The sequence below is a fragment of the Acipenser ruthenus genome, chromosome 29, assembly GCF_902713425.1.
Source record: "Acipenser ruthenus chromosome 29, fAciRut3.2 maternal haplotype, whole genome shotgun sequence".
In the NCBI taxonomy this organism is placed as follows: domain Eukaryota; kingdom Metazoa; phylum Chordata; class Actinopteri; order Acipenseriformes; family Acipenseridae; genus Acipenser; species Acipenser ruthenus.
The window spans coordinates 22,486,411-22,730,238 of NC_081217.1; the positions used below are offsets into that span (position 1 = coordinate 22,486,411).

The 243,828-nt window shown below is 44.7% G+C and overlaps 13 protein-coding genes across 30 annotated transcripts; 6 read left to right on the forward strand and 7 right to left on the reverse strand.

The window, feature by feature from the left end:
• Positions 1 to 26,968: 26,968 nt before the first annotated feature.
• LOC117415852 (potassium voltage-gated channel subfamily A member 3-like) lies at positions 26,969 to 35,294 on the forward strand. Of its 3 annotated transcripts, XM_059004417.1 has the most exons (4): positions 26,969 to 30,247; positions 31,590 to 31,768; positions 31,813 to 32,436; positions 33,691 to 35,294. In XM_059004417.1, the coding sequence occupies exon 1, from the start codon at positions 27,228 to 27,230 to the stop codon at positions 28,791 to 28,793; it is 1,566 nt and encodes a 521-aa protein (XP_058860400.1). In that variant the 5' UTR covers positions 26,969 to 27,227; the 3' UTR covers positions 28,794 to 30,247; positions 31,590 to 31,768; positions 31,813 to 32,436; positions 33,691 to 35,294. The 3 variants fall into 3 exon arrangements, with proteins under 3 accessions (XP_058860400.1, XP_058860399.1, XP_034767062.2); XM_059004416.1 differs by lacking the exon at positions 31,813 to 32,436 and having other exon boundaries at positions 31,590 to 31,681; XM_034911171.2 differs by lacking the exons at positions 31,590 to 31,768; positions 31,813 to 32,436.
• Positions 35,295 to 41,484: 6,190 nt separating this feature from the next.
• Positions 41,485 to 55,180, forward strand: LOC117962412 (potassium voltage-gated channel subfamily A member 2). Of its 2 annotated transcripts, none has more exons than XM_059004420.1 (3): positions 41,485 to 41,590; positions 42,450 to 42,865; positions 44,445 to 55,180. In XM_059004420.1, the coding sequence occupies exon 3, from the start codon at positions 44,584 to 44,586 to the stop codon at positions 46,072 to 46,074; it is 1,491 nt and encodes a 496-aa protein (XP_058860403.1). In that variant the 5' UTR covers positions 41,485 to 41,590; positions 42,450 to 42,865; positions 44,445 to 44,583; the 3' UTR covers positions 46,075 to 55,180. The 2 variants fall into 2 exon arrangements, with proteins under 2 accessions (XP_058860403.1, XP_058860402.1); XM_059004419.1 differs by having other exon boundaries at positions 41,489 to 41,823.
• Positions 55,181 to 59,454: 4,274 nt separating this feature from the next.
• LOC117429500 (potassium voltage-gated channel subfamily A member 10) lies at positions 59,455 to 69,796 on the forward strand. The gene is made up of 2 exons (XM_059004415.1): positions 59,455 to 59,605; positions 67,345 to 69,796. The coding sequence occupies exons 1-2, from the start codon at positions 59,555 to 59,557 to the stop codon at positions 69,154 to 69,156; spliced, it is 1,863 nt and encodes a 620-aa protein (XP_058860398.1). The 5' UTR covers positions 59,455 to 59,554; the 3' UTR covers positions 69,157 to 69,796.
• A 2,070-nt stretch (positions 69,797 to 71,866) lies between these two features.
• Positions 71,867 to 74,587, reverse strand: LOC131702172 (uncharacterized). Its single transcript, XM_059004422.1, has 2 exons — positions 74,455 to 74,587; positions 71,867 to 73,608 (listed from the first exon to the last, which is right to left on the reverse strand). Exon 2 carries the CDS (start codon positions 73,587 to 73,589, stop codon positions 72,516 to 72,518), a length of 1,074 nt encoding a protein of 357 aa, XP_058860405.1. The 5' UTR covers positions 73,590 to 73,608; positions 74,455 to 74,587; the 3' UTR covers positions 71,867 to 72,515.
• Positions 74,588 to 81,582: 6,995 nt separating this feature from the next.
• LOC117427238 (apoptosis facilitator Bcl-2-like protein 14) lies at positions 81,583 to 87,681 on the forward strand. 2 transcript variants are annotated; one of them, XM_034045696.3, is made up of 6 exons: positions 81,583 to 81,754; positions 83,479 to 84,161; positions 84,480 to 84,635; positions 85,091 to 85,155; positions 85,493 to 85,759; positions 86,046 to 87,681. In XM_034045696.3, the coding sequence occupies exons 2-6, from the start codon at positions 83,489 to 83,491 to the stop codon at positions 86,079 to 86,081; spliced, it is 1,197 nt and encodes a 398-aa protein (XP_033901587.3). In that variant the 5' UTR covers positions 81,583 to 81,754; positions 83,479 to 83,488; the 3' UTR covers positions 86,082 to 87,681. The 2 variants fall into 2 exon arrangements, with proteins under 2 accessions (XP_033901587.3, XP_033901588.3); XM_034045697.3 differs by lacking the exon at positions 81,583 to 81,754 and adding an exon at positions 81,922 to 82,787.
• Positions 87,682 to 89,511: 1,830 nt separating this feature from the next.
• On the reverse strand, positions 89,512 to 99,902 carry LOC117429117 (patatin-like phospholipase domain-containing protein 2). Of its 3 annotated transcripts, XM_059004412.1 has the most exons (9): positions 99,237 to 99,902; positions 98,133 to 98,365; positions 97,838 to 97,903; positions 96,843 to 97,052; positions 96,491 to 96,551; positions 93,117 to 93,353; positions 92,648 to 92,780; positions 91,690 to 91,812; positions 89,512 to 90,912 (listed from the first exon to the last, which is right to left on the reverse strand). In XM_059004412.1, the coding sequence occupies exons 1-9, from the start codon at positions 99,442 to 99,444 to the stop codon at positions 90,015 to 90,017; spliced, it is 2,169 nt and encodes a 722-aa protein (XP_058860395.1). In that variant the 5' UTR covers positions 99,445 to 99,902; the 3' UTR covers positions 89,512 to 90,014. The 3 variants fall into 3 exon arrangements, with proteins under 3 accessions (XP_058860395.1, XP_058860396.1, XP_058860397.1); XM_059004413.1 differs by lacking the exon at positions 96,843 to 97,052 and having other exon boundaries at positions 99,237 to 99,901; XM_059004414.1 differs by lacking the exon at positions 99,237 to 99,902 and having other exon boundaries at positions 97,838 to 97,967; positions 98,133 to 98,199.
• Positions 99,903 to 100,871: 969 nt separating this feature from the next.
• On the reverse strand, positions 100,872 to 103,159 carry LOC117429715 (large ribosomal subunit protein P2). Its single transcript, XM_034049534.3, has 5 exons — positions 103,051 to 103,159; positions 102,058 to 102,181; positions 101,732 to 101,780; positions 101,278 to 101,376; positions 100,872 to 101,004 (listed from the first exon to the last, which is right to left on the reverse strand). The coding sequence occupies exons 2-5, from the start codon at positions 102,178 to 102,180 to the stop codon at positions 100,928 to 100,930; spliced, it is 348 nt and encodes a 115-aa protein (XP_033905425.1). The 5' UTR covers position 102,181; positions 103,051 to 103,159; the 3' UTR covers positions 100,872 to 100,927.
• Positions 103,160 to 107,222: 4,063 nt separating this feature from the next.
• Positions 107,223 to 116,251, reverse strand: LOC117962417 (transcription factor ETV7-like). 3 transcript variants are annotated; one of them, XM_034907828.2, is made up of 10 exons: positions 116,143 to 116,251; positions 115,672 to 115,722; positions 113,276 to 113,393; positions 112,853 to 113,017; positions 111,959 to 112,090; positions 109,832 to 110,008; positions 109,469 to 109,678; positions 108,840 to 108,982; positions 108,348 to 108,448; positions 107,223 to 107,929 (listed from the first exon to the last, which is right to left on the reverse strand). In XM_034907828.2, the coding sequence occupies exons 2-10, from the start codon at positions 115,705 to 115,707 to the stop codon at positions 107,812 to 107,814; spliced, it is 1,200 nt and encodes a 399-aa protein (XP_034763719.2). In that variant the 5' UTR covers positions 115,708 to 115,722; positions 116,143 to 116,251; the 3' UTR covers positions 107,223 to 107,811. The 3 variants fall into 3 exon arrangements, with proteins under 3 accessions (XP_034763719.2, XP_034763718.2, XP_058860404.1); XM_034907827.2 differs by lacking the exon at positions 116,143 to 116,251 and adding an exon at positions 115,892 to 115,991; XM_059004421.1 differs by lacking the exons at positions 113,276 to 113,393; positions 116,143 to 116,251 and having other exon boundaries at positions 115,672 to 115,987.
• Positions 116,252 to 117,607: 1,356 nt separating this feature from the next.
• Positions 117,608 to 119,808, forward strand: LOC117964447 (uncharacterized methyltransferase YdaC-like). The gene is made up of 4 exons (XM_059004423.1): positions 117,608 to 117,716; positions 118,185 to 118,339; positions 118,931 to 119,213; positions 119,436 to 119,808. The coding sequence occupies exons 2-4, from the start codon at positions 118,187 to 118,189 to the stop codon at positions 119,630 to 119,632; spliced, it is 633 nt and encodes a 210-aa protein (XP_058860406.1). The 5' UTR covers positions 117,608 to 117,716; positions 118,185 to 118,186; the 3' UTR covers positions 119,633 to 119,808.
• Positions 119,809 to 122,419: 2,611 nt separating this feature from the next.
• On the reverse strand, positions 122,420 to 124,155 carry LOC117964450 (DELTA-thalatoxin-Avl1a-like). Its single transcript, XM_059004424.1, has 3 exons — positions 124,092 to 124,155; positions 123,862 to 123,966; positions 122,420 to 123,057 (listed from the first exon to the last, which is right to left on the reverse strand). The coding sequence occupies exons 2-3, from the start codon at positions 123,963 to 123,965 to the stop codon at positions 122,655 to 122,657; spliced, it is 507 nt and encodes a 168-aa protein (XP_058860407.1). The 5' UTR covers position 123,966; positions 124,092 to 124,155; the 3' UTR covers positions 122,420 to 122,654.
• A 6,762-nt stretch (positions 124,156 to 130,917) lies between these two features.
• LOC117429907 (zinc finger protein OZF-like) lies at positions 130,918 to 134,034 on the reverse strand. The gene is made up of 2 exons (XM_034049856.3): positions 133,621 to 134,034; positions 130,918 to 133,031 (listed from the first exon to the last, which is right to left on the reverse strand). Exon 2 carries the CDS (start codon positions 132,842 to 132,844, stop codon positions 131,687 to 131,689), a length of 1,158 nt encoding a protein of 385 aa, XP_033905747.2. The 5' UTR covers positions 132,845 to 133,031; positions 133,621 to 134,034; the 3' UTR covers positions 130,918 to 131,686.
• Positions 134,035 to 134,186: 152 nt separating this feature from the next.
• On the forward strand, positions 134,187 to 243,276 carry LOC117966035 (neuron navigator 1-like). Of its 10 annotated transcripts, none has more exons than XM_059004407.1 (31): positions 134,187 to 134,263; positions 163,718 to 164,522; positions 164,993 to 165,084; positions 182,982 to 183,084; positions 186,579 to 186,926; positions 215,791 to 215,929; positions 216,901 to 217,201; positions 218,563 to 219,262; positions 219,895 to 220,314; positions 221,188 to 221,229; positions 221,657 to 221,811; positions 223,672 to 223,836; positions 224,617 to 224,669; positions 225,062 to 225,085; positions 225,539 to 225,616; positions 228,161 to 228,244; positions 228,618 to 228,729; positions 229,305 to 229,426; positions 229,978 to 230,162; positions 230,436 to 230,598; positions 230,894 to 231,101; positions 231,515 to 231,615; positions 231,794 to 231,889; positions 232,046 to 232,214; positions 232,691 to 232,926; positions 234,800 to 234,954; positions 235,076 to 235,147; positions 235,350 to 235,546; positions 235,913 to 236,031; positions 236,595 to 236,792; positions 236,918 to 243,276. In XM_059004407.1, exons 2-31 carry the CDS (start codon positions 163,744 to 163,746, stop codon positions 237,011 to 237,013), a joined length of 5,712 nt encoding a protein of 1,903 aa, XP_058860390.1. In that variant the 5' UTR covers positions 134,187 to 134,263; positions 163,718 to 163,743; the 3' UTR covers positions 237,014 to 243,276. The 10 variants fall into 10 exon arrangements, with proteins under 10 accessions (XP_058860390.1, XP_058860391.1, XP_058860387.1 ...); XM_059004408.1 differs by lacking the exon at positions 134,187 to 134,263 and adding an exon at positions 145,457 to 145,616; XM_059004404.1 differs by lacking the exon at positions 134,187 to 134,263 and adding an exon at positions 148,744 to 148,859.
• Positions 135,809 to 141,799, reverse strand: LOC117428305 (cysteine and glycine-rich protein 1). The gene is made up of 6 exons (XM_034047179.3): positions 141,643 to 141,799; positions 139,298 to 139,407; positions 137,524 to 137,692; positions 137,283 to 137,412; positions 137,030 to 137,123; positions 135,809 to 136,765 (listed from the first exon to the last, which is right to left on the reverse strand). Exons 2-6 carry the CDS (start codon positions 139,404 to 139,406, stop codon positions 136,689 to 136,691), a joined length of 579 nt encoding a protein of 192 aa, XP_033903070.1. The 5' UTR covers position 139,407; positions 141,643 to 141,799; the 3' UTR covers positions 135,809 to 136,688.
• Positions 243,277 to 243,828: the final 552 nt, after the last annotated feature.

Consider the following 243,828-nt stretch of genomic DNA (forward strand, 5'->3'; position numbering starts at 1 on the left):
AAACCGAGAGGATCAGGGTCCATCATCAGCATGTCATAGGTCACTGATTGTGATGTCACAGGGTAACGTATATAAGGTCACATTTGATAAGCTCTGGCATGCAGCTTGCCAGACTTTGTATCTGTGTTGTTTAGCTTTTTTAAGTCTTGTATTTAATTCATAAAAACCTACTTTAAATTCACAAAAAAAAATCTCTATTTTAAGGACGGTTTTGAAAGCCCACGTTGATTAATTAAAACAAGCACTTTAAAACTTATTTTAACATTCTCAAGGCTTTTCAAATTTGTGTTTGTTCCTATCAGAAAAAAAAAATATTGGGCTAAATACAACTGGAGTACATAGCTTCAAGAATTTTGACCAAGGTTTCTAAACATCCTTAAAGCTTTGTGAATAGGGCCTGGTATTTGAAAAGTAGAAATTAACACATTTATTTTAATATATTGACAGAGGTAATATTCTGGTTCATGAATGCAACTATGACCGCATTCCTCCTCTCCCATCGTCACATAATAGTTTTTACTAATTCACTTTCAAGTACAAAAACATCTTTGGCATTTCTTCAACTTATGTAAGTTACCAGACTGAGTCACACTGCTTGTATCAGGCCACGCCCCCACACTACTTTGATGCCAGAAGATTTGTACATTCCAGCATTTAAAGGTGCAGTGTCCCCGCACACACACCTCAAGCTCAAGTACCCCTTCCATCATGCTACACTTTGATTATTCACTGTCATCCACTGTTTAGCCATCTGTGTGCATAAAAGAGCAGAGGATTTCTTACAGCAGATCAAGTAGTGTTGCAAGGTACCTGTGGATCACCAGCAGCCTGAGGACCTCATGAAGTCGGCACAGCCAGTTTGTTTTCAAAATGCAAATGCATGTTTGCTACATGCGATCCTTTCCAAAGTATGCAGGGAATAATAATGCACAACAGGATTGCATTTGCCAGAAACCACTTGAATTCAATCAAGGGAATGTGAGACCAGCGAGGCTTGGCACTCTTCAGCTTTGCCAGGGACCAGTGAGGATTGAGCAACCAAGTGGTTGGTTTTCAGCAGCTCATTGAAGATACTGTTAAGTGGCGGTTGGTGTGCTGGGTAAACAGACTGAAATAGCAGCCAGGCTAGGACAGGGTGAAATCATTACACACACAAGGAAGCACTTAGTGTCTCTGCAGTGCCAAGACTGAACTGGCGCGGCTGAAAACACATGGTGGCGGGGTTCTTGTGTCTCTTAATCAAGTCTTATTTTCTTTAATCAAAGATTAACATCCTTCAGACCAGCCGGGCCGGAGAATGACTGCAGAGAGGGATAGTTTTCATAGTTCACCTTGCTAAAAACAACGTTTTTATTACTTGTTATTGTAGAAAATGTAGGACACATTTTGGCAGAGGTTAGTGCTGAGAGTGAGTGGCAATGACAGGATCTGTTCTCTACCATGGAGAACTTGTTTATTAGGTTGTACTTTTCACAGGCAAAATGTGACTCTGTATCAGCATGAGTGTGGTACAGGGTCGCCGGTTCGAGCCCAGCCTCTGCTCTTTTACCCTTTTATGTCAATCAAAACCTTACAGTGGGTCTTCAGCTGCTTGATGCTCAATCACGGCTCTACGGTTTAAATAGCACTCTGGATCCCACCTGTAATGTGGGATCCCACATGAAAAATGCTGGAATCTGAAATAAAATGCAAAGGCGCTTGGTACATGTTTATAGTTCTACTGATAATTCATCAGATTTCAGATGGGGATTATAATGGTGTCCCTCCTGGATTTTTTTGCTCTTTATTTGTGGAGAGATCATTTCTAAATGCAGTTGCTATACACTTGAGATCATCCCTTTCTCTTGTGCGTCGCACTCTACAGTTCACTCTTGTGACGTTCAGGTGCAATGCTGGTTTCATGTGCCATGAACTTGAGCAGCTTCTGTGAGTGACTTCCCCATTCTGACACGCCATCAATCCCCTCGCTGTCTCCACAAACCACAGAGTGAACCAATGAGCCCCTCAACCCGCCCGGCTGCATGGATGAGGTTGTAATTAAACTAAACCAGCTGTGAGAGTGAAGCATCAGAGCAGTGATGACTCCCTGGGATCTTGCAGAGACACAGAGATGCTAGGAGAGGTCAGGGTCTGGCTCTCCTGTGTGTAGAGTGCTTCCACTTTCATGATCTACATGAATATTGTATTACCGCTCCAAAGACACATCGGAATATGGAACTGTTACTATAGCAGCCGTGTCGCACGCCAGCTCTACCTGGAGCAAGTGAAGGACAGTTACAACTGAATGGTCCTGATGTCTGATTCCTATGAGCGATTATTATTGATATGATTGGTATTTTAAAATATGTACATGTTACCACTATGGTGCAGTTTAACAACTGTCTGTGTGTGTGTGTGTGTCTCAGTGTGTGTGTTTGTGTGTGTGTCTCAGTGTGTGTGTGTCTCAGTGTGTGTGTGTGTCTCAGTGTGTGTGTGTGTGTGTGTGTCTCAGTGTGTGTGTGTCTCAGTGTGTGTGTGTGTGTGTGTCTCAGTGTGTGTCTCAGTATATATGTGTGTGTGTGTGTGTCTCAGTGTGTGTCTCAGTATATATATGTGTGTGTGTGTGTGTGTGTGTGTGTGTGTGTGTGTGTGTGTGTGTGTGTGTGTGTCGGGTTCCTCTTATAGCAGAAATCCTTCAGCACAGTTTGAGTGCAGCTCAGCTTTTCCTCACATTCCTCTCACCCAGCTCCACGAGTTAACGTCTTTTATAACAGTATATGTTTCATAACAAAATAAATAAATAAGAATTTTAAAAACTTGAACTTAAAACTTAAAAAAAAATGAAGCTAATGTTCAAAGTCTTACTGAAAGTGCGGAACTGCAGACCCAATAAAATATAATTTTTATTAGAGAAAGTTTGACCTCGTGGTGCTTCAGCTTCTAATACCCAGCTCTGCTGTGACTGCGGTTTGAAAACATTGCTCCCCTACAGCTCATAAGAAACTTCATCTCTGTGGAAATCTTCAATAAAGCCAGCAGAACGCTGTCCTGCTGATCTCACTAGTGCTATACCAGGAATCTGGAATCTGTACCAGAATACCAAGCTTACTCATCAATGACATCACTCAGTCAACACCAAGCTCATCAATGACATCACTCAGTCAACACCAAGCTCATCAATGACATCACTCAGTCAACACCATGCTCATCAATGACATCACTCAGTCAACACCAAGCTTATCAATGACATCACTCAGTCAACACCAAGCTCATCAATGACATCACTCAGTCAACACCAAGCTCATCAATGACATCACTCAGTCAACACCATGCTCATCAATGACATCACTCAGTCAACACCAAGCTTATCAATGACATCACTCAGTCAACACCATGCTCATCAATGACATAACTCAGTCAACACCATGCTCATCAATGACCATCAATTTCTCTCCATGGTTGCCTGGATCCAAGACCGTTTCTGTGACACCATTGCCTTTTAAACAATGTGTTAAATGACCCAATTCATATTTCAGATAACGTACAGTAAAGCAAACAAACAAGAAAGGATAGACTGCAATGAATAAAATGAAAAAGCAGCAGCGCGACTATTTAGAGCATTTCACAGCACTGGAGAAATCCTACTGGATTGCATCAACCACCTGTCATTGGTTATCCTGGAATTATCACTAAAAATAAGCGGTTGATGCAAGCCAAGTCTCTACATGTATTTCTATCCAAACTGCACATTGCAGTCCTCTATAGCAGCGGGAGTGCATCACACCTCTGATTTGTGGAATCGTTTTGTGTTGTCAGATACAAGCACTTTAAAGGGTGGGGAAGATACCCCTTGCTTGAGCTCAGAGAAAGTTGACGAGCTGCATTCTACCGTGTGAGACTCCAGGATGAACAACAGTGGGTGGATTGCCAAGGGGAATCTATTACTCTTAATCCTCAGACAAGTTAGCACACCCTGCATCCTGTCACTCTGCTGGGGCGGGACAGAGAAAGCGAGAGAGAGCGCCCCCTCCCTTCCTCCTTTCAAGAATGATGTTCTGTGAACCCCAGGGCTAGCATGCTGTAAAGCACAAAACCTAGTGTGAGCTGATGTTTCCAGAATAGAAGAGCAGGCAGAGGAAAACAATGCAGAGGGGTAAGATGCAGTGTAGCATGCGTGTTGATAATGCAGAGAATGGGGCACAGGGTATGAAGTGACGTTTCTAGTACAGGCAGGTTTAAGCCTCAGTCTTTATGGAATTTCTCCAGGGAGCGGAGGAGAAGAACCTGTTTTTTTTCTTTTTAAATATAGAAAAGCTGTCTAACCTTGCAAGACTTCAAAGGCTGGTGAGATGTGCTGGGCAGATGTCTTTGGTTTGTTCAGTTCTGGTTTGCCTTCAAATGTAGCTTGAGGCTGTATCTCATGCAAAGAGAACACAGGTAGCGGATGTTTCGCAGAACTGCATGAGGGTTACAAAGTTTTTAGCGATTTAATTAAAAAACTGTTTTTTTAACTTGAAAAGACAAGGGTCTGTAAGACAAGAATTATTATAATTAAAAAAAAAATGTTATCAATTATTTTATTTTACCACAGTTTTTCTTTCTAATTTAAACAACCCCAACGTCTTTTCATTCTGAGATGCGATCCCCATTAAAAGGGGATAATATTTAAAGGTGAGGCTGACAGTGAAAAAAACACAATGACGCAAAATAGGGAAAAAAACTAACCTTAAAAAAAGGGGGTTTACGTGGAAAGTTTCTTAAAGTTTATTAACCAAAGAAGACACAATCTACAGCCACAGAGAGCACAACGTGTGCGTGTGTGTGATGATTGAAATGCATACACTGAAAACAGCATGCAGCCTGCTGTGTTTACAGAGATACAAAAGAGCATGCTGCTGGCATGAACGATACAAAAGCCATAAAGCAAACATCTGGAGTCTGGAGGGGTGGAGGTGTCTTCAAGCTATGAGCTGTCTGACGTCACAGCTGGGTGAATCCACAGTGCTGGAACTTTCGATCTGCCTTGATGAATCAAGTACAGCAGGGGTGTCCAGCCAATCACAGCCTTGGAGGAGCATTCCACTCCAGGATTCAGCGGGGGCCAAAGCTGGCATCTTCCACTCCTGGTCTTTGTTCCAGCGCTGTTCTAAATAGTTTCATTTAACCAATGAAACTTCCATCCAGACTCTGAAGTAGTCAATGATATCATTTTACCTGATAAACCTGGAGTGGAATGGCCCTCCAAGATTGGGACTGGATGATAAAGTCACTTGAACAATTTGTTCTGCTGAACTGTCAACAAAAGTCACTGAACCTCCTTGTGCTCCGTCTTTCGGGCGAGACGTAGTTGTGACTCTGCAGCTGACGCATAGTTCACACACCCTAGTCTTTGTAAGTTGCCTTGGATAAAGGCGCCTGCTAAATAAACAAATAATAATCATATAGATATAGAATAATGGAGCATACAGGTGAACAGGTGTGTGTAAGCATGCCTGGGGTGACCAGGTGAGGCTGACACATGATCTCATCCATGCAGTGCTGTGGATATTAAAGACTCCTTCTATCTGTGTGGCTTTAGAAAAGTCAGACGAGGTCAGTGGCTATTGAAACGACAGGAATCCTTGTGTCACTGCTTAGTGATCATGACACACTTGTATAAACTTTCCCAATAGCAAATGACTAATATCTTCTTAAATTGTTGTGGTAATGTACAGTAGACACCTCATCAGTAATATATCACAATTTCTTTCTGGCACAGAATGATGCATTGCCACAATAAAGTAATACCACTGTGGTATTATTGTTGGAAACCTGCTGCGATGATTAGATTTAGGAATTTATTTCCGACATGAGAAAATCCACACTCTGAGCTTATATGCTGAGATCCAGCCAGAGCACAGTCAGTCGTAGTTTCGCAATACGTCTGGGAGCTTTTAATATCATCCAGTGTGTTGAAAATGAGTGCATTTCAACTAGTCTCCTTCAATTTATTTGAACAAGTTCCAGCATTGTCTGCAGCATACAGTATGGAAGTGATGGTACCCATTATTGAAACAGCGATATGTTACTCATAGCCTTGGAAACGTATAGTTCCTGTAATAATGAAAGTGTTATTGCTTGTTTGGCAGTAGCAGAACTTTCCATTTTATTTAATTTCCTTTATTAGTGTGGGAATAAAAACTACTTTTCACAGGAGGAAATGGCAAAGGGGGAAACTATGTTTCATCAAGAATATGCTCCTCGGTAATTATATCCTTTTGGACAGGCAATCAAATCAAACCAAGGGCATTTTTGTGGTCTGCCGCAATCCAACAGGGTCCCTGCTGTTCTCTTCATCTCACTGAAGGTTTTTGTGTTTTGCTGTTACACATGGAACATAGCTGTGCGATCAAGTGAACCATTTTTTTCCCCCTTATTATGAAATTACTGTATGGAGTCAGTCCCTGCTAGAATACGCTAACGTGCCCTCTGCATTGAGAGCAGTGCTGTCCCTCCTGTCATCATCTCAAAGTGTTTAGTGCTCTGATCCGTCCTGCACTGCGGGGCGTTGTGTGTTCTGCTGTTTACAATGCCTGGTCTTGATAAAGCAGCTGGAACTGTTTTTCCTGCTCTGTTGCCAAGCATACCGTAGCAAGCGTTTCCTGCGTTCGGGCTGAGAATTCACAAGATTTGGTTTGGATTTCCTGCTGCAAGCTTGAAAGGGATATTGGGGCAGTTGTACACGTGGGATGCGACCCTGGGAACTAAATTACAGCCTGATATCAGAGGTCTTCCGTGACAGTCTTAAACATTATATTCTGTTGTGACCAACAGACTTGCATTCAGTTAGGGGCTCAGTCTGTTTTGTTTAATAAGCACCTTTTCCCTTATACACGTGTCACCCATAATCAAGCAAACCAAAGCTTTGTTTCAAGCAGGTTGCTGTCCCGTAACAATGCTGGCAAAATTAACCTGGCTATCGTTTTTAAACTTGAGTGTAGAATTGAGTTCTGTGTTAAATCTGTGGTCTCCTCAATTTGAAATTTTTGAAAGTCGCCTAACCCTAACCCTCCTTCACAAGCGGGTGTCTGAGATCGTATCCTGTACACATAATCCATGATAGATCCATGGAGAACTCCCTTTTGACTAAACAGAACCACATCTTTTCTAAATCGCACAGGAGAAATGAACCAGTGTCCTGTCGGCATTCCAGTACATCTCATCCTGGGTATGATGTCATAGAACATTCAGCAGTGTTCTAAACCCTTCTTAGGAGTGGAAGTAGCTCCTGAGTGCTGTCTTTGATTTGGCTCAAACTGTGCAAAATGATGTATAGAGAATACAAAAAGGTAAAATAAAATAAAATGACCTACTTCGCTCAACGGTACTGCAGTAACCTCTTTAAAAATGCATCAAAGCGAATTATTATTATTTGTTTATTTAGCAGACGCCTTTATCCAAGGCAACTTACAGAGACTAGGGTGTGTGAACTATGCATCAGCTGCAGAGTCACTTACAATTACATCTCACCCGAAAGACGGAGCACAAGGAGGTTAAGTGACTTGCTCAGGGTCACCCAATGAGTCAGTGGCTGAGGTGGGATTTGAACCGGGGACCTCCTGGTTACAAGCCCTTTTCTTTAACCACTGGACCACACAGACTCCAGAGCTTTCTAAGGCGTCTAAGGCAAACATCTGTGTTACATGTTTGCATTCAGGTGATGGGAAGAGTCTGCAGGGCTATGAACATGTGTATTGTTATTGGCATCCAGTAGTGGGTCACTGCACACCGACACACCGTGGAATCCTTCTCACGGAAGTGTCAGCTGTGTATATACACAATACATACAGAGAATGATTCAAAGAGCACTTCATTGCACACGGACAATCAGCTCCTCCAAACATAAGGAAATGAAAAAGCAACGCAGGAGTAAACGTGCACGCTTCAATTTACAAAAAGACAACACAATCATTTGCTCCCATACCTAAAAACACAGAAACAAATTTCTGTTCAAAAGAACACCGATTAGAGATGTGCAAAGTTTTTACTCTCCTTTTCAAACAAAGCAGTGCACTCCCAAAGACTTCTGAAAGACATATCTCCTTATTCCCCTTACTGGATCCCACTAACAAGCACAGCAGTAAAAGCATGTTAAACACAGATAAGGATAACAACTCACAGATGTATTAAAACAAAACCACATGGCAAAATGACCATGTGACTTCATCCTTTTACTGAAGAATGCCTCCACTAGCAGTAAGGTTGATCATAGGCAATATGGGTTACCTATGCTACCTGTAATATGGGTATCAGGGGTGATGCTGTTCAAGAACATGCAGTCAGGGGTGATGCTCTTCAAGGCAGGGTGATTTTAACCAGGATATTCATATTTTCTGCACATCCCAGCCAGCTAGGATCTCCACAGCTGTATGCATTTAGTATCTGGAGTCAAAGCAGAACTGCATTTTTTTTTTTTAAATAAGCAGACCTACATGTTATTGTGCAGGAAATGGAAGTGCATGTTTCATGTGCTGGTAAGTTTAGATTGGGTTATAATGTATGCTTTTAGTTTATGATGATGGAGTATTTGAAGTTATGGATGAGTTGACTATGACATTGGATGATCAGCTCACAGAATCTGAAGAAACAGATGCTTGCTGTATTATTTGTCGACTAGGGGTTCATTTGATTCATCTCTACCCAGCCAGTATACGCCACGGCTAGATGTGATTGGAGTATTTTACAGCACTAAAAATTAGCCCTAAAAATAAGTGCTTGATGCAATCCAAGGGAGGTTCCCCGGTGCAGTAAAATGCTCTAATACAGTCTTCATTGTGCTGATGATCGCCCGGGTCTCCAGCACCAAGCTGAAGTCTTCACTGTGCTGGTGATCGCTCGGGTCTCCAGCACCAAGCTGAAGTCTTCACTGTGCTGATGATCGCTCGGGTCTCCAGCACCAAGCTGAAGTCTTCACTGTGCTGGTGATCGCTCGGGTCTCCAGCACCAAGCTGAAGTCTTCATTGTGCTGATGATCGCTCGGGTCTCCAGCACCAAGCTGAAGTCTTCACTGTGCTGATGATCGCCCGGGTCTCCAGCACCAAGCTGAAGTCTTCACTGTGCTGGTGATCGCTCGGGTCTCCAGCGCCAAGCTGAAGTCTTCATTGTGCTGATGATCGCTCAGGTCTCCAGCGCCAAGCTGAAGTCTTCATTGTGCTGATGATCGCTCAGGTCTCCAGCACCAAGCTGAAGTCTTCACTGTGCTGATGATCGCTCAGGTCTCCAGCACCAAGCTGAAGTCTTCATTGTGCTGATGATCGCTCAGGTCTCCAGCACCAAGCTGAAGTCTTCACTGTGCTGATGATCGCTCGGGTCTCCAGCACCAAGCTGAAGTCTTCACTGTGCTGATGATCGCTCAGGTCTCCAGCACCAAGCTGAAGTCTTCATTGTGCTGATGATCGCTCAGGTCTCCAGCACCAAGCTGAAGTCTTCACTGTGCTGGTGATTGCTCGGGTCTCCAGCACCAAGCTGAAGTCTTCACTGTGCTGATGATCGCTCGGGTCTCCAGCACCAAGCTGAAGTCTTCACTGTGCTGATGATCGCCCAGGTCTCCAGCACCAAGCTGAAGTCTTCACTGTGCTGATGATCGCCCAGGTCTCCAGCACCAAGCTGAAGTCTTCACTCTGCCTCAGTGATGGAAGGACGTATCTAACGGACGAGTCATATCCTGCACACAGCTGCCTGTCAGTGATTCAGTGCTGGAGACAGCAGCTTCCGAGGGAAAGCAGCCAGAACATTACAGCACAACCGGAGCAAGAGAATAGAGACCTCATCTCCGAGCCCCATTAACTGGCTCTGGTGTAGTCCCTCCCAAGGTGATGAAACTTTACAGGGAGCGGTCTTAAACAATCTACTAGGCATGACGTAGAGCCATTTCCAAACTTACTACATAATGATGGGTTACCCAGCAACAAGCTCTTAATACTACACTGCAGTGTGTACAGTTGGGCTTGGCTGCAGTGCACAATGTAAGCTTTTACACGTTATCATTTTATTGAAGGAAACTTTTTCTTTGGTGTGAGTTTCTTTGATATTTTCCCATCATTTTAAAATGGAAAAAGCGTTGCTAATCAGATTCGTGAAGTACGGCTAAACGACGTTGGAAATATCCTGGTATCCCAGCCTATGGTCCTAGGAATGCTGGTGTTAGAAATCCTCAAGTCTGGCTGCTGCCGCTGCCCTCTACACGGCATTGTAGGTCATACAGAATCTCAAGTGTGCTCTTCCACCAAGAACACAAGCCCCTGGGCTGAGCAGCGAGGCTTTATAGACCCAGAGGAATGTACCCCTCACCCGGCTCAAAAACAATAAGTGTGTTGTCAGATAAAAAGAAAGAGATTTCATGCTGGATTATGCGTCATGTAAAATAAAACCTTGACGAATTCTGAGATCTTGCCCTGTGATGTCATTTTGTTGTGAAGGATTGCTTTATGTTTTTCCTCTTTTCAACCCCACACGAATGAAAGGCGCAGGCAGCCTGCGATGTTAACCCTCGCTCGTCTCCCTACATTAGCATCTCTGCTTAATGCACTGCGTTTAGCCTTTGAAAACCACAGGCAAGCTGTTGACGGGGAGAAAGAGGTTTTTTTTTAAATTTGAAATGCATAAGGAAGTTTCAGGCAGTAATGATGAGAATGCAATGAGGTATCTGTGTGTGTTCCTGTAGGATCTCCCTCTGAGCTCTGTGCAGTCATTACACACAGCCCAATCTCATGGTGGTGAGGGGATATCGCGCTATCAATGCAGTCCATTTGGAGTGCCTCCCTGTTATACTGCCAGCGATTCCACTTCCACGTGATCCTGTCATTCCCTGAGCTGCTCTGCAAGAAACAGCATGTTGTGTTTCTCCTGCAAAACGTAATGCATTGCTAAAAGCCAACAATAGAGAAACTATAGGGGACTCGAAGAAAGACCATTGCTGCTTGGGTTTGCAAATAAGAATCATCGATAATCATTTGATCAAGAAAAAGAAAAAAACTTGTTTTTTTGTCAGATTTAAATGTGATTTTTTAGATAATGCAAGATTTTGTATTGGCATTTAATTCAAACTTTTCTTATCGACTGTTAACTGAACAAACGGGTAATCTCTGTTAGAAACAAACGTAACAGAATGATCTACATTGAATAGTCATTCCAAATAAAAAGTTTGCAACATGAGTTAACAAGACTGGTAAAAAGCTTTGAAATGTTTCAAATGGGAAGGAATATAAAGGAAGGGGGCTCCGCTCTCTCGGCCTGTCAGTCCAGTCTCCCTCCTCAGACTGGCAGTGCATTCCACACCTGGGTCTAACTGCCCTCTTCCCACAGCCTTCTTCACAACAGAGAGAGACACGCTTCTTGAATGCCAAACCTAATAGCAAAGGCACCCTAACAAAGGCAAAGCAAGCCCATTAGTGCAAGCGTAACCACCTCCCACTGTCAGGCAGCCTTTTCCCTCCCAATGCGGTCACGGTTTATTAGCGGTTCTTATTGCCACTGAATTATTCTGAATGTCTCACAAAGCCCACGGACTGCTGAATTCTCAGAAGGTCACTGTGTGTTTGTGCCGAGCTCATTAGATTCGGGAGCGCAGTACGGGGGGGTGCATGCGTGTGCGTGTGTGTGTGCACGCGCACGCACGGATACTGTATTTCTGACTGAGTGATCATCAATGCACCAGAAGCATTTCTCTTTACTTTGATTAACGTGTAAAATTCTCTTTTTAGTTCACTGCTAATAAACGGTTAGAAAATCCATCAGCCATAAACTTAGCATCTGACAGCTCTGTGTCTTATCAGAGGCGCAACCATTAACTGATGAGTCAGTTGACAGATTTCATTGATCGATGAATCGCCCCGATGACCTGCTTGGAGGCTGACATGTTTATTACACCCTTATATGAATTTACCATGGTATTTTTACACAGTATTTCTGCACTTTTCCCATGCTTGTTCCATGGTAATACCATGTATTAACTACAATGTACCCTGGTTTACCATGTTTATTAATGTGCTTTACCTTACCTCCCTGTTCTTTACATTGCTTTCCCACGCTTTCACTGTGCTTTATTACGCTTTGCTGTGCTTTTACTATGGAACGCTTTGATAAGGTTATGACTTGCACATGCAGTGCTGTTTGAAGATGACAGCAGTAATAATGGAGCTCTGTGACAGCCGGATGCATGTTGCTCACAGTGCTTGCAGCTCCTATGTTGACACAGCCTATCTCTCAGCGCCTGAATCTCATCACAGTCCACACGCTGACTGGGGCAGGATATTCCCGATCACATTTCCCAGGAACAGGACGCTTCTCCGTATCAATGCAGTGCAGCCCCTTTAAAACCCTGTCATCGCTCGGATTAACAGAAACTTCTGTGGCGTGTCGCTAGAACCACTCCGTATGCCCACAGCTAACAATATCTACTGCAGCTTGTGCCAATAAGGATTAGGGCTCATTCATCAGTAATGGGGTGGTGATTGACATCCTGCTCATGCAGAACAATTATGTCATATTCATGCTAATTTGCATTCCGAAGGTCATTCTGAAGAATCCCTATTGGCAGCGGGTGCTTTACCACAAGCAAGCTCGCACAATGCCCTTCCTAACAGGTGCCTGGAGTAAAGGTTTCTGAGGGTTTCTGACTCACCACAGGTAAACCTCATACATAAATAATCCTGTGTCCTGCTGAAGCAGACATTCCTGAGTACAACCTCGCCAGCCTCATCACCGAAGCAGTGGGTCGCTGTGGCAAGTCCTTTGACTTTAAGGATTTAAAGGTGCAGCCAAATATATATATATTTTCTTAACCTCTGTGAGCTGCAGTGCCCCCAGTCACAAAACAGGGCCCTCATGCGCGGGTCACGCCACGGCGAACACGCTAACTGTCTTGATCTGGCTCCAGCCTTCACCTGGCAGGGATCATCAACACACACAGCCTTGGATTGCATGTGGCTGGAATCCGATAAACTCTGGCATTAGGGTTCACAGACACGAGTAACCCTAGTCTTGCACTGATTAGAAGTAAGAAAATAAAACTGCTGTTTTGAACCAAAAAAATCCAATGAAACAACCCAAGTTAATCAATGGCTGGCAGTTGTGCTCCTTCTTCCTGCTCTCTTCTGTTCTTAGCGCTGTGGCCAGATGGACTTTGAATATCAGATAAGATAAAGTTGCCGTCTCTTTAAGACATCTGGCCTCCCTCTGTCCTGCCTACCTGTAACCAGAGGAAGAGCTGGACGTGTTCCAGCCCGGCCCTGTCACCGGTCAGCGGCTCCTCAGAGGAACAGCTGGAATCGATTCTGCGCGCATTCCTCCCCTCGCTCTCCCTCTCCCCGTCACAGCTCATGTACCTCCTCCTCCGGCCCTCGAGCCCCGGCACTTGTCTTTACTGTCTTCCAAAATCAAGGCGTTCGTTTGGAAGGGTACGAAACCGGAAACGAGGCGAGAGATGGGACGCGCAGGAAGGCAGATGGGAGGATGAAAATACCGAGGGCTCAGACTGGTTTTTCGTATTTTACGAACCCTTGTAAAAGTTTAAAAGCAATACCTCTACTGAAACCCCAGTAGTTATTTTCATGCTTTTCTGTAAAGGGCGGGCAGGTGTAAGATAACACCTGGAGGCCCTTCCGCTGTCAAATAAAGAACAAAAGATGTGATTTTATAAAAGAGGAAGAATAACGAGAGGAAAGCCGAATCCCTGCTCCTCCAGCTGAACTTGAATTTCTCTTGCGCTGCTTTGAAAGAGCTGATCTGAATCACAGGCGCTCTGTCACACTGTCTTGTGACGGGCTTGCCGGCTAGCTCCCGGTGTTTCCACAGCAGCTGCCCCTCCCTTAACACTTTCATAGGGCACAGCAAATACAATGCCAGTTCCACAGGAACGATGGCAGCGTCACATTGTACTACAGTGCCTCCAGTGGTCACCGCGTGAAAGCGCTTGCAGTGCAAGGAGAGTCATGCAGGCGGGGTTTAAATCCTGGTGCTCCTGCAGCACCCCCTACTGGTCTAAAGAGGATTTGTCACCAGGGTCCAATTGATTGCTGCTGTGTTTAGGCTCAAAGGTGAAAAGAGGCGATCAGTCACGCAGCCGGTATGAAGGATGGCCGGCTGTTGGTCCTTTGTCAAAATACGAAAGCCTTCCCACTGTCGTACTATTTTACCAACAGCAGTCTCGTACTGTATCCCCTTGGCACACTGACATTGTGGAGCCACTGAAAATGATTCAATAAGGGTAAAAGCTTCATTTTAGCAACATGGTTCATGCATTCTGTCAAGCTTTAGTGTAAGCGTGCCAAGTTTGGTTATTAGGAGGTATAGCAAGTCGTTCATTCAGTGCAAAGGCATGCCGAACCACTTTGATTTAAAACTTTGTCTGGTCCATTGCGTGTGGCAGATTCGTACACGTCCCACCTGACATGTCTGACAGCGCTATTATCAAGCCACTATTCAGAGATTGTAAGCAAATACTCGGGAAGAGACAAAAGTCAAAACATCAAGACAAATATGTCTGGAGGAGAGGCTGGCACGGAGTCCAGATTCACAAACCCGTTAGACGCTATAAAAGCAAGACGCCACGGAATGGGGCACCGTTCTCAACACCCCAGTGCATTCTGGTAAGTGTAGTCCGGCTGTGAAAGGTAAAACATACCAGAATGCATTGCGATGTGAACGGTCCCAAACTGTCCCTGTGTACATGGAGTCAGTGGGTAAGAATCAGGAACTGCTCCTGAATAGAGGATTGTTAAAGGATTCAACCTTAAAGGATTGTTATTCATTTAAAGCCATTTGTATCTTCATTTAACTTAATAGAAGCACCAATTACCAGTTTCCAAATAATAATAATAAAAAAAAGCTACTGGTGGACCCTCGGATGTGTGTGTTTAAGTCTTATGTGTGTGTGTGTGTGTGTGTGTGTGTGTGTCTCAGTGTGTGTGTGTGTGTGACTCAGTGTGTGTGTGTGTGTGTCTCAGTGTGTGTGTCTCAGTGTGTGTGTGTGTGTGTGTGTGTCTCAGTGTGTGTGTGTGTGTGACTCAGTGTGTGTGTGTGTGTGTCTCAGTGTGTGTGTCTCAGTGTGTGTGTGTGTGTGTGTGTCTCAGTGTGTGTGTGTGTCTCAGTGTGTGTGTGTGTGTGTGTGTGTGTCTCAGTGTGTGTGTGTGTGTGTGTGTGTGTGTGTCTCAGTGTGTGTGTCTCAGTGTGTGTGTGTGTGTGTGTGTGTGTGTGTGTGTGTGTGTGTGTGTCTCAGTGTGTGTGTGTGTGTGTGTGTGTGTGGGTGTGTCTCAGTGTGTGTGTGTGTGTGTATGTGTGCGTGTGCGTGCGTGCGTGTCTCAGTGTGTGTGTGTGTGTGTATGTGTGCGTGTGCGTGCGTGCGTGTCTCAGTGTGTGTGTGTGTGTGTGTGTGGTTAGTGCAACACCCCAAGGCTGGAGGGTCTGCTAACACAGCTGATTTATTTCGGACTAGGATGTCATAAATGGGAAATGAAAAAAAACAAAAAACTCCTGTAGTGTCTGTGGTGAGGAGAGGAGGGAGGCCCGAAGGCTGGGGTGAGAGGTGACATAACCGGGGGGGGGGGGGGGGTCGTTAATCAAAGCAGTGATGGGCTTCACGTACTGGAGCTTGCTGGGTGGAGGGAGGGGGGGGTGCTGCACAGTGAATGGGAGAGGTCATCAGCACGGTCTGCAGTAAATTATCCAAACCCACTGGGTGGAGGGGGGGGGGGGGTGCTGCACAGTGAATGGGAGAGGTCATCAGCACGGTCTGCAGTAAATTATCCAAACCCACTGGGTGGAGGGAGGGGGGGGGTGCTGCACAGTGAATGGGAGAGGTCATCAGCACGGTCTGCAGTAAATTATCCAAACCCACTGGGTGGTGCAGTGCTAGTTCTGTGTGTTGCAATTACCATCCTCTTTGCTGCATAAGAACGCTTTGTGGATTTCTAATACAGTAAAAAAAACCTTTCTTTACAATGGATAATATGTGTATCAAAAAAAAAAATAATCACAAATGTCTTTAGTCTCTCTTCTGAGTGCGCAGAATAATCCACCAGTGAACACTTCAATCCCAATCTAAGATCTTGATTGGTTGTGTAAAACAGAAAATAAGGCATTTGTATTCGCTACTCTAGGTTTACAATGGGTGTCTATGCCTTTAAATGACTTGAGGTTTTAATGAATGCACGTTTGCATTTGAACTACAGCATTAGAGCGTCTGTACGTGGACCTGTATGTAGGGGATACAGGAAGGGAGAGGGATCGAGAAACGTGAGTGAGGCTTGTTAGCAAGACGAAACACGACCCTGTCCCTTTGGGCTCTGCACCCCTCTGAATACCGTGTGCTCTCCCAATAAAGCCTTTTAAACCCACTTACTGAATATCCACACTTATTACACAGGCCCTGCTATTGTTAGGGTTAGCTCCTTTCTCTTAAACTGTCTTAAATGGGCCTCTAATGAAAGCCACTCTAGGCACTAAGACCCGAGGTGAACAAGTCACCCCCAGAACTTCAGAAAAGCGGGGCTGACAAAGGGCTGTTGTTTTGAGCTCAGTCAGCCTCATCCCTCTTCAGTGCTTCTTCGTCCTCAGGGTGGGTTTTCATTGCTTTCTCTTCTAACCACTGAGACACTGAGCCTCACCTGGCTGTTAAATCTCCATGTTATTGTATCGAGTGAAGCGCTTCCTAATATCCCTGAGCAAAATCCTGACTAATCCTTAACGGGTCGAATAGATGGAATGTACTGCGAACTCATGGGGGGCCTGAGTTACACTGGCTTCATACAACACAAAGTCAAGGCACTATTTGAAAGTCGTTTTTTGAACTTGCCAATAGCTTTTATCAGCGGCTGCAGTTGAACCAGGAAAGAGTCAGTTTTGAAATATACATTTATTGATTTATGAGTAGAATACGCAGGCAACGTGAAGCACCATTCCACGAGACTGTGCTTTTGCTGTGGATGTATTATACAGAAGAGCTCAGCACAGCTATTGGTGCCGATACTTAGCAGCTCTGCTAATGACAGTATCTCATTCAACGCACAGCCCACCCCTTTAAGCAATAGCAATACTACAAATCCAGGGATCATGGCTTTTCTGTTACCTGGAGCTGCTCTCAAGTGCATTCATTTCTAGGTTCACTGCAGAGCTGTGCTATGGGGGCTGTGATGGGGGTGGGTGGGTGCAATGCTGAAAGAAGGGAAGACACAGGAAGTGACCACGTCCCACAGACACCCAGGATTTATTTCAGCAGCACACAGGAAGAGCCACGGGCTGCTACCAACAATGGTACTAGCCAGACCGACAATACACAGCAGAAAGTGCACAAAAACAGAAAAATGCCAAACTGAAGAAATTAAAAACCAAAGGTGCCGTGAGGACGACTATGAAGGAGGTCCCGCTGGCACAACTCTTATACGTTTGTTACGATCCAAAAAACCCCAAAGCTGGTCCCTGTGCATGCAGGAAAGCGATGAAACACTGCCCCCCCCCCCCCCGCTCCACACGTGGGGTTCGGGTTCAATGCTTTCAGTTTTGTTTACTGCAAAAGGAAGGCCTGTCCTGTTCCTAATCTCTTCTTCTGACTTCCGCGAGCCCAGGACTCCAAAGATTCAACCGAGCGGAACCCCAGACAGGACGGTTTCACTGCAATTACTGCAATCAGATGATCTCCATGCCAAAGACAAGCCCCTTGTCTGGACGAGCCTCGCAGGAGTTCAGAGAAAAGGTCTCCAGTCTGCCCCCCCCCCCCCTTCTTCATTGTTCATTGTTCTGGATTCATTGTCCTTCTCGTCTGGCTTCATGTTTGGGGAGGCGGGAGGGAGGAATTCCTCGTTAATTGCCCTCCTCCCACACGCTGCGTTACCCAAGGCTTGGGCTGGTCAGGAATTTCAGAGATAATTTGGGGGAGAGGGAGGAAGCAGGTTTCTTCCCTATTGATTTGTGACGGTATTGTTGACTCATCAGCCGCTAGGAGGAGATCCAGCACTCTCTCGTTTCTGTGTTTGACGTCAGTTCAGCTCTTCCACTGCTAAGCGGCTCTTTACAGAGTTTGTTTTATTTTTCCAAACTGTAGCGTCTTGTTCTGTCACAGGATAACAGGAGTGGGAGTCCCAGTGAAAGGTGTTTTTGATGTGCTTGTGGTACGAGGTGTGTGTTCTGTTATGTAGGAGGTGTGCAGTACACCTATCACTAGAATAACCAACCCTTACACTTCAGGTGCACTGATTGGGGTAGGGAGGGGGGTAAAGAAGAGCTCACAGAAGGGTAGACCTTGTGTATTAATCCAGGGTAAGCATTTGAATTTACCATGACTGTGGAGAAGTGCAGATGTAATAACCTTTTCCTTAATGGCATCTTGTGTAACTGCAATGTGTGCCTATGTGTGTGCGTGTGTGTGTGTGTGTGTGTGTGTGTCTGAGTGTGTGTGTGTGTGAGAGAGAGAGAGAGAGAGAGAGAGAGAGAGAGAGAGAGAGAGAGAGAGAGAGAGAGAGAGAGAGTGTGTTTAATATAGCTGGAAGGGATGGAAATGTGGAGATCTTCCGATAAGCGCATAGTTTGTAATATCAGGAGGTTAAACCATACTGCCCTCTGCAGGCCTTTTTCTAGTATTACAAATACATCGACAAAAACAGGAAAAAGCATTGGTACACAACTTAAGTTTCTAAAAATAAAACGATATTTGATCTGTTTTGTAGAAGATGAATATAAATTTATAGAGTGGCTGGAGATCCTTGCCACTAGGACCAGCGATTTAAAATAAACGATATATCTGTAAGAATAAGGAATCGATTTTTTTTCATCGTTTCACAAACTGTTTTGTCCAGAGACCTGCACCTGTCAGCTGTATTGCTGTTTGTGCGGAACTGTAAATATCTGATGACAACAGTAACACCGAGATCAGCCCTGGGGTTCTGATACTCTTAGAAAAGTTTACACGGTATTTTCACAAATCCCAGCAGCTGCTTCTTCATTTGTTGCACTTGGACTGGTGAATTAGACCGGTCAACAACAACAACGATCCCTCACCCGTGGAGATCTGAATTATAATTAGTTTATTTACAAGACGCCTTTATCCATGGCGACTTACAGACTGGGGTGTGTGAACTATGCATCAGCTGCAGAGTCACTTATAACAACGTCTCACCCGAAAGACAGAGGTTCAGTGACTTGCTCAGGGTCACACACAGAGAGTCAGTGGCTGCTGCAGAGTCAAATAAGATCGTCTGCAGTTGTGGTAACCGAGCTCCTAAACAAGATTTAGGCAACTTTGTTCGTGAATTGTATTGTAGACTGCCGCAAATTCCCATATAGACGTTTACCACAGTCGCTGTGTCAGTAACACTGCAGTTATACTTGTATTGAAGCATCTCCCATCCTTATCCATATTCCTGTTCCTTGTTGTATTTGTGAGGGATTTACAGTACCATATGTCCCCGCGTTGCATCACAACGCACTATTACATTATCACGGTGTGCCGCAGTAAGCTGCAGAGTCTGTGTGAATGTTCTTTCTTCTCTTAGTAACCAGAAGCAGCGTGTTTGGTGCTGACTTGGTTTCCCTGTTTTCAGGATGCACGGAGGTTTAAATAAAAGCAGACCTGTCCTTTGTTCAGAAATCCAGGAATCCCTGCAGTTGCTTATGTCTACCACCAGAGGTCAGTAAAGCCCCTGTCGAGAGCGATTCAGAACATCTCCTCAGGCCGTGCCCTCAATCTGCCTCGAGATTCTCAATACTCGTGCAACCCAGGCTGGCCCTCCCTTCACAGCGCTAGTTACAGCTTCCTTCACAAAAACAACTGGGTTTATTTTCCTTGGGTTTTTGGAGGAATTTCTGAATACCTCTGCCCAGGGCTGTTAGTGTTTATGTTTCCTTTTCCACGATGATGTCACCACATCAATGACAGGCATCTTTATTTTAATGATTTGCTTGTTTGGCATTTGCCAGCTATTACCTATGCATGCAGCAGTGATGATGGGCTCCTCATGTTGCTTCAGCTGGGGCTGGGATCCCTTCTGGGATTCATGGGGAAGGTGGCGCTGGGAATCCTGGAGAGAGCAGCTCTGATGGCTGTGCACAGGCTGCAGGCAAGCAAAATTAATTGAGCTTAATTAGGCTCAAATTTACAAGCAGCACAGGTTTCCTCAATCTGTTCCATTAATGAAAAATATAGCAAGAGGGCGAGGCTTTACTCTTGGAAAACCGGGACATGCTGTTTGTTTGCAAAACGATCATATCTCATTGCAATGCAGAGCCACCATCATCGTTCAGCCGCAGACAGGAGAGTTCCTGTGAGGTCTCCCATCCAAGCACCGCTCAGACAGAACCTCACCGCTTGAAATGTGATGAGATTGAAATCACTGGGGGGAGGCTGCAGGCAAATTCTGTCTTGAATTGTTAAAGAGAAAAGGCTTTTTATTTTTAAAGACTTAAATTAAAAGTCATTAACTGTCAGCAATCCTGGCTTGCGTCCAGAAAAAAACAAAATAAATGATTAAAGTTGTGCCTTTAAAATCCTTTGAATATTTCACGACAATTATTCTGGGACAGTTACATCGTGCAATTAAAAAAGGATAAGTAAGGTGAAGTGTTACCTATAATAGGAAAATACAATCAGGCCTGATTAAGCTAATTCATTACTGTAGTCATAATGAGGAAAGCAATATGTTCTAATTATTTAACGAGAAATGCTTGTCAAATATATAAAGATTCTCTGTCGTGTTTTACTCTCTCTAACTCTAACGCTTCTTTTGGTACGCAGCATCTAACATTTGACGAGACAGAATTATTATTATTATTATTATTATTATTATTATTATTATTATTATTATTATTATTACTCCACAAGGTGCTGGAAGGTGTCTCAAGGGACAATCATTGAGTCATTAATATTCCACACAATACGTGCAGAGAGGCAGGCAGAGGATCGGGATGACGAATGTGTCGTCCAAGTTCATCCCAGACTTGCTCAATTCATTCTGGGAAGACGGAAGAGTGCATTACAGTCTTGAAAGCAGACATCATCATCATCATCATAATAATAATAATAATAATAATAATAATAATAATAATAATAATAATAATAATAATTTATTTATTTCTTAGCAGACGCCCTTTTACGTGCTGATAAATGGTTTGTTAAAGCTGAAAGCTACAGACACTGGATTTGTTCACGGCAAACACTTCTCTAGTTTATTGAGTTTACATAGAAATATGGTGATGGTGATTTGGTAGCACATTACACAGTGTCTCTGTGTGTTTACATGCGGGTTACTTAGCAAATGCATGCGCATTTACACATGATTGCAATTGCAATGTTATAATGCATCAAAGTACTTAATGTGCAAGAAAATAACCAAAATACTTTCAAAGCTAGAAAAGGATTCATGCTATTGCTTGGTAGAAGGAAGGAAGTGCAGTTTCAGGTGTTTTCTCGATCTGTCTCTCTTTGTAACAGAATGGATAATTCATTCTCTATCAGTCCCGGGGGAATAAAGGCTCTTGTCTTGAATACAAACGCGTCAGACCCTATTTAAATTATTCAGCCGTGCTTTTAGAGTGAAGGTGTTTCATTGCCGCGTTTACTCTCTCTCTCTCTGCTACATTATTTAAGTCCCTTTATAAAGTCTTTGTCTCGGAAGGAGCCATGAGCGATCACAGCTCAGTGCAGGTCCTTTCAACGTCACAGACACAGTTTTAAAGGAGGGATCGCTACTTCAAATGCAGATCAATACGCCTATCAGCTTAGAATATTATTAAACTTCATTTCAGCCACGCCCCCCTGCCACAATGCTACTTCAAATGACATCCTTTTAATTTCACCCGAGTTCCGGAGCGAAGCTTCAATTCTACCTGCCTGCCATAGACGTGTCTTTAAAATAGGAAGTGCCATTTGATGCACAGTGTATTGTAAACCAAAGCCAATGGAAAATAAGATCACACTTCAGCTGATCTAGCCTGTGTTACATATATCCCAGCCAGACAACTAGAATTGAAGAGATCCCCTTAACTGTGCTCCAGGATTGTTTGGTTTCTGTTCAGAAAAGAAACACAACTATTTGACATTGGCTCTTATTTCTGAGCCGGTTTTACAGTATTTACCAGAGCAGGGATTTAAATAAATCTACAGAAAGTCTTAATACCGGCACTGAATTATTCATCTCTGTAGCGCCTGAGCTGTGAAATTGCTCACTAGCCAGAGTCGGCTGAATAAATGATGTTTGAAAGGCAATTAGGAGACTGGTTAGAAAAAGAAAAACACACACACACACACACAATGTGGTTTTAAAAGTACCCACTCAACATGGCAAGAAAAAATAAACGCTTTCGACTGTTTTGCAGTTGTTTTACACCACTATGGTTTGAATTCTGGTCCTTTCTGGGCACCTGTTGAGTTTCCATTTATAATGCAATGGAAACTGTCCATGAAGTGAAATGCACTGCACAGCCCTGTGAGACAAATTGCTCCAGTGATGAGTCAGGAAGCATCCATTCCATATTAAAACAGCCTCATTATCAAAAGCAATCAGGAAGGGGCACAGCAGGCGGGTCGCCAGGTCTCACAGATTTCTGTGTCACGCATGTTTAAACAAGGTTTCATTGGGAACTTTCTGGGCATTATTTTAAAGCGTTACCGTAACAGTTTGATTTTATCTGTCAGAAAAGCTCAGAGCAGAGAACAGCTGTATAATCTGGGCAGTGTCTTCCTCCTAATCCTTCCAGTCCAGGTATTAATCTATTCGGATTGTGGATTTGTGCTGAGGATGTTCCTGCAGATTGCAGAGACTCTTAAGACAATAGAAACAAGTTCATCTTGTACTGCTCTAGTTCCAGCACGCTGTCAGGTGGACTTGCTATTGGTTTGATTCATTTATTTGACAGGAGCTGCATTTCCCCTGCTGAGCTCAGTCGAGACAGGGGCTTCCCAGCCTTGGCCTGCTCTCCAGGGTTCGGGAGCTCAGATTCGACGGGTGAAAAGGATTGTTTTGATGGCGTGAACAGCCTCCTGCACAGTGCGTGTTAGGGAATTATTAATTACACAATTTACACCAAATATTACATTTTATTTACTTTGAGTTATTTATCCAGTTCCACTGTCAGCCTGTTACCGATCCAGAGGGTTGAAGATGAACAGACGAACTCTGTTATCAAACGCTTTTTTTTTTTCAACAAATGAGACCCAGCCTCGCCTTTTCTGCATGTCAGGCACCTTCCAGCAGGGGTCGCTGTAGTGTATCCTGACCAGCAGGGGTCACTAAAGCAAGATTCACAGTCGATTTTCTCTTTAACACCAGATCAACAGGGAGTATGTTGTGGCCCCTAGCTAAGATAGATCAGGACTGGAAGTAGCAAGCTCCTGACTCCTGGACTCAATCAGTCATTATTAAGGTGTAGCGATAGCGCTGCAGAGCTGAGGGCGCAGCGTTCAGAATAGCGCTCCTTATTAAGCGGCAGGGTAATGACAGTGCTGGAGAGCTGAGAATTGAGTACTCTTTATTTGCTTAAAGCCCATCTCCTCAGCTGCTAGTGTCTTAATTTCGAAAACAGGGTGCCTGCCACTTTAAGAAAAGAAAAAGCTTTGACACACTCCGTTGCTTTGCTTTGAAAGGTCACGTCGTTCTATATTTGAAACAGAGATAAACGCGCATTGAAGCAGTATCTCGTGAAAACAAATTAAACCCGACCAGCCATATCAAAATGTCGGGAAACAGAGCGCTCGGCTGTCGGCTAATTTAATGTGATTTCCATAATACTATGCAGGGCCGTAGCCAGCCATGAAAAATCACCCAGGCACCAAGTGGCCAGCTGCGATCGGGATAAAAACACAGCTTGGAATACCCGAAAACAGGGCATTTCAATAAGAGATGTAATAGAAAGCATGCGTCACTTTCTCGGAGACTTGTAGCGAAAGAGAACGTCTTACTTGAGTAATATTTCTAAGGTGATCAAATAGACACTTCAGTTGCATTCTGAATATGAGGTTCGAATGAAAGATCTGGGTCAGAGATTACAACCAGATTTCTCATTTCAGCCTTCAGTGCAAAAGCTGTCTTCTGTAAGAAGCACATAGATTTGTTTAGTTTCGTTTATGTTCTTATCCCAACTACAACATTAACAACATTACAAAGTTATATCAGCTGGAGTTTTAATGTATGCATATAACGAGGTATGAAATGCATTTTATTTTGAGGCAAAGCAACGTGTAAAAGAGGCTAATAAATAATTATTAGTATGATTTTAACCGAGGCCCGCGCCTCGGGGGTCTCATAGCTGACTTCGACCTTGACTGATCTCGCACCGCCTGGGGGAACTACGACACAAAGACGCGAGCCTTTCTGCTCAGAGTTGTGATGGCAGCTATGCCTGTAACGTGTGCCTTTTTCACCCGACTAAACACGATTGAATTTGTCGGTCATAAATTATTTCTGGAAGTACGGGTTTTATTTGGGTGTCCGTCGTGTAATTACGAAGTAACCATTTCCATTTATTTGCACTTTATTAGAAACACAGACGCATGGAAACCAAAGAGAACGCATTACAGCGAGACGCGTAAATGGCATTTGTGAAGCGCTCAATCAGGCCTTATTGTTGCGTAATCATAGGACGGTGACACGAGGAATAGATATTCATTAATTCAACAGTGAAATCCCTAGAGGGCATCGCCGCCTCCTATCTCTGCTTCGGGACGGTAAGAAATAGCAGCTGAACCCGTGCGTTTCATTATTATAGTTGATTCATAGAGCAGTGACCCATGTTGAGCCTCACCACAAAACAAACCCCGTGGATCTGCCGAGTACAGCAGGGTGTTTAAATAGACACACAAGTGCACGTCCCAAATGTTTACACGGTTAAAATATGCGCTGAATTATATATTTACCCGTGAGGCTGTGAAACCGCCGGCTTACCCAAGTCCATACACCGCCACAAATTGGGCGGGAATGGGAGATGTAATAATAATAATAATAATAATAATAATAATAATAATAATAATAATAATAATAATAATAATAATATCTTTATTTTTATATAGCACCTTTCATAGTGGACCACCATCACAAAGCACTTTACAGAGGTAGGCTGTGAACTGTGCATTATATGCAGAGTCACTTACAATAGGACATTGATTTAACATCTCATCCGCGGGACAGAGCGCAAGGAGGTGAAGTCACTTGTTCAGGGTCACACACAGTGAGTCAGTCGGTGGCAGTTATGGGATTTGAACCGGTGACCTTCTGGTGACAAGCCCTGGACTTTAACCACTGGACCACACTGCCAAAAAGTCCTGTAAGGCGACTTTTAATTGAATAATATATTACACGTAGGGCTACTATTTTCTTTAAATGCACTGGTTTAATTTTCAGCGATCTGATTGGCCAAATTAGTACGCGTAATAATTTGGATTTCAACCCGTACTAAAGTCAAATCAGATCGTGTGCTAAATAATGCGTTTTTGAACCCGAATGGCCTTCCATACACTAATGCCAGGTAATAACCGCAGGGTTTGCCTTTCACATCTTAATGTCTACGGACAGGAGATCGACAAAGTGACAACAGCAACCAAACGTGCGAGCACCAGCGCATTTTCCAGCGTCTCAATCTGCACATGTATACATGCAATAAATAAATCAAGTCAAAGGCAGCAGCACACGAACGCACTCCCTTCTAGCGACAGGGGCTTTAGATTCAGAACCAAGGACAGCTGCCTCGAGTCCCGAACCCCAAACCGTGATAGCTTCCTGTTGTAACTCTCTCTGCAAGCTCGATACATACATACATACATACATACATACATACATACATACATACATACTACTACTACTACGACTCATAATAATAATAATAATAATAATAATAATAATAATAATAATAATAATAATAATAATAATAATAATAGTGGTATATTGTTGTTGTTGTTCACATCTCGTTGTTTTTTGTAGCCTGTATTTTACTTTGTCTCTCGGGAATATATTCTGCCCTGGCGTTTGGAACCAGGTAATTACAGGAATGCTGCGCGTCTACACAAGCTCCCATTTTAAATCACTGCTTTTATTAAATGGAATAGCATTTGAATTTTAACAGCCCACCCCCCTTTGCATTGATTCCTGATCTTTGGCGACATTCTAACCTTGCATTCATATCCCGAACCAACGACATCTATTACAAAAAATACAATTCTCTAAACAAGAACAGGACAGATTGTATAGCATCGCATTCAAATCAGAAACGGTTTCATTTGATATTCACCTACTAATCACTCGTTTTTAAAAAAAAAAAACATGTTTGTACAGCACGCATCTGTAATGCGTTTGCGATTTTCAGACTTAAGGTAATTTGTGCACCATTTTTGAAGATGCCAGTGAAAGCTAAAAGGAAAGTCATTCACGTTATGTATTTTCATTTAAACAGCGGTTCTAAAAGTCGATATGCAATTTCGCGTTTGAACACAATAATCCACAGAGAGGTGTGGTATTGTCCAGTTGCGACAAATACCTTACATCTCGTTCCTATTATAAATGCAGTTTATATGGTTCTATATATATATATATATAAACAACAAGTGTCTGAAGAATGAAAGACGAGCTAGCACGCACGCACAGACAGCCCTACACAAAGACGCACACAGAGAAGCCGCACATATTTGGAAATGCGTTACCGGCAGCTAGCAAGCAACAGTCAAACACCAAAACATACATTTAAAATGTAAAAATGTAACATTGCTTTCTGAAAAGGATACGAAATGATCACTCTTGATTGTGACGGGCACGGCGTTTTTCTGTTCACTGGGTATGCGCGCTAGAAAATGGTAAGGTTTTTTTTCGTAATTATTATTTATCTAAGTATTTATTTGGTCCAGTTTGGACATTATCTTGCAAACGGCGCGTCTGCGAGGGGGTGGGAGGTGTAGGGGGGGGGGGGGGGGGGGGGTGTCTGTGAAGCCCAGCGCTGGGGGCGCGAGTCTAGCCTCTGTGTTTGTGTCTGGTTGATTTCGGATTGGGCGATGGAAAAATAGTGTGCCAAGCGTTCGCGCACGGTGGGCGGGAATTGGGTTGTTTATAAACCCGGTGAGCGCGCCGTGGGCGGGAATATAAGACGGTGAAACTGAAGTCAGACAGAGAGAGAGAGATAGAGAGAGAGAACGAACAGGAGAGAGAAAGGAGGACGCGGCGACAGAAGCAGCGGTGGCTGGAGCTCACTGGAGCTTGTAGGAGGAAGCGCGGCGTCCCCTGCCCCTCCATTCCAGCACCTGTATGGAGGACCACCTCAGCCTCCTTCACTCGCCTCCGCCTTCTTCTACCAAGCATGGCAAAAACAACAACATCATAAACCCCGGTTACACCGAGGCCGAGCAGGACACCATGACAGTGGTCACATGTGACAACATGCTGGAGGAAACGGCAGGGCTCCCGGGACACCACTCCTTGGACCGCTACGAGTCAGGAAACGAGTGCTGCGAGAGGGTGGTCATCAACATCTCGGGTCTGCGCTTCGAGACTCAGATCAAAACTTTATCCCAGTTCCCCGAGACCCTGCTTGGGGACCCCAAGAAGAGGATGCGCTACTTTGACCCCCTACGAAACGAATACTTCTTCGATAGGAACAGGCCCAGTTTCGATGCCATTCTGTATTACTATCAATCCGGCGGGCGTATCAGGAGACCCGTTAATGTCCCCATTGACATTTTCTCTGAAGAAATCAGGTTTTATGAACTTGGAGAGGAAGCTATGGAGAAATTCCGTGACGACGAAGGGTTTATCAAAGAGGAAGAGCGCCCTTTGCCTACAAATGAGTTCCAACGGCAGGTGTGGCTATTGTTTGAATACCCGGAGAGCTCAGGGCCAGCCAGGGGCATCGCTATAGTTTCTGTGCTGGTCATTTTAATCTCCATCGTTATATTTTGCCTGGAAACCTTGCCCGAGTTCCGGGATGACAAGGACTACCGCGGTCCTCTAGAGCCGGTGATAAATGGAACCTCCCCTTACCTGAGCAGCACTTTCACAGACCCCTTCTTTGTGGTGGAGACGCTCTGCATAATCTGGTTCTCCTTTGAACTGCTGGTGAGGTTTTTTGCTTGCCCCAGTAAAGCCACCTTTTCCAAAAACATCATGAACATCATAGACATCGTGGCTATCATCCCCTATTTTATCACCCTGGGTACGGAACTGGCCGAGCGCCAGGGGAACGGGCAGCAGGCCATGTCCCTGGCCATCCTCCGGGTCATCCGGCTGGTGCGCGTCTTTCGGATCTTCAAGCTGTCCCGGCACTCCAAGGGGCTGCAGATCCTGGGGCAGACCCTCAAGGCCAGTATGCGGGAGCTGGGGCTGCTGATCTTCTTCCTTTTCATCGGGGTCATCCTCTTCTCCAGCGCGGTCTACTTCGCAGAAGCTGACGACCCTTCGTCTGGCTTTAGCAGCATCCCTGATGCTTTCTGGTGGGCCGTGGTAACCATGACAACCGTCGGCTACGGAGACATGCACCCGGTCACCGTCGGAGGGAAAATAGTCGGGTCACTGTGTGCAATTGCTGGGGTGTTAACCATTGCCTTGCCTGTGCCAGTTATTGTCTCCAACTTTAACTATTTCTACCACCGGGAGACGGAGGGCGAGGAGCAAGCGCAGTACTTGCGCGCTGGCAGCTGTGAGCACCTATCCTCTGAAGGGGAGCTCAAAAAGGCTCCCAGCACTTCTTCTTTGAGTAAATCGGAATACATGGTGGCGGAGGAAGGGCTGAACAGTGCATTCAAACAGCCTTTCACAAGCAGCAACTGCACCCCAAACAACTGCGTGACCGGCAAAAAGATCTTCACCGACGTTTAAAAACGAGCGTAACAGGAATAAGCTTTCTTAAAAACAATACTACTGCTACTATGAGTAATCGTGACGTGTCAGTGCAGTTATGTTGTGTGGAGGCGACGTCATAGGTGTAGTAAACGTGTCTGCTTCGTGGTCAAGTTCATTCGCGCTAGAATAACTACATAGACTCGAGGATTTTGCTAGTTCATAATTAGGATCTGTTATCACTGTGAGCAATCCAGTAACGTCGGCTTTCTGTTGGTTTCTTTTTAATGGCCGAGGCGCTGTGTGTTAATTCAAACCGTAGCCTAATGTTGAAATTGCGTATTTAGTCTGTAGAAAGCGTATCTGTGAGAAAAAAAAGTATTTCAATGAAAAACAACGCAAAAGATAATTGTGCGTAAGTAAAACAAGTAAGCGATAATAGATATGTGTTTATTACAATAGTGTGAGCTCTGTGATTTATTAATGTTATAAAATGCTGGATTGTTAATTGGGAAAGACAAGTCGTGTATTTCAACAAAACTGAAATATAAGGACAGACGAGCCCAAAACCTCCGAACCTGAAATGGAGTTCGTTAAATACTGTATCTTCATTTGCCTCGTAAAATGAATTATAATGATCGTATCACTATTTACATGAAGCACATCTATTTTTGTACGCCGTCGTCATGTGGATACATGTTTCTGAATGAACAGACTGATTTTCAAACAGGGAATACTATACAAAAAACAACAGGCTGTGTCATTCACTCGGGACACGTATTTGGATCTGAGGTGAACGTCTCAAGAATAAAGATGAGTCAAATCAAAGGACTTCATGCGGATGCTACTAATTCTGCCTGGAGCCCTGTAGTCACCATAGCAACCACCGTTTCCCAGGCAACCCCATCTAATGTTGCCATGGGATCCCTCTGCGTTTCCACGGCAACCTCCCAGATGGTTCTAAAGCCTTCCAAATAAAGAGCAAGCCGCTGTGCAGAAAAAAACACAGGCTTGTCAGCGAGAGAAAGGGATCAATCTGACAAAAAAATAAATAGCAATGTCATTAAAAAAATAAATAAATACAATTCCTTTTAGATGTACACAGACAGACGGCTGTGCATTGAATACAACGTGGCCCCTCTAATTAGATACTATTGGCCTATATATTGAACTATGTTAGATACACGCCCTCATTGTATAGCCCTTTACAAAAGTAACTTCCACGTGAAACCCAACACCAGTACACGTCACGTAGGCATGGCCATATCTAAACACATCAGATTGAGACGCGAAACGACGGGAGATTAAATCCGCGAGTCCTCCTAAAAACAAGAACGCGTACAAACAACCATTCTATCAACCCAGAATACCCCCCCCCCCCCCCCTCCCCCCTCAACAAGAACACCACTGGGAGGATGGGACCGTGAAAAGAAAGTCACCTGCGTTACTTCAATCTACCACCAGGGAGTGCTATTCACCGCCACATGGGGAAGGTGAGTCTAAATAAACGGCAGAGCTGTGGAATTTTCATTCTTAGCCATTCAGGGGACGATACAGACAGTGTGACGTATTGCATAGCTCAAGGTCATCTACAAAGTGAAAATGTGGCTTTTATTTTATGAAGGCGAGGGCGATGGGCTGAGGGTCATGCAGCACGGTGTCACAGGGTCAAGGAGACGGTCACTAGAAATCACATTTTCCTTCCGCTTTGAGCGGCGGCTATAATTAGCTGTAAGCGTGCAGCTGCGTGCGCACCGGCAATGCAATTGCTCTCGAGTTTAGAATGCCGAATGCATTCCATTTTTAGCAACCCCATTTACCGATCAGGCGTAATTAATGTGTTTCAGTGGCAGGCGCAATGGTGAGCGCGGGTCTATTCTTGAGCAGGTCCCTAACCGCACCGCTTACAAAACGTGACGACTCTGTTCTGGAGAACGAAACAACAGCACGCCTTTAGGGCACTAAACGCGACATGATCGGGAAGGAATGGGAGACAGAGACTGCATTCCTCCATTGCAGTTTATTCAGTATTGTAAGAAAACACGATGAACCGCTTTGCAGTGTGACCTACTAGTTATAATGCGCATTTGTAAGTTCATGCATCACTCTATTCTAACAAAAGGCTCACTGATGAGAACATCTTTGGAGAAGTTTTTTTTTAATTATAAAACCTTGAATGACTTTTTCTTAACTGATCTGACTGTTTCTAACCTGTTTCTAATGCACCTTAGCTCGGAAAGTTTAAACACGCCAGCCTACTGACTGCGAACCTGGGTAATCTGATTACAAAGACACGCGTGTTTTAGGTGGGAACATTTAAATGGAACTCTCCGCCAGCATATACTGTATTACGTACATCCATTACGCATACATTACGTATACGTGGCTGAAAATGGATTTTTCATTGATTCTGAAGGGAGTTTTAAAGCTCTGCACGATTTCAGCCAGTTTTACATTACAATATTTCAGTCCTTATTGGCATGTGTTCAAGGTTAAGCCGTCTCTGCATTTCATCCGAAGCAGAGCACACGTTTGGTCACATCTTGTTTCCATGTGGTTTGTTTGCATTACCTAAAGATAGCTGGAGGGACAATGCGGTAAACATTCCTAACACACATTTTATAAAAAATGAAAAAGGGCAGTCTGTGTACTCATGCATCCTTTCTGATAGCTAACATTAGATTCTCTTTACTTCTTACTCCAAATCCATACTGAAATGCTTTTTTTTTTAAGTTACCATATTTCTGTGACGTTTCTTTAGCTTCACAGAGCTGCTTGTTGATGTTGCTGTTGAAAGTTTATTTTCACTATTTATACCCTTTTTCCTTTTTCGAGTGCCTGGAAAGACCAAGAGTACACGGGTTCAAGCCCAACGCAGTCCACATCAGTACAGGTTTTGGTACAGTAGGAGACTCCTAGTAAACAAGGTATTTTGAGCACCACCCTGAAGCACATATCAAAGCCCTGGTACTCGCACCTATAGTGAGTAATATTTGAATGAAGTGGGTGTGCAGGTGAGTCACACGCAGCCCTGCCCTCCACAGCCAGGGGAGGGCAGGGCTGCGTTCTGGCTGTGTGAAATCGTTGATCCACAGGGAGCCACCAGACACCTGGGGAAGTCCAGCAGACACCTGCAGGGCTGGCCTTGTCCTCCAGGGGGTGCTATCCCCTGTGGCGCTCCTGGGTGTAAAGTGGCAGTTGGCTTGTTGGTGGATCGCTGCGGTGAGGGAACACAGCTACACATTCTCAGTGGGGGTTGATAAAAACGCGGGTGAAATAATAGGCTAGCCTTTGCTTCTAATCAAGTCCCGTTGCGTTGTGTCAGGATAAAACAGGCTTCTTCTGAATGAGTGCCACATGAAGCCACTCTGAAGCTCAACAGGGAACAGCTGAGAATGGGATTGAGACTTGGCTGTTCCACCGTGCTCTCGGCACATGGAGTTGATTATAATAATCCTGGGTTACAATGTATTCCAGGAGGCTTGCTTCCCTCCCAGAATGAAAATCGATGTGAAGAGAATATTAATAAGAGCTGGGCCGGGTATTTCGAGGCACCAGATGTTCTTGAGTAATGAAAGCATCCCGGGCCCCTGCAGGACCGGTTTAATGTGACCGCTCCCACAATGAAGCTGGTTCTAGCTCAAGGCAGTGGACTGATTTTAAAAGAAGATTTACAAAAAGAGTAAATATCCTCAAATATAATGTACATTTGTTTGTGTGTGTATATATATATATATCTATATATCTATATATATATATATATATACACACACATTCCCCTTTGTATGGTGGTGGCTGCAATCATTCTCGGTGTTTGTGGGTTTTCGTTGCTCTAGGTTTGTGTATCATCTTCTTCTCTTTATCTGCCTGGCTTTGCACTTGCCTGAGAATCTGAGTTTTTCTTCAGTCTAATCCGACGATGTGAGGGTATCCCTATAGTAAGGGTTTGTGTGTGTGTGTCTCATGAAGAATAGGGCTTGCCGTGCCTTTGATTTCATTGATAGTAAGGGTTTGTGTGTGTGTGTGTGTGTGTGTGTGTGTCTCATGAAGAATAGGGATTGCCGTGCCTTTGATTTCATTGATACCGGCCCTTTTCTCCTCACTCCTCCACATTGCTGTTTTTGCCTCCAGTATTGTTCCAGATGCTGGTGACCTGAAGGTACGTTTCAGCTTCGTCTCCTCCTCGCTGGAATGGGGCCAGTCTGACGAGGCACTGATCTTTTGTCTTAGAGATTCACAGGCAGCAGATCAAACCTGGATTTGAGTCAAAACTGCCACTGCAGCTGTGCCATTAAGACTGCAGGAGGTTGCTTTGACATTGTCTCAGTGGCGCTGAGTGCAACTAGTGATGCGATCCACGTGCTTGCTGTAATTAAATAATGCGTCACCTTCTCCAGCATTGCTGTATGTTTCTCATGATATTTCTAAGTTTAGGGTGAAGATTTGGATCTCGGTATTATAAGGCAGCAGAATTTCCAGAATTTTAAACAGATCTGTGAATGGCGAGCTTGTATGTGATAATGGAATTCTAATTACTAATGTCCCCAAATATACAATTTACAAACATTTCACATGTGCAAAAAGAGCCAGCTTCTTTTAATGTGCTTTATACAAATATTCAACAATTATTACATCTTTAAAAAGAAAGATGTACCACATCATAGTGTATCGTTCAGTATAGGGTAACTCTAAATGTCTCTAAAGTCTGTAAGCAATCTATACTCTACCATGGATCAGGTGAAAGAACACACCGATTCTCCAAGTGAGATCAAAGCCAGGGAGAAATATGAGGAACTCTCAATATCGCACATCAATACCCATCAAAACGGCAAGCTGTACACCAATTAAAGGAAGTCTTTTCTAGATGTTTCGGCTGGTTATAAAAGCAGTATACTGGCGTTGAGAATATAAACCATCCTGTTTAATTCTTTTGCAGGATCGAGAGATGCCAGCTCACAAGCAACAGCTGCATTACCTGACCTCTCTGCCTTCAACGCCAAGCCTGTGGCAGTTACTCAGCTCCTGAATACAGCACGAGACGTGACTCTTGAGAGAGAGAGAGGAGGGACGTCTCCAGCGACAGGCACAGACTGCCTTTTCACACAGCGCCTATCCCACACCCTGACGGCAAGCCGTGTAGAAGAGAAGTGAGCCTCTTCATGTGAATCTGCCAATGTTCTGTCACTACCTTGTTATTTGAATGAGTGGTCTTTGACCGTACGGGCCCATGATAATGCTGCTGTTGCCGGGCAGCGCTCTGTACTGTAGAGCACTCCGAGCACTCTGTATAGTGCACTGGGATTCTTTGAGAGAATCTCACATTTGTAGCAACGGACGATAAAAACAGGAAACCAAAATCGTGACTGCATGAACAGAGCTGGCTAGGATTGCATTTCTTTCCACCTTTATTTTTGTAATTAGTTTTATTTTTTATGACATGTAATGGGCTGGCTTGTCGGTTCAGTAAGCTGGGCCTATGAATACAGATTGCTGCTCAATTGCTTCTGTAAATGGTTACGACTGTTTTGTACGGAATAAAAGTGCTGTTAGTGTGTTCTGGTTCTGAGTGGCGTGACAGGCGGGGAGTCGATGGTTTATTAGTGTTGCTGTTGTGTGTAAAGGTCTGGGAACAGCCAGTGAATTTCAGTCATCATTCTGAAGATCATTTCTTTCAAAACGAAGCTAACAGCAGCTAGCGACACCGACACTAGAAGAAGAAAAGGCTGTCAAGTTAGACAGACTGCAAGTGTCTTCAAAGGAAATGCAGCCAACTAAAATAGCATGGCGGGGGGGTGACCACCGCTGTATTGACAGTGTTATGGCAGGTTGTTCTCGTGGTCTGCCTCCTCCCCAGGTTCCTACACGGAGGGCAGCACTGATAGGAATGAACGAACGCTGTGTGTGTGTGTGTGTGACCCTGGGGAGCGTTCTCAAGAGCAGATCCAGGGATGGGAGCCATTAGGTGACACAAGCATACAAGCTGATCAAAATGGGTTCAGTATCAAAGTCATGGTAGGCAGCAGAGCTCTCTCATGCAAAATCTGTAAAAGATTGCTTCAATGATTTCAGCCATTTAGAGTGCTTAATCCATATGTAGGGTGTGGGTTTACTGTATATTAACTGATTATTAGCTAAATAAAACTGATCATTTGTTAAAAAAAAAATCTAGTCGGATTTCTGAAGAAATATTCAGTTATAAAGCATCATTCTGAGAAGGTGCTATGAATCCTACACTGCGTGCAGTTCAGATAAAGAGCGATCGAATTATGTGGCCAGGATGGTACAAATTCTTAAACTGAAAAGTTCACAGAAAGCCATTTAAAAAAAAGCCATTAAAATGGCAAGCTTCTCGCACCTCAGAATAGCGGCTGGTGATTTTTCGCTGGAGCTTGAACAATACTTTCTTTGTCTCCTATCACAGCAATCTGTTATACAGAAAATTGCAGCAACGAGAATGGAATCGATAAATGGTCATTCAGCTTGGCTGCGTGCTATTTGAGAACCACTGAAATTGGACTGTGTGCTTTTCTGGTGCTATAATCATCTACAGTTAAAGACCCCTTAATCTGCAGCATGCCTTCCCCCCTGCGGGCCCTCGATATAAAGAGCTGGCCCTGTGCTTATCTAGAGTGGTGAATACCTGCACTGGCACAGAGGAAGTCATGGAAAACAGTAATGGATCACACAACACTGTCCCCTTACACACCACTCAGAAAGCTACATGTCCACTGTCCTGTCCCTTGTGTCCTGAGACAGCTCCAACCCAGACCTCCAGAGAAGAAAGCCATGAAGACGTTGCTTCAGCTGTCTGTCTCAAATAATAAAGAAAATATGGGCATGGAATTTATTATTTAAATCCACATTCAATTTGTAAATGTAGTTGGAATACATCAAGGATATATTATGCCACTGCAGCACTGAGTGTTTAAGAGGTATGTCTGAAGACCATTTCAAGTGGGCTGTGAGATCAAACACTTTTCTGGGCACTCCGCTCAAATCAAATACCGCTCGCAGAAAAATGAGTGTGGGAGGCTGATCTCATTTAATTTCTGCGTTTTATTTCAGAAAAGACATGAAAGGGAGAAATGGGGGGGACGACGAGATCAGTCAGGGAATGTGAGCTCAGGGTTCCCGCTGCCCTTGGCTTTATTAAAGCACGAGAAATGAATTATTAAAAGGCATTAAACTCTGAGAAGGTCACGCAGTAGAAGCGACGGCTGGTATGCTGTCTGAGCCTCTGAAGGCTACTTGTACTGAACGGACTTCAACAGAAACTCCAGTACCTCTGATTGATATCCTCACTCTGGAGTATGGATAACCAGTCCACACTACTAATCCAGTGTGGTGCCATGGCATCCCAGGGTTACAGACCCGATGCTATCCTATCCAACTGATATATTCATATTCACCTGCCAGGCAATACGCTGGCATTACTGTGTGATGGTGTTCCACACTCCTGTATTAAGCAACCTGACCACATCTGCTTTCTTTCTAGATTATTGATTGCAATGCATTAATTAATCCATTCATTGTCCAGGTTAATTGCCTAGCAGTCCAGTAACTAAACTTTCTTCTATTTTGTTTTGTGATGAGAATCGTTTTGTTATAATAATGAATAATAAGGGTTGTCTCAATGTGTAGTATGCACATGTATTATATTTGAAACGCTTGTCAATGCATTCACAGACGTCTCTTTTAGTATTTTGAAATGTACCGCTGACGACTGGTTTACAGGCATGGGTGAAAGCGTTTCCAGCAGTGATTGTCACAGTGCTGCGACCTCCCCCTCCCTCTCTCCACTGGGGGCATGCTTTATTGACAGCCCCTAAGCAGCGGGATTGCTTCCTTTGAAAAGCTGCCCTGCCGTGACCTGTGTCAGTCACATCGTCGACAGCAGCTGTCTGTGTTTTATAACAGGAGAATATGTTCCAATTTAATATAATCACGCAGTAGAACATACACAGGGACCGTGGTATTATTCCCAGGTGGCTGTGTTGAGGTCATTTACTGCTTGTCCACCAGAGGGCTTTGAATTCGTCCTCATCGCACATTGTCCATTCGCGCGCTGGAAATGGAGAGCCTGAGATTGCAAGAACTACCCCGATTCTTTACCCCCCCCCCCCCCCCCCCCCCCCTGCTGGTGATGTCAGTAACCTCTGAGGGTTTTCTTTACGATTCACACCTGTGCAATCTCCAAAAATGAAATTCAAATACACGAAGAGTAGGTGAACTGACCAAACTGAAATGCTGAGATACTGAGATCATTATAATCTTGAAATAATATTTTTATTATTTTTTTTCCATAGCCTGGATAAGCGACTGTTTAAATACATAAAAAAAAATAAAAACATACACTTTCTCAACATTTGTATTGTTAAAGCTGCTGGTCTTTAAAACCTCTTGTGTGACAGTTGAAATTCAAATTCGCCAGTATTCCGGAACCTTCCAGCACCAGCATCAGGGTCTATGCTGTTTCCATGCCAATTTGATATATTCGTTCACTCTGATTGTAACCGGAAGCTCAAATGTTAATGGAATATTTTGAAATGATCTCTGTTTGACAGGGTGCTTTCCTGCTCTTTGATTTACATTTTTATAATCATTGCTGTAGAAAAAAAGATTTGTCTCCCTGCAGCCTGCCTGCCTCCCTCCCTCCCTCCCTTCCTCCCTGCAGCCTCCCTGCATCCCTGCCACCCTCCCTGCCTCCCTCCCTCCCTGCCTGCCTGCCTGCCTCCCTCCCTCCCTCCCTGCAGCCTCCCTGCATCCCTGCCACCCTCCCTGCCTCCCTCCCTCCCTGCCTGCCTGCCTCCCTGCCTGCCTGTGGGGACGTGACTGGAGGACAGGTTCCAGCACGCTCACAATAACACAGCCAGCAGCTCAGTCTGCAGCCTGGCAGTCAAGGTCAAGCGATTCTGCATTTTAATCAGAGGTAGAAACTGTCACTGTCCCAGTTTTTAGCCTCCAGTTCTAGTCCTGGTCGGAAACAGTAAATGGTTAATGGTTTTGCCATCGTATTCGCAAGTTAACAGTAATGCATGTGACAGCGCTGTTTCAAAAATAAAACTCTTACAGATCATGTGTTTAACTGTAGTTAAAATAATTCCACATGATTCCTCATGCACTGCCCACCCGCTGCTGACGTCTGCTGAACCTTGAGGACGTGGGCGAGGTCACAGTGCTGGTGAGTCCAGGTGTGTTCCTGGGCGTTCTGACAAACGAGACACTTCAAGTTTCTGCTGAGGAGGCTTTCTGTTTCTCCTGCTTGCTGCACCTGCTGTGCAGAGACAGAGGAGGCAGAAAATAGCAAGTAGGGCACCTGCTGTCAGAGTAAGGATAGGCAGGGGACCATCGCTCATGCAGTACCGCAGAGCTTCAGAAACAGCTCGCTGATTCATTACCCAGCACTGCCTCGCACTAACTGCAATTACATAAAACCCAGCAGCACTTTCCACACCATTTCTCAGCTTCTTAAACAAAGTTCACCTCTCTGCGCTTGTCTAATTCTGCTCCGCTGTCCCGAGGAGTCAGTAAAATGGAAAAGCGGTTGAATATTTTGTTGCTGCAATACCCTGCTTCTGAAAAGACTCCTAAAAGCTGGATTTCGGATACAAGGTGGTTTTTAATACGACGAGCTGTAATTAAGGTCCCCTCTGTAACTGTGTGTTTCTGAATTTTCCATTTCCTGGCACTAACTCACAGTGGCACAAAGCAAATCAATCGCTAGATGATAAATAATGTATTGTCACTGAAAACAATTACTGGCTGTGGACTATAATATTTATAATGGACTATAAGGCAGGTGTGGCCAACAGTTTGAATCACTTGGTATCTTGGGATCAGGACATCAAAGATCATTCTAATGCAACCTCAGCAGCCGAGACGTAGGCATTCATAGATACTAATACTGGAACACCAGAACGCAGAACCACTCCCAGTTATTGCTTAGCTCAAGGAGGAAATGTGGGAAATGGCACTTAAAATGGGGTTCTATTTAACTGGACAAAATAATAGAAACACCTGCCATAACATTGTCAATAGGGTGTCGGACCACCATTTGCAGCCAGGCCTGCACCGATTGGACAGTGAAGTTACAATTCCTCATTTTTTACTGCCTCTGATTCCTTCAGAGAAGATCGGATGCTTTGCTGTCTTACCTATTGTGACTGAAACGTGCAATGGGGAGATGCAGCTTGTGTATAGTATAGAGATTCCTATTGCATAGCAAAATAAATCAATGATAGAAGGGGCTGCTTTTTTATAGAAAAGTGTGTGCTAGATATTACAGGTTTTTTTGTGTGCTCAAAATATTGCATTTTCTGTATATACTGGCCAGCTTTAAAACATGATTATATGCCATTACTGTATTACTATTGAGGGTAAATACAGCCGTATTATATAGTTACTGCTGCTGAACATATAAAAATAAATGTATCAAATATCCTTCTATAGAACTGCAAACCAAAATCTCACAGATCAGGGAAGTGAAATCCTCCTAAATCAATAATCAAGGGACGCATTCCAACACATTTAGAGCAGGAAATCAAATCGAAATCTCCCTGAAAGCCAGACCAGACCATGGTGATGTTCAGAACTGAGAAATGATTCTGAGAGCTCTATTGAAACCGCAGATGTGCTTTAAACGTCTGTGTCAGTTTAGGCAGAGTAGTTTTGTTTAGGGATGAAAGATGCTTTTACAATAAAAAATAATCAGGTTCCTAACCAACAAATGCAAAAAAAATCTCTGAATCAAAATCTGTTTTGATGAACAATTTTAATTGTAGAAATAACAACGAGAGAATTCAGGCAGGCTGAAGTGACGCAGGCTGAAGCCACGCAGGCTGAAGTCACGCACGCTGAAGCCCTGCAGGCTGCTTTAAAAGATTGATATTATGAATCTTTAAACAGGGTTTTCATTTTTCACAGGCTCAATTTAAGCATGTGTTCAAACTGATAAGGGAGACCAAACGCTGCAACTGTAATTAAACAAGACCGGCTAATGCGATCGGGAAGCGGCAGCCTTGCGAGAGAAGATGCCTCTTGCTAATGCTGGCTTCAGAACGGAGCTCTGCACTGCTGAATAATGCATGCATCGTGGATGACAGCCATGGAGATGCAAATCACTCAGAACACAGCGCTCACCGGGCAATGCCCTGTGCCTTCCAGACACGCCCAATAAAACAGAACCCCTGGATACCATTAAGAGAGGGGCCCCGTTAGACACAAGACATGGCCTTAAACTGGCCATACTGCATCTGATCTCACCTTCCACTGTTCACAATCTGCAGCTTTGAGAAAGGTGCACCCGCGATCAAATGATAAGCTTTTTCACGGCTAGACATCATTGATAATTAAAAAAGGATCCCATTTGACAGCGATTAACCTGCCATATAAATAGGGCGTCTGATTTTCGGGTTTTAACCGATTTAACCAGATTCCCCCAGCCCCCCCCCCCCCCTCCCTCCCCCCCCCCAACCCCAACCCCTTTTTCTGCACACTTTTTTTTACCCAGTTATTTGTTTTATGAGTGTGTGTTTAAGCCAAGAACATATAGATGTAACAGTCGATCGTTTCTCTTCGTAAAACAGCATGGAGTAAAGTTGTTTGGTTTTCTGGTATGTTCTGTGTGCAATTATACCTGCAACTCCACTGCAAAATAAAACTTGATTGGAACGGAGAAATGCCTCCATATACAGTGTGTGTGTGTGTGTGTGTGTGTGTGTGTGTGTGAGAGAGAGAGAGAGAGAGAGAGAGAGAGAGAGAGAGAGAGAGAGAGGTCAAAAGTTTGCATACCCCAATGTGTTGAAATATAGGTTGGGATTTAAACGGTGACGTCATCTTTGTTGTCAACACTGTGCTTAAGCATTTGTTTATTTATTTCTAAATAAAAACCGATTTCTACCCGAATATGTGTTATTTCTTGATTATATATATAAATAATCCACCCGATTGCACACGATTTTTTCATTAAATAATTCTACCCGATTTTTAAAAAAGCATTCACCTGAATCTGGAAAACAAAATCACCCGAAAATCAGACGCCCTGCACATGAACCGTATTGCCGTCCTAGCACAAAAAAAAAAAAAAAAAAAAAAAAGCACCATTTTTTTGGATGTATGATTTTCCAGGTCAGTAAACCAGATTATATTAAATCAGGTCTGATACTGAATTATGATCAGACAGCCCCCGATATTGTACCAGAAAGCCGAATGGCCTCCTCTCGTTTGTAAACTTTCTTATGCTCTTATGTTCTTATGCCTGGCCCGCAACATTGTATCTTGGGAAATGACGATCAGAGATCAGTATAGATGATGAGTTTTAGCTTGTGTTCGGACTCAATGACTTTGTGATGCTATTAGGTTATTGATCATTGAGGAGAATGATTGCCAAAAACAATCAATGATACCTTTTTTTTTTGGTACCGATTGCTTTGGATGAGCGCCATTGCTGCACCCAGATTCTTCGGTGCAAGGTTCATGTTCTCAGTGCCGTGTTAAACAGTTTTGCTGTGGTCTCTCTACATCTATTAGGATGCGTTGGCCCCTCCCTACGAGAACTGCCTGTATTATGATGGCTGTATTTCTTTACAGAGCGAATGTATCTCTTATGAGTCCGCTCACTTAGCACGCATCCCCCCCCCCCCAAACACCTCGTCCATCTTCTATCCCGTCCTTTCAGTAATATTCCTGCTCCAGTTATCTATTACTGAGCCGATGTCTCTTTAAATTGCCCACACTTGGGTAAGGAGTGGTACGACAGTGCAGAGTGGAGCGCGCTCTTCTCGCTCGCTCCTGTGTCTTCTTTGTATGCACCGCATAGCCCGACTGCAGACCTAACTGTAAGCTTTTACTACGAGACTTATTGCAATATTGGGAGAAAAAAAATAGCGGAGATACTAGAGAGGGAGACCAAGCTTGAGCACAAACTGCAAAGAAATGCACGTTGCACGGTTGATTTTACTACCAGATAACCGGCACGGAGACGCCTATGGCACAATAATCTTTTTTTTTTTGTAATTCTTGGTGCTAGGAGATTGAAGATCTGCTTCTTGTGTATTGCGTGCTGGCGAGGGTGAATTTCTATGCATGTTACCTTTTTAATGCCTAAAATGACATTTTATTAATACAGCTGAAAGGGACGCATGCATTTACTGTACATTCTAAAAAAAAAATTAGTTGTGCAAATGCGGTGGGGTACAGAGAGCATGTAGGAAGTGCTGAAGATACTCTGTCTAGCTGAGATTAGCAATGGAATGGTAATGAAAGCGCTTGCAATTAGGGAATAATATGTGCACGGAAAATACAAACCACGTATTTTAGTGCCTGTCCTGCATGCACGTGGATGCAAAAAAAAAATGTCGCAAAATAAGCCTTTGTGATAATGCTGCTTGATATTGGAGGGATGCGTTGGTATCTGGAGGTAGTCGTGTTTCTTTTAACAGTATGCCAATTAGATTCAAGATGCACAGCACTAGCGGTGGATCGTTCCAAATTCAAGTTCCAATTCTACTGAGCGGAACGCAACACGAGTGCAACAAAAATGTAGGCTGCTGCATGTAATGACATTATATAAAGGTGCAAGTACCGATCCGATCAGCAACGCCTCCCCGTAGCCTTGCTTCCTTGCAGCTAGCGCTCCCTTTGCAGAAGTTGCTGTATGTACTGTGTCGGGACTACCTTTGCTGCTGTTTATTGCAGGCAACGTCACTCCTACCGAAGACACGGGAGACGTCAGATTTTGCTGATCTTAGCATCTCTGAACCATTTAGAGGAAGCTTTTGCAAAAACGGAAAGCGCTCCCTTCGGCAGCACTGTACCCCCCGCCCCCTTAATCCTCCCTCCCGAATGCGGCGCTGATTTACAGACAGGCAGCCCTGCAGGAGGTGCAGACACTCCCGCCAGCCTCCCAAATCCGTCGGGCTCTTCAGATGCGGGGAGCTTGTTCCCGGACTCCACACTGCTATCCTGAGGGAGGAAAGATCCGCGGACTCGGGTGGTGAAAATGAACTTCCAGGGGAGAGGATTCGTTTAGGCGGCACGTCTTGAGTTTGATCTCAGTTAAATGTCTCAGGAGATCTTGGATTTTCGGTTTCGGAAGAGACGCACAGTTCCAGGTAAGTTCAGCTGTAGCTGAATGCATCTGGATCATTATTCTGTCTAGAATTGCAAGTTTACTTGTGGAATATTAAAATGCATGAAAGGTGAATTGAAACATGTGACAGGATATGTTGTGCTTGGTTTAGGTGTTCGCTAGTTGCAAGCAGCTCTGTCTCGCGGTGGTCTCGGTTTTCTGAGCCGGGGGTCACTTATTCTTAGCAGAGGGAACATTGCAAAAAGCTTGTTTTTGATTTTGTTCTGCAAAATGTAAAAGCAGCCTGTTGAAATGTTTATGGGCGAGACCTGCTTCACTGTTAGCACTTTGATTACTCATAAGGAAAATCGGATTGTTAAATAAGTGGTCTGCAGTTAAAACAAGTATTTTAGACAGCGCAGGCCAGTGATAGAATGTATATCTAATTAATTCAAGGTGCTGCAGTGGTTTAAGCAAGCATTATTATTATTATTATTATTATTATTATTATTATTATTATTATTATTATTATCAGTAATAACAACAGCAATAATTATAATAATAATACAAACTATCTTGCATTGTGTTACCCAAATTCGTCTTGGCACATATTATATATTCAGCTATTCAGTATTTAAATAACAGATCACGTTCTCAGATGCAGTCTTTGCTCGCTCAAACCTTTTAGAAAAAAAAAAACCCTTAGAAACATTCTTTAAATTATTTACGATTTTGCATTATAGTAACTTCTATTCAACCCAGCACGCATTCCCACCCTTTGAAATCAGTTTGACAGAAATTGTCAGAAAACAAATGCTTGAGTTTATCAAACTGGAACCCCCTCTTTCTATCGGGATGTCCTAGCTATCCCTTCAGACGCGGGGTGTGCAGCTGTACCATGGTACGATTCCTATCTACCTGTCTGTTTTCTAATGCATGGATGTGTTTTCAAAGTTATGGCAGGGCACATTTTTGAACACCATAGAATTCACACAAACTGGTTTAAAATTTTTAAAAAATGACCATGTAAATTGGTGGATGAAGGGGCTGTATGCGGCTCACCTGCAATAGCTCCACTTTGAAATGTCCACACCCTGTCTGGAGAAACAAACTGCTAATGCTACAGTGGATAATATGATCCGAGATCAAAACCAGCCAATGTGTCTTCCTGTCAGTAATTCAGCCTGATTGGTGGTGTACATTTCATCCTGTCCTTCCTATTTATAATGAGTGCACCAAGGTCCTGAGATGCATATATATATATAAAAAAACTTAAAGGTCAATTCGTTCAAGTCAGTTTTACTTTTATATATAAGAGATTATATATCACATTTCAGGATGTTTCAGGAGAATACGTTCCTCTTCAACCAAAAGCAGTTGATTTTCAAATTAGGATTCAAACGTATTTATATAATACGTATGAAAAGGGTGGTGCATGTTTGTGTATAATATAACAAAATGGCTGGTGATGAAAATGCTTCATAAACAAAATACCTGCAGGTTTATCAAAACATGTTCAGTTCTGGATTTGGCTGCCTGCCTATGACATGCATGCTCATGCTTCTGCTGAAGGTGATTTTAAGAGTCTGAACCTCCCCCTCCCTGTTTCCTCTGTGCTGTAGATCAGACAGGCCATCGCAGTCCCAGCATTGGAGGTGGAACTAACTGCTGATCCGGGCTCTGCAGCACTTACCTCGTGCTGGAGTAACACTTCCATTTATTAACCAGAGCAGAAAACTGCCGGCTTGATCTCCAGCCGAGATGACCGTGGCCACTGGGGACCCCACAGACGAGGTGTCAGCCCTCCAGGGTCACCCCCAGGACATTTGCAACCCTGAGACTGATTACGAGTGCTGCGAGAGGGTGGTCATCAACATCTCGGGTCTGCGCTTTGAGACCCAGCTCAAAACTTTATCCCAGTTCCCCGAGACTTTGCTAGGGAACCCCAAGAAGAGGATGCGCTACTTTGACCCCCTGAGGAACGAATACTTCTTCGATAGGAACAGGCCCAGTTTCGATGCCATTCTGTATTACTATCAATCCGGGGGCAGGCTGAGACGGCCGGTCAATGTGACGTTGGACATTTTCTCAGAGGAGATCCGCTTCTACGAGCTGGGGGAAGAGGCCATGGAGATATTCCGAGAGGACGAAGGCTACGTCAAGGAGGAAGAGAGGCCGCTGCCGGAGAAGGAGTTCCAGAGGCAGGTGTGGCTTCTGTTTGAGTACCCTGAGAGTTCCGGTGCAGCCAGGATAATTGCTATCATCTCCGTCATGGTCATCCTAATCTCCATCGTCAGCTTCTGCTTGGAGACCCTGCCCATCTTCCGAAATGATGAGGAGGAAAGGCAGAGGGCAGCTTTCTACCGGATGTACCCCAACAGCACCACAACCTTCCCCTCCACCACCTTCACAGACCCCTTCTTCATCCTGGAGACCCTCTGCATCATCTGGTTCTCCTTTGAGTTCCTGGTGCGGTTCTTCGCTTGCCCCAGCAAGGCAGGCTTCTTCAGCAACATCATGAACAGCATAGACGTTGTGGCCATCATCCCTTACTTCATCACTCTGGGGACGGAATTGGCCGAGAAGCCTTCGGATGGCCAGCAGGGTCAACAAGCCATGTCCTTGGCCATCCTGAGGGTCATCAGGCTGGTCCGCGTCTTTCGAATCTTCAAGCTGTCCCGGCACTCCAAGGGGCTGCAGATTCTGGGGCAGACCCTCAAGGCCAGTATGCGGGAGCTGGGGCTGCTGATCTTCTTCCTTTTCATCGGGGTCATCCTCTTCTCCAGCGCGGTCTACTTTGCAGAAGCTGACGAAGAGGAGTCTCAATTCATTAGCATCCCGGATGCCTTCTGGTGGGCTGTGGTTTCCATGACCACAGTGGGGTACGGAGACATGGTGCCCACCACCATTGGGGGAAAGATTGTGGGTTCGCTCTGCGCCATCGCTGGCGTCCTGACCATCGCCTTGCCCGTGCCCGTCATCGTCTCCAACTTCAACTACTTCTACCACCGGGAGACTGAAGGAGAGGAGCAGGCTCAGTACCTGAAGCCGACCAGCGTCCCCAAAATCCCATCCTCTGAAGAGCTCAAGCAGAGCAGAAGTGCTTCTACCATCAGCAAGTCCGACTACATGGAGATCCAGGAGGGAGTGAACAGCAGCGAGGACTTCCTCGGGGAGAACCTGAAGGCGGCCAACTGTGCCCTGGCCAACACAAACTACGTCAACATCACCAAAATGCTCACGGATGTATAACTGCAGGAGAAGCCTTGGGGGCTGGGGGAAGGAACATGGAACCAGTCTCCTGTGTAGAGGGTTAGCAACCGAGACGCTGACCCACTGCAGAGGAGAGCAGACAAGCGCAGAGAGGAAACGGAGCCTGTGCAGTAAACCCACGAGCACCACCACCGCCCCTCAACATGACCATCTCTCCTCCCAGCACTTCCATAATCCAATCCAGCAGCCTGCATGGGGTTAGTCTCGTCTGTGTGACTGTTTTAATAGACTAACAGTAGCTAAAAAGTAGCAAAGATTAATCCTGACTCATACAAGCCCTTCCAACTCCCTCCAAAGAGCACGCAATACTTAGATTTTCTTTTTTTTTATCTCTTTTTTGGGATGTGTAGAACTAACCAAATGAAAGGACAAGGTCATCTTAATAAAGCAACACGACGCGAATCAAAGCAAACAGGCAGATAATTGATCCCGACTTTGCTGTAAGCTGGAGTGGATGTCTCAGAGGAATGTTCCAAACGACGTTGTGTATGAGACACTTAGTGGTACTGTGAGTAATGCACCCACAGTGATGACATCTGTGACTGTCCATGACATCAGCATCAAGCACTGGGATCATCAGAACCTTCTTCTTCTCCTGATGTCCTTTCCTTCACAGCTACGATGCGTTTGTAGCGCTGGATCTGTTGCAGTAGGGAAGGCTCACCGCTTCTGTTTCTGGGGTGTCTGTGGGTCTGCTTGTGTGTCTCTTCCCCCAGCCTCGTTTCTGAAGATTACTGCATTGGTTATTGCAGTGTGCCAGGATCAAGACCCAAAGGGAAAGATGCTGGAAACGAGAGACCAGTGATAAATCTTCTTTAAAACCCTCCACCCCCACCCTTCTCCTATCCATCCCCCCAGCCCCCCTGTTATTTAAATCCATGGAAGCTAGGCATGCCTTGTTTATTAGATTTGTAACACAGCACACAGATCTAACCGCGCTATCATCTTGGCATTTTACTAACGAAGCAAATGACATTCCTAGCTCACTTTCAGGGTCACCAAAGATTCATGTACTGCCGCTACCCAAACTATTTATTTATTTATTTATTTATTTATTTATTTATTTCATTTAATAATCTATTTCCATTCATTCTTCTAATGCTGGGAATTTAAAAAAAAAATACTTTGGTGGGACCTGTCAAAAAGTTTGCTTCCTCTACTGCGTTTTAACGTATAGGACCTATTATATTACTGTTCGCATGACATGTTTGGTGGCATGCGTTTGAATATGTACTATATTACAAAAACACAACATATATGTCTATACATCTATATTTTTCTCCGTGGTATATTAACGCTGTATGCAATATATAACAATAAGTCTTTTTTTTTTTAATAGTTGTGTGACTTTTTGCTATCAGATTAGTTTTTTTTCTCAAACACTTAATACTGTAGGTCGCTTTCAGGGGTTCAGGCACAAGAAGGTTGTACATTTTTGGGGTGCGGAAAAGGGGACTAGCGAAAGAATATAAAAGCAAGAGATCAGTCAGTTGACTGAATAAGGTGGATATGGAGCCCGGTGAAGATCGCAGAAGAGTCTGCTGTAACTGGGAACCGCTGATGCTTCATTGCTTCAGTTGGGAATGTAATTTGCCTTGTTCTAATCACTCGCAGTTTTTAATAAGATTGAACTGAATCATCATCATAGTCTTGTCACTTTCAGCAGATTCATAATCCACGCTTCTGTCCAGACTGGAATTAAAATGTCCTGCAGAACATGCTGTTTGACTTGGTGGAAAACTGCATCAGCGTTTCTGTATAGGACTTGCTTTTCAGAATATGCTGGTGATCTGTATTGGGTTGACTAGCACATTGCACTGTCCAGCTATGCTGTATTGAGTATAGTGTGTTGGATTTGCTGTTATAGTTTTACCATTCCAGCAGCAGCAGTCAGCATGGGGTGGGTGGGGTTTTGGGAGCTCTGACAACCTTCTTGTGTTATTCTATTTCATTCCAAACGCGTACATTATATATGTATATAGAATCAGTACACGTAGATGTGTTGTATCTGCTAGCTCTGAGAGAACCATTCCGCTCTAGTACGTAGCCATGCTGATGTACTGTGTGCTTTAGCTGTCTGGATGTTGACGGACCTTTAAGGGTCCTGTCCTGTACTCAGAATGGATGACCTCGAAGTTTCCTTGAGTCTGTGAGGGTGATGGGAGCAGGGAGAGAGGGAGAGAGAGAGGGAGAGAGAGAGAGAGAGGGAGGGAGGGTTTGATTAAAAGCACAAAACGACTTACACTCCCATCCCCACTTAACCTTTACCTTGCCCCCCCCCCCTCGGGTGTGCGCGTGCGTGCGTGCGTGCGTGTGCGCGCGCTTTCTGAAGGCTGCTGGGATTGAACCGCCCTGTTTCCACGGAGACGACCAATAAGGATTCCTCATCAATAAATCCTGGAAGGGGCCAAAGGCTCATGAATAAAAACCAGCTCACAGACTGGACACTGGGATTTGGGTGTCGTGTGTGATCAAGCACTTTCTTTGAGGAATACAATATAATACAGGACATCCATTCTGAGAGCAACAGCTATGTTGCAGCATCATTGTCTTAAAAGCAAACGACTTGCACCGCGCTCACAGAAGAAACCTTTAGTCGCTTTTATATCCTAATAACACGTATAATAATAATAATAATAATAATAATAATAATAATAATAATAATAATACAATAAGAGTAATAATGATGACAGTAATATAAGAGTATTGTTACAGCACTACCACCGCCTGCATAATCATAAAAAGCTGTTACAATCTGGTTTATTGTGAGAGCTTTGTTAATTCATGTCTTCTATGAAAACAACACAGTCTGGATCTTTTTGTTTTGGAGGTGGGGGCTGAAATCCACACAGATACACGCTGTCTCTCTAGCTGAACTGTCTACAGTAGTTGCTTCCAGTTTCAGCTCCTAACCCCCCTTCCGCAGCTCTCCTGGGGAGATTATAAGTCAGGATGGGAGGTGAGACGACAGCGTGATGGAAGGAGAGAGGGATACGCTAACGAATGCGTCGTCATTGTTTCAAGGAGACTGTATTGATCGGGGTACTGGGAGAGTGCAGCTTTCCTCTGCAATGCACGCCTTCTGAGATTCTTAAAATACAGACACAGGCTGCCAAACGGTGGCTATCTTGAGCTGGTCAATATCGAGCTGAAACCTGTACCAACAAAGAAGCTGGTTTCAAATTGCAGCGGCCCAATGGAAAGCTATGCAAGCAGCTGACCTCTCTCCCCAGGCTGCTGAGTTATCGGACAATATGGATGTTCTTAATTTATTCTTTTGTATAAAAAAACAAAAAACAGCTAAACAAAAATAAAATGAATAAACATGAACTCTGAAAAGGAGTCCACTTAACAGGTGCACTTTACAGGGACTACTAGAGCAACGATAAAGACAATCTCAGGCTCTACAGGAACTAAGATGCATATAATCCTTCCACATCATAAACTCAATGATACTAATATTAATAACAGTAATAATAGGAAGATACTATTTATAACGATGATAAGGAACTGGCCAGGGTTTATTATCACACGGACTGGCAGTTGCCCTCTGGTTTTTGGAATGGGGAAGTGGTTTGACCCTCACAGTACCCTCTCGAGGGCGATTTGTAGAGAAATGCGACTGGTCAGAATTTACCAAGGAGGAACTTGGTGTAGAAATTTGGATTTGACTTATATTGAGGGGAAAATAAGTCTATATGGCAGTTACATCATATGACTACTAGTTGGTCATATGCGTTCCCTAAAAGTTTAATTCAAAGGTAACTGAAAAAGGGCGGGGGGGTCTCTGAAAGCCTCTGATCCTTTCAAGGACTCCAGAGTTAAAAGAATTAAAGGAACATAAGATTCCTTGCAGCTGCGTGGTTTGCAAAGGCATTTACCACGTGACCTCTGACCTCTCCAATTTCTCTTTGAATCTGCCTCAACCTCACGTTGTGACTCACCATGGTAACCCAAAATGTCAACCAATCAGAGTTGCTGTGACACTGAAGTCATAACCTCTGCAGTGACTCATCAAACAAATTGAAACGTTTGAGCTCCTGAGATATATATATATATATATATTTAATCTTCTGATCACTAGACAGCCACCTCGAAATGTCCAGATCCTCTTGTGATTTCAACTCTAGGCACTCTAGAGTTCAAAGTGTTAAAGAAAGTGTTTAAATTGATAGGGGTACAGTAAATAAACAGGCGGTGTCTGCAGCCACAGTGATGTCATGCACAGTGACCCTGCAGTGACAATGCATCAGTGATCCAGGCAGAGTCTCGCCATGGCCAGCAGGGAACTGGAGGGTTGTTTTTCTGCAGTCAGGTATGCTGGGTAGTTGCTAAGGTAGGGAACACACACCGTTTATCCCTTAGAAATAACCACATAGTTCCTAAAGGGAAAATACAATCATCGCTTTTTAGTTGGCAGTGCTAACATAAGGAAAGGCAAACACTTGTTTTAATAGCTTTCTTTTGTAAACTTGCATTCACTGAAGCCTTGTTAGCCCATTGCTGGTCATACTGCCTTTTCCAGTAAAAATTGACATAAATCACAAAAAAAAACAATACTGCATTCAGTTAGTGCAGTGAAACAGAAAATCATTTTTTATTTAAATGCAGAACAATGCCGTTCTGTGTGTACAGATAAAATCTGTGCACAGGGGAAGATGTCTTTTTTGACAAACCCTTAACAGTGATATTGGATTTCTCATACATGATTTGTAATGTACGACTGCAGCTAGAAGTCTAAGTGAGTTTTGATAGAGGACAGTACAGGCTGGGTTGGTTGATCCAGAAGGTGAATTGGCTAAGCTGCCTTGCTTGCGTTTTGCTTTTCGTCAGTGATGGACGGTGTGGTTCTGTGCAGAGCCTGGATCTCTGGAGCCACAGTGTCATTAAGTCACAGCACAGGGGCTCATTAGTATTCTGCATGCGGAGTCCTAATTGGCTGGGGCAGGTGGAGGTGCACATTGTGTGAGCTGTGGGACAGTCTCATCGAAGCTGCACTATTTTGGGGAATTAATTTCACATCCAATTAGGCAATGCCTTCGCCCCAGGCAAGCAACCCTAGACTGTGAACAAAATCACATGTAACATTAACCTCCGTACAGTGGCTGCCCAAAAGTCCTACTGATGAAAGCCAGTGCCTGTTATCTGTAGGGAGCGTGTCTTGTTTGTGTGTTTTGCATTGAGAGCCGTGACGCATCCCCTCTATGTATTCTGCAGTACTTGCAGTCTGTCAATGTCAGCAGGTTTTGGTGTCAAGGCCGGTCCTTCCTGTGTATTTGACTTGAGTGTTAACTGATCCCATTTAGATGTTCACAGGAATACTACAGTCGATTGACCTGTGCCAGGGATCTCTCTCTCTCTCTCTCTCTCTCTCTCTCTCTCTCTCTCTCTCTCTCTCTCTCTGTGTTTCTCTCTCTCTCTCTCTCTCTGTGTTTCTCTCTCTCTCTCTCTCTGTGTTTCTCTCTCTCTCTCTCTCTGTGTTTCTCTCTCTCTCTCTCTCTGTGTTTCTCTCTCTCTGTCTCTCTCTCTCTGTGTTTCTCTCTGTCTCTCTGTCTCTGTGTTTCTCTCGCTCTCTGTCTTTCTCTTGTCTGCATTTCTCTTTCTCTTTCTCTGTTTCTCTCTCAGTGTCTCTCTCTAGCTCTGTCTCTCTCTCATCTCTGTGTTTCTCTCTCGCTCTCTTTCTCTCTCTCTTGTCTCTCTGCATTTCTCTCTCTCGCTCTCCCTCGCTCTCTGTCTCTCTGTTTCTTGTTGGGAAGCAGTGGTCATTATTTTAAGGAGCTTATTTGTTTGTTTTGTCAGAAAGATGATGATGCAGGGCAGATGCTGAAACAGATTGCAGTGATAATCTGGGCTCCTGATTCCTTCGCTTTGCTTTTTGTTTGTTTGTAGATTTTAAATCTTAGTCACACAGGGCTTGAGTCACTGTAGAGCTTGTTAAGGGTTTTCATTGGACATGTGGAGCTCCTTTGGTCTGTCTCACCCTGCCTTTATTTTTCACCTATCTGTTATAGACACTTTTTTCGGATTGAACTAAAATAATGATTCTTAGCCTGTCCACAATCTGCTACCTTATAGAAGTCATGACAGGGTGAGAAAGTCTTAATCTCTTACAATGTCATTGTTTCTGATCTGTCACGGAAGCTGGCTAGGGACCAGGTGAGTCAGCCTTGGCACTGCCCTGTCTATAATCCCCCTGGTAGAATCTCATGCAGCAAAAATGGGCAAGATTCAGAAATATAAACTACAAATACCCTTATTAAACCAACGCCAAGAGCAGCCAGAGACTCTGCAGTGGCAATGGTTAATATCTCTACAGTAATGGGTGGTTCAGTTACAAGGCTGGCAAATGATCTTCAAACAGTCATCTATTGACTAAGCATTGTCTGTGTATCCTGAGAATTCCAATATCACTTCCTGGAACCAAACCACTTCCTGTGCTGAAGGCCATGTGATATACCACACAGGAAGTGACTTCATACCCGATTCCTTGTTTTTTTGTTTTTTTTTTACAGCTGAGCTTTGTTCTTGAAACATATGTATGTATTAAGAATGATAAAATAAAGGACCAAAATGAATAAAGTGTGATCATGCTACTAATGCGAATAAGAGGCAGGGACTTGATTAAAACCCTTGGTTTCCTTTCAAAGAGGATTGCTACAGCTGTGGAAACATTGTAATAAATAAAACAAAGAAATGGACTTTGGTGAAAGCCGATAGAGAAGTTGTCTGTGAGGCTGGATTCAAACAGCCAGTATGCGCTTCTCTGCAGCTGTTGTGAGTTACCAGTCCAGCAGATGTAATGTCTGCTGAGGAACAGTGGTTACTGTGTTTGGAGCCCTTTCCAAAGAAGACCCGCAGCACGCCAGCTGGCTCATTTATAAAGCATCTGCTGAAAGGAAAAAGTTGGTAATCCTACAAAACACCCAAGACTCGCATGAGGATGGTCTTGTTTATTTACAGGCTTGCTGGAGTAAAAGCAGTGTTTTATAACCCACACGTACGTTCTCCTTTTACTTTATCTCTTACCTGTTCGATATGTGGGTTGCATGTCATTGCATTCTGAGTCGTTGCAACGTCAGAGTTGGCATCTGAACTGCCTGGCAAGGGGGTGTCTGCAAACTGCCAACAGGGTTACCAGGAGTTAGGGGTTATCTATAAATTACAATATAAGAAAAGGTGAGGTGGTGACAGTAACAGTGAGGCGGTTATAAAAACAGTGGGTGTTTGCTAATGTTTTAAACACATTCTCAAACCTAGAACTTTAGCATTCGTGCTTCAGTGAGAATCAATACACAGTAGGACTAGCGTGATAACAGATGTTTCAAGATTTTTTAAAAGTCGCTGCAGTAAGCCGACAGTAATGTGCATCACGTATCCATTTCAGTAATGGTTTTGAAATGGGCCCCCACGTTTTATGGAAGTAATTTAATGTTCCTTTATCTGTCTGGTAGAGCCTCTCTAGCTGCAACACGTAAAGTGCTAAATGATTCCATTCTGTGAAAGTTTAATATTTCAGTATCAAAGAAGAATAGCATAAGACTATATTAACATAATTTCTAGTAAATGGCATCCCACGAGACCCATAATGCAGAAGCTCGGTATCACTGTGTGTGTCCTGCTTTGTAAACATCAGAAATGGATTCACAAATTTGTTTGCTATACTGCATTCATTTTAACCCCAGAATGCATGCATAAGTTCTCAGTTTGTAACTTGTGTTTTCCACACAGCCCTTTTTCAGCAGATGAATTGATAACCTGCAAAATAACTGGTTCCAGACAGAGACTGCAGGGGTAAAAACGATACTTGCAATTTTTGGCTAAAATAACTAAATGCGTGGCTTTATTTTTATTTTTTCTTCCACATTTCAAGAGGCCAAGTTTTCATCGTTCCTCTTGCATTGAATTAAACATTCCTTCTTCCAAAACAGGCAAAAGAAAACCGGCAAGCCTTTTCCAGCTGGTCTCTTTGGAAAGTTGTTCAAATAAATAAAAGAAGAAAGAAAGATTAATGGGCCGGCCAGCGCGGCGTTTGAAACGAATTGCAGGCAGTTGGTTCTAAATGTGTACACTCTGTACGTCACAATCATTCTCTGCTCGCTTGTTATATATGTGAGTCAGTTCTGACAAGGCAGCCCAGTGATTTAATGAGACGTGTTTCCTTTGTGACTGCGCTGCATGTTAAAGTGTGACTGGGGGAGGGAAAGGGGGATCTATGCTTCAGCTACCCAACCTGAACAACTGCAGCTCAGCTGGGCAAGTTCAATCAGACCCCCGGATTATGAAGTAGAAGCACTGCATGCAACGGCTGTTCTGCAGTGCGGCGATTGAATTGTACCTGCAATTTAAAATCACCAGGTACACAGTGCATCTGCAGATCAGCCATCGTGAATTACCACCCAAGAGCTGGATTGCTGCAGTGAAGAACCAGATATGCACGCTCTCCAGTCATTCTGTGAATCTGGTTCCAGGATCCCTTTAGCAGAATTACAGGTAATTGACCTTTAGAAAGACTGAATCTTGCAGATTATCGTGCACTAAAGATTACCGGGCATGGTCAGCAGCTATCTACCGCTGTTTATTTCAGTTGAATAAGGTCTGATTAGAAACAGAAACTGACAAATCTCATCCTGTTTTTTAAAATGCGTTTCCACAGATCTTCGACTGCTGTTCCTAAGGTAAAGCAGTGTTTTTATTCCTGGCTGTCACAGTCTGAAGGGTACTGTTAGGGTCCACTTCTCTGATTGGTTGCTGGGTTTGTGGACCTATGACTTCTTATTGGTTCAAATCGGGGGGAGGGAGGGGCTGGGATTCAGTGGCTACTCTGTTTACAGGTATATTTTTAATCCAGTGCATGCCAGTGTTAGAAATTAGCCAACGCAAAAGGTGTAACTTTTACTTCAAGTATTTCCAGAAATAAATGGTGCATTTGTTGTCGTCTGCCACTATTTTAACAAACCTGCTGCATCGTTCTTGCACTGAACCCTGGCACTTGAATGATAACAACATGTCCGGACATCACTTGTGTTTTTTGTTTTCTAATGAAGTCATTAATAAAATTGAAAACGCTTCAACCTTATATACCTTATATATCTGTTGGTCTTGGTCATTGTTTCTTTTTTTTGTTGAAATGTATATTTAATCCAAATCTATAATGCATCGTGTTATATAAGACAGGGTAGCAATCTGGTGTATGTTGATAGAGACGCTACAATCTTACTATAGGTGCTATACTATTGATATATTCACAGAAATGTATAGGAGATAGAATCAGAACACACGTGGAGCAATGTGTGTTTGAACCATATCTTTACCCTTACCAATGTGCAATGGCAATGCTTAACAGGGGCAGCGCAACGTTATCACTTAGGAAGCTGCTGTATAATGAGCCTTTGAGGCAATGGCGTGACTGAGTGACATCACAATGGTTTTCAAAATAGCACTGCATTATTAAGATATCCTTAGTGGGATTCATTTAAGGAAAGGTGCTCTTCAGTATCCTTTATAGATCTCAGATGTGCAGTTTGGAAAGAAGCACACATTTAGGTAGAGTTGCACTTCCCTGGTTGCCTAGAGAGAATTTTTCCCCACCCCTTCAACCTCTCCTCCAACCAGCTCCTGGCACCCGTAATGAGTGACATGATCTCAGCCAGTAACATGCTCCGACCCCGAAGACTTTGGAAGCGAAGCAGTAACAGACCTCCTGAGAGTAAGGCAAGCAAACTTACTTTAACCCGGTACAGTACCCGAAGGTAAGATGTATGGATGGTTTAGTTAGCTGCAGAGTTGTATTTGTCATTAACGTATTCAGCCTAAACTTAAAGTAATATTTGCATTAATATGAAACAATGGAGCGAGTCTGGGGAAAGCTGTCATTTCTGTGACCAAAACCATGTACATGTTTGTTTTCCCATCTGAGAGCTGGGAATCTGTCACTGAGCTCAGCTGCCAGTGTGTTTTCAATCCTGTGCATTGAACAACATGCTGTCAAACCCTTTAATATCACTGTGAAGAAAAATTGTAACTATAGCGGAGTTACCTTCATCAGGAGCTCAATATGCTGGCAATGTAAGCATCAAGACACAGGTGAAGCCATGCATCACATATTCCTGTTTGCTATAGAACAGTGCCAGGTGTTTCCAATCAGTGCAATCTGTTACTTATACAAGACATTGTAATCGGGTGGAGATAGAAACAGTGTTCTGCACGCTGTATTGGGCTGTATTATATGAAAGAGCATTTCAATACTTTACAGAAACTAACTTACATTACGCGAGCCCCCAGCCAAGCAACTGGGCATGACCAGGATTCGACCCAGCAAGCTCCTGACTGCATGACAGTATTAATAGACATAACGTCAGAGGGCGAGGCTGAGCATGTACCGGAGACATTGCACGCTGCAAGTGAGTGTCTAAATCACTGTGCAAAAGAGTCATGCATGTCAGGTCACTATTATTGTGCTTGACAGTGAGAGGTTACCTGCTAATATCACCAGCGGATTAGGAAGCACTTTGTTTTTCTGTCTCCCTTCTGTTATGAAGCCTCGTGGAGAGGACGGCATCCCTGCATCTCCTTCACCCAGCTCAGTCTGAGAAGCGCTCGTCTGCAGACAGAGGTAATGATGGCCTAACGTCCTTTCCAAATCAAATCAGGATCAGCATTTCCAATGGGCCGTGCATTCAAACCACTTAAAAGCTTTTCAACACATTAGTACAGTTCAGAGGCGGATAGAGTTACCGAAAATATGAGAACCACAGATGGATTCAAGGAGGCTAAATGGATTAGCAGTCAGTTCTATTTTCTGGGATAATATGTACAGTACAGTCGATCCTGTAACAACCATTGGGCACACAAATTCAAATAGTGATACCGATAAACAGGCTGAAACCTGTATTAAATCATTAATACACCATTGATATAATATACATATAGCTACAGCAAAGCCATTAACTTTGATAAGTGGCTCTTCAGATGAACGGGAAGGCTATCGTCTGTGAACCGGATGGTTTGCAGTTCGCCTCTCCATTCAGTTCAATGGGCTGAGATGCCAATTCATTACAGAGCTGGTTTGATCAGTTCATACAGAGCTGGGATAAGCCACTTCTGGCTTGTATTAGGGCATTAAACAGAGCCCTGTAGTTAATGTAATCCAAAGGGACTGCTCTGGTTATGCCCGTCAGTCCCTTATCCCAGAAGGGTACAGGGTGAGCAAACTGACCCCTTACCTAAAGAAATTAATAACATTTTTTTAAACTTTTTTTTTCAGTAATTCATGACAAAGCACCACAACACAACCAGAATCTGACAGGGGTACCTTTGAGGATTTGGGGGTGTATCTCAAGATGAAACATTTGACCTCAAAAGCACACTTGGACAGACTCTGTGAGGTTGACCCTGGGGTAACTGAAGAGAGGAGGAGGGGTGAGAATAGATTGAATGAAAGTGGGACTAGCATTGGAAAAAGACAGGAAGACATAAGGAAGACAGGTGTATGATGTTCGTTTTTTATATACTGCAGACTACATACCTGCAAGATATAGACTCACTGTATCTTCACCAGCACTGAGGGGGTTAAATCTCCTCGGTGTGCTTTTCCTTGCCTGTCTATGTATGCTAAATTATTACTGATCTGTATCCCAGGCCCTGTTCTCTATGCATGGCCTATTTCAGCAACTCTTTGGGGAGAGAAGCTATTAATGGGACCACAACCAAGCAGCAACACTCCTGAAAAATTCAAAAGGCTCTTTCCACCCGCAAATGAATGGATCTCATCTAAGGGGCGAGTTTACAGAACTGATTTACAGGGAGACGATGGAAGAGAAGTGCATTAAGAGATGTGTCTTTTATACCAGGATGTGTGCTCAAACATCACCTACAAATTAAGGGCTGGGGTGGCATTTCAAATGCAGGTTGTTTCCTGTTTGATTTGTTGTTTCCCTTTTCTGGCTACAGTGTTGCTGGGATAACGAGCTGAATTGATGAGCTGCCGCAGAGCTGGGATTGTAAGACCCTCCCATTGCAGGTGATGGCAGGAGTGTGCCCGTTCAGTTCAGCGTGTGCTTACATGACAAATCAGCAGCCGTGTTCTATAAATATCTGCTGGGACAGACATGGGTGTAAATCAAACCATCTTACAGTAAAAAAAAAATCGAAATAACCCATTTAATAAGCGAGAGAAATGCCCTTGTGTGCAGTAAAATAGGTGCTATTTATTTCCAACGCCATTTGACTCCAGTCATTCACATGTTCTGTTATATTAGAGAATGCAAGCATGGCAATTTTTAACACCTGCTGTAATATATTTTGGGCAGTGGGTGTCTCAGGAAAGAAAGAAAGAAAGAAAGAAGGAAAGAAGGAAAGAAGGAAAGAAAGAAAGAAAGAAAGAAAGAAAGAAAAAGACCCCTCTGGACAGTCTGATCCTCTTTCCCTCTCTCTCTCTCTCTCCCTCCCCCTCTCTCCCTCTCCCTCCCCCTCTCTCCCTCTCCCTCTCTCTCTCCCCCTCTCCCTCCCCCCACACTCTCTCCCTCCCTCCCTCTCTCTCTCCCCCCCCTCTCTCTCTCCCTCCCTCCCCCCTCTCTCTCTCTCTCCCTCTCTCTCTGGGGAAGCCTTGGCGCTCAGCAGAGTTGATTGATTCACCAGGCCATCCTATATCTGTCAGTGGAGGTGTCTGATTTAATAGATGCTAAGAAATAAATAATAATAATAATGTGACAGTGCCTGTGAAAGATGACGGGCACACAGGAATGCAGATGGAACCCCTCTATACACCCACAAGAGGGAGCAGATAGATGACATCATCTCCGGGGTGTCTGAAGCAGTCTGTCCAGCTCTATAGAGCACAACCCCAGTGACAATCCAATATCTTACAGTGTGGGCACAATGAAAGAATGAAAGGTTGTATTTGTAAGGAGCGTGATAGTGCCGTGTGTCTCCAGTGACTGCACCGGGGATGACTAGATATCCTTTCTCACTTAGATTTTCCAGGAGGTGCATCACAAACAGTAAAAACGCAAAGATGACATCACACATAAACACCACTGACTACAGAGCGACACCCACGCCTAAATATGATCATCACCCGTCTGACAACCTCTTCTGTAACTGTTGAGCAACCGACCTGAAAACGAGGGTTTCTTTTGAATCGGCCTCCTCCTGCAATAGTGCAAAAGATTCGGCCGGTTCCTTTTTCAATCTAAGAACACAGTATAGCCAAAATGTTAAGAAATACAGGAATTCACCCAGGAATAACAGCTGTGTGAAATCATTAATCACACACCAGTACAGCCCACTCCTTTTGCAATGCACACGTGTCATTTAAACACGTGATTCTGCAGGGCGCATAATTCCCAAACACCTGTCGTCCGCACGTCTGTGGTGGACTGAGCGGTCGGCGTTGTGCCTGCTGTCCGGTTCACACTATGGGGTCAGACCCCGGGAGCTGTTTGCAGTCTCCGCCGTCACCATGCAACACTATAGACGGGAGCAGGAACGATCAGCGACGAACGCGCGGCTGGTGAGTGTTGGTGCCAGCGCGCCCCTCGAGAATACAGTTACATTATTGGAATAGTTTACTCTACTAACCCCTGAACCGTGTCACTACCCTCCCTCTGTGTACTTCTGTGTGTGAATGAAACGTACAAGATGTATGTATTTCCCTGACCCGTTCACTTCCCCCCTCCCCCTCAGTCTCACCGCCCCGATTTCGTCTGTGCAGCGTTGTGGAGTTGTAGGGGTATATTTTTAACCAGCTGTACAGTGCATTTTTTAAAGGACAATAATTCAAATTGATTTAATGCTGTTAATGCATTCGTTCATTTTAATACGTTACACTAGCCCCAAAACTAAGTTTTTGTTAAAATAAAATTCATTAGATAATTTAAAAAAATACATGCATTAGGCTGGTTAATCACAAGTTTGTCTAATGACTTATTTTGACGAATTATATTCAGGTTGGTTATTAAATTTTGTTACGTATCTTAAGTAAACAAAAAAATATCATTCTGTAAAATTAAATTAGATTTAACAGAAATGGGGAAAAATGAACTCGCTTGTATTTCCATTTAAAACGGATCAGTTCTCAGCCGAATGCGCGTTTTTAACTTTATCAAACTCCGTCTCAGTATCCGTGAGAGGGGAGCTCGGGCTTTCAGTGCCGAGGTGAGCATCATGATCCCGACTTCAATAAGTTCTGTCGCCTTGAAAATACGAGTCGAGGGCGCGTTCGGGACCCTGTGAGCGGCGATTAATACCCTGGCGCATCTCTTATAACATTTAAAATGAAGTCTTTGTAGCGCAGGGGTGTTATGAGCACGCTCAGCCAACGCGCCGTGCAAACCGCTTATAGCACGTGATCTATACAGTGAAAGTTGGTCACTCGATTGTATTTATTTATTATTGTATTTCATTTTTATTTTAGATGTATTATTCATATTATTAGATAGAGAGCAGGTCAAATCTCGATAGCAGATGGCTTTTGTTCTTATTAATGTAACATATACATGATGACGGTTCAATCTGGTGTGAAGAAGGGTTTCTCCCCGACGCGTGCTGTGCTCAGTGTGTCGTGATTAGACTTGGCAGCAGACTGTGTACAATGACACACACACACACACACACACACACACACACACACACACACACACACACACACACACACACACACACACACACACACACACACTGCAACGGTCCTGACACTGGAATTGCTGTCCCGCGTCATCACTACCGCCTGCCCGTCTCCCCTCGCCTCCGCCACCAGTCAGCATCCGGGAAAGTAACAGGGACACCTATTTATAGGCTGCGAGGCGAGGCGCATGCGGCTCCAATTAATAAAAGAAGCGATCGTCTCGTCGCAGGCACTTCACAAGAAATTAAAAGCCACCTGCTTTAGTTAGAAGAATCATACATTCCGGCCTGGGATACCCACGTGAGATAGCGGAGTTATTTTCGTGTCGGTATGTGAGATTTCACAGGCGCGGTTCATCTCCCTGGTGTATTATACACGTTCGAGTCAGAATGATTGTGTAAACAGAGAATAAGAATTCAACGAGGATTTAGAACCCGTGGGAAATCGTTTAGGTTGTAAATGGAACATTTGCACAGTGCTTGTCCCATGAATTAATCCTGAAATATTGAAAAAAACGAACGATTCCGCGCATGCTTCTGGCATTTTCAATCATTTATTCGCTACACTTCAATATCCTAAGAGCACTATTGTTTTTGGAGACCGCAGGACACTGTGAACACTGAATCGCACCGTCAGTTAGCACAGTTTGCACAAATAAATACATTAAATACATTTTAAAAAAGCAGCAGGTGAATGCAATTAGGAAGGAATAATGGAGAGCACCAATAGCCATCTCCTCATCCTCTGGGAGTTGAGGCTTTAGTAAAAGACCATTAGTCTCCTTTCTCCCCTATACATAATTAATGCAAGAAAAGCAAAGCAACAGCAGAGGTAGATTCATGACAAGCAGGTTATGGATTATTAAGACCTGCAAATCCTGAAGTATATCATCAGCGAGACGTCTCGTACAGAACTCCAAAAATAAATCAGCGACTCCGAACTCCGAAGTCAATATCAGAATGCAAAACTCCAACGAAATCTGCTTCTCTGTGCAACAGCTGCTGTTCGAGGCGTGGAGAGTTCTGGAGAACTTTCCTGAAATCAGCTTCCACGGCTCACCTGAAGAAGAGACCTCTGTGCTCTCAGAAGTGAGTGTGTCTTACATGCGAATGCAGGCGTCTCCCTGCCTTGATCAGGAGCAGCTCTTCTAATCTCCAGAGTCAGGCTCATTCAGTGCAGGGTTAGCCGTGTTCCCTTACAGGTAAGCGGTTCAGTTTACCCGAAACACCGAGCTTGCCTGGCAGCATGTGAAATTCCACCCCTAGGGAGCACGCTTGCCACCCCATGGATCTGCAAAGAAAAATCCCATTGAGATCCCACTGTAATCCCATGACGAAACCCACACAGAACCATGGTGTTCCAATGACATCACAATGGACATGGAAACCTCGCAGAACCAAGGTGTTGCAATGACATCACAATGCACATGGAACCCTCGCAGAACCAAGGTATTGCAATGACATCACAATGCACATGGAACTCATATTGCACAGAGCCTAGATCACACTGTCTGGTTGCTTGACTGAATCCACAGAGAAGCTGCCAGGTTACTGTTGGCTTATATTGACTTGGCTATTTTAATTGAGCCAGTGATCTATAGCAGGCTGAATTGAGGTGTTGGGGTGATCCATTGAGCTTACATCTGTGATCAGCTACCAGGAGATGAATCTTCGAATAGGGGAATTCCACGCCAGCACAGCCCACGTTATACAGCCATCACAGATACCCTGGCATTGCTTCAGACAGCTCTATAAAACAGGACAGGACACTGCTGTGCGTGTGCTGCATGCTCGCAGTGTCTGTGCACAGCGAAGGGGTGCCCTGGTTATATTTCATTACAGCTCAGAGATAACGTCTCTCCGTTTCTCTGCCTTGGCTTCTCTGTAAGGGAATACCCCTAAAGCAAACGGAGAGTGGTTTTCCAGAGATATTACTTACTGCTCTGAGGCAGCCCGGAGTCATCTTCATCAGCCCACATACATTTTAATGAGGGGACTGCCCTGCGAGCCTGTGGACTGGCTGCTCATCCCAGGGTTCCAGAGACAGTGGCACTGCAGCGCTGGCATTGCAATGGTTCTGCATATCTCTATACACAATGCAGCACTTGGGTAGCAGAGGCTGGAGCAATGTTGGTTGCAAATCCATTGGGTTTGATCGTGCTTGCATCGCTGAGGTCTATCAATGTAATAAATGTCTGAATAGTCTTTCTTTAAACATAGATAGTGTTTTGACTCCTGTAAATTATTAATGTGCAGTGCAGTGACAGTGCTGGGGAGATGAGAATGGAGTGTTTTGTACTCATTGTCATTAATGTGCAGAGGAGTGCTGGAGAGCTGACAATGGAGAGTGTAGACTGTGTCTCAATAGTAAGGTGCTGGTAATCATTAGTATGCAGCCTGTATGTTTGAAAGCACTGCAGCAGATTTGAGGACTGTCGACTGGGTTGTGATCTGAGGTTTTAAACAGATCTATTAGCTCAGTCCTGTGGAAATTCCTGGAATTACTATCTCTTAAAGAGACAGTACGGAGAACCCGAGAGAAACAGAGCTGGCCCACTCGCACAGGCATCATGCAAAACAAGTTCACAGTAAAAGCAGATTCGTTTTTGTTGTTGAAAAGTAAATAAATCCTTTTCTAATAAAAAAATACATTCATCAAACATTTGTAGAAGAATCTGGACTTGAGACTATCCAGCCATCCATCAACTGTACAGAATTCATAATGCATACATTCAAAACTTTATGCATGTATGTGTGTATGCATGCATGTATGTATGTATGTATGTAGGTAGGTATGTAATGACATGAATACATGCAGACATGCACTCCACATACAGTAGTAATCTTGTAGCTTAAAGCCATCCCTCACATTTACTACAGACAGGTCAAATGCAAATGAGCAGAGCACCTGGTTTCCTGTGTGGCCTGGTGTGATGCAATCCTGTGCTGTCAGGGAGCTGAGCGGAGATGGAAACCGAAGCAGGGCTCCTGCAGTGTGAGTCAGGGTCTGCTACAGGGAGACCTGCCTCTGCCCTGAGTGAGTTTAAACTGAGTGACAGGTAAGAGGTGTGCTGGTCTGTGTGCGTGTGTGTGTGTGTGTGTGTGAGGGTAGGTTCTGGTTACACTCCACGGTCAGGTTTCCAAATCGAAGCCTAATAGAGCTTTACCTCTTCTGATTCACTGATGATTGTTAGCCAGGACAGCAGTTTGTTCTGTGATGGAAGCTGTCTGGCTCTGCTGCTGGGGATTCAATTGAAGAACTCTTCAGACATACAGGTGAGGCTGCCTGGAATAGATTCTGCTGCCTCTGTGTGATTGGGGAAATAATTAGGATATTTTCAGCTGATCTTTCTTTACCCGATTATATCATTTATTTATTTATTTTTAATCATTTTAATGGGTTTATAAAGTAACTAGCTTTCTTGCACGTTAGCTCAAATGTTTGTTGCTGGTTTCGTTATAATGAAAATCTGTGTGCAATTTAAACAGAAGATCTGCATGTCCCATTCTGATCACAGGCATAGCAAGGCGTCCGCAGCGTCAGGTTACTGAGCTAATCGGAAACGCTGGCCACTTGCATCCACAGTGTGCTGTTCATGTGCCTGTATTATTGTAAAGTGGTTTTTCAGAATGGTTGACAAAAGTGTTAGCTGGAAACTAGTGCTTGAATTACAAGGGCTAGCGTGACTGGTGACTCCTAAAATCAGCTACATAGTTCTGTAGGGGCATCCCTCCTGCATGGCTACAGTATTGTTTAATTCAATAAGACATGTCCAATACTGTTCATACAAGCCTCATTTCTATATCTGTTATTGCCTTTTTATAATGGCTATAAGGCGCAGAATAACTGTTGATAGGATTATAGAAGAGAATATTGCATAGTGCAATAACACTGACAGCACGGTCAAAGGAGAATGTGTGTGAGATTCTTTTATTTTCAGCCCTTGTAGTAATATACAATCACAACCTTTCCTCAGGCTGAGTATAAAAAGCTGCACAGCCCTTCAAAGACAGTTTTCTGGAAGCTCTGTTGTGAAATTCAATCACTGTGTCCGAAACAGCAATGCTGAGTCCGGTCGTCTTGACCCTCAGACTGTGTTTCCTTACTCACTGGTTTGCAATACAGCACTGTGTGTGATTACAGAACATTGTCAATGCTGGTGCTGCCCACAGGGTCCCTGGTATAGCTGTCCATTTCAATCAATAAACACGTATCTGTAAACATGCCTGTAACCCTATAATGACAGTTCAGCATGGCATGGAAGCATTACACAGTGCCAGTAGTGTGGGAGTGATAATGTGCCGTGATGCTGCTATGGATTAATAGTGCGTGTTGTGTGTTCAGGATATCACAGGTTTGTTAAACGCTTTGTGTCCTGTCATCTCATTGTACTGATGGCTGCTTCTTACCATTATAACTGCCCTGGTGCAATCACTCCCCCTTCGTGTTTTGAATACCAGTTCTTAAAGAAATTTAAAAAATGTGACATGTTTGTGCTAACACTTTACCCACTGCCTGCCAGCCCAGCACTGAACCCCTGCCTGTGTGATGCATGACGCTTCGGCTCCAGTGCCTCCACCCCCCTGCAAAGGACATGCTAAGATACAGTTACCTTTCCTAGCCGCCCTGGAAATGTGTCATCTTTCCTCACTGCCACTCACACTTTCACTGGCTTCTCCAGTTTCACAGCCACACTAATCTCCCTGTGTGACACCCAGCAGAAAGACACTTTGATAGTGGCACAGCATGAGAGCTACAGCTTGGGAATACCGGCTCACTCACTACTCGCTTCTTATTGACCCTTCTAAAAGATGACCGCGATCATGCTGAAGTGTATTGATTATGCGTATATGCATGTACTTGACATGGCAAGCTTTCTGCACAATATATGCAAGTACACAACTGTATCAGGTTAGGGTTAGGGTTAGGGTTAGGGTAACATCATGTAAAATAATTACACATTAAGTACATTGAACTGTGCAGAATAAAATTGTAATTATGTTGTAAGCACACATGTATTTACTATGTAGCTGCTATGCAAATGCACAGTAATTCAAGTGGCTATATTTTCACTAACCCCTATGAAACAGTACTTGTTAGAATGTAAGTAATCTTACTGTTAATGGTTCCTCTGAATTAATCTATAACATGTGTGATAAGAATTTATGTTTTATATCGTTCTTAAGGATCAACTCTCTTGAAACTTCAAGGATACAGACTTATTATCAAAACATTTGTCTTAGAGCATTACAAAGTTCTTAATTAGGACTACTGTAAACTTTATTCCCAGATTAGAGTTTAGCGCAGTGAATAGTGAACAAAAATGTGCATTCTTTGAAACGAGGCCTCCTTCTCCTTCACTGAACAGAATCCATTACCTCTGCAGAGCCAGGCGGTCTCTCTGAATGACAGACACAAGCATGGCAGCGGACACTTCCAGCGCTGGCATTGAACGCTGTCAAGAAGACATTGCTGTTTGTTTTACACGCTCAGTGAGCTGTACTGTGTCTGTCCCGGTTCTAGAGAGAGGACTGTGGTGTCTAGTGTTGACAATAGCCCACCTTTTTACAAGGCTAAACTTACCCCTGCTTCGGGCCTGGCTACAGACAGACAGAGGTCTTCGGTTTCCAGTCCTGTCAATCCTGAGCTAAGAGAAGATACCTGATTCACTCATGAGTGCATACAGAGAGTCACTGCCACAAGGGCTGGAACCTGAACCAGGTCTTAGACAGGTCAGGAAGCACAGCCTATTAAACACAAGACAAGTTTCATTCAGTACCATCTTTTGAAAGGAAAAACAAAAGCTGTTAATTCTCAAAACTACAGCCAAACAGCAAACAGTGATATAAATGGAGTTCTCTTAACCAAACAGTGATATCCATGCAGTTCTCTTACAGAAACAGTGATGTACATGCAGTTCCCTTAAGCATGATGCAGTTGTGGCTTTCTCATCAGGTGGTACTTTGCTCCAGTACAGTAACGGCTCCAGTGTTACACCCCATGACTCCAGGGTGCCCTGGGATCACTCTGTCTCCTTGTTTCGGGTGATGTTTGAGACACTGTGCAGGATATAGTACGCGGGTGGAAGGCAGGGGGTCATGTGGTCAGTGACAAATGATCGGTCTGAGTCACTCAGATAATGTGGCACTTTACATCTCACTGGATTAGAGGGGGAGTATCCTGTACAGTTTTGAAAATCGTTTTTACATATTTAATATGGTAGCCTGATGTGAAGAAAATTATTATGAATTTGAGTAAACAAAACCACACAGTAAGAATATGAAACCTTCTAGACTAGAGAGACTGGATAAGATGCAGCACGCACACACACACACATGCACACACACACACATGCATGCACACACACACATGCATGCACACACACACTCACACACACACACACATACTCCCTTCCACCTGCTGCACACTTATTTCCAAAGGGACCCTCGTAACCAAGAGACAGTTATCTGGGAGCGCAAGCAGGTGCTTTGCACGTCACATCTTCAAGATGAGACTTGTGTGTGGCAGAGCGGTCGCTGTCTTTTCTGAACAATAAAAAGAAAAAAAACCTTTCTGTCTGCCTACAAAGTCATCGATCTGATCATTTTCCATCTTCCTGTTCACAGATTTGCAGAGGGAGAGAAGACCACAGCTCAGGATTGTCTAGTGCTGGAAAGACTGCTTTGCTGGCCTCTGTTCTTACAAGGATTGTGTTCCTCTTTCTTGAGATTTTGTTTATTTGTATTTGGTTTCCTTGCTGGCGTCACTCTGGGCTGGGAGGGGGAGCTGATATGACCAACTGCCGGGAGATGGAGGTGGCGCTTGTGAGTGTTGAGAATTTGAACGGCTTGGGAATGGGAGACCAAGGGGATCACAGCTATCCTCACCACCCCACCGAAATGAGCACCCCTACCAGGACCCTGGATCACCCTCCCAGCTACAGCAACAACCTCCACTACCAGCATAGCCAGCAGCCACAGCCCAGCCTGCCCAGGAGGGGACGATCTAGCTGTGCCAGCCTGATCTCCAGCTGGAAGCTCTTTCTGAACAGCGAGGGGACCCAGAGTGAGACCGTCTTCACCAAACTGGCCATGGAGTGTGGAGAGGACTTGCTGGGGGACCAAGGGGGGAGGAACGAGGGCGACCAGAAGGTGATCATTAATATTGCCGGCTTGTGCTTTGAGACCCAACTCAAGACCCTGGACCAGTTCCCTGAAACCCTTTTGGGTGACCCCCAGAAAAGGATGCAGTATTTCGACCCCATGAGGAATGAGTACTTCTTTGACCGCAATCGGCCCAGCTTTGATGGGATCCTCTACTATTACCAGTCTGGGGGGAAGATCAGACGTCCAGCCAACGTTCCCTTAGACATCTTTGAGGCTGAGATCGTCTTTTACGAGTTGGGGAACGAAGCCATGGAGCAGTTCCGAGAAGATGAGGGCTTCATCAAAGACGTGGAGGTCCTGTTACCCACGAATGACATCCACCGGCAATTCTGGCTCCTCTTTGAGTACCCGGAGAGCTCCAACGCAGCCAGGGTCGTCGCTTTGGTCTCTGTTTTTGTCATCGTGGTTTCCATTGTCATCTTCTGCCTGGAGACCCTTCCCGAGTTTCGAGAGGAACGGGATTTTTTCCCCGCGACAGACGATTTCTTCAACCTGAGCCAGGAGGCTTCTCCCTCCTCTTCTAACCCAGTCAGCCCTTTCTCAGACCCCTTCTTCATCATCGAGACAGCCTGCATTGTCTGGTTCTTCTTTGAGGCCTTCGTGCGGTTTGTGGTCTGCCCGAGCAAACAGGAGTTCTTCCGTAACATCATGAACATCATCGACATCATTTCCATCATCCCTTACTTTGTCACCTTGATCACCGAGCTGGTAGCCACTGCAGAGCCCACTGCGGGACAGACCATGTCCCTGGCTATACTCCGCATCATCAGGCTGGTCCGCGTCTTTCGGATCTTCAAGCTCTCCCGGCACTCCAAGGGGCTGCAGATTCTGGGGCAGACCCTCAAGGCCAGTATGCGGGAGCTGGGGCTGCTGATGTTCTTCCTTTTCATCGGGGTCATCCTTTTCTCCAGTGCAATCTACTTCGCAGAAGTGGACGAACCCCAGACTCAGTTCACCAGCATACCCGAGGGTTTCTGGTGGGCCGTTGTGACCATGACCACAGTAGGGTACGGAGACATGTGCCCGATCACTCTTGGGGGCAAGATGGTGGGCACCTTGTGCGCCATAGCTGGAGTCCTGACCATCGCCTTGCCCGTGCCCGTCATCGTCTCCAACTTCAACTACTTCTACCACCGGGAGAACGAGGAGAAGCCCACGATACCCACAGAGGGAGAGACATCCAAGACGGCCGCCAAAGACGGCAGCACAACCTCTCTCAACCAAACTAACGGGTCTCGGCTGACCGACAAGTCAAAGAACAGCAAGCACTGAGCTCCGAGCAGGGGCTGGCACACTTTTCCATTTCCAAATGCTTTCTTTCACCAGGACCCTGGAGGTTGGGTTCTCATTTCCCAGGGAGTCCTGGAATGATGGGGGTGGAAGTTACTTGTTAAAAACCCCAAACAATCATCTTCAGCTATCAGCAATACAGACAGTGGAGTAACAAAACAACAGTGTACACTCCCTGCCACCAGCAGGGGGAAATCTTCTTGACTGCAAATGTGTGAACATTATGAAACCTTTACTGGTTGTAATATTTACCTTTCTTACTAAATATAGTTACAACTGTATGTCCCAAAGGATATTCTTTTAAACATGTTGTTTTTGTGTAAAGTTTCTGAGGAGAGGTTATTTTAGTGATGAGTTTCTTGAGCAGGATATTCCTCTGGTTATTCCATGTGAATTTGGACAGGTTTCACAGGTCCTGTAAGCATTGATCTTGGGTGTATCCTGTGCGTTTGAACTCTGACCTGTGTCTATATGAGGGTTAGCACTTCATTCTACCAATACCTTTCTCTAGTAACCCATTCATTAGAAACAATAACAGGTGGTTTGCATTGTTTTCACACACAGTATAATCGTATTGCACAGATTGAGCGCTCTATTAAAAAAAAAGGTAAATAATAACACTCCAAAGGGGAGGACGATATTCGGCTTTCTTCGATATCCATAAATATGACAATCGCTTGTGTAAAAAAAAAAAATATATATATATATATATATATATATATATATATATATAAGGCAGGCAGTGTGGTCCAGTGGTTAAAGAAAAGGGCTTGTAACCAGGAGGTCACCAGTTCAAATCCCTCCTAAGCCACTGACTCATTGTGTGATCCTGAGCAAGTCACTTAACCTCCTTGTGCTCCGTCTTTCAGGTGAGACGTAATTGTAAGGGACTCTGCAGCTGATGTATAGTTCACACACCCTAGTCTCTGTAAGTTGTCTTGGATAAAGGCGTCTGCTAAATAACCAAATGAGAATATATATATAATATATATACGTTTTGTGATTTCAGTGTAGTTCTTATGTGAATTGAAAACCTGAAATCCCTGTTTTGGTTTTTGTGCCTTTGTATCTCTCTCACTGCACATACACAGAGCTTTGATGACACATTCTGACACACCTGCATGGGTTCTCCATTGATTATCAGGTTTCTCCACTCACTGAGAGAATGAGAAGGTGTAAACAACAGGAAAGTGATGAGCTAGACAGAACGTCAGCTCGTCAGAAACAAGAAATCCATTGAATACACCCGCTTGGAACATCAGCTGCCAACTTCACGGAATAATTAGATTTCAGTGTGAAAATAAACTTGGTTTTGGGCTGCTGTGAAAATAAACACAACCATCATTTTCCCAAACTGCGGCAAACTCCCTCTCTCCTAAAAGACACCGAACCAAACTGCCAAAAGCCCAATGGGGTAGCCCTGTAAGCATCAACAGCACAGACCTGGGGGTTTCTGCAACGGCTAATACTGCCCCCTCCTGGAGACTCAAGCATTGAGATTGAAGTTCTCAAACTACCCCTTCATAAAGACCTGATGCTTTCCCATTGTTATTTGCAGGGGGCAGCTGGAAACAACTCAAGACTCAGGAACGGTCTCATCAGGGTCTGTATCAGTGTCAGTCTGGGATGTTGCACTGACTTTATCAGCGTGCAGACTATATATATTTCTGAATCATTCCACAAGGCTATACTTTGTAACGACTGTAGCCGATCTTCAAGTCCTTCTTTATTTAAACTATTATGTACTCCAGTTTCAACCCATAACGATTCTACACAGGGTTGTGTACAGTAATATAATAAATAATAGAATATACTGTGAGAGTGTGTGTGTGTGTGTGTTTTATATATATATATATATATAATATATATATATATATATATATATATATATATATATATATATATATACTTGTTTAATTTCTGATGATGAATGTGATACAGATTCACATGTATTAATGTTTAAAATAAAGAGTCTTTGGTATGTAATTGGTTATTTTTCTTGGGTAAATACAGCTGAAGTAAGTAATAAAGAAATCTTCAAAATGCACAACTTCTGTAAAGTTCCTAATGAAAGCCTGGGCTATTAAAAGACATATTTAGTGGTTCCTAAATTTATGGGAGGAAATCATAGAGGTGAGACCGGGGGGCATTCATCTGAAAACCGTTCTTAGAAACCTGTTGAATTCGAAGAATTTACTGTGACTAACCCAATATGACAAATATATCACATGTATTAGAGGTAGTAATTTCCAGTACAGCACTCGATAAAACAGAAGAACATAAGAGAAGTTCGGGAGCGAGAAGAGGCCGTGTGGCCCATCAAGGCTCGTCGCCCTGAGATCAGTTTTAATAGGATGTTGTAATAAAATACTATTATAATACAAAGACATTGAGAAAGACTGATTCCAAATGTGTCTCAGTGAATTTATTACGTTTCTTTAAGTATTTCACAATGATATAGGTGTATAGGAAACCTGTGTGGAACCGTTGGAGATGAATTTGGTTCAGATATTGCATATTGCACTGAAATGAGAGCTCGGTGCCACTGATAACATGGTACCCCATTGGGCGTTGGTTTATGTGATTCCATTGGTACAGCAAAATGTGAAGATATGTGATATATTGTACTAGACCCAGCTGCACATTCAACCACATCATTAAACCATTGAAATAAACAAACAAAACGAATAACTGAGCATGCATTGCAGAGATACGTCTTTATTAATGGGTTCAAGCCAATGCAGCTGAAACAGAGTCTGCATTGTAGAATACAAGCACAGGTTCTGCACAGTACAGTCCCAGTTACTTTAGTGCACAAAGCTGGGAGTCCCACTTCAGAACTGGTACATGCACTTGAAATATAAGCAGGTATTACAGATGCATTGTCCCAGCCTGATCCTAATCTAGTACCAATAGCAGGTCTCTTCTTTAAAGAAAGCATTATTACAACACAAAATACCACGAGTAAAAAAAGGCAGTATTTTTCTTTGGTTCATTTTTTTGTGCATGGTCAGGATGGTAGCATTGACTGTGTGCAAGTTAACTGCATGACCTTTATGGAAGCAATATTAGTGGATACAATACTAGGGACAACGATGCTGTGTTCCGGCGATAATGCTTATTATATCTGTATTATTTTTATAAAGAAATAAGGTTTGTCCCAGATTGACATTATTATGGAAAATATTAGGACTGTACTGTCTGTAAGCCTGCCAATATGATTTAGAAAAACAGTTATCGATCCATAATGCAAAATGAATTGTGTAGATGCAGTTTATATGCAGCTTGTATGATTGTTGTCTGTTTTTACTTAGCTTGCTCTGGCATCCCCCTGGGTCCAATTATCCTTGTATTAATTCTTCGATGAATTTCCTGCCCAAATTTGTTCCCCCTGTTCTTGCCATGATATACAAAGATTTATCCTTATTGCCAAACACGTTTTTAAAAGTTAACAGTTCACCGTTACTTTTCTTTTCATTTCGTATCAATTCTAAGAAGTATCTTGCTAACATATCCATTCCTGGGACACGACCACTTTTTGGTGTAAATTTTTCAAGGTCTTTATTATTTAGAATGGCGTTTATCATGAGGTCATCAGGCACCATGGCTTCTGCTACCTGTGTAATCATTAAAAACTCCACTGCTGAGCGCCTCTGTTGGGCTGAGAACCCATTCCAGGAATCAGTATTTAGGTCTGACTCTAGCATCTTCAAGAGAATGCCAGCCACTTTAGAATCTGACATTTTGCCTTTAAGAGGCGCCACAAGGTCACAGTACTTTGTGTATGATTCTGTGTTTTGATTGGTATCGAAAGTTTGCACGTAAACTTGATTTTTTGTTGTAGGAAATCCTCGACTAAGCTTTACTTTGCATGTGTTTCCAGGCAAGGGCAGAGTTAACATAATATCAGCTGTTTTCACGTGTCTGATATAAGTTAAGGCTTTTAGGATAGATTCAAGCTTTTGTGCTTTGTCGGTTACAGTATATGTTTCAATGTTATTATCTTTACCAAATGTCCCCCAGTTCTTAAGATTTCCTATTTGCGTCTTGATGTTTGTTTTAGCTTCCTTAAATCTTTTTACTATTATATTCTTTATCTTTGTAGTTAAAATATATTTGGGTTTTTTGTGCTTGGTTATGACCTTTTTTATTTGTTTTCGTGCTGGATTTTTATCTGATTTTTTCTTTATGTCTTTGACCCTTTTCTCATTGTCAGCGCTGTCTGGGAGGAGGGCCTCCTCAGTCAATAGGCCCCTGAGTTCGTCTTGGTTATTTCCAGCCTCTTCCTGGATGGCCTCCCTCACTGCAGGGTCCTGTTTGAGACTCCAGGGGGCGCCAGAGAGCTCCTCTTCAGTGCTGAGGCAGCCCAGGAGCAGCGCTCCCAAGAGCGGCAGGAGAAACACAGACCACTTCATTGTGACAGTCACGAGGGAGCTGAAACAACAGGATCAGTGTCATTCTGTAGAAAATCAACTCCAAATGGATACAAATTTAGCACATGGGACAGAACGGAGGCAGAATTGCACTAGAACAGTACACACGTGTTTTTACTGGTATACTGTAGAAGGAATGCACAATCTTTCTAGGACTCTCCTTCCCTCTAAGCTCCATGCATTGTATCATGATCCTGTGACACTGAAGACTCCCCTTCCCTCTAAGCACCATGCATTGTATCATGATCCTGTGACACTGAAGACTCCCCTTCCCTCTAAGCTCCATGCATTGTATCATGGTCCTGTGACACTGAAGACTCCCCTTCCCTCTAAGCACCATGCATTGTATCATGATCCTGTGACACTGAAGACTCCCCTTCTCTCTAAGCTCCATGCATTGTATCATGATCCTGTGACACTGAAGACTCCCCTTCCCTCTAAGCACCATGCATTGTATCATGATCCTGTGACACTGAAGACTCCCCTTCCCTCTAAGCTCCATGCATTGTATCATGATCCTGTGACACTGAAGACTCCCCTTCCCTCTAAGCACCATGCATTGTATCATGATCCTGTGACACTGAAGACTCCCCTTCCCTCTAAGCTCCATGCATTGTATCATGATCCTGTGACACTGAAGACTCCCCTTCTCTCTAAGCACCATGCATTGTATCATGATCCTGTGACACTGAAGACCCCCTTCCCTCTAAGCTCCATGCATTGTATCATGGTCATGTTTGATTAGTTGACTGCCAGGTGCTGAGGGTGACTGTCACTTTACTGTTCAGCACCTCACCTGTCTTTGCTCCCCCTAGTATATACACAGAGATATAGACTGATACATTACCTGTGGATTTCTTTCTTGGTTTTGGATGGCTTGGAGTCTTCTCTTGTTGAGTCTGGGTGATGCTGGCTCTTACTCTGTATCCTTTATACCCTGAACCAGGCAAACCCCCTGGACACTTTCATTCACAGCATGAGGCCACGTAGTGACAGATAATCAAATAGTGTGAGATAAGCATCACACTGGTTCAATAGAATTCTTCAAACTATTACAATAAACTCTTCATTTGTCAGAATTACATTCAAAGCTGTTCCTAGTTATTTAAATCGTGCATCACGGAATGTATGGATGGGATGAAGGCAGGCATTGTGTTGTATGTCTTGCAGTATTATAGCACAGGGAGTCTCCGCTGATAGAGTGCTGCAGTTGTGTCAGTTGTACACAGTCCACAGTAACTGGACTCTCTGGTATTGAGCCGTGTATCGACATGATATGAAATACTTCAAAGAAGTAATATTACCGATGGATGTAAATGAATGATATGTGTTCTTAATCGTCATGTATTACTGTTTCTGCACGCATGGACTTTTGCCATAAAGTCACAGCAGCATATTAACTGAATATCAGAAGCCTGTGCAACTCAAAAATGAACCCCATACCCTCCTATGTACCACAAAATAACCCCCAGACACTCCTATATACCAAAAAACAGCCCAGCTACCCCAAGCCCCCCCCCAGCCCAGCACATTTTAGATAGAGATTGCCGGTAAAATGTGATGAACGTATCGTTCCTTGAATGCAAATCTGTCAATCAAATAGTTGTCCTTTTCTTCCTTGTATTCATTGTGGAGATACAAATTGGATTATCCCAAGCATGTATGATGATGCCACATGATTTGAGTCTCAAATGTTGTGTGAAAAGAAAAGATAAGCTTGCATTAAATCATTAGTGAACATCTGTTTACTGGGAAAAGAGACACTGCACAGGATTGCTACTGTACTATGAGAAAGATATGTACAACATATCGAAACATTGGGCAGCTGGCTCTTTGAGCTAAAATATATATATATATATATATATATATATATATATGTGTGTGTGTGTGTGTGTATATATATATATATATGTGTGTATACAGTAAGATCTCTCCTTCAGTCTGTGTGCTTCTCTGCTGTCATCCATCTCACTCCCGTGTGTGAGCAGATATTAATGGCAAAGTGACCTTGAGTGTGGAGAATGAGACGCTGGCCCTGTCATGGCACTGCAGCGATCCGGGAGAATGCAATCTCACAGATAAAGCAGAAACACAATGTTACTGTGTTTATTTGTATTTGTGCATCTCTCACTGCAGCACATAGCTGAAGAAATCAATCTCTGAAAAAATAAATAAATAAATGTGTTTGTGAAAAATGTTCTTCTCCGTGCTCCTGCTTGCTTCGCTTGGTTTTTGGGGTCCCCTTGCCGAAGTCCCAATCCGTTCTCAATGGGGTTTAAACGAGGTTAGAGGAGCTGGGACAGCGTGTTGATCTGCTGTTAGAAACCGTAAACACAAAGGCCTTGGTCCTGCTGCAATACAGCATGGTACTGTACCTGACTCTGAATCTAATGGCAGAGGATCTGCAGACTGTATTCAAAATGCCAGTATTTACCACAGTACAGTTTGCATTGTAACTCTGCAGTTTTCTCATGCTTTTCCCAAGGTTAGACGTCTGCAGCATTCATAGTTTGCCATGTTTTTTTTGTAATGTGTTTTGCCATACCATAGGGGCTTATCTATGCCTTGGCTTTCACAATGCTTCAGTACAATTAGCTATAAGGATCTGTGAACCAAGGTAGCAAACCACGTGGGAGCCATCTCTGTTTGCCAGATCTTTGGGAAGGTGCTATGAAATTAAATGGAAGCAGTATCTCCAACCATAACCCTAACCCTCACCCTAGCTTCAACCTTAACCATACCTCCAATCCTAACCCTCACTCTCACCCTCACCCTAGCTCCAACCCTCAGCTCAGCTTCACCTTTTCATTCCCCGAGCCTGCCTGCCTGCATGTCTGCATGGAACTTTCCGTTCAGGAGTGCTCGTTAAAGATGAATAATCCTCATGCATGTTTTAACAGAGGCTGCTTCTGACTACAATCTTCCAGCTGATGAGCTCTCCTGCAGTTTCACTTACCCACAAAATACCGGTCTCTGCACAGCGCCCTGCAGCTGGTAGAACTGAAGCATCCTGTCTGTCACACTCCTACAGGAACACATTCCTCAAACACTTTGTTCTTTTGCATGACATGAATAGTTGATATGCAATGACCCATTTATTGATGCAAAGACATGCAATAGGAAAGTGGATTTTGTTAAATGCATTTTATGTCAATTTCTTAAAGCAGGAACCTGTATTAATCTTTATAACTATATATATACAAGAGGAGCAATTGTGACTTATTGTGGATACACACGTGTTATTTACTATAGGAGTCCTGGAGCAACATACTTTTCAATAATATATTATTATATATGCTCCTAAATGTAGGAATCTGAGAGATGGCAACTCATTGCATCTCAAAGTCACGTCTCTCCTCTGCAGACAAGCACAGCGCTGCAGTAAGAAAGAGTCCTGTTTGCAGGTGTTCTCTCCGCCCCCTCTCCCACTCAGCAGAACTGCACATGCTTCTGCCCCTGTGCGGACTCGGCTGCACTGGCACTGAAGGACAAGCGTCTGCAGTGGAAAGGTCAAGGATGGAAACACAGGTGGCAGGGCGGAGAACCTATATATGTTGCGTTTGAGTAAAACATGAACCCACCTCCCCAGTATCAGAGGGCATGGTTTCATTAGTGGAGGATATGTATGGGATGTGTTTTTCTATCTACAAATGTGGAATGGATCCCATTCGTATATCTAGCTGACTTAAAAGCTATCAGCAGTAGATTGAGATGAAAGCGATTTCAATGGCGGCCACAGATGAATAGAGTGTTGGATTTCAACAGCATGCATCTGAGCAATGGAAATATAGCACAGGATTTCACTTTGTAGCCAAGGTCAGAATCATCCTCTTCAATTGAGCATGTGAGCTCTGTCTGCCCCCTTGTGGTGATGGAGCAGTACTGCATAACACAAAGGCAGCTGTCCAAACAACATGCTGGGGAGAGGTGGGAGGGGTTGCTGAGTGGAGAATATGCTGTACATCACGCATGCTCTTTCTGCATGTATTCTATAGAGATTCCCCACACGATGGCTCTACATCACGCATGCTCTTTCTGCATGTATTCTATAGAGATTCCCCACACGATGGCTCTACATCACGCATGCTCTTTCTGCATGTATTCTATAGAGATTCCCCACACGATGGCTCTACATCACGCATGCTCTTTCTGCATGTATTCTATAGAGATTCCCCACACGATGGCTCTACATCACGCATGCTCTTTCTGCATGTATTCTAGAGGGGTTCCCCACACGATGGCTGCACATCACGCATGCTGTTATTATTCACAGAGCGGCAGCGACGCTATCAGGGCTCCTGGATATGAAACAGACATTTCATTTCGGGGGAATAATCTGTGAAGGGATTTGGTAGCTAATCCTGGAGCAGTCTGTCTGAATGAGCTGTGAGTTAAGCCTCTCTCCATTGAGAGAGTGCAACGCTCCTCCATTCATAATTCACAGCCCAGAGAAACAGAACCGCAAGCTTCAGCATCACTGGACAGCCACGGCTGGTTAACCTCGGTACAAAATGAACACAGCTGCAGCATGCAGCACTGTGTATTGAGATGGATTTCAGATGTCCGAACTCCCTTAATAATATATATATATATATATATATATATATATATATATATATATATATATATATATATATATATATATCCCCCTCCCCCGAATCTCTGAGCTGTGACGCTGGAACTCCATGCTGCGTTGTTAGTTGTTGTTTGTCCGAGTGTCCACTGGGTGGCACTGTTATGAAAGGTTGATCTGGCTCAGCATTCTGTTGCTTGGTAAATTTAAAGCCCTGTCATAAAGCCATGAACGATGGTAACTCCGATGAAGGAAATGATAATGAAACACAGATTCACAGTTTCAGTTCTGTGACTGTTTTTCCAGGTGAAGGTAGTTTCTGAACACTGAAATCCAGGACTATTGCACTGTATAACTGTAACATGAAGTTTTATACTAGTCTCCAAAGCATCAAAACGTTTCACGACACATGTATAGATTCAAATAGGGATCCTTAAACTACATTCTAACCATCAGACCTGATCCAAGCAGCCACTTATCCCAATAAACCCCAGAACAGTAACAGTAAATGACACAGGCACCTTGAATAGGGTGCCAGCTGTCTTAAGCATCCTCGCATGCTCAGTGCCTATGGTGAAGGATTTCCGTGGGGTTTTATAGCAGGGTTATTAAACCCTGCAACCCCACACTGTATCCGTGCAGCTGACAGACAGGCCCCTGCACTGCAATGTGTGCTCAGCTCACAGCCTAAAAGAGATCTGATTTAATAATTAACCAGAGCGGTGTGCTGAATATTCTGCATCCCAATGAGCTCACTGAAGAGCGCTGGGGCCTCATGCAGTCCAGAGGGTCCTGGCTGTCACAGCTAGTCAGAGCTGCAGAGCGCTGGGGCCTCGTGCAGTCCAGAGAGTCCTGGCTGTCACAGCTAGTCAGAGCTGCAGAGCGCTGGGGCCTCGCACAGTGTGTGTGTTTGTGTGTATCACTGTGGGTGTGTGTGTCTATGTGTGTTTGTCAGTGTGTGTGTGTGTGTCTGTTTTTTGTGTGTCTCTGTGTATTTGTGTCAGTGTGTGTGTCTGTGTATCACTGTGTGTGTGTGTCTGTGTGTGTGTTTGTGTGTGTCTCTGTATTTGTGTGTCTGTGTCTGTGTATCACTGTGTGTGTGTGTGTGTGTTTGTGTGTGTCTCTGTGTATTTGTGTTTGTGTGTGTGTATTTGTGTGTGTGTGTGTGTGTCTCTGTGTATTTGTGTTTGTGTATTTGTGTGTGTGTGTTTGTGTGTGTCTGTGTATTTGTGTGTCTGTGTGTGTGTCTCTGTGTATTTGTGTTTGTGTTACACCAGTTGGCCCCCACGCTCCTGTTTTTCAGCAGCTGTTAACACGCATTCCCCCCAAGGCACATGATTAAACTGAATTAATTCCCCGAGACATTAACAGAAACATTTGCTGACCAGCTTGATACGGTTTTATTTGACTCTGTCAACTGCTTCTCCCTTCTAAACAGCTTTTACCAGCAGTGACTCTGGTGTAAGGTACAGAGTTCCACTTGTAAAGTAGGCCTGTATCTCAGTCAATGAGCTGCAAGCCAGGCAAGCAGATAACAGCTGCCCTTGTATGGTCTCCTGCAGAAAGAGAACGAGGAAGTAGTAACTCCCTGATACTTCACAGTGTGAACAATGGAAAGAGCCTGAAGCTTTTCTATTGCTGTAAAGGGTGGAGTCCAGTAAACCCAGAATTGGGCAAGATGTTTCAGCTGTAAAATGTGTGGCAGGTTTGGGAGGTTGGGAGGTACAGAGACGCCACAGATGGAAAAGTCGATGCCTCATATAGGTGGTGCACTGCCAGATGTTTCCGTTCTGAAAGGTCATTTTAGTTGTAGGGAGAGTCTTCCCACACTGTCTTCCTGTCTGCCTTCCTGTCTGCCTGTCACGTTCTGCATGTACTGCATCGTTTCTGTTATAATTACCTAACAACGGCCCTAGGTCTTATAACTGCTTCTGTAAGCGGGTTCCCCCACTGAGGCCAGTAGGGACACAATATCGGTTTGTTAGTTTTACCTCTTGAATGACAATCCGCCCACATCACAGTGAAACTGACCCCTGTTACTATCACCAGGATCACGCTATAGTCCCAATTAAGATATTACTTTATAGATTAACACGAGAAAGCCATAAAACACATTTAATCACGCGAAACTGGAGAAATCGAAAACAGCTGAGGCATCACTGTGATGCGTCTATGAACGGCTAATGAGTTTTTTTTCTAAAACATTGTATGAAAAGTGCTGTCATAAACCCAAACAGATATGTTGTTAAATTGTCCCTTGACCTTTTTAGGATGTCTGCAGTAATTCCTAGCGGCTATTGCTATTGCTTTTATAGATCTCCTTCTTGGTGCAATGACTCGCAGTTCAGGAGCTGCTCTTCTGTTCTGTTTGCCTGTCATTGTCTAGCCTAGGTTACATACATCTATAGAAGGCAACCAGAACTAGGAGCTTCTTAACACAGGGTGTATAAATCCACTCAGAATGACTGCACACATCAGTAATAACGAAATCTATTTCAGTAATCACATCCGCTGCAGAATTACCAGGATCTCTGAACCGGTTTCAAATAATTGGTGACTAACTGGCACGCAAACGCCAGGGGACTGGAAAATAAACATCCACTGATTCCGAGGAACTTCTGGGTGTCACGCGGTGTTGAGCAAGCAGCTCAAAAGCAGAGGCATGCAGACAAACTGCCTCCAGCCAACTGGAGTGTTTACACCTTCAAACACTGGCAGAGACACGTGAAGAAACAGTGTGGTCAGGGGTCACTCGGAGGACTGCCAGTCATCCAGGGCCAGTTCAACCACCACTGGGTGAAGCAACCTGTGTTCTTAAAACACAATGATTCATGACTTTAGAATCTCAAACTGATCGAGCCTCCATTTGAATACTCAGCGTTTAAATGAAGGGGGGGGGTCTGTACAGTATCATAAAGTAAATGAGGTTGATACAGTACTGCCCTGAGCTACATTGCAATGCTGCAGTCGTGCAGTGTATGTTTTGATATTAGTATTTAATATAGTTAGGAAGAATGTCATGCTTCGTTGACAGTCCAGTTTGCCTTGTTTAACAGCAGGTATACAGACACAGGCTCTATACAGAAACAGCCCTGGAAGTAAACCCGAGGTTAAAAAGGTTTGTTACGTTGATAACATGTATGTATGACCCGGGACACGCTACTGTTTTGTGGGACGCACGAACATGATACGGGGGAAGAGCAAAACATGAGCATTTGTGACGTATTCACGTATTAACGTGCACTAAAAAGACCAAACCATCTAGGTAACCTCCCTCCAAAAAAAATCATTTCCTTAACAGGAAAAAGAATCGCTCAACTGTTAAACAACCTAGTAAAATCCCCGACGTGTATCGATGTTTACCTGTCCTTACCTGTGCGCACGCTATGACCTCATCCGACCGCCCATCCTGCGCTGATTGGCTGGTTAAAATATCTTCTTGGCGTGTGAGAAGCCTTTATCAAGTGCTTGTATTGACTAACCCTTCAGCAAACCGAGAACACCCTACCTGAGTGCTGGACATTCGGGTTGGAGAAATACATTAAAGCAGAGAGATTTCTAAGAAAAAGACAAGGTAATTCATGATTTCTCTATGAATCAAGATATTTAGACACGTACCTGCTGTAGTGTAACCGTCAGGTGTTTCATTATTAACCGTACTGTACAGCACGCAACGGCGGACCGGCTGTATTTAAAGAGAGTGACGAAGCTGCACGATTGAGCATTTCTGCTGCTTCGTGTATATCCGTGAAAGCCGAGTCGCGGCGCGTTGCTTACTTTATCCCTATTGCACTGCGCGGTTTATTGAAATGGTTATTTTTAAAACTGATGTGTTAATACGCGAGTTTAAGGTCAAAGAGGTTCCGTCTTTGCTATCGGAAAAAAAAAATCAGATGGAAAACTAATGCAAGTTCTTTTTCACTTGCATGCGTTTTGCCCCGGTGTAAAATCAGTACCATTTTCTTTTTCTGAAAATACAGAAATACAAAACTTGCAAAAACAACTAATTTTTCCTCTGGGGGTGAAACGAATCCTCTGTTGTAGCACAGTGTGTGCCGCTAAGATGATGAGATGGAGGGATACCTATAATAATGTGCCTATACTGGCTGTTGCTTTGTACTAGCTGTGTTCAGCGCTGGGGTTTGAATGCAGTTTATGTTAATTTTGCGTAAAGTATTGTTTGTGAATTCTATTTAATTATTTTTTTTCAAAAAGTAAAAAGAAAAAACAGTAGAATGCGTCGCGCAAATCGGACTGCTGCTTCTGCTTCACTTCCTTGTGTGGTGTATTTTATAATTACTGGAACTATGGTTAGTTTCGGAAACCAAGAGGCGACACGCATCCTGTTGCTTGTCTGTAGTTTTCAGCTTTGTTATTCGGGTCGGGGATGCGGCAGTGAGTCCGATCGGTTCAGCGCCACTGCTGTCTGTCTGCGCGCTGCGGGGAGCGTCGGGAGAAAGCGTTTCCAACGCGGAGGATTGAAAGAACAGGCACCCCTGCACACGGGTGCAATTTCAACTCCTGCGTTTGCTTTCACGAAGCTGTCCTCGGGATACGGCCGGGTCGCTGCTGTGGCTGCAGGTTTCGTTTTGGAGGATTTGTTATTGGTTAGTCTCGGGTTTGGATTGTTGTACGAGTTGTAAACTCAACCGCAAAGGTTTCGAGTGGTCCAAGGATGAGGTCATCATCTCCCCGTTATCGTTAACTCTCTGTGTGGTGTGACCGGAGTCAGAATGCCGCGCAGTCAACAGCGCTCTCTGTTATCTGGAATATTTATCCAGTTGAATGGCTATTGCTTTGTGCTAGCATGATTTCTATCAGGAATCAACAGACTGTCTTTGTCCCAACAGATAGGAACGTATTGCTTTTTCTAAGATAAGGTCTGAGTGACGTCATCGCTTACAATGGGGGTAGTGACAAGATGGCAGATGTCAGCTGGTGGTTCCAGTTTCACAAGTTCATAAATGCACAATCCATGCAGTTGGCATTTATACTGTGCATGAAAGGCAATGAGATACTGTGCAGTGTGAGGAGTCACTAAAGCAGTATGAAATACAACATGGATTAAGAGTTTCTTACAAGTTCCTGCATTACGTATCAGTACTAAAAACCTTTTTTTAATTGTGTTTTGCTTTCATTCATGTGTCACCCAAGTCATTTCAATTAGGCATTTATGAACTTGTTGTAAAAAGTAGTGAGAGATGCAAACTAGTTTTGAAGGTGGAGTCAGCATCTGTAAATCAAAGGTACCCCCAGTACTGTGTTTGCCTTGACCATGTGTGTCTGTGTGTCTTGCAGGAGCCCCAGCATGGAGCCGACAGTGGAGAGCCTGCAGGGAGCCGCTCCCTTGGAGCCCCGGTTGCTGTCTCTGGGGCGCAAGGACGCGGAGAGGGTGCTGGAGGTGTATGTGAGGCGCAGCCTGAGTCTGACCGATGGACCGGGACGAGACAGGAAGCCCAGGGGGAGAGGAGGAGACCGCAAGGGTGCAACGACCTTGAAGGGCGAAGTGCGAAGGTCAATCAGCGAACTGGACAGTTTGGGGCCTAGCAGAGAGGTTAGCAAGGAGGTAAAGGTCCCGGGTGACCCAAAGCCTTCAGAGAGCCCAGCCCGCTCTGTCACTCCCCTGGAGAGGTCAACAGAGAAGCCCAAGAAGGTTTCCAAGAAGGGGAAGAAGTCTGTCCTGAAGAGCATGTTCAGCTTCTTCTGGAAGAAGGGCAGCGAGGAGAAAGAGGACCAGGAGCCAGCCTCGGAGGAGAAGCCAGCCCCGGTATCCACACAGACCCAGGGTGCCTCTGCCGGTTGCCTGCCTGTGACCCGGCAGCTCTCGGAGGACCAATACGCACCCACCACCCCCCGGCCGGCCAAGCCGCTCAAGCGGAAGAGCACCCTACGGAAGACCTTCTCCTTCAAGAGCCGAGGCACGGACGCCCCAAAGAAACCCACGTTCCTGGCTCTTCGTGGCACCGTGCATAAGCAAGATGGTGAGCATTTGAACAGAATGCCAGTCTGCCACTAGAACGCACAGTAGATGCAGATTGAGCCAAGCATTAATCTCGTGAGGGTTTGCAAAAGGTAACATTAATGTAGGTAGACCAGGATTAGGGCTACACTCTGAAGCGTAAAAGATTTGCAAACGTCCCAAGAACCAACCACTGTCCCATTAATAGTGTTACAACGTAGAGTGCAGGACCAACACAATTGAGAAAACAGATACATAAATGAGTTGTTACATGAGGGAGCCTTTCGGCTTGTTCAGGATTAAAGATGGGTTCTGATCCCTGATTCCCCCTGCTCCCCAGCTCCCGAGACGCAGCCTCGGTACTCGTACTACGAGCAGCTGTCTGTGGCGATGGAGGACATCGTGAAGGCACAGGAGCCGGTCCTGGAAGAGATGTTTCAATCTGCTGCTCCTCCTGCAGCCGACATTGTGACCGACGGGGGGATATCGGCTTGTGGTGAGTGGAAGTGTTCTGAAGTGCATGACTGTAAAGACAGGTGGAAATAACACACCCCTCTCAGCAGAGGAAGGTACCACACGTGTTGGGTTGGGGTGCAATCTCATACAAGCACACCAATGGGCTTCAGTTAAATGCAGTCATGTCTTTGTAGCCCCCTAAGTGTCCTTCGTTAGCGGCTTGACCCCTCACAGCCGAGTCTGCTTCTTGGATACAGACCTTAACGCTGCATCGTGAATGTTTTCCAAACAGCAGATGCTGCTTGTCTGGGCTTGTTGAATACACTGTGTTATTATATTTGAATTGTAACTATGGGAGCTGCAAACACAAACAGTATTGACAGTTATAAAAAACCTGACACCCGCTAGGAGGTCTTCACTCTTCATGAAGGAGGTGCAGGCTTTGTGATGTGCTTTGAATAACTATCCTCATAGAATATTTCCCTTTCTTTTCAGACCAGGTTCTGATTGAGAAGATTGTCTCTCTGCTGCAGAGGGAAGGAGACGGTATAGATGAGAAGGTATGCACAGTACTTCAACAGAGCTTTTGCCATGTGACTTGTTATGATAACTGAGCAAATTTTACAATCTTCCCTTGCTAAACAAATACAGGTTCTGTTAACATTGTTTTTACAAAGTGAGCCAATCAGAAGTGCCCTGAGCACGGGGGGGGGGGGGGGGGGGGGGATGTGGAAAATAAAGAAGTGAAAGAAAGACAGCTGATGAAGATACATTTGAGCTGACTGTATAACAGATATCCGTGGCTACCATGTATTACAGAGTAATTGATTGTTTGGGTTGTGAGAGCCCTGCTTATTGATTTGCTGTTGTATTAACCCCTTGTTTGCCGTTCCGCAGCTGAAGGAGAGCACAGCTCTGAACTCCTTCTTCCAGGGCATGACCTACAGCTCCTTCCAGCAGCTGGCTGACCTCTACGTGGAGACCTCAGAGGTCATGGGTCAGCAGCCGCAGGTGAGCCCCCCCGAGCTGGTCAAGTTTGCCTTCACGCTGGACATCACTGCCAAGGTGGCGGGCCTTTGTAACCACACGGTGAATCGCATCATGGGCTTCGGGAACCAGTACCTGCAGGACCGCTTCACCCAGTTCAGCAACGACCAGCCACGGGTAAGAGGGCTTCGTCATTCCTCCACTGCTCTTAAACCTGTACTGTGTGTGTGTGTGACATGGGCCGGGCGGGCGCATGGCTTCAAGTCAAAGCAAATGCCTTTGCTACTATTTCAGTCACTATTTAAGTCTGATTTTGTGTGTGCCGGACGAGCATAGATGGGCTGAATGGCCTCCCCTTGTTTGTAAATTTTCTTAAGTTCTTAGGATCTAAAAAAGCAGCCTTGTTAAATATTTAATAAAACACACAATCTAACACATTTCTTTTCTTGTTTCATCCCACCAGTACGTCGGTGACTACCCCGTAGAAAGTCCGGACTGAACCACCCACAGCGCTACCCAGCCACGCACAACCCCTATCACCAAGCTCTGTGGAAAGGTTTCTACAACAATGGGCTGTGCGATCACCAGGGCAGTGGGAGCAGCCCAAGAAACCCCTTCTCCTTAAAAGGAAGGAACTTAACTGCTGAATGCCAGCCAAGCTTTTAACCCCTGACAAGATGGCCGATTCATGACTTTTAAACCCCTGGCAAGATGGCTGATTCATGACTTTTAAACCCCTGGCAAGATGGCCGATTCATGACTTTTAAACCCCTGGCAAGATGGCCGATTCATGACTTTTAAACCCCTGGCAAGATGGCCGATTCATGACTTTTAAACCCCTGGCAAGATGGCTGATTCATGACTTTTAAAAGGTGGCTTAATGGATCTTTCTGGTTGGCCTCCACTCAAACTACAGAGAGAAAAATACCTTCTAATGTTAAGGACGCTTGTGGATCATATGTCTGCGTGCCAAGCACGTGCTCTGGGATGGTGTTACCTGCTGCAGCCCCAGCCCAGGTTCTGTTCATTGTAATGTTACCTTGCTGTGTAAAGGCTTCGGGGCGACCCCCTTTGGTATCACAGTTTTGGAGTGCAAAGGGATTCTTTTCTGATCCACGGGGGTCTGGTTTCACTCACCTAGTCTTGGGCTACCCAACGTCATTGTAGGTAAGCTAGTCTAAGACTGGTGCTATTCAGGGTCTGTGAAACCAGTCGCTCTTCAAGTACAGCACTAGGAGGTCATCCTTGAGCCTTTTCACATTGCATAACACGCTGCCTGCGTTCACAGAGGTCTCGTGCATCCACGAACCTGGAATAATGCACATGCACTTTCTTTACACTCTATTCTATTGAGGTTAGTAGAGAGAGGAGAGATGCAGAATTTAGGCATCTCTGCCCTGAATTAGGGCTTGGTAATCTATGCTTAGAAAATTATTTAAACATTTTTTTATGTAAAAAGTAGATTTTTAGCTTATTTATATAATAATAATAATAATAATAATAATAATAATAATAATAATAATAATAATGGTGTACATTTAAACTAAGAGTTGAAATTAAGCTACTGTAAAATGTGTTGTAGTTCCACCTCATTCCACTAGATGTCACAGTTTGACTGAAAAGAAACTTCTGTAGTGCTGGCTACAGGCTATGGAAATGGAATATGATAAATTGCGTCCCTTTAATGTTTTAGGTTTAGGGGTAAATTAAAGGATAAACCATTTCCATTCCTCCTTGCAGTATATACAGCTCTACTGTTGTTGTGTTTTCGTGATCCCTAGTGCCAGGAAAAGCTATCTGCACATTTTGTTCAATGGTCATAAGAATGTCTAAATATTTAATGAGGGCGTAAGCCTTTATCAGTGAATTCTGATGTTTTTCAATGCATGAATTCCTGATATTGTTTTTTGCACATTTCTTAAATGTATGTAAATCATGACTTTAGAAAAGTCAGCTGAACCATAGAATTTTTTTTTCCAAAACCAAGAATACTCACTGCTGCTGTGGCATGCATGACATCACGTCCACAGGCTGTGTTGACAGTCCAGTTTACCCCAATGAGTGGACAGTTTGAGCCACGTCCAGCATCCCTCGGTGCGTCTCTTCATCCCTCTTGGTCTCCTCCTCATCTTGAGCATTTTGCTGGAAGTTAAATCACAAAATAACAGACATCAAGAAAAAAAGGCTTGAGTACAAACTGCTGTTCTGAGTGCGCTTTTATTTCAACACGCTTCACCCAAGACACGATGGGATTTCAAGGATAATAATAATAATAATAATCATCTTTATTTACAGAGGATGTTCATGTTTAATGTATACAATAAACTATGCTTATTATAAAACAAATAATGAAATGTGAATTGTGTGTGCTGGCATACACCAGGTCTGGAACGTATACAACCTGATATTTCAAATAAATTCAGAGTTTTTTGTAAACCTGTGTAGTTTTTTATTTGTTTTATTTTTATATGTAACCACAGTGCTGTTTATATCTCTATATAAAGAACCCTTACAGTGTGGAGCAACAGATAGCATCTGACTGTGTGATATTACACTCTCTATATAAAGAACCCTTACAGTGTGGAGCAACAGATAGCAATCAGACTGTCTGTGATATTACAATCTCTATATAAAGAACCCTTACAGTGTGGAGCAACAGATAGCATCTGACTGTGTGATATTACAATCTCTATATAAAGAACCCTTACAGTGCAGCAGACAGCAATCTGAGACTGTGATATTACACTCTCTATATAAAGAACCCGTACAGTGTGGAGCAACAGATAGCAATCAGACTGTCTGTGATATTACAATCTCTATATAAAGAACCCGTACAGTGCGGCAGACAGCAATCTGACTCTCTGTGATATTACAATCTCTATGTAAAGAACCTTTACAGTGCAGTAGACACCAATCTGACTCTCTGTGATATTACAATCTCTATGTAAAGAACCCTTACAGTGCAGCAGACAGCAATCTGACTGTCTGCAGTATTACAAGTACTACTATCCACCTGGATACTGACAACCCAATAAGGCCACTGTGTAGTGCCTCAAGATTTCAGTGGAAGCTATACCCGCGGCACAGGGCAATACACAGTGGAAGCTATACCCGCGGCACAGGGCAATACACAGTGGAAGCTATACCCGCGGCACAGGGCAATACACAGTGGAAGCTATGCCCGCGGCACAGGGCAATACACAGTGGAAGCTATACCCGCGGCACAGGGCAATACACAGTGGAAGCTATACCCACGGCACAGGGCAATACACAGTGGAAGCTAGACCCACGGCACAGGGCAATACACAGTGGAAGCTAGACCCACGGCACAGGGTTAGCCGTTCAGCCCACGTTATTACATCTGGAGATCTTTGAAGGTCTAGTGCATCTCCTAATGCTAAAAATACTGAAGGTTGCTACATAAAACTGCAGCCTGTTCTCTCTGAGATTAGACAGGATGACATGGACTGGCTGAGCTCCCAGACTCTTCCATCCAGAGCTGGTATTTCCACTCCCAGCAGAGACACCCAGTGCCCAAACCAGCATGTGGAGAATGAGAGCGACACACACAGCATTGGCACACCACCTCACGCTGCCCTTTCTGGTTGGGACCCCCCTTTGAAGTCAATTCTATTTGTACAATATAAAAAGGAAACGTGTTAATAAATCTAAAGCAAAATACACATTTCTGCATGGCTAAGCTTCAAATGCAGTGTCCAGAGGTCCTAATGTCTGGCATGGAAGCACGCTTGTGAAGACATCATTTCATGACCTCACTGGAACGGTTTTGAATCTTAAAAACTATATTTCATATAATGTGTAATGAAATGAAAAGGCAAGCAACAGAATATTTGTACTAGAGCTTCTGCTATTCATTGTAAAATTAAAATGGTACATACACAGTACAAACTTCAGGTCAGAAAAGCAGCTCTCCTTATTAGAATATATTTATTGTTTTTTAGTGTTGAGATTAATATTCAAATGCATATACAGTGGGATCTATAATTCATATTCTTTTATATTTCTCTTCATACCAAAGTGGTAGCTTTGGACTCCATTTGTTCCAAAATTCATTTAACTTTCCTTCTGCATGTAAAGAAGAGATTACACGTCCCGTTTACAAACTCCTCCACAACCAAGCAAAAACTATCAGCCAACACATTTCTGCTCCAAAAACATATTTGTGTGTTACCCAACAGAGAAGAAGTATTTCAGAGAGCTAAATCTACATATATATTTCTAAATAACTACAATTCCTACTATGTGAATAAGTGCAGTTCAGTTGAACATTTTCAGTGCAGTTCTTGTATGAATTTGCAAACCGCATGCTGGCCTGTTTTTATATAGTGCCCTGAACGGGACAGCTTCCTCAGATCCAGCTGCCCCGTCTCTCAGACAGTTTGCGTGATGAATTCTTCTGTGCAGAGCGGTCTCAGATCTGTGTGTCACCCTCGCAGTTATCCTCAGAAGTTACTGGATCTGGACTCCAGTGGATACTGGACCTCTTGCGGGTCTGTGAGACGCAGAGCAGCTCTGGCAGGGTCTCCCTGGTGTCCTCCTCGCAGTTATCCTCAGAAGTTACTGGCTCCGGACTCCAGTGGATACTGGACCTCTTGCGGGTCTGTGAGATGCAGAGCTGCTGTGGCAGGGTCTCCCTGGTGTCCTCCTCGCAGTTATCCTCAGAAGTTACTGGCTCCGGACTCCAGTGGATACTGGACCTCTTGCGGGTCTGTGAGATGCAGAGCTGCTGTGGCAGGGTCTCCCTGGTGTCCTCCTCGCAGTTATCCTCAGAAGTTACCGGATCCAGACTCCAGTGGATACTGGACCTCTTGCAGGTCTGCGAGATGCAGAGCTGCTCTGGCAGGGTCTCCCTGGTGTCCTCCTCGCAGTTATCTTCAGAAGTTACCGGCTCCGGACTCCAGTGGATACTGGACCTCTTGCGGGTCTGTGAGATGCAGTGCTGCTGTGGCAGGGTCTCCTCAGTGGAGTCCTCCACCTCCTCCACATCCAGGAAGGTGATCTCCGGCAGGGAGCGAGCCCTGAACCCCAGAGGCAGGGTCCCTCCCCAGGGCAGGGAGCTGCCCCGGTTCAGGGCTGGCCTGCCGGGCTTCTGTTCCACCGCTAGCTGCAGGTCCAGCTTGAAGGAGAAGGCCAGGGCATCGCTGGAGGCCCCGTGGAGATCCAGGGCCTGCAGGTCCAGGGAAGAGGAGCCCGAGAGGTGCAGGCACAGGGTGGAGCGGCGACGCAGTGTGGGGATCCCAGCAGAGTCCTCCTCGAAGGGGGGGGAGAGGAGGGACAGCACCGGGGATAGGGAGAGGCGACTCACCAGGCTGCAAACACACCACACAAATCAGTCAGCGAGTAGCTAATACTGCATCAGTCACCTCTCAGGACAATCACTGAATCAGGACCCACCCAGGCATTCAGCACTGGCACTAAATGAATCGCATTTAGGGTACCACTGAACGGGAGATGGATTGCTCTTTAAAATCCTTAACATATTTTATTTTAAAAGAGGAAACAATTATCTATTTCAGGGATACCAAGATAGTTTAGTGAACACGTAGCCTCTAATTGAGACCATTCTACTTGTGTGATGTCTTGCTCATTAAAATATGTAGCTTTTAAAATTTAAAAAAAGGGGGAGGAAGCAGTCATCTATTCAGGGAAAGCAAGATATTTATTAAGTAAAGGGTCTGAGTGAGGAGGAATGGGCAACACAATCACCACCCCTGGTCTTCTGCAAATCATTTGTTGTTGCCATAAATGTGTGCCAGTGCTGTGTGTAATATTAGAGGAATGCTCTCATAATCCGTGCCAGTGCTGTGTGTAATATTAGAGGAATGCTCTCATAATCCGTGCCAGTGCTGTGTGTAATATTAGAGGAATGCTCTCATAATCCATGCCAGTGCTGTGTGTAATATTAGAGGAATGCTCTCATAATCCGTGCCAGTGCTGTGTGTAATATTAGAGGAATGCTCTCATAATCCGTGCCAGTGCTGTGTGTAATATTAGAGGAATGCTCTCATAATCCGTGCCAGTGCTGTGTGTAATATTAGAGGAATGCTCTCAGAAGGGTGCTGCTGCGTTTCAGGTCATGCTGTTACCTCTGCAGTAGCTGCTGTTGCACAGACTGGATGAAGACGTTTCGCATGAAGTGTGTGAAATGCTTCATTTCCTGCCAGAACCAGAACATCTCCTCAGGTAAGGCCACCAGCCAGCGCAGCACCCTGATAACACAACAATAGCACACACTTATCAAAGGCTTTTCAATACAAAATAACATTGCTCTCAACTGAAAGACAGCAGGGCCTAGTGCTTTGATCTGAAGAACTCTGCAGTGTGGCTTAGTGGTTATAACAACATACTGGGAGCCAGTGTGGCTTACTGGTTAGAACCAAGACACTGGGAGCCAGTGTGGCTTACTGGTTAGAACCAAGACACTGGGAGGCAGTGCAAGCTGGCAGTGTGGCCTGGAAGGAAGGAGATCTGCATGAAGATGAGGATTCGCATTCGTTCACGGAGTAACTGAAACACAGTAAATGAATACACTCTGCACTATGGCATCCTGCAGGAGGTGAGTTTTCAGATCTGAGAGTCGACGGGGCCGGTTCAATCTCACAGTAGAGGGTCTGAGTGAGGAGGAATGGGCAGCCAGCCCCCCAGGCATGTGTTATGATGCTATTTCTAGCACCACAGGCTATTTAAAGACTATTTAAAGGCAGGAGGTGGTTGTTTCACACACTGTGGGTTCAGTTGTGGGTTTCATTAGACGCGAGTACTCATGAAGTCATCTTCAAGTTTAACATGCCTTTGTGAAGGGAGAGTGTTTGAAAACAAACAGCTGAGGTACTTGGAGGCTTCTGATGCCACGGTAACAACAGTCACTTATTTAAAATGAATGAATATGTTTGTGATGTACACACACACACACGCACGCACGCACGCACGCACACACCACATGGTCTGAGTTTTTAGGATGCAGCTTCTATTCTATAAATGGATTCTTTACATATTTATTGAATCCATCTCCGAGAGGAGTTCAGATAGGAGCCCAATCCCTACCTCTGGCTGAGGGAGTAGGTGAGGAAGACAGGAAGTGTGTAAGGAAGCAGGATGTACGAAGCCAGGCGCGCAGGAAGGAAGCTGCTCAGAAATCCCAGCAGCCCCAGCTTCCCCACTATGTTGCACAGCAACGCTGAAAGAGAAGAAACAGAGGGAGGGCAGGACAGTAAACAAAACATTCACAGCACCTTTCAGAAAGGAGCATTCCTAAAGCCACTTGGAAGAGCTAATCATCTCCACTTCAAAATATAACAAGCGATTTTAATGACCGAGCCATCTCACATGGTGCACCAGCATAAAGCCTAACAATGCTTTCTGTGCTGGAAAGCGCTGGCCTTTCAGAAGAACCACTCTGCCATTCATCTCCCACAGGTTCACCACAGCATGTGTCCTGTGAAGTTCTACCTGGAGAAAGACTCCCTCCAGTATAGAGAGCAGGACTGGAAGGGCTGCAGTGCAGATAGCCTACCTCCCTGAACCCAGGCTGGGAGGCTGTGGTAAAGAGTCTGCTCCATGGAGCCCAGCGTCCAGTCCATCTCCTCCGATTCATCTGAAGAGTCATCTGCGCACGTGGGCGTGGTGTTACTGTCACCCCCCTCCCTCTGGAGAGAACTCTGCATGGCCGGGAGGGCTGTGCCATCACTGCAGCGGAGAGAAGCCACAGAGAGAGAGCGGGACTCGGCAGGAGACTGTGGGGCCATCAGATCTAGAGGAAGAAGAAGGGGGGTGTTGAAACAGCTGCTCTCCACGACCTCCATTTACAGCACGTGGGATCTAATCTCGTCACAAGAGCGGTACCCAAGATATGGAACGGATTTCTCTTTCCTAAGAGAAAGGGTGCTCCCTTCAGTCAAGGGCAGGCTGGAGGCATGGAGACCCAACTGCTCCTTCACCTCCAAAGAGTAGGAAAACAAAAACAGTAATATACACCTTAAAATGCACAAAATTGGGTCTATGAAAAAATATGCATGTGTGTCAATAGACAAGTACATTTTTTGCAACTATACCCTATTCCATTAAAGGCGAGCTTCCATTGGTACATTTTTTGTCCTTTAACCTCCAGTGTTAAAGAATCAACGTGAACACAAGCTGAGACCCACAGATTAAACTAACAAGTTTGTGCTAAAATTAGGAAGAGATAAACAATGTTTTATGACCTTAGTGTAACACATTGGCATTTCACACTGTGATAATAATACTGCCCAAGTAAACACATCTGAAAGAAAGCTTCAGAAGTTCTAGGAATCTGGAATTCAGTGATGTTATCTGTAAAAAAAAAATAACCGAATACAAAGGAAGGCTGAAAAGATTTTCCTTTTGAGCCAAAATATTTCACAGCTAAGGGAGTGACAAATAGAACACAAAATACTGTGAAGCAAGCCCAGCGAAAACTCCTCATCCTACACTGTATACCAATCCAACAAGCCAGCCCAGCGAAACCTCCTCATCCTACACTGTATACCAATCCAACAAGCCAGCCCAGCGCAACCTCCTCATCCTACACTGTATACCAATCCAACAAGGCAGCCCAGCGAAACCTCCTCATCCTACACTGTATACCAATCCAACAAGGCAGCCCAGCGAAACCTCCTCATCCTACACTGTATACCAATCCAACAAGCCAGCCCAGCGAAACCTCCTCATCCTACACTGTATACCAATCCAACAAGGCAGCCCAGCGAAACCTCCTCATCCTACACTGTATACCAATCCAACAAGGCAGCCCAGCGAAACCTCCTCATCCTACACTGTATACCAATCCAACAAGGCAGCCCAGCGAAACCTCCTCATCCTACACTGTATACCAATCCAACAAGGCAGCCCAACGAAACCTCCTCATCCTACACTGTATACCAATCCAACAAGCCAGCCCAGCGAAACCTCCTCATCCTACACTGTATACCAATCCAACAAGGCAGCCCAGCGAAACCTCCTCATCCTACACTGTATACCAATCCAACAAGGCAGCCCAATGAAACCTCCTCATCCTACACTGTATACCAATCCAACAAGCCAGCCCAGCGAAACCTCCTCATCCTACACTGTATACCAATCCAACAAGCCAGCCCAGCGAAACCTCCTCATCCTACACTGTATACCAATCCAACAAGACCAGCGAAACCTCCTCATCCTACACTGTCTACCAATCCACCAAGCCAGCCCAGCGAAACCTCCTCATCCTACACTGTATACCAATCCAACAAGCCAGCCCAGCGAAACCTCCTCATCCTACACTGTATACCAATCCAACAAGCCAGCCCAGCGAAACCTCCTCATCCTACACTGTATACCAAACAAGCCCAGCGAAACCTCCTTTTATCATATAAAAGCTTCAGGTAATCACTTTTAATACATTATATATTTTTTTCCCTGTTTATCGCACAATCCTAGATTTAACTGTAGCACTGAAGGCTTCACTTACCTGCATTGAATGTGCAGGGCCTAGCCCCTGCTAACATTTTAAAAGGGTTGGGAAACCCTGTTTCGGAGGGGTCAGCTGAGTAATAAGAGGTGGAGCTTCTACTTTTCAGTATAAAAGGCAGGTTTTTCCCTCACTGTGGAGCACATGGAGTAAGCAGCATTCATTGAAGGGGAGGTTAATTTGGTTGAAATTATCACAAACACTTTGAATTGCTGACAGGTGTCTCTTATTAAAAAATTAAAGCTTGACAAGGCTACGTTTTAATTAATTATTTCAACCTTTTATTCGTATGCTATTAAATTAACCTGTGAGGGAATAAGTCCAGTCTACACAGAAATGTGAACCAGTTTGGGTTTTTTTCAAGTGCGGTAGGAAAAATAATCGAAATCACTGTCGCATCAGAATACTGCACTGGGTGTAATATGTATTTCTACCCGTTTGTTTTAAAAAAAGATTACTTGTAAATAATAAATCAAACCATTCAAATAAAGCAGTGGCTCTCAACCCTGGTGCTGAGCTCTCAATTAGATTAATTAGGCTTTTTTTAATTGTTTTCAGCGCTTAACCAGTTGCAGATGTCAACTTAACTTTGAAATGGACCGGGGTTGAGAAACATTGCAATACCCCCTTCAAATGCAGAATACAGCAGCAACCACTAGCTTTTTATTATCAGCTCAGTCATCTATTGAACTGATCGCTGGCACTGCCGACAGAAGCATGGATCACATCCAAGCACACTGACCTTAAACAGGTATGCTGAAAACACTGGCCACACACTGAGTGTTGGGCTGGCTGAGTGTAACAGCAAGCAATGACCTCAATCCTATCATTGTATACTACATAGCAGACCCTGTTCAGACTCCCTGCTGTGTGAAAAGGAGACACTGCACTTGTAACCTTCCTGAAGGTGGTCTGTCCGAGGACTGGCACACTGCCAGTCTCCCAGGCTGCCCTGGGCTTCGCCTTGCCTGGCTGACCTTTCTACACTGAAGAACCTGAAGAGGATTCACATGCCAGCGCAGCAGCCCCTGACAGAGTCGTTGTCTGCCTCCTGAGCACCAGGCAGTGAACGCAGCTACCAGAGAAACAGCATCCGTTACTGGAACAGCACTCTGTTTACCAGCAAGATGCGCCGAAAGTGACTACAGGACTCTGCGCTGTGCTGAGCTTGTCATTTACGCCCATGTGAAATGATAAAACCCACAAGGCTTTTTAGAAGTTCTTCAAGAGGCCTAATTAAAGCACAAAGTGGTCTAACATTTTCACACATCATGAGCGCCTGTTGTTTCTATATCACTGATTTACTGAGTGAAAATTGAAATTCTCACACCTGTGCAGGTGGGGTACATAAAATATACCAATGCCAAGCCTGGAGGTGTTTGAATACATTTGCACACTGCTGTGTTTAAGAAGGCACTTACCATGTCTTTGCAGGAAGACGATAGCATCCTGGTATCCTCTGTAGTACATCTGTTTCAGTGCCTGGAAAGACAGTTCCATCAGTAGCTGCTATAGGCAGGCATTCTAAACACAAGCACACAATGCATGTGGGCTGAATCCCATTCACCCCTCTTTCACTCCACATTTAAACTGCCATGTCTGGGCATCTGAGCCCATTGAATTAAACAGAGAGGCCAGGACTGGAGGCACACTGTAACCCCAGGGTCCAGACAAACGCATTGCCATCCAGTGGAGAGGTAGGTGCAGGACTCATGCTGCTGTCAGCACTACCAGCTCCTCAGCCTGTGATGGGGGGAGAGGGGGCTCCCCTACCTTGCCCGTGGGGGGGAAGAGTGCGTCGGCCATCCTCGTGCAGTTCTGGAGAGTCAGCTGGAAGTTGGTGCCACTCACTGCCAGGTTGTACGAGCTGAAGGTCGGGTCTTGAGGGCAGATGTCCATCTCTCCAGCGAAAGGGGACACGGTGACCGTGAGGCAGGCCTCCTGGCTGGGCTGCATGTTGGTAAAGCCCCCATCAATGTAACGCTGTCAGGGGGGCACAGAACAGTGACAGCGCATTCGTGGGCTGCAAATCCATTTGTTACCTGCTGTTCCCAAACTGAGAAATGTGAGGGCGGGGTTACGCATTGGAAAGCGGGACTCAACAGATCACAGCTCAGCCTATAGCTGACAAGGCTTCTGCCCCAAGGCCACTCGCTGTTAGACCTTGGCTTTGGGTAGAATGTTTCCATTGTTGCTTTTCTTTATCCATCCACCAGCACTCCTGTGGTTACAATGAAGCTTCAGAGTGAAACGCTCTGTTTTAACAAAGCCCTCCTCCACTCATTCTCCTCGGGGCTGAGAAAATCTTCTACAGCCTCACGAGTTTCCTGCCGTCTCAAAATGACATTTTCCCTGGTCGGCTGCTGACCTTCCAAATCCAGTAAAAGGTGAAAACTCACAACGCTTGTCTTTGTGCTGCTGCTGCACATGCTGTTATTGCAACAGAAGCAGGCAACAGTGAAGCAGCTTCGACTCCACAGCCGTGCACAATGGTGTTTGCAAACCCCAGAGCCGAAGGCAATTCTGCCATGGCTGTCACGTGACAGCAGAGAGCCCGACTTGTGTATGGTTTAGCTAGTCGTTTAGTGTGTGCATGAACTATCTGTTACTGGCAATGCACATTGTCAAGTATAAATTCTGTAAATAAAAGCTATTTCTGTGTACAATAGTTTTGTTCTAAGAGGTAGTTAAGGTAGCAAATCAAAACACACATTTACAAACAGATGCTATTAATACAATCAGCAGAGGAAATGCACTGTGTAACTCACCTGGCCTCTGAAACTGGGGGGTACCAGACCACAGTACACTGGCACAAAACAGCTGCACAGCAAAGCCTGCAGGGGGAGTCGGGTACAATGCATTCACACAAACGGGTATCCCTTCACAGGCGTTACATTTCTAAGCAGCGATGCAAAAGGAAAAAAACAATTCTTTAAAGTTACAAATGTTCCAAAAAAAAATGTTACATTAGGACCGAAATGGTTAAGGGGGAAATAACTTTCATATTACACTATATTTCAATTTTTTGGAAGTCTCTTATAGGCAGAAGTCCGTCGTGTCTACCTGGACGAGGTCTTCTCTGGACTGAAAGTCGGACACTAGAATGTTTTTACCGTCCGCCAGCCTCGTCATGGAGACGTGAAGCCGGCCCGTGGCCAGTTCGTGCGCGTTCTCCGGTAAGCTCCGCAGCAGACAGCTCTTGAGGACCTTGAAGAGGCTGAACGAGGGATGCAAGGGTCCGAGGAAGTGCCTCCGCAGCTGCAGCGCGGCCGCCACAATCTCATCGCGCAGTCGTTCTGGATCACGGAGAGGAACGGGACAAGAGCGCCGGCAATGAAGTACAACGGTGACGTGTTTAATACGAGCTTACCATGTCTACATAGGCGTGGTTTTTGTAATTAAACACAAGTTCATCATATATGTATTGCAAATCTTTTCAATGAAAGACCCTCGGTGGTATTATAAACCACGGCTGTGGGAGACCGTTGATTTTTTTTTCCCCTGATAGGAATATATTCTGTATATATATTTTTTGGTGCTACAAAACTAGCGTGTAGGCTGTCGTGTAACTCCTGCTAGAGCAGCAATTGAAATGCTTCGCTATATCTAGCTGCACTGCAGTAATAGTGTGTCTTATGCCTTTGTAACATTATTTACAGCATGCATTTCAGAGGCTGCGTAAATACGATTCGTTGGTGTTTAGATTGCAATAAACTGTATGCGAATGAAATCACTGCTGTCCTTAACAGCTGGTTTGCTTCATGCTGTTAGACTAGATGAAGACGCATATGCAGACACACCAGTACTGTAGCGCTTATATAGAGTGTTCAACTACAAAGTCCTGATCGGTGTCTCTTTTTTGTAGAAGGTTTTTTTTAGTACTAGTATAGATGATAATTTAGCATTGCGCATTTTTGGAACTGCACTGTGCAGATCGAACCTTCGACAAATAATAATAATAATAATAATAATAATAATAATAATAATAATAATAATAATAATAATAATAATAATAATAGCTGGATGCATCTTTTTGTTTTCAGGGGGGTCCCAGTGGTCACAGTTGACCCTTATTAATATAATGATTCTGGAGACTATATCGTTATAAAATGTGCAGCGGTTTCTTTTAACAGTAAGACTAGGCTATTAACAGTATACTGTACTTACCCATATTCGCCCCGCAGACCACAGCGGCAGCAGCCAGAGACCCGGCCGAAGCTCCATAGACCTTGGGCGCCGCGCGTATGACCTCGGGAGCCAGATCGAGCAGGCACTGGGTAGCCCCGAACTGGTAGACTACCATGAAGCCGGACCCGGAGAACGAGATGGAGAATGGGGGACCCCCGGACTGTACACCGCCGGCTTCAGCAGACATAGTGACAGAGCACACAAAGCACCTGTTGCTTCTTTACTTCAGTACAAATCCTCTCTCATGGGGCGTTGGAATTAATCGCGTTGCTTCTTTTACGATACACGATGTGTTCCTTTTTCAACTGATGCTTTTTAAAGCGTTAAAATAATGTTTCTTCTTCTCTTGTGAAATTATTTGTATAGTTTTTTTTTGTGTAATCTTCCCACTTTTTCATATTCATGAATTCACGAGTACAGTTCGTTTGCGCGTTTCACTGCAGCGCTGTTGTATGACAGTAACTTTATATTTCACACAGTACTTGTAGATCCCACGATTAACGCAGCATTACTTTTAATCAGCTTGTGTTCCCTTGAAGTTTGTGTTGATCCATTTCGCTTTCTTCCCTGTTTCTTATTCTCTCCACATACCCGTTATTTGTGCATTACCTCTTGCTGTCTTGAATTCCAGACTGTGCAACAGTCTTTAAACCTGGCACGCACCCACCCACACTACCCTTCAAAGTTCGGAGCAAGGGACGCCGGGAACTGCAGTCCTTTAACACGTGGCGATTTGTAGTTCATCCTTCTGTGCATTTTATTTATACAGACACTATCGACTAACCCATCTTCCCCCCCAACAAAAAATCCTGCAGGATGCACAGGGCATATTTAAACCTCTAGTCAATATGTGGCAGTGTGGAGTAGTGGTCAGGGCTCTGGACTCTTGACCGGAGGGTCGTGGGTTCAATCCCCGGTTGGGACACTGCTGCTGTACCCTTGAGCAAGGTACTTTACCTAGATTGCTCCAGTAAAAAAACCCAACTGTATAAATGGGTAATTGTATGTAAAAATAATGTGATATCTTGTAACAATTGTAAGTCGCCCTGGATAAGGGCGTCAGCTAAGAAATAAATAATAATAATAATTTCAAACAAAGACACAGTACCCATACCGATATAAGCAGTTCTATAAATACAAAACAACTCTCAAAAAGCTTTATCAGTGGATTAGCAAGGAACTGGCGGCTCCTTATTTCTGATTCTCCCCTTTCAGTCATGCTCTATATTTTTCAAAGGCCTCGTTGATGAATGTGTTTTAATCAATCTGAATGGGTAAGGTACTGTGCATGCCAGAACTAACCCGTTGATAATGCTTCCTGCACGCAAGGGATATCAAACGCACAAGCTGTACCACAGTGATGCGACTTTAACAAACAGTCCAATTCATTAGTAAGGAGCAATCATAAAAGCCTTTTTTTTTTTAAGGAACGGTACATTCGTCATAACCTAGATCTCTTCATAAATAAACCTGCTTGTTTTTTACAATTCCTCCAACAAACTCTCGCTTGCTAGTCAGCAGCTTCTTTAATTTGATGTACTTGAGGCGTGCAAACAAAAAACACAGAGCTCCTCACCCCAACCACCCCCACCCAGAAAAAAGAACGGAACGCTCTTAATTTTTCAATTTTTATTGCATTTCTTTTGAAACAGAGAAGGGGAGAGATGTTGCTAATCAAACAGCCCGAAGCCCATGTCTTCATCAGACTCCTCGGATTCCTCCTTCTTCTCTTCCTTTTTCTCTTCCGCTGCAAAGACAAAGCAGAGAGAAGCCCCAGTTAAACACGGAGACGCTGCTGCTGGGCACAGAGGTCAGTAAAGAGCACACCACTCACACGCTCCATCACAATATGAAGGCTGAACCGAGCCAAGACGACAAACGTCTCGGGCTGACAGGTCTACCCGTCAATAACAACCACTTTGGGCGTCTGATTTCAAGCTCGGTTTTTTTTTTTTACAAAGTTGTTACTGAGCACTGATCGTGACACTGCATTGCGGGTAAGATAAGGTCATGTTCTTACCGGCAGGAGCAGCTCCAGGAGCAGAAGCAGGAGCACCTCCAGTGGTGACAGCAGCAGCTATAGCACCACCTGCTGGCACGGAGGCTAACTTTGAGAGGCCTGAAAATGAAACACTGAGTCACCAGAGATCACTTTATCATCATAATATAACAGGCAAGGTAAGACGCTCACATTAACCCTGCACCCAGCTCAGATTAGATTACAAATTCACACGTTTCTGGTACCTGGTTTAAACAATTTCTAACCCTGGTGTTCACTCAGGCTAAACCAGCCAATGTGTATCTAGAATGCCAATTAAGCATTTCACCCAAAAAGACTAGCAGGTATTTAAATCAAAGCACTACTGACCGACCCGACTCGCTCCTCTCACTGTGCTGCAAAGCCCTGTGTCTAGTTTAGATGTGTCTCCATGCTGCAAAGTAAAATCTGAAGCAACCCCCAACCCCTCCCTCACCTGAATTCATGACATCATTGATGTCTTTTCCATTCAGTTCGCTGATGACCTGAAAGATGAGAACAGGAGATCAGCAGGGGACCCAACAAGCACGCAATCCATTCCTCACTAACTTGTACCCCCCCCCCCCCCCAGACATTTCAAATACCCGACTGTACCATTGCGATCCAACAAGGCAAGCCTCGCTTCATTTGGAACACAAGCACGGTGTTCCATCTCTTCATTCTATCCTGTAGACCAGCGCTTCACTGCATTATCAGGACACGGAATCCGACATTTATAAAGTCAGACTCAAACACAACCATAATCCGAACACGACAGCCCACCTTATTAAGACACTGGTCGTCGGCCTCAATCCCAACGCTGCCAAGAATGTTCTTGATATCCTTGGAGGAGGGGCGGGTGTTGCCACCCAGCACAGCAAGCAGGTAAGCGGCCACGTAACGCATTCTACAAGGGAGGAGAACACAAAATAAATCAGCGTCCGACAATCAGGTCGATACCCGAAAACAGTATCGGTCCTCGGTGTCTTTACTACCGTGTTCCTTCATAGTGCAGCCTTCTGTGCTTTATTTATTGACACTCCAGTTGCTTTACATGATCTTAGTTAGTTACCGTGTATTTCTAATCTTGATTAGACGGCAAACCATTATTATTATTATTATTTATTTCTTAGCAGACGCCCTTATCCAGGGCGACTTACAATCGTAAGCAAATACATTTCAAGTGTTACAATACAAGTAATACAATAAGAGCAAGAAATACAATAACTTTTGTTCAAGCATCCCTTTGCTTGCAGTTTAGGTTATAATTAGACTGTTCGGAGGAAAGGTTTCTACAGTAATAAACTAAACTTGGGATACCAAACAAATGTCTTAGTGTTATTATAAACTTGTCGTTGTAAAAATAAAGACAAACAAGTACAGTTTCACAGTTTTTCTAAGCATTGAGAGGCTACAGACAGTAGAGGCAGACTTTATATAAAGACAATACAATTTTTTTTTTGTTTGTTTTTTTAAATGACAGTAAAGTTAATCCGGGACGACCCCTACACATTTCCCAATTGTTTTCATAAACAGAACATTAATACGGATCTGATCGGCATTCTCCTCGGGAGATGTATTAATAACACCACGTGCTGTTTCTCACTCTCTCAGACCTGTCACGACATGTAACCAGGCAACTTTCAAAGAGGATTTCACTGCATACACAACCCCAAACCCGCCGAAACACACACATATCGACTGTCTAAGATGTTATTCACTCATTTATTTCATTAAAGGAGGACAAAAATAAAGTCTTTTCACAATTTTACCCACTTTAAGTCTGTACAGACACGAAACGCCAGATCCGCTCGAGATTTTGTTCAGGGAGAGGAGGTGGGGCGGAAATACGTCATACATTAACGCATATTTGGTGTTAAAGGTTACACACGGAACAAAACTGCGTGTTAAACAAATTAACGCTTCGTTTTCGAAAAAAATAACCCCAGTGGAATGTATTACAGTAAACCAACAAATAATACGTGTTGTTTTTATTACTTTTAATCAAAACCAGGGCGCAGTAAATATCCACGCATGCGCATTCAAGGTGTACGGAACAAAACGCTCATTGAAACTCCAAAGGGAGGGGCCATGTCTAGGATTTCCGTATTCCGTACGTTATACTTCCAGCACACACATAGTGTTGATCCTATAGAAAACATTTGCTTGTGTTTGGGTCATGCAAATCATTTAACGCGTTCAGATATATTTGAATTTGGATCTGGAAACGTGTGAGCGTATTTGTTATAGTCTGGCAGTTTCTATTTTTAGACAGCAGGGGGTTGTATTTTCCTTATTAAGCATGGCGACCACAAAAAAAAAAAAACAACAACAGGTTTCTTCTTTATTCAGAGTCAGAACACTTATAGAGCACATCTAGAACGTATACGGTTCATTAAAAAAGTAGAAAACTATATAGATATTATTTAATGTCATTATTTTGATCAGAGGGTGCGCCGCGAATATCGTGCGGGCTCTTGGATAAGGTTGTAGTCAACACTGCCCCGTCACGTGGGTCCCGTGGTCCCGTGCTGTCCGAGGCACTGAAATGCGCGTCTGGTGGTGCTTAGTCTTCATTTCCATTGACACAGAGATTTAAAACGTCTCGGTTTTCTTACCTCTGAGTAACATCAGTAACAGACCGCTGTTTTTGAGTTGCCTATTTTTTTTTTGTTTTTTTTTCCATTATTGGAAACATGTTGTTAAAATACATGGAGAACACCGTGTATGCGCAGTTGCAAGTCTTGAGACACGAGTGTATTTTCCAATGTTGCAAACTGCAGTGCGGTATGCGGGGCGTGAACATGTGAGTCCTATTGCATTGCTTTCATTTATTTATATGGGGGTCAAAAATCAGTCAATAAAGTATGCAAAAGAGGCAGCATTTTAAATAACGCCTGCGTGATGTACTGCTGTACCGTTCGATTCCGTTCACACACTGTAGGGTTCTGCGCACATCACTGGGGCTTCTATACACGACATGGGCTGGAACAGGGTCTTATATACGCCCCACTTAGACCACGTGACGCGGGAGTGTGATGAAGAGGCTGCTTGGAGCGGATCCACACACGGCTGCATATATTGTTTCTAATTATTATTATAATGAGATTTAGGGTGTTTTTATGGTTTGTTTTTAATTTTTTATAATGCTTCATATTTAGAACCTCCAAATCAGGAAGCCCTCAATGGAATGTTAGCTAAGCTTCCGTTCGGAACCCTTTGATCTCACTTTTGAACAATGATATACGTTTTTACATTTTTTTTACATTTATTTATTTCTTAGCAGACGCCCTTATCCAGGGCGACTTACAATTGTTACAAGATATCACATTATTTCACATTATACAGATATCACATTATTTTTACATACAATTACCCATTTATACAGGTGGGTTTTTACTGGAGCAATCTAGGTAAAGTACCTTGCTCAAGGGTACAACAGTAGTGTCCCCCCACTGGGGATTGAACCCACAACCCTCCGGTCAAGAGTCCAGAGCCCTAACCATTACGCCACACTGCTGCCCCAATACGTTGTGCGTATTGTGTAGGAGACGTCACCTCTTGCAGTCTGGGCTGCTCAAACTGTGCAGAATGACGTCTCTTACACAATATGTGACACCCTACAGACGAAGTATCAACGTCTTATAAACCACACAAGTGAAGACACTACTCAGGAACTGCTTTAAAACTAAAAAATACTTTTATTTTTGTCAAACATTCAACATTCACAGGACTTGGAGGAGACACAGCGACTGCTTGTTCCTGGCAAACGCCTCGATCAGTCGCTGCCTTCTTACGATCCAAACACGAGGAAATCCGAGGCAAAGCAGGGAACAGGCTGGAAGCAGCGTGTGTGAACGATACTGGAGCCCTGTTAGTAAATGCAGTGACGCGCGGCCGCATGAATCAGCAACCACAAGCACCCTAAATGAGAAGGCCTTTGAAGGAGTGTTCTAACGCTAGTCCTGGAAATCCTCACAGCTCTGACAGTTCCTCGTCGTCCTCCTGTCTGAAGAGGTAGGTGAAGAACGCGCTCAGAGAGTGGTAGATCCTCCCCCAGCTGGTCACGTACCACGCCTTGTAAACCATTTCCACGGCAAGCACGAGCACAAAGAGGGCCACCAGGACAAGAAAGAGGCGGTCCACGCGGTACAGAACCCTCTCCTTCAGGGTGCGCTGTTCCCACGGCAACGCCAACCTCGCCTCTGAGTAGCGGGCGAAACGCAGGAGCGCCTCTTCGTCTTCGTTAGCCCCTTCCTCTGCCTCCCGCGCTCCCTCCCTCTCTGCAGCCTCGGCACCATCACCTGCCATAGCTCGTTCTTCGTGTGCTCTTCAATTCTTAGAGACCTTGATTGTGAATGCTGTGAGAAAATTAATAAAACAGACCGGCAAGCAGGCAGGGCCAAATCTGAAGGCAACGCTGAAAGACCTGCGTTTCTTAACCTTTTTCTAAATGAAAAGCAGGCAGTTCTTCAGAAGTGATTTGTTTTTAACTGGTTCTTGCTTGATCTTCCTGTCCTGCTTCACGCTGTGATTATCAGCACACACACTTTGTTTCCAGCAGTGTGATCCTCTCCGTCGCCTCCCCCAGCAGAGTGAAATAGAGTGGAGACAGAGGGACAGGCTGTGACCTGTCTCTGTGCTAATCCGATCATTAAATACAGAGACACTCAGCAGATTAGTGTAAGGTCTTTAGAAGAGAACGAGGTGGAGGGGGTGACAGATGTAGGGCATTGAGAGAAGCAGCAGAGATACAGATCTGTAGAGACGGCACAGGGAACCGGGTAGATTATCAGAAAAATACCCCCAGTATCCAGGCACCATTTGGGGTCAACACTTATCTTTGCCCTTGAGGTCTGTTATAAGTTTTACTGCTTTTGTACCAGTATTGGAAACCATGAAAACAGAAATGTAAAAGACAAGATGCTTACCGGGTCTACCGAAAATAAAATGCTGTTTCCAGTTTGAGATTGGGACTGTGAAGTGGGTTATGTGGGTTTGGATTTGGTTCGGTGAAGCAGAAGTTCTTTAAAATGGATCAGTTCTAACCATGATGTGCTCCCCCTGCTATTCAGTTGCAAAACCAACCTCAATACCATGAAGAACAAGGATACAGCACCTTCTCCACTGATAACAGCAGGCAAACAGCGTAGCCTGCCTGCGTGACTCCTGGCATTCGTACACAGCATCCACTTCCCATGATGCAATCCCACAGGAGTGTCTGGAACAGCTTGCACACTGAGGGCAGTCGTGTTACCAGTTAGTGCGCAGTGTAGACGTGTGTCACTGGAGACATGCGAGAGGATCACAGCCTCTTTGGAAAACCAGATGGTTTTAAAATAACTGTTTTACAGGATCGCTCACCTTGGAGCATGCTGGGTGGCGCACTGGGATCATTCAATATCTGCTGGTTGCTATATCTCCAGGACTTTTAAAAACATATTGAACTTATTACTTATCTACTCAACTATCGGTGTCTCATGTGTCATTTGGGACAAGCAGAGATCCAAGAGTATGAAATCTGAGCTCCTGCCCCTCCCTTCTCGTCTGTGGCTGGGCTTCGGTCCAAGAGGATGGCTAACAAAGAGCTGCTTTATCAGAGCCGCAGTGCTGGAGGGTGTGGACTTATCAATCTGCTGACAGAGGAAATCCCCGGGCAGTCAGGTGATGCTATTGGCTATGAGATGGATAAGGAACTGGGAGACCGCAAGGCGGAACCATGAGCTCGCTCCGCACTCACGGCATGATTTTTAGGTTTGTTTTTTCGTTCTAGTTGCAACATGTGTCCCATTTGAAAAAAAAAAAGGAAGATGATAGATGTTTTCCTAACCTGTTTTCTACTCACTGTGGGAAACAAAAAGCAATCAGCTCTCATGCAAACCAAGCTGTGATGTAACCAGAGGAAAACTGTAGCTGCTGCAGGGTCATTCTCAATCAACACAGCAACGTGTTGAAACACACTTTATTACAACTGGCAGGCTCAGGTTACAAACAAAAATATTTACAAACAGACATTCTGTGCATTTCCTGAAACAATCATCACAATAATATAATAATACAAAAAATCATCTTTCAACTCTGAAGCAAAGGAAAAAAACATTAAAAACAAACACATCTGAAGCTATATACATGACAAAAGTAGTGTGCTTAACCTCTTTCCTGTGGTAGGTAGCAAGACGTTTTCCAGTGGTCCACTCTTCCACTCAGTATGACTCTGAGGTCTCATTAAGTCTCAGGTGCAGTACCATAGTGTCCACAAGGGGCAGTGTTCTACCTAACATAACAATCACAATTCATCGGTTTCCTTGAGGTCACAATTTCATTTCACAGGTTTCAAATTACTTTACCTGGCCTTGTTTAAACCGCCCATTTAAAAGTCAATAGAGTGCAAAACAATTACCAAGCACAGCTCCCATACCCTCTCCTCAGCAGGCTAGTTCAGCTCCAACATGGGGTTGGGGGTTGGGGGTTGGGGCTTTGGGGTTGGGGGTCAGGGGTCGTGGGTCGGGGCTTGGGGTTGTGTGCCCTGGGACAGGGTCAGGGGGAGAGCTCCAGCACCTCCTCCCTGTAATCCGATGAGTCCCGGTCCGGAGACTCTGCCTGCTCCAGACGCTCAGCGCGGTGCTGCAGGATCTCACTGGGGGTCTTAAGAAACCTGGAGGAACACACAAGCACAGGCAGGGTTTCCACTGCGGCCCTTGACACAGCCGGACCAGCACACACACATTGCCCACGTTCGCACAGCTGAGCGTCAAGGATTTGGGGAAATGCACTTTCTCATTTTCTGTTTCAGTCATCACACCCTGGGGAAGTCCCCTGCAACACTGCCTCTACAGGATGTAGACACACACATCAATATGAAACACTGCCTAAGAAATGCTCTCCTTGACTTGGAATCTTCTAGTCTGAACTGAGAAACGTGTATTACAAGTGAATACGGCTGAGTCCTCTTAGCCAGCTCCCTGCTCAAAATGAGAGCCGTGGTTTTACATGATTGGAATCACACTGGATACAAGATTGTCAATGATAAAGTAATAGGAGGAGCACACAGAGCCCAGTCCCAGGTGCTTTACCTGAAGAGCAGTTTCTGTCCGGGCTCCTTCTTGATGATGTTGAGTTTATAGTAATGCCGAAGCGCGCGGGACATCTTCTCATAAGTCATGTTAGCCCTGTTCTGTAAGGCAAGGCAACACAATCACTGCCTGCAAGCTATCTACAATGACAATGCCATGGGAGTGGCAATGGCAGCACAAGCTGCAATGGGACGAGGCTGCCATTGGTACAGCAGCATGGGCCTTCAGTGATAGCACTGAAATTTCTACTAAGTCATCTAGTATTAGTGATGGTTAGATTCATTAATAAGTGAAGAGGATGGGGTTAACCACACAGGAAACCTCACAGACATGATGTTTATCCATGCCAGACCATGCTTGTTATATGGCACCAACCATGTTCAGTTCATCAAAAAGATCAAACTGTTAAAATCATAGCATTTCACAACATCACACATCTCAAGCAGTCACGCTCCTGGTCCAGCAGTGGTCCCAGTGCAGGGTGACTCTCACCTTGTGGTTCCCCCAGAGTCGGGCCAGCCCGTTGGGGTCCACCACGCGGAACACCTTGGTCTCGCGGTCCTCCCAGCGGATGAAAGGTTCGTAGCGGCTGTCTGCCAGGAGCTGGTACACGTAGTCCCACAGCAGGCGACAGTCTGAGGACAGGACAGAGCGCCGGTCACAGTCCAAAACTACAGCCACTGTCCCGCTGCCTTACAGAACAGGACTAACATGACTCAGGAGAAGGTCCCTGCATCTACCTCTCCTTCGCTATCTTCTCCATTTCATCTCTCTGTTTTTCTACCGTACTCGCCGGACCACTAAATTTAAATGTCAAAAGTGACAAGGCACTGCATGTGTCTTCAATAACATGAAAATGAGCTACAGTCTAGCGTGATACGCCCTGGTGAGACGCACAGCAAAGCATTGTCAAAGCACAAGGGAAGCATGGGGAAGCAAAGGCTTGCAAGGTAATACATAAGCATGGTAGGCATTAAAAAAACCGCATGGCTAAGTGTTTAAAAACCCGGCGAGCTGCAGACTGACTGCGTAACATTGAGCAAGTACAGCTGGAAGAATGTCTAGCAGGCTGAGGCTTCAGTGTTTTTACTTTAATGGATGGCTGTGAGACGCACACTCACCTGCGATCTTGCCATTGGCTTGCGTGGGCTGGAGGGGTGGGAATGTGTCCCCCCGATGGGAGAGGTTGAGAGGCTCCTCCCTGCAGCGTGTCGCTGTGGGCGGGGCTTGGGGCGTCTGAGTGGCGCAGGTGATAACGAGGTGGTGGTACCTGCCTGTGGGTGAACACAGCTGAGCCTCTGACCCTGGCTGCGAGCCCATCCGTGGCATGTCTACAACACAACAGGGTTAGCAGACCAAAAGAGCTTCCAGGGTCAATGCTTTTATAAAACCCAACCAGCGAACACACCATCAAAAATACTGACACCATCAAGAATGCAGGCAAAGGAAACATGCTGTTTGGGACTCAAGCCTGCAGGACCCACCTGAGAGTCCGGTAAAGGCAAGCAGAGCCGAGGTCCGGTCCCGGGGGTCCAGGTAGTGGTCAGTGCTGGAGGTGGACCTTCGCATCGCGGCCAAAGCCGCGGAGCTGGTGTGAGAGCCAGCTGGGCTGCTGGACACTTTCCCGTAGGAGAGGGTAGAGGGCACTGCACCGGGGGATCCTGGAGGAGTGACAGAGTGAGAGAGAGAACAATGGGCTGGGTTTGCAGCTTTGCCTTTTTGAATTCTGGTGCAAACACTCCTTCAATGAAATATCCCAGTTAAATGAAATGTAGTTATTAATGGAAAGCTAGCTGTGCTATTCAATCCCAGCGTGTTACCCTGCAGAAATCCAAACAGAAGGACTGGCACCCCTCAGTGTTACCAGCAATGGAAACACAATGGATTGGGCACAGAGATCCTGATGTCGTATTACATCATGGGGTCTGTTCAACCAATCAAACGGTGGAGCAAAAGAGGGGTCAAAATTCCACCCCCACTGACACTGAGCAAAATAAAAGAAGAACGCACAAAGATAATAAAGCTCGTCCCGGCAGAGCTCTCAGATATGCCAGCCCTGGCACTGCCACACCTGCTGGCACACAGCCTGCCCGCCCGTTACTGGACAGACCTGCTTAGCACTCTCACTGCCAACTTCCTGGAGGAGCAGAGCCTGGAAATCACCTTCCAGCACAGCACAGGAGCAGGGTGTGTGTGTGTGTGTGTGTGTCACTGTGTGTGTGTGTCACTGTGTGTGTGTGTGTGTGTGTGTGTCACTGTGTGTCACTGTGTGTGTGTGTGTGTGTGTGTCACTGTGTGTCACTGTGTGTGTGTCTGTGTGTGTGTCACTGTGTGTGTGTGTGTGCACGTGTGTATGTGTGTGTGTGTGTGTGTGCGTGTGTGTGTGTGTGTGTGTGTTTTTTTTGCAATTTATCTGATGTACTTAAAAGAAATATTAGATTAGATATTTAATAAACACCCCCTATAAAAGTTTCCCACAGTAAGGGCAGCAGTGTGGAGGAGTGGTTAGGGCTCTGGACTCTTGACAGGAGGGTTGTGGGTTCAATCCCAGGTGGGGGGCACTGCTGCTGTACCCTTGAGCAAGGTACTTTACCTAGATTGCTCCAGTAAAAACCCAACTGTATAAATGGGTAACTGTATGTAAAAAAGATATCTTGTACCAATTGTAAGTCGCCCTGGATAAGGGCGTCTGCTAAGAAATAAATAATAATAAAAAAAAAAAAATAACAGCACAGCACAGTTTAATGGTAAACTACTAGCCTGGACTGCAGTGTTTTCATTCTGTGTGTGTGTTTAAATATCTATACTGTGTTTCTGAGGGCAGATGTGAACCCCTTGTTATTCCCCTGGTTAGCAGGGATCAGTGCTGGGAGGTGTGTCTCGATCAGTCCACACAGCCCAGCCCCCCTTGTTATTCCCCTGGTTAGCAGGGATCAGTGCTGGGAGGTGTGTCTCGATCAGTCCACACAGCCCAGCCCCCCTTGTTATTCCCCTGGTTAGCAGGGATCAGTGCTGGGAGGTGTGTCTCGATCAGTCCACACAGCCCAGCCCCCCTTGTTATTCCCCTGGTTAGCAGGGATCAGTGCTGGGAGGTGTGTCTCGATCAGTCCACACAGCCCAGCCCCCTTTGTTATTCCCCTGGTTTCAGGAAGCTGGTAAGCGTTGTACCAGGAAGCTGTCTGATGTAAGACAGGGTGCTTTTGGCAAGTGTCAGGAAAAGGACTCTTAGCAACACAAAGGGGAATCCCACTTCTCTGTTCTCATTGAACAATGACAGCTTTCAAACACAAGACAAGGAAAACATATCAGATCTAAATAAATAATAATAACAATAATAAACACAAGTAAAGGCTAACACCTCAGAAACGGGTTCAGCATCATTCAGCCCACAAGTGATTAACAGCTCTGCAAGTGGATACTAAGTTTAACTGGGTCACCCTAGAGTCAGTCTTGATCCTGACAGACATCCCAAATATATGAACTATTGAAATAACATAAACACTTCTGAAAAGACTCCTAAAAGGCTGCGTTTGAGCAGTGAGGTGGTAACATTGAGATATATGAAAGTAACCAGCATTGTGAATAAGGCCCCCTGTGCCCAGCAGGCTCACCCTCCACGGCAGGCTGTGCTGGGGGCTGTGGTGTGCAGGCTGTCTGCCCAGCGGTGGGGTTCTGCACAGAGCTGCACACCAGGGCTCTCCTCTGCTGCTTCACCTGCTGCAGTAGCTCATACAGGACATCCCCTGCAACACAAAGCACAACGGGACTTTACTGTAACAAACAGATCCCCCCAGCATGGACATGCAAGCACAATGGGGAGAAGTCCTCTGACCTGTATCCACAGACTGCACTGTATAGTTCATCCATAACTTCAGAAATGAGGTGAAACCTTAATCATGGTGCTAGTCTCAATGGCTCTATGCTGGGATGGTGCTCTTCTTAATGGCTCTGTGCTGGGATGGTGCTCTTCTCAATGGCTCTGTGCTGGGATGGTGCTAGTCTCTATGGCTCTGTGCTGGGATGGTGCTAGTCTCAATGGCTCTGTGCTGGGATGGTGCTCTTCTCAATGGCTCTGTGCTGGGATGGTGCTCTTCTCAATGGATCTGTGCTGGGATGGTGCTAGTCTCAATGGCTCTGTGCTGGGATGGTGCTAGTCTCAATGGCTCTGTGCTGGGATGGTGCTAGTCTCAATGGCTCTGTGCTGGGATGGTGCTCTTCTCAATGGCTCTGTGCTGGGATGGTGCTAGTCTCAATGGCTCTGTGCTGGGATGGTGCTCTTCTCAATGGTTCTGTGCTGGGATGGTGCTCTTCTCAATGGCTCTGTGCTGGGATGGTGCTAGTCTCAATGGCTCTGTGCTGGGATGGTGCTAGTCTCAATGGCTCTGTGCTGGGATGGTGCTAGTCTCAATGGCTCTGTGCTGGGATGGTGCTCTTCTCAATGGATCTGTGCTGGGATGGTGCTCTTCTCAATGGTTTTGTTATACCATGTTCCTCTCCCCACTTACCTGAGCCAGGGGAGCGGAGTCGGAAGTCCTCCTTGGTGAGCAGGCACAGCGCCTTGCCGTTCATTTCGAACTTGCCCTGCTCTGTCCTCCGCAGAGAGTACTCCTTCTCAGCCCAGCGCAGCCAGTGACTCACATCGTCTTTGCCCCACAGCGAGGGGGTGATCCCTGAAACCAGGGGCTCATATCTCAGGGATCCACATTCTGAGACAGGGGGCTTTCCGTGTCTCCCCAGAAGTATTGTCTTATCATTATAGTAACAAACACTCTTATCAATGCAAATAATCCTGGAGTAAATACTAAAGAGAAACAGTAAAAACACCTGCCATGACAATGTCAATAGTGTGTACAGCCATCATGGGCAGGTAGACGATACTTTACACACACACACACACACGCACACACACACACACACACGAGACTCACTGAGCATGCCTGGCAGTTTGCACAGCTCCTCCTGGACTCGGACCGGGATGAGGGGGTTGAGCAGGACCCGGGACGGGAGCATCAGCGCAGGGGGGCTGCCTCCCCCTCCTCTCTCCCGCTGAGGGGAACCAGAGCACAGCCACTCAGTGCACTGCAGTATACACACCATGCTTACAGCAGAGCTCAGAATCAGAGCACAGCCACTCAGTGCACTGCAGCATACACACCATGCTTACAGCAGAGCTCAGAACCACAGCGCAGCCACTCAGTGCACTGCAGTATACACACCATGCTTACAGCAGAGCTCAGAACCACAGCGCAGCCACTCAGTGCATTGCAGTATACACACCATGCTTACAGCAGAGCTCAGAATCACAGCACAGCCACTCAGTGCACTGCAGTATACACACCATGCTTACAGCAGAGCTCAGAACCACAGCACAGCCACTCAGTGCACTGCAGTATACACACCATGCTTACAGCAGAGCTCAGAACCACAGCACAGCCACTCAGTGCACTGCAGTATACACACCATGCTTACAGCAGAGCTCAGGGTGGTGACTCACAGCTATAGACTGGCAGACCACACTGGAGAAAGCATTGGAGAAATATGTGCAAGTTATTGGGGCACCCCTGATCTGACCAGATTCCTCGTACCCGCTGAGCAAAAACGTTATTTTAAAATGAATCAAAGTGAAAAGAGAGTCTGGAAATTAAAACACGATGATAAGGGACTGGCACGCTGTCAAGCTGGTAAAAGGAAATGTTTTTTGGTTTTTTTAAGTCTTGCTAAGGAAGAAGTCACTTTTGTTTATTTTTAAAAACCAGAGGTGTGTCACACAATACAAATCAACTTGTTGGAAATGAGTCCCTAACACTGGTTTACTGGGCTGCTGTTTTGTGTGAGTTATCTTTCCTAGACCTTTATAGCGGTGTGCAGTTCTGAGTTCATGATGTATAAATCTGCAATATCAGAAGATCTTAATTCTATTTTTAATATAGAAATACATATCAATGCTGCATCTTATCAGTAAAGCATTTCCTGATATACGTTGTGTGCAATCTATCCAGATACTGCTGCTGTCAGGGATGTATTGTTTTAATATCAGATGTTAAAGAGTTATATTATAAAGAAGTATATAAAACAAACTCCAAGACCAACGTCACACTGAAACCAGAAGTCCGTGCTTCACTGGGAAGCGTGGCTGCTTCCTCGTGACACATTTCACAGCAGCCCCGCGGTCTCTCACTTCCCAAAACCGTTCCCTCGCTCCCTTCTGTTCATGAACTCGCTGTTTTAAAGTGTATGGCTGTATTTAAGATTCCATATAATGTACCCAAAATAAACATAATTATAATAATAATCATATGAAAGTGAAACAAACCATGCTATTATGAAACTGAAAATATTCTGGTAAACAGCACTTCAATAACATGTTTATGCTATTCGCCTCTGTACGTGTAATTCAATATAGGTACATCATGCTGGACACAATCAAACACAAGACCAAACGGATTCACCGCCGCCCCATTGCAAGTATGAATGAACGGTTCCCTCAACACGCACAGAGAGCTAACAACACTGAGTCAACGCGCACCCCTCGAGTCACCCTGCTCCCCTCAACACGCACAGAGAGCTAACAACACAGAGTCAACACGCACCCCACGAGTCACCCTGCTCCCCTTAACACGCACAGAGAGCTAACAACACAGAGTCAACACGCACCCCACGAGTCACCCTGCTCCCCTCAACACGCACAGAGAGCTAACAACACAGAGTCAACACGCACCCCACGAGTCACCCTGCTCCCCTCAACACGCACAGAGAGCTAACAACACAGAGACAACACGCACCCCACGAGTCACCCTGCTCCCCTCAACACGCACAGAGAGCTAACAACACAGAGTCAACACGCACCCCACGAGTCACCCTGCTCCCCTCAACACGCACAGAGAGCTAACAACACAGAGTCAACACGCACCCCACGAGTCACCCTGCTCCCCTCAACACGCACAGAGAGCTAACAACACAGAGTCAACACGCACCCCACGAGTCACCCTGCTCCCCTCAACACGCACAGAGAGCTAACAACACTTTGTCAACGCGCACCCCTCGAGTCACCCTGCTCACCTCAACACGCACAGAGAGCTAACAACACAGAGTCAACACGCACCCCACGAGTCACCCTGCTCCCCTCAACACGCACAGAGAGCTAACAACACGCTTTTGAAAACTGCTGAAAATGTGAATTTTCTTCATTAATATGTGAACTTGAAAACGAAAAAGAGAAAGGTGATCTTTTAAAAAAAATGTGTAAAGGTAAAGCAATTCAAAGTTTTTGGTTTTCTTTATGTAAATATATACAGTTTTCTGGTTTGAATTACGTTTGACTTACCTTGATCAAAGGTGGAGGCGAGACGCCTTCTGTCATGATTCCTTACTGTACCTGAAAAAAAAAAGTTATCCACCCAAATTTAGGAAAGGTTTTCCCAAACCTGCCGATTATTTTACTAATGGCAGGTAAGTTTCCAGTGAAAATCTACCTTCACCCAAATAACCCCAAAACATAAATGCATAAAGGGAGAAGGGGGCCAAGAGACGAGCGCGCTAATTACTTTATGTATGCATCTAATCTTTTCTTTTTAGGATCCTTCCGGGAAACAAAAACGAAAGAGACCGGATCTCAATATGTGGGTGTGTGAGAGAGAGAGAGAGAGAGAGAGAGAGAGAGAGAGAGAGAGAGAGAGAGAGAGAGAGAGAGAGAGAGAGAGAGAGAGAGAGAGAGAGAGAGAGAGAGAGAGAGAGAGAGAGAGAGAGAGAGAGAGAGAGAGAGAGATCTTGGTTATGAATATTGATTCCAGTGTACCTGAAGAGGTGGAAGCGGATCAAGCAGGCTACATCATTACCCAGTTCTGTGCTCCAGGGCGTTTCACAGCCCTAACCGCGTGGTGTCCTGACCGACACACATTTAATTACGCGTTCCTTTCAAACTGTAAAACTTGGCTAACGTGTTTAACATAGGAAGTGGTTATGATCGAGCGTCTCTGTGTTTGTTTCTCTTTCAGTGCACATGTCGCTTCAGGGCACGTAGCCTATTACAGGATTCATGAAAAACGTTCTGAAATGCTGGACGTTGAAATTCATTCACTACCTCAGCTAGCTGTGTTTGGTGTTTTCATTGTGAGCACCACACAACACAACAAAATAATAATAATAATAATAATAATAATAATAATAATAATAATAATAATAATCTTTAGAGGCTTCATGAAAACGAGTTATTAAACGGTCTATATTTAAAAAATGGACATGCCATTATTAATCACTCGATGGCAGCATGATGACTTACTCCAGCGAAGGGGAAAGAGCGAAAGTGTTAAAGATCCTGTCCCTTACTGACGTTTAAAGAAGCTACTGTTATCTGTTATCTTCATAGCCAGTAAGAAATCCTTCTCTATTCAAACTAGTTATTAAAAGCCCAGACTCCATGGAAGTTAATAAACACTGCGTAGCCCAAGTCGGTTTCAGTCAAAATGGGCAAGACAGTAGACTTTTTAGCGGAGGGTTGATAGTGGGCACTCGGTTGACAGGTGCTTCCGTATCCAAGCCCACACACATTCTTGATATTTCACAAAGAACGGTTTCAAACCTCTTTGAGTTAGTCTGTAGAACTGGTGTCGCAGAATATATATATATATATATATATATATATATATATATATATATATATATATATATATATATATATATATATATATCAAAGACAACATAGAATGAAGTTCCTGGCTGCAGCCAGACTGGTGAAATTCAGCATAAGAAGGGATCAAGCTGAGGGAACACATAGACACTTTTTCAGGAACATCGACTTGAACCCTGGTTCACGGAGACCTAGTTTGAGGCATTTGCTGCATCAAACCCCAAGTCTCCTCTGGTGTGCCCCACAGTACCCTGAAACCTCGTCTCCTGAAACCAAGTTCAGAGCCACACAGTGGCTCCGTGTTCCCTGGACTTTAAATACCATGAAGCAATCCTATCTGGTTTAGGATCTCTCTGTCTATATTACATATAGATATCCTGGTTTAAACATGCAAACAGACAGGTTGAAATCCCAGTGAAAGGAGGACCATTGCCGGTGTTGCTCTAAGTAAGAAAGGAGTTTTACAAGCTTGGTTGACACTAGAAGTGCTCCCAGAACTGCCTTATCCGAGAATGTTTGGGGAGGCAGGGGGTTTGGTACAGAAAGTGTAAAATGTGCACAACTAAGAACGCTGTGTTAGAGAACATAACGTGCACGGAGATAAGCCACAAAGAGCCCTTTGTCTTCAAAGAGTATAAAACCTTATTAAAATGAAATCTTTCCTTCTTCAAGAACCTCTGTTGCGGCTACTGATAATAAAGACAAGACGCTTCTGCACGTCCAGCCGACACCTGGAAGCACAGGTACGAAGCGCCGGCACGCTGCTGTTTAATATGCAGGGTCCAGATGGTGCATTTATAAGTTACTTTGTGTATTTCGCTCTTTTAGTCTAACGTTCTGAGCGCTCGAATAGCTGAAAGCTTTGTTGATGGTCCACTTGATCTGCATAAGCTTCTTTGCCAACTTCTGCCAAACTGGCCTGCTTTTGCTACTAATCCTGCAGCAGCAGGAGGTTATAAATAATAAGTTATCACTCAGAGAAAAAAAACAAAGGATTGGGCTCTTTTCAAAGGGTGTCTGCACAGTACAGATTAGATTTTGATATTAAATCCGTCGAATACATAGCACTTATTAGCATGAATCTTGTATTCTTGAAAATATATATATAAATATGTGTTTATGTTTTTTGTACATTTTACATTTTATGATGCATTTTAAACGTTATTATTTATTTATTTATTTTTGGTACCGTGTATTTTATTTGTATGTAGGGATGGTTACCAAAATCATAACCCAGCATTTGGGACACCCCAAGAGCACTCTAATGGGCTGGGTGACACAGAGCCTAATGAAACAGAACAACCGTTTTTTGGAGGAGAACGCAGTGAGACTGTGTGAGATACAAGCAGACAACACGGTTCTGGAGGTACTGCAGCTTTAATATGTATTAACTGAGGGCTCTATTCTCTCATCTTTACGGGTTTAACGCCCCCGAAAGCCCTTCTTCCAGCGCGTAAATAGCGCGTAAACCAAGTGAGAATAGGGCCCTTTGCTGCCCGTTCTCTACTTCTTGTCTCACAAGATTCTCTGGTAATTGGAATTAACTTTCAATCAAGTTGAGGTTAAGATATCACAACTAACACATTTAGAGAAAGCAAACCACACGAGAGAGGCGGTGTCTACATGAAAAGACGTGTACAAAGTTAAGGAATTCAGAATATGTGTTTAATCTAGAAAGCAGGCGTGTGTTTGTTTGCTGTCCATGGTATATTTTAATTTGTAATGATAAGTGGGGTTTTTTTTCAATAAACACGTGGTTGCACGTTACTAGGTTCCTAAATTTGATCCCAGAGAAGGGCCTTTAGTTAGCGAGTCGTTCATTGCATTAAGAATACATGCAGGCATTATAATGTTGTCAGTTGTTCTAACATCAATGAAATGGCGCAATAAGGTGCCAGATCAGATGCAGTGGTGAGTGAGCCCGGGCCGACACTAACACTGCCCCGTCCTGTTGAAGGTGGGTTTCGGGCCGGGGCTGGGTCTGCAGGAGGCGGTACAGTACCTGACAGATCCCAGGGGGAAGCTGCTGGGGCTCGACTACTCGGAGTACATGCACAAGGTGGCCAGAGAGAGGCTGCGGGATCACATCGCCTCGGGGAAGGTGCGGCTCTTCCAGGGCAGGGTGGAGTCCATCCCACTGCCTGCCTGCTCCGTGGACAAGGTGTACCACTGCAACTGCCACCTGTACTGGCCTGACATGAGAGCCGGGAACGCAGAGCTGCTGCGGGTCATGAGACCAGGTAAACTACCTGTGCCGTCCTACCTGTCACCTGTCCGTACAAGCGCGCATGCTCAAATATTCTGCCCAGCGGAATGAGTCACGTGGGTCCAGCATGTCTGTGGTGAAAATGTTATTTTTTCAAATGCATGTTGTTTTTTCACCTGCCACCGAGTCCCAGTTGAGTCTGGTTTAACTTTAACTGCTGAGAATGAAGCAGCGCGTATTGAATTCTTTGTCCCAGGAGCCCTGATGGTGTCGACTCTAAACCTGGATTACCTCCGATGGGGTCTATCTTGGGGGTTCCTGCAGGGGGCGAATGTGGAGCCCAAGCCCTACCTGGAGGCTCTGCGGGCCGCAGGGTTCACCGATGTCCGTCTGGAGGAGAAATACGACAAGGGGAGGAAATTCGAGGCCATATTCGCCACGGCTGAGAAATAGAGAGAAATGTCTTGAAATAAAGAGATACGCTTAAAAATACATTCATCTGTAGTGGATCTGAAAGAATGAATTTACCACACTGTAAAAAAAAATGTGTGTTTGTGCTTTTCAACTAGAAATAACATTACAATGCAAATCAATTTAATAAAATGCAAGCAGACCTTGTTTATAATCCAGTTTGTGTTGATTTTCTGGTCTGCTCATAACCTGTATCTGTTCCATTAATACCATTGACACATAATCCAAGGTTCCGGTCTTCTGAAGTAGAGCAATGCATTGACATGTCACAGCTGTGTGGAGTCTTACACCTCAGATAATCACGGACCAATGTAGTGATGTATTACTTTATATGAGCCAATGCAAATTAAAATAACATCGTTCCAATGCATTTAAACTGATATCTGAAGTAGAGACTCTTAAAGCCTTGGAAGCTAGTGTTTGTGTATTTAATCTTGATTAACACAGCAAAAAAAATCCTTGTTCATGAGCCAATGCAAAATCAATTACAGATTAACTTTGGAACCCCCTATAGTATAGCAATGTAATTATGGCGTATCGTGTACCATTGGTTTTGAAATAGTCCTACAGCCCCCTCTAGTGGCAATACACGTTTTTTTTTTTTTTTACTAGGCCTGAACATGCAGTCAACCGTGCAGTGGCGTTGGATGGGCATGCACTGTGCCCAATAACAGCGCTGCTTTGAAGAGGCAAGACGGCTCTGAAATAGAACGAAGCTAGTGATCACTGAACACCTACACTCAGGAAAGTTTAGAAGGTCCGCGTTTATGGATACGCATGACTTCACTGCATGCAAGTATAAGGCTGACGTCATCTCCATATTTAGCGCCGGTCAAATTACAGTTATGAACTGGACAGGACTTTTCTGAAGTTAGGTCGCCGATTATTTCACTACAGTGATACATAATCATTCTGCTTACACAGGTACGTAACGGTGATAAAATCCACTCTTTATCGAAAAGGTGCGATAATGTGCTGGCCGCTTCTCAGTAATTCATATTTTCCACTGTTAGTGTATTATCGCCCCGCAGTGCTGACAATTTGGAATTCCAATGAAATAGTTTTGATTATATTACTGGTTTAAATGTTCAAACACGGTATGCAGAGAAGCTAAGAGGTCATTCATTTTGAGTTTTTAAAGCCTTCTGAGTATGTTTTGAGTTTTATTTTGTTGAATTAATGCGACCCATGCAATGCAGTGTGTGTTTCATGACAGCTTTCCTTTCTTTATACCTTCAGTAGCCAGTAGAGGGCGCTGTTGACTGTTCCTGCTGAATGTTTTAACTGCATACCTTATTGGCATGCGCAGCTTTACCGCGGGCCCTTGTTCTGTTAAAGATGAATTGGGTCTTGGTCTCGATTTCAATTTGTAATATGTAGATATTTCACATGATACTGTTAGCGTTTTCTGTTGTTTTTCCTGATTCAGTGGTTGCCTGAAAAGTCCCTTCCACAGCCAAACATTGACCCTAGAGAGACAGTCATGGCTCTTTTAAAGACCCAGAGTTCACTTCGTGGAAGCGTGGGGCTGCTCAGCAGCAAGTTGAACAAGCGTTTCCTCCTCTACTTCTCAAACCCCTTTGACTGAGTTTGGTTCAGCAATGGGTTTGCATTGCACGTCGCTGATGAATCTGTGCAAACAGATGATAACTTGCATGAAACTTCCTCTTGCGTTTCTTTTCTAATCAATTACAGAAGGAAGGTTCGATTCCTTGTGCATGTAAACTGAATTGCATGAAGCAAGTGGTTTTTAATAATAGATGAAGCGTCCACGCGGGTTTTGAAGGATAGAAAATTACTCTGCAGTCTTTGCGGTTTGCTGACACACGATTTTGTGTGCAATGCTAGAGCTCGGCTGCACAACATGCTGTATGAGACAAGCACGCGTTTCAAATACTTTATTTACAATTGCAAACACATGTGCATTTTATAATGAATCTTACAAAACTGCAACGAGACTCCGCCTTGGGCAGTGCTGTACGTGACAGGATGTCTTTCTGCACCTTGTTTCAGTCCCTCAATAAGACCCGATGGTTTGTGGTTGTGTAGTTCTCTATGACGCGCTCGTCCTTATAGTTCCCTCTTACCAACACTGTTGTCGTTTCTTCAAAGTGTTTTTAAAGTACGTGATCAGACACACACATCTGCAAAACCACAACTTCTGTGAGACAACGTCCTGAAAACAAAACCGGTTCCCCTTCAAGTAAAGGAAAGGTTTCGATTGATTATTAAGAGATAGATTATTAAGAATGACCTTACACTAGACTATCTCATGTCATGCTCAACAGCAACGTTTCTTAGTATTGCAGAACACTTTGTTGCTGGAGCCCTTTATTAGGATGAATCCATTTCCGTTCTAGCATGTTGTTATTGATTGTTTGTAAGGGATCCTTAAACTAAAGTGTTACCAAATGAACTTCAGATGCATCACCTGTCTGTCCTAATCAGTCCTGTGTTGTTACAATGTAATAACCAAGAGATGGTCCCATATACATGATGTTAAATAAAATGGCTAAATGGTTTCAATCCTAAAATTCTAGGTGATGCTAAACGTTTGCCCATAGTTGTAGATAATCCAAAATATGCGAATGCTTAGAAAACACGTAGTAAATGGATCCACCAGTTCTATATTGAGCATCAATCTTAGAGTCAGCAAAAATATACCAGATTCAATTCTATAACAATAACCTTTTTTGACATCACACAGATGACGCAATTTTATTCAGCAATGTTTTTTTTTTATTGAAAGACAATCATGTGTACATGTAATAGAGCTGAGGCCATATATAAATCATGCAGCATATTATAAACCCCATTATAAACAAACTAGGACTGTGCTGCAACATTTTACAACCTAATGCAATTGTCTAAAGAGAAAGATCCCTAATACTGTGATTGTGCTTTAAAAAGGGGTTTTTTAGCGTTAATGCTCTAAAAAGAAACTGAAGCTAGCATGGTTCTTAAAAACCTTCCTCACTAAACTGAAGCTAGTCTGGTCATAAGTTTAATCACTAAACTCAAGCTTAATGATTGGTTTGGCGTTTGCAGACATTGTAGCTGCAATCTGTGCCCCTTCACCTTTCAGTTTCAAAGATGAATTCCCATGCCCGATATTCCTCTTTTCATAAGGCTGTTGCGCATGGCCAAGAGTTAGACTTTCATACAATCTGTCGTCTGTTCGCAAAGATTCATCAGCGATGTGCAATGCAAACTCATTGTTATACAGAACATAGTCAAAGGGGTTTGAGAAGTAGAGGAAGAAACGCTTGTGGTTGAACTTGTAGCTGAGGACCCCCACGCTTCCACGAAGTGAATTTTGGGTCTTCACAAAGACAGCCATGCCCGTCTCTCCAGGATGAACGGATGGCTGTGGAGGAATTTTCAGGTAACCGCTGGAGCAGTAGCTTCTAAGAAACAGAAAAGGCTACCATTTAGTATCATGGAAAAAAAAGTGCATAGACACATGCCCAGTTATCCCAGGCTACGATTTTGGCACAGTGATATTGCGGGACATACCAATCCTTCCCCGGGGCCCATGACGGCTCTCGCCGGCCCTGTGTGTGTGTGTGTAGTTGAAAAGTCAAATCACACAGACAGACACCATGTCCAAGAAACGGGCATGACAAAGATCAGAAAAAAATACTACAAAACAGAAAAACCTCTCGTTTTATCGAGTTTGCAGTCTGAAGTATTTTGTTTCGCAATGTTTAGTTTTAGAGAAAGTGAGTATTTATTTTCAACAGACTACTTGGGTACGCTACATTGTATGAAAACAAAAGTTTCAAGAAATGAAATGTCAGTGTTAATTAATATTTTTTGAAAATGCAAGCCCAGTTTTTTTTTTAAATTAACAATCGCTGTATGTATGTAAAGATCACAACCGTATTTACAGTAATATTGTGTTCCTTTACATGCTCGCTCAGCTACAAAATACAAATCTCATTCGCTGACCTGCACAGCTACACGTAAATGCTGTGTGCAAACACAACCAAATAATTTACAGATACTCGCAGATTTGTATTTTCGCTGCATTTTTAAAAGGAAGCGCGCAATCAAATGTATTTTTTCAATCTGTTTCACGGACGTTTGTTTAAATTCACAATTCACGATTTTCGTGACCTCCGTGACAATAGCCTCACCCACAAGCAGTTACACAAACACACAAACGCATGCATTGAATGCAGTGTTCTCATCAGCAGGCATGTGCTTACTCAGGGTGCTCCAGGATGATTTTTGCGCTTTTATTCCGGATCTCTATTCCAACACATCTGCCAGCGTCGGTTTCCTCAACAAGCTTTTCAATTGTGACGTTCATGCTGCAGAGACATACATTTATTTTATATATATATATATATATATATATATATATATATATATATATATATATATATATATATATTAGGGTTTTACTCTATAAATGTATTCCCGTTATATTTCTCACCTGCTCTTGTACTGTGTCCCAGCGGCTGTGCTGCTCTCTCGTCTTCTCTTAGTCTTAACTAAACCTCAGCTCATAGCTGCTCTCTTTTATATAGCTGTCAGTCATATTGAAACCAAAAGAAAAAAAATATCTTTCTAAACCAAAAAACCTGCAGGGCGATGCTTTCAGAAATCCGGTGAAAGAGAGAATCTTATCCAGGAGTTTGAGCCGAGCACGTTAACGGCACAGCTTTTCAAATAAGTGTATTATTATGCGCGTAGTTTGACTTTTACATTGTGGGTAAGGCAGCCTCGTATATGGTATAGGGACCCTGGTGGGGTGTGAGGGTTAAAGCTACGGAGATTGTAAGCTGCAAAAGAGCAAATTGGACTTATTAGGAGCCCGAAAGCGCCTTCCCAAAAACTACAGGCGTATCATTTGATAAAATACGCTTAGCAGAGTCTTCTATTCAAGGCAGACCGACATTGTGTTCAATCGCGCTCCTTGCTTCTGCACGGCCCCACGCAGAGCCAGGAAAGTGGGTTTCTTTGGGGCTTTGGCCTCATCCGTGGCTCGGCTCCTGAAGAATGTGGTCTGTAAAGGTCTCCCCACCTTCATTTAAACACCGAGCATATAAAACGGAGGCTCAAAATGTATGAGTTTGAGAGTCATGAATTGTTGTGTTTTAAGAACGCAGGTTGTTTTACCCAGTAGTGGTAAAACTGGCCCTGGATCATTGTTAGCTTGCCCTCCAAATGCTAAACTGTAATCCTCTTGTGGGTGTAAGAGACCCCAGACTTCTCCAGCACCGCCCTGTGGCGTCGTGGCATGCGGTAAAGGCTGACCAACTCAGAAATAACAAACCCCAGACTCAGAACTTCAGTTTAAAACACCATGGCTTTTCTTCAGTTTAGCATAGTTAAATGTATTTTATGGCTAAGTCACATAATTAGTTGAATGGAGTCCAATTAAGTTGTTTCACATGATTTCAGGTTAAATACACCTGTCTCTGGGAGGTCCCACAGTTGGTTAGTACATTTCCTAACAAAAACTACATCATGAAGACAAAGGAACATTCAAAGCAAATCCGGAATAAGGTTCTTTAAAGTCCATTATTAAGAAATGGAGAGAATATGGCACAACTGTGAATCTGTCTAGAACAGGCCGTCCTCAAAAATTGAGTATCCGGGCGAGAAGGGCACTAGTCAGGGAGGCCACCAAGAGGCCTATGGCAACTCTAAAGGAGTTACAGTCTTCCATGGCTGAGCTGGGAGACACTGTGCATATGGCAACAATAGCCCGAGTGCTTCACAAAACTGGCCTTCATGGGAGAGTGGCAAAAGGAAAGCCATTGTTGAAAAAAACTCACATCAGATCTCAGTTAGAGTTTGCCAGAAGGCATGTGGGAGATTCTGAGACGAAGTGGAAAAAGATTCTATGGTCTGATGAGTCTAAAATAGAGCTTTTTGGCCTCAACGCCTCAAAGCATTGTAAATCCCAGAGTGGTATGGCAAACCATGGTAGTCATGGGAAAAGAATGGGGAAACTAAAATTATTGTGCAAATGTACTACATTTACTGTGGTAAACTTTTATAAGACGGTATGCAGAGAAGCTAAGAGGTCATTCATTTTGAGTTTTTAAAGCCTTCTGAGTATGTTTTGAGTTTTATTTTGTTGAATTAATGCGACCCATGCAATGCAGTGTGTGTTTCATGACAGCTTTCCTTTCTTTATACCTTCAGTAGCCAGTAGAGGGCGCTGTTGACTGTTCCTGCTGAATGTTTTAACTGCATACCTTATTGGCATGCGCAGCTTTACCGCGGGCCCTTGTTCTGTTAAAGATGAATTGGGTCTTGGTCTCGATTTCAATTTGTAATATGTAGATATTTCACATGATACTGTTAGCGTTTTCTGTTGTTTTTCCTGATTCAGTGGTTGCCTGAAAAGTCCCTTCCACAGCCAAACATTGACCCTAGAGAGACAGTCATGGCTCTTTTAAAGACCCAGAGTTCACTTCGTGGAAGCGTGGGGCTGCTCAGCAGCAAGTTGAACAAGCGTTTCCTCCTCTACTTCTCAAACCCCTTTGACTGAGTTTGGTTCAGCAATGGGTTTGCATTGCACGTCGCTGATGAATCTGTGCAAACAGATTATAACTTGCATGAAACTTCCTCTTTGAAAATGAAAGGTGAATGGATACAGATCGCAGCCGCTATGTTTGAGTGGGATTGATGTGCGCAGGTTGAGAAGCATTGATTTCTCCGCATTGCATTGAAAACGCTTGTGCGTTTCTTTTCTAATCAATTACAGAAGGAAGGTTCGATTCCTTGTGCATGTAAACTGAATTGCATGAAGCAAGTGGTTTTTAATAATAGATGAAGCGTCCACGCGGGTTTTGAAGGATAGAAAATTACTCTGCAGTCTTTGCGGTTTGCTGACACACGATTTTGTGTGCAATGCTAGAGCTCGGCTGCACAACATGCTGTATGAGACAAGCACGCGTTTCAAATACTTTATTTACAATTGCAAACACATGTGCATTTTATAATGAATCTTACAAAACTGCAACGAGACTCCGCCTTGGGCAGTGCTGTACGTGACAGGATGTCTTTCTGCACCTTGTTTCAGTCCCTCAATAAGACCCGATGGTTTGTGGTTGTGTAGTTCTCTATGACGCGCTCGTCCTTATAGTTCCCTCTTACCAACACTGTTGTCGTTTCTTCAAAGTGTTTTTAAAGTACGTGATCAGACACACACATCTGCAAAACCACAACTTCTGTGAGACAACGTCCTGAAAACAAAACCGGTTCCCCTTCAAGTAAAGGAAAGGTTTCGATTGATTATTAAGATATAGATTATTAAGAATGACCTTACACTAGACTATCTCATGTCATGCTCAACAGCAACGTTTCTTAGTATTACAGAACACTTTGTTGCTGGAGCCCTTTATTAGGATGAATCCATTTCCGTTCTAGCATGTTGTTATTGATTGTTTGTAAGGGATCCTTAAACTAAAGTGTTACCAAATGAACTTCAGATGCATCACCTGTTTGTCCTAATCAGTCCTGTGTTGTTACAATGTAATAACCAAGAGATGGTCCCATATACATGATGTTAAATAAAATGGCTAAATGGTTTCAATCCTAAAATTCTAGGTGATGCTAAACGTTTGCCCATAGTTGTAGATAATCCAAAATATGCGAATGCTTAGAAAACACGTAGTAAATGGATCCACCAGTTCTATATTGAGCATCAATCTTAGAGTCAGCAAAAATATACCAGATTCAATTCTATAACAATAACCTTTTTTGACATCACACAGATGACGCAATTTTATTCAGCAATGTTTTTTTTTATTGAAAGACAATCATGTGTACATGTAATAGAGCTGAGGCCATATATAAATCATGCAGCATATTATAAACCCCATTATAAACAAACTAGGACTGTGCTGCAACCTTTTACAGCCTAATGCAATTGTCTAAAGAGAAAGACCCCTAATACTATGATTGTGCTTAAAAAAAGGGTTTTTTTAGCGTTAATGCTCTAAAAAGAAACTGAAGCTAGCATGGTTCTTAAAAACCTTCCTCACTAAACTGAAGCTAGTCTGGTCATAAGTTTAATCACTAAACTCAAGCTTAATGATTGGTTTGGCGTTTGCAGACATTGTAGCTGCAATCTGTGCCCTTTCACCTTTCAGTTTCAAAGATGAATTCCCATGCCCGATATTCCTCTTTTCATAAGGCTGTTGCGCATGGCCAAGAGTTAGACTTTCATACAATCTGTCGTCTGTTCGCACAGATTCATCAGCGATGTGCAATGCAAACTCATTGTTATACAGAACATAGTCAAAGGGGTTTGAGAAGTAGAGGAAGAAACGCTTGTGGTTGAACTTGTAGCTGAGGACCCCCACGCTTCCACGAAGTGAATTTTGGGTCTTCACAAAGACAGCCATGCCCGTCTCTCCAGGATGAACGGATGGCTGTGGAGGAATTTTCAGGTAACCGCTGGAGCAGTAGCTTCTAAGAAACAGAAAAGGCTACCATTTAGTATCATGGAAAAAAAAGTGCATAGACACATGCCCAGTTATCCCAGGCTACGATTTTGGCACAGTGATATTGCGGGACATACCAATCCTTCCCCGGGGCCCATGACGGCTCTCGCCGGCCCTGTGTGTGTGTGTGTGTGTGTGTGTGTGTGTGTGTGTGTGTGTAGTTGAAAAGTCAAATCACACAGACAGACACCATGTCCAACAAACGGGCATGACAAAGATCAGAAAAAAATACTACAAAACAGAAAAACCTCTCGTTTTATCGAGTTTGCAGTCTGAAGTATTTTGTTTCGCAATGTTTAGTTTTAGAGAAAGTGAGTATTTATTTTCAACAGACTACTTGGGTACGCTACATTGTATGAAAACAAAAGTTTCAAGAAATGAAATGTCAGTGTTAATTAATATTTTTTGAAAATGCAAGCCCAGTTTTTTTTTTAAATTAACAATCGCTGTATGTATGTAAAGATCACAACCGAATTTACAGTAATATTGTGTTCCTTTACATGCTCGCTCAGCTACAAAATACAAATCTCATTCGCTGACCTGCACAGCTACACGTAAATGCTGTGTGCAAACACAACCAAATAATTTACAGATACTCGCAGATTTGTATTTTCGCTGCATTTTTAAAAGGAAGCGCGCAATCAAATGTATTTTTTCAATCTGTTCCACGGACGTTTGTTTAAATTCACAATTCACGATTTTCGTGACCTCCGTGACAATAGCCTCACCCACAAGCAGTTACACAAACACACAAACGCATGCATTGAATGCAGTGTTCTCATCAGCAGGCATGTGCTTACTCAGGGTGCTCCAGGATGATTTTTGCGCTTTTATTCCGGATCTCTATTCCAACACATCTGCCAGCGTCGGTTTCCTCAACAAGCTTTTCAATTGTGACGTTCATGCTGCAGAGACATACATTTATTTTATATATATATATATATATATATATATATATATATATATATATATATATATATATATATATATATATTAATTAGGGTTTTACTCTATAAATGTATTCCCGTTATATTTCTCACCTGCTCTTGTACTGTGTCCCAGCGGCTGTGCTGCTCTCTCGTCTTCTCTTAGTCTTAACTAAACCTCAGCTCACAGCTGCTCTCTTTTATATAGCTGTCAGTCATATTGAAACCAAAAGAAAAAAAAAAATCTTTCTAAACCAAAAAAACTGCAGGGCGATGCTTTCAGAAATCCGGTGAAAGAGAGAATCTTATCCAGGAGTTTGAGCCGAGCACGTTAACGGCACAGCTTTTCAAATAAGTGTATTATTATGCGCGTAGTTTGACTTTTACATTGTGGGTAAGGCAGCCTCGTATATGGTATAGGGACCCTGGTGGGGTGTGAGGGTTAAAGCTACGGAGATTGTAAGCTGCAAAAGAGCAAAGTATTATGGATTTTCTTGGTGTTACTGCATCTTCTAAAGCGCTTTGTGATGGGGGTCCACTATGAAAGGTGCTATATAAAATAAAGATTGATTGATTGATGACTCACATTACACTATTTTACCATGCTTCCACTGTGCTATATTACACTATGTGTTTTCTATAGTATACCTTTCTAGGGGTATTTTTGGTGAAGTAACATGGACTGCAAAATGAAAGCAATACTAATTAATATCTGCTTTGTAAAGCTTGACTGCACTTCACATTAAGATCCATCATGATTATCAAAATAACGCGCTTGTCTTCACTCTGTGTCACTGGTAATGAGCTGGCTTGTGATCCATTTGAAATGAATTGCAGGACAGGGAGCCAGTCTGTGGTTTCAATCAGCTGCCTGTGTTGTGTGTGTGCTTGTTTTACTTGATTGTATGAGAAGAGAAAATAAAGAGTGCGTGTGCAGGTATTAGCCAAATGAGAGGGTTGGGGAATTAATGGGTCTGTTCTGGGAAAAGGAAGGGCTCTGTACACAACTAAACGAGCTAATGCCAGAATGTGATAAACACAGTTGTTTTAAGGAGTCTTGTTAGAGGGCTGAGGAATTAATGGGTCTGTTCTGGAAAAAGGAAGGGCTCTGTACACAACTAAACGAGCTAATGCCAGAATGTGATAAACACAGTTGTTTTAAGGAGTCTTGTTAGAGGGCTGAGGAATTAATGGGTCTGTTCTGGGAAATGGAAGGGCTCTGTACACAACTAAACGAGCTAATGCCAGAATGTGATAAACACAGTTGTTTTAAGGAGTCTTGTTAGAGGGCTGAGGAATTAATGGGTCTGTTCTGGGAAATGGAAGGGCTCTGTACACAACTAAACAAGCTAATGCCAGAATGTGATAAACACAGTTGTTTTAAGGAGTCTTGTTAGAGGGCTGAGGAATTAATGGGTCTGTTCTGGGAAATGGAAGGGCTCTGTACACAACTAAACGAGCTAATGCCAGAATGTGATAAACACAGTTGTTGTTTTTTTTTTTTTTTAAATTTTAGTCGTTGCCAATTAGTTTTTATTATTTTCTCTCCAATTTGAAATGCCCAATTATTTTTAGGCTCAGCTCACCGCTACCACCCCTGCGCTGACTCGGGAGGGGCAAAGATGAACACACGCTGTCCTCCGAAGCGTGTGTCGTCAGCCGCCCGCTTCTTTACACTCTGCAAACTCACCGCGCAGCCGACTCAGAGCTACAGCGTCGGAGGACAACGCAGCTCTGGGCAGCTTACAGGCAAGCCCGCAGGCGCCCGGCCAGACTACAGGGGTCGTTGGTGCGCGGTGAGCCGAGGACACCCTGGCCGACCTAACCCTCCCTCCCCCCGGACGATGCTCAGCCAATTGAGCGCCGCCCCCTGGGAGCTCCCGTCCATGGTCGGCTGTGGAATAGCCTGGACTCGAACCGGCGACGTCCAGGCTATAGAGCGCATCCTGCACTCCACGCGGAGTGCCTCTACCGGATGCACCACTCGGGAGCCCCACAAACACAGTTGTTTTAAGGAGTCTTGTTAGAGGGCTGGGGAATGAATGTGTCTATTCTGGGAAAAGGAAGGGCTCTGTAATCCGCATTTTGGCTAGATATTCTTTATAAAAACGAAGCTAAGTAAATGTGATACACTTCTTATGAAAGAATAAAAAAGGACGCTGCCAGTAAAGGCAAACAATATGCAATAACGTTTGATCAGGTAACAGAAAAGAGCGCCGTGTGTCTATTGGTAGAGACTCTGCACATCACAGCCTGGTCACACTCAAACTGCTCTAATGTGTTACAGAAACTAAGACAAGACATACTCTACTCACGAATACAACAGGACAGATCACAACAAAATGCAACAAGATGACCCAGCAATCAGGAGTATGTGGTGTAACCTGCATTACATTAACGGGGAGTGTGATGAAAGAGTGGAGAGACACCAAATCTCATTAACATCGCAAAGAACACAACAGGTATAGAACAAGCCATTCACTTCTTGTTTCTGTTTATAATATTTCTATTTTTATTTAAGAGAATGATCATAGGCAATTCATATCATTCTGATTTACAAGATAATAAATTTGGATCCATCTGAAGTGGAAAGTTATCTACCTGGGTAACGATATGAAATCACCAGTCAGTCCCATTATTTATACAAGTGCAGGACACGCGTCTGTGTTTTCCACAATGTCTTTCTTATGAATTCGCAGGTGTCTTTTCATAGCCCAGACTTCACTGAAGCGCTTCTTGCATTCAGGGCATTGATACGGTCTCTCTCCTGTATGAAGGCGCTGGTGTTTTTTAAGGTTTCCTGACTGACTGAAACTCCTCCCGCATTCATCACACTGGTGCGGTTTCTCTCCGGTGTGATTCTGCTGGTGGATTTTTAAGCTGTTCAAATGCCTAAAACTCTTCCCACACTGTGTGCAGAGCAGCGGCTTCACTCCTGTGTGGATTCGCTGGTGTGACTGCAGGTGGACTAACTGGTTGAAGTTCTTCCCACAGTCAGTGCAGTGAAATGGTTTCTCTCCTGTGTGAATCTGCTGGTGAATTTTAAAGCTGTACAAGTGTCTGAAACTCTTGTCGCATTCAGCACAGTGAAAGGGCTTCTCTCCAGTGTGAATTCGCTGGTGTGTTTTCAGAATATTTAAATTCCCAAAGGTCTTCCCACACTCTGTACAGCGACACGTTTTCACTCCCGTGTGGGTTTGCTGATGCTGCTTAAAGTTTCCCAAGTCACTAAAACTCTTCCCACAAGTAGTACAGTGATAGGGCTTCTCTCCTGTGTGAATTCGCTGGTGTGTTTTCAGGGTTCCTAGCTGGCTGAAACTCTTCTCACACACAGTGCATCGATAGGGCTTCTCTCCTGTGTGAGTGCGCTGGTGATTTCTACAGGCTTGTAACTGGCTGAAACTCTTTCCACACTCGCTGCATTCATGGCAGTTGCTTGCGGTCTTGGAATCGGTTTCAGACACAGAACCTGGAAGCATTCTCTCCCTTTTTCTATTTCGATGCTTTAGACTTTTCTTCGTGGGAGAGATGGTCCGTCTCCACTGAGTGGTCTCCTCCACTGCGTCAGGGTCACATGGAGTGCTCACAGGTTCCAATTCAGGAGGCTCCTCTTTAACAATGACAAGCACCACGTCCGGGCCCTCGTCTTTAATGTCCAAGGCTTCCTGGTCACTGGGGACAGCTTCCAGATCAGGAGCCTCTTCTTTGATGTGGACACGTTCCAGGCCAGGGGGCCCCTCGTCACAGGAGACCGCTGGCAGTGTAGAGGCCTCTTCTTTAATGAGGGCAGATTCCATATCTGATTAGATGATCATGCAGCACGAGGAATCAGTTTATCTTCACCACAGCTACGTCCCCTGGCCAGAAGAATAAAAAAGTAACGGATATTCATGAACACAACAAACATACGGGTACTTGCTCTTAAGGCTCCCAGAGTTCAATGCTGCAGCTTTCTCCAGCAGTTCGCACGTCTGTCCGCAATACCTGTTGAAAGACGTTTTGTTTTGTTATTAGTGGTTTGTAAAGCTCGATGCCTCATTTCAAACTCATCCAGCTCACATATAACACACATGCTCCTTAGAAGAATCGTCGTATTCAGAAACAAGTCATTCTAGGTACAGACTACCGTTTGATTTGTGTCTGTTTACAGTCTGCAGCGTCTCCGTTTTCTCTCGTTTATTTTTTTTTTATGCAAATATTTTTAAACGTATTCAAAATAAATAATAAAAAAAAACATTTTATATGTTCCTAAAATGTGCCCTGGTCACAATAAGGCCGCTTGCCACATACGTAATTGCAAAAACATAACAACGTTTTAAATGTACTCGTATTTTCAAAATCAAATCCAATTAACTTTATAGTTGCACATATCAGAGGGCCACTTGCTCACTACGACAATAACAGACACTCAAATGAAATGCACACGAGTTCTACAGCATATCAAATCAATTTCGATTGATCTAGATTATTCTGTACAAACAGCAGGCAGCGATCAGCGCGGAAATTCAAACAGTATACATCTCAATCCGTCATTAAATTGCATTTCCCCTCGTGTGATGTCCAGCTCACTCACCAATCTAATAATGCACAAATCTGTCTCCCGTCCAAACTGAAGCGGAATTATCTTCCTGTTGAAACACGTGATACACATTCCCCTTCCTCCCCGCGAGACACCATCGAGGATTGTGGGATTTGTAGTTCTCTGACCAGCTCTGTCTAACACTCCGCAGGAGAAGCCAGCACTCTATTCGGCGGTCTACTGAAAACCACGAAGTTTATTTTCAGAGTTACAATGATTCCAGTATCACGAAGCTTTAATAAACTTTATGAATTTGCCTCTCTCTGCACAGTGCAGCAGGATACGGGTTGCGCATATGTATTTTTCAGTATTTAGTGAGCGCAGGTATTTGTTGGAGGTAGGGTGGCCAACTGGCCCTATAATTCCGGGACACTAAGACAGTCCGGTTTTTCAACTCGCCTCTCTAACCGCAAATGAATCTTATTTTATAGAGCATGTAAAGTGAGTGTGAATTACGCGAACTGTCGCTAAAGGAATTGAATTGTTTTGCTAACGAGTTACTAAAAGCGCACACCTGTGAGGCTCGTGTCCATCAATCAGACAGGTACAGCTCGCTGATTTCCTGTGTTTGTCCGATTGGCTCTGATATTAAAATAAATAGAAAGTGAACCACGCGGTGACACGAGAAAGAGCGTGGGTGAGTGTAACATTCTCTAACTCTACGGGATTGCACATGTTATAGATGTCATTTACCATATAACATTGCAAGCAATACGATTTTAATACATGTTATGAGATATATATATATAATGTGTGTGTGACAGGATTGATGCGTCTCATTTGAAGTCAACGTGTATCATTTTCTGTTCTGCATATTACTTGGCTCAAAACGACACTTTAAGATCATTTTGGTTTGCTGGAGCTACAAAGCAAAAATGCAATCGGAATTGTGCAATGTAGAATTATAATAATCGGTAACTCGGAAAAACTATACACACGAGCGCGTAGAATGAGCGTGCATGCAATATCCAATTAAGAGAGAGAAACCACACTCAACTATACACACGAGCGCGTAGAATGAGCGTGCATGCAATATCCAATTAAGAGAGAGAAACCACACTCAACTATACACACGAGCGCGTAGAATGAGCGTGCATGCAATATCCAATTAAGAGAGAGAAACCACACTCAACTCGCAGTTTATAAGCCATTGCGTTTTATCTATTGGTAAATGTTACATTATTTTTACATTTTGCAGTTATATACATCTGCAAGTTTTTAAATATATATATATATATATATATATATATATATATATATATATAATCTATAAGCGGTGTGTAATTCAATATGTTAACGTGACATTATTCAGCAGGTTTCATTCGACTTTAAGAAGCAACATGATTTCATTCTCTATGGGTGATGAAAACCACTGGCCGTGGCAGTGGAGGGGAGGGGTTTACTGTAAACTGGTATTTTCGTGCTGGCTTTGTGGGACCTGAATGCTCACTCCCTTTCCACTAGGTGGTACTAATCAGCCACTGAAGAGGTTCATTGCGTTGGCGGGGGAAAGGGAAGCCCATTGTGTTATCTGTGTGGAGAGATAGTGTGTGTCCTGGATGTGCGCTCTGTCCCTGGAGGGAAGTCCATTGTGTTATCTGTGTGGACAGCTATTCCCTGCTGCCTGTCAGCCCTGCAGCTGTTTCCTGTTAGCTGGTTAAGCACACCAGACAGAGGTGTCTGAGAACTGGGAGGGTATGGCTGGCAATCCAGCTTTGAGCATTGAACTGCCTTTTTATATGAGGTGGAATAAACATGCGACAATCTGAACCTAAAACTGTGTGATCGTTTAACTAGTAAATGAACGTTTGCACAAAAGGGTTAAACGTTTGATCTTTTAAAGGTAGAGTGTGTTTTTATTTAAATAAGGGCTAAACAAAATAGTGTTTATATAGAAGGAGTGAATTCAAGTTTATCTTTTGTTTGATTTTAGAAACTGTTGTGTTGGAACAGGATAGGTAATTTATTTATTTATGGAATCTACTCCACATTCCATTCCAATGACAGAACACCTGGGCACATCACACTGTTCCAGAATGCGCTTGGTGGTTGTATAACCAGAATACTCCATGATTGTTCCTCTGTGGAGTAACTACAGTACTGCATTCACTGAATAAATACCTCCCCACATTTGTTCTTTGTAGGCAGAGAAACAAAAAAAGAACTTCCAATACATTAGACGTTATTTCAATACTGTTTATTTGAATACATTGGTGGACACACCTTCAATTTCACCAGCAAGACATTTCACCCACGCTCCATCCACTCATACAGCTTCCTGGAGTGCAGTGAAGGGATTGTCCAGCGTCTCCTCATCACTGACACGGTGTACAGGCTGCTCATGCTTCTGGGAGGTCTCAGTCATTAAATAGAGTTAACACATGCCAGGCTCCACACTGATGCAAATGAATGAGCACTTTTAAAATGGAAAGCAGCAGAGGGTTAGCAGAGAGAGTTTTGTACCAAGCAAGCAGGTAGAACCAGAGCCCTGAACGAGGATCAATATGAGAGCATCTCCTGTACATTCCAGTGTACACACAAGCTGAGACCCTGCAAGCAGCCCTCAAATGGGACTAGCTGCTCTGTGCATTCACCGCTCGTTCACATTTCATCTTTTAGGTTGGTTTACCTCTCTCTGGTAAAAGGTATGTGCTTTTAAAACTCTTGTTTGGTTTTTTTTGCATTCATAGTGAAGTCATTTTACATTCAAAATGGGTTATTTTCCAATAAACATTTGTTTATTGAAAATGGTTTACATTCAAAAGCCGAAATGTGTTTGCGTATTATAAATGGATTCATTCGTTCAAGTTATAATTTGCGTATTTCACTTCAAATGATTCTTTTTTTTTAAATCCAGTTTGAATACAAAAAAAAAAGAATCTGAAATGAATTCCTTTTGAATCTAAATAATGCTGACTCAGTTGATACTGCCTGATGATGATGATGGAGGGTCTCTCTAGTGGAATGTAACGCTGCGCTGGTGGGAATGGGTGCTGGAACGGGAAGCGGTTTGGAGTGGAGGGATCCAGGTTTTCCCAGTGTTCCGTGGATCTGGGCACCTCTTACTGGGCATGGGCTAGCGCTCCGGCTCCCTGCCCGAAACCGAAGCCTTTAGGGCCAAAGTTTTTGGCGTAACATGCTGTGGAGAAATGATATAGTTTGCTTATCAAATTGAAATGGAATTACTGAATTATACATAATGCTGAGATCAAATTGTAAGAAACTGGGAGGCTGCCTTTGATCAACTTATACTGTGGATAAGCCACAGTAGAGCATTTTACAGCACAGTGGATTCCTCCTGGAGTCATCCTGGATTTCATTAAGTATTCATTTTAAGGGGTAATCCAGGGATAACTCTGGGTAAGTGGTTGATGCAACCCAGAATGTGTCTTTCTGCACCCACCTTTACAGTAGATTTCTCCATCCTTATCCGCCAAGGTGGTCGACTCCAGACCCTTGCCACATTTGGCACAGCGGAAACAGCTCTTGTGCCAAGCCTGGTGCAGAGAGAAAAGGAAAGCAGTCAAGCATTGCATGCCAGTTAAACACCACTGCCTAATCCTGGGGAGCTGGGGCTGCAGAAAGTAGTGCAGACAGAGCTAAGGAGCTACTCGGTAAGACGCAGTGAAGAATACAGACCAGGTGAAACCGCTTACCTGGCCGCCACCCACCACCTTCTCTGCAGCGTAGACAGCCTTGCTGCAGCGGGGGCACACCTCCGACCCCTCGATCTTCTGGGCGAATTTGGAGGGGTTGGGGTTGGCGGTGGGACGGTGTGCTCCCTGCCTGTTCAAACACAAGAATAAGGGATTCCTCAGTTCAGTCAGGGGAGTGGTGGATGTAATGTAGACTAGCCGCCCGGGTTGTGAGCTTTAGGCTCTTTTGTGGACCACTTACTCTTCAGGCTTGATCCCGAGTCCCTCGCCCTTGTCCATGCTCAGAGTCCCCGCTCCCTGGCCGTAGCCGTACCCTTTTGGCCCGTGCTTCTTCCCGTAGCAGGCCTTGCAGAAGATTTCATCTCCGTGAACCGCCACAGTGGTGCTGTCCAGGTTCTTCTTGCACACCGCTGGAACACAGCAGAGAGAGCCGCACCCATTACTGCAGTGCTTCTGAAGATGGGAGTCTGCTGCCTTACAATGAGCCCTGTAAACAGCAGCATCAAATGATTTCACTTGTGCTTCGTTTTCTAAACTATGACAGAGCTGTTTGAATATCGTTCCATCCTACTGTCAAACTAGCTGCAACATGTGTTGTGCTTGTCTGTCTCTGTCTGAGGAGGGTTTGCTCTGAAGAATCCGGTCCAGGAATCCAAGCCCTACATTAACTTTCACCTTTTAAACATTCCAGGCTTGCCTTAAAGGGAAGAAAGCCTGAGCGAGCTTTTACCAAATAAGGACACCTTCATTTGTAACACTAATGAAAAACTCCTGATGGTATTTTTACCCTGTGTGTGTGTGTGTTTTTTATTCTGCTAAATACCTACAATAGTTTCTCTGAAATCTGAGCTCTATGTGCCAATCTATTTACAGCATTCCTTTACTAATGGGCAGTGGTCGGGTTTGCCCTATAAGGCTCATCTTTTTGTTTTCCTCTTTGTTTACATTCGTAAAAGATGAAATGGCTGCTCTGTAGACATTTTAAATTCCAGAGAGGAGAGGTTGGGGCTTTGTGTAAACAACCGAGAGTGTGGAGCTGCATACCCGAGTCTAAACAAAGGGCTGGGAGCTCTCCTAGTCTGTTATACTTGCTGGAGAATGTCAGGAAACGAGGAAACAGGCCTGGTTGTCTAAACCGTGTTTCTGCACAGCTGGAGTGTTTTCCTGGTTTACCTCCAGTCTGCATGCCCAGGTCAATAGTCCATGGCATTTTAAATGGAGTATGGCTGTGCTAGAGATGTCTGAAAAGCTAAGAGAAGGACAGTGCAATACAAATAATTCAAGGACAGCTTGGTACTGTTTCTGCTTTCCAGGAATGCAAAGGTTTACACAGTCATTACCCAAGCATGAAGGCATTCGTTGTAACCATGGAAACCCCCATGCTGAGACCTGGGCTGCTTGAACAGTCCTTGTTTGAAACGGAAATGTGTTATTGTGCTCTTTCTTATGTCTGGACCGTTTCCCACATGAAAAATACTAATATTTAAAATACACTTGAAAAACACCAACACTTCCATTTGTATTTCGAGATTCGACTAATCACGCTTTTTTAATGATGGCACCGCTATCCTAACGCTGCACAGAATGGCCTACAAACATGTAATCATTGTTTTGTTATCTGGTACTTTTGAAACGGTATTGTGGTAAAATGGGTAACTTGCTGTGTATTTACGTAGCAGCTGCATATGCTGGTGTATCTACACATAATCACAATGTTAGTGTGCATATTTACAATATACTTGACATGACATCTTTTTGCATGCTCTGTGCAAGTCCACAAAAGGGTTCGTTTTAGAGTGAGGGGTAGGGTTATATCCTGCAAACATAATTCCACAGGGATTTGTCTCGTTACGTTACATTGTAACTGTGCATGATAACATTGTAATGATGTGTAAGTACACATGTATTTCTGAAGTATCTCCTATGTAAATACACAGTAGTTGGAGACACTTGATGTAAAATGCCCCCGAAGCCTCCAGTGGGCAGCAGTGCTGTCGGATCCAGCCTGGACTTACAGCACAGAAAGCAGGACTTGTGGAAGCTCTTTCCATCGCACTGCATCTCCTCTGCGAAGTACACCGTCTTCTGGCAGGCGCCACACTTGTTCCCTCCGCCAAAAGGCATCCTGCCGAGAGAGAGAGGAGACAAACGACTCCAGCTAATTAACAAGCGGGAGGCTCATTTCCCTTGAGCCGAGGGAACACAAAGTCACGGTGTGGCTTGGAACGTGCTTTCAGGACACTTAAAGGCACACCAGAGGAGACAGGGTTTAAAACAGCAACCGCAAACGAGGTCTCCTGGAGCCAGGTTTCAAGCTACTGTTCCTGATAAAGAGGCTTCGTGTTCCCTCCGCTTTAGAGACGGTTCCCGTGGAGTTTCCCTTGCTTGTGGGATTACATTTCCAGTGTTTCTGGAAGTATTTCCACAACTCGTTATGCAGGAACACTAATACAGGATTGAAAATGTAAACCCGTCACAGTGTGCTTTAATGGCAGGATAAGGAGCCAAACATCTACTCCAACCCAATGGAACAAGTGACTGCCGGACGGGTGTTACTGGGGTTTGGCAAACAGGAGAGACTGGAATCTCGCAAGAAATCGAGCCCAGTTTTACTGTGTTTCATCAAAGAACGCAGTCCAGTCCCCCCCCCCTGCCACAGTACAGGTGCCACCCTTCCACAGAGAAATAGAACGCTGCTGCCAGGCAGTGCGGAGCAATTCTGCCTTCGGAATCGTTTCATCCGGGAGTTTTTCCTGTGATCCGTTTTGTTCCAATGCCTTGTTTGTTTAAACCCTTCCCTATCCTGCTTCCCCCTCAGTGCTGAAAATCAGACTCTAACGGGATCTCTTTCCAGGGAGAGTTGTTCTGAACTTGGATGCCTTATTTGGTGGAGAGTAGCTGCTTGTAAATACACTGACATGGAAGCATTGGGCACGACATGCAGATCATTTGTGTTTTAGTGCTTGTCTAAACGAGCTCTGCACTTTCTCCACATTTCTAAGTGCTTTCATTTTTTTTTTCCACCTGCATCTGTCAGTAATATTGGCCCGGTCTTCATTTTAACTTCATCCCTCTTTTTGTGAGTTTTGAAAACACTGCTGAAGCCTCTCTGCTTGTCTCCTTGTTTGAGCCTGAAAGTTACGCAAGGCTGTTTGCACTTCCTTACTTCACACATCACTCTTCCACATGATTCCACAAAATAGATCTTCAAAGCATGATTAATGCTCATTATTTAAGTAGCGTTTTTAATAGGGTAGCGCAGACTCAAATCTGTTGGCTGTGGCTCAGAACACTGTATTGAGATTAGCTTTGAAACATAAATCCATTCGTTTCAAGAACAGGCTGTACTGTTCGCTGTCAGTGTGGACCTGAGAGAAAAAGCTCTTTAGACAATTAAGACGTTTTGTTCCTGCCTAATTTCAAGAGCCTAACAGAAATCCAGCATTTTATTATCACTCCTTGGAGACCAAATGAAAACACAAGAAAACTATTTTATGGGAGGAGGGTTTTTGGCAGCTGTTCGTATAATGCATTTCATAACGCTTTTCCCTTTTACTAAGCTTGTGAAATGGATTATATCATCTGTAATTTCCAGGCTTATCAAATCAAGCCCTTCGTTCCGTAGCAGATTTATCGCCTGATTTCTAAGGGTCTCATAAGTTCAATAGTTAGCAAACGATTGATCAGCAAAACCATTTTTCCGCTCCAAGTAGTCAAAACTTAGTCAGTAAACCCAATAAAAAATAATTCATTATGGAAATTCTGCCAAAGAATAATATGTACCGTATTAAAACAGCTGTAAGACATCCATTGTATTGGAACCAGCTGTGGAACTTCACAGTTATTAATTAGATAGTCACAGCTGGGTCAATAAATTTGTGTGACAAATACTACACTTCTGCCAACAGCCGTCATATCCCCTACGAAGTGTCATCGCCTCAGTGGTACATACTGTATACATTATTAAACAGGATCACATCCATACTTGTGCTTTTTCATGCAAAAAAAATAAGAAGACATCAGATATAAGATTTCCACTTCAAATAAACCTTTTAGATCTGGTACCAAGATAAACATGCAAACTACTGGGCACCTTTTTGCAGTGCAAAAAAAAGTTTGGATTTCAAATGTAACCTTACCATCAATGTAGCCATTGTGTTAACGAGCCTGTATTAATATACAGTGACTTACAGAATGCAAAATGAAAAAATAAAAAGGCATGCCGAACCGTCTTTAAGTGTAGAGCAGTGCTCCTCTTCAGCAGCTAGGTTTCATATTGCACAGCACGGTCTGTGCTGCTCCCAGAGCTGCTCTTGCAATGTGCTCCCCAGTGCATGTTAACAATGCTCTCCTGCCTTACCTGTCGCTGATAACGATGGCTGTCGAGATGGGAGCCTCGGGACTCTCTGGCTGCTGCTGCTGCTGCTTGTATCTCCAGCTGCTCTGCTGTTACAAGGAGTGGCTGCAGTTCAGCACTTCCCTGTTTAATAAAGCCCAGCGGGGGCGCTGCCTGCACGCCACACTGAGGCAAGAGGCGGGGTCACAGGGAGGGGGAGGGGGGGTGTAGGGGCTCCTGCAAAACGCACAGGGAATTCGTGCCACCTTCAAAGTTATCTTGGAATACTGCAAATAAAACAGTGTTCTGAAGACATTGAGAGACTTATTTTGTCAAATAACTTTTTTTTCAGTTTCTTTGGTATTATGAGATACGTACTAAACTTGCCCACTTTTACCACATCGCCAGGTTTCCTTTTCTTTGCCGTGTGCCTGTTCTTTAATCGAGGGCCTCTTGTCAGGGTTAAGAATGTTTTTCACTTGTGCAGTCGCCCCCCATGTGAACAAAACTACAGCTAGGATGTGTTTGTGAATTCTAATGAGCTGGACAGGACCTGCCTCAATGCTGCACGGGCCTTGGTGCTGTCCTTACAAAGATAACACGAAATTCTCCTGTCGGGACACTGCACTTTCATTGGCTATCATATTATTGTTAATAAAACAATGAATAATCCTCTCCCTACACCGTAACCCTAACCTCAAGGTCAGTATCCTGTACTGCAGTCATTGCACATCTAAAGTAGTTCATGTTTGGCAGTGAATAAGCGTTTTTGTGACCGGAGGTGCTGACTTCCTCATCTGTCCTCACAGGAACATTTCGTGGTAACTTTTGTAAGCACTGCGGTCTTGCTGCTGTCTGCTTCCAGGTGCAACATTCTTGAATGTTCCCAAAAGAGTACCGGTACAAACCAGCGCTGCTCCAATACCATTGTGACCTCATCATAAGAGAAGGTTACCGCTCTGGTCCCAGTGTAGGAATGGATCCTGTTGCAGTCGTTACTAGCTGGCATTGAGAACCATTTGGTAAAGGACAGGAGCAGATCACACGCTGCATGAAGATCTATGGTGTCGCTGTATAGACTGGAGATTGCCAGCCCCATTGCACTCTGTTAATAGAGAACTGCAGAATAGATTGCTGTTGTTATAGAGGATGCTTAATGGAGATGCTGTGTAGAGAATCGTGTCCTTTAACTGGGAGCTGGATTTATGTTTTTTTCTTAAGACCCCTCATTTGTAGAGCTGGATTGATGGGGCTCGCTTCACCGTCCTGACATATTCAAAGTGTCTAGCTTGGTAATGAGTCGCAGTGTGGGGCAGTCAGTCGCTTGCTCCGGCACAACAGGGTATTTGTTCCAAGTGTAATGCTTTGTTTCTGATTTGCAAAGCATTGCCAATCTAATCAGACCTGATGAAAGCAGTGTGAAGCATAGTAAACAATGCATACATGCTTTGCTATGTGAATGACAGTGTAGACACACAGGAGGTTATCATGTACATATTCAGCCATCTCACAAGTCTTTTGTATCGGGTGTCAGATAGTTTTAATAATTCTCGTTTAACTGTAAAGAATTTCTCTTCGTATTGGGGATGTTCCTTTCTCATTGGGATATGCCCACTGTAGGCTTTGTGGTTTCACTCAGTGATGCAGGCTTTAAAACCGACGCTCAGGATTTGAGAAGGGAGGGGCATGTTTGCAAACACTTCTCCTTGTTTGGTTAAAAAACTTCTGCCTCCCAGTTTCAGGGAAGCTGCTGAAGATTCCTGAAAGGGATAAATGACGACAAGATCTTCCTCAAAGAGCAATCGCACATCAAACCCAACAGCAACTCAGCCTTGCCAAGTGCTGTGCCATTAGAGGTTCAGCTATGCGGTAGCTTTTCACATTTTAAACCTCAAAGCTAATTCTTCATGTCACCAGTGCCATTCCAGGGAAATGTCCAATCCGCCAGCAATTCAAAAAAGGACATGAGCTGGGATAGGAAAGCCAATCATTCTGGTAGAGCACAGCTCCACGCTTGAGAACGGGAAAGGTCAGACACATCTCCATGCTGATGAAGTGCACTCCTGCTCGTTAGACAATCTGCATTAGGCACCGAGCGTGTTTTAATACAGCAATAAACATCAGGGAATGGTGTCTAACTGGGTGTCTGCACAACCTCGTTCTGTTGATTTATTTATTGATGAGGTTGTTTTTCAAACAAACCCATTACCTCCTTCACAGCCTGGTGTTTTATGGGCAGCAGTGTGGAGTAGTGGTTAGGGCTCTGGACTCTTGACCGGAGGGTTGTGGGTTCAATCCCCAGTGGGGGACACTGCTGCTGTACCCTTGAGCAAGGTACTTTACCTAGATTGCTCCAGTTAAAACCCAACTGTATAAATGGGTAATTGTATGTAAAAATAATGTGATTTCTGTATAATGTGAAATAATGTATAATGTGATATCTTGTTACAATTGTAAGTCGCCCTGGATAAGGGCGTCTGCTAAGAAATAAATAATAATAATAATAATACAGTCTTTCTGCTGCCTGAGCCATGACCTCTTCTCTCCAGCAGGGGTCAGCAGTGTCTAGAACATTCCCACCTCATTCCTTGTGTTTGTGGTCAAACTGGTTCCCTGAACTCTGAATCCCCTTTCTCAGATTCTTTGGTAGCGATGATATTCAGAGCCCAGCAAGCACAATGCAGCAGAGCTCAGTGTGGGTCGTTCTCTGTTAGGAGCCGGTGATTATGACTTCACTTCCTTACATGGCTCTCGCTCCTATGAGTAGGAGGTGTGCGGGCAGCAGTGAGGGATTGCTCACATTCTGCAGGGAGGAGCTGTCAGGGGTGACAGTGTTCAAAGACCTTCTCAGCAAAGAAGCACTGGAATTCTGTACCATCCTGGGATCGAAAGGAGCCCGCCTCCTTTTATAAAACTAGCATTGAACTAGGCTGCATTCATGAAACTGTTACTTCACAAGTTGTTTCTGGGTAGTTTTATACTCCTCATACTGTTATAGCTGTTCAGTTTTTAAAGCAAACCTCCATTGTGGTGATAGTTCAATCTGATGGATATCTCTGTGCTTCCACCTAGCCTGTACATCATACATAGTAGACCCCAACATTGGTGTGATACAGCCATCAGCACGCTGTTGTATTAGAATGGGTGTCTGACATTAAAATGAGCTATACGGTTTAATGTGTCTTATTTAGCTGTACTGTATATTGCAAAATATGACACGCCTATATAAAGATATGTCCAACACTGCCCCCATGTGGCAATCTTATAACCAAGTTTTTAGCTGCAATATTAAACCCACCTCTTAGCTCCAGCTTCCTATTGAAACCCTACACAGGACTTTCTTAATCAACTAGAATTCGTTTGTTCGTCTTTTTGCGATGATGTCATTGTGCAACGTGCTTACCGTAGTTACGGGATTAAGATATGCGCGGTGCTGCAATTAGTGACACTTAAATTATTACAGTCAGGGGTTGAAAAAACCGTTTCAGTCACAATAGGCAAGACAGCATGCAGTATCGGACACCCTGTCCACTCGGCCTAAATAATGCATTGAAACCACTTCTGCGGAGTTCTCTGCACTGTCCCACCTCAGCCTCTAGCTCCTCTGTAGAAATCTAGAGATCACCGAGATCTCCAGGGCTATTTAAACACCTTGCAGGCTTGTCATGTCAGCCCACAGCGGCCCTGGCTTCACATACGCCCCCTTTATTTATTGACGCAGGTGTTTTTTCATGTGAAGCAATTCATTTGCATTGCTTTTGAAATCGCCTTTTAGTTGTTTTGCTTGACTGCTGAATGAACAGCCCTCGGTCTGGCCCGACGCTCCTCCCGTTTGCCGATCAAAGGCGGTCGTCGGTTAAACGCTGCTGTTGAAATGAACACGAGTGCTTTGCTGTCACTGCCAATGCAAATCAGAAGCGAGACTGAATAAAGTCTAATTTGAGGAGGGATTGTGTGCAGCTGCGTCCTTCATTGAAAGAACTGGTGAAAAGAGAAAGGTATTTAAAGAAGGAGTCTAATTTACATTTAAACATGTGGCCTGATGATGATTATTATTATTATACACGGTGAACGATCATTTTCCTGTAAAGTTCTGTGTTTTACAGTCATTATACAGAGCGGTGAAGGATGCAGGAACACAGCGTCTATCTCGTGTTAAACCGGATTCAGCTGAAAGGGTGTTTGAATCGTGTTTTGAAGTTTCTTTGAAAGCCCTTTACAGAGACGCACTGAACTCTCATTTGCGTGCGTGTGATTCTCAGCCCCGTCTGAAGTTAAGCGCGTGGTCAACGCCCTTTATAAACACGGCCGTACATTTTTAAATATCTAACCCCCCTGCACAGATACACTTTTTTTTAGAGGCTCCTAGAACAGCATTTGTAGTTGCAAATACAAACCGGCAATTACTGTGTGCTAGACAAAACAACTGTAGGGGACTCTCTTGTAAAGGCACGTACAATTTGGGAACTGCCGGTCTCTGAGGACCCCTCTTGAAATAAGAGGTTTGTGGGTTAATAGGTTTTGAATAATCCGATGAATTCATTCGATACCGTGAAGAGGACAGTTGATAGAGTTTCTGCTGCGACGCTGTGATTAATGAGAGCTCCATTTATCACCCGGGCAGCTGCGTCCCTCCGTATTGTTCCCTGCACCGCTGAGCGCAGAGGGTGCGTGTGCGCGCGCGTGCCAGGGCGCTGTTTAATTTGGGTACAGCCATGTTAAACCCCATGTTTATGCGTGTGGGTGCAGTAGTGCTGTTTTAAATGCACCATGATCTCAATCTTATAATCCCTAGCTTTCAAGCAGTCTACCAGGCATATCCAGAAGTTATTAAAAGTCCCACTTTTGTGATTTTGATAATAGGATCTTGCTTGGCTTTTCCATGTCGTTTTGAACTCCTTAAAATACTTTAATTGTCAAAATCCAGTCCGTTTTCTAATCTAGCACATGCAGGAGTGTGTCTAGTCTAATGAACAGCATCAACTCCTTATGCACTTGGGGTGTGACTCTGTGCATGCAGCATTGGAGCAAGAATCCATTCCAACACTCAATTAAATGTAAAAAGCTTGCAAGCACGGGTGGAAATGAATGCCGCCTCTGTGCTGCTGGTGAACCCCGTCTCTAGCACGCCAGAGGATGAGCACATATGGCTGAATGTACAGCAGCGGACGAATGAAAGGCAGACCTAAGGGATAAGCTGGCACAAGCCTCTCATTGTAACAGCGGCTGCCTGGCATTCCTCATTATACTGCACAAGAAAGGAGAGGAGTGCGCCTGGGGCACACAGAGAGCCAGAGCGACGCCTTGCACACTCGCCTGACACACACAGACAGCACACCGCTACCCAAAGAGAGTTCCCTGGAGCGAACGCCCTCGACACGGCTGCAGCGCTCCCGAGCCTCGCTGCTCTCTGCATTGATTTCTCTGGTTTCTGCGCTAATGATAACCGCTTACTGGATTGCACTGAATCCTAGCCTTGATGCTGTGGAAGCTGGAGTCTGACAGGATGAGGAGGAGGAGCCCCGCATGCAAGCTCACAGTAAGCGTTTCACTTCACTTTTGATTTTCTTTGTTCCGTCTCTGTGACTGGATTAGAATTCTCAGTTCCTGATCTTCACGATTGGAACCCACATAGAGAATCAATGTGTCTGAAAAACCTAGACACCCACTCCAGTACTAATAATAAAACTGCAGTTTTTGAACTTCTCTGAAGTTTATTGCAGCAGTATTGTAAAATACCCATGACGATACTGCTTCAGTGAGCGAGTTTCTCCTTTTTTAAAAAAGCGAGCATAAAACAATGATGTATTCTTCTCCTCTAAAACGCCATTCGCATTCCTAATTGCTATATCATGTACTGCACATACGCGTCTCTCGAGCTACAGTGTAATTCAATGAGTGGACGCATGATCGTTCTATTGGAAACGCACGTGTCTAAATAGTTACAGAACTGCCATCGTTTTTCATTGTGTCGCTCAGCCTGCTGTTGCATTGTGATAGGACTCGGTACAGTGACCAGGGCAGGGTCCTGTGATGGGACTCGGTACACTGACCAGGGCAGGGTCCTGTGATGGGACTCGGTACAGTGACCAGGGCAGGGTCCTGTGATAGGACTCGGTACAGTGACCAGGGCAGGGTCCTGTGATGGGACTCGGTACAGTGACCAGGGCAGGGTCCTGTGATGGGACTCGGTACAGTGACCGGGGCAGGATCCTGTGATGGGACTCGGTACAGTGACCAGGCCAGGGTCCTGTGATGGGACTCGGTACAGTGACCAGGCCAGGGTCCTGTGATGGGACTCGGTACAGTGACCAGGATCCAGCTCGAGGGGTGAATGCGGTGCTATGTTAGAGAGCTGCAATGCTATTTTGAAATCCAGAGCAGATTTACAGCAGCACTAATAGAAGCCGATCAATAAGGGATTGTCTGTGGAGTCGTAACCCGTTTTATTTGTGCTGCAGTTCATCACTGTATCTGCAGAGGGATACACAAACCCTTATATTAATTATCCACGAGCAGTTAAGTTTTTAGTAACTGATCTAGTGGCTTTGCAGCAGGGGGTTACCATGCCGCTGGCAATAGAAGATACATTGTTATCTGCAGTGTAACATTCCTGTATATTACAGCAATAGCAACACATTGGAGTGAACTAATACTGTCATAGCACCCTGGGACTGCAGTGTCTTGTGTATTGGTTCATTTCACAGTGATGCAGTCAGTATGTTAAAATAGGAAGAGGTTACCACTGTTCTATCATTCTGTCAAAGGCTTACATTACTGTAGCTGTCCTTTTGCACTGGAGCACTTGAGCTCCCATTGGTTAGGACCTGCACACAGTAAGACAGTCTTGAGGAGTTAATTCAGAGTTTTTACCGGAGTGGAGACAATCTGGTCATGCAAGTTAAACTGATGTTCTGGTGATATTGAAACAGAGAACTGTGGCACAGTAAAGAGGAACTCGGGTAATGAGATTTCCTATTTGTGCTGCTCTGAATCTGCAGGGCAGAAGGGTTTTTATTCAGAATATCACTGAGCGAGTTCATCTGTTATTAGAGACAGTGTTGCACTGGTTGGTTGGCTGTGTCTGATTGATTGATTTGCTACACCCTCCTCAAAGGATTGCTCGTGTGGTTTTCTGAAGCACTGAAGATTTGAACTGGGGGTGCTGGCATACTCTCTTTTTTTCTGTATGCAGTCCAGGAGATTTCTTACTTTGGAGTGGATGCAAAACTTGCAATAAAGTAAGTCAGTGAATTTTACAATCCCAGCTTGCTGTGCAGACTCGAGGGGGAGAGGTCTTGAATGCACGCATGCAGCTTTGTGTCTCTCGTGCAATAACCTGACAACGTGGAGCAACATTTCTGTTTGTGGGAAAGCAGATATATTAAATGTTTCGTACATTAGATGCAGCCTTTTCTTCCAAATGCAGACAGAAACTAAAATATATTTCTAATGCATTCAAGTGAGCTAATTATCAATCCATACAGTCAATACTTATTCATGTGAACATTCATTTTCTACAATGCTCATCAGTGTCTTATAAAATGTAGCATGTGTGTGTGTGTGTGTATAATATATATATTGCTTTCAGTATTATATTCTGGTGCAGGGTGTAAAATATACAAGAGCTCACGTGTTATTTGAAATGAGGTACGAGTCGCAGCGTTTACTTTGCTGTTTGTAGCGGTGCATGTTTGAGATGAGGTACGAGTCGCAGCGTTTACTTTGCTGTTTGTAGTGGTGCATGTTTGAGATGAGGTACGAGTCGCAGCGTTTACTTTGCTGTTTGTAGTGGTGCATGTTTGAGATGAGGTACGAGTCGCAGCGTTTACTTTGCTGTTTGTAGCGGTGCATGTTTGAGATGAGGTGCGAGTCGCAGCGTTTACTTTGCTGTTTGTAGCGGTGCATGTTTGAGATGAGGTACGAGTCGCAGCGTTTACTTTGCTGTTTGTAGCGGTGCATGTTTGAGATGAGGTACGAGTCGCAGCGTTTACTTTGCTGTTTGTAGTGGTGCGTGTTTGAGATGAGGTACGAGTCGCAGCGTTTACTTTGCTGTTTGTAGTGGTGCATGTTTGAGATGAGGTACGAGGCGCAGCGTTTACTTTGCTGTTTGTAGCGGTGCATGTTTGAGATGAGGTACGAGTCGCAGCGTTTACTTTGCTGTTTGTAGTGGTGCATGTTTGAGATGAGGTACGAGTCGCAGCGTTTACTTTGCTGTTTGTAGCGGTGCATGTTTGAGATGAGGTACGAGTCGCAGCGTTTACTTTGCTGTTTGTAGCGGTGCATGTTTGAGATGAGGTACGAGTCGCAGCGTTTACTTTGCTGTTTGTAGTGGTGCGTGTTTGAGATGAGGTACGAGTCGCAGCGTTTACTTTGCTGTTTGTAGTGGTGCATGTTTGAGATGAGGTACGAGGCGCAGCGTTTACTTTGCTGTTTGTAGCGGTGCGTGTTTGAGATGAGGTGCGAGTCGCAGCGTTTACTTTGCTGTTTGTAGCGGTGCATGTTTGAGATGAGGTACGAGTCGCAGCGTTTACTTTGCTGTTTGTAGTGGTGCATGTTTGAGATGAGGTACGAGTCGCAGCGTTTACTTTGCTGTTTGTAGTGGTGCATGTTTGAGATGAGGTACGAGTCGCAGCGTTTACTTTGCTGTTTGTAGTGGTGCATGTTTGAGATGAGGTACGAGTCGCAGCGTTTACTTTGCTGTTTGTAGCGGTGCATGTTTGAGATGAGGTACGAGTCGCAGCGTTTACTTTGCTGTTTGTAGTGGTGCATGTTTGAGATGAGGTACGAGTCGCAGCGTTTACTTTGCTGTTTGTAGCGGTGCGTGTTTGAGATGAGGTACGAGTCGCAGCGTTTACTTTGCTGTTTGTAGTGGTGCGTGTTTGAGATGAGGTACGAGTCGCAGCGTTTACTTTGCTGTTTGTAGTGGTGCATGTTTGAGATGAGGTACGAGTCGCAGCGTTTACTTTGCTGTTTGTAGTGGTGCATGTTTGAGATGAGGTACGAGTCGCAGCGTTTACTTTGCTGTTTGTAGTGGTGCATGTTTGAGATGAGGTACGAGTCGCAGCGTTTACTTTGCTGTTTGTAGTGGTGCATGTTTGAGATGAGGTACGAGTCGCAGCGTTTACTTTGCTGTTTGTAGTGGTGCATGTTTGAGATGAGGTACGAGTCGCAGCGTTTACTTTGCTGTTTGTAGTGGTGCATGTTTGAGATGAGGTACGAGTCGCAGCGTTTACTTTGCTGTTTGTAGTGGTGCATGTTTGAGATGAGGTACGAGTCGCAGCGTTTACTTTGCTGTTTGTAGCGGTGCGTGTTTGAGATGAGGTACGAGTCGCAGCGTTTACTTTGCTGTTTGTAGCGGTGCGTGTTTGAGATGAGGTACGAGTCGCAGCGTTTACTTTGCTGTTTGTAGTGGTGCATGTTTGAGATGAGGTACGAGGCGCAGCGTTTACTTTGCTGTTTGTAGTGGTGCATGTTTGAGATGAGGTACGAGTCGCAGCGTTTACTTTGCTGTTTGTAGTGGTGCGTGTTTGAGATGAGGTACGAGTCGCAGCGTTTACTTTGCTGTTTGTAGTGGTGCGTGTTTGAGATGAGGTACGAGTCGCAGCGTTTACTTTGCTGTTTGTAGCGGTGCGTGTTTGAGATGAGGTACGAGTCGCAGCGTTTACTTTGCTGTTTGTAGCGGTGCATGTTTGAGATGAGGTACGAGTCGCAGCGTTTACTTTGCTGTTTGTAGCGGTGCATGTTTGAGATGAGGTGCGAGTCGCAGCGTTTACTTTGCTGTTTGTAGTGGTGCATGTTTGAGATGAGGTGCGAGTCGCAGCGTTTACTTTGCTGTTTGTAGTGGTGCATGTTTGAGATGAGGTACGAGTCGCAGCGTTTACTTTGCTGTTTGTAGTGGTGCATGTTTGAGATGAGGTACGAGTCGCAGCGTTTACTTTGCTGTTTGTAGTGGTGCGTGTTTGAGATGAGGTACGAGTCGCAGCGTTTACTTTGCTGTTTGTAGTGGTGCATGTTTGAGATGAGGTACGAGTCGCAGCGTTTACTTTGCTGTTTGTAGTGGTGCATGTTTGAGATGAGGTACGAGTCGCAGCGTTTACTTTGCTGTTTGTAGCGGTGCATGTTTGAGATGAGGTACGAGTCGCAGCGTTTACTTTGCTGTTTGTAGTGGTGCATGTTTGAGATGAGGTACGAGTCGCAGCGTTTACTTTGCTGTTTGTAGTGGTGCATGTTTGAGATGAGGTGCGAGTCGCAGCGTTTACTTTGCTGTTTGTAGTGGTGCATGTTTGAGATGAGGTACGAGTCGCAGCGTTTACTTTGCTGTTTGTAGTGGTGCATGTTTGAGATGAGGTACGAGTCGCAGCGTTTACTTTGCTGTTTGTAGTGGTGCATGTTTGAGATGAGGTACGAGTCGCAGCGTTTACTTTGCTGTTTGTAGTGGTGCATTACTTGGCGTAGTATTTTTGTTATTAGAGTGTTTTTGTTTTCCGGGATACAGATGTAGTTTCTCACATGTTCAGAGTTTCATATTCCCCCATGCAGAGTTGCAGAGCTGAATTATCCATTGATGTTCGACGTTGAATCGGCTCTCATGTGAAAGCGATAGCTTGATGAAAGTGCAGGACCTCGCTCTTCTCTTGTGTCCTCAGTAGCGTGGCGGATCCAGAGAGATTGGATTGGTTTGTTGAAGGGTTAAGGTGAGCACGGGCTCACAGCAGATCCTCTTCTTATTAGACTGCGGTATGTGGGCACAGAGGGCAGGCTAATCACACTTTGTTCTGTCGTTTTGCCCCCCTCGACTGCAGAGCCATTTAGAGACTTAGAGCCTCAAAGCATCTGGGGGCTCCATGGCAAAGAGCCTTGTGGCTTTACCATGAGGGTGGAGCCAGCATTTCTGCACTGCCTCAAAATCAAGTGTGCTGTTCAAGGGCAGACCAGGAAATAAAGCAGCCGTGCAATGTGGCAATAAGTGATTGTCTGTGGAAGCATTGCATGGCCAGTATATAAGGCCAGAAGCCGTTAGCTTGCATTTCTTTTAAAAATATCCCAAATAAATGTATATTTTTGTAAATGCTACCAGTGGGCACCTTATCATTATGTATTGTTGTGTTTGTAATATTTCAAAATCAAATACAAAAGAAATAGTACTAATATGAATGTATGATTCATGGATTCACGATGAGTCCATGTAACATCACAGTTTAAAAGAGATCACCATTTTGCAGGGGTTGGGAGAAATTAGGACAGGCGGTTCCTAGCATACAAAACAATGTTTATAACTGGCAGCGAGGGGATTGTGTGGAGGTGATGTGAACTGCAGCTGATAGTGTGTCTTTGAAAGAGCAGCTGGCAGATTTCTGTGCACCTTTGCTAGCTGGTTCAATCCCTGTGCTGCAGTATTGTTTTAGGAGCTAAGCCTGACCTACTTTGTGACTGTTGTGTGGACTCACCAGCAGGGGGAGCCAGGGTAACATGCTCAGCGGAATCTCAGATCACTGCAGTCCAAGGCAACCCTGTCTCTATCACTCTCCCCCCAGAGAACAATGAGCCAGATTTAGCAGCCAGAGGATGATCTCTACAAACCTTGTGAAAAGAAACACACACACTGAGGTATCTGGAACATACAGCCTTATTGATCTTTCATTGCACTGCATTAACCATCACCCAAGCATTGACTAAATGAACTAGTACAATACAGTCTCGGCATTATTAAAAGTCACTAGATCACAGATCACTAACTTATTGGACTAATACTGTATTGTGAGTTCCTGTGCTTTATTCCTCCAACGCTGAAAGAGAATACTGCGCGTTACCTCTACATAGTACATTATTTACAAAAAAAAAAAAAAAAAACTTTGTTTCATCAAAGCTCACCGTATTTCTTCAGTCCCTCATTTACATTTCCTGGTTTTTTTTTGGGCCTCGATACGTTATAAGGTAACATGCTTTCCGGTTTCTACCCCTGGAACTCAAAGAAATACATCTTCTGCGCCGCTGTGCAGCTCTTACTCCAGCAGTCCTTCTTGGATTTTGTGGTAGTTTTCTCCAGATAGAAGCTCGTGCCGTGCTGTATCGGTTACATTCCCTTTGCTGGCTGATTCTGTGGGAGCTGTTCTTCTCCAAGCCGGGTTTGATTAGAGGCAGCAGAGGGAATCTTTCATGAAGTCTGGCAAAGCAACAATGGAGCACTTTGATTGGGAGAGCCGAGGAGTCGCTAATGTAATAGAAGCGTGACGCATTGGTCTGTGTCTAATGATGAGAACTAGCTCTCAGCAGAAACCCTTTCCAAACACTACTGTCTAAGGACAGCTCTGTTTGCAAACCATGCTTGACACTTCGCAGGTCATTTCACTTGGAGGGGAGAATTGTCTCCAACCCTTTCAGCAGTTTCTTTCCTGTTGTTAACCATCCAGCTGCTTCCCCCTAGTGACATAGCATGCCATGTTGTTTTTAAACTCTGGGCTTTACTGTGCTTTACCATGTTATGCTATATAACTCCCTGCTTTGCCACGGCAAACTTTCATAAGAGACAGTAGTGACAATGGCTCTCTCTTTCTCGCGCTCTCTCTCTCTTCCAGTGGCATACTTTTTTCTTTAATCACGATGACAAGTCACTTTTATAAAAACTTGCTAAAAATACACTGAGAGACTGCAACCTAACAAGCAGATCCCTGTTCTTATTGTGTATCCAGTGTCCTCCTCCCTGCTCTCTTCCCCATTATTACAGTCAATGTAATTACTATCCTCTTCACTCGCTTCCTCTCTCTGCCTCTGCGCTGTGCGGGGAGCTCCACTTAAAGAGCTCAAGGATGTGCTCACAACAAGAACTTCCTCTGATTGTCTGTAATTAGCTCCTGGATCGCTCACTGAAACACAGTCGACACTCTGTCCTACCACTGCCTGTGCTTCACTCTGTCCTACCACTGCCTGTGCTTCACTCTGTCCTACCACTGCCTGTGCTTCACTCTGTCCTCTTGCACACATACCGACGCTGAGCTGCACTTGCAATCGTCTTATTACACTGATTACTGAGGATTCACACACCTGTAACAGGCCAGTCTAGTTCAGCATGACCAAGACTAGAAGTCTCTAACCTGCCTCCTTGTGTATGTCTCTCTACCCGGTGTGTGTGCGGGTGCGTGTGTGTGTGTGTGTTAAGTGTCTTTAGAGCAGGCTCAAGGTCTGTAGGTTTAGGAAGTGACATATCCTCACTGTTAATAGGTTGGGTATACTCTGGGTAATGGCATATAATCATGTAACACTGCAGAAATCGAGCCAGCAGGAGCACATGCTCCCAGACAGACGCAGAGTTTATTTGTGGATTGATGCTGCAGAGCAGTGATGGAGATGCTGATAGGGCGGTGCTGAGGTGGGGGTGAGTCATGCAGAAGAAGGGAATTCACTGCCAGTGTATGAGATTGAGAGACCCTGCACACACAGCATGGGGCACAGTGAAAAGGTTAACCATTCTTAAGACAAGGATAATACAAATTATTTTTGCAGCTTGCTGCTTCCCCAAACTCAGAATTTGTTAGAACGATTCCTTTTTTTTTTTTTTTAAATTGTCAACCAAGGATTCCGATACTGCCAGATTCAGAGAACAAATCCAAGTTAGCAAGTTAAGAGTCCCGCTGCATTATAAGATGACTGGCCTGCCAAATCTATAAATATATATATATATATAAAAAAAATGAACTGCTGATGGCTCGGAACAGATTTAAAATAGCTTTTTGACTTTCCAGGGCAGCTGTATGAAAGCAGTGATATATAATTACACAATCCACCAAAGAACAGAGAGAAAGCCATTTAAACAGATGAGATTGGCTTCAGCCCATCAGGAGTCTGTGTGTCTGCCAGGGGCTGTCACACCGCTGCCCTGTGATGTTTTGTGACCAAGCTTTTCCAAACAAGCATGTGTTCAGGGCTGGTATCATGTGGTGTTCATGTGTATAGCGGCTAGAGAAGAGAGAGCTGCATGCGCTGCCTTGCAGAACTGATTCCTCAGCCCGCAGGATGCATGCTGGTTTTAGTTACTGGTTTGGAAAGGGTGTGGCACTGTGTGGTGCAGTGGAAGAGTGCACATGTTTCCTTATTAGGTTTTGCAGACTGTAGGGAAATAGCCTAGTGGTGTGCAACAAACTGTGGGACTGAAATACAAGAAAGAACAAGCTCTCCTTAAATGCCTCATTCACTGTATCAGGATTCAAAGCTGCGTTCAAGTATTACATCATAAAGTTTTGTCATGATGTCATTGCCCCGCCCAGTGATGATGTAATACTTTACCCCCCCATCACTTTAACATGATCTCTGTTTCGTACACTGAGACATAGCAGACCGCTTTTGTTAGATGTGTGGACTACACAGCAAGGTCAGTTCGATTCAATTCATGCCCGTTCCTCCCCTAGGACAGTACACTGCCAGTGGAGGGTATTAAAGGAGAATGTAACACAATGTCAGCTGCAGTATGAGCCCTTAGTAGAACGCTACCACAGTGGAAACCTTGTATATTTTGACATACCAATGGAATCACATGGTATGAGTCAATAGCCATTGCAGAATCGTGGCTGCAGATCAGCACAGTGATAAAGCATCAGGGCCACTGTGCAGCACAATCTACTCTGTGGCGTCAATTATGGAGGTTTGCCAAGGCAGATGTTCCTTTTGAAACTGGATCTGCGTGACTAAAAGGAATGCCTGAATAGAATCATTCTGTCACGGTCCTATAAATGTCAGGGAGGAGTGATGTTTCAAAGGACACTTTAGTTTGAGTGTCGCATGAAAAAAAAAGTCAAAGAAGTTTGATTTCTCTGCTACTGAGTGACAGCGTGATTTCTATCCTGCCCGCGCCAGCGTGCCGATCTCGCTGTTGAGCAGCATTGGCATTGCGGGTAGATCCCCTCGCACTTCACCGACCCCATAGTGGTCAGGAGAGTCCCAGTTCCCATGTCAGCCCTCGCCTCCCGGGTCCATTCACTGGGTAACATCCATTGTGTAGATTCAGGGGGTGAAGAGGAGACTGGCTTGATCATTAGTCTTCAGGGCCCTTGATTTGAGAAATGGGTAGCTGCAGTGAGACAGACAGCATTCCAATGGGACATTTCTAACACAGAATCAATAACTCGCTGAGAGAGGCATGTGAATTGGTCTTTTTATCACTGCGTGTCCGTTTTGAAAGGTAATTGCTTGACGGAGGTGTTGAATGCCATGGGGGGTTTCAAGAGAGCCGAGGAGAATTGAAAAGATCTCCCAGCAGTCTGTATCTCGCGACAGTTTGTTTCTGATTGGATGGGAGTCTGGCCACATCTGCTTGGCTCTGGAGATGAAATGGAGAAGCTTGTTAGGTATTCTGTAGCAGACAGTCCTCTGCGTTTCATAGACTTTCCCTCAGCTGCTAGCAAAGACCCCAACAGCACCCGCACGGAGCAGATGGGGCCTCTGTCATTTCTTGGTCCTCAACGTATCGCACTGAAAAAGGGTTTTGACAGCAAAACTCTTGCCCTAAATAAAGCTAAATTGAATAGAGAAGCCAGGAAGATTGGTTGTTTAGAGGCCATGGCTTGACTGATTACAGCAATAACGGTTTCCCTTGTCAGCGTTGTGTATATGCTGCTATTTGATGAATAAAGGTCCTGGCTATTCCTCCTCTCATGGCTCATATTAATGCAAGTTTATTCATTGTTGTGTACCCTGGTGTGTGCAGAATGATTACAGCACACAACAACGCGCGAGGCGTTCGCTGTTGGTTCTTTGTTTCAAGTGCTAGGAAACCATGCAGAATTCAAATTCATTTTCGGATGAATCCCACAAAGCATCAGCATGCAAGCTTCAAAACAGTTCAAAATGATCTTGTGCAATGCATGCACATTCCAGCTGGTCCACGTCTAGCTGCTCATCCACCACGTGCAATTAAAGACAGAGAGCGGGGCTACTGTTAACACAAGCTGTGCAGCTTGACTGTGCTTCTTCAACACGTGTAGGGATCTAGTCTACTGATCATGGTCGATGGAAGTACCGTTGTCATTAAAAAGGCTCTCATGCAAGAACCTTGATACACAAATGACCTCTTTTATTTCGATTTTTTGATTTGCTCGGATCAGTTGAACGGAGCCTTTGTGTATCGGTCTTGCTCCTGTATTTCCCCTGGAGATTTGTTTTGTGTCGAAAGGTTTCTCAAGGAGCTGAACACACTGTCAAAAGGACTAAGAGGATAAACATGTCAATCCGGGACTGATGGTTCAGACAGCCATGCAGATTGCCTTACTGGTTAATTAGGTGAAAATAACCCGTGGCTTAACATAATAAACCATTTAAATCTGTAAAGCATTTCCTATTCAGCAGACCAGGCCTCAAACTTGGGCTGCTGTCTCCATGGCGACAAGGCCTGCTTCCCTCAGATTAGGGGGCATTAACATGTTGTAGTTGGGCTTATCAGATGCTGTTCCTTTTGTAGTGATGATTTAAGGGCAGGGCTGTCAGTTTAAAGACTTGTAGACATGCCAGCACACTTCTGCATGGGTGGCCCACACATACAGAAAAGTACCAGTATGTTAACATCCACTGTCCATTTCATTTGATTTATTTTTAGCGTTTCATAATTATTTATTCAGGAATTAATTTCCTGATTTTGTGTTTTGTACCCCCTGGTCAAACAGTGAATCCGAGCTAGGAACTGAACCAGAGTCTTCCAGGCTCCCAGTCCATCAGCTCTAATCACTAGGCCACACTTCCCCAAAACCAGTAAACTAGTTTAAGTAAAATAGGGCTTTTAATCTTTTAAAATTTTATTTATTACGTACCGCAATTTTCAGTCTGAAACATGCACGCTTTTACACATTTCACAAGAATCTGCGTGTGTTCTGCACAGATTGCACATTACATAGGAGGTGACCAGTAAACTCAGAAGTAGTATTATATGTAGTATTATATGGTGTGTGTTATACAGGGGTGTGTTTTATACTGTACAATTATGGTATCCCATTTCCTGTGTAATTGCAGCCATGCTTACATTGATAAGAAGCTGTGCTATACAGTACGAAGACATCTCCGTGTTTGCTTCCCAGTTTAATGTCGAGAGACCCGCACTTCCTATCCTGAAGAGAGCTGCTCTTGTTGTTGTGTTAGAATGTGTGGCAGATTGAGAAGGCTCCCTGCTCTTCTATCGTGAAAGATCGATTGGATTAGATTCGAGCTGCTGGTTCTGGGAAAGACTGCCCTTGCCAGGATCCCTAATCTCAAACAGGCCTGCCCTAGCTGGGATACTGTTCGGAGTAGAGGGGAGGTGTGCCTTTTTAAAGACCAACCATCCCAAATGATTTCACTGACACCCCAATGGGACTAGAAGGGTCCTGTACCGCAGATGCAAGGGTAGAAAGGTGTGCCTCTTCATATTCTGACTTGCTGCACTGGTTTATAATAGGAGGCTGTGTGGTCCAGTGGTTAAAGAAAAGGGCTTGTAACCAGGAGGTCCCTGGTTCAAATCCCACCTCAGCCACTGACTCATTGTGTGACCCTGAGCAAGTCACTTCACCTCCTTGTGCTCTGTCTTTCGGGTGAGACGTAGTTGTAAGTGACTCTGCAGCTGATGCATAGTTCACACACCCTAGTCTCTGTAGGTCGCCTTGGATAAAGGCATCTGCTAAATAAACAAATAATAATAATAGCAAGCAGCTTCCCAGTGCACAGCAGTGCAGCAGCACCTGTGGTATGGTATCATTCTGTACCAGTGCTAAAGGGGAACCATGCTAAGCTGGCAGTTTGTTGATGTCTGTTTGCCACATTAGTTTATCACTCCTCTTTATCAGAAAGCACTCCAGTTTGTTTAGGAGCTTTGCCATGCCTTTCCCCCTGGCACTGGCACACAGCAATTTTTATATGAGAATGCAAAAGCTTATCTCTCTCTGAATCCCGGGATTATGAGGGATGGAGTAATCGGGCACGTGGTTCTTACATTTGACATTATTAATGGATTCATGGATTTTTATTTTATTTTCATACTGGGCTTTTTTTTTTCATATTAAATCCAGTCCTTGAGCGACTCACTCTCTCGATCACCGTGCTCCCTCGCTGCCCCTTTTCAAAACCACACGCACTCACACAGGCAGCACACGTGGCATTGGAGAAATTGCATTAAATAGTGTTATTGGTGTTATGTTGCTGCTGAAATCAGCAGCTGGCATTACCCCGCACACAGACCCAGGCACAGCGATCCGTGCAGTGGAGCTGTGGCTGCCTGCCTGTCTGCGCTGAAAGATTGCAAGACGCTGGGTTTATGGTGAGCGCTTTCCTTTTCACATCTCTCTTCTCCCCATTCCCTACCCTTGTGTCAGTCTTTGTGCCGTGTCTTTGAGGACGCTGGGAGTCCATTGCTGCAGCTATCTTCCAGTGTTCTAAAAGGACTGCTGCCATTGTTAGGATGTGTGTGTGTGTGCTGTGCAGTACAATGTGTTTGTTAGGATGTGTGTGTGTGCTGTACAGTACAATGTGTTTGTTAGGATGTGTGTGTGTGCTGTGCAGTACAATGTGTTTGTTAGGATGTGTGTGTGTGTGTGCTGTGCAGTACAATGTGTTTGTTAGGATGTGTGTGTGTGTGCTGTGCAGTACAATGTGTTTGTTAGGATGTGTGTGTGTGTGCTGTGCAGTACAATGTGTTTGTTAGGATGTCTGTTCAGCCTGCACAGTACAGCATTTGCTGTGTCATCATGGCCCTAAAGAGATCTGTCCTGTTTATATTGTTGTCTGTGTTCATCAGTTGTAGTCAGTAAAGAAATGTGGATGCCACATGATACAGCCTTGTCAAAAGCTTTGAAAAGCATGCCATATGTAGAGAGAGAGAGTGAGAGTGAGAGAGAGAGAGACTACAAGTGCTGGTAAATGTGTGTGTGTGTTTTGACTCAGCTGGCATTTCATTTAAGGTTATCTGTTTTATAATGTACCTTTATTGATTTTAGGACAGCTCTGCTGCTTTCATTTTTTTTCCTCTACACCCTGGGTGCTACGAGAGTCTATTTGGGGTGCGTCATGATCATTCCAAACAGTGTAGCGGTGTGTAGTATGCATGTGTCAATCATAATGGGAGGCTACTGTTCACTTCAGTGACACCTGTGTCATATTGTTGTACACTCCTATTAGACCACTGGAACACTTTGAAGTGCTTTAGATCATTACTGTGAACCTTATAACTCATGCAGAGGGGCTTCGTGTGGGGGTCTGATTGCTGACAAGCAGCTCCCAGCATGGTGAGTCATGATGCTGCCACAGAGAGCAAGGACTGCTCGTCTCTGATCAGAGAACGGGACAGAAGATCTTAAGAAAAGTGTTCTGTTATTGAAACCCTGTTTGTGCATTGCTGTAAAAATAAAATAAAAAACATACGCAGAACATGCAGTCGATGATGACTACAGGTGAAAAAGATCCTCTCCGAGAGATTATTTCATCTGTTTGTTATGTTTTGTCACATACCAGAGCATTGCATCTCCTCACCTCTGCTGTGAATGGATGATATTGAAACCGGTATCTGTAAATGCAGTGCTTCATCCAGTGCAGCATTCAGGAGCCCTGAAGGCTTGAGTTAATACTTCAGTATCATGTGGAAGAATAGGAGGCTGTTGTTTATAGTGCTTGTAAGACAATTTACTTCCCGCCTAGACCTCACTGAAAGCCACTTTAGAGGCACTAAAGGATTGCAATGGTGAGGGCTGATCTTTCCCAGCTCACTGAGCTACACTTACTCAGCCAAGCAGTTTCACAGCAACAATAGCTTGGCAAGACCAGCAATGCTGAAGATCCAGTTAGGTTTAGGGGTGGCTCTCTTCAGCAACGGAGATGGTGGCTGCCCTCTGTGCGTATTTTAATTTGAAATCAATTTAGAATGATACTGACACACAATTTTAATAACAAAAGAAAAACAACTTGAAACGGGGACTGAAAAAAATGATTTTTAATTCAAAGCTTCTTTGTCAAGCTCCTTGGAGTAGCTATCGGACCAACTGAGTCGGTAGTAAAGAATCTTCCTTTATTTTTCCCGTAACCTAAAACAAACTTGATCCCGGTTTCTTCTGCCTCTTCTTCTCTGTCACGTCACTTCAAACAAACCGTGTGCCGCGCTCACAAGTGCCTAAGAAGAAGAAAGTAGAAACATCGGGAGAAACTAGCTGACAAAACCCACATTTACTGTCGAGGTTAACCTCATTCAGATGCAGTCTGAACTCACTTTATTGAACGCGTTGGAGGGTAAAGATGATGGAATAAATACATGCTATGGGGTGATTTGCTCTACACTGAAGCAATCAGACAGAGCATCGGAAGGTGAAGGGATCAGGGGATGCTGTATCAACAGGATCTAATAAAGGACTGCAAGCTGCAGCCGGCTGCACAGATTGCAGAGCGTGTGTTTCGAGCAGCGCACACGAGTAATAGACTTTCACTGAGGGGGGCAATCTGATTGAGGTCAGAGATTCTGTGTTCAGACCCGCTCCCCCTCAGCCGAGGCTGCTCACACACCTTGAAGCACATCATACTGTCAATGAGCCAGCCAGCACAGAGATATGGCTCAGGGTTAATGTAGAGAAAGCTGATCTCCCTGCGCAGACTGAACCCGCAGTTTACACACGGTGTGTGCTGTGCAGTACAATGAGTGGCAACCCAGTGTGATCTTCACATTACAGGGGCACTGTTAGAAAGTACAGCTATGGCCAAAAGTTTTGCATCCCTATAGAATTGACACATTTTGCTTCATGAAGTCGAATGAAACCTGATGAACAATGTTACGTTAACATATTGAACTGATTACATTTTATTACAAATTCTTTGATTCCATGATGTTAAATAAAAGATCCAAATTCAGTTCATATAATGCTCCTGCTGTATTCACATGTGTCTGAAATAGTGATCCATGCAGTGAAGGGGTTACATTTGAATGCAGGACACATTCTGCGGGACAGAGTCCTGTTTTTCTTTCTTTTTTGCTCTCTAATTATCCGCTTGACTGCTCTTTCACTCAGCCTGCTGGGCTCAGAAAAAGATTCTTCTTTTTTTTATATTCTTTTTGAAGAAAGCTCTTTTCAGTTATAAATGTGCGCTATGTCGTTCTTCACATGCCCAGGAGGGGTTAAGAGCATTGGTGTCCTGCGGTGGACCTTTTAAATATATATAAAAAATCTTATTGTTTCTTTCACATAAAGTACTTAGAAAGACTGACTGTCTGTATCATCAAATGATCAAATAACTTGAAAATACCATGTTTGCAAATGTAACCCTATTGATATAAAAAGGCTTGAAAATGAATTGAAACAATGCATTGAGACGGCATTGCGGAAATGTTTTCTCCTTGCAAAGGGATCCTGTGATGCAAAGCAATTGCAGAGAAGGTACATTGAATGAAGCGTCTCTAATTCCACTGTATTTACAGAGTAGTTACTTAGTAAATACAGGCACACTTACACATCATTACAATATTATTATGCATAGTTACAATGTAGGTGTAAGTATATTTTCAGGCTGTACCACAATGCTTTCTAGCTAAGAGGGGTATGTTACAAACTATATATTGGCAGTACTCATTATGTGACCTATCTTTGTACTGTTTAAATGAACTGCTTGTACACAGTGTGACTGATTTCATTCACATCCACTTGAGACCCAGTTCTGTCTCTTATAGTTTGGTTTCCCTGGGCTGCCCTCTGAAGCTTGATTTATATCCTTCTCTTGGTAGGGTGATCATTGCAGTACTGGCATGCTATAGGTGAGGTCTAACCAAGGCTCACCGTGTTAATGAGTTGTCATTCTAGCTTTCACCCTGGGGAGGTTAAATCAGGTCAGGGTGGCGTGTTGGTTTAGCATTGTGTTGAGTTTTTGGAAGACGCATCTCTATATCCTGAATGACCTAGCTGCATTTTAAATGGATGCGTTACCTTGAAGTAGATTTACAGAGACAGAAGGGATTTAGCTTGGCTTTAATTCTGGAATTTAGCTGACTCTGGATTTAAAATCCCCTTCCCACTCCCTGGTTCATTTTCAGGGTTCACTTGGACTTCATGACAATGAGATGAGTGAAAGATCTTCAATGATCCTCTCTAACCCCCAGTCTCTTTCTCTTTTGTAGACACCCCTAGCTCTCACCTGAACATCATGAATGGCAGTGCCAGTCTAAGATCAGTCTCCAGGACCCAGCATGGCTCTGGTATCCCAGTCACACAGAGCATGGTGACATCACCGAAGCTTGCCCAGAAGATCCCAAGAGGAGGAGCTACCAAGCAAGTGACGGAGATCCCAGTCAACACCAAGGCTGCCGTGGTTTCCAAGGAGAAAGCGGAGGGGATGACCCCCAGATCTGGTGAAAGGAACCCTCTGCTTTTCCGAAAAACTGGAATCCCGTCCCCCCGCAGCGCATCAGAGGCGTCTGAAAGGAGAAACGTAACCAGGTCCGCCTTCAGCAGCCCTCAGACTCGAAGAAAGGAAGCTCCGAGGTCTAAAGACACGTTGGACGTCAATAGGAAGTCCCTTCCACTCAATGTATTCCGGGATCTGAGGAGGAACGGGAATTCTCAAGATGGCAACCCTAGAGTAGGGAGCAATGCTAATGTAGAACCTTGGGAGCACTGCAGCAGTGTCAAACAGGCTGGAGAGGCCACAGCATTCCCGGTCAAGGGAAGGTCTACCTCCAGGTATTCCAATGAGAACTTACTCTTGAGGTCTCCAGGAAGGAAGGAGCAAAATGTGATGACGCAGGGCACCAGAGCTAGCTGTGGGTGGGGCAGTTTCTCTGATGAAGAGATGGGTACCCCTGAAGACTTGCCCTCAAAACCAGTGTCAGCCACACCTTTGTGCCCACCAGGAGGTGCCACTGTCCGGTTGCCCACAGGGACCCAGCTGTCTCGAACCATAATGGCCACGGTGGCACCTTTCAGGTACAGGGGGCGTGTTATTCAGGAGCTTGCGGCATGACCCTAGTTTAACTTTTGAATGGGCTTCCCACTGTCTGTCTGTCAGTATTTCTTTCTCCTGTTTCTCACTTTTTTTCTGTTTTTCTCTCTCACTCTGGAAATGTAATCAATGTTGGCGTCTCAATTGGGAAATAAATAAAATACTGTTTAAAAGTAATAACAATAAATCACATTTTCACTTTGCCAAAAGCATGTCTTATGGCCATTTAAGCAAGAAAGTAAACCCTGAGAGCCAGCTCTTGTGTCTGCGTTTCAGTGTGAGAAACAGACGACCTGGACGGGGAGTTTGAGATTACACTGGGAACAAGCTGAGGAAATATTCAACTATGCATACTAGCACTGTAATTAGGTGTAAGCACACATGTAACCACTATGCAAATACACAGTAATTGGAGAAATTCATGGAAAGTGTTCCTGTGATTGACTCTTTTCAGATTGCAGGTCAATCCTGAGAATGATGTGTCCTCACTGGAGGACTTCAGTGACTGCTCATCAGATTCAATGGAGCTGTGTTGTCAGGACTTGGGTAAGTTCACTGCTTCACAAACTGCGATTGTTCGGAGTGTTACTGTGTGAGAATCCAGCTATACTACACCCCTATCCACTCATCTTAGGCACCCCAAGTATTTTCGAATGGCAGCGACTGTGAGTTGCTGGTTGGTGTCATGGTTAGATATTTAACGGCTGAACCCCCTTTGTTCTGTGGTTCCGTTGTCGTTGCGTTGTCTGTCTACTCTGTAAGGTAAAGAAAACAGACATGGTGGAGAAATTGTGAATTGTGTAAAATAGTATTTTTATTCAGTCACTCTAGGTTACCCTGAACCTAAATTATTAACAGCAGTATTAACATCCACTTGTCTAACTGCATTTTTTAATTTTGACAATGGGCAGAGTGTAAAACAGTATTAATTCGGTATGGTCACTGGTTCGACTTGCAGCTTCAGGGACACCATTTGTTTTATACAGAGCAAAGTGAAATATTGGCACAGTAGTTTGCGTCTCCATTTCTATTGAACAGGCTGAAAGGGGAATACCCAAGTGGTTCGCCTCAGTGCAGCACAGACAGACTCCCTTTGTATCTAAAGAGGTTGCAGTTTGGCGCTGGGGGCAATGACGCTTGTTGTAGTGAAATCTCTCGATAAATTTGCCCCAGATCTGTCTGTACTGTTCTCCATGACCACAGTAAAGTGCTGTAAGGCTGAAAAGCCTCTGATTTGCCCAATGTGGTCTTTGAAAACCAGGTGGCCACTTCGTGAGTGTCTGGTGGCAATGCGCAGGATAACTGACCAGCAGATAATCGGATCAGACAGCTGATTTGTTAAATAAGGGAGCAACCTAGATATTACTCTAACTAGACTGTAGAACAAATGATGTATTATGGTAACTTTTTATTTGTTGTAGTTCGTCAGTCTCGGGGGGGCCATTCCCCGCAGACTCCCTTTCCTCTTTCTGCACAGGTCTGTATCTCTGCAATGCATGCTGTGGCACTGTGTAATGGCATTGCCTTCAGCAGCCCTCAGACTCTTAGAAATACATTCTCGAGATGGGACCCCTAGAGTGGGGGGCAACGCTACTGTAGAACCTGGGCGTTACTCCAGCCACAGGTAGAATGGTACCAGTGGTATCGTATTGGAAAGTACCAATAAGCACTGGCAGTCTATGGCTGTGGTTTGCTAATGGTTCTGGTGTTCTGTTATTACATGTCATGATTTATATATCTGTAAAGGATGACCTGATACAGTATTCGTTTTCAATCTAACAGAAGGAGAAGAGAAATACTATAAAAAAAAAGTGGTTGCACCTAATGCCATTACATGATATTCCTGACTCATTAGATGAATCCTATTAGAAGCGTAGCGGCTCCATAATTAAGATTTAATGCCAGACCTGATTCTGCGTTCTCAGAATTTATCTTCAGGTATGAGGTTGACGTTGATTTTTAAAAAGACTGGAACAAGGCAATCTCCCTTCCGGAACAGTGGATGATTTACCAGGAGCAACATGAGGAGAAAAAACTAAATGAACAGGATTTTTTTTCTTGTTTTCTAAAGCGCTCACAGTGTTGGGTTACAGCAGTATTAACTGTAATTTCCAATCCAATAAAAGACTGAGAGTGCGAAACCTCACAGCTTTGTGGGACCGGGCCTGATCGGCTCCCTGGGGTTACCCAAAATGATTATTTGGTCTCGTTAAGCTAATCGCCGCCGCATCCAATAAACTAATACATATTGCAGTATGTTTCAAATTGAGCTCATTGAAATTCTCTTCAGACATGCACTGTTAAGAATCACACGTCTGAGCAGACCACAAACGCTGTTCCAAGACCTGTGGTATGTGGCTTTACAGACTTCCTTACTCACAAAAGCATACACAGACAGTCAGATCGGTGTTGCTGTAGTTATGAGGAGGAGTTAGTGACAAGCTGGCCCCCAGGATATCTCTCTGCGTATAGATTGAAATGTTCTCCTTGGAATAAAGGGGCCAGTTCACACACTTGGGCCCACATAGGATTCACGCCACATGGAAAGACAGGAACTTGGCAATGGACAAGTTAATTTCTGCTAAAACTGTGGCAGTTCCATTTTAAGGTTGAAACAAATCCAGTTGCGGGTATTTCATTTATGGAGTGAATTTGGGCTTGTGGACCACCATGCTCTCCAAACATATTCCAAGCACAGATATCCCTCATCCAGCCTGCTCCTGTTAATGCTAGTAAGAATGACCCAGAAGGAGCCACTGAAAGTCAGGCAGCAGTGAAAGCTGACATCTGCTGCTAACTCCTAAACAGTAGCCTGCTGGCAGTGCCTATTGACCTGTCAGTAACAAACCCCTCCTTTTAAAAAGGATCTCCAGACCGCCACAGGCAGCCTCTTTACACTGTTCATCAGCACGAGCCTCTGTTTGTTCAGACTGGGACGCCGCCTTTCAATAGTGCTTGATATTTGGAGGGTATGTTAAAATGTCCTGAACACTGTCATTGAACAAAAAGTCGGCTGGAATCAGAATGGAAGAGTTTTGGGATTCTGTTTGTTTGTTTTGTCATCCCCCTTTTTCTGTTCTGAGTCTTCAGGGTTAGAGCCACACACACACACACAATGAATTAGGAACACAGGCACACATAACACTGTCAGTCGAGCCGTGGGCAGTCACAATGGTACAGTTTCAACATGAAGGAGCTACAGTCCGTATGAATTGCTTTGGAGGGAGATCTGATCTTTAATGATTACAGCCTCTTATTCCTTCAAGGAAGTTAGAGCTGGAAATGTAAAGTCTTCGCTCCAGAATGACATCACATTTCAAACTGTGGAGCGTCACTCATCTCTACAGTCCCGGATACGGAAGCACCTGCCAACCGAGCATCACCCAGCTAAGAGCTGTATTACACGTCAGGGACGGTTTCGTAAAGCAAAGGGGAATCTGTATGCAGGAGACCCCCCCCCCCTCCACCCCCCAAGTTTCCAGAACTCAATACTGCAAATCAGCAGCAGTCAGGCTTCATTTCCTCAAAGCCCCAAGCTAACATAGCAGATCGAACTGGATTCAAAAGCAGCTGAATATCATCGTTCTGCTGAGCTTTCCGTTATGCCATTCATCCAGAGCAGGAGCCTGTCTAAATGTGTTCCCCTCGCCATAGGGGAGGTATGACCTTGAGCAGGTAGTGCTAGAATTAGCTCCTCATCTTGTGTTGGTTTCTCAGTATGGTGTTAAAGTGCAATTCTTTAAACAATGCGGTTTTTTTAATAAAGTAGCCTCAGGCTGATGCAGCTCCCTCACTACGTGTGTATTGATTGACACCTTTCAAAACCTTCGTGTGTCCTTAATGGTCATGCATTCATGGCAGCACTTCCAGACTACAAAGTAACAGCTGTACGGACCATGTGGTTGATAGAATGGCAGGTTTAGAGTTTCATAGGGTTGGTGCCTATTGTATTTCCCTCAAGGTCCTAATGAAGTGGCCATACCCTGTACTATTTCTTTAAATCTGCCCTGGGCAATTAACAGATGGGGAGAACAGGGGTAAAACATCTGTGCTGCTTTGTGGCTTTTCATGGGATCGAACCCAACAGGATTTGTCTAATAGTCAGCATATGGTAGCTGTGAGGGTAAAGAAGCTTGGAATGATGTGAATTGGTTCGCTCTCAAACTTCAATGTTCCCAACCCTGAGGTTTGCACATGCAGTACATTTTGCAAATCCTTTCTCAAGGTTGCTTCTCATGCTTTGGCTGGTGGTTCACCCTCGCAGTTGAAACTGCATGAAATCTTGACATTTTCAATGCTGCATCACAGATCAGCTGCTTCGACTCCAATCTGTGTGAGTCTGGGGTTTACTGACACTGCTGGTATTCTCAAGGATTATCCAGGAGAATTCTCGACTCACAGCTGTTTTGTCCTCGCAGCCTTTTGTGGAACAGATCGGGAATTTAGACCCAATGCATGGGAAAATCTGAAACCCGTTCGCTAGAAATGTGACACTTTGCACCTTTAATGCTCGTAAAGGGGTTATTTATTTATCACGTTGATGAGGAATTCTCATAATAACATTGTAATTGTGTGTAAGTACACATGCATTTAGTAAGTAACTACAATGTAAATACACAGTAATTAGAGACACTTCATGCAAAGTGTTTCCGTTAGCAGTACAGTATTTGACGAGACTCCCGGCTTGGGAGACAAAGGTTAAACAATGCATATTTTACAAATGAGTCCTTTTTAAATGAAATAATAACACACCTACACACGCTAATCCGAAATGAATTCTTGATGTGTATCAATTGGTTCTAGATGTTATTATGTCAATTAAACGAATCCCTTAGGAAATACGATCCCAAAGTACTGCACCATTAAAAAACAAAATGACATTTCCCAATTGAATTACTTCTAACTCAATAGCAGATTTGTCCTACAGCCATGAATACAGCGCCTATAAAAGAGTCCTCAGTTACAAACCAAAGACAAGTACACACATACCAAACACAATGCAAGGAGCTGAGCCATGAACTCAGCCCAGTCTCCACTTCAATGATCACCTCTTGACTTCTCAGAACACACAGGCAGAGACTATAGCCAGGCTGAAATTGATTTAAATGTCTTCCGAGGGGAATCTTTTCAATTGCGCCCCCTAGAGGGCAATTTATGACCTTGTGTTTTTGTCTCAAACCGTTCCGCTCATTCAGATGCGGTATGGCTGTGTAAAAGGTCAGTACCAAACAGCTTGACACAGGTAGAATAATTATGCTCGAGGAGCAACGAAGTGCAGTGTATGCAGTCCATTGTTTCAGGATCCCCTATGCTTTTTCATTTGGTATCTTCCACTTTTACTTGTTCTGTCTCTGAATTGCGCTTCATTGATCAGATCAACCTCTGCTACTTTAACTGGGGAAAAATAAAAGAGACTCTTATAAAAAAAGGGTTGTCTTACTGTTTTCATTTGATTGTTTTTAATAGACAAAGAGGAGGAGATCCCTTTTATTGGACTAACTAAACAATAATAATTTAGATTTTTAATGAAAGGTTATTTGTGTTTTATTTGAATTTGTTTTATTTGAGTACTTCGGCTCCTGGCGTTTTCATTTTAACTCGTTTGATTGTCAGTGAGACCGAGCTGTTTCCATGGTAGACGGTACTGCAGTGGAGGATTGTGGGATACTCCTGGGAGATGTGTAGAAGGAATATAGAGAGAGAGAGATGACAAGTTAAGGGGCCATCTATAAAATTCACTCCTCACTCAATAATGCGTAGTTAACTGTAAAATACACATTTACCCAGTTGTGTGTGGTTAGGGGTTGTAAGGACCTCGCACAAAATCAATGGAACCACACAGTAAATTGGGTCAAAAAGGGGGTGTTTCTAAAAGCATTTGTAAATGTTGCTACAGCACTGTGTGCTAGCTTGTATTTCCACAGACTGCAATGTGATCGGAGATCTTCAAGCAGCAGCATTGTCATGACAGTTTAGATATAACTTACTGTTTATAACGTTAAATTTGTTTATTCTTTTCAGAAAAAAAAAAGATTGGCAAAATTTGCCTTTTTTGTTTTGACACATCATCATCATCAAGCCATTTTCAGTTGAAATTTCTTCTTGGCCTGCATCCACTTTGTCTCGTTTTCTACAGTTATGTGTGTGAGCCCAAGGCACTGATAATCATGCAAATAACCTCATTGAAAAGCAAATGTTACCGTTCCTCTCCCGCAGGCAGCAACGGCTCCCTTTCCATTCAGCAGAAGAGCGCAGTATGAGATACTGTCTCTGTACTGGGGGATGGGACCTACTCCCATCACAACTGCCTTAGCGGAGTCATTAAATAAAGCCCATTGTGTCTGAGGCTCTCTCCCTGCAGTGCCTGTAATGCTGTTTCCATCCACTGATGCTGCGGTTAAACAGATTCTGAAAAAGACAGTGAAGCAATTACCAGGGCCTGGTTTAACCCTGCCAGTGCTAACGTTTTCAATGTGAAGCTGTAGCGCAGGAGTCAGAGACTCTGAGTTCATACAACTCTTGCTTTATATATATTTTTTTTTTACAGGGAAAAAGACGATAAACTAAACGTGCTGTTTATTTATTCTTCTATGTTAGTTTGATCTGACATTTCTAAACGTGACTGTACATTTTAAATGCATTGGTTTTAATCAGTGCATAAGTGGAGTACAATTTTCGAGTTTAAGGAACAGTTCACGTCAAAATAATGTTCTCTTGCGCTGGCGAATGTTTCAGTGAGTGGTTTAAAAAAAGCAGCGGTGATTTATAATTTTAGAAAGCTGCGATTATAAAGACAGGCTGCTGCCTCATGACTGTGTTGAGTTGGGTTGTTTTTAGTGAGGAGACTAAGTGCCTCAGAGTACAATGCTGAACCCCGCAGGGAGTTTGAAATGATGGGGGTCGAGCCAGTCAAAACGGCAGTCAAATGTGAAACTTCTGCTTCGATTTTAACTTTGTTTGTGTGAAATAAAACATAAGAACATAAGAAAGTTTACAAACGAGAGGAGGCCATTCAGCCCATCTTGCTTGTTTGGTTGTTAGTAGCTTATTGATCCCAGAATCTCATCAAGCAGCTTCTTGAAGGATCCCAGGTTGTCAGCTTCAACAACATTACTGGGGAGTTGGTTCCAGACCCTCACAATTCTCTGTGTAAAAAAGTGCCTCCTATTTTCTGTTCTGAATGCCCCTTTATCTTATCTAAAACAGATAAGTCATGTCAGCCTGCACAGTGTAAGCAGCCAGAACCGATCAGCTTTGTTAACCATACAGTGGCTCAGGTCATCTTAAAAAAAATCACCTGCCATTAAATGAATGGGGATTTGGCTACAGGTGACAGCGCTTGAACATTTAGAGGCTTAATAGACACACATTATGAGCTCCAGTGACTCTTGCATGACAAGCCAGAGGCAGGTCCTGCTGTGGGGGGGTGAGGGGAGGAGGAGGGGGGGGGGCATTGGGTAGCATTGGGGGGGGTGTTGGATGTAGCCTGATGAAATTCAGCTTGAAGCATGGAATGACATAACCACAGCTGCACCATCAGTAAATGTGATACTCCCTGGGAAACAGAACAGAGAGGGGGAGAGTGACACAGAGAAACCTTCACAGAAAGGTTTGATAATTACCACTGGGATTACCACTAACCCTGCAGAGCCTCTAACACACCACAGCGTTACAAGCAAGGGCAACACCAAAATATTCCACCGTGGTCCTGATCTGATTGCACGCTGGGTGACACATTCCATGACGTGTCTGTGATTCCTGTGCATTTACATCGTGGTAACTTGTACAGATTTGTATCAGAAAAGGGTTAGGGTTATATTGTGCAAGAAAGATGTCCCCATTAAATACATTGTAACTATTCAAAGCAATGAGACACTAACTGTAAAGCCACGCTCTGTGTGGTACTGATGAAGTGCCATGGTGCTTGCTGGCTTACCAGCAGTTCATTCAGTTGTGATAACTCTGGTCTGTTAAACATCTCTGAATGTTTCTATTGTGGTACCATTCCCCTGTCGCAATGCAATCCCTGCCATTGCAGTGCCGCTGCAAATCGCTTCTCTTTCTTTATATTTCCTGGGGCTCGCTTTCAGATTCCTATGAGATGCTCATTGGAAATGTTGTGTTTATTTCCTTGTTTGTAAAAAGCAGGCCGTGTTTACTGGCTCTGGATTTTTATATACACAGAGAGACCGAGACACAGAGAGAGAGAGAGAGAGAGAGGGGATATAAATAGGCATGGAGAGATTGAGCGAGAGACTGTACTATAATTCCTACTCGGCTAAATTCGATTGTGTACGACACTCTGGCAGATTACCTAACTGTGGTTAAAAATGCAACTGAACGAAATGGAAAGACAGAAATTAAGCCAAAACTCTGTGCCCCGTAAGCCACGGGGCAATTTGAAACAGCTGGAGATTCCCTGTTCAGTGGTGATGTGGGAAACTGTGTCATATTTTGTACCCTGCCACTTCATTTGAATTGCTTGTCTAATTCATTTGATCACATACTATTGTAATAGACTTAAATATATTTGATGTTCTAACACTGGCAATGGAACGCCTTTAGAACTGAAAGGAGGCTCGTGATGAGAGAGGTGCTAGCCTAGCGAATATTATACAGAGCTGAGGAAGAAGGAGGAGACATTAAGAGACCTGTATCATAGCATGCTAAATTGCTAATTAGCATCTGAGTCTACTGATTGTGGTAGTGCTTTGGTTGTATTTCTTATGTAGCGGCGGAGGGAGGGAGAGAGGAAGGAGGAGGGGGAGAGAGGGGATAGGGCAGTGCAAGGAAAGCATCCTGGTTTTGTAACATGCTTGTAATTTGTTGCCAGTCCCTTAGCCTTTTTGTTGAGACACATTGGAGCATTGGGGCATCTTGGAGAGAGAGAGAGAGAGAGAGAGAGAGAGAGGGAGGGAGGGAAGCAGGGACACAGCAAGGGGAGGGGCCAGCCCTACTTTTGCTGCTGCTGCTTCTACCATTCTACTGCTGATCAATCCAGTGGCAGGAGGCTGAACGGAGGAGAGAGAGAGGGGCTGCATATAGAATAGCAGCGGCAGCTGCAAGGGAGGCTGTGACAGAGAGGAGCAGAAGACAGGATTTACAAGCAAATAAAATAAACGGATTACCCAGGATTGAGGGGGGCTTGCTTTCTGTTTTTTTCTGTTTTTTTTTTTCTTCTCTTGATTTCCAGTTAAGGGAGGGAGGTCATTACCACTGTGTTGTGCTGCATTGGCTTTTAAATGGTTCCTTCCGTGCAGGAGGGATGCTTGGGGCTCATTTGAAAAGCAGAGATTGCAAGGCAACCCCCAGCCAAGAGGATCACACCAAAGCTTACAGCAAACCAGAGGGGAAAGGTGTCGGCATGGCTGCCAAAAGGGGCAAGCCGGTCCCCCAGCAAGGCGGCCCGCGGGCCGAGCTGAGGGTTTTCCGGGCGGGAAGCACTGAAGCCCGGCTGCCTGTCTCCTCCAATCTCCGCAAGCAGAAGTCCCTCACCAACCTGTCCTTTCTTACCGACACAGAAAAAAAGATGCACCTCTACGAGCCCAAGTGGTGCGACGATATGGGCAAGCCGTCCAGTGGGCACCTCAAAGGGGGGCTCAGACCTAAGGAAGGCAGCGGACAGCCGCCCCTTTCAAGGAACCTCTCCAAATCGGAGCACTCCCTCTTCCAGAGCAAGCTGGCACCAAGCCTGACAGGAGGGTCCCCCAAACCCTTCAGCCCCCTGGCAGCGCCCTCCAACCTGGGCAAGCCCAGCCGTATACCCAGAGGTCCCTACGCGGAGGTCAAGCCCATCAGCAAGGCTCCGGAGGCTGCAGAGGACAGCAAGTCAGACGATGAGATCCTCTCCGCCAAGGCCAAGGCGAATAGCAAGAAACAAGCGCCCCCCGGGGGTCCCACTGGAGATGACAACAAGCCCTACCTAAAGGTGGACCCTGAGCTGGTAGTGACTGTGTTGGGTGATCTGGAACAGCTACTGTTCAGTCAAATGCTGGGTAAGTTCATTCTGGCTTTGACTCCCTTTTTAAATTTGTTCAGGTGTCTGGCTTATGTTACGACAGTATTTAACTTGCCACTTGCTATACCACATACTCCCCTATTTTCTGATGTGCCATCATTTGGTCAACTGCTCCAAAATCAGTATCTTTTTTTATTGTTTGTAAATGCTGTTACTGCAGTTCACTACAAATCCACTAGAGGGAGCTGTGATGCTTGTTACTGCCATCTTGTGGGAACATAAAATTGGTACAAGTGTGTTTTGATCAAGCCTGTCTGAATAATGTTGTTATTCCACAAGATAATCATGCTTAGTTGGCCTCAAAACTCTGAGTTTTGAAAGCTCCAACCCCTCTTTTAGAAATGGTGTTGTGAAAACCTCATATTTATTTGAACAGCACAGGCTTTGGACACGGTCGTTGAATTTGGTATGAACGCTGTGTACTGCAGCTGGAACACTGACTGAGTTGAATGTGCTTCGATAAGGTCTCTCTAACTCCAGGTGTTCCTCTCTAAGCCTGCTTTCAATACTGATGTCAAAATGGACTGCTGTCCTGTCCAGTGTGACTCATTCAGCTCCACAGTGTGACTCTCTCTTGAAGTATCGCATTCCGGCATTTTAAAGGGTTCTAGACTTAAGCAGAAGGAAGTCCAGTGGCTATGCAGTGTATTGATTTTGTGTTTCAAACACGCAGCCATGCAACAGTGTGTAACAAGCAGAACGCCACTGCAGTGCTGATGGATACTGTATATATTTCAGAAGGGTCTTCATGAGCTTCTTGCTGATCAGCGTGGCTCTTTTAAAACTCGGAGGTGGGGTAGTGCTGCTCTGAACCTGTGCTCTGGTCTGTTACAAGTACTTCCAGTCTGTCCGTGGGGAAGGCTTGCCTGTTTCTGGTGCTGAAGTGCAATATGTTTCTGGTCCCTTTTCAAGTCTCTCTAGCTAATGCATGTGCTCTCATTAATGAGCACCACGGTGCTGGGTGTGGAAGGTAGATGCCTTCAGGGGCTGTGCTGGTTGATGGTGTTTTGCTGTTGCTTGGCTCTGGACAATGGCTAGAAGCTCTTCTGTATTTTATATTGGCCCTGTTTGACTTTGTTTTATATACAGTGAAGCCTGATTTAGCCCTTTTTAAGGTACATATGTGTCCCACAAATTCAGTTCTTGTTTCTGCAGTGAAGTGCACGAAACAGGGTTTAAAATGCACTGACAGGAAATGTGTCCGTTTCCTGACTACTGAAATAAGACAGGGAATCAATGACCTTGATTTTAGGAAGCCGTGGAGAACCAAAAACATCGGCTCTGCTCAAGGGGATTGAGCCATTCTCAGAGACGACCTGAACAATTAGCAGCATGAATAAATGAACTAGAGGCAGAGTTTAAAAATCGAGCCGCTGACCTCTCTACTGCATGTAGAGCTCCTTACAGGCCAGCTCCTTTGAGCAATGGGGTTTTAAAAGAAAAACGTTTTCTGTATATACTGTACCCTGAAGAAACTCCTGCAGATCCATTAGCTGATCCATTACCTCTCATGGCAACACAGTGCATTGGGAAGTGTCATGTGAATGCTGCTATAGGACCATGGCATTGCAATTGATTACCTGTATCAGGTGAATACCATTGTCCTACTGTTGCTACATCAACATACTAATGATACCGTGAAGCACCGTTCCTCATAAGGGTCATTCTACACGTGGCTTCGGTCCTTTAGCATAGAACCATGTCATTGCTATCGTATTGCCATTACAGATCATTTGATATGAAGATACTGTGCAGTAGTGTTGTATCATACTATACCAGTGTTTTCAAAAACACTAGAGGAGCCAACACTGAGAACTGAATCGCTCATAGTAGTATATTCAGCAAGATAATGGATCGCTTTGTTGAAAGTTCATTCAGTGGGGAAGTGAGACTGATGTTAAGTGAGACTGAGACTAATAACTAAACCAAATCTCAATAGAGTCCCCCACCATGAGACTCAATCAATGAACTGGACACACAGTTAGCTATTGTCCCTGAGCATACAAACTCTATTGTGTCAGTGTTTTTAGATGGTCACACAGTAGGTCAGCTGTTCATGAAGTTTAATGAAAATTGTAAAATCTTATTAGCACTAGCAATGGGGGGTGTAATGGCGATCGTTGAGTTCTTTTGAAGAGGCAGTTTAAACCAACCACGAACTTTAAAAACGATGGGCGGAGCCTTCTCACAAAAATATATATCATGACAAAAATAAACCATTACCTACCAACTGGTGATTAAACAGAACTTCCCATTTTAGGATGTTTAGGCTCTAAATAAGACACTGGGTTGGAATAAAAGCTGCACATGTCCTTCTGTGGTGGAGTTCAGGGCATTTGGAAAAGCACATGGCTGATGTTCATATTTGATGAGCACGCTGAAGCCACTTTTATTGTCATCAAGCACAGGCAACGTACTGTACACAAGCTAACTAACAGTGAAACTGGCAAGCACTATTTTGGCAATAAAACTCTTTTAGAATATAGATTGGCTTATCTTTTGATGTTATTATTTGACCTATCATTGAGTTAGGCTGTGTTTATAGCATCGTTTAAAAGCACAGCTCTTAATAATCTTTGTGTATCTTTTTCTGTAACGCCACCTGTTCCCAATGGAGAGGGGAAATCAATCATTTTAAAATGTTTCGCTACAGTGTGATGAAAAACCCTCAATGTAACGTACAATTCTCATTTTTCATTTCCCGAAAAACTGCTGGATTGCGTTGTGGTGGCTGCAGTTCCTTAGCAAGGTCTTGCATTCATAGACACGCTTGGACAGCATATAATTGGGGGGGAAATTAGGTTGTTCAGTAAACCTAAATAACACCGAGTGAGTGAGTATGCGATTTGCAACACAAGACAAGCAACAAACCAGAGAGAAATGATACAGACGTGTCAGCTCCTCTGTGTTATTTATACTGCCTTGAGGAATTGCATCGTTTATTAGCAGTAAACTGAACCGAGGCGTTTCCACTTCCAATCGGGAGCCTTAGTGACCACCGCGTGGCTTGCTTTTCTTCCCTGTCTCGTCTCTGTATCTTTATCGTTGCGGTTTCACTGAGACAGTGATACGACTCATTATTCTGCAAGGAGATGCATTCATATGATTTAACACAAAGTGATCTGAAATGCTGTGATCATAATGCGGCACAATAGCAAAACCAGACAAGAGCCACAGTAGAAAGAAGGGATCCTCCATTTATCAGCATTTAACTGACAAGACAGATAGCCCTGACCTATATTGCTTGGAAGATTCTGCACCACCGCCACCTGAGAATAATGAGCTTCTCAGAGCTCCCAAAAGCTGCCCAAGAGCCTGGGGTGGGAGGTGTGCTTGTGTTTGGTTTCTCTCTGCACTTACCTGACAGCTCCCTCCCACACACTGAAGGAGCATTTGTAGGACAGCATGAAATGGGGCATTTCAACCAGACGAGGATGTCAGCGGGGTATCCATGAGTAAAAACGAAACAGGAAGCCTACAGCCACTGAAATGCAGTATCCATGGAAACGGCATGCTAGAACCATTATCTTACTTTATTGTGTTTGATTTTATGGAGACGTTTTATTTTATTCAGGGTAAAGCGTCCAGTCTTATTCGCAAGATGACACTGGCAATAAAACAGCTTATTAAATACACACAAATGATTCTGACTTCAAGACAAAACCGCACGATGCATGGAGGTAAAGCACAAGTCAGCAACGCTCCAGTCTGTGCTGTTTCTGTAATGACCATCTTATTCATCCGGAATTCATCAAATCTGATTTGTGAATTTTCAAAATGTAATTCTCCTTGGAAGACGGAACTCGGGCTGTCATGAGTTGTGGATGAACTGTGTAGCAGTGAGACTGCCTGCAATACTGTGTATCCTGGTACTGTCAGTCCGGTTCAGCTGTGTCGAAATGCCAGCCTGCGGAACAGAAGATTCTTTCATTTGCTAGCTCTTGTTTTTAACACTCAAATTAGTAGCGTCACAAATTTATCTATATTGGCAAACCAAAGAGAAATCACATGCGCTGTAATCACTGAGATCCAATAGTGACCCGATTTCCACACTGAAAGCACTCTTTGTGTTCTAGAACTGTACAGCTCTGGTCAAATGTTTTCATCACCTAGAATTTTAGGATTGAGACATAAAAACATAAACATCGTTTTAGATCTTTCATTTAACATCATGTGATCAAAGAACCAAATGATATCGCAAAAAGTCTTCCGGAAACCAGAATAGTAGTATAGTATTTCATGTTAGATTGCGAAATATCACATTTTTCAATTTGTCAGTTTTAATATGGAAAACTACAAAGTGGTATGTCATTTCAATATGTTAACGTAACCTTATTCAGCAGGTTTCATTTGACTTTATGATGCAAAAGCCATTAATTCTATAGGATGATGCAAAACGTTTAGCCCAAGCTGTATACTGCAATGACAAAGCAGACTTACAAAGGAGCGCATTATAGCTGTAGCTGTGGCTTGCTGAGAGCAGCACGCTGTTCTGTAATCCTAGCTATGCAGGGGGCAGTATATTACAGCACTCTCTGTCTGCTCGCTGCTGGCACTGTGCTTATAAAACCGCTATTACGGGCAATGAGTATGTGTGCACTGGAAACTCTCCAGAAACAACCCCAGCTGCAGCTCCGCAGCCCCCTCTCATTTGTATTAAGCAATAAGAGCCTTGAGTTCTCTGGGCTCCGTTCCCACAGCTTGCAAGGACACCCAGCTCAATCATTTCCGGCTTCACGCGGTGTGGGATATGCACTTCTCAAGTAATGGGGTTTAATGCCTTTACCTATACTGTTGCTCCCTGTTTCAAGGGCATCGGTGTCTATTCGTGTCTATTTCTTGGCTACTCAAGAGCAGGTATCCACGTTATGATCTGCTCTGTGTCCGTGCTGCTCCCTGACGTATGGACAATCTGTCTGCAATTGACCTTTGATCATCAGTGACAGATGGTTTGAACAGTAGATGAATCATCCTTAACCATGGTCTTCCTGGACTAATGGTGGATGACGCTTCTTTTCTTGTGACTGTTTAACTTGTTCTGCAGATCCCTGACTTCTGATCTGATGTGTATCACAGCTGCATCTCTCTGTTATACAGTAAGGTAGTTTCGCAATGGACGATACTGCAGATCTGACAGCCTTTCATACCGTAGAGGGCTGATACCCGGTGACTGATGCTCCATGAAGAATGGCATTATCAGTGGTGCCTCTACAGAGCATCCTGGGATCCACCACAACTTCTGTGGAGCATCAGAGGCAGTACACACTGAGCGATAGCCATGAAGTCCCTGCAGAACATCTTCCTCTCTTTGGTGATTGTTATGCTGGGCCTGTGCAGTCCTGGCTGCCCTTGTTTGGCCCCGTTGACATTCCTATGGTCGGTGTTTCTCATTTCCTAAATTGATCAGCCTCTGTGTAAGCATACTTTATACAGATTGCTGTGCATTGAGTGGTTTCTGAAGACATTCACTGGGATCAATATTGCACATGTATGGACATCTTTAGTACTGCTGACAAGACAGCACTTGGAAGAAAGTCTGCAAGCAGCAAGAAAAAGCCGGTTCCCCCATGAGTAATAACATTGTGGATTCTATCAGGGGTGCAGCACAGGAACAAGGAAGGAGATGAGCCAGTTAACAATGAGACAGACCTCAACCGCGGAAGTGGAGCTTGAGGACGCACAGGAAGACACTAGAGCTGGATAACTCCCTTTATATTGAACATGTGTTGCATTAGTTGCCTTGGTTCATCTATTTTCACTGTAACAGCATCCATATTTGTATTTCCTGTATCTCAAGGAAAGGTTTAAATGAACAGTCCCCTAGTGTACATTATGATATAAACAAATGGTAAAAAAAGGCTCATTCACGGAGATGTGTTTGAACCTGTTTGAGGCCGCAGGGCGCCCATCAGATTGAAACAGAGGTGATGACAGAAACAGACAATTATATACAAAGTGAATCCAGACAAAAACACATCACCCGGGAAGTGATATTAAACCTCCCTGATCGATAAACACATGCATTTGCTGTTTGCTCACACACTCCTGTACGTCATGTTGCTGTTTTTATTTTGAATATTCTTTCCTGTGTTTTTTTTTTCCATTTCCTCCTGCACTGCACAGCCCCTGGATATATTTACCATGTACTGTACAAGGAAGCAGGGCTGCTATTTGCAAACCAGATGTCAAGTCCTGTAGTTACCTCATCTTCCTGTGTTTCTACCCTGCAAGGTCACCACCATGCTCCCCAGCAATCTAATAGAGGGGGGGGGAAAGGATCCCCACCTCCATTTCCAAACCCCAGTGTAAGACCTTTCAATTGCCCCAAATTGAGGCTAGACTGTACCACATCAAAACTGCAGCTCTGAAATATATTTCTGGCTACTAATCTATGTTGCAATACACAGCTGTTCATATATTTCAAGACCAGTCATTGCAAAAGCAGTCGGATGCAACAATTACTCACCCAGAGTACAAGCCAAGAGAACCTTGCCTTTGATCCTTTTTTAATTGCAGGCGTTGTTATTGTTAAATAAGTGAGAATGAAAGGATATTTCAACTAAACAAGATTGCGAACTCTATTACACCGCTGTGGCTGCACAGAGTTTTGCTTTGTAAGGTTTCTGTGATCGTGTTTTTTGATTCCCCGCTCTGATCTTGTTTAGAGGTCTCGGATATAATCTCCGATAAAAACTGGTCTTGCATGTAAAGTGCCGTTTGCTGATCAGACTGTAAAACAGATCGCACTGCTATTATGTGAAACGCTGCCATCTAGAGTGCTTTAATATTATTGTCTGCAGCCCAGATGAAAACGAGAAGCACGCGTTGACTTGTCCAGTCTATACAGCCAGTAATTCATGCTTTGTGTTTGTGTTGAAGAGCCTATTATTGAGTCCCGTGCTAAGCGATTAATGTTGGCAGGGTTCACGTATATAAGAACTATCTCTGATGGGTACATTAGTTCACTCTCTTTAGTCTGGAAGTACGTCTTGCATTGTTTGTTCCTGTCCATGTCCAGCCTTGTTTTAATCTTTGGAAACACAGTTCAAAGGAAAACAGCCTTGGTGCCTACAGCCTCCTGCACACGTGTTAAATGTGTGAATGCAAACGCATTACAGAAAACTTTGTGAAACATGTATTTAGTGAATCCACATACCCGATAAACCCTGAACTCATGTCCAATTGCATTGTCAAGCCTTAAAGAGCCATGCTAATAGCTTCTAACCCAGTAAATCTGCTTTTCATTCCTTTATCTTGTTTAACCCTGAGAGGGGCTCGTCTCCAAGGCTGCGCTCCTTCACGTGAACTCTCAGGACTGAGAGCTGGGTAATGTAAACCCCCAGCTCTTTAGCTGCTGTCTGATACTCTGTTTAAACTGTGTTGCACTCCTGGGGGGGGATCTGCTGGACCCCAGGATCACCACTCTCTGGATTTGCAGAATGCATCAGACAGGTTCAGGATAGGGGCCGTCTCAAAATTCCTATCGAGGCTGGTCTGGGTTGTTTTCTTAAATGGGGTTGCCTTTACTTAACCTTGTATATCAATAAGCTAATTATCTACTGCTACTATTATTAATAATAATAATAATAATAATAATAATAATGAAAACATGTCACTTTTGGGGTTCTCCCTCAAGAAAATGAAATTTCATGACGGCCCCTCACAAAGCAGCAGGCTTCATGCTAACAGCATGGGTTCGAATAGGCTAATAGGCCTGACTAATTTATTTGTGTGATTTTCTTAATCCCCCTGCTGGCTCTCCTGCTCAATTAAGACCGAAGCGTCTCACTGCAGGACTCGTGATTAACTGGGTATTGTTCATTTATCAATCGCTATAGGGATCAGTTCCGGATGACACTAACATTTCCATCTCCTGTGTGCCGTCTTCATTCTAGCTGGGACAGGCAGGGGGGCTCAGCAGGGTGAAGGAGGCTCCTTTGGGAACTGCAGGGTTCAGAACCCCCTTGTGGGGCTCCTACACACAGCACCGCTCCGAAATGAACACAAACAAGCATTTGTTTATTTAATAACACCTTTTCAGAAGGTATAACCAACCAGAAAATAAACAGTCTGCCTCTGTCTGTCGTGGGGTTTCAATGAGAGGCACTTGTTTTGTGCTTTCTGTGATTTATCAGCGCTTGACATTGGTTTGACATCTCGTGAGTCAGTAACGCATAAACAGAGCCGTTCCGTCATGAAGTTTAAAGGCATATTGTGTCAGACATTCTCATAGTAACGTTGAACGAGAAATGATTTGAAGTGCAAGCAGGACGGCTTTTTAATAGTGCTCGTATCGGATCGTTTTTACAGTTTAGGTCAAATGCCAGTACGTTTTTTTTTTTTGTGTGTGCCTCAACAGTATGAAAGGCTTCCCTGATGCAATGCTGATTGTTCTCTCCCTCCGTTTCGTTGGTCTCTCCCACAGACCCAGAGTCCCAGAGGAAGCGCACTGTACAGAATGTTCTGGATCTGAGGCAGAACCTGGAGGATACCATGTCCAGCTTGAGGGGGGCACAGCTGTCTCACAGGTAAGCAGAGACTATCCCATGAAAGGAGTAGTTTGGGATGTTTAGCCCGTCCGACAAGTGGTGTGCAAGGCAATGCAGTTTCCTGTTGCTTAACAGACCTTAGATATGAAGGAGTTTGAAACTCTTCAGGTTTGTGTTGAATGCTGAACATCATTCGCTGTGGTTTTAGGTCTTGGCTTCGTGTCCATCCATATTTTATAATCTGCAGCATTAATGTGATGTAAGCTGTATACTGTCTGCAGTGGTAATGTAATCCAAACAAAGCCATGCTGCTATTCACACCTATATAATGCACTTTGATTCACTAGAATGGCCCATTAAAGTTACACAGACATACCTATAGAGCAGAGAGTACATAATAGCTTTGCATAATTCCATCCAGCCACTCTGCTGGAGAATGAAACGCACAGCAGAGCGAGCGAGATCTGTGTCCTACACACAAGAGATACTAGGATCCGTGGCTCCATTCTAGTCCCTTAATGCAGGAAAGGCTTTGCTTCGGCTGGCCCTATGAATTGAATGAGCCACACCCGAAATGAATTTCTTAGCTGCCCTGTAATCACACTAGCATGCCATTTCTCTTCCTCACACTGCGTTCTCTGTGCTAATGCACAGCCCTTGCCAGCTCTCTGTTCTCTCATTACCAGGTTTCATTCACACCAGAGACTCTCTTTTTAAAGGTGTCACCCCTGAGATCAAAATATCCATTTCCACCACCCTTCATAACCTCCAGTAGCATTCTCACCAGTCCTTTCATTACGTCTGAACTCTCTAATGCATATTCCCAGTGTGCTGGTGCAGCACGACAGAGCAGCCCTGTACTGCTGGTATACACATGTTCCACACAATCTCTGCTTTGACTGCACGGTCCATAGCATGCTCTTTAAGCTCCTCTGATGGTTGCCACGGTGATAGATTACCGCTGTCTTTCTGATATCCCAGCATGCTTTTCTTTGTGTGTACAGTACTGTATATACAGCTATGGCCAAAGGTTTTGCATGGCCCTATAGAATTCACTCATTTTGCTTCATAAAGCTTCATGAAACCTGCTCAGTAATGTTTATAATAACATATTCAATGACATACCTCTTTATAGTTTTGCATATACTGTACATATGATGCAGTTTGCATTTCAGTGCGTTCGTCGGCTGACTGTATCCAGCACGCTCACTGCTGATAAACACAGGGAGTGCTGCTCCTATTGTCTTTATTAGTATTCTCTTAAAACCTCTGCTTCCTGGCTTGATTTTAATGCACAGTCTCCATCCACGAGCATCAATGCCCGCTACGTTTAGAGACTGGAATTACCAGAGAGAAGCAGCCCTGCTCCAGAGTCCCACCCGGTCTCACTGCTCCCTTACGCGTGATGTGAACAGCATAGCAAGTCCTTTCTGGCTCTATCTGTGAATATAGATGCGTTTTACACACTGCGCAGGTTATTGTGAGTGTGAGCTATTGCACTGTGCTGTATAGCTGCCACAGTGCACAGATGCAGGACTCCATGAGCTGCTGTAGGTTAGCGGGTATGTGAACAGCCTGTCATTCTTCTGTGCTGTGGAATGAGCAAGGTGAAGCCTTTTTAAAATGAGATAGAGATATATACATACAGGTACAATAGCTTTCAAGAACACAGATGTCTCTTCTTCGCAGAAAATTAAAAATCAGCTCAAAACAGAAGGGAAATACCTTGGCATTCTGTTGCAGAATTGTCGACATTCTGTTGTTAAGATCAGGGAATTGTAATTTATGACAAAGTAAACATGCTGCCATGAATGTCTACATGCAGAAATGATCTATAAAATGAACACTGGTAATTCGGGGCCAATGTGAAGCCCTACAATATTTTTTATCCTTGAAAATGGTTTATTGTTTTTTCCAGCACAGTGTACACATACATAATTAAATAACCACTTTGCTGTACAGTGAAAGGTAATAGAGCTTCCAGCCTCGTCTCTCCGCTGTGATGGTGTTCTAGCAGTACTGTACTATAATTACAGACTGCTTGACTGGCTTAAGAGCCCTGGTCATTTTCCAGCCCAGTGTTGCCATGGATGTTACAAACCAGGTTTTCAAGTGTCTTTGATGAATCCCAGCCCTGCCCTGCAATGTGGAGCCTCGTCCTCATCTGCATCCTGCACACTCAGAAACCGCCCCCCGCATTTACAATCTCACTCTCCTCACGAGAGCACCAGGTTGAAATGCAGGTGAAGTGTTTGTTTGTTCAAATGATTCCTCTGTTTATACAGACACAGGGTTCACTGGGCCACGTGTGTGTGTGTGCGTTCTGAAGCATTGTTGCAGAAGTGAATGTGCTGGGTGTACGTTATTGCTCTTGTGCTGTATAGGGTAAAAAGAACAGCGAAGAGAGATGTCACTCGGCATTTGGATGTAAATAGATATTTGATTGATGATTTTAATTGTGTTATTTGCACTTAGGAGTCCAGCCTCCCCAGCCCTCTGTCTGTAATGTGAAGGTGGTTTCTCATCAGCAGACAGCCCTCTGTAATGTGAAGGTGGCTTCTCATCAGCAGACAGCCCTCATGTTGGATACCAGCAGGCAGACATTGTGCAGGTGTCAGTGTGACTGCGTGTCTGACCGGAAAGCCAATCCTGGCCCAAGGTTATCCAGCTCTATTCTCAATTTCCTGCAGAGGGATTTGCGAGCCAGGAGATGGACGCCTTGCTTATATAACCTCGCCCTCAATCCATTTAAGCTATCTTCAGGCTCCTGTTATGAGGACGGTGGAGGGAAATGAAACTCTAATGTTCCTCCTGGGCTGGTAGGCAGTAAGTTTTATACCAGTCCGTTCACATTGGACTCCACTGGAAAGTCTGACAGTAGTAGAGTTTAGGAAGGAGCCTCTGTATGCAGCGTAAAACTACTCACCGTGTAGCAGGAGGAGATAGCTGTATATAGAACGAGGGGGGTGTGATTATAAATTCAGAGAATGACGATATTCAAGATCATCCCAAACATGCTCGCTTGGATTGAGATCTGGGGATTGTGGCGAAGGTGGAAGAGAACCTGAAGTCTCTGCCATACTCCTCAAAGCAATTCTAGCACGGTGGGCTTGATCTGCAACAACACTGCAGTAAACTACAGCATTCGTTCAGCCTTCAGGAGTAATCAAGGGCCCACCAGAAAAGGGTATGCCAGAAAACCTACTCCACATCAGGACACTGCCACACCACTCCGGTCCAGTGTATGTGGATGCTAGTTGGCAATTTACGCAATTGCAATTTTGAACCACATGCTTTTGACACAAAACCATGGCTGCAGAAAATTCAATGAACTGTCAACCTTCCTGATACTGTCTCACTTCCGGAGCGTGTCGGAGCGTGTCGCAGTTTAAATCAAGATTCAAGATTCCCATTAGCTTTAGAAGTGTATCTACGGGTGGGATGATCTCCTCTGAATGGTTGATCCACGAGGTTTCTAATATCTAACATTGTTTCTCTCTCTCTCTCTCTCTCTGTCTCTGTCTGTCCCCCAGCTGTCTGGAGAACAGCGTGTGCTACGACAGCGATGAGGCTAACCCTCTCAGCATGTCCAGCATGTCCAATCGCTCGTCCCCCCTGTCCTGGCGTTACGGCCAGTCGAGCCCGCGGCTGCAGGCAGGAGACGCCCCCTCCTCGGCAGGGGGGTACCACGGGCAGGGTGCCCAGTACGCGGCGCACACCATGCCCATGCGCAGCCCCAGCAGGCTGACCCACATCTCCAGGCTGGACCTCATCGAGGGCCTGGACCCAGACGACGCGGACCTGAAATCAGGCTACATGAGCGACAGTGACCTTCTGGGCAAGTGCATGCAGGAGGATGAGGACGACGACCTCACTAACGGGTAACTCACTTTGTACAATCCCATTCCCATTGCTAGCTACACAATGCAAAATCTGTGTATTAAATAATCATGTACCCTGAATGCCATGATAGGTTGGCAACTACGTCTCCCAGAATGCACCACCGCAGTGCATCAGTTATATGGCCTTCTGGGTATTGTAGTTCGATTCACAATCAAGCTGCTTTCAAAAGGTATTTTATCTCCTGAGTAGACTACACCCTTACTTGTTTAAACTCCAGTGGCCCATAGCAGTAATGCTAGTGCAGGATATTATTGTTTCTCCCGTAACACACTGATGCTTCCCTATTCTGTACCATGCCTCTTCATGTTTTAATGTGAGTCTCTATACCATGCTTTGCAGTCACTACACTTTCCTATACCTTTCCTATGGTTTATAAAAAAGTAAATACGTTTCTTACACCTTTTTAAATTCATGAACTGCTTGTGTGGTCTCAAAGCTAATCCTGAACTGAAGTCTGTGAAGAGATACCGGGGTACACATGCATGCATTGGTAATGAAAGCGGACCAGTGAAATCCCGACGCACGTTCACCCTGTGCTGCTTGCATAAGCGCCGCAGTCATGAAGCTGGGTGCAGTGTAGTAAGAGGGCGAGGGAGAGGTCATGCCTCGCTGCTCAACGTGTAGGATGATTTACTGCATAACAGCAGTACTTCAGGAAGGAGAAGACATTAGAGTCTGGAGGAAAAGGCTGACTCAGGGTGGACTACTGGAAGAATAATCCCCCGGGACAACGCAGCCAGCAAGTCTCCCGGTCTCCTGGAACCAGGTTTCAAGCCGCTGTTCCTGAGAGAGTGTCTTGATGTTTCTCAGCTTTAGTTTCAGAGTCCTGACATGATTTAAGGAGGTGTGGGTAATAAGTACACACAGTAACAAGTTCAAGTAATATGAAGTTGGCTTGCTTTCCAGTTGTTTCTGGTTGTATAATTGAGTAGTTTCTTCAGTGTCTGAACTACATTGTGCATTCCTGTATTTATGGTACAGTGGAAAACTGCTTCATAGTTCAACCAGTCAACTCAGCCATTTGTTTGTAATTAAGTGGTTTATGAACAAAGCCAAGCTCTGTTTTTTAAAATTTTTATATGGTACAGAACAACAGCACTTAATCTAATGGAGACGTGATTCAGACACGGTTTATGCCCAGAAAATTCACTTTTTATTTTTAAAAAAGCCTACTCAAGCGTTTTTTAAGCTCTAATGGAAAATGAATATAAATAAGTAATATTGTCTCTGGCAATCAGATTTCAGGTTCAGCTTCAGAAGGTGCCAGGTAAGCTTAGATACAGTACTTGGAACTCTTCCTAATGTGAAGAGCAACACATAAATATGTCTTCAGAAAATGTGATGGTCAGAGGTCCACGGCATTATCTATCACCACGCTAAATGTGCAATTCTCCATGCTTTCTACTTGCTATTACTGGGTTTTTAAAATGGTGGTAAACCAAGATGTCAATCATGTTTCGCTATTACAACCAGTTAGAATAGTGATCTGTTAGGAGGAGGTGATCTTTACCAAACTACAAATAAGACTTTATATTCTGATACTGACCATTCCATGACCAATCAGCAACAACCCTTTGAGTAGACAGCTGTAAGTGTTTTGCATACTTATCGTACACTTCTGAAATTGAAGGTTTCCACAGCTGTTTCATTGTAATAGCAGGGTTCAGATTAGAAATCCATTGGGATTTAGAGAAAGTCTGCTCTTAGTCTGATTTACCGTGCTTGGTTGTGATTTTGTTATACTTTGCTACACTTCTCTATGATTTTCTCATGGTAGAACTGGCAGCAAAAAAAACCACACAGCACGATGCCTTGTGGCATGGAAGTTGTTTTCAGGAGACTAGGTTTCAGGCTGCTGCACCCCCCGTGTCTCAGTTTGTGGACTGCAGCTGCGGGCACGTTGGTATTAATTTGTAGTTGTTATTTAAAGTTCCCTGACAGTGCGATCTGTGTTCACCGCACAATTACCCAGCAGGGGTGGCATTGTGGACGGGGCGGACGAATAATCTGTGGGGGGGGGGAAAAAGAAAAGAAAAAAACACAAAATCGCATCCGTCAGGCGGAGGGGTCAGCGTTGTTATTTTTGTCGTGGCTTTGTGTCGGCCCTTCACAAGACGTGAATGGAAGGTTTTAGGAAATGAAGTGTTTTCTGAAACTAAAGATTTCCTTTGAAATACCCCAGCAATTGTTTGACTTCCAACGCCTCTTTTTTTATATTCATGTGTTTGTTTTAAAATCCAATCCAGCTCAAGTTTAGATAGTTGTGGCTAGCCTTTTTGATCAGGCTATTTATCACAGAAGCCATGTCCCCATACCGGCTCAGTGGTGTACTGTTTCATTATTAGTCTTCCGCACAGTCCAGAGCTCTATCTGGAGTAGAAACAAAACTCTTTATATATTTCAGAAAGTAATCAAACCCTGAAAAAAGCCCTTCGATTTAGACTCAGCTGGCTCTTCCATGGCACTTCAATACAACGGTTCTGTACTGCAAGGTTAGCACAGGGGCAGCTACTTCAATAGGAGCCTGGTGAAATGGTACTGGTAATCCATGACATAGTCCCATGGTACCATGTCGGCACTAGCCTACCAGACCACTGTTCGGTATTTCAGTGTTCCTCTGAATCTGTCGCATCTTTGTGCTCCATTGGTCTTTAAATCATTGAGCAGTAAACAGAAGTCACCGTGTCCTCCGGCTGCCGTCTACAGCGGATCCCAGAATGCCGTGCGCTACCCCCTCTTTGTTTGATGTGCTGCAGTTCAGAGAAGACCATTCATCTCCCTCCATTGAACCTACCATGCTTTGCTGCATTGGCACAGTTTCCTTGATTTTCATTAAACCCTGCTGTAAATAGCTCCTTCCCTCCCTCTCTCCCCCTCTCTGTCCCTGGTTTAATTTATTACAGTGTCAGAAAGCAGGGCAGTCCTCTAGAGGTGCTGTTATCAGCCCCCTGCATGTAGAGGATTTAGATAAGGTAGCAGCTCTGAGAGGATGCGGTTCATGGAAGCTGTTTGCTCAGGTTTCTCTTTGACAGAGTGCTGGCGGCACATTCCTCCCCACTGCGTGTGTGATAAAGGTGACGTAGAAACGTCGTCATTATTTAATGCCTCCTCAATTAACGCACAGAAGGAAGTGGTTAGGGATTAGGAGGGACGAGCGAGGGGCTTGGAGTTAATCCAAATTCATACCATTTGAAACCAAAGTGTTTCCTTAATTTCATGTTCGGAGCTTACATCTGTGGTTTTAATAAGATGACTTTCGCTCGTTTCCACCCGATTTGTCTGTGGTTATTTTAACCACTTCACTGTGTTCGTCTGTATCAGGCATCGGCTGTTTTCGAAAACAGACAACACTAGCCATCTACTGTTCTACCTTCAATGGGGTTTGATGGATTAGACCACACTATCCAAATTATTATACAGTAACATCGCTCTTTTCATGTAGTTCCACCAGCTGTTATGTAGGGCTGTGTGTTTCATGGCACTGCACAGTATAGCTGAGTGCAGTATTTCTCAGTGCCTGTAGGGCTGTGTGTTTCATGGCACTGCACAGTATAGCTGAGTGCAGTATTTCTCAGTGCCTGTAGGGCTGTGTGTTTCATGGCACTGCACAGTATAGCTGAGTGCAGTATTTCTCAGTGCCTGTAGGGCTGTGTGTTTCATGGCACTGCACAGTATAGCTGAGTGCAGTATTTCTCAGTGCCTGTAGGGCTGTGTGTTTCATGGCACTGCACAGTATAGCTGAGTGCAGTATTTCTCGGTGCCTGTAGGGCTGTGTGTTTCATGGCACTGCACAGTATAGCTGAGTGCAGTATTTCTCGGTGCCTGTAGGGCTGTGTGTTTCATGGCACTGCACAGTATAGCTGAGTGCAGTATTTCTCGGTGCCTGTAGGGCTGTGTGTTTCATGGCACTGCACAGTATAGCTGAGTGCAGTATTTCTCAGTGCCTGTAGGGCTGTGTGTTTCATGGCACTGTGCTCAAGCTGGCTCCGATCCCTGATGCAGGTCAAGGTGAATGAAAGCCCTGCGGGAGTGGAGAGTTACCTGCCAAGCACCATCTGGTTTTATTAATTAGAGGAATCTGATTCCAATGAAGGACACTGTCTGTCAATTCAAGTAGAGAAAGAAGTCCTTTAGCCACCAAAATGATTCCAAACCTGCTTATTTTAAATGTATAAGAACTCTTACTGTTGCAGTCTTGTCCTTTTAGTTTAAAAATGTAACTTCATATGCTCAACCAGGAGCCGAGACAAGCAGGAAAACATGGTTCTGCAGCCAGTTCAACGGATAGAAATGTTTCTTGTGAAATGATTGTGTTTTGGTCCTACATTGCTCTGTTAAGCAATGCTATAGCAACCATAACTTGTAGTCACATTCAACCAAAATAGACTTGCAATCGAAATGCAATCTAATAGTATTTAAAAAGAAAATTTAATATTTATATAAATTAATGTCTTATACTGTGTTTCTTTTTAAATACATTTAATAAAATGGCCTATGTAAGTTGCCTTTTTTTTTTTTTTTTTAGTCTCAGTTCATATTATAATTTTGGCAAATTGAAAAGCATTGTGAGTAAGCTTTGATTAGGATCGTTTCCATGGTGTCACATGGTTCAGACACAGGCAAGTCCACTAATCTAACCTGGCTATGTATAGCAAACAGGAACAATCAAACCCCTTCATCCTGTCAGAGATCATTAACAAGTACTGAATCCTCCCTGAACTGCACTGTGTTTTTGTATCTCTGGGCTGCATAACGGTTGCCATAGAAACCTTTGTGGAGAGTCTAGATTTCAAACAGCTTTTTCTTTTTTCAAGAGTGAATGATTAAAGCAGGATTTCTAATGACCCAGGACCTCACAGCTAGGCAGATACTGACTGATGAAGCACAGAGCTTCATGAAGCTCCCTGGTTTTTAGACTTGTCTCATAACATGCTTGGTTGCATTTGCTGTTCCAGTGTTGGCATTCAGTTGCCAGATTTGTGAGCTCATTAAGATACAGCGCCTTCCACCCAGTGGCTGCTGGGGGCTAGTCAGTGTGCAAGGATGCAGTCAGCAGGGTCTGTTTTCTGCGTTCTTGTGTGGTTTAGTCTTCTGTGCTCTCTGCTTCATCAGAAGCAATGCACGCCTCGTAGGCAGTCAACATTGTGTATGGTCGTTTTGAATGTATATTCATCAATGGTTCATTTCACTTGCAGGGACCAATTGCTTAACAAATGTGAGTCATTTTGATCCCCAAAAAGTTACTGCAAAAAAAAATGTGTGTTTGCAGCACCATGCTCTGGAGACGCGGTCTGCGTGTGTGTGTGTGTGTGTGTGTGTGTGTGTGTGTTTGCAGCATCATGCTCTGGAGAAGCGGTCTGCGTGTGTGTGTGTGTTTGCAGCACCATGCTCTGGAGAAGCGGTCTGCGTGTGTGTGTGTGTTTGCAGCACCATGCTCTGGAGACGCGGTCTGCGTGTGTGTGTGTGTGTGTGTGTGTGTGTGTGTGTGTTTGCAGCACCATGCTCTGGAGAAGCGGTCTGCGTGTGTGTGTGTGTGTGTGTGTGTTTGCAGCACCATGCTCTGGAGAAGCGGTCTGCGTGTGTGTGTGTGTGTGTGTGTGTGTGTGTGTGTGTTTGCAGCACCATGCTCTGGAGACGCGGTCTGCGTGTGTGTGTGTGTTTGCAGCACCATGCTCTGGAGAAGCAGTCTGCGTGTGTGTGTGTTTGCAGCACCATGCTCTGGAGAAGCGGTCTGCGTGTGTGTGTGTTTGCAGCACCATGCTCTGGAGAAGCGGTCTGCGTGTGTGTGTGTGTGTGTGTGTGTGTGTGTGTGTGTGTGTGTGTGTGTGTGTGTGTGTGTGTGTGTGTGTGTGTTTGCAGCACCATGCTCTCACCGCATGAGACTCGCCAGGCTCCGTCCAGGTGCTGCATCAGACTGATGCAGTTTGTTTAATCAAGCAAAGGAGAAGAAGCTGGCAAATTTCAGACCCTGGTTCTATCACTATGGCAACACAGTCGTCTATGCGACGTTAAGGCCGTGTGGTGTGTTTAAATGAGTCTTCTTTCTCCTTTTACGAACAGAGGGGGCTTCAGCAGCTCTATTATAATGGCAACGATGATGTCCCAAATACTGGAGTCTGTTACCTGGTTGAGTGTGTAAATATTACAATTAGAAAATGGACTGTTTTGAACGGCAGACGATAAGAATTCTGGTTGAATTAAATTGGTGGTAGACAATATATAAATAAACCTCCAATATCTTGAATAAATCAATTTTCAGGCCATTTTAATGTCTAGTTTATAAAACAATATAATATGTGGATAGGGTTTATTCAGCAGCTGCTAATTCTTATTTGAACCATTTCAGCGCTCCGTGCAGCTGGATTGATAAGCTTAGAAGCTTTGAAAGTGTAAATCTGAGCTCTGAGCTGCACTGCCTCAAACTAAACGGAGAAAAGGTAGCTTTTGGATTCGAACGATGTCGTTGCCATGGTACCCGTAATAAAGCCTCCATTTCAACCCCTCCCACCGGGACAGGAAGGTCAGACTCTGACGAGACTGCATCATTCTAATACTGTATGAGAAATCCAATCGAATGAACGTGAAGACGAGGCTCACGAGTTCCGTAGTGACATCACTGTGAGGTCAGAGTGTTCGACGAGCATTCCAGGATGTTCCGCTCCAGATTCCACAACGCCTTTGATTTACACTCTCTCTCTCTCTCTGTGAGCTCTCTGTCGTTTTGCTGGATTATCTTGCAAGCTGTGTGATCTTCTATTCAAAGTGGATGATTTAAGTTCATTAGTCATTCATTATAAATGCACTGAAACACGTGCAGCGAATCCCTAAAGCATCCTGGGATGGATTGCATCCATAATATTTAGATGCTGCATCTTGAGATCCAGACCATGCAGAATTTCTTAAAGGGTTGTTTTTCCCAAGTTGTTTCAATACTGTAATTTGATCATGCTTTTGCACGCACACTGGATGTAATAGCTGTATATACTGTGTGTGTGTGTATATATAATAGTGTCTGTCTCCACTAGCTGCTGCCTGTGTTAATTGATAGGCCCCCATTGGGAGCCTTGCTCCATTAAAGAGTCCCATTAACAACAGGCTGCCCCCAGGCAAGGAAGTTAACTTGCAGTTTGGAATAGATTGTTTTCTGGTTAATGAAACCCATGTGCTGCTGCTGCTGCTGCAGATCGCTTGTGGTTTTACACTGCGTGAAAATCCACTCTGCTCTAATGGGAGCGGGTTTACAGGCACCAATGGGGAATTAAAGGGGTAAAAAAACCCACATGAATGTGATTTATTAATATTGCACACTTGTTTTATCGTACTGTTAATAAAATAGTGTTTTTCACCTTGAGCCATTATAAAGTAAATCAGAATGTATTTCAAGCTGTGGTCGTTCTTTTTCTGTCTTAAATAACTTGTTTCCAATGTCTTGCACCCTGTTCGCGTTACCCGTATGATGTGCGTTAGGATTTAGGGTCAAACACGATCCTCACGTGGTGAAAACATGCTGGAAACGTGTTCTTGAGGTAGTGAAAGGCAATCGCATGGCTTGAGTGTGGATGACTGAACTGCAACGTAACATCTCCAGCAAGGGACAGGAGCTGTATTGAGAAGCCATTTTCCAAACCAGACTGCAACTGCAACTTTTTTATTGATTCGTTGCCGATGTGTCATTCAGATGGAAAAATGTTCCCCTCCAGCTATTAAAAAATCCATCAATAAATAAATCAAGTACATTGAATTGAGCCTTTAAGGCTTAATGTTTGTTTAAACAACTTCGCAATTTCCAAATGCTAAAATCATTGCCAACAAATATAATCCCTCAAATCTCTGAACGGGTCATCCATGGTAAGAAAAATATAAAGCACGCTGTTAAATCTCACGCTAAGCTGAAGCCTAGGCTCTTTGTAACATGGCATGTGGAGGGATACTGTGCATCTCTCTCTCTGTGTTACTGTGAAGCCACAAGGTTTGGCAATGGGGAGCAGGCCTGTGCAGTGTTTCTCTGGAAAGGAAATTGATTTCTCGTAAGGGATTTGTAAGACATGATTTTTTTCACTGGAAAGGAAGGATCAGATTTGAATTTTCTTGTTAAACCTATCTGTCTGTCTGTCTGTCTGTCTGTCTACTGTATCTTTTAGAAGCTTGGTGAGATTTCAGTTTCTCGTTTCTTTTCAATATCATTTTGTAGTTTTCTTTGATTTACATGGTGTTAAATAAAAGATCTAAATTAAGTTCAGATAGTTTTAAAAAAAAATGTGTGCCTCAATCCTAAATTTCTAGGTGATGCTAAACTTTTGGTCATAGCTATAGATTGATTGGTCGATTTGTCTGTCTAGAAACACTGAAACAAGTCTATCAATCCAGGCGTTGGGAAAGGCTTTGTCAACTTTATTCTAGCAATGCAAGGATCTGTTCCATTAATACCGCCATCCTTTTAAATATGACCCTCTGGCATTTTCCAAATCAGACAGAATCGCACTAAAGAGATTTACATGTGCTGATAAATGTCTGATTCCCATAACCTTGGTCCCCAGATACCAGCCCCTATCGACAAACACAAATGTAACACTAAACAATGGCACAACAGCACGATGGCATTCCATTGACGTGACTGTTTTGTGACCCTTTCTTTTTTAACAGGGAGGAGCTGTTGGAGTAATCCAGTGGGGTGAAGTTAGAAAGTGCTGTGTTGAATTCAGTAATCAAGTTGGCACTGCTGTGCTATGAGCGAGCACAGCCAGGGGAGTATATGAACCAAGACTGCAGCCCGCTGTATCTGTGTCCCGGAGGGGTGAGCTGGCTCCCCCTGTGTCCTGGGATGGGGGGGTCCGTGTCCATCACAAACAGCTGCAAACATCTGCATCTAGCATCAGCACATCTGGAAGGAGTCAAGGCAGCGTGGAGGGGGGGGGGGGGGGGGGTCAAGGGGGGTCAGATTGAGTAACACTAAAACACAGCTACAAGGAATTAGAATGTTTTTTTGGATATGGCTGTTTTAAAATGACATATTGGTTCTGTAATAAAATAACAACTCCGCTAAGAACAACAAAACTCCTCAATGTGCAATAGTTTATATTAGTGTCAGCTCAGTAATCCAAATGGAATCTGATCCAACCTCCAACAGCGATGCAGTGATCTGTACTAAAGGGGAAGTATAGCATGGTGCGAGACATTGGCTAATATTTTCAATCACTGCCTGTAATCTGTAGACATCTTCTGTTGCACTTCACTGGTGCACTACACTGGCAATGCAAAGGTGCTGCCCCAAGGAGGAGTGCCCATGCAAACGGAACATTTGTTGCCATATTGAAATGGAATGCGGTCTATCCTGGCAAAACCAGAGCAAAGTATAGCATTATGAAACTAATGGTCATTATTATCTGGCACATGTTTTTTTTCTGATAGACGTCTGTGTGATTGTAGAGACACATCGCCACAGGAATCTCAGGCTCGCCATTCGTCTGCTATGGATGGAAGGGGAACGAATGAGTCTTTCTATTGGAATGACAAGAAGAGCAGTGAGAGGCTGGCTTTGGGTTTCCTGCACATCATTCGCATTGCAATCATATTCGCTGTGCTCCCTCCCCATTCTTTTATATTGTTAGCATCATGGCATCACAGCACGTCTGCGTCGGTGCAGCTCAGGCATTGCGCTCAACCTGAATGACTGATTGTTAGCTGATGGGCCTGAGCTCCTGAGACCCCCCCCCTCCCCCCCACTCCGCAGCACACCTTGACCAAACCAATCGCCTGGAACGAATAGAATAGAATTGTGGGAATGACTACAGGGGCTTATTTTCCGGTTCAGTGGAGAGAAGCGGTCTATGGGAGCGCAGAGCTGCATTCTGGGAGATTCTCTCCAATGGCTTTCAATGGCGTAACAGTGTGGCTTTCATGACAGCACAATCAGGGTCGTGTCCGATTCATCCAGACTCCTCGTTTTCACTCCGCTTATTGGATGAAGCCAGGGGTCTGGAGGAACGAGGCCAGTCTTCAAAGCCTTTGGAGCAGTGAAGTGCAGCTCCACACTCGGGGAGGAAGCTCTATTTAATAGACAGGAGCCTGTCATTTCTTCACCACTCTGATGTGACTCCAGGCTGGCAGAATGTTATAACCTGCTGCGTCTTAAAGGAAATATCAACTCTAGCTGGGGTCAGGCCTAGAGGGGTTCCCTGAACCCTGACCTTTGACCTGGAACAATTCAGTGTGTCTCCCCAGTACTGTAAACACATTTAAAAACATTGCATGCAAAGTAGAAGTCATGAAGTCAACACGAGCAGCATTGCACACGTAACCAGTGGTTTGAAAGAGGCAAGCTGCAGAGTTGTGCTGGTTTTAGCACTCAGTAAACAAACAGTAGAGAGGCCTCTTGTCTCTGGAAATACCAGCCCTCCCACTTTTATTTGCTCAGTCTCGTGTGTCTTCCCAACGCTTGCTAAAATAACTAAAGGAAAGGATGTTGAGCCTGGAAATAAAAACAGACTTCGACAAACAAAGATCACTGGTTTGCTGTGTCACCGATGATGGGTCCGTTCAATCCAAATAAATATTAATTTCAATGAAAAAACCTCCCTGCAGCCGCAAGATGAATGGAATGAAGCCCTGTAGGGTTTGTGATAGAAGTGTTATTGGAATGCGGAGGTATATGATTGTCGACCATTCCCTTTTGAGAGTCCAACCATCACAAAGACCCCCATTGACAGAACATACCTACTATATAGATATATCTATTTAACTGGCTGTCTACCTCTCAAACTGTGGTACTGCAGAGTTCAGATAAAAGGCAACATGCTTTTGAACCTCTTTTAAAACACACACACATGGGCTAAATTACAGCCTGCTAAACGGCTAATGTATTATTGTTCAATAGCCGTGTGTTTGGAGAAGGAAACCCCAAAGCCCTGCTGATGTTTGAGCAGTTAGTGATGTCAAGTAAACTTGCAGCACATAGCTGTCATCCAGAGTTCACGTCCCAGTGAGGAAGCAAGCCCCCCCAGAGATGGGACTGTCAGGTGGGCTGATGGATGAGGACGGGGGGGGAGGAGGCAGACACACAAAAATCACAACACCTCCTCCTCCCCTCGTGGGATTGCAGGTTCAATTCAACGAGCTACTCAGCTGGAAAAATGTACATGAAAGAAACTGAGCTAAGCGTGCTGTAATAATGATGTTTCCATTACAGTACCAGCATCAGCAGCACCAGTGTTGCACCGTATCTGCAGCCGTATTGATTCCAATCGCTTGCGTTGCCATCGCTGGGAATCCTGTGGTCTGCTAATGCTTCTGCTAGGGTTTCTTCAGGGTAATGCACTGGGATTATAACGGGCAAACTCTTTAGTAGAGACAGTGCTGACAGTTAGAATAAATACCTTTTATGGTGTAATTAGTTACTTTAAAAGCAATGGGAATTTTCTTTGCGTTTGGCACCACCTGGTGGACAGCATGGAAGCTGACTGGTCTCTTTTAACTGCAAACCTGCTCAACGCTTTGAGCCGGATTCCTTAAGTTTCCACTTGTAATGTTGCTGAACCAGCACCTGCGTTGTGCGACTACGTTCTCCCAATAGCACAATGGGCTAATGGTTTTAACATTTTCTTGTTTTAATGGTGCAAACTTTTCAAGTGACGTTGGCTGTGCAAACTCCTGTCACATGACTATGGATGCAGTCGTTCATTCATAAACAGATCTGCCAATAAGTTATAAGCATGCTGGGAACTATCTAGCCATACAGTGCTGAGATTTGGTTCTGGCAAATAACATCCAAAGGGAACGCAATCAAGCAATTGCCAGTAAGGTTATTAAGAACAAAAGACAAAACACATTCGCAACAAACGTTCAGTATGGTCATGTGACCCTCTCATGACCTCGTCCGTGCCTGTGCCAGTGTGAGTCCCCTACTGTACAAGCCAAAGCATGTGTGGATGTAACCTCTGCCGTCATGCCAGCCTGGTTTAATTACACTGCCGTTACTGCTACACGTTGTAAAGTGTGTCTCTTCTGTTTAATTCAAGGCTGTGCGGGAATCCCCTGCTAATCTCTGCCCCCCTCCCTGTCTGCCAGGCTTGTTTTAATGTCCTCGTGGCATGCTGATTTAAGGACCAGCTTTGTGGAAGGCATGTGGTGCAGCCTGTCTCTTGGGAGCCCGCTCCCCAGTTAATAAAAATAATGCTAGGGTAGGCGCTTTGGTTCCACGCAGGCCGTGGCGAGAGGGGGTGCCAAGGCTTGTGAAGGGGCACCTGGCTGAAAGACCAACTGGATGCTGCTTCCCATGGTGAATCTGCACAGTAATGTTTCCCTTGGTCATGTGGTTGCTATACTGTTCAATGTCATGAATTGGATTCCACTAAGCTGTGCTACACCTTGCTGTGCTTCTGTTATTTATTCAGCGAGGTATTTATCACAGAATTACAGAACTAGCTGTGTGATTCCAGTCCGCTTGCTCACAGAATGTCTGCTGTGAGGTATGAGATTCTGTCCGAATTCTGCCCAGTAGTTCAGCACTTGGTTTTTCAGTGTTCACTTAAACACTTGTGGTGCACTTACTGCACAAGGTGTAGGTGAGAAAGACATGCAGGTGAACAGGGAACATTTATTTCTTCAGTGGTAATTATTTGTTTGGTCTCCATGACTACAGCTTGTGGTTGTTTGGATGATAACGTATGAACTTCTACCTAATTGACTACCAACAGATCTACAGTGTTTTTTTTATTTTAACGGCTCTGTTGACTCGTGCTGTTTGGGGTCAGATGAACGTTCTAAGCTTGGCTCTGTCAGTTGATAAGGATGTTTGATGCAACAAAGAAGCAGAGTGAATAATGTGTTTATAAAACTAGCAGAGCCCTGGTCTGTTTCTCACAGGGCTGAGGGAGTTCGGTGCTGTTTTAATGACTAAAAGATGTTGGAGTATTAGTAATGCCTCCTACTGTGAACTTTCCCAACGAGGTCTCCCAGCAAGACTGTGCTGTCACATCTGATACACGCACACACACACTCCCACAATCGCACATGCTTCTAGAAGTTACACAGAACAACAACTGGAACATTTGCCATATAACTGTCGGGCCACCATGGGGAGCTGTGATGTCACAGACTGGATGTGACAAATCATTCCTCGGATTCCTTCAGGGAAGTTATGTGCTCCTCAGGATGATCCACAGCGATCACGCCACAGAGGAGAATCAGACGGGAGGGGAAGGGCTTTTAATGGAACAGAAGTGTGCCTACATACGCCGGTCACAATTTAGAGACAGCAGGGACATATTTTCAAAGCTTTTAAGTCCTAAACTAGCTCCATTTTTTTTTTTTTTTTTTTAATTAGAAAACTAAACCATGTTAATGTGACAAAATGAAAAGCAAACACAATTTTATTATATATACCTGTGCTTGTATTTGAATTGGAAATCATACTTTCCATGGCCTGTATTTGAATTTCTGTCCTGTAAAAGAAGGTGCTGGTGAATGAATCGTGTTTTCTCCTGCTCGTTGAGTGATCTCGTGTGAGTGTCAGTGGAAACAGGGCCAGTGCGTTCCAGCCACTCCCATCACACGGCTCTGCTTGCGTTGCACACTTAGCTTGTTATTGTTGTCAGATGCAAGACACTGAAAAGCCTCTGCGTGGATCGACTGAAACAACCCTGCTGATGCTGGTCCCAATTAGCCACAGAGGAAAAACAAAACTCTGCCTTGAAAGCTTTTGCTCCGGTGAACGCTTTGAAAAAGAGGTTTGCAAGAGAAGACAGCGTGCGTGTTGATGTTAACTGGAGAGCCTTTGGTTTTCATAGCCGTATAAATTGAGGTTCCTGTAAAATATAAAACAAGTCAAATGGGAGTGTGCTTTTGTACTTCCTTGCTCTACAGCAGAGCTGTGGCATTCATAACCTACTCCTGCTGCATGTTGAAACAGGAACGTTCTTAGAGTTGGGGGGGCAGTACTGTACCTAAAGGGAATATAAACAAACCGGACCACTAACAAGGCTGTATTCTGAAGAAGAAGAATGCACAGATAGAGGTAAACTATTGGTGCAGTGCAGGATCGTGGGACACTGTGCTTTTAAAACAGTAGCAGGGTGTGAAAGATCATTCAGTCTCTGCAGGATTCCAGGGCTTGTTTCTGGGAGTTTGGCAGTCTCATGTCGTGACTGGGGTGTGTTCTCATGGAAAGAAGCGTGGAAGCGATGGCATCATTGCTGGTGAAGTCACACCCAGCAGAGGAATGGAAACACTGACTGAAAACTAGAGGAACTTAAAAAGAGGGTTTTTAAAAGCTCTGGAGTTTTAAAAAATAAAACAAACCGGTGACAAACCTAAAAGAAACGCCCTTAGACAGTGTGATATATGTTGATTGACTGCAGACATTTTTTAGACAGTCGGGGCAGACTGTTCAAAGCATAGCTGAGTGGATACATTAGGCACTTATAAATATTTCACTCCCGATTCCTGCAGCGGGAGACATGAACTGCCTCTCGTGATCTGCCAGAGAAAGGTCTAAATATTTAAATCCCAGTTAATCAGGAAGGCAGTCTTTTTTTTTTTGTTCTGGAATTTCTGCCATTTTATCACACAATAGCCTTCCATGAAGTGCTTCTCAAACTGAGGGTAATGCACACGGGTTCTGACAAGTCACACCTTCAGGATGTGTGATGGTTATCTCTGAAACCTGATGTAAATCAGAAATGACATTTCTAAGACATTTTGCATGAGTATTTGATTCCATCGTAGCACTTATTTAATGGACAGAACCCTGCTCAGGAGGCGTCACTGTCTGTTAGTGTAGTGTATTGTTCTGTATTGTTCGTGGTTACCTGTATATTTGTTTTTCAGTCTTGTTGCAGACTCTTATTCAAGTACATTAACAATAACAGCCTGTCTCTACCAGCTCATGCTTTCTCAGCCTGGGAACAACAGAAAAGGAAGATTAAAAAGGGCTTTGCATATCTAAAGAGGGCTTTGCTTGACAACTCTGTACCTGGTATCCGTGGAGGTTTGTTGTGTCAGACAAATGCAAGGGAAGGTAGACGTTGCAATGCTTTTAAAAACAACTTTTATACCAGTTTTGCCTGACATTCAGAGCTTGTATAGATTAAGGAGAGTCACAACACTTTGGCGGTCGAAAGCATGCGAACGATATTGTCACGCAACACTTGTGTCTTTAAAGCACTTATTTTGAGATACACAGGGGGCATTCCTATCCCAATGATCTTCAGTCTGAGGCACAGCAATGGCTCTGTAGTGATACACATCATCCATTGCAATGCCATCGTATCTTACACAGTAACAGTGCCACTGTATCAGGGTCACTGCGCAGTGTCACCGGTGTGGTCTGGTAATGGTGTTGCCAGGTTGGGTGTTTGTTTTTTTCAGGGTGGTATTAATGCACTGGTATTCTGCTCAAGTCATTTAAAACACACTCTGCTGTGGGCACTGAGCAGGCTGTTGGAGATCTGAGCAGTACACCTATCCATTTCACCTGTTTGTCTTGGCTTGAGCAACAGGGGAGGAAAAAAAATACTTGGAGAGAAAGAAAGACTCAGATTAACATCAGGTTGGATTTCACTTGAGAAAGAGCAGGCCTGTGTATCCTTAAAGACCAGAGCGCTCTGAGCTGCCAAAAGTACTGCAGAACCCACAGAATTCCTGACAGAGTTTTCATGTTAGTTCAGTAACAGCGTTGCCAAGTTTCGCTGTTCCTTTTCCTACAAGTGCTAACGGGGGTGAACGGGGAAAACACGGTGTCGCCCCCTGCAGGCACCCCCTGCCCCTCCCACTCCAGCTCTGGGGCAGTTCAGGAATGTGAGAGGGTCAAAAAATCTTCAAACGCTGTTTAATTAAACTGTTTAGAAAAAGAGATAACCAGTCCATCAAAAAAAAAAAAAACACACTTAGAAAAATAAACAGCTCAGTAAAATCAGCAAGACAATTCCGTGTTCTCCTCTTTTGTATCATTTTCACTGCTGTGCACAGTAGTTCCTTTATAAATGTTTTAATCAGAACAGTACTTGTGTAGTTTACTCAGGGTTCTGCTAGGCTTTTAACACAGTCTGCCATGGTTTGTTTTTTTAACATGTGTTACCGTACCTGTCTGGGCTTAACAACGCTTACCAATTCTTCCACTGTGCTTTATTACACTTCCAAATGCTTTTCCTGTTGAAAACCTTTAGAAAACCCCACCTGCCTCTTCCTTTCCCTATCTGTGGTCTTTGCTGGATGATCCTCATTTTTTCACTACTAGTTTATCGATAACAAGATTGAAAACTGAAAACTGTCCTTAAACGTGTTCGGACAAATTATAAAAACATTTGAATGCTAAGTACCTTACTCTTTCTAACAGGAAATGAAACAAAAACTGGGAATGTTTCAAACTATAAATAATCTGAATGGAAATATTGTTTTAACTGCTCCTGTGTAAGCCTGTTAGTTTTGACTAGTTTTTGGAGCATAATAGTTTGATTTTTCGGAAGAGATATGCTGAAGACATTGAAAAGCCAGGCGTGGTGATGCAGCCTCCCTTCCCTTGTGGGTTACCTTGACCGGTCCGTTATTAAGAGGGGTGGTTTGTAGGTCCCATCAGCGGGAAGTGATGCCCCTCGAGGGAACCTTCGCTTATTGCAAAGAGTCCCTTTGCTTCAACCCTTCTCAGTCAGGTTCCTCCAAATGTACTGCTATTGTTTTGAAGTCAAACCCATTTGTTTATAATGGTCTTATAAAGGAGTGATTTTCAGTTCTTTTAGTTCTTGCTACATCCATTTTGAATGTTAAAGTAATTCTGCCTGACTCTGCGTTTGCAATGCAGGTTCAATATGAAAAGTGATTTCATGCCGCATTCATGATGGGATTGGATTTGAAGAATATTGATTGCTAGAAGCTTTTAACCCATGACAAAGCTTTCACGGACTGTCAGCCATGGTCTATCTTTTACTGGCTGTGTAACTGCCTTGTATGTACTTGTGATCTGACCGGACACCAATCCTGAACGCATGCACAGCATTCTCCTCTTCATGCCAGGTCACGCTAAGGGTCCAGTTTGAATCTTTTAAAGCAGATGGGTTTCACTGCCAGTGTGAGCGTCACAGAGAATGATCTAATAAGACCTGTCCTATTTTTTTATTTCCTATGAAGCCTTTTCACAGCCCGAGTTGTGCTTTGCCCTTGAGATGAGAAGGGAAGGAGAGAGGAGGTGCAGAGTGGAATCCCCTGGGCAGGTTTGAGCACACGCTGCAGAGCGGTGCGGGCATGCTGGAGGAGAAACAGACTGGGGAGGTAGTGATTCGAGCAGGATTCATTAAATTCACACGCTGTCTGCCTATGCATGGTTTGAGAGAGCCAGGAAAAGAACATTCACTTCCCCAATTCAGCTAGGGGTCAGCCTGATTGTTTTTAGGGTTATGCACGCAATCCAGGTTCCCCTTTGTAGGCCCACGAATGGTGCTAATGAGCTGTTAGGATATATTCACAGTACTGAGAAAGGGTCAAGGAGATGCCTCTTCAGTTTAGTTCCAAAGGCTACTGGGAAACCATCTCTCTTCCAATCGCTGTGTCTTCTTCCAATCGCTGTGTCTCCTCATAGTCTCACACTTTTGTCATAAGTTACAAGTAAAAAGGGTTTATTTCTCTAAATGCGAATAATAACAGTAAAAACAAACTGTCTGGAAAGATAACACAAGCTCACAGTCTCGATTTTGCAAAGCCTTTGACAGGAAGATAAGGATGAATTGATACCAATATGAAATAGTAAAAACCGCATACACACATTACAAATGCCTATTTACAAACATCAAATAAACTCAATAATAATGATAAATCAGATATGTTCTGAGCGTGCTGTGATTCTGTATTCAGTGTACAGTCCTACATCGTTTTGAATTCTGTTCTGAAATCACAACTATGATTTAATTTATTAATAAAACGATTCCCCTTTTTCCATTGTTAGAAATGTGATGACTCCGCGGTTGTAATGCTGCAGCTGCAGCGGCACAGCTGTTAGCTATCGGGAGCGAGAGCCGTGAATTTGGGAGGGGCGTGTGTAGCTTAGCCCTGCCTCGTCTCTCCATGTGGAATAGGGGCTGGGGCGTTTTGAGCCAGACGCTAACAAATTGAATGGATCCAGCCCGGGCCGCTGACAAATTGTGCTTTCAGATAACCAGCGCAAGGATTACTATTTTTATATTATGCGTTTAAATAATCAAGCCACGAAAGCATGAGCGGCCGCGTTAGCAATGGGGAAACGCTGCCGCTGCCACAGGCGCAGCGAGTCGGGAGAACAATGCTATTTCATTCAAGGTAAGAGGTGATCTGTGGCCCAGATCTGCCGCCGAGGAGCGCGCTTTCATTGCAGTACAGTACGATCGTGCTGTGCGTGTCTGTGTGTGTGTGTGTGTGTGTGTGTGTGTGTGTGTGTGTGTGTGTGTGTGTGTGCGCGTTGAGACTGATCTGTGTGCATTACGACTGGTGTCGCTCCGAAAAGCCAATGCGACGTCAATATCAAGAACACACAAAAAAAGGACAAAGCATGATTGTGGATATTGTATAGTAACAGCCAGCGACTCCTCGCACTGTATTCAAATCACCTGAGTTGATATACTGTACCACCGCAGCGATTGTTATGACGAGGGTGATTCTATTCCAGCAACGTGAAAACAAGGTGTGAAGCCTTTTATGAAAACAATATCACAGAAATGGCATGGATCGTTACTGGGAAGGGAATGAGAGCGGACAGTATTTGTTCTGTTATTGCACAGCACTGTCAAAATGTAATATGAATGTAGCCTGTGTGTATTGTATGAATTTTTGTATTTTCAGTAAGGGACACTCATTTAAATGGCAAAAGGTAATTACTATTTCAGTAATGTAATGTTCACATACATAAATATTTTTGTACTATTGTTTGTTTTTACAGTACTGCACAACACTAGTATTTCGTTGGCGTGCTTGCTAAGTAATTGTTTTATAAATTTAGAAGCAAGAATTCAAACAGGTAGCTCGGATTTCTTACTGAGGGGCGGGTGTGCACACTGAAATACATTCAAATAAATACAACACGTGGGCTGTGTTGTCACCAGTGGTCTTGAATTGTTATGCGGTAGAGCGATTTGTTAACCTGAAGGTGCGTTCTGCTCGGTTGTAGTCTCTTTTTGGAAACGCATATTTTATTGGAGTTGGAAACGTGGATGCAGAGCGGAAGAGAACAGTAATCCGGTGTATGTTGTTCTGTAGGGAGGGCTCGGATCTCTGGAGTGTGTGTTAGCTGTATGAAATACAATACATTTATAACACGACTGATGTTAGAGCGGACTTGAGAACAGTTAAGAGTCCTATTCCAAGCGTAACAAAGCAGGGTTTAGTGGTTTAAGAGTGCAATATCCTGTGTGGTGGTGTTTAAGTTCACCTCCAGTATAACCACGAGGTATTGAAACTAATTGTCATGAAGAGGCTGCGTATTATTGTGGTGTCTAAAATCTCAACATATGCTTGAAAAAAAAGGTTTGTTTTATTAGTGGGTGTCTGTTAGACATCTTTTTAAACGTTAATTCAGTCTGACCCTGCGTTCTGTTTGGTGTATTTCGGATTGGTGACCTGGGGTTGACACTTTTTATATAAACCCATTAGTGTGCACAGGGGAGCTGTCGCACCGTTGGCCACATTGAAAACACGTGTGGGAGGTTGTGTGCTCTACTGGTCAGAGTGGTGCACTGAGGGGCAGAGTGACCTTTTGAAGAGTTCAGGTTGGATCTTCATCCCCTGACTGTGTGCACACCTAAAGCCAGGCAGACCACACTTTTGTGGTAAAGTTCAAGCTGATGCAATATCTGCTATTCTGCATTCGAACCCGTGCCCTTCAATGGGGAGCTGCAATTCATAATGGTATTGAGGACACTTGACAGGTAGCCCCTCCCCCCCCCCCCCCCCCATCCCCCCCCCCCCCCACAGACGTCCTCGGGACATGCCATTGGTCAGTTTGTGCTTTTCGGTTTCCACTATAAGGGCTGTGCATGCGTGTGTGGGCGTTCTTCTGGAAGCAATGCTTCTCGGCTGGGTGGACACAGTAATTAAAGCTGCATGCTCTAAAACTCCTTAGTGTTTGCTTGTTACATTCTTCAGGACACTCTACTTAATTGGGTAAGTGGGAGGGGGCTTTGCTGACGGTCCTGTTTGTTTACATTTTCCTCAATGTCTCTGGCTGTAGGGGCACACGCTCCCCCCACACACCCCCACCCCCACCCCCACCCCAATGGCTGTATGAGGGTTCCAGACCACCAGAAGATACAAAAATACATAAACAATATACCCACAGTGCAGCTGCTACTGAAATATCTATAAAATACCTCAAATCATTTCTTCATGTTTGCAAGGTTCTAGAAACCCATCCAGTGGCGTTATTGGCTTCAAGCTGAATGCACGTGCTCTCCGGTCTTCAACCAGTGGAGGAATGGCAGCTCCTTTATTTCATCACCTTGATTTTTAGGAGTGCGTTCTTCAGGGTAATAAACTGCGACCAGTCTGTGCTACTTGGGTTGGCATCCAGCTGTTTCAAGCAGCTGTAATGAGAGGCCAGGCTAGTGACAGCTGCTTTCACTTGAAACCGGGTGAGCAGCACTGTGTGCTATTTGAAACTTCTCCTTTTCAAATCCAAACATTTCTCATCGTCACAAATTCAAAATCCATATCAACCGCCAGTCGAGGCTGGCACCGGGCCATTGCAAACAGGAACGAAACTTCTGCTTGGTGGTTAGGGCTTCACCTTCTCAAATGTCATTACATGGGTTCAATGAACGCTCTGGATAAACAGACCTGTTTTGAGAGGAAGTGTACTGCAGAGTTAACTCGCCCAGGGCTTGTGCTTCTCCCTGGAGGGCGTTTATCCCTTTTTATTAACTCTCTCCGACTCAATAAGAAGATCGTTTTTGCTGATTGCTTGGGCCTGACCTCTTCTGAGTTCCTTTTACAGTACTTCCTAATTCTTAAGAGTGCATTTCTGTATTAAAGTTATTGCCAGTCATTGTTACCTGCAGGTGTAAGAGATTAAAACATGAAAGGCTCTTTTAAACAGTCCGTTAGCATTAACAGAAGCAAGTGAGGCATAATCAAAAACAGTAATTAATAGAAGGTCATTTTGAATAATGAAAAGGTGACTGTGCACACCTGGACTGTCAACGGGGGAACCTGCGATGATCAGATTACACAAACCGGTGGTGCAGGTCGCTTGGTGGAAATATCTCTCCCATTGCATCATCTGTTAGCACTAGCACTACAGTTTCCCGTCTTGCACATTTTTTTCCATGTCTTGACTTTCCAAGTGAAAGGAAGACTTGGATAGATCCATTCTAAAATGCCTTCATGCAATAGTTCTTCAATAGCTCCACCACATCTTTAAGAGACCTGCACTGGCATCTCCCTGTACTCATCTTATTTTTTCTCGGTTCTGTGCACAAGCCATTGTTGCTAGGTTACCAGGCAGCATTCTCAGAAACGTCTCTCCGATCAGCGGGAGGCGGGAATGACTTCCCAATCCAGCAGGAAGCTCTTTTTCCCCGCCGCTCCGAGCCGTCGAATCTGTCCTGTTTGGCTCCGATGTGAAAGGGATGGGTTTGATCGTTGATTTTCTACGCAGCTCATGATCAAAGTGTTCCCGGGCTTGCCGTGGCATTGGGTTTGAGTTTTGAAAGCTTCTCTCCTCAAGCTCTCGTGACTCCGAGGGAATTAGAGAAGTGATTATAGACCTGTTTCAAACGGCTCTCTAATCTGTAATTAACCATGCGGAGGATCGTCTTGCTGTTTAGTCAAGCCCTCCATTTCTCTTCCCAATTATTATTTTCTTATTAGAATTGCTCCCTATTTAAACACCTTTCTGATTATCCTGAAGCCTCTGTTTGCTTGTCATTAAGCACCTCTCAAAGCTCTGTATTGTGTGTGTGTGTGTGTGTCCGCCCACAGCTTCCGGATTGGGCTGGGAATCTCTCCATCGTCCAGTTACAGAGTTAACTTCTGCATGACTGGCCGGTCTCACACAGGGGCAATCTGTGCTCTGGAGCTTCGTTCTGGAAGCTGTCTAGCACCCCATATTGCATCCCATCTGTTCTGTGAGTGCAGTGCTCTCTTGCAGCCTTACATTTCAGAAGTGCAGGACGACTCTCACAAGGTTCACAGATTCATTCATCCTTCTCGTGTTGGAAACCAAATCAAATTGTATGACTTGGTTTATTTTAGAAGTTGCTCTGGTCCATTTAAGCTTTCATGAAGTACGACCCCTTGCGAGTGGGTGGCAATGGAGTTCGAGGGTTTGTGAGTTCAAACGTCAGAGAAACGCCACTCTGAACTTGTTAGTGGTAGAATGTTTACTTTGGTATGCGTTTGAGGTGCAGTCCCCAATTCAAAACCCAGCTGTTTCTCATTTTAAGACACTCCCATTCAAATGCTTTTGAATACAAGTGTTCTTGAACGTCTGTTGCAGACGTGCAAGTGAGACACCTGGTACTCATGTGCTGATCCATCGATGGGTAATTGGAGCAGCTCATTAAATCCTGTAGAACGAGGACCAGATTTGAATTGATTCAAATATCATAATCCGTGCTTTCAGAGTTCTGATTGACCCGGTCTTTAATAAGAGAGGTGTGTGGGTTAGGGAGTGAGGGAGGTGTAATTAACTCCTGTAATGTGGAGTCCATGCGTTTCACTTTATAAGATACTGATGAAACGGGCCCTGTGGCTCCTGTATTGCAGTAAGTTGGTGCACATATGGGAGCTTGGTGCTGAATGCTTTCAGCTGTTGCTGGAGGTTTGCAGTCGCTACTGTTCTGTCACAGTCTGGGAGTTTTCAAAGGCAGGAGAAGGCTGTTCAAGCTCTTGAGGTGAAGTTAGTCTCTCAGCATGTTTTACGAGGCTTTCCAGTGAGCTGGTAGCGGATAATAAATGTGCAGCCGGGGCGGTTCTCTCTGTCCCGCTGGGAGTGTGTCCCATCACAATGTCATTGTAGCCAGTCTGGGGGTCTCTCTCGGGGGGGGGGGGGGCGGGGGGGCTGTCTCATATGTTAGCAGAATGTGACAGCACCCCCTCTCTCGCAGACAGACAGCGATATCAAGCAGTCTCACACGCAGGCTTGTGCGCGTTCACCCACACACGCCACTGAAAGGCACTTGCTGAAATGTTTGTCTACCAGACAAAGGCGTTCATTTGGTTTGGCTTTCGTGTTTAAGTGGTTGATGAAAAGTCTGGCAGTTTCAGATAATCGTTTCTTCAGACCAGTGAAAGAAACAATGATTGAACAATGTAACCCTCCCCTCCTCCCTGTCACCCACGCTGATCGCAGTGATACCTTATTGAAAGAGTGAGATGGTAGCACAGTTTAAAGTCTAATGCTAAATACTTTCACTAAAGACCAGCATTCACAGGGTTAAGGTTTCTGGTCCCTGCCCTGCTGATAACAGGAACGGAAGGAAACCCTTTAAACTCACAGTTAAATTTAACAGTTTCCATGTCTGCTGGGCAGCTTTAAGCACTGTAAACACTGTCCAGACCACCTAGGCTGTTAAACTCCTCCCCAGCGCAGTCGCTGAACTATATCTGGAAACCCAATGCTGTGTTTATATACACTGCTCCAAACAACCCTGGGGTATTGTGTATGCTGGGAATCCCCAAGTCCTGTTTTGAAAAGGCAACCGCCACCCCCTGCGACAGATTAGCAATGTCTCTACAGGTGTGTCAGGCTTTGTGCTTCTCGTTGTTGTTGCTATATTTTGTCCAGGGAGTGGAGAGATGCCTCTGAAGCTGTAGCTCTTTGTCCTCATGTTGCGCTTGGTTCTGCTCCCTTCGTTTCATGCCCACGCTTTGTCTGTCTTTCTGTTGCCAGTCTGCCCCGTCTGTTCTCCGTTCTCCGGTCCATCTGTCCTCCTCGGACGCCTTGGTGGTGTTGATTTGACTCTTTCATAGCTGTTTTTGGTTTGAAGGTATGGAGTTTGGTTCTAGCATGTTTTTTGATGGATCCTGAGAGCCCCTGTGTAAGTTCGTAATGTTATGTGACCTCCTGCAGGGTGCTGTTGTGAATCTTGGTTGTCAAAGGAAGCTGGACGTGGTTTTCAGTATTCTAGGGTATCGCGTCGCACCTGCTCTGCTGCGTTTCTTCACAACACTCAGGCATTTTATTACCACAAAGAAGAGATTCGACTCTTATTACAGCTGTTACAGTGCTGTTCTCTGCATTGGCTTTTTGTGTGTGTGTGTGTGTGTGTGTGTGTGTGTGTGTGTGTGTGTGTGTGTCTGTTTAACAGATGTCTTCTTTACAGACCGGAGAGCCTCTTCCCCAACGTGAAATGTCCCTTTGAGTGAATGTAACTGCCCTTCACTTGTCCCTCCTGTTTTCAGTACAGTAGTGTGAGTTTGTGTTGGAGCTGCAGAGGTCTCAATCGTTGGTGACAGTGTGAAGGGTGGGAGACTCGGGTGGGTGTGTAGCAGCGTGGCTGGAGGGCTGTTTCATTGCGTTTAACCCTTCTGAGGTTTTTCAAAGTGTTAGGAAATGCATTATAAATGATACTAAAGGGTATAGAAATGGATGTTAATTTTCGGGACTAACTCTACAGGGTTCAAATGGAACAAGCGTGAGGCCTGATCCAGTTTATCTTGTTGCAGTATGAAAAAGCTGCAGTGGCACTGCATATGCGCGTTGCTCCTGCGCCTCTCCAAAACCCTCCCAGCACACAGCAATCTCATCCTTTACAGTCTGGCTCTTGTGCTGTGAGTACAGAGGCCGGTCCCTGCCAACAGTACAGTTGTTGTAAGCGGAGCCTGAAGACTCGAGTCCCCATTTAAAGATGAAGTGTACTCAGCAAGCCACACATTAGCTTTGATTATGTGGATGCCAGAGCAGGGAAGAATAAAGCTATTATGTTTTCAAGTTCACGGTTCCAAACCCCCCCTGGTGATGTAGTCATGCGGGCCTGGGCTCGGAACTGCCCTGTTCTCACGGTAACCACGGGCCCTTGGCATAAAGAAGATGGTTTTCGGCATATCGTGGGATCCAAATAATACGATTATGCCCAAGACATGTATACACAGGGGAACAGATACAAAATGACAAACACCTCTCCTTATAATAGGGGTCCAATCAGAGAGGATCCGCCTCTCCTTACACAATGCGGGTCCAATCACAGAGGATCCGCCTCTCCTTACACAATGCGGGTCCAATCACAGAGGATCCGCCCCTCCTACACAATGCGGGTCCAATCACAGAGGATCCGCCTCTCCTTACACAATGCGGGTCCAATCACAGAGGATCCGCCTCTCCTTACACAATGCGGGTCCAATCACAGAGGATCCGCCCCTCCTACACAATGCGGGTCCAATCACAGAGGATCCGCCTCTCCTTACACAATGCGGGTCCAATCACAGAGGATCCGCCTCTCCTTACACAATGCGGGTCCAATCACAGAGGATCCGCCTCTCCTACACAATGCGGGTCCAATCACAGAGGATCCGCCTCTCCTTACACAATGCGGGTCCAATCACAGAGGATCCGCCTCTCCTACACAATGCGGGTCCAATCACAGAGGATCCGCCTCTCCTTACACAATGCGGGTCCAATCACAGAGGATCCGCCCCTCCTTACACAATGCGGGTCCAATCACAGAGGATCCGCCTCTCCTACACAATGCGGGTCCAATCACAGAGCATCCTCCTCTCCTTACACAATGCGGGTCCAATCACAGAGGATCCGCCTCTCCTTACACAATGCGGGTCCAATCACAGAGGATCCGCCTCTCCTTACACAATGCGGGTCCAATCACAGAGGATCCGCCTCTCCTTACACAATGCGGGTCCAATCACAGAGGATCCGCCTCTCCTTACACAATGCGGGTCCAATCACAGAGGATCCGCCTCTCCTTACACAATGCGGGTCCAATCACAGAGGATCTGTGTATGTAACCCACTTGCTGTAGTGAATGAACTGTGCTTGATGAGAGGCTGAGCAGGCTTGCACAATGTCGCTTTATTTCTTTCTTTCAGTTATTTCTTTTTCAACTCTCTTTCGTTAACAGCACTTTTTGTTAATCTCAATACACAATGTGCATTGTATGAAGTAGCTTGCTTTTGTCTCTGATCATTTTAAACTCTAAACTGACTGCATTTTAATGACCTTGACATCCACCGCTGCACCACGTCTGTCCCTCTGAAAGGATTGCAGAGGTTTTTATTTTTTGATTCGTGGCGGGTGATTTAGCATGAGGCAATAGTTTCCAACTTTACATCTCTTGTGTAAAGAGTCGTTCGCCAAGTTACTCACATTTGCCGAATAACCACAGCCACCAGAACTCTGAATGTTTTATTGATGTGTGTTAACAGTCATGAAGGCTATGCGTTCTAGCAAGCGTCTGTGTTCAGTATTCAACAAGAAGATGTCATGTTTGGAGTGTTTCTGTCTCCGTTCATGTTGACTTCGCTGGTTCAGTAAAATACTTGACAAGTCGCAGCAGCGATTCCTAGAGCTGGTCTGTTTCCACACAATGGAATGGTTTACTCACAGCATAAAGACACACCCCAAGATTTGATGCAATGCACATTCTATAACACACATAGAGAGAGATGCAGGTTTCAATCTCAATGTCACATCGAGTTTAATATACGGGTAACGTTTTCAGGGAGACGTATCTGTTCAACATGGGTATAGAAAGTAGACACTTTCTTGAGTATGTGGCACTGCACCCGTTAGCATTGAAAGCTCCCAGCATTGCACTTGCATGCGTTTCTCTGGATCCAGGTAAAAACTCTGCTTCCCATTCTCCTGTAGTGTAAGGTTCTGGATACTGGGTTGTGTAAGATGCTCTGTATAAATATTTATAATGTGATAATCTCTGTCCAGTCTGTGTGTTGTGTTCAGATCTGTTAATGTGTGACGAGACATTTATTCCTCATTTAGGAGACTCTGCTCATTTTTCATTGAACCACAGTGTAATTGAGTATTTATTAGCTGGCCCAGGGCTTGCTTTATCATTATACGTGTGAAATTAGACTTAATAACATTGTTACATGAAGCTCTGGGTGTCCAAATTAACAGGCAGCCTTATTTAAAAAAAAAATAAGACCAGGATTATGATCTATTTCTATTTCCTCCATTAAGAGGAATACAAAAGCAGGCTTCACCCTGTTACTAAAATCCATAATGAATGTGCTGTTTTTCATGCGGGTCTGTACAGAGGCCTGGAGGTGGTAATGGCATATCATTTAATGAGGCTTCCTAATTGTGAAAGACGCTCACTTCAGCTCAGACCGACGGAGTGTCTGTATTGTGTTCTAGAACACAGCCGTGTTAATTCAGAACGTGAACCTTTGCTCTTAATGCTGCAGTGTGTCTGCCTGCCAGACACTCTGCGTGGTTAATATGTAAACTGCCTTGAATTTAAATCCAGCCCACTGCATGTCTTTCACATTGCATTTTATAATCGGAAAAACTGACTTACATAAAAATAAATGGTCTTTAGATGGGATTAAAAAAAGAAAAAGCTGGTGAATTTGTAACTCAAATTCCATAGTTCTGGAGGAGAACATGTAACGGGGGAGAGGAGTACAGTCTTGGCTTAATGAATGAGTGAGTGCATGTATTGGGGATGTTTTTAATTTACCATGCGCTTCGCTGTGAGACTGAGACACGCTCTGACAGATCCCAGCCTCGCTGTTCAGGAGCTCTGCTCTGCTCTCAACACAGCAAAGCAGTTGGGCTGTGAAGCTGGAAAAGAAGGGAAGGAAGGAAGCTCCCCTCAGATGTCTTCGAACGCTGCCAGCCCCTGTTTCTTTCAAGGTGACTCCTGGTTGCAGAGAAACGCTGTCTCCCACACCTTCAAACAATCCTTTTTAACTCCCGTGCCTCAAGCTTGTAAAACCTGATTTGAATGCACTTTGTACTCCTGCAACCGCTCAGGTGTTGCCCTGAGCACTGTGATACCTGCAGTAACCCTTTCATTATGTAGCCGAGTTCTCACACAGAGTTCACTTCCCCTTGCTGCTGAAGTTTCTTTCTTTCCTCCCTCGCGGGGCACACTGACCTACACAGCCACCAAACTGAAAAGTCCCCCCTCCCTATAGCGTCTGTCCTGGGCAGGGAGCTCAGACTCCCGGGCTGACTGCAGCTGTCAGTGTGATTCCCTGCTCGCTTCGAAAATCATCCCAGGTTGATTTCCGTGCTGGTAGGACCCTAGATGCTGCAGAATTGCTGCTGCTTCTCTTGCCTTGCTGTAGTCCGATTTGATAGTTTAGTCTCGTTGAAAAGTACAGCATTGTCTTCCCCAAGGGGTTTAATCGCCCTGCAGGGACTGGCAGCCAGGAACTGGCAAATGGAGAATTCAGATGAAAATATGCAGTTTATTCATGGGGTCATAGATGGAATAAAAAATCATAGCTATTGTAATGACCTTTATTAATATTCAATCTTTTGAAATTGTACTGTTTTTCCAGATCAGCAGTATTCTTGAACTGTCTTGTTTTAAGGTAATATTAGGGAGCAGTTCTGTGAAACAGCTTCATTACCTCCTTGGAGTTGTGCAGCTAGACAGAGGTATATTAGAAGGACCCAGCTTACACAGTTTGTTGTGAAGAGGCTGGCTGATCAGTGCATCCTCCTGTTAGACCTGTCTTGTGCATGATCCTGATGGGTATTGTAGTATTTATTGCACTTATACAGTTGAATGGTTTTTTTACTGCAATTCGATTTCAGGCTGCGTGTCAGTTTTTGGTTTTGATAAATCATTTCTTTTTCGAATCTGCTTTTTCTCTCATCACAGTGTGGAGGTGAAAGGGCTTCAGATCTGGTTGAGCCCTCGCTTGTGAAAGCCTGACCCTCTCCCCTCTCTGTCTGCTTTTCAGCTGGGATGAGAGCAGCTCCATCAGCAGTGGTCTCAGCGACGCCTCGGACAATCTCAGCTCTGAAGAGTTCAACGCCAGCTCCTCGCTCAACTCCTTGCCCACCACGCCCACCGGCTCGCGCCGCAACTCTGCCATCGTGGTGAGCACTCCTCTTCATTTTTATACTTAAATCTAAAAAGATATGGATGCCAGCTTGTCATCGATGGCATTGTGGCACCATTCCACTATACCATTGTGAGTACATATAGGTGCATTGCTTTTGTAGCATCCCTGACGTGATATTGAAGGAGATTATAGAGACCCCCCCAGCTGAGACCTGCAGGACACGTGTGTTCCACGCTGCCCTTCTAGGAAACGGTGTGGGGTTCCATTTCCTGTGTCACAGGAAGTGAACCTCTTCAGTTAAAGGATTGTGGGATTTGTCCATACCCTTGGCTGGTTTCAGATTGGATTGCGGGCTGCAGGTGGAATGGAGGGCAGCCCCAGTGTTCTGTTGGAACAGGCTCTTGAGTTCTGAGGTGCAGATGGAAATGCAGCGTTGGGCAGTGTCTGGTGTGGGAGGGATTATTGTGTGACAGAGCTGGAGCTGGGAGACGCACACTTGCATGCTTTTACATACAACTGTAAAGCGCTTTGTACTTGTGTCTGAAAGACCAGGCTGTAACACTGTGAGAGTTACAATAACCGTCTATCCAAACCAACCTGTTCTTCAGGTTGTCAGCGTAACACAGCCCTGACAGCGGTAACCAGCCTTTAGATCCAGCCAAGGCAATTTAAGGACTACGAGTGGGTATCATTTCACAACACGATAAGTCAAAAACTCGCACGCAATGCCTGATGGGTAACACTTTACATGAAGTATATCTTATTACTGTGCTTTTACATAGTAGTTACTTAGTAAATACATGTGTGCTTACACATAATTACAATGTTATTATGCTTAGTTACAATGTACTTAATGTGCAAAAAGATTTACACATGCAGTACATTGTAACTAGTCATAATAACATTGTAATTGTTTAAGTAACTATAATGTAAGGACACAGTAACCAGAGACACTTGGCATCCGTATTTGACATCGTTTTACACGTGCTCTCTTTCTGCTCACAGCTGCGCACGGACGCTGAGAAGCGCTCGCTGGTGGAAAGCGGCCTCTCCTGGTACAGCGAGGAGGGCAAAGGGCACTGCAAGGCCGACAGCGGGGGCTACGACACGGGCAGCCTGAAGGCAGAGACGCCCAGCCGCTGGAGGAAGGTGCGGCCCGAAGCCGGGAGCGAGGAGGCGGCCAAGCCAGAGTTAAAGAAGCCCACCAGCCTCTGCCAGCCCAGCGCCCTCAAGAAGGGCAAGAACCCCCCCATCGGGGTCACCTCCCCCATCACACACGCCTCCCAGAGCACCCTCAGAGTGGCCGGTAAGCGCACAGGAGCGGCACTGCAGCAGAACAGCGAATGCAAACGTGACGTTTTTGTGATTTTTTTTCTTTTGTAAACTTCGTCTTTGTGTTTCTGTGATGTTTGCTCGGAACCTGTGGAGTTGAGAGCAGTTTGTTACCTTTTTATAAGCACGTGCTGACAAGGTCTAAGTGGTTTGAAGAGTCAGACTCTTAAATATTCTTGGGCAGAGACCAGGGGAGTAAATTCAGAGCGTCCTGGGACACAAGCCAGTGTGAGGGGGAATGCCTCAAAAATGCTGACGAAATAAGCGGGCAGTTTTTGGATAAGAAAGCTTTTATTAAGTTTTCCACACGCTGCAATTCAAAACCACAGTGCAGGCTGCTGAAATCCACTGTCAGCAAGTCTGCACTAATTGAAATAACTGCTGCATAATAAGAAGTGGTTGTATTGTGTGCTATTCAGTAAGCTGAAGCCAACGTCCTTCGACATGTTATATTGAAAGACATTCATTAATGATTCATTCTTGGCTTGAACCATATTATTATTATTATTATTATTATTATTATTATTATTATTTATTTCTTAAACAAAAACATGCAAAAAAAAAAAACTGGGCAGAAGAAAAGCCGCTGGAAAGACCTTTTGAATGACATCGTTGAGACTTGAACTGCTGGACAGACGGCTCCTGGGTATCCTGCACAGGCTCCAGCTCTCTCTGCTTGTCCACCAGCAGAATCAGCTTACCGAGCTGCAGCTGGCACGCTGCCTGCCACCTGATCAGCAGGCTTTGTAGAAACTGTAGCGTAGCCCCTTTATCCCTTCAGAAACCCTTTATAACACTGGGCTTAGGCTTGTGTCAATTCAAACTGCACCGCAGTTTAGCACTTCAGTATTGAAAAGCAAGAAGCAGATGCATGTGTAGACTGTGAATAGAGCTTTATTCTACACGTGAGGAGAGGGGGGGTGTTTGTGGGAACTGCAGCTACCTCAGACCTGAGGCTCCGAACAGGACGCCAGAGCGACGAAATGGATTCACAAATGTTTAAAAATAAAAGCCATGGCGATTTTTTTTTTTTTAATAATCATTGCATCTTTAAATCTCACAGACCCAAGCTTTCATGTCGCTTCCAAGCTCTCCTCACTCCTCCTCGCTCTTGTAAACTGTTAGTGCCTGGGTACCAGGGCCTCTTAGAAAAACAAACCAGGGAGAATTATACAGGAAATACATACTAGTCTGATATTTACAACAACAAAAAATAACTAATAAAACGAGTCTGCAGTAAATGAATGGAGTACTTCACCTCGAAACGCGTGTGTGTTTTGGGGACACAGCGGCGCGACTCCTGTGTTACTGTGTGCTGCTCTTTCTTTCCTGCAGGTAAGAGTGACCAGAAGGCGGTGGACAAGGTCAAAATGGCAGTGAAGGGGACGAGCCTGCAGAGGTCGTGCTCGGACGCAGGGAAGGACCGGGGAGAGACCAGGAAGCCCCCCTCTGGAATCGTCCGGCCCTCTGCAGGAGGCTCGTTCGGCTACAAGAAAACCACGGGCACAGCGACCGTCATGACGGCCGGGGGAGCGGCCATCTGCAGCGGCTCAGCCACCGTAGGCAAGGCTCCCAAAACCTCGGGCATCCCCGTGAAGCCAGCGGGCGGGGGGGGCGGGGGGCGCAAGACCAGCCTGGAAGTGTCCGAGGGGTTCCTGTCTCCCAACGCCCGAAACAACATTCAGTACCGCAGCCTGCCGCGCCCGTCCAAGTCCAGCTGCATGAGCGTCACGGGGAGCAGGGCCGGCGCTCGCCCCGTCAGCAGCAGCATCGACACGGGCCTGCTCAGCACCAAGCCCAGCGCGGGCCTCTCCCGTCTCAAGGAGCCCGGCTCTGCCAAGACCAGCAGCCGTGCCAGTCTGGGCCCGGTCAACCAGACAGACCGCGAGAAGGAGAAGGCCAAGGCCAAGGCAGTGGCTTCGGACTCTGAGTGCGGGCCGCTCAAACCAACACCGGAGCCCGGCTCCAAACTGCAGGGCCTGCGTCCTCCGAGCGGGACCAAGTCCTCTGAGCTCTCCTCACCCACCGCACACAGGTATTGCCTACCTCTCTGTGTCTGTCACCACACCATTATGATGTCTTTCTCTTTATGAGTCTGTGGTTCTGTGAAGGTTTCTTTTCATGGAAGAATGTTTCACCTGATTAAACCCTGGGGTAGATGTATTCTATTCATTGCACTGATCAGTATTCTGCTCATTCTGTTTAAAAATGATCTGCTCAAGAGCTTCCTCTGAGAGGCTCCATACTGACTCTGCACTTGGATACACTGCCCGTGCCTTCGACCCTACGGCTCTGACAAACACAGGGACGTGCCTAGAGACTCTTTATATACACACACAGAGCCAGCACCACAGTGTGACACCAGAGAAAACCAGCTGCTGCTCCTACTACTGCACTACAGAGTTCTACCACAAGAGGGTGGTGGTGAGCGGGGAAGAAGGGTTTTGACAAAGCCTGGCAAAGCCACCATTTAAGTTCAGCGTTCTACATTCTGCATTGGTTTTAAAGACTGTGTAAATACTGTTAGAAATGCTGTGGGGAGGTCTTGTGATACCTTTAGGTTACACGAAAGACCCATTTTTTTTATTGATTTATTATTATTTTTTTATATTCTAAAGACCCGAATGCTGCTTCCTCTTATTTCTATCATGCTTCCCATTTCCGCAGGGTGCTGAGCTCCAAGTCCCTCGGAAAGCCGCCCAGCCTGGCTCACCTGGACAAGGTGAGCTCCAGCAGCCTGGACTCTGACATGTGCATCCCAGACCACCCCCCCCCTGGGGCTCCCCCCCTCAGCAAGCTCCAGGACCTGCCAGCCTCCCCCAGCCCCTGTCTGACCCCCAGCCCTGCTCCCATCCTCAACGTCAACTCCAACAGCTGCTTCAGCGCGCAGGGCCTGGGCCTGGGGCTGGGCTCCTCCCCTCTGCTCTACCCCAAGCTGTCCGGACTGCACCGCAGCATGGAGTCCTTGCCCCTCCACATGAGCGTGCCAGCGGCCCCCAGCTACCCCGGGGCTGAGCCCAGAGAGAGGGAGGAGGAGCGGGGCACGCTGGGCTGGAGCCCCGGGGTTCGCTCCTCGCTCATTGAAAGGTAAGCACCCAGAGTGAGGTTTGGATGCTTTCAGTTTCTCTCCCCTCAATGTCCTCACTTTTTAATGAAGTCTATGGTAAGAAAATGTACGAGCGAGAGGAGGCCGATCGGCCCATCAGCGCCTGTCCTTTTGCTCGTAGCCGATTGGTCTCGGAACTTTATCTCGTCGGGTCTTTCAGGTTGTCCATACTCTGGATCAATCTCAAAATACAGATCAGTTTGCACCACCATCTCAAACAGTACAGCGGCACGCTTCAGTCCACGGCTAGTCTAATTCATCACCGGCCTGACAGCCAGGATACATCAGTCTCACCGAGTCCAGCCCTCTGTCAGCCTCTCTTACAACCAAGGTCATTGCAAGGGCATTAATATGCAGGAGAGAGCTGTGCAGTTTAAATATATTACACAACCAATACAATATATAGATTCACACAACGCTAAGTGGACTGCACACACAGCTCTGTACAGATTTGCTTAAAGATCAAATCTGATTAAAATCTTTGTCAAATTTAAATTAGAATTCAGGTTCTATACAGGGTGATTTTAATGTCGATAGCAAAAAGCGCATATCCACGTCTTATATTGGCTGTAGACTGAGTGTGATATTCTAGGATTACCACACTTGGTTGTGTAGCTCCTTCCTACAGCTATGAATTGCTTAATGTGAAAGGAAGGCCCTACGATGTATCTTCCTCCCTGATGAATATCAGAGTGCAGTGTTTTCACAGTGGCACACAGTGGCAATCCTTTCTAAACAGAGTGCCCCTAAGACCAGAGAGTTCCAGGAGAACGACCCTGCCGAGCTTCTAAAGGGTCTGTTCTTTGTGAATGTCGAGTTGACGAGATTGATTGATTGTTTTATTTGTCCTCTAGTTCTCAAAGGGACAGGAACACTCTGCCCAAGAAGGGACTGAGGTAACTATTTCAATTTCATTCCAGACATTTTACACTCTCCGGAGTTCCAGGTTTGTGCAGAATTATTTCTAATAAACACAAATGAAAAAAAAGGACTGGATTCCTAATGAATCTCATTCTAAGTGTTTGCTGCTGTACCTTTAAATCAATGTTTAATGACTATTTGAAGGGTTTCACTTTGGCTTACTGGAAACAAAAAATGCTTGCAAAATTATCCAGTAAAGAAGGATGTTTTATGAATGATAAACAGTATTTGTAGCAGCACCACAGTAAACACTCACGGCTCTTTGAGCAATAGCCTGAAGACGCTGAGACTTTTTAAAACGTTTGTCAGAGAAGCTTCTTTTAGTGTCGGTGTGTATTCTAGCAGTGTTACTGTGGTGCTGGATGGTGTGTGAAATGAAGTTCTGCATCCATGTCCCCTCAGTCGCTATAGCTCCTACCAGTCTGAAGAGGACGCTAAAGAGCGTCGGCACTCCCACACCATCGGAGGCCTGTCCGAGACGGAGTGCCCACCCCAGCTGCCATCTCCCTCCTCCGTGTCCCTGAGCTCCACGGGCAAGGGGCCCTTCACCAGCCTCGGTCAGTCCTGGGCAGGGGCATCGCCATGCTGTTGAATCAAGCTTTTACATGATGCCCACGCTGTTTGTCTAGGTCTTGGAAAAATGTTTAGTCAAAGGTCATCAGGATTTTTTATTTTATTTTTGCAAGCTTTAGACACATCTTCTAATCGGATTGCAATTACTTATGAATCCTAAGAGCAAAGTACCAAATAATGCAACCTCTGTTTTGACTGCGTCCTGTGAGTTGATGTTCATAGTGCATCCATAGACTAAACCTCAGCTGTCTATCACAGTTGTTGCTGTTTTGTTATTTAATATTTTTTTAAACTGTTCTAAACAGAAAGCCACTATTAAGATGTAATAAATGGGTTAGTTGTTTTAACTCGAGGCTGTTGATGTGCCTTGGATAAAGGTGTCTGCCAAATAAATATTAAGAATACATGTTGGAGAAGGGAGGAGGAGGCGCCTCTCTGGATGATTTATTAGTATTAATAATGATTTGTACACTGGATCTGGACTATGATTGATGTCACCTATTGCCTCGGGCACCAGCTGGAAGTTGGACTTGGTTGCCATGGTGAAATTCACTTTGATGAACAACAATGGTGATTCATCAAGCTGGATTTCATCATCGTCTGTCTGTCATGATTTCTGCAGCCAAATAAGTCTGATCTTTCCTATTAGCTTGCATGTCAATTGAGACATATAATAGAATTGTCCGTTAGACTTGGGTTTTTTAAGAGCGCAGTTATTTTGTGACATGATTAATAAGAGTCCAAATCTGTAATAATACATTTACAGGTGTTTTCTAAAGTGTGATCGGACTCTCTCCTTCCGCTGTAGACTCTTCTGCACCATTGTGTAGCACTTCAGTGAGAGAGCAGTGTGTGATCATGTGTGCCTGGTTCACATTGTGTAGCACTTCAGTGAGAGAGCAGTGTGTGATCATGTGTGCCTGGTTCACATTGTGTAGCACTTCAGTGAGAGAGCAGTGTGTGATCATGTGTGCCTGGTTCACATTGTGTAGCACTACAGTGAGAGAACAGTGTGTGCCTGGTTCACATTGTGTAGCACTGCAGTGAGAGAGCAGTGTGTGATCATGTGTGCCTGGTTCACATTGTGTAGCACTGCAGTGAGAGAGCAGTGTGTGATCGTGTGTGCCTGGTTCACATTGTGTAGCACTTCAGTGAGAGAGCAGTGTGTGATCATGTGTCTCTGGTTTACATTGCGTAGCACTGCAGTGAGAGAGCAGTGTGTGATCATGTGTCTCTGGTTCACATTGTGTAGCACTTCAGTGAGAGAGCAGTGTGTGATCATGTGTCTCTGGTTCACATTGTGTAGCACTTCAGTGAGAGCAGTGTGTGCCTGGTTCACATTGTGTAGCACTTCAGTGAGAGAGCAGTGTGTGATCGTGTGTGCCTGGTTCACATTGTGTAGCACTTCAGTGAGAGAGCAGTGTGTGATCGTGTGTGCCTGGTTCACATTGTGTAGCACTGCAGTGAGAGAGCAGTGAGTGCCTGGTTCACATTGTGTAGCACTGCAGTGAGAGAGCAGTGTGTGATCGTGTGTGCCTGGTTCACATTGCGTAGCACTGCAGTGAGAGAGCAGTGTGTGATCATGTGTCTCTGGTTCACATTGTGTAGCACTTCAGTGAGAGAGCAGTGTGTGCCTGGTTCACATTGTGTAGCACTTCAGTGAGAGAGCAGTGTGTGATCGTGTGTGCCTGGTTCACATTGTGTAGCACTTCAGTGAGAGAGCAGTGTGTGCCTGGTTCACATTGTGTAGCACTGCAGTGAGAGAGCAGTGTGTGATCGTGTGTGCCTGGTTCACATGGTCCATTAACACTCCTGAGGCAGTTTTTCTCTCTCTCTCTCTGCAGTGAGCTCCAGCACCCCCCGCATCACTCGCTCCAACAGCATCCCTGCCCACGACGCAGCCTTTGAGCTGTACGGAGGGGCCTCTCAGGTGGGCAGCACCCTCTCCCTGGCAGAGCGACCCAAAGGCATGACCCGCTCCGGCTCCTTCCGGGACCCCGTGGACGACGGTGAGTGAGCTCCCCCTGGGTACAGCCGGACTGCTTTTCACATGCTTCCAAAACAGCTGCCATAGCCCTGTGAAGGACGAGACTGGCCGGTTTAAAAAGTCTCCCTGCTGCAGAGAGAAACTGTGGGTCTTTAACAGCAGCTTTCGTGATGTTTGCTGGAGCGCAGCTCTTGGACTGTTTTAATAGAGATGTTCATGACGACGTTGGGATGCAACGGAACTCTCTGTTCAGAATGAACTCATGCCTAAAGCTTGGTTGGGGACACCGATGGAAGCAAAGCAAAAGAACATTCAGAACTGTTAAGTTCTAAATTCCGCGGTGACGTACCGTAGTAACATCTAAAACTGTAGGAGCAAAAACAATGCATGTGGTCTATAAAATAAGATTGAAGATCTTCTAGTCGATACAGCGTTATCCCCATGAGTTGTCAGTGTTTTTTTGTGTTGTAGTATTACCATGTGAATTAAGATGCCTTTTAGATGGGGCAATTATTGTGGTAACAAGGGAGGACCTTCAGTGGTCAGACCATTCCCAAGCCTAAAACCGCATGTAAAACACACCTGGATATGCTTGTGAATGCAAACTGTTCTACGCTCAGCGGAGTTATTTAACTAGATAAGAAATCTTAGTCCTGTTTCCTTCTTTTGAATAACCTGTCTGTCTCCTCTCTCTCGCTCTCGCTCTCTCTCTCGCTCTCGCTCTCTCTCTCGCTCTCTCTCTCTCTCTCGCTCTCTCTCTCTCTCTCTCTCTCTCTCTCTCTCTCTCTCTCTCTCTTCACAGTCCACGGCTCTGTGCTATCCCTGGCATCCAGTGCTTCATCCAACTACTCCTCGGTGAGTACACATAGCCTGCCTCGATACCCCCAGTGATAAGTGCAGCTTCCACATGCCTCTGGTGAAGCTGAGTACATGACCAAATAGCAGAGTGGCTGAAAACAAGGAACCACAGAGTCTGGTTTTATACAGATACACAAGTCTTTAATTTAAATAGCGTCCTTGCATGTTTTAAAATGAAGCAACTTTCATTAGTTCATTGCATTTATCTTCATGAAGGGGTTTTTGGGGTATTGAATTAACATGCAAGGCTCTACTGTTTTCCAAAGAACAATTGTCAGAGTTTGAGGCTTTGCATGGGAAGTGTTTCGACAGTGCATGCTGAAGCGATGCATGGTCACACCGAGTCTAACTCCTATCCCTGTTCTGTTTCCTCTGTTCTGGTTTCACAGGCTGAGGAGAGGATGCAAGGAGAGGTAAGAGGCTGCATGATGATGTTTGTCAAAGCCCCTCGGGCAGCCCTGTCATCTCCACAGGGCTGGAATACAATGGCAGTGCATGGGGGACAAGTTTGTGATAATCACTGTGGTTATCGTCACACTGCAGTTCAAGTGAATGTTTCCATGTGTGCATGTTTAACAAAGCCTCCTTCTCGAGCTGTGTCCTCTACACGCGTGTAATGCTTCGCCGTTTGGTTGCAGTTTGAACATTAAGCTCAGTAAAGTATTGAGCTGTAGGACACACTGTGTTTTCTGTGTCTTGTGTAATTTTTTGTTGACACGCCATACAATTTCACAGTGGAAATGCAAGAACTGTTTTCAATACTAACCCAGGAATGCATTTTGAAATTGAAAAGTTTTTAAATATTAGAACGTTTGCCTGTACTGGTTTTTTTTTTCATGTATTTTTTTTTTTTTTCTTCTCTAAAGCAAATCCGTAAACTGCGCAGAGAGCTGGAGTCTTCCCAGGAGAAGGTGGCCTCCCTGACCAATCAGCTGTCGGCAAACGTGAGTCCCGCTTCACATCCTCCAGTTACAAACCTGAACCAGTCGGAGCCCCTCCCATTTGCATGTTGTTTGCTCATTCTCTGCTGGGGACACTAGGAGGGGGTGTTAGAACAAGTTCTCCAGTCAAGCCTTTTAGAAGTACGTTGTTTGTATTGCAGGAGAGTCTCTGCGCTTTTCCTCCAGGTAGTGTGGATTTCCTACTGGCTCTGTGTTGATGGCTGAAGTGTAATGCTGGCTCCAGGGATCAGCCTATTGCAGCCTCCCTGGTGCATCAGCACACACAACGCCAGCGATCAGCCAGTCTGGTCTCCCTGGTGCATCAGCACACACAACGCCAGTGATCAGCCAGTCTGGTCTCCCTGGTGCATCAGCACACACAACGCCAGCGATCAGGCAGTCTGGTCTCCCTGGTGTATCAGCACACACAACGCCAGCGATCAGCCAGTCTGGTCTCCCTGGTGCATCAGCACACACAACGCCAGTGATCAGCCAGTCTGGTCTCCCTGGTGCATCAGCACACACAACGCCAGTGATCAGCCAGTCTGGTCTCCCTGGTGCATCAGCACACACAACGCCAGCGATCAGTCAGTCTGGTCTCCCTGGTGTATCAGCACACACAACGCCAGCGATCAGCCAGTCTGGTCTCCCTGGTGCATCAGCACACACAACGCCAGTGATCAGCCAGTCTGGTCTCCCTGGTGCATCAGCACACACAACGCCAGCGATCAGCCAGTCTGGTCTCCCTGGTGTATCAGCACACACAACGCCAGCGATCAGCCAGTCTGGTCTCCCTGGTGCATCAGCACACACAACGCCAGCGATCAGCCAGTCTGGTCTCCCTGGCACCACGGCAGTTTGAATCAGTCGTAGGCTATCGCACTCCGTTTTTAATTGGTATAATGAAATCCACATTTTGAAATGTAGGACTTGGTTCTGTTAGAAAGGACCGACGTTGTTTCAGACAGGCGTTCAGGTTCTGCAGTTGCTCGTGTTTCTTTGCATGGTGGGGTGCTCGTGGATAGTGCTGAGAGCTGGGCATTCATTGGCACGTCAGGACCCTGCAGTGAAAGCTGTGATTTGAAGTTATCGCAGGGCGTCTGTGTGGAGTGCTTTACATTGCAGTGTTCTCCGTGTCCTTCCTGTCTTCATGGCTCTCCCTCTCAGAATAACTGTGAAACTGGCTTGCGTTCAGAACTGCAGCACGTTGAGGTTTTATATAGATTTTATAAACTTGTGCGGTCTGTCTTCTCGTTGTGCTTTCATGTTCAAATAAACCCTCTGCTTGCTTGATGCATGTTCTGTTAGAGCTGGCAGATGTTTGTTTGTGTTTCTCGTTACCATGAGGTCCTGCCAGGTTCCATTTCAACCTGATACTTGATCTGGTTTTGTTAGATTTTTTTTCGTTCGTGTGTGTTTCTGTCTGGTTTCCTTTTTTTTTTTTGCGTCAAATGTGAGGTTAAAAAAAAAAAACCTTCAATTTCTTCTACCTTATTGAATGAGGCGAAGCTTTTCTGTTTTTTAACAACAGCGATCGAGGGTTTCAATGGAGGAGCGTGAGACCAGAGAAAGTGTTTGTCAGGCTGATAAGAGTCTTAAAAAGAATAGCTTGTAGTTTAGGGAGGTGTCCCGCAGGGAGTTTAGGGAGGTGTCCCACAGGGAGTTTTCTCTTTTTAGCTTTTTTGTGACCCGTATTGCGCTGTCTGTAAATTGGCAGTACAGCCCCACTGTGGGCCCTTGAGAAAGACCAAAGCAATGCCCACAGCTGTAGCAGCAGCAGCAGTCCATTCACTCGGGTACAGCAGGTTCTTGTGTTTGAGATTCAAGCCCAGCAGCACACCCTGGACAGCAGCACGCTGACTCTCGGTTCACTTTCCTGTGCTGCGTCTCTTCGCACCTTGAGGCTTGGGCTTGGCTGTTCTCTGGCCTTCTCCCTGAACAGATCAGAACTGGATCTCTTTACCAGACACCTCATAAAGAAACAAATGTTGTGATTTGTGAGTTGAACTGCCTCTTAACCTGACTCTCTCCCCCCCTCCCCCACTGTTGAACACTTACTCACATGGACTGCTGCTGTTGCCTTGCTGTTGTCATTGGATGTTCTGTGGGGCAGTATGGACAGGTTTGTTTAAATTGTGATTTACTGGTTACTGATTTCCACCCCTCATTGTCGCATGCAACACCCACGTTGAAGGTGCAGTTACTGAGGTTTTAAAACGAGTTTCCTACCAATGAACTCTCTGCTGAGCTAACAGGGTAATAATTGTCTTAGTTTTTGCTGTTCCAGTCCAATATGCCTCCTAATTACCTTCTATCAAAGTCATACCTGCTGTCTTGCACATCATGACTGAAAATGTCGCTTTTAAACATCACAGAATACATTTTTGTTGCACAGTAAGTGAATGTGTCACGTGAGGGAGGGGCTGTAGTGCAGGTGATTCTAACATTGTGTGTGTGTTTTTTTTTTTGTATTCATCTTGTGTGATCTGAATTGTTTTTAGTTTGAATTGTAACCGAGTGTCACTCTTTATTGATTTTGCTTTGCAGGCAAACTTGGTGGCAGCGTTTGAGCAGAGTCTGGTCAACATGACGTCCCGGCTGCAGAGTCTGTCTGTCTGCTCCGAGCAGAAGGTGAGGGAGAGCTGAAACTAACTTCAGGGGACTTGAGGGCTGGGGTTCATTTGTGCCGGATCGCTCCGGACCTCAGATCCGCTACCTTTCTGTCTGACAGGCGAGAATTCGACAGTGTGCAGATGATAAACTGGGGGGGGGGGGGAGGGGGGGAGACTCTCTGTACAGAACATGTGCAATAAAAACACTTTCCTGTTTCCATGTAAAGTCTTACCAAAAACACTCCGACTTGAAGACATTCTCAAAAAAAAAAACACTTGAAATACACTTTTGAGTAGAACTTGAAACAGATTCTTCACTCCGTTAAGAACCCGCTCCGCATTCCGGAGTGATGTCATGCTGTATATATTCTAACCCTGCTTTACTTCCACAGGACTCTGAGTTATCTGAATTGCGGGAGACCATTGAGGTGATGAAGACCAAGAACGTGGAGGCCCAGGCAGTGATCCATGTGGCTCTGAACAACCCTGACATCACACCCAAAGGTAACTCTGAACCACCCTGACATCACACCCAAAGATAACTGAACCACCCTGACATCACACCCAAAGATAACTGAACCACCCTGACATCACACCCAAAGGTAACTCTGAACCACCCTGACATCACACCCAAAGGTAACTCTGAACCACCCTGACATCACACCCAAAGGTAACTCTGAACCACCCTGACATCACACCCAAAGGTAACTCTGAACCACCCTGACATCACACCCAAAGATAACTGAACCACCCTGACATCACACCCAAAGATAACTGAACCACCCTGACATCACACCCAAAGATAACTCTGAACCACCCTGACATCACACCCAAAGGTAACTCTGAACCACCCTGACATCACACCCAAAGGTAACTCTGAACCACCCATCTAGTTTATTTTTATTATGTCACAATCCTACAATTCCAGGTGATGCTAAACTTTTGGCCACAGCTGTAGTTTGAGTCCCTGCTGTCTGTATTAGCTAGCAGGCCATGTATTTCATACAGGTACATTGCCATGCGTGTATTTTTAATCCCACTCCAGTTGCTTAAACCGTGCCGCTGTGTTTGGTCCCCAGAGCTGCGGATAAAGCGTCAGAACTCCTCGGACAGCATCTCCAGCCTCAACAGCATCACCAGCCACTCCAGCATCGGCAGCTGCAAGGACAACGATGCCAAGAAGAAGAAGAAAAAGAGCTGGGTAAGAGCAGAGCCAGAGAGCAGGACCTTCAGCAGCTTCAAATCCACCCTCCTCCTGGAGGATTCCTTCAGAGGGCTTTGTGTGTGTGCAGAGCCCCAGAGCAGGACCTTCAGCAGCTTCAAATCCACCGTCCTCCTGGAGGATTCCTTCAGAGGGCTGTGTGTGTGTGCAGAGCCCCAGAGCAGGACCTTCAGCAGCTTCAAATCCACCGTCCTCCTGGAGGATTCCTTCAGAGCGCTGTGTGTGTGTGTGTGTGTGTGTGCAGAGCCCCAGAGCAGGACTTTCAGCAGCTTCAAATCCACCCTCCTCCTGGAGGATACCTTCAGAGCGCTGTGTGTGTGTGTGTGTGTGTGTGTGTGTGTGTGTGCTGAGCCCCAGAGCAGGACCTTCAGAAGCTTCAAATCCACCCTCCACTCCTCCTGATATTTCTTTCCAGGTGTATGAGGGGAGTAGCCCTGTGTGTTCAGCTGCACGCGACCCGCAGGTGGACGCCTCCCCAGCCTCTGAATCCTCTCCTCTTGCAGTGATGTAACTCTGACCTTGTGTTCCAGCTGAGAAGCTCCTTCAACAAGGCGTTCAGCCTCAAGAAGGGTCCCAAGTCCGCCTCTTCGTATTCGGACATTGAGGAGATCGCTACCCCTGACTCGTCCGCACCCTCCTCCCCGAAGCTCTCCCACGATGGGGGAGACAACCCCCCGCTGTCCCTGAAGTCCTCCACCTCCACCTCCTCCTCTGTGTAAGTTTGAGGGAGGCTGATGGGTATGGAACTCCTGCCGGCTGCTCTGAAGCAGCCACTCGCTTCAGATCACCTGGTAGCGTCATCACAAGAATGATACTTAAAGGAGAACCGCTAGCCTACCATTCAAACACAGTGTGGAATGAGTCCGGTGAATTCCCAGTACCCTTTCTTTTCTTTTAGTGAGGGCCTGTGTTGTACATTTTAAACATCCCAGCAGTCCCCTCCTGGTGGTACGTTGGCTCACGGGCGTCTGTCTCTGTCTGTCCACAGGATCTTTGAAGGAAACGAGGAGCCCGAGTTGGAGGACAAGGGGGTATCGGAGCTGCGCTCGGAATTGTGGCAGAAGGAGATGAAGCTGACGGACATTCGACTGGAGGCACTGAACTCCGCCCACCAGCTGGAGCAGCTGAGAGAGGCGATGAACAGCATGCAGGTACGACAGCGAGGAGCAGAGAGCAGCGGCTGTGATACACCCAGGGGTCACTGTGCCTGACAGAGCAGAGAGAGGGTTCATTGTACTGGATTGAACAGCATGCAGGTACGACAGGTAGCAGAGAGCAGTGGCTGTGATGGACAGGTTTCACTGTGCGTGATTGAGCAGAGAGCTAGTAAGAAAACGATTAGTTTTTCCCATTCTGTTCCCTAACAGTATAATGGGATTACTGTAAATGCTTTAAGTGGCCAGGTAGAAGCCCCATTGACCCTCTCTGTCTGTTCTGTTCCCACAGATGACTGTAGAGAGTCTCAAGGCTGAGAACGACCAGCTGAAGACAGGAACAGGACCGAACACAAGCCCCGCCCCCAGCCCCGCCCCTCCCTCCTCAATGTCCCAACCACAGGGCTTGAGCTCCCTGCTGAGTGCGTCGCCACGGCAATCCATGGCCCTGTCCCTCACGCAGTCCTTCACCCTGAGCCTCAACGAGTGCACGGACACAGGTGAGAACGATGGCCGCTAAAGCTTTAATCCAGCACTTGCCAGCACATGTTGCTTTTGTTTCGGTGTTCTATGCATTGGCTAAACGGTGTATAGAGGGTTCATGAAAAGCAGGACTATAAAATCCTAACCCATTTCCTGCAACGTAGACAAAGCTCCCGTTTTTGCAGCAAAACGCATTCGTTCAGCATTCAGGTTGTTCTCCTGCTGTGCTGCTCTCTCTCTCTTGCTCCCTCTGTCTCTCTCCCTCTCTCGCTCCTTCTGTCTCTCTCCCTCTGTCTCGCTCTCTCGCTCCCCCTGTCTCCCTCTCTCTTCCTCCCCCTGTCTCTCTCTCTCTCTCTCTGTCTCACTCCCTCCTCGCTCCCTCTCCCCCTCTGTCTCTCTCCCTCTCTCTCACTCTCTGTGTTTTTCTCAGATTTGTCTCCCATGGATGTGATGAGCATTTCCTCTCATAAAGAAGATAACAGTCGTCTTCGTATCCTTGTCCGTGTTTCTGACCAGGACGTTTTCAATGACGTGAGTATCCTTTCTATTGGATTCGAATCATCTTTTTGTTACTGCTTGAGGCTCACACATGTAGGAACCTATTTCTTTCTCTAGTTCCAGGTCACTGTTTGTTTTCATTTTAAAGTACATGCTTTCTGTTGGGTCTGTAAAATATAGTGAATGATTGTTTTGTCCTTCCATTGTCTAGGATCTCAAACAGCAGGATTTCTTCATCGGTTCGGTCAAGGTCAATGCTAAAACAGAGTGGGACACGCTGGATGCTGCTGTCTGCCAGACCTTCAAGGTAACTTGCCATTGCTCTCTCCCTGCTTTCTAATTCAGGGAATTTGAAACCACTTAGTGTCTACATTCTCTATGCAGGAAGCTTCTGAGTCAATAAGGACTTTGAGCATCCGTTGTGATACGATCTACTCTGACGTGTCTCCCTGCTTTCCATTAGGACTACATTGCAAAGGTAGACCCTGCCTCCAGCCTGGGCCTGTCCCCGGACTCCATCTACTGCTACAGCATCAGCCAGGGCAGGAGGGTGCTGGGGGCAGAGTCCCCCGAGCTTGTGCCGTCCCGGTACATGGGCAGAGGCACCAGCTGCATCGCCGTCACGCTGAAAGGTCAGTGCTCGTAACGAAGACGCGGCTTTTGTACTCGGAACAGCTTTTTGGGGTATAGTTTCCCCGCACAGAGCCGTTCCATGACAATGTAATGTTTTTTTCCTTACTGGAAAGGCTTTAGATGATCAAGCTTCAGCGTATTCAGGTGCCACGGAAACTCTTGGGCTTGTCATACACCTAGCTTCTCGACTCGTGTCCTTCATCCAGTCTCCTTTTCAAGGTGCCTGTGCTCAGAAGCAGGACATTTTCTTTTTATAAATGGCCCATTTTTCTTCGTCTCTGCCCAGGCATTTTGTCATTCTGAGATTACTCTGCAGCAACAGAACTAGCTGACTTTCCTTTTAATTTTACCCCCCCCCCCCCGTGAAAGTGGTCTAGTTTTCAGCCTGAGAAACTTTTACAGCAGTTCCTGAAGGACTCATCATGAGGTGGACTACTTTGTGAAAGTGATGGTGCGTCTCTGCTGCCCCCTGCAGGTCTGAAGGAGAAGTGCGTGGACAGCCTAGTGTTCGAGACCCTCATTCCCAAGCCCATGATGCAACACTACATCAGTCTGCTCCTGAAGCACCGCCGGCTCATCCTGTCCGGCCCCAGCGGCACGGGCAAGACCTACCTCACCTGCAGGCTGGCAGAGTACCTGGTGGAGCGCTCCGGGCGTGCGGGCACAGAGGACATCGCCATCACCTACAACATGCACGAGCGGTCGTGCAAGGCAAGGAGAGCTGCAGGGCACACTGCTGTGTTAGAATGGGAAAGCGCTCTGTGTGCTTTAAACAGATCTTCAGCATGGCTGGCTGTGTGTGTGTGTGTGTGAGATTGCACTGGAGCAAGGAACGTTCTCTGTGTGCTTTAAACAGAGCTTCAGCATGGCTGTGTGTGTGTGTGTGTGTGAGATTGCACTGCAGCAAGGAACGCTCTCTGTGTGCTTTAAACAGAGCTTCAGCATGGCTGTCTGTGTGTGTGAGATTGCACTGCAGCAAGGAACGCTCTCTGAGTGCTTTAAACAGAGCTTCAGCATGGCTGTCTGTGTGTGTGAGATTGCACTGCAGCAAGGAACGCTCTCTGAGTGCTTTAAACAGAGCTTCAGCATGGCTGTGTGTGTGTGAGATTGCACTGCAGCAAGGAACGTTCTCTGTGTGCTTTAAACAGAGCTTCAGCATGGCTGTGTGTGTGTGAGATTGCACTGCAGCAAGGAAAGCTCTCTGTGTGCTTTAAACAGAGCTTCAGCATGGCTGTGTGTGTGTGTGAGATTGCACTGCAGCAAGGAACGCTCTCTGTGTGCTTTAAACAGAGCTTCAGCATGGCTGTGTGTGTGTGAGATTGCACTGCAGCAAGGAAAGCTCTCTGTGTGCTTTAAACAGAGCTTCAGCATGGCTGTGTGTGTGTGAGATTGCACTGCAGCAAGGAACGCTCTCTGTGTGCTTTAAACAGAGCTTCAGCATGTCTGTGTGTGTGTGAGATTGCACTGCAGCAAGGAACGCTCTCTGTGTGCTTTAAACAGAGCTTCAGCATGGCTGTGTGTGTGTGAGATTGCACTGCAGCAAGGAACGCTCTCTGTGTGCTTTAAACAAAGCTTCAGCATGGCTGTCTGTGTGTGTGTGTGTGAGATTGCACTGCAGCAAGGAACGCTCTCTGTGTGCTTTAAACAGAGCTTCAGCATGGCTGTGTGTGTGTGAGATTGCACTGCAGCAAGGAACGCTCTCTGTGTGCTTTAAACAGAGCTTCAGCATGGCTGTGTGTGTATGAGATTGCACTGCAGCAAGGAACGCTCTCTGTGTGCTTTAAACAAAGCTTCCGCATGGCTGTGTGCGTGAGATTGCACTGCAGCAAGGAACGCTCTCTGTGTGCTTTAAACAGAGCTTCAGCATGGCTGTGTGTGTGTGAGATTGCACTGCAGCAAGGAACGCTCTCTGTGTGCTTTAAACAGAGCTTCAGCATGGCTGTGTGTGTGTGTGTGTGTGAGATTGCCGTGCAGCAAGGAACGCTCTCTGTGTGCTTTAAACAGAGCTTCAGCATGGCTGTCTGTGTGTGTGTGAGATTGCACTGCAGCAAGGAACGCTCTCTGTGTGCTTTAAACAAAGCTTCCGCATGGCTGTGTGTGTGAGATTGCACTGCAGCAAGGAACGCTCTCTGTGTGCTTTAAACAGAGCTTCCGCATGGCTGCTGTGTGTGAGATTGCACTGCAGCAAGGAACGCTCTCTGTGTGCTTTAAACAAAGCTTCCGCATGGCTGCTGTGTGTGAGATTGCTTGCGTTTCTAACAAACTACTTTGTGAGCAGCTTATTTTAGTTGTTTGTCCTGATGGACTACTGAAATATGTTGGGCTATTTTGTTAAAAGCGTAAAGGAGATGTATTTATACCAGCATACCAAAATCACTTTTATTTGGTTGACTACATGTAGCTATGTGGTGATTTTGGCCACTTATCATATTACACAATGAATAAATCGTAACGCGCCTACTTGAAAATATCAGCTCTTTCGTTTTATTTCGTTCTCTCTCTCTCTCTCTCTCTTTCTCTCTCTCTCTCTCTCTCTCTCTCTCTCTCTCTCTCTCTCACATTTTTTATCCTTTGTCTTCTTCAGGACCTGCAGCTGTTCCTCTCTAATCTAGCCAATCAGATTGATCGAGAGACCAGCTCTGGGGAGGTCCCATTGGTTATCATCCTTGATGACCTCAGCGATTCGGGGTCCATCAGCGAGCTGGTTAACGGAGCGCTGACCTGCAAATATCACAAATGGTGAGGAAAAAACAAACCCAACATGACCGATTGCATGAACCTGGCTTGGGTGTAAAGCTTTGTGACAGAGCGGTGTAAAGACATGCTAAAAAGCTGCTAACCTCTTTCCTGGTCCCTTTAGCCCCTACATCATTGGAACAACTAACCAGCCGGTGAAAATGACACCCAACCACGGCCTGCACCTCAGCTTCAGGTATGTGCCAGTCCTTCTACATCGAGAGACTGGACGTTATTTCAGTGCGCTGTCCAGGTTTGTGTCCACTACTTTGACATCACTGCCAGGGGATATACAGTATGGCATGAAGTTCATTTCGAGGGGAGAACAACAGACTACCTGAAAGGATCGCAATCAAGCAATCCAGGTTAACTGACCAGTGCTCTGCTCTGCTCTCTAGGATGGTGACCTTTTCCAACAACGTGGAGCCTGCCAACGGGTTCCTGGTGCGCTACCTGCACCGCAAGCTGATGGAAACGGAGAGCGACTGCAGTGCCAACGACGAGGACCTGCTGCGGGTGCTGGACTGGGTGCCCAAGCTGTGGTACCATCTGCACACCTTCCTGGAGAAGCACAGCACCTCCGACTTCCTGATCGGTAAGGGTGCTCTCCGTGCCAGCGATGGCAGCCGTTCCCCTGGTTTAAACATCTTGTTAGACAGCGACATCTTGTGGCCAGTTTGTTCAAATATTTGGATTGATCTTTTCATTGAGCTCAGTTGAATTGACTTGCCACGGCTGAAAGCAGTGCCTTCTCTATAGTACAGAAACAACTTGTGTGTGTGTGTGTCTGCGTGTGCGTGCGTGTGTGTGTCTGTGCGTGTGTGTCAGCGTGTGTGTCTGCGTGTGCGGGAGGGGTCCTGCCTGCTCTGTAGCTGTCTCCTGTTCCTGTGCTTTTGGAGTACAGTTCAGTTTCTGCTAGCCCTTCTTTAACATGTGTTTTGTTCGTATTGTTTTGTTTCAGGCCCTTGCTTCTTCTTGTCATGCCCGGTGACAGTGGAAGAATTCCGCTGCTGGTTCATTGAGCTCTGGAATCACTCCATCATCCCCTACCTGCAGGAGGGGGCAAAGGATGGCATCAAGGTACGCCACTGTGTGCCAGTCCTACTTCACAACATACACACCTTGTTAAAAATCTCTCAGCCAGTCACAACACCGGATATTGGAACATGCAAGTGCATCTTATTCGGGCGTCTCGTGCGCGGTAGACATGGGCGACGGCATTAACGGTGTATTGTGTTCGTTTATTAAAATAATGAAAGCATGATTTTATAATGGTAGGTACAGCTGACCCTGCCTCTTATGGTTTTGCGCTTTGGTTCAGCTACTCTTTGCACACCCAAAGGGCTCACAAAGACACTCTCTTACCTGCCTTATAAATGACGTGGCCTATTAAACATGCCTGGTTAATCTGCCCCCCTCTCTCTCTCTCTCGCTCTTCCCCACTTCCCCCCCTCTCTCGCTGTCTCACTCTCTCCCCCCTCTCTCTTTCTCTGTCTCTCTCTCTCTCTCTTTCTCTGTCTCTCTCTCTCTCTCTCTCTCTCTCTCTCTCTCTCTGTCTCTCTCTCTCTCTCTCGCTCCCTCGCTCTCCCCCCCCCTCTCTTTCTCCCCCCCCCCCCCCCCCCCCCCTCCCCCCCTCCCTCCAGGTGCACGGTCAGAAGGCGGTGTGGGAGGACCCTGTGGAGTGGGTAAGGGGGACCCTGCCCTGGCCCTCTGCTCAGCAGGACCAGGCCAAACTGTTCCACCTGCCACCGCCGAGCGTGGGGCCGACTGGGGCGGGGCAGCCCAGTGAGGAACGGGCCACGAAGGAGACCACGCCCAGCTCCCTGGACTCCGACCCCCTGGTCAGTGCACACTGCAGGGTGAAATGCATCACCGTTTCACAAGGGCTTTCGTATGGATGTGTTACATATGGCTTGTTCGTGGGTGTCATTCACGATCAGTAACCTCATTCTTGGTTCGTTTTCAGATGGCCATGCTGTTGAAGCTACAGGAAGCAGCCAATTACATTGAATCTCCAGACAGGGAATCAGTCCTGGACCCCAGCCTCCAATCAACACATTGAAAAACCACAAGGATGCGAAAGACTTGCAGCTCCGATGGCTCGTGCTGTTAACAGTTTTTTTCCCGCGGTTTGACGTCAGCAGTGGGCCTGCTGGCTACAGAAATGTCTCTGTCTGTGTTTTAGTAACACAGATGGTAGGTACAGAGTCTGCGCTGTAACTCCCAGAACCACAATATGATGGTTTAAAATAATCCACCTGGAAATTAATGGAAAAAAAGAACTGAAATTTACCTGTGTGTATCTTTTTCATTTTTTTTTTTTTGTTATTTAATCTACGCATGGCAATCGTTTCAACTGGATTAAAGACAAAATGTTTATATAAATCTGAATCTGAAAAAAAAAAAAAAAACACCTTCAACAAACAGTGGGGAGCTACTACTGTTCCACCGCTGCCCTTTCAAACAAACAGGTGCTCATTGGAGGATATACAGTATTCTCACACCTCATTGGTCCTCACAGCTTGTGGGCGGAAATTAAAAGCACAGCCATGAAATCCACTGAAAAAAAAAGCACATATTTTTAAAGCATTAAATAGCATAGGAGAAGCTCAGAACAGTCTCAACAGTTCTACAACTGGTACGGTAGCTTTCTTTTGGGTCCTAGATTTTGCCTGTTCTGTTTTAAGGTCTAGGATGACTGTGCTTTTCAATTACTAGAACCCAGAACCATGGTCCGTTCGTAGCTTGTATTTAATATTTAAGGGCAGAACCATCTCAATAGCGCTGGGGCCCAGTGGGCAGATCACAATGAATTTGTAATTGTTCTGCTGCATAGCCATTGCCTTGTGCGGCCGTATCAGTAGCTGTTCATATATTTGAAGGGCCGGTTGAATCTACGCAAGCTGATGAACTCCCCTGGTTCAGGGTTCACAAAGACAAGCTGTGAAGACTCAAACACATATGCAATTTTCAATTACAACGCAGGTTTTTGAAAATCAAGAATGGCTGGTGCTTCTATAACGCCTTAATAAATCATTGTGTAGTTTTAGTTCTAAGAATGAACAACAAAGACGAATCCATGAAGGTTGCTTCATGTAGTATCTACAGAAACGCATGCAGTTCTGCATATGAAAGAGTGGAGAAGACGGTTTAGCAAAAGGGAGTCCACGCACTGTTCTAGATCCTACTGGGTTCTAGATTCTATTGAGCCATTGTGTTGGAACCTTTAGTTTCAGGGTCGCCTTTCATTGTTTGACTTCAGAAACTACACAAGCTGGTAGGGCTTATGAAAAGCGAATAAACGTCCTCCCTCTCCTCAGTTGAAGTGTTGGCTCTCGCTCGCTTGATTGCTTTGCGCGAGGCTTGTGTCAGTTTGTTCGTCCTCTATAAGCAGATATAACACCGTCGTGGTAAATGGACACCACTGATGATGCGTTTCCAGCTGCTACTGGGACCACAGTCCGTTTACTTTGTGTGTGTCTGTGAATTGCACTGCGAGAGAAACGCTCCAGGCAGGTGAAGGAAGTCATTCAGCATGCATTGTACGAGGTGGTGGGACGTCTGGTCAGTGTTTGAGCTTTATGTAGCACCCCTGCTAAAGACTTGATTGTAGACTTCAGATGGGAACGGAGGAGTGCAGCGCCGGTTTGATATCTGTCTTAATTTTCTATGCTGATTGTAATATCATGGCTAACTGAGGACCAGATATCAATAAACCATATATCCTTGCATGTTAACATATATTTAACATATGAACGTACACATCGTATCACATTCATACACCTGGTTCATATGGGAGAGGCTTTTTAGGGGCTACCGAAGAACAGCCTGTGGCTTGTAAGACTAGAACACATTTGTGAATTAGTCCTTTGTTTGTATCAATACTGGGCAGTCTTTTGTGTGTCTGCCTTGGTTCACAAGAAGGAATTGCAGTACTGTATTGATGCAACAGGTGGCAGTGGACTCCCTCTAATATCTCTCTCTCTCTGTTTATCCAGAAGTGATTCTATATACAGAGTACTGCTTTTAAAGAATTGGATCCACTTGATTGCTGGTAACAGTCACAAGCGATTCTGCAACTTGAACAAACATTGTTATCTCAACTTCCCTTTGTTTCCTACTGTAATATTAGTATGTTCTTAAATCATTGTAGCTGATGTTGTTCTTTTTCAAGGGATCAGTGGATAGGTTTGGAGTCATTTGACAAGTCCAGGCACCGCACAGGACAGCACAGCTGATTCAAGTGGATCAATCTTTTTAAAATCCTTTCTGCAAATTCCATACATATTGCATCGATGGCAACCACTTTAGAGCGAAGGTGTCTGTTCTGTGTGTACTTAACCAAATACTTGAATTGTATTCTAGCGCAGTGGCTGTAATGTTAGCAGGTTGAGTAATTCAGCTTTACAGGAATGTACGTTTAGTAAGAGTGCAGTGCTCTTTTATATTCCGCCATTCATAGACTAGGCAGCCATGCAACATCGCCATGATACTGGTGCTATTCAAACCTTAGAATCGTCCTTGCACTCCATTCTGAAAAGGTGTGACCTCATATATTTATTAAAGCTGCATAGGCAGGACTGCCGACCCCTTACCCAGTAATAGTCTATAGAACGGATAATGAAAAACAACTTGCTTACTAATAATAATAATAATAATAATAAATAATAATAATAATGAGGTGTATTTATGGCATCTGCCGTCCTTTTCAGCATACGAGATAGTAGTAAAACTCGGCTTTGAAGTCGTCCTGTTGTTGCTCAGTAATAGTGTATTATAGCACGACACCGAAGGATGCGTATTAAAGTATGAAGGGCAGGGTTGAAAAATAAAACCCTGTCCATGATGCTTCCATGTAGAAAACCCTGTCCTTCACTTTCCATTTAGAAAACCCCGCCCTTCACACGTTCCATTTAGAAAACCCCGCCCTTCACACGTTCCATTGAGAAAACCCCGCCCTTCACACGTTCCATTTGGAAAACCCCGCCCTTCACACGTTCCATTTGGAAAACCCCGCCCTTCACACGTTCCATTTGGAAAACCCCGCCCTTCACACGTTCCATTTGGAAAACCCCGCCCTTCACACGTTCCATTTGGAAAACCCCGCCCTTCACACTTTCCATTTAGAAAACCCCGCCCTTCACACTTTCCATTGAGAAAACCCCGCCCTTCACACGTTCCATTTAGAAAACCCCGCCCTTCACACGTTCCATTTGGAAAACCCCGCCCTTCACACGTTCCATTTGGAAAACCCCGTCCTTCACACTTTCCATTTAGAAAACCCCGCCCTTCACACTTTCCATTGAGAAAACCTCGCCCTTCACACGTTCCATTTGGAAAACCCCGCCCTTCACACGTTCCATTTGGAAAACCCCGCCCTTCACACGTTCCATTTAGAAAACCCCGCCCTTCACACGTTCCATTTGGAAAACCCCGCCCTTCACACGTTCCATTTGGAAAACCCTGCCCTTCACACGTTTGCATGTGGAAAACCCCGCCCTTCACACACTTTAATGTGTCCTTCAGTTTAGTAGCACCCCTCAAATGCACTTATTGGTGGAAAAAAAGACTTAAAGACCTTAGCAGTTGTGGACTTGCCAGTTCCCATCAGTGGACTTTTGAAATCCCAGGAAGAAATTGTCTGTAAATTTAAAACTGCATGTGAACCGTTTGTACAGCTGATATGGGGTGGGGTGGGGTGGGGTGGGGTGGGGGGGAATATGTAACAATAGGAGAAACCTGTCCTGGTATTTTAAATACATTCTTGAGAAAGCTTGACACTGCGATTCATTGCGAGAGACAGGTTACAGATTCGGCTCTGGAAACGTTGCAGTGTTAACTTTCCTCTCTGTGTCTTTGTAGACCACTGAAGGGGTAGAGTAACTTCTGATGTGATGTATAAAAATAGTGTTTTCTAGAATCGCTATACAGGAGCTAGGCAAAGCAACTTGAGGTGCAACAAATCTATATTCATACACCTGTATACCTTATCAAGCCTTGAAAAGGTGTATTTAAAATGGTCTGGCTGATCAAAAGAAAATCTTCTTCATCTTCATTACAGCAGCAGCTGGTCAGTGTCCATAATAATCTCACATGCTGTCTTCATTCTACTGTGTCATTTTAATTCTTAAGATTTTCTGTTTTTTAAGCAAGGTAGATTTTACTGGTGGCCCCCTAATGTGTAGAATTCAGGGGTTTTGCACAGTTACTGGTTTGGTAATTTTCAAAGTAATGCTTTTTACGAAGTAGAATTTTTTTATTCCTTGGGGGGGGGGGGGGGGCTTTTTTGGTGCTTTTTTTTTCCTAGGATAATAATAAATGGTAGTTTGTTGTATAAGTAGAGACGGTCGAGGTGGGTTCCTGGGAGCGGGGTGGGTTCCTGGGAGCATTCTGGGGTGGCTGGAGCGCAACTTCTTTGTTTTATTAATTATTTATTTATTTCTAAATTATTTCACAGAGGAAGCTTTCGTACAGCTTCTAAAGCGTGCCCGGAGCCTGGATTAAATCAACATTTATGGCACTGCCATGTAGTTATGGCTGCACCGTGGTTGGTGTAATAATACAAATGCAGAACTCCTGATATCTGAGAAGAGAACCAAAAATATAAGGACCTCCCTGGCAGCAGGGCAGTGTCCTTCAACTCGTCCGAATCCTTCAGTGAAATCAATGGATGATTTTTTCTTGTTTTCTGTAGCTTTTCTAAGAAATAGCAAAACTGATTCCCCCCTGGCTGTGTAACCAGCTGCGTTTCTCAAAGTATATTCAATTTTATAGCTGCCTTATACCTGGGATCTGCTTCCTTGCACAGTCACTAAGATGATCTGAACTGGATATTAAATCCAATACAAATGGCTTATGTAAGTGCAGAAAGTTTCAACTACTGCTTCCTGGTAATGCATCACTTCCTGTGCTGCAGGTCATGTACCTGGAAGTGGTGCAGAATAATAATTGGATTGAGACTAGGGAGAAAGGAACCTGCATTAATATCCTGTAAGAACCCCCCTGTATCATTAAAGCTGCCTGGAATGCCACCCTGAGCATGCGAGCCAGCGAACCCGTGCCGGGCTGTCTGAGGTCTTAACCCTGGCTCTGTGTTAATCTCTTCTGAATGTTGTACCTATTCCTCCCTGTGAGTTTCATGTGCTGTGCTGAAGCGGTTATCCTGTGTAAGGGGACTATGCAGCAACCTTTACTGGCTTGAGTAGCATTCACTCTGGGTGCTTATCTGTGAATGCAGCCATTGAGATCTTCCAATACAGTTCAAGGGAGGTGAAGTGACTCCCTCCCTGATCCGGGGTCATGCATTGCAAGGGGGCTGTCTTGGAACCAAAACATGTGAATGTGTGTGTGTGTGTGACAGTCAGAGATGTGCCTGTGCTGGTACAACGTGAATGAACTAATCGGAGGCTCCTAATGGGTTTGGAATGACTGTAGGGGTAATTGCTGATCATTGGTAGAAGCAGGGCAGTGAAAAGGCAGTGCGATTGATGCTGTGTTCAGTGTGCACAAACACACTGAAGTCTGCAGCGCTGGCTGGTTAACACTTCTCTCTTACCTCTTGATTTTTTTACTAATATACAGTCAGTAAACTACCTTATTTACTGTCCTGTTTTGTGTTGGTAATGTGTGTGTGTTTCAGTACAGCTCTTTCAGGAACTTTGAACCAAACAGGGTTCAGAGCTTGAAGAGAGCGAATTGGACATTTTAAAAATAGAAATAAAAGTTGAACTTTTACAATGATGTGGGTGTGAGTGAAAATGCATTTGAAGCCTTGGAGAGAACACCCGTGCACCATTCTGCATTATCTCCTTAATGAGGCCAGTACGGGCTGCTGGAGAGTCACACAGGAAATGTCTTAACATTGCAAAGCTAGTTCGTAATTTTTTTTTTAAAAAGTGTAATGATGGTATGTGATATAAATGACGTGCTGCTTTGATGGACTATATGTTGTGAACGCATGTCACCTTGGCGTGTTTGCTAATCCCTTCGTAGGCCCTGGTTGTCATTCTTTTCCATGATTTATTTGTTTTTTTTAAACCGGAAGTTTGCTTTTCCTAAGCGACCCTTTATAAAACTTGCTTTCGATTTTGTACAGCGCATTCTAATTGTAAAGAGTGTAAATAGTAACCGCATCGGCGACAACAATCATTAAAGATAACAAATAATAATTTAAAAAAGCTGTCTGTAGAGTTTCAAAGACTAACCTCTTTTTAATAAGTTAGTGCTGAGGGGCTCTGAGCATTAAGGCATGTTTCTGAAAACACAACAAACCCCATCTGTCTGCCATTGTTTCATTGTTTCAATAAAGTCATGCCATATATTGTATAGTGCGACTCTTTATTCTTCCATGCTGTACTGTTTTGATTTTAAATGTGATTTACCTGCTCCATACAGTGTGATTAGGGCAAGTCAAAAAACCTTGTATAATCACTATCGGGTATTTAAAAGACACGTTCTGATTTGTCTTATTTTGGTGAATGCCGGAAGCTTTTCTTTTAAAACATTACAAAAAAATTAACCATCGACGAGAAACAAGACAAACGCTGGCGGCTGAACAAACTTCTGCTGTGATGTGAATCACTCCGCCCATGAGCGCGCATGACTGAAGAAACAGCCAATCGGTATTAACGTGCTGGTCTAAACTGTGGCAGTACCATTGACTCGCTATGTGGGTGTATTGACTCCCTTATTAACAGCATTTTCCCTACAATGAAGACCAGGTTTAGTTCTCTGCTCTGCAGCTTTAGAACAGTACACGTGTTGAAAAGAAGTGTGTGCACTTCCCTATGCCCGCCAGCAGGTGGCGCTCTGACACAGAGTCCAGTATTGCAGGCACTGTCAGAAAGCGGAAAGACGCGCAGGTAACTTTTGAGTCTT

Excerpts from the sequence above, each read along its gene's own strand:
- LOC117415852 (XM_059004417.1), top strand. The coding sequence starts at position 27,228 with ATGGAGGACCACCTCAGCCTCCTTCACTCGCCTCCGCCTTCTTCTACC.
- LOC117962412 (XM_059004420.1), top strand. The coding sequence starts at position 44,584 with ATGACCGTGGCCACTGGGGACCCCACAGACGAGGTGTCAGCCCTCCAG.
- LOC117429500 (XM_059004415.1), top strand. The coding sequence starts at position 59,555 with ATGCAACACTATAGACGGGAGCAGGAACGATCAGCGACGAACGCGCGG. Across the intron at positions 59,606-67,344 it reads CAGCGACGAACGCGCGGCTG|ATTTGCAGAGGGAGAGAAGA; the intron begins GTGAGTGTTGGT and ends TCCTGTTCACAG.
- LOC131702172 (XM_059004422.1), bottom strand. The coding sequence starts at position 73,589 with ATGAAGTGGTCTGTGTTTCTCCTGCCGCTCTTGGGAGCGCTGCTCCTG.
- LOC117427238 (XM_034045696.3), top strand. The coding sequence starts at position 83,489 with ATGGAGCCGACAGTGGAGAGCCTGCAGGGAGCCGCTCCCTTGGAGCCC. Across the intron at positions 85,156-85,492 it reads GAGACGGTATAGATGAGAAG|CTGAAGGAGAGCACAGCTCT; the intron begins GTATGCACAGTA and ends GCCGTTCCGCAG. Across the intron at positions 85,760-86,045 it reads TCAGCAACGACCAGCCACGG|TACGTCGGTGACTACCCCGT; the intron begins GTAAGAGGGCTT and ends TCATCCCACCAG.
- LOC117429117 (XM_059004412.1), bottom strand. The coding sequence starts at position 99,444 with ATGTCTGCTGAAGCCGGCGGTGTACAGTCCGGGGGTCCCCCATTCTCC. Across the intron at positions 91,813-92,647 it reads ACCTACTCCCTCAGCCAGAG|GGTGCTGCGCTGGCTGGTGG; the intron begins GTAGGGATTGGG and ends TTGTGTTATCAG. Across the intron at positions 90,913-91,689 it reads CAACAGCAGCTACTGCAGAG|CCTGGTGAGTCGCCTCTCCC; the intron begins GTAACAGCATGA and ends GTGTGTTTGCAG.
- LOC117429715 (XM_034049534.3), bottom strand. The coding sequence starts at position 102,180 with ATGCGTTACGTGGCCGCTTACCTGCTTGCTGTGCTGGGTGGCAACACC. Across the intron at positions 101,781-102,057 it reads ACGACCAGTGTCTTAATAAG|GTCATCAGCGAACTGAATGG; the intron begins GTGGGCTGTCGT and ends CTCATCTTTCAG. Across the intron at positions 101,377-101,731 it reads CAATGATGTCATGAATTCAG|GCCTCTCAAAGTTAGCCTCC; the intron begins GTGAGGGAGGGG and ends TTTCATTTTCAG.
- LOC117962417 (XM_034907828.2), bottom strand. The coding sequence starts at position 115,707 with ATGACAGAAGGCGTCTCGCCTCCACCTTTGATCAAG. Across the intron at positions 113,018-113,275 it reads CAAACTGCCAGGCATGCTCA|GGATCACCCCCTCGCTGTGG; the intron begins GTGAGTCTCGTG and ends CCCTGGTTTCAG. Across the intron at positions 107,930-108,347 it reads GGACAGAAACTGCTCTTCAG|GTTTCTTAAGACCCCCAGTG; the intron begins GTAAAGCACCTG and ends GTGTTCCTCCAG.
- LOC117964447 (XM_059004423.1), top strand. The coding sequence starts at position 118,187 with ATGGTTACCAAAATCATAACCCAGCATTTGGGACACCCCAAGAGCACT. Across the intron at positions 118,340-118,930 it reads CAGACAACACGGTTCTGGAG|GTGGGTTTCGGGCCGGGGCT; the intron begins GTACTGCAGCTT and ends GTCCTGTTGAAG. Across the intron at positions 119,214-119,435 it reads GCTGCGGGTCATGAGACCAG|GAGCCCTGATGGTGTCGACT; the intron begins GTAAACTACCTG and ends TCTTTGTCCCAG.
- LOC117964450 (XM_059004424.1), bottom strand. The coding sequence starts at position 123,965 with ATGAACGTCACAATTGAAAAGCTTGTTGAGGAAACCGACGCTGGCAGA. Across the intron at positions 123,058-123,861 it reads ATCATCCTGGAGCACCCTGA|AAGCTACTGCTCCAGCGGTT; the intron begins GTAAGCACATGC and ends TCTGTTTCTTAG.
- LOC117429907 (XM_034049856.3), bottom strand. The coding sequence starts at position 132,844 with ATGGAATCTGCCCTCATTAAAGAAGAGGCCTCTACACTGCCAGCGGTC.
- LOC117428305 (XM_034047179.3), bottom strand. The coding sequence starts at position 139,406 with ATGCCTTTTGGCGGAGGGAACAAGTGTGGCGCCTGCCAGAAGACGGTG. Across the intron at positions 137,413-137,523 it reads CTCGGGATCAAGCCTGAAGA|GCAGGGAGCACACCGTCCCA; the intron begins GTAAGTGGTCCA and ends GTGTTTGAACAG. Across the intron at positions 137,124-137,282 it reads AGGTGGTGGGTGGCGGCCAG|GCTTGGCACAAGAGCTGTTT; the intron begins GTAAGCGGTTTC and ends TCTCTGCACCAG.
- LOC117966035 (XM_059004407.1), top strand. The coding sequence starts at position 163,744 with ATGAATGGCAGTGCCAGTCTAAGATCAGTCTCCAGGACCCAGCATGGC. Across the intron at positions 219,263-219,894 it reads TCCTCACCCACCGCACACAG|GGTGCTGAGCTCCAAGTCCC; the intron begins GTATTGCCTACC and ends CCATTTCCGCAG. Across the intron at positions 236,793-236,917 it reads CCCTGGACTCCGACCCCCTG|ATGGCCATGCTGTTGAAGCT; the intron begins GTCAGTGCACAC and ends GTTCGTTTTCAG.